This window comes from Atractosteus spatula, chromosome 11, assembly GCF_055471065.1.
Source record: "Atractosteus spatula isolate fAtrSpa1 chromosome 11, fAtrSpa1.hap1, whole genome shotgun sequence".
Classification (NCBI taxonomy): domain Eukaryota; kingdom Metazoa; phylum Chordata; class Actinopteri; order Semionotiformes; family Lepisosteidae; genus Atractosteus; species Atractosteus spatula.
Window position 1 is genome coordinate 9,793,651 of NC_142716.1, and position 255,967 is coordinate 10,049,617.

Sequence of the window (255,967 nt, forward strand, 5' to 3'; positions counted from 1 at the left end):
CAAACATGCCTCAGTTAAAAACTCTGAGACGTCTAAATTAAATAGTACCAACAGAGAATTAAGCAGAAATTCTGGAGTTATAGGAGTAAAGGAAACATTGATTATTCGGTACAGAACATTCAGAAAAGAAAGGAGGTTAGAAGAAGAGATTATGAGGTAGCAGCTTATACAAATGTCATAGAAGCTAAACGGCTTAGAACAGACCGCTTGAGTGCTTCTGAGACCTTATGGATCGAAATAAAAAATATAAGTGTGGGAGGAAGTCTGCTTTTCCTGTTATGCTGTGTCCTACTGCTTGGCAGAGCTGTGAAATAACACTGGCCATTCTAATAAAAGCACAAGTTCTATTTAAAAATGAAGCTTTTTCTGACCTGACCTTATTCAATCACTTTCAAGTGCTTCAATATTTGTGAAGTCCATTAAGCATTTTGTAGTTTATATAATCAAAATATTATACCACATTAACAGCATACTCATCATGACTAGATTAAAAAGGGCATAACCAAGTATTCAAAATCCTCAGGAGTATTAAAAAAGCCAACCTATTGGATATAGTATGAATGTTCCGAACAGGATGTTATTAGGAGAGAACCACAGGGATCTGTTTTAGGAAACCTGCCTGTCCTAATTAATGATTTCTTTGGTATGGTTAGTAAAGTAGTGAAATTTGGAGATAAAGTAGAAGGATAAGCAAAACCTGTGGGAGATACAAAAGAAACTTCAAAGGGTGTAGACAGAGTTCAACATGATACAAACATATAGCTGATGACATTTAATATAGACAAGATGAAAGTATTGCAGGCAGATGGCAAAAACAAATTATGATTATAGTTTTAAGAACCTACTGAGAAAGACTTGGGGGTTTATGTGGACACATCAATTTCATTTTGAAAAGCACATACACCATTAGGATATATAGTTAAAAGTGTAGAATTTATCAAGGATCCACAGCCTCTGAGTAATGTACTCTATGAGTGTTAGTGTTGGCAGATTGTTGAAGTCAATAAGTCAACTTGAGTGGAATGCCAAGTTGCAAAGTTGCAGACTTCAGTGTGGCAATGTTCCAAGGTGAAGATAAAGTGATATTGTTGGGGCTTTTGTAATATTTATGGTATGCGTGATTCTGAATATCCAATTAAAAGTTTCAAGTGTGCCAATCTTCAAATTCCAATTTGGGACAATTTTTTTCACAGTATGTTACAAAAAAAATGATCGACAATGATGGACATCTTTTAAAGATTTACAGATTTATCAGATGCCCACTGATCCTTCTTGCAGTTGTGACTACACAAAAAACTGAGAAGTTCATCAAATATGAGACAAATTAACAAAAATGAGACCGGGATTGTAAGAGTAATGGGAAAGAGTGGAACAGAATGGTATAGCAAAAACTAGAAAATTCTTCACAATCAGGGTAACATTCTAACAGCTTCCCAAGAAAATAGCAACAGCTACTGTATAACTTGAAGATTTCCATGCTCAAGAAACTGCTGACATTAATCTGCCTTGAGAGGGCATCACACTATTTCATTCTAAATGTGTACATTTTTTGTATAGGTGAAGAACTGCAAGTTTTTTTTTAAAATCTGTCCTTTATTGAATTTCTCATTTGTTCTTTCATGGGAGACTATAATTTTCCACACACAGTCTGGGAAGAACTGCATGGGACGTTAACAACTGAAACAGAAATGGTAGACATGACTAAGAGCTGCTTTCTTACTCACATTGTCAGGGAATGCCTGCATAGCCTTCTCAAACAATCAAAAAAGAGCATGACAAGCAGATACAGATAATCCTAGCAATAAATGAATGTCCTATTCTGACAGGAAAACACAATTGAATCATTTCTGGATCACATGTTTACTAGAAATCAGATGGGCCAATTGACCTCCTGTTGATGATATTTTCTTATATTTTTATTACTATATAAGTGGTATTCAAATCCTCAAAGGTATTGACAAAGTCAACCATTTGGACACATGGGGACAGGGGAAGTCCTTGTAAAACCAACAAGAAAGTGATTTCATTAGGGATTTGTGTGAGTTTGTAAGCAGCTGCCTTGTCATGTACTATCTTCTATAAATGTGAGCTTTCAATTTACTTAACATCATTCTATAGAGGCTAGAAATGAGTTAATCAGACTTACATACCTAGGAGCCCAATTTCACTTTAAATCTTGTTTAAACGAAGGGTATTAAATGATAACTTAAAGTACATAAATAGTTGCTATATTCCATTTCATTTATTTCAGATAATTTTTGGAGTATTCTCAAAAAAAGAAAAATGCAGAAATTATAGTTACAAGAACTGAGAAAAATAACATTTGATGTAGAGCCTTATCCTTTTCATACTCATGTTTTAACCTAATGAACACCTGGTTTAATTAAATAAATGCATCTGATTATGTGTTGTAGAATAATGTTTTTAATACTATCTGTTGTAGATTTGTTTGAACTTGGATTTTCCATATACATTAGATGTAAAAATCCATATCTTTTAAAATCAGAATGTGTTTAAAAACAAGAAGCAAAATATACATAAATGGAATGCAAACGGTAGTACTGTGCTTATACTAACATTTACTACTAATACACCTGAGAGGGCAGTCCTGGTCCTGGAATAATACAGTTGATACAGCCTTCATGTACATTCCAAAATCTCCAACTGCTTAAAAAATGAAAATTACTTGAAAAAAGTAATTGAGCGATTTGATTAGCTCAGTAATGGAAATTAACACAGAATGCAATTCTGTATGACTAGAGATATGTAAGAAATGTCTTTTTAATTTATATAATTCAATCCATTTGCTTTTAGCAGCTTGTGACTTGTTTCGTTCTACATTTGCATTCAGATATAAGTAATGTTGTATTTGTAGAACTGCCTTCAAGGGGAGGATTCCAAGGCATGCATTTTCATTTTTGTTTAAAAGCTTTTGAACTCACGTGCTGTACCCACTTAGTAGACTGGTTTTTACATTGTCTCTTTGTTCTTCAGCAGACCTGTCCTCATTTGTGAGTCACTGGAATGCCTGATGGTAAGATTTCCTCATGGTCTGTGAATCATACTGTTGAGTAAATATATTTCCTGCTATACAGGTGTGCACTTTAATAAAACACTCTTTTTTTCCAGTAGAAAAAAATAGAAAGCTTGATCATGTCTTAGTTCCATTAAGTATTTATTTTAAATATATTGGGTTTTAATAATAATTGGGTCCCACAATTTCTTACAATTATTCAAACTACTTGAGAACAACACTTACAGAAAGACTGAACTAAAAGTTAATTTTCCAAAGGAAAAACAGGTGTACTTTAAAATGTATGATACTGTCACGCATACGGCCGACATTACAGGTTGTTCGAGCCGGTGACGTCACAGCCCTTCCCTGTGAATAGCAGGGACCTCAGTCGCCAGGCTGATGAGAGATCTTCCTTTAGCTCAGCTGGCTGAGTGCCTGTTGAGTGACGCTGGAGGCCTGGGTTCAAGTCCCTAGCGGTTGGGGGGCTGATCTGAGGCGGCAGTGGCGAGGGCGCATACCCACGTGAACCTGAGAGTGCTACAATACATGGCATAACTGTAATCAGTAATTTCATATAAACCGTATTATTCATAACCTGCACATAGATTTAAAATTAATACAGAAATAAGCCCCTAAAGTGTTTTTTAGTAAGCTGGTAGGTGTACAAAGTCCCATGAAATTAGATATAATTGTCACAAACCACACGCAGGCACGCAGACACTGTCACATTCCCACGAGCGCCCACTAATTAACTTCACGTACTTTGACTATTTAGACTTCCACTCTGCAACTTGTCCTCGCTCACTATTGAGGTTTCATCAGCCTGAGCTGCGCATCTAGTTAGCGGTTTTCCCTGACTTATCGTTGTTCTTGTGACCCCCTGGATTTCTGACCTACTGCTTCTGATCTCCGACCTCACTCTAGCCTCACGACTTGGATAACGTTCAAATTCAATTTTCTCTCTCACTCTCCGCAAAGGGTCTTTTCCTACCTTTTCCCTCAGAGTAAGTAACAATAATCACATGATCCACAGGGTTGGTTAGCAATGCTGCCATGTAGCTCCGGGGCCCTGGGATCAATTCTGGATTTGCATGAGTTTGTATGTTCTCCCCATGTTTGTGTGGGTTTCCTCCTGATGCTCTGGTTTCTTCCCACAGTCCAAGACATACTGATAGGTTAATTGGCTCCAGGGGAAATTGGCCCTGTTGTGAGTGTGTGCGTGTCTGTGTTCGAGTCTGTGTGTCCTGTCTGGGGTAAGCAATGCCAAGCAATGGGCGCAACTACCTTATGCCTGTTGCTTGCTGGGGTAGGCTCTGGCCCCCCTGTGACCCTGAACTGGAAGAAAGGTTTAGAAAATGGATGGATGGATGAGCCAGTGGGCTACAGAGGAGGCAATGTAAAAGCAAAACATGAAGCACCATGTTATCATGTGGAAAGTGAGGGAACTGGCTCAAGATCTTACAAGAACGCTTATTGACCTCGACAGCTCCAGTGGGGGCTATGAAAATACATCATATACTTGACTGGTCCATCATCAAGAAAAGAAGACATCACAAGGAAACAATGTCAACAAGATCCGCATTCAAGGTTAAATTCAGCAGTACTGCAGAGTTCTAAAACAACAACAAAAAAAACTTGCTAGACAGCAACTGATTGATTTCCAAATCAATACCTAATGTGTTTGGATGAAACATAAATTGTTTTTTTTTTGACAGTGTCACCTAGAGTATGATTGGCACAGAAAGGAGAAGCTCATGCTGAAAAACAATGTAAGCTGGGTAAATAAAAATGGATTTGTTTTACTTTTTGATTGATTTGCATTCCTCTGGTCCTGGTCTCCAGGAACATCTGAATTCTGAAGTTTACCTCAACAAATACGTGTGACTTCTGAGCTCAAGCTTGTTTGCAAATGGACTTAACTGTAACATAAAAATGCAAAGCATGCATCAAACACAATGACCAAAAGGGTAAAAAGGCTTAAAAATCTGTCTTTCCTGGACTATCACAATCTCTAGTGGAACATTAATGGCACAAGCTGTGGAAAACAGATCACAAGAGCAGGTTGTGCAACCTGAGCTGGAGAGATACTGCTTGGAGGAGTGGCCAAATAACCCTAACAGGTAGTTGAATGCCTCCTCAAGGTTGTCAGAGCAAAAGGATTCACAAACGTCACTCTGCTGGCATATGAATAGAATTTATCTTGCATTTAGAAATATATGTGAATGTTTTTTTTTACATATTTTTATTTTGTACATACTAGTGAAAGCCATATACTGTATGTCTTTAATTTTGAATATGTTTCTATCAAATATATTAAATATACATCTGGATTTTCATACTAAAGCATACTAAATCGTGTTTAAGTTACGATTCAGAGACCGGTTAATATTTTGGGAAACAACGAACATTCCAACTTTTACAACTTTTTATTTCACAGAAGTTGTATCTGTTGTAAAACAAAAAAATGACAGAATGAAACACACAACACATATTCAGTGTATCTTCATTGCAACATTGTGTATAATAACAGATAACTGACCGAAACCGATAGATTAAAAAAAGAAATATGAAAGCTATAATAAATGTCATATCTGTTTTTTTTTCAAAGCCTTCAAACCAGATTTGAAGCGAAGCTGAGTTTCGATATCAGCTGACGTCAGCTTCAATTAGCAGCCTCTTGTTTTAACAAAAGGGAGAGTAGATACAAAATCAGCGTCTCTGATTGGTCAACTTGTGGCCGTCAATCGTCTTGCGACAGTTTTTCAGCGCACAAAAAATGAGCTATTGAAACCAGAACTTTCTGCGGAGACGCTGTTTCGGACAATCTGTTTGGGACAAGTAGGAGTGCATATAAGGGCTCAGCGTGCACGGACTTTTAGCAATTTGTTTGGACTGAGCTGGGAGAAAAACAGGCAGCCTCATCTTGCTGTCGTTTTGAAAAACAGCAACTAAGAGGACGCATAACTCTATTGTATCTAAGCATTGGTATTTTATTATCTGTAACAAAGGAAAATGACTCAGTTCAACAAAGGGCCAGCCTACGGGTTATCTGCAGAAGTGAAAAGCAAGGTAAGAGGAGGAAAAAAAGAAAGGTATACTTTAAGAAATTGACTGAATTCTCGGAGTTGGTTCATAGAACTTTCTTTTTTTTTGGTAAATCTGGTTTTACAGATGTTGCGTCTTTCCGAGTGTCAGAGCATAATTGTGATTTAACGACCCTATCGGTCCCTCTGGTAGTCCAGTGTAACACTTAAAAAGCTCAATTTCATACAATTGTAAGGTTTCTTTTAGAGATTCGTGCGAGTAGTTATACACACCCTTCATATAAGTCTGTGTTGCTTTTTAAAAGGTAGAACAATGTAATAGTTAACCTGTCCTTTTTTAAAAAAAACTATTGAGAATGTTATTTCGGCTATTGGAAAAACAGATACGGTCTCTCTTTGATGTTCCTCTTTGACTTTCCGAGACGATGAAATTCAGATATAGTACCGATTATGTATCTTAATACAGTTTAGAATGAGTATCGTGTAAAAAGTGTTTTGACTTTATGAATACGATTTGGAGCTCATGTTCCGAAGGTTCCACTTTTTGGTTTTTAAAAGTGAATAATAATTTCTATCCTTTGCTATTTTTGACTCGAGTAATTATTAACACAGTTGTATTTTTTTTGTTGTTGCAAAAATACAGTAATAAAACGAAGACCAGTTGGTTGAAAAGGTTGCTCAACAAAATACTAGTCGGTATCTTTATTGTTTAATGACGGGACTATTTATCCTGATGTCTATTCGTTTATAGATGGTCTATCCAGTTTCTGGTTACTGTTTCAACAAAAATCACATTCGTCAGAGCCTGCAATCTGTTTTATTTTGTGTGTGTAAATCAAACGCTTTGGTAAACATCGGCATTCTTGATGCGCAGCTCATGCGTGTACGCAGGAGAGCCACAGGAACCCATTGTTTAGCGCTGGTTTGGTATGCGGCATAGTAGGAGCCATATGAATGAAATCCGCTGCCGAATTCATTGTTCTGGATCTATTAGCTGTTTGGGAGGAGCTGGGACATGTAGAATCCACGTACTCCGTTACAATATTCTAGGGGGAAAAAAACCTTTATATTGTTACCTAAACTAATAGGGAAACGCAGATCTAAGGATATGCCTATGAGCTGTTTAATTGCGAGTTTATTTATACTGTTGTGCCGTAATTAGGTGTTGGAAGAAAAAGCGCACGAAACTGAATTTAGCTTTGGTTCTACCGTTTTGTAACCTTGAGCAATTGTCCTGAAGTGCACTTTCCTGAAATGATTGGTAGAGGGAGAAACGTGTGACGTTCACGTTTTCTTGATTTAACAGTAGGTAGTCCGGTTTTACTGCGTTAAGCTTTAAATATTGAGAGATGTTACGTCGTAACGGATTGCGAAAAGAAAATGTCTAGCGGAGGAGGAGGAGGAGGAGGAGGGGGGTAGAATCCTGGTCAGGATTCCCAAAGCATTACATCACCATTTATCCATAGGAAGCCACCATTAAGCGAGATGCAGCGAGCAGAGATTTCAAGAGTCATTTGGCGATAAACCACAAGGGTTGGCACCATTTAATCTCCAGTATAGATAACTACCGGATCTTCAGGTTGCTTCTTAAAATTTTGAAACTGTTCTGTAAAGTTGGTTTCTTTGAACTTTTAGGCAGCAAGATCTGAACTTCTTTCTTCTTTTGTTTTTTTTTTGCATTATTAAATTATTTTTATCCTTTTAAAAAGGAGTTGTATACGCATTAGTCAAATTATACAGGACAAAATGCTTTAATTGGATAATTCATACTTTTTCCGATTGTACTAATCCAGGAATCTTTTACCACAGGACATTGTTAGTAGTCTACAGGGATAGAAAAGCAAAAGTCTTGTTTTTGCTAATTTTCTTTATGTACCAAGATCAAATTGAGGTGAGTCGTTGTGAGCTATATCTGGATGTAAAAATAACAAACACCTTTCATACCCTCAGCAAAATATTTTGAAGTTAATAAATAAAGTGAAATCAGTCTTTTCACTGGACAACGTTTAAATTGTCTGTTCTTTCCCCTTTTTAATGCAAGCATAAGTGCCATTTAAATGAAGTGCTTTTAAGGGTACATTCTGGGAATAGATGCCACATGTTACTATCCATCAAATTAAAGTAATCAGTTAGATAAGACGCTATTTCACAGCTAACGAGAAACAAATAAACAAGACTGATTTTTATGATATGGAAAAGCAGCTGACAGTTCCTTCCAAAAGTTAGACATGCCTCAAACTTCCTCTTAGTGCTGATGCCTGCTGTATTCTTGGAAAAGTTTTTGTTTATGCATTGGGTTTTAATCACACGGTTATGACGTGAAGTATATTTATCATTGGAATGCGGGGTGGGTGGAGTTTATACTGTATATTACTGTTAATGTTGGGATTTTTCTCAAACTATAGTAACTCCGTACAAATGGATCATTTGTCAGTTATACTTGGAGTGAAATGCTTGCCTTTTCTTTAAAAAAAAGTGCTTTAATTTCTAGTATTTTTATGCCATTTGGAGCTTCATTTAAGTGGTGGTTAAAATACTAGAATGAGAGTCAGTGTAAAGTCTTCACAAACATTAGAAAACATGCAATGTTGAATGGGCTAAAAACGATGCCACACAGGTTTGGTGTTACTTAATCTGAATAATGGTCAGATTTGCTTAACTTCATTTTAAAGGAACATCTTAGTGAGTAAGGGAATGTTAACCTGCCAAGCATTCATAGTAAGGATTTGTTTTACATTGCTTGATTGCTTTAAACAGTGATTGTTGGGGGGGGGGAACCATCTCTGTTTAATGATTGCAGCATTTTAAAACAGTTGCGTTTAAAGGTGCTATACTGTATGTAATAGTTGTACAAGGTTCTTGAAAATACTGACCACAGAAAATAACGTGACTAAGCAGTACCCTTTAACCTAAAGATTTACCTTCTGGTCTATTTTCACTTCTATATATTAAATAGTCCACTTGGACTTTGAACCAGTGGCTTCTGTCTCTCATTGCCAAATGAACTTGTAGCTCTCCTTTTGTTGGATAATATCTATGGTTTCATATCGTAACCATAATCTAAATTATTTTTTTCCCTGATAGAATACAATATAACTAAATTAGCAAGGTTCTTGTGCCGATTCTTTCTTGACTTGTGGCAGAAGGAGTTTTTTTTTCCCCCCAAGTGAGAAGAGAAGAAATGGGCCATTTCAGAAAAATAATAGTATGATCTGAAGTATTTTCCATTGCAGCTGCCAGCAGGGAGACAATACAGATGCCCTTTATTAAGAGGAATGCTTGGAGAGAATTAGCTGACTGACAGGCCAGGCTCCAGTGATTTGTTACAACTAATGGAAAATATAATGAAGCCTGTGTTCTAAAGAAGCTGAATGAACCGACAAAGATAACATAAGGAAGGTTTCAAACCCGATCAGGGTATTTGACCCCTCTAGGTCATTTGGTGGATAGTAGCGAATTGATCCTAGGCTCTCACCCAGCCATTTTCTAAAAGAAATCTTTGCATTGGCTTCAACAACATGGCTTGGCAGGTTTAATTGTGTCCCAGGGCTTATCTTGTATTAATCTACTTCACATATGGTGTGAATGGTATTACTTCTGACTTTAACTGGATTTGTTTGGAGTTTTTTGGCGTGCAAATATTTTTGAATCAACACATCAATATTTGACATTGTCCCCCTAAATAAAATGTACTATAGTAAAGGTGAACGGTTCAGCAATATTTAAAAACACTCAAGATCCTGTTATCTTGAGGGCTCACTTTGTGTGAAATTGGATGAAATTTTGGTTTACTGTAAGTCTAGGTGTTGTGCACAGTGGCTTGGTATGCATTTCCCTTTTGCATAACCTATATATACAGTATATATTGCTCCTGGCACACCATCAGGAGAAGTAACGGGATTTCTGATACATTTGATTTACATTTTGATGAAATGATAAAATGACATCAAAATGTCCAATTCATTTAACAGGCCATACAGACTTTATTCATTGACTTCATTCATGACTTGACTGCAGTCTTAAAAGTGGGTAAAGCACACACTTGGTGAAATAGCTTTAATTTTGCTTGTGAGGATTTTTATTTGACTCATAGGATAAAGAATATACTCTGTTCAGATGTTTTGTACTTATGTAGAAGTTAAAATTTTGATTTTGCTTCTTTTTTCTCCCAATTTAACAAGTAGTATCTGAGGCCTCTATACTATATGTAATCTTTAATACCAAAGCTGTGATCAGATGAGCAACAACTGTTGTGGATGTTCTTGACAAACATTTCCCCATATCTTGCGTATTTAATGAAATGAATTAATATTCATATAGGGTTATATTAATGGCTGCATTCTTTAATCCTTTAGTAAAAGCAACAAAGACTTTGTGATTTTTGAAGAATGTGAATTTTTGAAGTACAGCTATTTATGTTATGGTTCTACATATGGCACCTTTAATGACAAAGTATGTGTGACTTATGAATCAAGTCTCCATCTGGAATGACTGGTTTCAGGTTCTGGGAATCTGCAGACAAGTCTGTAGTGCCACTCTAAAACGTTGTACTTCAGGTATTATAGACTTGCTGTACAAGAGCATCTTCTCTTAACTAACCAGATGCCTGCAATGTACAGTACACTTAGGGGCATATTTCTCTCATGGGCAGTAAAGTTCAATATAAAAAAAGAATTCCTAGGTAAGGTGTCTGTTTAAATGGTGTTTTATGTGGCGTAGGATCAACTTGGGTTTTTCCAGGGTATTTACAAACAGGTGGTGATACGTCTTGTGGATTAAAAGACTAATTATCTCCATTCCATGTGCAATGTAACCTGGTGCTGAACTGCATTGCCCTTGAGAGGGAGAACGGTTGTAACTAGGTTAAAAAAATTCAATATTTGTTAGTGCAATCAATATTTTTCTGCTCTCTTAACATAGAGGCACATGAAATTGATGATAATCCAACCCACAAATCAAATATTTTGGAAATTTCATTCCTGCTAGTGGTGATTAGCTGTAAAAAAAGTCCCTGAGTTCATCTCTGACTAGTTTCTACTAGAGTAGCATTCCTATCTGCCCCTTTTTAATGCAGAAAGGGAACAAAATACAGCACAAGTTATACACTTGCAGATTTTTTTAATGACAGATTAGTATGTGTGGTTGTCTGTGGGTTATCTTACAAAGACAGTTACAATTTGTGGCAAAAGACTTTAATGCAGCTGGGGTATGCAGTGATTTTTCTTCCAAGTCAAATTATCACCCTCAAAGGAGGAAATCGATTGAAATGTTAGCTCAAGATCCTGAACTCAAAGCTTTGGTTTTCTAGTAGTTTTGCATTTTTTTTTCCATCTGCTATGAGGTTTAAATACTAAGCATGAGATCATAATGCTGGTCTCCACTTACACATGAAATTCCTAAAATACCAGTCAAATTAGACTGAGCATCTGACTGTTTTATCATTAAGGATTCCATGATACTCGGCATACTTTTTTTTTTGCCTGTTCTGCTGCTACTTATGCAGGACCCACTTGGATGATTTCAGTGGTATATATTCTTCTCCTACATATAAGCAATTCAGAATTCTTTGACTTGAAAAGCACTATATAAGTGCAAAGAATTACAATGTGAGTACATTTATTCTTAATTTTGAAATTAATTTCCAATCTTTTTCAATACTCATTGTTGATGCATTGAAGTATCTTTACAATCATAACCATATTGTTGAATGGGATTCTTTGGGATTTTCAATAAAATTGTGATTTAGTGCATGGTCTCTTAATTTATTGCCCTTTTCTCATGTTCAGTTTAACTGCCTTGACTACCAATCTTTATATGAATACGTGTTTACTTCTTGGGCAAGTTCTAGTTTTCCTGATATGCAGTCGATCTCTGTAATGTCTGATTGCTGCACAGTGAACTCTGGTATTTTCGTGTTTCCCATGTGGTTGCAAAGTCTTTACTCGGAAGGGGGCCAAGGAGCTGTGAATAGAGTCCCATTCAGGCATTTTCTTTTGAAGATGGTGGTGAGGAGAAATACTGCCCTGGTACTAGGTAATATTACAAGGCAGCAAAGTTGTTCAAAAAGGCTGCAGTGTATTCCTACATTCCTCTCGGGCCCTCTAGCATTCATTACTACTGATGGGATGGCTTTAGTATAGTCTGCTGACACACTTGAAGCAGGTCAGCCAAATGCTTCTCTGTATAAATTCAGTTAGGCAAATCTTCAACATTTCACCCTATGCCATCTTTAAAAACAAAACTGATGGGGAAATAGTTCCCTGAAAATTATCATGGTTTATTAGTTAGCCATCCTAGAATGTTTTGACGACAAACTTTTAGTAACAATACATTTAAGAGGCTGAAAACGGCACTACTGCTCTTTGTGTTCCAGTTTAAAAAGTAGTATTTAAGAACATGGTGTCTTTAAAGATTTTATAAACTGTACGTAGTTCCAGGAATCTCTTAATACCACTATACCTGGATAAAAAAAACTCCAAAAAGGTCTGTCTCGGGTTTTTTTTTAATTCCTTAATAGTCAATACTTGTGAGCCTGGTATAGACCAACTATACATTGACATAGAGTACAGTGCATAAATTGTCCCATGTTCTTCTCATCTGCTTGTTTATTCTAAACCCATTATCTGCTCAGTTAGGCATCTGTAATGGAGTTGAAGGTAAATTATTAATAAGCATTATACAGTATACCCAGCTGCTATTTGTTTCATAGTTTGGGTCGTCCTTTATTTAACAAGGAGATAATTGACGTGAGATACTAAAGCTTTTGATGGGGGTTTATCATTTTAATCAAAACCTACAAGTTAAATAAAATTAAGTTCTTTGAGACATCTCTGAACAAAGGAATATCAATGATCGACCTATTGTACATCTCGGGGAAGGTCATAAAATATTAAATTGCAATATTGCCCTTAAAAAATAAAAAAGTTAAAAATAAAAAAAGTTGTGGATTCTGCATAATGGATGTATTTTATAAAATGCAGCACTTTTCAGAATTTGGCTTAAAACCTGGAAAGTATTTGAAACAAGTTAAGTGTTAAGTGGTGATAAAAGGTAACAATCTTGAAGGAAGTAATTGTGATCTAAATTTAGTAAAAGTGTAATGGAGAGCATATTTCAAAATGTTTTTATTTTAATTTAGAAAGGGAAACCTACAGCGTTTACATGCAAGTTAGTTTCAATTGATCAGTTTCATTATACAAAAGCTTCTGTAGCATTCTCTCCAAGCTCTTTCTCCAGATGTTTGTTCAGTTGTGCGCAGTCAGCAGGAAATACTTGGGGGGGTGTGTGTCTGGGGTTTAATTCCTGTGGGATGAAGCCATAGCTTTCCAGATTTTTCCTCAGAAGCCGAGTTTGCCAATTCTATCGAACAGGGACAGAAACTCAGTTTTTGTTCTGGGCTGCTTTCCTAAAGTCTGTGTTCATGAATAAAACCATTTATCTGCACAGTAATTAGTTCAATTTCTCTTGTGCAAAAGGAGTTATTGAAGTGATTACACTTTCACGAAGGACCACTAGTGATTTTTGAAACTTGAAAAATTTTTGAAATTTTGAAACATTGTAGTCATGGAGAAAGACCTAGTAGGACTGGAAAAAACAATCACATTTGAAATAGTCTGATGTTATTTTCCAAGAATGAGTAAAGGCCAGTACAATAAAGCCTCAACACAGTTTTGCCCTTTTTAAGGATTGGCTGTCATTTAAGCAGTGTGCTGAAATTCACTTTAACAAGTATAAAGAGGAAATTGTTCATTGTCAGCTGTCATTCACATAGCACGTCTAAAATGTGCGGGAGTACAAAACTGCAGGCTTATTGTATGGTTTAAAGGTTAACCTTTTTAAAACCTAGTTCAATGGCTCAGAACAGAAACAGAATAATAGTTTACTTTAAAAGTAGTTTACATTGCAGGTTTTGTTGATTTTAAATGGCTTTGGTTTAGTCTTACTGGAACTAGCATAGTTAAAAGAATGAATTGCAATAAAAAACAGACTTTCCCTTGTGTACAGCTATTGTTGTATCCATATGACAAGACAAATGTTTGACACATGTTAAGTCTTATTGGTTTCTGCCCCACCCCTAACCCCACCAATCCTTGTAAATTGGAAGGTGTGAAGTTCCCATTCCATGGCAGTAATCCTTAAAAGGGAACTGCCATGCTAATTTTTTATTTCGGGGTTACAATCAGCTTTGAGTGCTTTCGAACCACAATGAAAGTAACATTGGTGTACGTCACACAATACTTTAAATTTCCAGGTGTGTGCAGTGCCATATTCTGTAATTCGGAACAAAGCGACCAAACTTCCGGTGAGGTGAATGGCCCTATTACATGATATTCACAAGCCTGCTTGTTTACTCCTTTAATCCAGTAGAAATATTACTCTTGACTTTTGCCAACAAATACAACTTGTTAACTCTATACAGATCACACTTGAACGTTTGTGGTGAAATGTCTGCTGCACAACATTGTACTTGCAGTGACTACTGAACTTCATGTGGCAGTTCCCGCAAACTCATTCTCGCCTGGGGGTTTTACGACAACAAGGAGACTGTACAGTACTTTTGCAAAGTTCATGATTTGGAATTTGTGAAATTTTGTGATACTGTCAACTTTTTAGCAAGATTTAACAAAGTCTGAGAAATTGGGACTGTATTTCCCCTTTAAAGTTAATACTGAGAGAATGCTTGTTAAAACTGCCTGAATTGTCATATTGGTTCAAGACATAATGGGGAATTCATGTAAATGACAAAAGGTAGGCTGTTCTGCACAAGTTAAGACATTTCACTAGGGATTGAGATGTGGTGTCTAAAGTGCACCACCCAGCACATACCTTGATTTGTTTATGATAACAATGGTGTTGGTTACCAAAGGCTGTTTTTCTTGTTAGATTTTTTTTTAGAATATATTTTAGATTCTTTGGTAGTTGCTCGAGCTGAACCCTGCCATAATTTATCCTGGAAGGGTGATGGTGTATCAACACCACACAGTGAAATTAATCTTTTAGTGCAAGTGCTTGTAATAGCTGATATGTTCAGTATATACTTCCTTAATGAACTAATTCGTAAGCTATTATTCCATTGATTTAAAATAACAGCAACTAAAGTTGGCAGCTGGATACCGGAGGGAAATTGAAGAGACATAAAACCCTACATTTAGGGTTAATTTAGATCCTAAATCAAGATTTCTTCTCATGCTGTTGTCTTCCTCTTGCATGAAAAATGAGTTATTGCCGTGTGGCTAAAGGGCTTTAGTGAAATTGGTCATTGTTATACTGGTGTTGTAGTATGGTGATAAGATGACTTGAAGGACTAGCTAGCTCTGTTTTGCTGGAAAAATTTTAACTTTTTCCAAAAGTTAAGAATTACTATGTAGCTGTCTTCCAAGGGTCATTTTTAGTGGTTCCAGAGTGACCATGTGTTTCTTTTTATGATGCATGGAGTTCACTGTCCAGTAAATCCTTTCCCGAAGAAACATTTTCATGCAATTTCCTGTATCTCGGCAGCATTTGGATTTGTTCCAGGATAAATATGTGGGATATAAGGAGGCTTTTTTTCTTAAAGTGAGATCTTCTACAGTGTCTGGACTGTGGTCTCGACTAAATTGATTCCAACAATTTACCAAAAACCTGACCAAGTTTGAGTACATTTCTTGCTATCCACACTTGAGAATTGACAATTGCAACCAGGTGGCTTGAAAAGAAGTGAGTAGTAGCTTGATGGTTACTTGACTGTCTTCATATTTTGCTGTGAGTGGTCTCTTATTTCAAAATCCTTGCATGAGTGCAAGTGTTTATTTGTGCTAACTATGCAACTATAGAGGATTCATACAATACTGTCCATTGTCACATTGTCTTCTTTCTATGAAATGTGTTCAGAAAAGGGTTACACTTAATACAAGGGCCCATTTATGAAGTTTTTTGCAGTAAACACTCTTACATCAAAGAATGTAATTATTCCTGGATCTACTTTTTTTTTTTTCCAGTTATAATATGCCCTAAATTGGGTTTACATCTTTATCCTATGTTTAGGCATTGTATTTGACTGGGCTTGCAAAGTATTTAAAAAAATGATAGTTGACCTTTTTCCCCCTGTGTTGAGATGCTAGTTTATTGTCCTGAACGAAAGTATTTGTGTCTAGTTCCACAGGTGCTCTTGAATGTGTGACTCTAATATAGTGGTGGGTTTTCTGGAACATCATGTGGAATAAACTCTTCAACTGTGCTGACATGTTAGGATGACCACCACTGTTTTCCAGTAATCATTGTCTTTTGCAGATGCCCAGTTTCTCCTCTTGATAAGCTGATGGCTATATACTTTTCCTTTAGGAGGATCTTGTATAGCAATTTATTTATAGGAGGGTACCCTCTTTGTTTAGCACTTGCCTGGGTAAACCATGGCAGCTATTACGTTTCAGGAGAGCTGCTATGTAGCAAATCAGAAATTCCTCCGCTAATTGAATTAAGTTAGAACTTTAAGGAGGTCTAGTGTGGAATTTATCCAGCACACTGGGGTTGACACCCCTGCTCTTACAAAGTGTTATGGAGTATTTAATGCCAGACAAGTTAGGACCTTGGTTAAACACCTCATCCAAAGTACAACATAGCGATATTTGTGATATTGGTTTTGTCAGTTCTGGCCCAGAGGGTAGAGAGCCACTTATTGTCTACCAACACCACTTAAAGCAGCAACCTTATTTTTCTTGGCAGTCTCCCATCCTGGTACTAACCAGGCCAGACTTTAGTTCTCAGAAGGGCAGTATCTGAGATGAGATTAAATTTCTAGTCTGATCTTGGTTTTGATTTTTTTTTCCCAATGAGACAAAACGGTGACCCACATTTTTATTACCCTGTAAAAGCCCTAGTTCCTTTGAGAGGGAAACAAGATAAATGCTGGGAGTTTCGTCTATCTATATGCCAATGATCTTTAAGCAGGAGGTGGGTAAAAGACAACTTCCTGAGTCCTGAAGGTTTATTTCCAATTTTAACCCTTTGGGTCATTGAGCTATGCAAAGACCTCTGTAGGATGCAGTAAGGATTTGGCATGTCATTTAAATGAATAAAAGGCATATGCAAGGGAATCCCTGTGATCTGTGAAGTACACAAATCCTGTGATATTACGGCTAATTCTTTTTAGATAATGCTCTTTTGGAGAACCACATTGAAATCGATAAGTATGATGATGTACTTACGGTTACATTTCTTACTCAAAATGAGCTTCCCTAAAAAAGGCAAGCAGTAAAGTCTAATTGGATGTTAAAACTGCCCGATTCTTGGAAATATAACTTATGTTGATCATATGTGGTTTTTGGTCCCTTACAAATGTCATTAATCACCTTTTCAGTTGAAGCTGGTAAAAAACAATCTTTAGCATAAATATTCTAAAAATCTTCAAGATGGAGAAGAGCTATGTCTGAATCAGGTTTGTTAGGAATTGATGTAGCATGGTTCAGAACATTTTGATATTTTAATTTTAACTACAGGAAGAAAGTGAAGTCATGTTAAGGCTTTTGTAGGTCTTCTATGACTTTGAGTACGTCAATAATTGGTCTCATTCTTTGTAGGAATCCACAACTACTAACTTGCTTCAAGAATTCGAATCATGTGGATATTTTTATGCAGTATACATGACTGCATAATATTCAGTAACTTTAAAATTCAAAACCCTATTCATAAACAATTCGCCAAAAGAATTGTCAGAATTAGCAGTCAAATTCTGAAAGGATTAGTTGACGTTTTCAAGCACTTTGTTGCAATTAACATCTGAACTCTGAACTCCAAGGAAATTGCTTTTCAAAGATCTGCTGTAATGCTGTCTTCCCAGATCGCACAAAAATATGATTCCCAGAAGGAGGAGGAACTGCGGTACTGGATCGAGGATGTCACTGGCATGCCTATTGGAGACAATTTCCAAAAGGGTCTCAAAGATGGTGTGATCCTATGCGAGTAAGTGTGGGGGAAATATGTTTTTTACTTTTAAAGAACTTTAGTTGTAGTTGTAAGACCTAAGCATAATATTGTAGTTTTCTCTGGGAAGTAACTTTTTACCGTTCAGACTTTGTTCGGCTGAGTCACTTGTCAACTATGAAAGGGGTTCCTGGATGACCTCAGAGGTGTGTAGCAAACTCTATGAAGAATGCTACTCCTTCAGTGAGTGGTAACTCTCCTGTAAGGCACCGTGGCTCTTGCAAGTGATAGCTGATGGAGGGTGTCAGTAGGTCTTGTTTCTTGTGCTGTACAGGGGTTGTACCTGTAAATCTGAGATAAACTGTAGTTATTCTTGCATATTGGTTGGGTAGAAAGTTAATGGGCTATTGGAACTCTAAAGAGTATATTAAAAATGTATATACTCTTGTATAAGAGTAATTATCTGATTTCCATTTCAGTAACTTTATTTTGATTGCCTCATTTGATATTCTTTCTGACAGGCATTTTTGTCTGGGCTAATGTCCTATGGTTTCAACAGCTTTTAATTTCTGCTGTGTTTTTGGCCTGCAGGTTTAAATCCTCTTCAAATCCTTTCTATACTTCCTCTGCACTTTTTTCTGGTGAGGGCCCTTTCCAGAAGGCTAATGCAGAATGGTCTTCCTTAAGTTTCCTTTCCTGTTTCTTCCATGTCTTGCCTTTTGATCAAATTTTTAATACTGCATGTAATCCTTCATCTTGCAGTGACTAATTCTTCATTCTGTGGTATTGTATGTGGAGAAGGTTTTGCAGTCTGTCCTTTGGGGAAAAAAGTGTTTGACAGTGAATTTTAGACTTATTTCATTACATGTATGAACTAGCCATTAGTGTTATATAATGTTAATGGAAATTCTATATTGTTTGTCAACTAGTAATGTTTTGCATTTTTAGATTAATTAACAAAATTCAGCCTGGCTCTGTGAAAAAAATCAACCATTCCAAACTCAACTGGCACAAGGTAAGAAACATTTCCTTCTACCCCATCTTCCACAATGTGCACTTTTAGGGTTAGTAGTTAACTGAGTATTTTTACATTCAAGTATATGAAATTGGGCTCATTTGCTGTGTTGCATATTGCAGTACTTAACTGTAAAGCAAAACCTCTTGCATTTACTGTAGTTGCAAGTTGGCTAATGGGCAAATGGAAATTAAAAATTATATAAGCAGTGTAAAATTGATTTCCATTTTAAGTCGCTTTTTTTATTCTGCTTACCTAGTATACTGTTATTTTTTTTTCAGAAACACTTCATGCAAAATGTCTATGGTTTCAAGTGATTTTGGCCATTTGCTATTTTTTGGTATACATTCTAAAACAATTAGGTGCTATTTATGATTGTTTCCTTTAAATTAAATGTTCTGTTTTATCCTTAGCTGGAGAATCTTGGCAATTTCATCAAAGCGATTTTAACTTATGGGTTGAAGCCCAATGACATCTTTGAAGCAAATGATCTCTTTGAAAATGGCAACATGACGCAAGTTCAGACCACGCTGCTAGCCTTGGCCAGTATGGTACGTACTGCAGACTTGAGGAAAAGGCTGGAAAATCACATCTTCTCTTGTCTTTGTGCATGCTGAAGGGTTTGGCAGTGATATCTTATGTACTCCTACCAAGGTGGAGAAGTACTAAAACTGTTTACAGATTGATTAAATTACATTGTTCTGTTGATTTAATCTCTTTACAGGCTAAAACCAAAGGTATTGGCTCAAAGGTTGACATTGGTGTGAAATATGCAGACAAGCAAACAAGACAGTTCGATGAAGAGAAGTTGAAAGCTGGCCAATGTGTTATTGGGCTTCAGGTAAGAGTTCCTTACACAAAGGACCAAAGGAAATACCAGCTTTGGAAATAAGTCTTCTTCACTATTCAGTAAACAATGCTATTATTTGGTAGTACTGTGGATTTTGGCCGTCTAATGGAGTACAGAATTGATTTAAAGCAGAATCGCATTTGAAGAACACTGCTATGCATTAATTGGAAGCTGCATCACTACTGTAGATACATTATGAAGAAATAGCCAGTGTAGGACCTTGTTTTTGATTTTTTTTGTTCTTCTTGACTGGCAGATGGGAACCAACAAATGTGCTAGCCAGGCTGGCATGACTGCGTACGGAACCAGGAGACATCTTTATGACCCAAAGACGCAGGCAGACAGGCCATATGACCAGACAACCATCAGCTTGCAAATGGGAACCAACAAAGGAGCCAGCCAGGTACCATGATAACTAATGTGCAGAAGCCCTGTATTAACTGTATTTGTACTGTAAAGCTTTCTATTTTGTACAAAATAGAATCCTAAAGTCTGATTATTAGTACTGTAATAGTTTTTTTACAACAAATTGTAATTATGGGGTGGGGGGGGGGGTGCCTTTTTTTTAAATTAAAGCTGGTTTGAGAGTTTAAACTGTGTGTTGCGTCCTCAGGCTGGTATGGCAGCTCCAGGAACCAGAAGAGACATCTTTGATCAAAAGGTGGCACAACAGCCAGTGGACTGCTCCACCATTTCCCTACAGATGGGCACCAACAAAGTGGCCTCTCAGAAGGGCATGAGCGTCTATGGGCTGGGACGGCAGGTGTACGATCCCAAGTACTGTGCTTCTCCCACAGAGCCAGTGATGCACACCAATGGCAGTCAAGGAACAGGAACAAATGGCTCTGAGATCAGTGACAGTGACTACCAAGCAGAATACCCAGAGGAGTATCAAGGCAACTACAATGATGAATACCATGGGCACTACAACGATCAAGGCATAGATTATTAGGAAGTGTACTCAATAGTAAAATCAGTATTAAACCAGTATATTTTATGAACAAAGCAAGCTTTTTGCTATTTTTGCTAGTCTTCCCTTATTTGTGATGCCTAAGACAAAAATATTGCCTTATCTGCGTTTCTTTTTCTCCCAATTTGACATCAGTATTTTTATTTTTTAAGTCATTTGTGCTTATCTATAGAGCTGTAACAATGCTGAGTGTTGATTCTAAAATAACACAACCATTCTGTTTTTTATCTTTTGAAATATGGAGTACTGTGAAATAACTTCCTTTTCTTCCTCTTCACTAATGACAGCTATGCAGCATCAGTTTTATATACTACCACCATCAATATTGTTGAAATTGTTCTTGGATTCATATAATTCAAATGTAAAATGCAGTGTACTTGTCACTTTGTTCACTTTCCTTAAAACAAAACATTTTAGGTTTTAAATCTGGATTTAAGGGAGTTAAATCTGCGGCTTGAGGGCCAATGAAGAAAATTATGTATTGAAATTAGGTCCTTTGCTCTTTCCTTGGTTTGATTTGAAGTCACTGGAAATAGTTTTTAAATTGTGAAGTTTATTTTAAAGTTATTAGACATGACCAAACTTTTAAAATAGTGCTTTATTGTATTGCATTGTTATGTTGTGTGCCATAAATAACCAATTTAGAAAACCCCAAACCCTTGTATTTATTGCCGTGTCTCAGTATAAACTGTTCTGTGTATGGTTCTTTTTTTTATAAATAAATTGTTATAAATAGTCTTTAATTCCTTGGTCATGTTTTTTTCTTTTGGTGTTGGAGGGGGGGATATGATTGGTTCTAACATTTTAGACTGCAAATTCAGAAACCAAAAGTATAAAAACATTCTTCATTTTTTTTAAATTCCTTTTGAGTACTAAAATGCAGTTGATTTAAGACAGGGGCTCAGCATATAAAATACCCATCTTTCTAACATCGAACAGTACAAGCTGGGATCGACATTGTTAAATGCAAAAAATATAACTATAACAAGGCAATGATATTTTTAGAGAATGTTAACCTTTTAAAAAGCAAAAATGTAATGTATATTTATTATACAGACAAACATTTCTATGCTGCTAGCCCTAAACATGCCTCTAGTGAATACAGTGGCCTTTGGCAGGAATCCTTAACATTGATTTTCTGCAATTTCTGGTAACATTTATGTGGCCAGCCTAGTTTTAAGAAAACTAGTAGTTTTCAAACCGCAAAGTTTTAGCAAATAAAGTAAAATAATCAGATCCTTGTTTATATGAAGGTTTTGTATGAAACTTTCATGAACTGCTATTGGAGGGAGCATGTTTGGACTGGAAATGTTAACAGCTGGGCTTCACATTGACACTGTGAAAATGGGGGGAAGTTTTATATCTTTTAATTTCTTGAAACTTATTTGCTCTGCTTTGACAGTTTTTGTACTTGACCTGCTTGAATACAAAATTTAGAAAAATGTAATGAAATCCAAAATACATTAATGTCTTGGCTCCTTTACTCTTAAAGTATATTGGCCTGACTGAGCTATATACAGTATACTGTAGGTATTTAGCGTGGGGATAAATGTTCATCTTACTCCTTACAGTTTCAAATCTAAACGAACCAGTGCCATTAATCAAACCATGCTGGATAAAATAGGAATAAAATGGGAACTGGGAATAACTTAGGGATGATGGCAGTGGAGATTGGGAAAGGGCACAAAAAAGACTTGCTGATTGTTTTTAGACAACTGGCTGCTGAAGCCACCAACACGGTGGTAAAGGTTTCTGTAAATCTTTAGTATTGTCTGAAAAATGAATGTTTCTGAGGGTCTAGGGTTGTGCGTTTTCCAACAAGTGTGACAGTGCATAGACTAGTTTTGTATACACAAAAGCATCAAGCTGTGAATCTTGTTAGCCAGCATTCCTTTCATTACTGTACTTCATTTTGGTTATTTGATTAGGAAGTTTAAAGTCCAATTTACTCTGTGTTGAAAGGCATTGCTGTAATTCAGCAAGCATCCATTACTGCAAGAGGTAGTATGGATAAAGGTGTTTAATTTAAAGCAGCAAGATATGCCTGCATCACATACATTTCACTGTGAATAAGCAGGTTTCTTTTACAAACACCTAAAAACCACTGACAAAGCTTAAAATGAATTGTGTTCAGCCCACATTGCCTAGTTCTTTAATGTGAAAACAAGAATGAACTGAATACAAGCACAACAACATACAGTACAGTAGAGTTCTGGCTCTGGCAATTCAAGGACACTGACTACACCACCAATCGGGCTCATGAGAAAGGCACCATGGCGCTGATTCAAATCCCTTTTTTCTTTTTTTTTCCACAGTCTGCTGGCTGGGAATAATCACGGCTTTGTGTAGCAGAGGAATTCAAGTCTAAAAGTAAGATTCAATTATAGACAGTCCAAAGAAAGTCGGTTACTCTGGCAACCACTGAAGTCTTTTAGAGGGAGCCAAAAATGTAACCAGTTTTGCTGCATAACTCGCAAAATTCAGGCATCTGGTTTCCCTGCAAACCCGACCTTCAGCCATCAGCTTCTCCAGCAACCACAGTATTGGAGAGTGAAGATATGGGTTTTGTAAAACAGTATTTTAAATAAACAGTATGAGAACAATCACTGAATAAAGAGACATGTTTAGATTTCCCTGGTAAAAAAGCAAAAGCTTATCATTCTACATGTAGTGTAGAATGTTTCAAAATTCTTAAGGTTATATAAACAACATTTTGTGTATAAGACAATGGGATCTTTTCTTTTACATTTGAAATTCACACAGAATTAAAAAAATCTTCAAGACTCTTAATTTGTAAAAATTGATAAGAGAACTTGCTGAAGCTTTAAATGTTAAATTTCCTAAAGCCTTAACTTTTTTGATGTAATTGCTTGAACTAGTGTTTTCATATCAGTGTTCTAATAGAAAATTCTATTGTAATAGAAACTATGAAACATACTGGAATTTGCTGAATATAGCTTCTGGGGCACGCTACAATTTAAAAAATTTAAACAAAAACCAGGAAACACAGTGGCACTGGCGATGAGTAATGCTGTATGACAGCTTTTTTGGTCCTGAGTTCGCTTCAGGTTTGGGGTGGAGTTTGCATGTTCTCTCCACGAAAACTCTCTGGAGTGATTTAGCAGATGTTCCGTCTTCCTCCTACAGTCCAGTAATGTGCCCTGTATTCACCAGAACGTTCAGAAAATCAGAAAAGGTGGTATGGTTATGAAACCAAACATTTTAAAACGTTTTTGGAGTGTAATATGAATTCTGGATAGCAGCATATACTTGTCTTTCTAAATCTATTAAAGAGGGGAGGGGATGATGAATACATAGTAAGCTAATCACTTTGGGATGCTATTGGGATGAAAATTGGTGTAGAAATGCAAAACATTTGCATTTAAGAAGCATTTTAAATACAAGTTCAGGTGGGTAGCTGCGTCAGCATGCGTAGGCTGCAAAGGAACAAGTAATAGGTTTATTCCATGCTGAAAAAAAGAAGAAAGAGAACACAACGTTTCGGCCGTGGAGCCTTCTTCAGGTGTGAGAGAGACAGGGCAGTAGGCAGAGGTAAAGTCACTTTACCTCTGCCTACTGCCCTGTCTCTCTCACACCTGAAGAAGGCTCCACGGCCGAAACGTTGTGTTCTCTTTCTTCTTTTTTTCAGCATGGAATAAACCTATTACTTGTTCATTTTAAATACAAGCCAACTAAAAACAAAAACATTGTAATGAAAACTGAGTTGAATTTTTCTTACATGATTAAAATATTTCTGGCATGTTTCTAGACACCCAGACCAATACATGAAGCATCTGTCCATACATGCAGGGCAGTCATTCTCTTTTTTTAAGTATACTAATTTTAAAAAAGTGTCTTAATTGGTTAGTTTTCCATCACTGCAGACTGAGTATTTTGAGGATTTTTGTTCTGTATAATCAAAGTGTTAACAAAGACTGGACCCCTTATTTTAATGTATTATTACAGTCCATCAAAGTGAACAGACATGCTCAGCCAAGCAGAGGCTCCATCCATCCATTTTCTAAACACTTCCATTTCAATGTGGGTGGGGGAGCCAGAGTCTACTTCTGCAAACAACAGGCGCAAAGTGGGGTACACTCTGGACAGGACGCCAGTCCATCACAGGGCACATCCAGACACAGACAAGCACACACTCAAATCAAGGGCAATTTTTTCCAAAAGCCAATTAACCTACCAGCTTGTCTTTGGACTGTGGGAGGAAAACAGAGCACCTGGAGGAAACCTACACAAACATGGGGAGAACATACAAACTCCACACAGATTGCACCCCAGGGACCCCAAGATTTAAGGCTGTGACTCTAACCACTGGACCACTGTCTTCCCTGCAAAGAGGAGATGCTCACTTTTAAATAAGACTTAACAGTTAGATTCAACACAATCTACTCCAAACAGATTAAGTTAAAAATACTAGCAGCAAAAAGAAAATGAGAAGATTCTAAATTGCATCTGTATCCCACCCCTTTACTACAGAAACCACAAATCAAAAGATTTGATTATTAAATTGGTGTAATAGTGTCTGCTGCTGTGAAACCAAAATGGTTTCGTGTGACTTCAGAGTAAATGTATTTGTCTTACTAAGTTTTCTCATTTATTCATTTTCAAGCCACAGCTCACAACGTGATGCAAAAAAACAACCATGAGGACCAAGGAGCTTTCAGTATTGTGGTTTTAAAGTCAGTGGATATGGTGGTAAGGAAGCACGTAACTGACAGATTCTCATCTCACAAGACATTGTGACGCAAAGAGCATGAGAATGGGTGTTCTCCTCTTGGAATGCTGGAATGTTATGACAAGGATATACAGTAGGAGAGGTACTGGGTGAGGTCAAGGGCCTTAATCAGTGTAGCTCTGTCCGGTGAGGTTGCCTTCAACCACTACAAACGACTAGACAGCTGGACCTCTTCATTGTTTCCTTACCAAATCTGAAAAAATTATAGGTAATATTTTAGATGGTGTGTCACTGTATATATGGAAGCTAGTACAACAGCCACACTGTACAGTATATACAGTATAGAAGTTAGTACAGCAGTCCTGGGTTCAGTATTACTGTCATTTTTCCCTATTGAGTCAACATTAATAAGTAATAAGAATTAGTTTAATCTTATTTTTTTTGTTTTCAACTTGTACACAGCTTATTTTGCATTTGGGGCACAATTCTTTCATTAAAATACAATGTTTTCTGAAGTGTGTCTAATGTGATAGTGACATCATTGACACTGTTATTTGAGTATTATTTTATATTTAACAATTAACGGAACTGTCAGTCAGCTGCAGAAATAGTAAGGAGTCATTTTGTTTATTTCCTATAGATATAGTTAGTACTGTAGTCAATAAAACTGGTACAGCCAAGGTGACAAAAAATGATTATTGATGGTATTGTAATGGAAATTCTAAGAAATTATTATGCCATAAAAATCTCATTTCTGTTACCTTCAGCACAATAACTGGTACACAAATATTTCCTATACATACATATACAATATACAGTACAGCTCATTTGGTGTTTATATTGGTAAATATTTGTTTGATGATTTTATTTGATAATATTTCAATTACAGAAGAAAATTCCTTTCCTTGCCTTTTCATACACAATTAATGTAACAGAGAAAATCATTTACTGTACATTGTACAGAGTCCTGCTCAAGCATGCCTAGATAATAAATTTAGTAAAGACAGGACTACAGTATGTTACAGCCTAATTTAATTTTGTTTCTGGTAAGAAATCCAATGATTGTTCCTTTTATTAATACCATGCAACAAATGAATTATGGCTTTATACTTATAGACAAAAGTAATAAATCACTAGATGCTGAGGACAAAAACAAATTACTTCATATTAGCATTGCAGAAACACTAATGAACATAATATTTAAAAAATTGCATATGTCAAGTTTAAACAAATCATTACTATTCAATGATTTCTCTGATTTACAGTGTATCTGTCCATTAATTGGGTTCCATATGATATAGTTTGACATATGAAACTCACTGCTTGACATACTGTTACAGATGAGTCATTTTTTTACTACCTTAATTGTTTTTTCTTTTCATTCAGTCATGCTATCTTGCTCTTCGTCAGTTGTGTTTTTTGTATATACAGTTTCTGCATACATCAACAGGTTGTGATTTTAAAATGGATTGAAATAAATGAGATGAACTTCTTCATAAATTGAGGATTTTATTTCAATCATATCTAGTAAGTAGTGTTTGAACAGCATGTTGTGAATTACAGTAGCTTCCAATGACAACAGAAAAAGAGACTGGGATATTAGTAAAAACATTTCAGCTACACAATCTGGACTTTATTAAGTAAATCCTTCTAGTCTTTATTAAGTACATACAGGCAGCATACAGTATGTGAGCACCTCTGTTCACCTAAAAAATGGAGTATACAATCTGTATTAGATTGAGGCAAACACACATGCAAGATGATTCCTGGCAGATGATGGCTAAAATCATTGCAAAGTCTCTTTAAAAGACCTAGGCCCTTTGTTTTTACTTTTTAGTGATGCCTCTACCAACAGTACAACTTGAAGGTACTTTTTTCCCCTGAGAAATCCATAACATGAAGTAAGGTGGTTCTATTACTACTGTTATTTGGCTGCTTCTCCATTCAAACTTAATCACTAATAATAACTATAAGCCTGGACCACCACTACAACACATCTATTACAGTTTATATTTCTGCATACTCAGTAATAATTGTATAATTATTTAGATAATAAAGAGAACTTAATAAGCTGCTCAACTGACATAAAACTTGCCTTGAAAACACTACCAGATGGGAAGCATGCTCTTAGAAAAAGGAATCCATGTATATTAGCTCTCACACAATGCTCTCACACCTTCCATAAGCAAGGTACATTGAGCTTCTCCAAAAGGGCAATAAAGCAAAAGCTTTCAGACTTGAAAGTGCTTTTACCACGGGTATTATAGGCTAGAATGTAAATGCTGGTACTGTAGGTGATCAGCCAGCAACATTTGTACTTATTGAGAAGATTGCACAGTCACTCCTGGAGGCATGCATTGGTCTATCTATCTCTTCATGGAGTTTAGTACAAAAGTTCAGGAGATATGCCAACAGCCAAGTTTAACCAGACCCAGCTATCAGTAAAACATTATAAATACTATATGTAATCCCCGTTTCTCCCTCACACATGTCTTTTTGAATCCCTCCTCCATCCCATCTCCACCTCTGCAGCTGCCCCTTGGTCACTCCGCACTCTGCATGCCTTCTGACCTCTGACCTCTGGCCAGGAGGGGGTAAGCCAGATTTGGACTAAAACACTCCATAATGCTTTCTGTTCACTTAATTCTTGAGTGTTGTTATTTCCCGGCACACACTTTTTGTAAAATGTGAGCCCGTGGCACTAGCACTGCCCAGCACCAGCATCAGACAGACTGATGGTGGGAAAAGATAAAGATCACATCAAGAATGCCACGAGACAGGTGCCAGGCCAGGCCCCATGAGTGCTGCTACATTGCGAGAACCCTCTTTTGGATGTCAAATGTAAATGATTCAATTTGCAGATCTAGATTAATACTGGCCAGGTATCTCACTTATTAATGGTTGGCATTAGTGTCAGTTATGATTTGAAATTGGCAGCAGCACTGGATTCCTGCTGCCAAAAACGCATTTAAAAAAAGAATATTAAATCCTGTTAACAAAGCCATCTTTGTTTCAACTTTTCCGTTTTATCAGGTGGCCCCAGACCTACAACTTGGACATGTTAAAATTAAATCTCAGCATTCAGATCAAACCATCCCCTCAGTCATTATTAACCCTTTGGAATATCTGGAACAGTCCTGTCCATTTACACACCACCCTGCAGCCACACAGGAAAAAGGAGATATAGGCAATTGCCCTTCAATCTCAATGTCTAGTGTTCTCTTTTCATCCCTGAAAACAGTGCAGCTGTTAAATGATTAGTAAATGATACATATGGGACCATTGCTTCCTGTGGGAATTGACAGGAGTGTTTTGAATTCAGGGCCTATTATTTTTTAGTAAGAATTTTCAAAGAGGTATGACTGTGTCCGGCCTTAATTGTTGTGAAATCCTTTGGTTATTTTAATCTGATAAGAGCCAGAAATGCAGATTTAGCAATTCATGAAATAGACTAGAAAAGTCTGTCTAATCCCCGATGGTCAGATGAGTCAAATAAGTTTTCATATTAAACACTCTATCAATCCATTTTGAGTGAAGCGATATGATGTCTCTGGAGATATTATGGTTAGCATTACATTCCAACAGTAATTCTGAAGCTTTGCCCTGAAACAGCAACTAACCTATTGATCACACTTCTCGACAAGCATTCTAGCACTCATTCACTGTAGGTCACGGCAAACTCCTGAGTCATTTTGCAGCTCTTGGTACACCCTAATGCCACAAGCCACAGAGACTCTAGTAGGTCAACAAGATGTAGTAAATTAATTTACTACACCCTTTTGGGGTAGGAGAAGGGATGAATGTTATATTTTCTCACAATCCTTTAATCAGAACCTTAAAAGGACTTTTTATTTGAACTAAGATGTTGTAATCATCCTTTACAAAAAACTATTACATGGGAAGAAATAAGTACCACACCCATGTGTACAATTCTTTGCCAATTAATTTCACAGCATCCTACAGCTTTTTAATCCACAAAATTAAAATCCCTCTGTAATTTATTTTCTCTGTCTATGCATGTGAATTGCAGCACGTATCTTTGTACCGATACGAACTGCAGTTCTCTTTTCGGATCGCAAAACCTATTGCAAAGCTCAGAAATGTAACCCAGCTATTGTTCCACTTCACGTTCAGGGCTGGGGCCAGTTTATGTAACCATAATAAACACTTAAAAAAAAACAATATACAAAACTAAACAAGGGCAGAAAAAACAAACAAGAACAACACTTCCTGCCATAAAAAAAAAAAACAATTTAAAACCTTATGTTCGAGTTTTCGCTGTCGTACTGAAAGAGGCTTTAGGCGTATTATGTTAAATACAAAAGAAAAACATTTCACTTAATGGTCTTGCAGACATAAATTCATTTTATTGCCTTACAGTATATTGTTATGAAAAGGATAACTGTCCAAATGCCAACCACAATGAGGTTTGCTGGTTGAGGCAGAATAAAATAAAGGACCGTTACATAATAATCATTGCACTTTCACGGTGATTAGTTCTGAGGAGGATCCTTCTCAGTGCCCTTGATTTGGAAGTTTCCACTTAATGAAAAGAATACAGGGCTATAATCATATCCAGAATGATCACAATTAAGCCATTGTTGCATCACTTAAAGCCTGCTTACATAACCAGGACTATGATAAGTTGAAATATTGTTGCTGCCCTGAACCCTAAAAAATGTCCACCGTGTTAACAGAAAATACGATACATGAAAACAAGAAAGATAAAGCAAATGAAGGGAAATGAAAATGTCTTAAGACTTTTTAATGGTTTCTCTCCAAATAATCTATAGCTTTCATAATTAAGATATTGCGTACGATGACCAGGGTATAAACACCAAAGTACCAAGGAACGAAGGATTTCTACACAACTCAGAAAATGTAACAAGCTTCCGTTTTTCTTAGTGTAAATGGATTTTTAATTTACTACAAAAGACGGTTCTGATTACAAGGTCCTCAATGGATTATTGCAGTTCAGATATGCAGCGTTACTAAATTGTCATAAATTCTAAAAGGGTACTTGCTTCCTTAAATATTTTCTAATTTTATCAATTTTGTTACGTGATCCAGTACAATTACCCTAATACAGTTATCTGTTCTACATTCCATTTCATGCCGTCTCCCCTACTGCTGAGCAGGCACACATTCACTATATACTGCTGTTAATTCAAAGCCCTTTTATAAAAAAAGTTACATAGTTTTGGAGGCTATAATAACAACATGCTCTCTTTTACAAGCCTTGTACTCTAACAGCTGGTGCAGTTTTTTCTAAGTGTGTTTCAGAACAAAGGGATCGTGTAACAACATAGCAAGAAGATCAGAGCTGCGTGTGAGGCACGTTTTATTGCTTTTCCCCATCCCATTCTGTAGCTTAGGTGCACTACCGTTTAACTCCAGCAGAGGCCCTCCTAACCATGCTTCCTCCGTTGTTCACAGCATATATGGTTCATATATGAGCAAATACTTCGACTAACAAGCTAATACTGTAATAAGGGGGCTGGTGTAACTGTGGAACTTGGTTTGCAAACACAATAATATTATTTTTATAGACACTGCATGTTCACAAATTATTACTTTACTGATAAGGTGCCGTCCTTCGGATGAGATGTAAAACTGAGGTCCTGACTGTGGCCATTAAAAATCCCATAACACTTTTCGAAAAGAATAGGGGTGTTACCCCGGCATCCTGGCCAAATTTCCCATTGGCCTTTACCAATCATGTTCTCCTAATAATCCCCATCTATGAATTGGCTTCATTACTCTGCTCTCCTCCCCACTGATAGCTGATGTGTGATGAGCGTTCTGGCGCACTATGGCTGCCGTCGCATCATCTAGGTGGAGCTGCACATTGGTGGTGGTGGAGGAGAGTCCCCATTATGTGTAAAGTGCTTTGAGTGGAGTGTCCAGAAAAGCACTATATAAGTGTAAGGAATTATTATTTTTTTTATTATTATAGGTGGCCTTACAATGGAGGACAAGTTCTGCATTTTCTTAACATTTTATTGGACTTAAACTAACTGCAAGGTGTAATAGGAAACTTTAGCGAAGTTACTTCTGGAATGAAACAGAACAGTTTTTCAAACCAAGCATGGCAGGTGACATTCTGATGAGGCTCAGGATAAGATGCATAGCGAAGAATACCCAATGGCAGTAATTGGCTGGAGGCTTCCTATCCAGAGATACTGAGTCTTAACACTTAATATAACAAGAAGCTTGTCATAGTACCCTTGACCAGACACAAAATGAAAAGTAATCAGCTTTGCATGTTTAAATTACTCATATTGTCAATATTAAATTTCTCTGCAGTAGCATTGCTACCTTGAGCTAAGAAAAACCATAGTTAAGGAGTTTTGGTGGACTCTGTATCTCAAGCTACAGTAAGTAAACCAAAAAGAATGAACAGATGGGAAAGTGTCTTTTTTATACCCCCATCAGATCCTGTGTGCCTCAATTAGAGAGGGGGTGGACATGCAAAGCTCATTAGACAATGGAAAATGGGTGATTCCTGATTATGCAATAGCTCCTGACAGGCTACAAAGATAACATCTAATAAATCCGAGGTTTCAAATAACTGGAAATGACTCATGCTTAGAATTTTGTAACTGAAGAAGAAATGCAAAATCATTATTTTCCCCACAAGCCCTCATTCCAAATCTGTAGTTTTCCATGAAGCTGAATCTGTGTTTTTCACAAATAAGTGCTTGAAAGAGTTGATGCTGCATTCTCTGTCTACGTCTCTCTGTCTCTCAATCTGATATGTGAATCTACAGTATGCCACACAGCATAGTAATTTAATGGGCAACAATCTGTGGTGGCTATTCTGGCAGAAAAAGCAGATATGACATGATAAGCAAAATATGATTTGACACTAGAATATCTGAGATAAAAATACCGAAAAGGCAGAGGGTCAAAACTGTATTAAGGACAGCACTTATCAGCTATGGGGCCTTAAAGTCAAAGGAGCAACAAACTTTATTAGTGGTAGGTGAATATCGAAATGTCCAGGTTATTACTTAATATGTCTGAATTTCATGGGATTCTGTGTTTATTCACCTCAATTTAAAAGTTTTATAAAATAATTATAGTGAGTTAGAAAATAAACAGTGGAACAATAGGAGATCATAGGTTAAGGCCAATGCAAAAGTGCTATTCAGTAGTTCATGTACTGAGGGCTTGGAACTGTACTCTGCTAATAGATCCTATTTGTCATGAGTCTGTTCCAGAAATCCCCTTGGCAAGGTAGAGCTGGATTTTCCCAAAGCTGCAGATGCTGCCTTGTGATGTGACAGAATTCTCCTCTGGCTGGGGAGCTACCCCAGAGGTTCTGTAGTTGTGCTGTGGGGCTCTTAAGCCAGAGGTGTCAGTGAACGAATGGTGCCTGTGGACATGACAGTGCAGCAATCATCACACACATAAGTATGAGCCTATAACCACAAAGGACATTATACAAGAATAGAATATGAAGTGGGTGAGTGTGTTCGCTCTCACAATAGAATATGAGGTGGGTTCTGTACTGCAGATGTCTTTGTGGAGACTTTTCTCCAGATTGTTTATTCAAACCATGGGTGGGATTCCACTATAGAACGAAATTTTTCACTTCTCCAGTAAAATGTCCACGTCTATAATTAGCTATTCTCCAGGTTTTCATTGTAAAGAACAGTTTTTTTTTTCAGTTGTCTGCTTGGATTTCATAAACAATGACAAAAATAATCTCAGAAATGCTAATACAGCCCTCTAGTGGCTGCTGGATGTGCTGTTGTCTTATTTTAGCAGGTTACAATTGTAGACTGTGATTGTTGAAAAGGAGAATGCATTATCAATCTCCAATAAAATTTACTTCACATATAACTATTGAGGAAGAATTGTAGCATTTACCCTTTTAAAAAGTGTATAAGATAGTGACTAGTTGGCTTTGAAACATGCCTTTGACCTAGCAACAGTATGAAAGAACAATTTCAAGCATATTATTTGACTTTTTGATATTAATGCTACAACCGCAGAATGTCTAGCTCATTTCACACCTTTTATTTATATACTTCCTTTTGTCTGTATACAAGGTAAAACTGCTTCTTAAGAAGAATGTGGTCAATTACAAAGAAATGTTTGTAGAGAGAAAAACAACCCCTAATATGGAAACTTGGAATGAGCTTTCCTGTGTGAATTTACTCTATAAAACTCATTGCGTTTATCATCTCAGTGGAGAGGTTACTCACAGATCTGTATGAGAGGCTGCTCTCATGCGCATGGATAAAGGACTCTGCTTGACCACACCTTACCTGAGTGAAGAGTTTTCTTCGACAATTTCTAAACTTTTCTTCGACACCATGAAGCATTAAACACTTTAAAATACCTTTTATCCCAACAAATAATTCACTCACTCTCAGTCCTGTATGCCATAAATGCTGTTGTCATGTCCGTTTCTCTGTTGTGACATAAATAAAAAGCCACATTCATGTCCAAGAACTACATTTATATTGAACATGTATATTGAAATTTATATATATTCAATACAAGTATAATATATATTGAAAAGTAATCCACACACAGTGATATTTCTGAGAAATATGTTGCGCATATTTTATCATTATAAATTGTTAATCATTTGTATAATAAACATGTTCAAGTAGGTAGCTGCATCAGCATGCGTAGTCTGTAAAGGAACCAGTAGAGGTTTATTCCATTCTGGAAGGGAAAAGAAAGAGAATGTTTCTGCTGTGGAGCTTTCTTTAGGTGTCAAACCTTTACCCGTTCCTCAATAATAAACATAATAATATATGTCTATAATTTTTGGTAAAGATGCCATGGCTAATGACATTCAATGTTTATCATAAAGAAAGACATTCCTTTGCATATTACGGTGTGATGTATATTGCACGCAATAGCGACGTAGTCATCTTCTGTTTCTTGGCAAATTATTTTTATTGCATTTTATGCCAAGAACAAAATATGATGCATAGCATACATATTAAAAGAATCTTACAGAGCATGTAAAGTGTTGGTATAGTGTTTCAACTGAGCATAGTTTGTGAAATGGAAAAGTCATCAGCCTTTATGCACCTGCAAAGATTGCCATTGTTTTGATAATCCTCTACAATATAACTGCTGCTTTGAAGTTTACAAAGACACACAAATTAAAGTCGAGAATTATTTTTTTCATTAGATAATCAGAGTGATTAAATAAAAGGAATGAGATGAAGAGTTCTTGGAAGAAGAGAGTTTGGACATATTATTATATTATTTCATTATCAATAAACAGAAGAAAGAACAATTTACAAAAAGCACAAGTCTCTTATGATAGGGCATGTACAGTAGGCGTTCCCTGTGAGAACACAAGCTTGTGTTCTTTCATTCGTTAGAACTGTCTAATAACATTCACAAACATTTCATAATTAAAATTAAAATACTACAGTGTTTCATCTGTGATATAAATACTGTAAATACCTCTTTTGGCTATACACATAATAGCATAAGTCAAATGATTGTGTGCTACAAACAGAGTTCTAATTAATTCCTGTACAGAAAGAAAAAGACATAACTGAACATCTGCTCTAAAAACAGGCCAGAATAAACAGAGAATAAAGCTCAAAACTGTGGAATGCCTCCATGAAAACCCTAGAAAAAGGGTACTTTTAGGTTCTCTTCATTGTTTTAACTACAGCATTATATTGGAATTTCCTGTTTCTGCTATACTATTAAACCACCAACATTATTTGTTTACCCACAAAAATGTCTTCATGGGAAGTATTCAATCTTTAAGAACTGCTTGTTTTTATTTGTACTCATTAACCCAGTATGTTTGAGGGTTGCAGTTTATAGCTGTTATTCATGCTCAGGGATTGTCCACAAAATTTCAGTTTTAAAATGATTTTTTAATTATTAAGTTCTGGTTTTTCAAATTTTCTGTTTAATCCTAGTGTCCTGGAGTTATTGCACTTTCCCATTACATTAATATACTGTACCATAGTCCTAATTCTAAGTTTGGTGTTTCCTGTAAATGTTTTATTCACAGCATTACTCATACTACAGATAATTCTCAACAGAATGATAAGGTGATTGATCAAAAGTATATTCATGAGTGTACGTCTACTAGCTAAAATTATACAGTACAATTCCTTATATTCTTAAGGGAAATGTTTTTTTTTTACCTAAGACAAAAGGAATATTGAATTTCAGTTACTTAATAAATGAAAAGAATAATTTTTAACTTCCATGGTGTGTAACTGATGAAAATGTTAGTATTGCAGAAGCAGCTGGCAGTCATGAGCAGTCCACAGAAATGGCCAAACACAATTAATAAAAATAATTTCTTAACAATACAAATTTACCCACAGACTGATGTTTTTGAATGAGATCATTTAGTGAACAAATCTTAAAAAGATACTATCCATATCGTCGTGGCAAATGATCAATCAACAGTACTACAGTACTTTAAAAACATTAGCAAAATATACACCAAGTTATTTTGTTGTGTGTATGCTGATCCCAGTCCACAAAAAGAAGAAAACACATTTCATATCAAATTGACAGGTTGTTTCAATGATCTAAAAAGAGCTATTTTGAATGATCAAAGATGTTGTGCTATATATATTTGCAGGTGGCATAATTTTGGAATTTGTCTTTAAAAAGCATTAATGGGTGGGTTTCATTTGCACTACTGTAATTCAGAGAAACAGGGTTCATTTGTCTTTATAAGGACTGCTCTGCAAAAAAAATAATGAAAAAGCAATATTGCTTACGCATGCAAGTGCTTGCTGTTTAGTCTGGGGTTATTTAGATAAATTACACAATTTAGTCTTGTGAAAGTTTAAACCAAAAAAAAATCCTGTGTTTAGACATGACCCAACATTGGAGTTGTCTGGCTATAGGAATGAAAACTTAAGAGAGGGGACCTTTTTGTGATTCATGTAAGTTTGTTACTTCAGCTACTGTCAATTTCATCACAAGCATTACGGATCTGTTCACAACATTTAATAGTTTTTAAAAATCAGAAAATATGAATGTTTTTTTCAATTTGTTGGTTTTGAAATATGTTTAAATTGCTTCCTAAAAATACACAATACATGTCATTTCATTAAGCTATGATTGCATCATAGGCTTATCATTTATCATGGAGTTCTGCAAATTACTGTATATGACACCATGCCATAAAATGCATGCTGTATAACGAAATTCCTCCCTGGACTTGATGAGTGTGGAAAGATAGTGTGGCTACTCTAAAGCTTTAAATTCTTGGGAAATAGTTCTGTTCTTTCTCATTTGTTCCTTATCAGGTTTCCCAGTAATGTATTAACCTGCTATTCAAATTTAGGATGCTTGTAACTTCACAAGTCAGCCACAAGAGGGCTTTCTTACCTGAAAGCTCAGTTAAAATAATTGTTAATTGGGGCTATTTCAGATTTTTTCATGTCTGAAACTGTTGTATATAACAATTAATCCATAGAAATGCACCAGTTACTAACTTTTACTATTAACTAAAATAGTAACTAGTATATCTGTAAAGACTGACCATAATCAAACGACTTCACAAGATGAACATTAGAACCTAAGAAAAGATGAAGGACTAGAAGCTCATTACACTCATCTAGATTGTTTAGCTAACAGCTTGGGGGATTTCATATAACCATTTCTTGAAAGAAGCTGGCATTTGAGCTTTGACAATAGGCTAGGTAATTAGTTTTAGATTTCCTCGACACTAAGAGCCACCTGTTCTCAATTTTAAAAGCTCTTCCCCATAGTTTCTAGCTGTGTACTGCATGTTTCACTGTTGTTCCCAGAGAGATCCATTTTTATAAAACTTGCAAGTTGGATGCCATCTGTGAACTTGACTGCTAGTCTGCTAACTATACCATCATTTAGAATGAAGAAGTCTTCATACAAATCCCTAAAGTATCCCATTAATAACATGCTCCAATTTTAGCATTAATTATGTTTCTTCTACTTAGAGTAACACTTTGTACTTACTCCACCATGCACGTTAAACAACCTACTACTCCCCAAGTGCATGTTAAACCCTAGAATCAATCCTATTACCATACAATTGATCCTCTAGTTTAGGTATTTTGTTTCCAGAAACTCACACATAAAAGAAGTAAGAAGTTTTGGCCTGTAATTATTTGGTTTTGTTTTGTGATTCTCTGTAGGGGTTGGTGCTACATTAACAAATTTTAGGTAAGCAAATCGTATTTGTCCTAGGCAACAGGTGAAAAACTTTTGTTAAAGGTCTATAAATGACAGCTGTCATTTCCATTAGTGCATTTAGCAGAATAACACACTTATATCTGTTTATCTTGGATGCCAATAATAACTATAGTACATCTGCCTCTTCTGTGCTGTTAAAAATGAACTTTGTCTTTTCTCAGCCTAAGGAGTGTTGCCCATGTCTTGCTCAATAAACACCCAAGAAAATATTAATTTAATAAATCAGCAAGTTTCGTTTCATCATCTAAAACTTTCCCATTATTATCACTGAGATCATTTCATAGTTTCATCATTTGCTGTTCTTTTACTTCTGCGATACAAAGCTTTTATTATTCATTTAATTCTCCACTGCAATATTTTCATTTTTCTCCCACTGTGCATTTCAAAATTGTGTTTTTCAATATAATTTTGATCCCGGCAAGCAACAAGTTTACCCTTTATGGGAAGCCATTTCATCGCAGGGAACACCCAGACACAAACAAACATGCACACACTCACACCAGGACCAGTTTTCCCAGAAACTGGTTAACCTCCCAGCACAGTATGTCTTCCAACTGTGGGAGGAAACTGGAGAACTTGGCAAAAACATCCTTAATTGATATATTAAACCAATTTCTATTCTTTATTATAGAATTTAACTATATAATACTTCTTAATACAGAAATACTGTACATATTTGTACACACAACCTTGTTTATTTCTTTCTAAATTTTATTTGTGTTTTGCACTTTTTAGAAAATCGGTTGGTGAAACCCGAATTGGTGTGGAACACTTTGAGTATAGAGCCCCCTGCTACCGTGAGAATGATAGCTACTATCGTACGTACTGGAATGTGTTGTCTGAGTTTGGAGTATGACCTCAGAATAAAGAACGCATTCCTGAACAAGTCTTATTGAGTGCACACTAGTAAAATATTTTGGATTGTGTCCTCTTGGTCTCTCATTCCACAATGTTTAGTACAATTACATATATAGCTTGTCACAGCCCCTATGACAAAAAACAAACTGAGTTCCTTAAACAGCTTTTCAAAGGCATTCAATTAAAACAACTTTTTTCAATAAATACTTTGTACGTTATGTTTGGTACTGTGCTAGTGTAAATGCACCTATTCTTGGTAGCATTAGTAAAGAATAACCTGAAGTATGTGCTACAGTCTCCAAATTAAAAAATATCTCCTAAATCCTGTTGTGGAAAAAAAAACATTTTTTAAGTTAAAATTTATTTGCGTGGTTCAGAGATTTTCTGATAAACAAATATCAATATTACACACATACAATTCTTCTAACAAGGTTGCTATAAAATATATAGATGTAATGTGGTAGGTATGCTTTCAATAATGTAGGACAAATAAAAATACAGTACAAATGCAATATAACATGGCACTTTAAGCACTTTATAAAAGAGGGATGAAGATATTACATAATTCAAGAGAATTCTATGGTGGGCTTGGTAAATAAGGTACTTCTCTCTTCTTTCTCAACTTTTCAGCCTGAGTCAGTTCGTAATCTTGTGTCAGAAGAGCAGAAAGGACAATCACTAACATGCACTGACAGTAAGTGATATCTAAAAGCTACGGTGAAGGAAGACTAGTTCATTTTGTTTCAGTAAGAAGTACAGTACATTAAAATCTGTGCGAAAGGGAGACAAAAAAGATTGGAGTGTTTTCTAGGTTAATGTGTTCAATGGAAAAAGAAAGCACTCAGATGTGACATGGACTTTAATACCAGAAGTAATGCAGGTCTGAAGACTCTGGCAAAATAACAAGCAATAAATTGTAAGCTGGTACAAAATGAGACAAAGCAAGGGGAATATCAAAACCTGAACATTGATCTACTTTACTCTCAAGTATATGTATATATGTACCAACATGAAGAAAGAATTCTGACAAAATATTAGTTCTGTACAATAAAGGCTTAGTTCATAACACAAGTTACTGGAGGTTTAGGAAAGCAAAAGCTAAACTGTATGTGTTCGCACTGTATATAAAATGGATGTCTCTGTTTTAATGCAAAATTAAATATGCAATACTTAAATTAATTTGAAGTTTAAGCACGTCATCTTTCAAAAATGTGCATCCGGGTAAAAATATAAATATGTACAGTACACGTAATCAGAACCACATTTTAATATGTTTTCAATATCACAATCTTATGACTTTTTTTAGAGGTCTTCAAACAGGAGAGAACAAATTCCTCTAAAGAAAAGCATTTTTGTAACATGGTGGACTTACTGTAGTGCTAAGATAACCTCAAAGTGCATTCAAAAAATATAAAGGCTATAATAGTGAAAATTACACTTGAACAGATATACACTTGTCATTTTATTACCAGGTGGGTAGCTGCGTCAGCATGTGTAGGCTGCAAAGGGAGAAGTAATAGGTTTATTCCATGCTGAAAAGAGAAGAAAGAAAACAACACCCGAAGAAGGCTCCACGGCCGAAACGTTGCGTTTTCTTTCTTCTCTTTTCAGCATGGAATAAACTTATTACTTGTTCCTTTGCATTTTATTACCGGTACATTCAATCATCTATTTAGATTTAAATCAATGCATACCAATGCGTGCACCTTATGTAAATTGTAAAAATAAATTCCAATATTTAGCAAATCATTTCTTGAAAGTGATAAGTGAATTTAAGCAATGAGTATACTGAAACATACTATACAGTACATAATATGTTGTCATAGTGAAAGAATCCATGATTTCTTAAATCATTTTTATGGACATAAGTCAATTGCTAAGATTTTTAAAAGGGTGTCAGCTCCGGTTTACCTGCTTGTCAGGGCAATATACTGAATATTCCCTTAAATATGTGCACCAGTCATTAACTGGAAAAGATTGAAGAGCTTGGTGCCAGTCTGCTCCAGCTCCCCCATAGCCCAGTACAAGGGGAGTACTGAAGAATGTGCTTATGTCTTCCAAGTATTTCACACACTTCAGAATGTGCAGGCTTCACCAATGATATTCTGCAGGTGCCTCCTTCCAGAAGTCATACATTCCACATCTTGGGAAAAATCTATTATTTCTCAGTGGACCTTCAATTATTTTGAAATCCTACCAGTTATTGAGTAGAAAAATAAAGTTTAGCTAAAATGAAAATATGGTGGAATGCAGATAACTTCAAAACAAAGCAAATAGTGTACTACCCATTTCAGATTTGTCATAATGGTTTTACTGGGATTTGCAGGATCTGGATAAATTACAACACTAGCTATGTCAAGAAACATTTTGTATAAGGGTCGCCTTTATTTGTCTTCTCTTGCATTTCCCATAAACCAAAGACTACATACAGTATGTTTGAAAAAACAAAAATAGTCTTGGATCTTTATAGGATCTTTTATATGGTGTTAAGAGACAAAATATCAGGGGAGCAACAGAGAAAACTCAGCAGGGGATTGTGATGGGAAGAATGCTATTTGCCCCTGAGGTCTCTCACTATAACTTTGTTCTGCTGGATTTGCTCTAATGTGACAAGAATATTACTGGAGTGCAATGTTGGAGTTGTTGTTTTTTAGCACAGAACATAAACATGGTGGCCTTTATCTTTCTCTGTTCAACTCATTCATCTTCACACCATACATGTGGTTCATTTTGAGTCCGGTACAAAAGATATCCATTATCTTATGTGAAAAAGAATACAATGTCTTAAAACTAAACACTGCAGAAGTTCATCACATTGGTAACCATCTCAAGTGACCAATGATACAGTCTTGACCATTAATATGTTCTAAGAAACTACTTCTAACACTTTAAGTGTCCATTTAAAGAAAATTACATTATACTTTGTGGTAAAAAAATAGAGAGGTAAAAAAACAAATCTAAAAGTTAAATGTAATATTAAATACGTTTCCAAGTACATTCTCATCCTGAGACAGTCAAACAAAAATAAATTTTCAAAATGACACCAACCTTGCTGCAATATTTTATAAATACTCACATGAATATAGGCATTGACATGAGAACCCCAGTTCTATTACAAAAATAGCTTTTTTTATATTGTGGGAAAAAATCTTTTATTTGTTAATTTGATCAAATAGTTCAGTTATACCAAAGGGTTTCTGGGAAAATCGGATTGATTATTTAAACTGCTTTCAGTTAATGTGACTGAGCATTTGGCTTCTCACTTTGTCTACATCCAGGGTATGTATAACAATACACTATCTATTCAATAATAAATAATGTTCATTCCCCACTGACTAATGATGACACAGATGTATCCGTTTGTATAAAAAATTATCTTTTAATACAGAGTGGACAAATCTGTTGTGGCAGCAACATGCAAGAACAGATTTCCTATACTGTAAGTAGTACTGACATCATCTGCATGTACAGTACGTGCTGTAATATGCTACCAAAAAGTCTACAACGGTCTCTGTATCTATACTGTTTTGAGAATATTATTTTAAAAATAATAATATCTCAAGAACTGTACAGATTCCAAGGAAACAGAAGCCCTGATAATGGAAAAAGGCGTTTCTGAGAACATTTCAAGCCTGCAGATGAATAATTAATTTCCAGATTTAGAAATCTGGAATGCTAGTAAATGGAGGTTCACTAGACACTAGACACTAGACTACAAACTAGACGCTTTTTTAAACCGACATAAAAGGTCAGCAAATTGGTCCTTTCTTGTTCATTTCCAGTAAATGGAGATAAAAAAGAATTGGAATGTGAACCTGGTTAAATGACATAGTTTGTCAATCTGTTAGCAATTTCCCTCCAGTGATTTACAGACCAATTGCTCTGTTTTTCTGACCCTTGCAAAATAAATATCTAGATTGTGGTTAATGATAGCATTCTGTTGACAGAATGAAAAACTGTACATTGTTAGAGAGAGTGTTTCTCCATTATTCAGTTTCAGCTCAAAATCCACACATTTGCTACATAGATAAGCATGACAAGGTGTAGAAGACACTAACTGAAGCAAGAGCCAGCTATAGACACTTGTTAAAGGGAAACTGCTTTTGAAAGCACCATGATACATTTCTTGGGGTGAAAGGTCAGAATCATTTACTCAAGATGAAACAAAAAGATCTGTCTATTACCTCAAACTAACACCTAGTAATTTCCTACTTTCCTAGTTGTCTTCCACTTTGTTATAGGGAGGCTTTTCTTCAAGAATAAAAAAAAATAGACGTAAGCATATACTGTACAGTATGAGGCATTCACCAGCTCTTTGAGGATCTCACCTTTAGCAAAAAAAAGTTATAACAAAAATTCAGTGTAATTTCAATAATATACCTTTGGATGTTTTTGTCAAAACAGAACGCATTTGGGTATGGTCATTATTTGGTAAGATTATATTTGAATTCAAATGAGCAAATGTAATAGCTATTGCTAAATTGCTTGACAAACAAATGGGGTTATTCAGACCACAGGACCATAAAGTAGGTTTAAATCAATTATCATTGGCAAGTCTTTGATTAATAAGTTTTACGTAAAGTGAATTTGTCACTTATGCACCAAATACACTTATCAGATGGATAAAACTGTTTAATTATTCAGCATTGTCACCATGTAGATTTTTCTTAGCAGTAGTAATACTGTAGTTGTAGTAGTATTTACTGGGGAAAAGAGTTTGCTACACTATTTTTTCAAACAGTGTCTAAGGGATCTTTAATAAACTCAGGATGAGTCTCAATCTAGCATATTATTATTATTGTTATAGAAGTACATGGAACAATTGTGCAGGTACAATATATACATATATATTAAATATAAAAATGATTAAATATAACCTAAAATTAGCAATAAACTAAGGGTCATGGAAACTAATGCAAAAACCACAAAAACAGTCATTGGACTTTTTTAGCTTAGTCTCATTCATAAAATGGATGCTAATTACAGATTTTTAGCAATTCTCCTATAGTGAATCATCTCAGTTGTTAAGCATGTCATTTATGTGGAGCTGTTCTACAAGTCATAGAAAACCCAAGTGTGTGATGTAACTTGCAGTTCCTGCTCTAAAGTGGGAAGGGAATGCCCACATTTAGAAAGCAGTGTAAATCTTTGCCTGTAATTCGGAATATTTCACAACAAATGGAAGAATTTCTCTTATGCTGAATCAGGAAGCATCCTGACCAATATATCGAGCTGCATGAATTCTCTGTTAAGAACACAGTAACAACAACAACAACATGGCTGCTTTGCAAATAGATGACAAGCACTGAGAAAAGACAATCTGATTTCCCCAATGATCATTAACCTCAACGTTAGTGGTACTACCTCTTGACAACAGAGCAGACCAAGTAACTTAACACCACCTGTGGCTAAGAGTGTTGAAACAAATTCTTCAGGCAAAATAGAGCAAGTCAGTTATTGATTCAATTTATTCATTTAAATTATAATTGAAATATAAAAAGCAGAAGGCTTTTCGATACTCCAGAAACAGGAAAGAGGGTCTTTTTTGTCATATTAGTTTGATCGGCTGATGGTGTGTCAGAGCTGGGATTAATATTCCACTTGTGCTATGCATGACTCTAGAATATACAAGTGTCCCTTCCAAGCCTGGGCACTATTTCGCTTTAATGTTTCTGTGCACGTGTGAATTTCTAATATAAAGGTAATATTTAAATAATAGAACACTTCTTCGCCATGTGAACATCACTTCCTCTCATTAAGTAAAAGCCTGTACTGCAATCATTATTCATGAGAATGTGTTCCAGACTGACTGCTCTGGTTATTATTGTAATAGAGATGGGGTTACATTGCACTAACTACAATGCTTTCCTTACACAGATCTATACGGAAACTACTGGTCTCCTGGAGGAAAGCTAGGGTAGTCTCAATCCTTACAGTAGCTCCACTAGAATATACTTCATGACAAACATCAAAACCCACATCAAGTAAAAAGTATTTAAACCTTTTCAGGCTCTTTCCAGTTGGTAACATCTTCCTTCCTCAAACAACAGATCCCTCTGTGTCTTTTTCCTACAAAATCATTTGAAGTACATAGTTCAAATTTATTTCATTCATAGTTTATATATCTTTGAATGGTTAGTAATGAAGTATTTACACACGTTTTAATTGACATGAAGAAAGGCTGGGATTCATGGTGGCACAGTAGCTAGCATTGCTGCCATGCAGCAGTGGGGCCCTGGGTTTAATTCCTGGGGTGCAAATCTGTGTGAGGTCTGTATGTTCTCCCTGTGTACATATGGTTTGGTCCAGGTGGTTGGGTTTTCTCATACAGTCCAAAGACAATTCTGGTAGGTTAATTGGCTTCTGGGAAAATTGGCCCTGGTGTGAATGAGGGCATATTTGTGTGTGTGCCCTGTGATGGATTGACATCCTGTACAGGGACTCACTTGCCTTGCCCCTATTGCTTGCCAGGATAGGTTCTGACTCCCCTGTGACCCTGTATTGGATAAAGCAGTACAAAATGGATGGATGGAGGCCTATCACACATTAAAGATTTATCGTTTACAACTTACTGTACGTATTTTGAACTACTAGATTGTAAAACATCCTGACGTCTGATATGGTCAGCTTTTCTCATCAAACAGGAGCAGAAGTAAAGTTGTAAGTGCTGTTTTTTTTTGCTAGTCATTCTGGGAAAACACATTTCTTCTGACCATGATTTTGTGGTATCACTGTCTAGATCTGTGGAACATACTCTATATTACACAGTATCTTGCTGACTGCCGTTCAAGTAGGTAGTTGCATCAGAATGCGTAGGAACAAGTCAAAGGTAAATTCCGTGCTGAAAAGAAAAGAAAGGAAACAACGTTTCTTGCTAACTAGCATATCATTGCTAATTCATGTTTCAGTTTATTTAGATTTACATTTAAATCTAAATCTCTTATTGAGAAAAATGTTGTTTATGTTTTCATTTACTTTTAAATACATTTTTAAAATCAAATAAATAAAAAACACAATAAATGAAAATAGCATCAGCTTTCTGACTGAGGTGCTATACATACTAGACAAAATATTGGAAACCCCCCCTTAAGTTAATACATTTTAACTGGCATGAATATTTGGCATAAGGAGAATGAATTAGACTTCAACCACAATCCCTGTTCAGGATAATCCCCAGATCTTATTCTTTTGGAAGGCAGGCGGTATTAGAGTAATATGCCTTTTAAACCCACAGACAATTATCCTCAACTGAAGGTGCGCATGCTAGAACATTATGAAAAGATTAAGCTTCAAATTTTGAAATAGGCAGTATGTCCACATCTCGTTAAAGATAATCTTGCTGGTTTCAGATTCCCTGCACCTTATTCATAAGGAAGGGATCCAAATATTTCATTCAGTGGCTCAGAATAATTTGTCTTTGGTAGTAATTTGTATCACACAAAAATATGTATACTGTATTTAATATACTGTATCTTGTAGTCTAACTAAACTATTGAGTAAGAATCAGTTTTATTTGTCAAGCAGATGAAAGACACAAGTGAGAAATTCAGTTTCATACTTCACATTTCTATTCCATTGGCTTATTGTTTGAATACTGGGGCTGAACCAGGATTAGTTTATGCTTTGTTGGATAATATTATATCCTGAAAGGAATTTAAAACACAACAAATACTTTTGTTTGCAATACTTGATTGTTATATTTTTATTGACCTTCAGTACTGTATGTTAATCTGAAGGAAAGAGGTTGGGAGGGGGGGAGTTTAATTTTCTAGAGCAAGGAAGAAATGTATGCAATCTTAATATTTATCTCTAGTGCTGACCATAAGACTATAAGAACATAAGGACCCATACAGTATGAACATAAGCCATTTCTTAAAATTATCTAGAGTATCAGTTTCAACAAAGTGACCAGAAAGCTTTTTCCACATTCCCACAGTCCTTTGTATAATGAAGAGCATCTGTTCTCAATTTTAAATACACTTCTCCATAGATTCCACTGGAGTCCTTTGGTTTGTCTTTCATTGTTGCTTCAGAAGTACTTCATTGAATTGGCTTTTTACTTTCAGTTCATTTGAGGACTTTGTACTGTAAATCAGATCCCCTCGTAATCTCTGTTCAAGACCAAAAGTGTTTAGATCTTTTACCTTGTTAGTGTAGGACATTTTGTTGAGCCTGAGAATATATCTGCCTTCTCTGAACTAATTCCAGTGCTGCAATGTTTTTTTTGTGTCTTCCTGACCAGATATATAATGAAGTCTTAGTTGTACATTGTAATATTTTAACATAATGGCCCTTTATTTGAATTCTGTGCCTTTAGCTATATATCTTAACATTCTGTTCACCTTTTTATTGCTTCTCCACAATGTCTAGAAGATGAGAAAGTATGTATATAAGCACCTGACTGTCTCTTATATAGTTTTAGAACTTGGTGTTTCCAATTTTTACAAAGAAAACACATTTTTTTCCTGTTTGCATTTAACACCCTGTCTCATTAAATGTCATCTGTCAGGTATTTGGTAATTATACCAGAATCTGGATCACAGATACAAAATGTATAAGATCCAGATGCTTCAAAACCAGCAGCTGCATCAGTCTATAGGCATAGTTATACAGTATATGGAAATTTAGTCATATGTAAAAGACTAGTCTTACGTTAAACAATATTTGTAATGGTACTTTCCTGTTTCCTCTAATACTTACAGTATCTTCCCACTCACTGTAAATCTTAAAACACTGATGTTTTTTTCTAAAAACATTTTTTTGTCTCTTGAGTAGGAGGATAGCTACAGGCACAGAATAACATTAAATGATAAGATCAATAAGAGCTGTAATCACATACATTTAAGTTAATAAAAATGAAAGGTGTCCTTCAATCTAAGCATTGCTGTTATTCCTCCTCTTTCACCTAATATTGTTTATCATCTGCCTGGCAGAGGTCTTTAACCTGAGTTGATTGTTTTGCGTTGAGCTCACTGGCCTAACCTTTTGAGCAGTGTGTTCACATTCTCTAAAGTCATGCTCACAAGGAATAACAATACCCAAGAATTAGACGCATTTAAGGATGTTTATTGAGTGCTTTTGTAGGGTGAGATTTGGTTTAACCTGCTTGGCAGAGGGAGAGAACCCTGCCTATACAGTATGACGAGGAGGCTGGGACCCCCATATAGAGTGAGGAGTTAACCTAGAGGTAGCTTTAAAGGTGGAGATGGAGTGGTGAAGAGATACCTGAGGCAAGATGCATAAAGAAGAGGGATTTTTGCATAATATATATAGCTTTGAGAAATGATGGCAGGAATGATTGTGTTTTAGAACTTTTGTGGTAGAAGACTTGGATGATGTCATCTCTCCTGAAGATCAGATAAGAAATGACTTTTAGGCCATAATGAGAGATAAGGCTGTATAGAACGGGCTTGAAGCATATCTATTATAATTAAAATGCAGTTAAAATGCTGCACTGCGTTTTTTATGTTAAAAGGTCTAAGAGCAGCAATTACAGTGTGGTTTCATGTAATGTTAAAAACAAAAAAATGTTTTAAAGATTAGTATATTTGTAATAGCTTTACCACTTTATGTTTTTGTGCTCTGATTATGAGTCTTTGGAAAACAGCCAGGTTACACAAAGCAAGATCATGCTGTCATTATTTAAATTTTGTTATAGACAGCCTCTTCAATTGTATACTTGTGCTAATCCAAAAAGAAAGAGTTGTTGCCCTGTAGGATAATAAATCAATATATTATGTATATGGAGAGAAAGAAAAGATACTAGCTTTTTAAACAAAGAATCGTTATAAGAACTAGGGTTGTTGGGTTTTATAAATATTTACATTTCCACATTTCCTCCCATTTAAATATGAAGCAACCAACCTCATCATTCACATTTTACCTACAGTGTAAAACTTTCAAGGAAATAAAAAGCTCAAGATAACTGAATGCATTGAAGTCTTCATGTCTGTGACAGAAGGTAACATTTCACTCCAGGTCAACACTTGTGAACATGAAGTATACACTTTTGTGATGTTGCATTTGATTATGCTTACAAATCAGATGAGTTCCTGAGCCTGGGAGCCAGATGTGTACAAAAGAAGCTGTACACAGCTGCAAATAATTATAATCCGTAGGAGTGTGTGGACACTCTGAGTTGCTGCACAAGAGTCTTAGTAATGTCAAGTTTGTCATTACAGACAGTCTGGTGTGGGAGAAAAAGGATGTTAAAGTTTTTCACACCTTAATCATTTTTCTAAAAATAAAATTATTGTTGTATTAATGTTTATAATAGTAGCAAAAAGAAGATTGCACATGGCTATCAAATCTTCAACAGAGATTATTTGTAACTGTTAAATAATAGGAGAATTAATTCACCCTAAAACAATATTAGAAATTATGCTTTTTGAAATATGGGATTTTCTTTGACTTCATAAAAAAACTAAAAATGATAAAAGCCTAGTTTTTTATAGTTTCTTATAAAATGTGTCCCGAGAACGTTCTAATGAAGGAGTTACATATGAAATAAATTATCAAGGAACTCAAGGAGTACAGTATAAGCCTCAATATTTCCTTAAAGCAAACTATTTCATTGAACCCAAACATTAAAGATGGTTATGTCACCACTAAAGACACTTGAAACACGGTAATGCTGTTTCCCATTAACTGAAATTCATTTAATTGAGAACAACAAGTTTGTTTTTACTAAAATGTGTGTGCAGGTGTTTCACGACTAGATCACCGAATATTTCAGAATTACGTTTTACCTATTAACATTGTAGTTAGAAATGCTCTACTGAAAAAAAGACACCGTACACTACTGCTGCACTGCTTATCCTATAATCCTGAGTTGCCTAATTGTATAGACAATCATTTTTCTGCATTTTTGCAGATTAATGGATTTCAGATGATTTCCACACTGCCATGTACTGTATCTATAGGTTTCTCTTTTTTGTTAATGGTAAATCTAAAGTTAACTTGTGTACAGATGATGATGAAACATTTAGTTTAGTAAATCCACTATTTACTGAAAAACAGGATACTAGCTCTGTGAAATTACAGGCCACTTCCTCAGACTGAGTGACAAAAAAGGGAACCTGGAATCAGTTGAAAAGGGAAGCAATTATGCTGTACCACGTTGCCTCTCTAAAAACATGTAATAGAAAGCAAGATCTTCCTATTTCTTTTCTGCCCCTCAACATTTGTGAATTTTGTTAATTTTAATTAATTGTATGTATATTATTATTTTAAGGACATTAAGAAAATACTATAGATGAATACCTTGACACTCAAAATCTCCAGGCAGTAGGAATTTTCTTGTTGTCAGTGCTGTGACGAATGTGAATTTTTCCATGTCTCATGCTGAAGATTGCTTCTTCTCCTTGAGCACATGAGCAAGTACTAGTGCATATCCTGTCACTTTTCTGACTTCCTTCCTGGTGAAGCCCTCAGCCATGTAACGGAATGAGCTGTAAGAGGTTTTACATTGTGGAATGTCTACATTAAAACATAGTGTGAGAACCAGATAAATTCAGATAATGCTTCAAGTCATCGTTAGCTTAATTAGACTAATTAGAAACCTTTAAAAAAATCTTCAGCTGCTGATGATTTAAAGAGACTGAATTCTAGTGGATGGATTAACAATATTAGTCTCACTTCAATAATTTGAATTTTGAAATTTGTTTAAATATATTTAAATGGACTTGTCCAGCTGTTGCAAAAACAACAAAAAATGCAGTCATTTAGTATATAAATGATTTTTTATAAGCTTCAGTAATTTAATGTTTCATTAGCTTTAGTAATGTATTGCTCTTTTTTATTGGTGAAACCTTGCTCACCACTGGAACTGAAGATATTTAAATGGGATTACATAAATACAATACCATAATTCCAGCTAAAATTCAGCATGTAAATGAGAAAGAATAAAAATAACCTTTTTTATTTTAAAAAATGTATTAAAATATGTAATTTCTTAATAATATACTTTATATATTCAGATATGCAACAAGTTCAGGAAAAAAAGATAATCATCTGACACATTGTTGTAGATACTTTGTAACTGTAAGAAATGTCAAATGTAATACATTTCTGGATTATCTGTGCAATTACAATGCCTACTAAAAAATAACTGTGACAGCATAATTTCTTTGTTTGTTTTTTTAGTTGCACTATGATCAGCAAACTAGGCAGCTGAATCAGGACAAAAACACTAGATAACCGTGCTTCAGTCCCTCAAAGTATCACCATTTATTTTTGCATTACTTTTCTCTATGCAGTCCAGTTAATCCTAGAACAGGAGGCTAGTAGGTAGCTTCATAGGTGAATCCTGCCTCTCTTCCAACAGATACCACAAGGCAACATAAATATTACTTTCCTCAAGGCTAAATGCCTTGAGCCTAAGGAGAAGTTCAGGAGAGTTCAAGGCATTTGAGGCCTCAACAGATAATAACATTTATGTTACTAATCTTGTCAAATATTCCATGTCAAATATTCAAAATCTTTAGGTATTTTCATTGTACAGGTACATTCTCCTTCCTTGATCATCTCCAATATACAACTTTTCCCTCTCCTTCTGTGGCATGTATGCAACTATTTTTACTGTCAGTAATAGGTCTTTGTATCTACTGTATACACAAGGGATTTGATACGTCACTTAAAACAGGGGATTTTTATTACTTAATGTTCTTTCCAGCAGTGAATTATTTTAGTTTAAGTTGTCTGGGTAAAAAAAAATAAGCTTTTGGTACTGCAGTGTCTGGGAAGAATTAATTTGTGAAAGATAGTTAGTGCCTGAATTAAAGAACTCTGTCAAATAAAGACTGACTCTAATTCTGTCCTATATCTGGAAAATGTAAGGAACCATGTTTCAGTTTCTTACAGTAAAAATAAAAAGAAGTAATTTTAATATGGATATAAAACAAGAATGGTTGGAATCACATGCCATATTTCAAAAGGTTTGAAATCAAGAGCACCTGGCCTTTAGGTATTATTCCAAAACTATGACTGTACTTACGTGTGACAGAGCAGTCTGTCACCATGGCAAATGGAACATGCTAGGACAGGGGTGGCAGAAGTTAATGGAGCATACTGCATTTTGCTAAAACCCCAGAGTGGGTCAGTTCTCACCAATTTACCCTGTTCATTTCTCAGCCTGCAGGTGCACACACAGGTTGTGGAAAGGAGGGGAACAGAAGGTAGAGAACATTTTTTTTATAGAAACTGCACTAAAGAAACAAGGCATAGTTTACCACCAGCTTACCTCTTAACAGCACTGCATGAGTGGAGAAGCCAGTACCTATTTGTTTGGAGGGATCCTCAGAAAGGTCAAAAGGCTGCAAACAGTTAGGCGACTGGTTATATGTCTGAAAGTTTAGCTAGAGGATCATACCATTGCTGGAATGCTAAGAGGGGAGGATATCAAAGCCTAATGTTATTACTAAAAATGGCAACCAGGTATAGAAGATCTAATGAATGTCTGTTCTGTGTATTGGTAAGGGTTTCATGTATTTGTGTGTCCAAGTAGTCCAGACTACTGTGCTACTGTATGTGTTGTTTGTCTTGTGATTTTTATGTTACACCTATAGTATCCATAATGGTACAGCCCAAAACCTATTTAAAGGGTGTTGTGAGCACTAGGAGTGGTTGGGAGTTACAGTAGGAGTCTAGAAATAAGAGCAAGGTGTTTGTGATATACAAAGTTTTTTTTTATATATATACACCTGGTGGAGAAACCCAGTGAGTGTTTGTGTGGCCAGCTGTGTGCAAAACTTAAATAAAACTGGCCCTTTTGTTTGCTTTAAGTACTGACTTGCCATCCTGTATTTTTTCCTCCCTGTGAACAATATGTCCTCCAGCCAACACTACCTACGCAGGAGGTGTTGTGTGACAATACGTTACTGCCTTAATCTATTGCAATGAGACGTGCAGAAACATGCCAGTGCCATATTGTACATAGACATGGAATAATGTTCTTCCTGTCTTCCTTTATAAAAAGGTGGATCAAAACCAGAAATTCCAGGACAAGTTGAAGCAACTTCCAATTATTTTTGTCTCTCCGAAACTGAGTGCAAAATAAATGAGCAAGTCAACAAAATTTCCAAGGTTTCATGTATTGTTTTAGAAAACTGTTGTGAAAGACCCACATTCTTTTTAGTAAAGAGATATCTAGAAGGTACCTGTTTCTGTCTAATTGTCTATGTTATGTCTATGATCTTGATCTTATCGTAAAATTTGGAACACTGTGCAAGATTTGATCTATCCTTTATCATCCTTTTACTGACATGGATAATCAATGTTGTAATTGTCCATGTCAGTAAAAATGACAGTTTTTTACTTTTGTATTTAGTTTTAGGTGGTCAAATAATTGCAAAGTGGAATTATCAATGCACAGATGTTTTATTTGTTGATAGGTAAAACATGTAAGATTTCTACATTTTTTTCAAAGTGTTACTTATGTTATACAGTATAATCTCTTCCTAATAAATTGACATTTAAACTTGCTCAAGAACATATTATACCCTCCATAAGTATAAGAAAATGAAGTCAAAATTACTATATTTGCTGTATACTTAAGCGTTTCAAATTTGGGATGAAAATATGAGGCAAAGGTACAGTATGTCATCTTTTATTTCCGGGTATTTCTGTACACATATGCATTCATGTTTTAGAATAATCCCCCCATTTTAGGTGAACATAAATATAGAGACAAATTAATTTGGAATAAACTAAAGTAGAAAAAAACTAATCAGGAGATTGACTTGGCCTGTCTAAGACATTTTTTTCCTCTGATGAACTCCTTGGTTGTGTTGACAGTGAGTGTTTTGAGTCATTGTCTCGGCCAATGAATCTGGAGGCATTTTCTTGTACATAGGCAGAAGAGATTTTTCTGTATACTTCTGAAGTCATTCTTCTGCTACAGTCATTAGTTACCTCATTAATAAAGATGAGTGAGCCAGTTCCAGAAAATGCCATGCATGCCCAAGCCATGACTCTGCCTCTACCAGGTTTCACAGTGAAGTGGTGTGCTTTGGATTGTCTGCAGTAACGTTCCTTTCTCCACACTTTCACCTTGCCATCACTTTGGTACAGGATTATCTTTGTCTCATCTCTGTAATTTTGTGCAAATTGCAATCTGGCCTTTCTATCTGGTGCTAATGAGATGCTTGCATCTATGCAAGCCTACACAAGCCTATGCAAGCCATCTATGCAGCCTTTGTAATTCTGCTGTCAAAGTCATCTGCAAACAGTAGATTGCAATACCTTCACCTCTGCACCGTGGAGGTTGTTGCCAATTCCAGCGACAGTTGTTTTTAAAGTTTTTCTTCACAGCTCTGATTATTTTTCTGTCATCAACTACATAGCCAGCAGCCATATCACTCTGCAACTCACCACTGGCGACCCACTGAAGCTAAGCAGGTGTGAGCCTGGTCAGTACCTGGATGGGAGACCTTCTGGGGAAAACTAGGGTTGCTCCTGGAAGAGTTGTTAGTGGGGCCAGCAGGGGCCCTAATGCCCCAGTAAAGTGACGGGGACACTACAGTATACTGTAAACAGGTGCTGTCCTTCGGATGAGACGTAAAACTGAGGTCCTGACTCTCTGTGGTCATTAAAAATCTCAGGGAGTCTCTTGAAAAGAGTAGGGGTGTAACCCTGGCATCCTGGACAAATTTCCCATTGGCCCTTACCAATCATGGTCTCCTAATAATCCCCATCTTGAATTGGCTTCATTACTCTACTCTTCTCCCCACTGAGAGCTGATGTGTGGTGAGCGTTCTGGTGCATTATGGCTGCCTTTGCATCATCCAGGTGGGGCTGCACATTGGTGGTGGTGGAGGGGAGTCCCCATTACCTGTAAAGCGCTTTGAGTGGAGTGTCCAGAAAAGCACTATGTAAGTGTAAGCAATTATTACTATTACTATTACTGCTGCTGCTGACTTGGACATTGCCAATTGCTAAGTACACTAGTGGTTTCTTTCTTTTTTAAGACATTCCAAATTGTTGATCTTGCTATGCCCAGTTTCTGTGCTGTGGTTCTGATTGAATTTTTCTTTTCTTTAACCATCCAAACTTCTTGCTTTACTTTAATCGACAGTTCTGTAGTCTTTATGTCAGTTTAGGACTACAAACTCCAAAGGTAGATACCAAAGAGAAGAGAAAAGGCTACATATATCCAACGCTACACATTCACAACTCTTTAATGTGTGTACAATGCATTAATAAGAAACACCTGCCAGCCAATTGTCCCAGTACTCATGCTCAATTAAAAAAGTAAACACAAAAAATGTTAATATTCTAAAATGGTGCAGCATATAAGCACAGAAATACCCAGAAATAAAAGGTGACATTCTGTAATTTTGCCTCATATTCATGTTTTCATCTGAGTTTCTTAAGTATACGGAAAATATAGCAGTTTTGACTTCATCCAATACTTACAGAGGGCATGGTATTTAGTGATATGCTCTTCTTATTCAGAATTACAGTGAACAGCATAACCATGTGAGTGACCTCTTCACCTCTCCCCCTGCTCCTGGAATATGGGAGAATGCACATTACTTAGTAAACTGTAGGGTGTCTTCTGAGATCCACAAAGATTTAACATTTTGTTTTCTCAGAGTGCCCCAAAACTAAAAGAATTAACCTGCTGAATCTCTCAAAGAAATGAACAGCTTAGGAGAAAAAATATTCTATTTATTTGGACATAGAACAGAATGCATGAATTATATGAATCAATTTTATATCATACATATCACTTTTTAAAATAGATTATTAAAATGAAAAATTATTTTCTCTTTGCAGAAAAAAATCTAAAAAATTGTCTTTTCGTTTTCTGTTGTAATTATCCCAGTGTAAAGAGTGAGGAATCATGTTTTTCATGTCCATAAACATATGCTGTTTTTTTGTGGGAAAGATTAGATTCAAGATTATTTCAAGAGTAAAATGAATATTTTTTGCTTCAGTGCATTATTACCATAGAACCATCCCCAAAGGTGCGTTCTAATGAAATTACATGTAAATTAATAATTAAGCATTAATTCTTAATTAATCATAAAACCCTCATAACAAGCTACTAAATAAGCAGAATTCATGTAAAAGAAACCCTCAACTGAGCACTTAGTACCCAATTATCTTTCCTGGGTATGAAAGATAATGCCTGCTTTATGGGACTTTACTAATGCCTGCGTGAGATATAAATATCCTTAGTCTTATGCATGGAAAAGACAATCTAAAAACAGAAAAACAGATTAAAAGGTTTGAAACCCTGCAAGTGACATTTTATTCTCAGAAGGATAAGATTTATTTAAACCTTTTTCAATACATTATAAGTAAATTATGCTGTAGACCCAAGTTCTGGAATCAGTCTTAGCTCATGCTCGTAATGTAAATAAAGCTTGAGGGTTCTGGTTTATTTTCAAGTAACACACTTCCCTTCAAACTGTGATTACTACTATTTTTTGACACTAGTAATTTGTGTCCTATTTAAGAGAAAAGTAGGCAATCTAAACCTACATTTTAAATTATTGTTTATAAATCATTTAAATCTGCAGTTATTTAAACAAAAATCACAGATGTCTAATGCTGAAATAGTATACAGTGTAACACCATTAGGGAGTGGGGGGTTGCTGAACCACAGCTGGATTCTTCCTGACTTATCCTCTGTATTTGTGAGTTTGAACTCAGTTGTGAGGACCAGAAAAGCTGTCCTCATTTTTCCTTGTAGTAAAAAAAAACAAATATTCTTCAAGAGGCTCAAATGTACTTTTCCACCAGTCTTACACACAGAAAAGGAACAGAACCTATCTATCTTAAAATCTATCAAAACTCCTATCTTTATTCTGCAGAATAATAATGTTCTCATACTGTATATAACAAAATTTCTTGAAACCTTAGCTCATTGAGTTTGTCAAAAGCACTCACTTTTCAACACTAAAACCTGTTCTCAAACAACCCCTTACTGCACTCTGCCACGCCCTTATACACACTTCTTTTAACATCACTTGTGCTCAATTAGCTCAAGACAATTGTACAATTGGACCTAATTAATGCTTGGTGATGTGCTTTCTTTTACCAACATAAAATGGGGAAAAGCTACAGAGGTAAAGACTGTCCATAAGAGACTCTCCCTACAACCTTACCCCATATTCTGTCACATTACAAAGAGTGATTGAATTAGTTAAACTGCCAATGCGTTTGCAAAAAATTCCATATTCTTTGTTTCTTAATTCTTCATTTCCATATTCTTCTTTCTGACTCATAGGACTGTAAAAATAAGCATGGCTCGCATTTATACACCAGTTTTCATCCTACAGGATCCCATAAGGATTTCCCATAAGGATCCAAACACAGCACCCACAGGGATGAGTCATGGCAACCCTTATACATCTGCGTTTTGGAGCTCACTTATAATACAGTATATGGAAAATAAATAGAAGTTAATAAGTTACCATAAGTATCAGTATATTTTTGTTACTGTAAATGTCATATAAGTATAGTAGAAGATCAAGCAGTCACATACTGTATGTGTACAGTAAGTCACACTGGCTGTCTAAGAGGAAAATAAATAATACAAATAATATTAATACTATATACTGTGATTCACCACAGTCTTTATTATGATAAAATTAAATCCTTCTTGTCAAAAAAAGAAATGAATTATGGAAATAATGAACAGTGGAAAGATTTGGAAAATATCAGATAATAGAATAGTAGACTACAACATCTGAGTTGAGGAAAAGTTTCAGGTCAATTATGCTATTAATAATCTGATCAATATAGTAACTATACTGATGGAAAAAAGAAACACAACATTTTCTGGAATGAGAATACTATAGTTGTAGCTTATATACTTTCACAAAAAGTTGTCAATTTGTTTCAAGCCCTCTGACCAGCAATAGAGCTTGTGCAGTGAGGCAACGTGCCAATCACACGAAAGCTCGTTAGGTGTACTTTCACCCAATGAGGTCCAGGTGGAACAATGCCTGATCAGGTCACCTTTAAAAAGGCCTTAACTCAAAACTTAGGTCACTGCAAGAAAAAAGCCACACTTAGTCAGTTTTCTGTGCTATCCATAATGCCTTGAATGTCACCAGAAGCAAGGGAGAGAGCCATTGGCATGCTGCAGGCAGGCATGTCACGTGCCAGCTCTGCTCCACTGTGTCCCGACTGCAGAGAAGGTTTCAGCAGACCGGCAGGACAGATGACCGTCCAAGATCCAGTCACCCTCAAGTGACCACACCAGAGCAGGACCGACACATCAGACTGGTCCATCTGAGCCTTAGAAAACCACGGAATCTGCCCTACAAAAATACAGCAAAGGTTAGTGAAGTATTTAAGAGGAGTATATAAAATGTTATTTAATGTACCCTCTTTCAGTTATACCAGATAATTGTTTTCTTAAAAACCATGATTTTTAACTGTCACTTTGATATTTGCAAGTACTCCTTTAAACATGAATTTGAAGGTTAATAGTTTAAGAGACCTGGGCTTAGTACCTGGGGTTTCTTTTGAAAATATATTTGCAATTTAGAAAATAGGAAAAATGAAATTGTCTCAATTAATCTACATTATTTATAAATGCATACATATGTGTGTATATTCACAGTATACACGTAACAAGATATAGACATAAATGTACATATTAGATCTTTTGATATTTTTTATATATCCTTAGAATAGAAAATGTACTGTGAACCACAACACATTTGAGTTTTCTTTGCTATTGCAAGCATACAAATGCCTTTTAATGTAGAGTTTACTTTTACAATCTTTGCAGAACTCCTTTTTATATGAGACTGGTTGCTTTTCATTTATTATAGAATAATTTAAGATAAGGGAAAACTTTTAATGATAATAGTGAACTTCTGTCATGTGAAACAAGCTTCTGTGCACTCTTTTGCCCTAGAAAGTATGTCTTCTACAAACATCCTGTTGAAACCTTAGAGAGCTGTATTTTGAGTTCTGTTACAAATCTGTTTTTTTGTAGTTGAGATAATGTAGTCCCTCAGGCTGAGATTCAAACTGCAAAAAACACATAAAAGGGATTTAAAAATCATCAGTATCAGTGTCAAAGCACTGTTTTCCTTTTCAAAGGACACGTCTGTAGTGAACACTGCAAAAAAGTATCCTGTATAGTAATGGCATTATGCTTATGATTCACTATGCTTTACAACACCTGAAGACAGAAGATGAATGTCTAGAGACAGTGTGGATCCATCATTTATACAGCAGAGGATTTGTCTATGAATCTAAGGTACGTGAATACCTTTTATTTATCCAGTCACAAGTTAATAACAAATAGTTCATCCTTACAAAAACAGTGATACAAAAACAGCTTGAATCCAGGAGATCAATTTTATATATTGGGTGATTATAGGGGATAAAGAAAGAAATGTATTATGTCTGATAATGTTTTGGACCATCTCCAAAGAGACAGGAAAGACATGCCCTAAAAACACCTTCAGCCCCATCTGAATCATGTATAAAATCAAACAGACTGTCTGTCTCTGCTTCCTGTCACTTGTCAGATACGTAGGAGGTCACATACTGTAAGCAATTACATTGCAGTGTCCCAGGTAGAAGAAAGTTGACTTTTGCTCACCGTGATTAGCTGCCTTAGCTTGTTAATGACGCAGATCTCAAAAGTCTATAAAATTAACAAAATATTGGGGGCAATAAATGTTAAAAAGTCATCAATCGATGTAGTGTGTAGACTTACTATGTAAAGTAATATATTATTTCTTAAAGCTATCTACTCTATTTACATGATAATTTAGGTTGGCCTACTACAAATGATGTAATATAGCACAAAGCAGTTTGACCTCTTCAGTTCTGGGGAAATGATTCATATTAATAAAATGACCCAGATCTCAATAATTGTTCATGCAAGTTAGCTCTAAAAAGTGTTTCAAAGCCAGGCTAACTAAAGCCTTTAGGGTTTTAACAATTCATTGCCAGGTGCGTCTTCTTTTTTGTCTTTTTACAAGGCTTTAGCATGCTTCCACTTGCCCTGCAACATGCTAATTTCAGCAAACATTTGGCAATCACTGCTATATATTATATGCTTGGACTGATTTTGCTACTTTTATGTTGCATTAAAGCATGTTAATTTGTATTTTTTTCAATTTGAAACACCCAAGTCCAACCTTTACCATTATTCTAAAAGCCACAAGCAATTCTTGTTTCCCAGTTGACTCAATGACTGTGTCAGGTCACAGTATTCACAGGAATCAAAATATCTAGATCCACCCACATACAGTAAAACACATCAGAATGTTGAGCAATTAATCTTAATACTAGAAGATACAGTTTGAAAGTTATTCAAAGTATTCTGCACTGAGTGTCTTTTAGATTGAGTAGTAGATGATTTTGTTTGCAAAATATAGCTTGCTGATCTAAAAATCTTTTCTCACCATTTTGTTTGCATTCCAGAAATACAAACATCATATGGTTGTAACAAATAAGTGAAACAGCAACTATAAGAATAATGTTTTTTACTTATCTTTGACTATATATAATAGTACGGATTAATTAAATGTATATAATTTGAATTGCTAGGATCAATTTCTCCTTTCTGGGCCTTAGCCGACTGCTTACTCACAAATACTGTTTTGCTACCTTCTACTCTTTTCATGTAAGTAGATTAAAACACAATTTGGCAAATCATTCAAAACTAGAAAATGAAACCCATTTCTATTTGTTTATTCAATATTGAAAAATAAATATTTTCTTTTCATCATTCAATATTTTTTTATTTTAATGTATAAGAAAACAAATAGAAAGGTTTTACTCTTGTTCATTGCATTTTTATGTTTTTGGAACTAAACATTCAGACAAATATTGCTAAAACGAATGAGCCCCTAATTTCAACAGTGAGTAATGTGTACTGTCTTGTGCTCTCTTTATGTGATATTAAAATACAGTGGCTTAACTGAAGATAAAATGTGACAAAAAGCAAGGATGTTAATATTTGTATAAGTTTATGTCAACACAAGGTCTTAAGCACTATTGATACCAGGTCACATAGAAAACTAATGAGAATTACTGTAGAAATACAGCAGCTGAAATACCTAAGGCATGTCTTAAAAAGATTAGTTTTGCCTCAAAATAAAAATAACATGCATTACATTTAAGTGAAAGGAAATACTTAATTTTTCATAATCCTTACACATACTGTATATACATATTTACCATATAAACGAAAAATAAATACTGTATCAGATAGTATCTAAGCCTATTTTTAGAACTATACATGTATAAACTGTATTAAGTAAGTCCTATTTTTTTCTCAGAAAACATTTACGGGTAATTCACTCTGAGAAGTCTTAGTTTGGACTTAGTTTTTGTGGCAAACTAATGGTTAGTAAACTTGCTTAAACTGTGAGATTGGTTGTTCGAACTTTGTTTCAGGAGAGGAATCTGAATTTGGGTAAATCTTTATTTTCGTCTTCTACATGATGGGGTAACTATTAGCTGTAAAATTCTTGATGATGGAGCATACAGTCGAAATTGGGGTATCCAATGATTTACAGCTATTATTTTCAGCTCGTTTACAGCTAATGAATATGAAAATTGTATAATTAAATGTGGAATTCTTACTGTTATACTATTGAAATAGTCACTTCTCCTTTAAGACGATCATCGCAAAATATGCAGAAGTTTACGTGAATAATGTATATTTTCTATGCTCTTAGTGTGCCCAGGGCCCCTTGGATAATGTTTTCTACTTGTTTTACGAGATTTTTTTATACAAAATACCTATTACATGAACTCATTTGTTTAACTTCTTTGTTAAACAAAATTTATGATTCTACTGAATGGAAACTGCACAGAAGGCTGAGTGTTTCATGACTTTTTGCAGTCGGTATCCTAAGTGCACACTTAATTTAGAATGGCCTTTTGCCAAACTAGAGATGCAGTCGCTTGGCATGAAAAGATGGCCAAGATTAGGCCTTTTCAGATAAACTGAAAAGTGACAGAGTAGTGTATCGCCCTTCTGTTACGCTGTGGCTGTACACTCGCCATCGCTGGGGGAGCTCATGGTCAGAATCTAAGTACAAGGGATCAGAGAGTTCCAGGGGTTCCTGAAAAGGCCCGACAGTGAGGGGGTTGAGAACTCTGGGACAGCGATGAGTGAGTGAATTAAGTGCCCATGGCGCTTAGAAAGGCACAGCCAGCCAGTATGGTAAAGGGGAGCCCAGCACTGAAACGCCTGGAACCGGGCCAAGTGGATTTGCCACAGGTATACACAAGACCGGGCCGAAGGATGAGTCTCTGAATGATGGGGTCCAGTTCACGGCTCCAAGGGAAAGGCATGAAAAGGGGAAGAGCCATCTAGGTCCGGAGCTGTCCACTACTGTGGTGGCTTTTCCCATTGGACCATACAGGACACTCATCTTCCAGCAGTGCACCTGGAACTGGAGTACAGACCTATGATGCACTTTGTAGGCAGAAAACTAATATGCTGGTGATTCAAAGCAGAAATCACCTCAGCTAAGAATGGGCTTTCTGTGATCAATGCACTGAGCTGTGATTAAACTACAAGATCAGAAGTCAGCTTTGTCCGTTTCCTTGTGTAGAAATGATCAGTGAAATGGTACATTTTTGCGTTAAATGATGGGACTGTATTTATTCATTCACATTCTGATGTTAGTTTCTAGCTATTCTATTACAAATTCAAACCACATTGAATGTGTAAAATCACTGCTTTTTTGTACTGGAAACAGGTTGTGCCCACGGAGCGATCCATACAGATCTTGTTTGTAATTCTGAGAGACTTTTCACTTGATGGGGATTCTGTTAAAACCATTAGTTTCTAACTGATGCAATTACATTCTACAAATCAGGTGGGAATGTCTGGGAATAAACTACAATTTTATTTGGGAATGACCAAGAGGTTAGGCTCACAGAATTCCTGTGCTATATATAGGCAGTAGGGGAAGCAGGAATAGACCTGAGAGAGAGTATTTAAGATAAACACCTGAATACAATTACAAGCAGCAAAAGTAAATCCTGCTCTGTAGTGTGACTAATTAAGGGCTTTAAATATCATATTTTGACACTATTTCCTGTTTAAATTAAATTTCTTCTAATTTTGTGGAAGCACAAGTGTGATTTGGAAATTTTATTTAAGCATATATACATATACAGTATACATAAATATATTTATATTAATGATTTTCACATTATAGATGTTCAAACATATGACAAACTCTATATTTTTATGCTTTCCTCAATATAATTGCATTTTTAATATGTTCTTAGAAAAACAGAATCCTTCTCAAGTGCCACACCCAAAAGATTACACCTGAAAATTTTGAAATGAATGTTTGTTTAGCTCAGAAGTCATACATAAATGAATTAAGTTGCTGATTAACACATGCTGCATCAAGCATTCAAATAGTATGGTGCATATAAAAAAATGATGAAAGGACTTTACAAACAGTTAGCTTTGCTTAATAAATTCTGAGTAATACTTTGGTTTCAGACTGTCAGATGAAGTCATATTGAAATGCTAGTCACACACTCTCACAGAGTCCATTTTTTGTCCATATTGTCTCCACTGCTCGTATTTCAATGGAAGCCCTTTTATTTCATTAATTAGAATTCTGCACCTTTTGTGGGTGTTTCTAAATGACTTTCTTCAATTATGTGAGTGTGGACCACTGAGCACAGTCTTCATTAGCATAAGCTTTTAATGCTGAAATGCCTTACTCAGACTCTACCCTGTTGTTTTCCAGTGAGTAAAGCAGATTGGTATTTCTTGGTTTATAAAGCTTGGAAAAAAGGTTGGTCATACTTTCTGTATTAAAGTTGAGCACATTGTACAGCAATATGTCTAACATCTATCAAGGCAATGTGCTAACATTTCAAAATTAAACTCAGACTGATATAAAGCTCAACTCAGACATTGTGGCACATATAGCAAACAGCCTTATCAGAAAAATGTCTGTTAAAAGGGCAAGATTACAGAAGTGTATAAAAGATTATGAAATTCTCTCACCTCTCAAATGAGATAAACTTTAGAGATTTCTGTTGTTCTTGTTCTCAATTTTAACAGTCTGTTTATGTCTTTAAATGTATTCGTGAAATAAAACAGTACTGTGCTGTTAAAAATAAAACCTAAACCATCTTAATAAAACTTAATAGCAAATCAGTTACTGGAAGAGAATGTTAATGACCAAAACATATTTCTCTGTAAGTATACAGGAAAAACATCCACTTCCGTATGATTGAAATTATCATTCCTGGTGCCTTTGTTTATACAGACATTAAGAGGACACAGAGGACATAATGTACAGGCATCTAAAGGACAAATGTAGCCATTATACAATTATGTCAACTGGAAATCAGAAAACGAATATATAAAGTATAACCAAAACTTACTCATGAGTTTTTCTCAATTTGCTCCCTTATTAACCTTGTGGGAAATCCTCAATTAGTATTTTAATTTATACAGTATTTAGTACTAGTATATTTTTAATGAATACAAAACTTTAAACCTTTTGCTTTAGTAATGTAGCTTGATAGTTGGCAGTGACCGTGACAATTTCCTATGTAGCTTATGGGATAACCTTAGAGTTTTTTCAAAATTCAAGCTATTCTTATGTTGTATGTATTCAATTAGCTATGCATTACTTCCTGAAAAAACAATATACCATTACAATTTATATTGCGTTTATAGATTCGTTATTAGGAGGCCAGACTGGCTTAATTATTGTGACCATCTTGACAAACAGCAGAATTTTCAGTACTGTAATACCATGAAACATAGTCGGGGAAAGAACTGCAATATATATTTTAAGAGCTAAAATATGTTAACGTACATAATAGAAATGCAATGTGTGTCTATAGCTCTTCTTTGAGTGACATTCGAAACATCTCTGTGGTGTTAAACACTTACAGAATATGCTCTTACACTCATTTTTTTTAGTTTCGAATAGACCACAGTTTCTCCCCTATCCCCAACCCCAGCCCCCTCCTGTTCATACTGTAGTGCAGATTTTCTACAATCCATAGCACTCAGTTCCCAGCAGTGTTGCTATGCAACCGATCAGCAAGTTGTGACGGATACCAACTTGAAAAAGGAAAAAAGAATTTCAGGGAGTGTGTCCTGTAAAAGTTACAGCTAAGCTGGCAAAACTTGACACCTTGTTGTATCTTTAAATTTCAAACGTAACAGAAAGATCACTTTTACAAAATCCAGGACCAGACAATGATTGATCAGTAGCTACAAATACAAATATTTAAAAGTTTATAGAATGCATGTTTTATGTAATTTTATGTTATTTACTACTTTTAATTTGTTTTATTTTTAAATGATGTTTGAATAAAGCTTGTTTTAATTAACAAGTAATAGGTTTATTCCATGCTGAAGAGAGAAGAAAGAAAACACAATGTTTCGGCCGTGGAGCCTTCTTCAATACTACTAGTCTGGATAAAAATAAAGTAGGTACAATATTGTTAAACGTGTACTTCAGTTTTTTATGTCACATGTAACATAGTTTGTGGAATTGAGCCTTGTAGTATTGAACATGATTATCACAAATGTCTTGCATCTTTATCTATGAAGCATAAAAATAATAATAATAAACTTTATTTTATATAGCGCCTTTAAAGGTGGCTTCTCAAAGTGCTTAATAACTGGAAAGCCAGGAAACTCCCGTGAGTAAAATACAAACACACTCACTTGAAATCATTGATCAGTAGACTGCTTATGAAGATTTAAGAGCAAAATACAGAGACGACCTACAACCAAAGACACTTTATATTTATATCAAAGCAATTATTAAAGCACTATTATTGTATACAACAATTTAAAAATACATGTTGGTTTACTTACTTTTGGTGTTAATATCAGATTTATTTTCTTTATGCCTTAATGTGCTATTTGATGATTATTATTTAAAACTATAACATCTACTGTATAACTTCTTTTATGTGTTTCAACTAATCATGTAATATAATCAGCTAATCTGTTTAGTCAAACATGAATTTCCTGATGCAGGTCTCAGTTTGCCAAAACTTTGACAGCGAACAATATTTATTGAGGAGAATTCGTTTTGCACATCCGGATCCTACAGATTTCCTAAATATTAATACAACACTTTAAATGTCAAAATTATTATTAGTGTGTAGTTGATGGTACTTTATTTAGTATTAGTTTTTTTTTCAGTGTACTTAAAGCATTGGAATGGGTTCAACAATACAGTTTTCTCCTTAAAACGGTGCGTAACGTTTTTCTTCTCTTTCAGAACTGACAGTTGTCTTGTAATACATGACCCAGTGTGCAAGAACCTGTTACGTGAAACGTCACACCCTTGAATCCTAGAGTGTATTCATATTGTACTGTAGGTTACTTCTGCCGACTATTTAAATTGGTAAAATAATTTAAAACTATCAAGTTAAATGTACCTTGACGTATGGTATTCGTACTGCGAGGTCAGATGTTCTCAGCTGCGATAGTTTACAAAAAGTATGACTTCTTCGTTTGTCCATGTTTAATGAATAAAACACTACTATAGCATTATCACTCACAAATTGAATACAATTACAGTATGCTGTCCTCAAGAAGTGCGCATACCGCATTCATAGCGACTCCACAAATCAGTGAAGTTTTGTGATAAATGAGCTGGACAGGTGCAGTTTTTCCAAGTTCACAAAGCAACCTACAGTAGTTGCAGGTTGCAATTTATCTGAAATATGTTCATTCATGGACTTTGAGGAAGCCAACATTTTTATCATTTCAAAGGCGACAACATAAGACGTGCGTGGGTTTGAAACAAATTTGTTTTATACAGTAGATTCTTAAAATAAATCGACTTTTTTATCAATTTTAAGAGAAATTGCTGCGGCTTCCTTCACGTTTTTTCTTTAGGGAAACAAAAAACATTATATATGCAGTAACTACTGTAGAAATTATTAAAGTAACTGGAGCAATTACTTTCCTTTGAGTTTTTAACGGAGGTTTAACCTGTCTAGTACTGGTTGAGACTATTTTTTTCCATTTTAAAACTCTCCATTCCCCCTGTTACTTAACACTGAAAATACGTCGTTTTGCAACCATCGCCGCTCGAATTCCACCTGTGGGCTGAGCGCATCGTCTTGCAGGTACCGGACAAGCTTTTGCCAAAGCCGCATCCGGATTGCTATATTTGGGCAAAGACTTTGTTTGGCAAGGTTCTCAGCCACTGTGTGAAGGCATGTCAATAGTGACCCAGTCAGACTTGGGGGCTGGATTACAATCAAGTCTGGATGACTCATGAGGACGCTCTGTATAAAGACGTTCAGTTACTTACACTCTAGTATGATTCTTGGTTGACGGAGCTGGAGCGGTGTGTAAGGGTTTATGCAAGGACGTTGCGTATACTTACAACCTACTGTACTTCAAGAAGGGTTTCGTTACACGCGGTTGGACGCTAATATACTACGCATCGTTGCGTTGCATCTGTACATTTGACAGACATCAAATAAGACACTGACAGCCATCCATTATCAGAAAGGCGTTTGCAACCCTGCACACCGGCGACGTCGATACTGAAAGGAAAATGTTATTTTATATCGGATATCTTGTGTTTGTCTCCTCATTGTGTCTACATGGAAAGGTCTCGGGTAAGCGCCCGGTTTTCTTAATCGAACGTATTGTATGTATTGTGTAATAAATGTGTGGCTTCAGGACACATGCCGCGTTTTACCTTAATCTTAACATGCTAATTTTTGTGCATTGAAAAAAATTTATAAATGTTTATTTGGAAGTAGGCAAAGCATTGTTCATGCTAAAATATTTGTAGGTTGTGATTATTATGAAGAGTAAATTTTAATGCACAGCAAAACAGAGACTTCTTTATTCCACACTCAGACCTGTATTAAGATTTCTTAAGTGAAATCGGAAAACATGAGATCTATATATACACTTTTGTAAAGCGGAAAGCTGCCTCAGAGATGTAAAGAATCTAGTAGTATCTTAATTCCACGTTGAAATATAAGAAAAATACAACATTTCGGCTGTTTTACACCAGAAACGTGAAATTAACCTCTACAGTTATTTGTAGCTTGACATTAAATGAAATTTGAAGACAGTAAGATAGTGAGATACGGGAGTTATTATTTAGATAATTCTTTTTATCTAAACTGATTTACATTTCTATAGCCGGCATTTTAGGAGAGAAAGCTAAACCTTGCTCGAGGGGAAAATTCCAGTGTTTCCATCTGTCGATTCCACTCCAATTTCCATCTTCCAATTTCAAGTACAGACTAGTACCCAGAAGTAACTTGTTCAAAGACTGGATTTTCACGTTTTACTTCATGTTGCATGCTTTTTGTGTGATCCGTAGGTGACGAAGATTTTCCCAAGGCAAGAAACCTTACATGGTCTTCAATTAATTTCAAGACTATACTAATGTGGCAGCCTAAGCCCACCAACTATGTGTACACCGTTGAGTACTATGCGTAAGTGTAACCATTCGTTTTCCGCTGGCTCAGTTGCAGAGTGAATCATCCATCATTTTTTTTTCTGTAACTGCTCGCTAAGAGGGTCCAGGGTGAACACTTTGTGTAGTTCGCTTTGACTACACTCTGAATGGAACAGCAGGGAGCGTGCGTAGCATACTGTAGCGATTCACTGTGGCCAGTAAGATCGGGACGCGTCTTTGTTCTCACTATACGACCCGTTTAAGTCCGCACAGAAGACATCCCGGTCCGTGAATCAAACGCAGAACCCGTTACGGATTCCGCTACACCACCCCAGAGTGGATTATTTTAAATAGTAGATTATTTTAAAATATGGTGTTGTTTCATAAAGCTACGAATTAGGTAAACGTTTATATTGAGTTATTGTCTTACTATCGTCTTTTTTTTGTAAATTATTAACTGTTTAAGCAAAAAAAAACAGATCAATACCTCGCAAACATAGGTCTGACTGATCTCCTACTGGATGCAATCACTACCAGTTTTGCTATTATGTAGTACAAGAAAGTACATCTTTCATGTATTTTACCATCATGAAATGTACGGTACATACTGTACCCTTAGTTTCAAATGCAGCGACACATGAAGCAAATTATAGACAAGATATCTGTATTAAGTATTTTTCTGTACTTAACAAGTAAATTAACATAGGTTTGAAATATCTCTTACCAAATGTTTATACTATTTTAATTGGGATTTATGTAGATTATATATATATATGTTTTTGTTCAGAAACAACCAGCAAATGTTCCAATACCATATACAAGAGGCAACTGCAAGCATTTTTCATGCCTGTGTAGTGTATACATATGTTTAATGGGGCATCTCATGGTTCTTAAGCCTGTAATACAAAACAAATAATTAAATTATACAGTACATTTTAGTCTGAATCAATACTTCAGACTGAAATCCATAGTTGGATTGGCCATGTAAATAATCTGAGGTTAAGAATCCTTTGTCTGTTAATGTTTTGTGATTTATTAATGTTAAATACTTTATCCTAGTGTAATGCAATAGCAATATTGATCCTCTGGTAGAATTCCTGCAACTGATCACTGTTAGTATTGATTTGGAAAGCAATAGACTGGACTAGAGTTAATTCATGGAAAAATAATATTACCAATATTAGTAGAATAGGATATATATTTCCATCCATTTGAGGAAGACTCAAAAAGCTATTTTAAAGGCTTTTTAAATGTCTGTCATGATGAAGAATGTAATCTTGATATGAAAACTTGTTCAGTGGTTGGGCAATCATTAAAGAAAAAGAGCAAAATAAAATTTTGCTTAATACAGTCCATGTAGTTAGATCAATACTATGGTGTTCAATCTTTTCCTTAACTGGTCTGTATATTTTTCTAACTGGTTGTATAATTATATTATATCTGATAATTGAGTGATTTACATAACACAAGTATTGGAAAAGTTGATCAGATCTGTGTGAATGGTGGAAACAGAACCCAGACTTTAAAAACACTGCAATTATTTTTTGGTGAACTGGACATTTCTCCGTTACTGGCGGGGTATAGAAATATCTGTCCTTACATGAAGGAATGGTTTATCCATCCATTTTCTAATCATTTCTTACAATTCAGGGTCACAGGAGGGGGGTTGGGGTTAGGGGGGCTGAGGCTTTCCCAGCAAGCAATGGGTGCAAGTCAGGTACAAGTATATAAAGGTGTTAATATTATACTGATAGGTATAGGCCTATACAGTATGATCCCTTTAAGTCTCCTGCAAGCACTAATTTTGATTATTTTTGACAATTTTTTAATGATTTTAATAACATTATCCTTTAATATTTAAACATTTCAGGTTAGGAAAAGATAGAATGAAAAGCCGAAACTGCATAAAGAAAGATGTGGTAGAATGCGATCTGACCAGACAGTTGACGGACCTGAAAGAAACGTACATTGCTGATGTCATATCTGAGCCACTTCCAGGGCAGCCTTTTGATCAAGTAGAGTTCCCTCACACCTCCTCAGAGAGGTTCTGCCCATACAAAGACAGTAAGTATTTCATCACTTTTCTTTCACAGCATGCTGACAGTTTTAATGTTGTATGATATATACACTAAATGTTTGTTTCATTTGGTTTGTATACGTGGTTTGAGTACTTTTTAAAGTTAAGACCTGAGCTCAGTCAAAACTTGAACTCAAACTGAGTGCAGGTTTCCACTGTTCATTACAGTACATTTAAAAAATATCTTGCAGGCAAATATAGGTGATGTTATCATTTTGACAAAATACAGGGCTTTTCATCTAATGTGATGAGACTTTAAAAATAAAAAGATGGATAATTTATGGATCTCTTTATCTTGTACGAACAGGAGTAGGTTTTCATGAAATGACGGGTGTGCTCTTGTTCTTGCCTTTTGTATTCTTGTATTTTATAAGCATTAAATTGTTCTTTTCTCATTTAAGCAATAATTGGGAGACCTGATTTTGATGTTGAAGTGAATGAAGCAAAAGACAAGATTACATTACACATAAAGGACCCAATTTCTGCAATCAGCAGTGGAAATAGGCTTCTCAACATGAGGGATATTTTCAATGGTGACCTGCAATACAAAATTATCTACAAAAAAGCCGAAAGCACTGGAAAAGTGAGTATTCAAACTTAACCATATAAGTAGCATGAAATTAGCTTGAAATCAGTATTATAATTAGAAGACAATTCTGTATTTTCATTTTTGCATGAGGCTAATCAGACTAGAGGTGAACTATTTTATGTTCCAGTATCCCAGGTGGTGACTTTTCACACTGACTTCATGTTTTTTTTATGAGGAATATGAGTAATGATCTAATAAACATCCTTTGGCACTATTTGGAAAAAGTACATAAATAGCATTTACTCTCTGAAGACAAACTATGGGAAGTATACAAAACTACTATCATCATACAAAACTACTACCAGGTCTTTTCAAATGGTTCCCCTCAAATAGCTTCTTCATTTTCTTTCTTGTTAACACTAGCAAAGATAAAGGATCACAAGTTGTGTTTAACGGCCTTAAACATGTTAAATCTGCAGAAAGAAGAATTCACACAAAGCAATACCTTTGAACTCAAAGTGGATCGCGGTAAAAGTTACTGCTTCAACGTTCAAGCTAATATCCCTACTCGAGTATTTGGAAAACAGTTGGGCGAGCTCAGCCAACTTAAGTGTTCTCCAGCAGGGGAAAAATCCTTTTTCGAAGGTAGAGTATGATTTATATTTATGAATCCTTTTCCTAAAACTATTTTTGATTTTAAAACCAGGCAATTCTCTGTGTCGGGTTAACTGAAAGTATTTAGTCTGGATTTACCTTACCGCTTGAACTCACAAATGAAGGGAGGGGGGCTAAATGTCTGTAGGTCTATTTTTTCATTTCCTTGGGGGCAGTGAGTCGAAGATGCTTGCTTACTTAATAGTTCACAATGCATGAAGGGCCATGCAGAGTCTTAATTATCCTCTCCGTGTTTTTTTCTGATCTAAGCTTTTGAATGTAGAGCTTCCTAACCTTAGTAGATTTTACCATGCAATGTCATGATTACCAGCTCTGTGCTACTGTATCTGCTAATATACTTGCTATATAGATTATTTTACTCAATAAACCATTAGTACCTGTTTATTGTGTATATTAGTATGATAAGAATAAGAAAGAGTTAGGAGCACTAGACAGTTTGTTGTGGCATTAGATACCATTTCTTATGATTCTGGACAGTATAATGTGAAAATTAGCTCCAAAGGACTGTTCCTGAATATTACAAGAGACTAAGCAAGAGTAAGAAAGAGAGTAAAGAAGGATACACAAACCCTGTGTCACCCAATTAACAGTCTTGTTGAACTTTTTTTTTCAGAGTATGGAATTCGTGTGATTGCAGTGGTTGTAATTACAGTGATAATTATTTCTATAATTATTATCGCTCTGGTTGTGATCCTTTGCAAACGAAGTCAAAATGGAGGACCAGACAAAGAAGGCATGTCATTAAGAAATGTTTAAGGACAAAGGCTGAATGTGTTGAAATGGAAACAAACAGGGTACATCAAAACACTTGGATCCAGAACTAAAAACCCTTGCAAAAGGAGGAAACAGGAGTATGAATCCCAATTCAGCATTCCACTGTTAAACACTGGAATAAATAATTTAGTTTCTATGAAACACTACATTTTAGATATGTTACACATACTGTTTCTTTTTTATTATTAATTGGGGTGTTTTTGTAGAAAATAATGTATTTCTTCTACATGTTGATTGCTGGTACTTTATATGGGAGCAAAGCACTACTATGATTTTGACTGTAAACTACTTTTGTTTTTTTTATAGAAATCATTCTTCCCTTTTTAATAACTGAAAATGCACTACATCTGTTGTAATAACTTTGGAATACTACTTCAGAATCGGTTTATATATACTGTAGTACAATATTTATAAATGGCTTTTATGGGGTGTTAATTTATGCTTTGTTAATATTAATATAGTATTTTTTGTATATTTGGTGTTATTGTATATTTCTATTTTTTATAAAGATTTATAATAAACTGCAGAATTTGCTGTTGTTGACCTTTTCATCTTAATAATCTAGATAGGAATCCAGCAACTGTAAGAGACTACTTGTACATACTATTGTGTATTTCTAAAAAGTAAAGTAAAGTCATTTTCTTCATTGAGAAAAATCTTCGCATTTTGATGTTAATCAAATAGTATAAATAAATACTCATTTAAACATGATTTCTTTGTTTGATAGTTTTTGGATGAAAATTATATATTTATACTGCAATTATATATTTATGTGATTCAACAACTCACACTCCAGTTCTCTCATTGTACTTAATACAGTCTCTTCAAAACTTCTCTTTTCTATAACTACAGTATAATGTCTTTTGCTCAATTTGGATCTATCAACTTTTACTTCCAAAATAACTTAAATGCTCTGGAGCAGAAAGCTTTGAAAGACCCTTATAATTTGGAACTTTACTTTAGTCCTACCTACAGTAGTCCTACAATTTGGAATCAGCAATGAATAACCCATTCACTTTTACTTTTACTGCTATGTTCCTTCTGCTAACAAAAGAGGGATGAGAATCACAGCTGCAGTAGAACTGCATGGAGAAATGATGGGGCTCTCATTAGGAAAACCACAAGCTCTGAGTAGCTACAAAGTCACAGGAGTCACAGCGTCCAGTATGCTTGTTTCACATGTGCCAAAACCTAGCAGAGGCTGGCCAGCTGTGTGCTAACACTTGAGGGACTCTGTCACCAGTCTACTAAATCCATAGTGCAACCTTTGACCCAGACAGGTCATCTTTGCACTCATACTTGTAACTAAATCCCCCTGTTACATTGTCATCTATCAGATAGAGCACCTAATGTTTACACACATTTGCTTGTGATCACTTTGGGAGAATTGGGTCTCTGCCTTGAGCACTCCTCAACTGTATGACGCGCAAACGTTCATCAGAAGACTGGCACACAGCTCATACTGAACAAGTAATTGGTTTATAATCTGAGAAATTAAGTAGCCTGCGCTAAGACTTTGTTTTTTCTTGGTTGTTATACATGATGGATGACATGCATATTTCCTTTCAGAAATCTTGCACCACAATACAGTGGGATTAATACCTAATGTATATATAGTAAATACGTAGTTTTTAATATGGATGTGGTATACCAGCCATTGTGCATTAAATTCACACATGACGGTACTAAAGTGCATTTCATTTTTAAATGTGAAGGCATTCTATTTTTCCATCATTACTTCCAATATTGTATGCTTACTGTGTATTTATAAAGACATATCTCTAAGAATATAGCATTAGAAAAAATATTTGAATACATTATGCTTTCCAAAAAAATATTCCCCGTATTTTTATTTCGCAAAAGCAAAATGTAAGATGTCAAACCTTGAAAGCAGAGACATCAGCATACATCACATCATTCTCTGTTAAACAGGACTTGGAAGAACATTCGGTGTTTTATTTCGACTGTGAAAAAAAAACCGTATTCTGTTAAAATTCTGTTAATGGTACTGTAAACGTTATAGTCTCATTACTTGGAATTGGTATCGGCCTTTCCGTAGCAAGAGCTTGATGCCGCTCAAAAATGACTCACTGCTGCCACCTTGGGGTCAATAAAGATTAAAACCACTTGATTCACTTCGTTAAAGAAGGTACGGGAGAACTTTTGTTTGCTTCAGAAAATAACAAAAAAAAGTTTTATTTTAACAATTTAACTTAGAATTTCAGACTGAAAAAAAAACATTGTAAAATACATTGTAAATACATTTTAGCGATGGCAATACCCACTTGTTTAGGAAAAACAGTATAGCTGTTAAGAAAAAAACAGCTGTTTGGACTTTTGCTAAAGACCGTGTATTGTGTTTGATAGATAATTTTGCTTCTTTTGCAAACACTTTCAAAAAGAATTAAACCGTCATGGGAGCGTGGGGTCGGGTAAAACTTTAACACTTTTGATTTTCAGCATTTCAATAAAAAGCCCACGTGAAGATTTTTTTAGCTAAGAAAAAGTTTATATATTGCTATACAGAGAAAATAAAAGGTTCCATACGTTGTTTGGTTGATCATAAAATTAAAAATCAAGGTAGAAAGAACTGATCAGTCCTTGCCCAGTTTATACAGTCCATTCGGCGCTGCGCTTTGACAGAGAAGTTTGGTACACCCCTTCTCCAGCTGCTGAAATGTAATTGATGAAAATTTTTTCTTTTGTGACTGTGAAGTAGGCAAATCCCCCAAATGTGTTGTTTACAGCACTGGAGAATAGCTGCCAAGCCTGAGGAAACTTGTTCTTGTGGTAGGTTGACATATCAACGAAATTCCCACTTCCACTGACAACGTATGCCATACCATTATCTTCCTGGATAAACTGGAAATATACAGAAAATGGATTATGAAAATAAACATCTTTGTACTTTTTAAGTTTTCCTCCACATGAGTAGAATTATCCAAACCTATTTTTAGAACTTCTATTAACAAAAAATAGAATTCTGCACTACTGATTGATTGCTGTATTCCTAAAACTTTTTTTTATGACAAAAATGTTATTTTGACATAAAAAAACTGAGGAAGTGTCACAAATCATTCAAGGTACACATTTCAGATATTTGAAAGGTTTTTTTTATAACGTGAGGAGTTTGTACTTTCTATTTTATAATTCTACCTATAAAAGAGACTTGGTCTAAATTACAATTAACAGTGCTCATCCTAAACAAAACCCACTTGATCCTTTTAAATATTGCCTTTTTCATAATACATTTTTACATTGATAAATGAAATGAAGTATGCAGTACCATAATCAGACATCAGTATTTGAATTTAAAAATATATATTTTAGGATTTGGAAGTTCATTTTGTCTTTTAAATACAATAAACAGAAAGATATATGAAAAGAGAGTGAGCTCAACCCACTAGACCCTGAAAGTATGTATGTGTTCCTGATACATGTTTTGGTACTTTCCTAATGCACATTCTTCAAGGAATTAACTGTATCTTGTACAGTACATAAAGAATGCTCTGCACTCCTACCTGCAGGCTGTGATCGTGACCACTCAGGTAGGCTGTTACATTGTGTTTCTTCAGCAGTGGTCTCAACTGCTCCACCAGGCATTGTGTCGGACCATGGTGTCCTATTGACCACACAGGATAGTGACCAGCCACAATAAGGAACCCAGACCTGAAACACACTAAAAATTAGGGGATGCCAAATTCCGACATTTACCCAGTTATGAGATGAAGTGGCTGAACCAAGAACTCAATTTCATTAGACTTTGGATCAAAGTTAATCAAAACAATTTTGATTAGAAAGGAATGCTGTGAAATAAAACTTTAAAAAAAAAACATTTAACTATAAATATACATATATAGTTTGTATTCTCTATAGTTCCTGGAACCACCAGTGAATGTTTTTATTGAACTTTAATTGAACCAAAGACCCTCACAAGAATGTGAAAGACGATCTTGGTGTTGCCCAGTAGGAGTTTGGTCACTATAGCAGGTCATTGCTTTTAAAAACAATATCCAGAATCCACACATACTTTTCTAGGCAGTCAGGAACAATGTGTTGCCGCCTTTCACATTTCATTTTACTTTGGAAGATCAAGATACAATTATGAACACAAAACTTTACATACCAGTACCAGTACTTACCTGCCTGTTAAATAAAACTAATAACCAACAAATATACTGTAGTCTACTCATTCACTAACAACTTACTTGGATTTCTCCAATTTTTCCCTAATCCATCTGAATTGCTTTGCAGCAGCCTCATGATTTTCAGGTTTCTCGGGCTGTATCCCATCATAGGTGTTACCACAGAGCAGTACTGTATCGATCAGTAGGATAGTGACAGATGTGTTGCTGTGGGGAACCTTGAAGTACAAGTCATAGTAGAGCTCAGGAAAATTCCTAGAATGTAAAGACAGTGTCAAAATTAGAATGGCACTTTGGCGGCCAAGACATACAGTACCAGGCAAAAGTATTCACCCCCCTTCCCATGATGCTTATTTGTCTGATTACAGATAATGCATACTCAGATGTTTATATTTATTCTGAAATCATGTTTACCACTTTTATAGCACACAGACAGAAAACATTCAACTAATGGTTGGGTCTGTCAACATAAATTTAAACAATTGAACTAATTTTAGTTTGCCAGAGCAAACGGGGTAAATATTTAGGAAATCTACATATTTTGATTGGGACTTAAAGTTTGGATTCAAAATATTCACTTTAAAGGTCTTTTTTCATGCAACGGAATAGGACATTATTGGAAAGGGGGTGAATACTTTTGCAAGGCATTGAATGTGCATACATTTATAAATATTTTAGATAAATGTCTTATCTTTTAACATTTTTGTTGTTATTCTCTGAAAGAAGAGATTTTCAACTCTAATACAAGAAAAGAACCAAATGAGCTTTGTAAATAATCCCAATGCATTAGAAAAGTTGGAAAGATGACTCTGAAATGCTTCTGAGCTATGTTTTCTTTTTGTTCGTGAATTCCTTCCTTGCTTCAGCAGAAAAGACTTGATGTGGCATGTCCTGTCAATGGCCTCCCCCACGAAAACACTATGATAAAGAGGGTCACTGGGCTCCACAGCTAAAAACTCTCTGATAAGGAGGTTCTTTAAGTGTTTGCTTTCGTTAAAGCCTTCAGGGGGTGCCTTACCATCTTTTGGATCTCTTGGAATAAGCAACCTGAGCTGACACATTTCTCAAGTGATCATGATTTCCTGCCACCAGATACCAAGGTACGCTAAGAAGGGAAGGGTCAGCAAACACATTCTCAAATGTAGCCTGAACAGAAAAAAAGAAGGCAATGATTAACATAACAACTTTGAACTATGAACAAAGGTGGATGGGGGGACGGGGGGATGGGTGGACAGAGATGGATAGACAGAGGTGCACAGACAGCTGGAAAAAAAATATGAACGATGAAATACATGTTTGTATTGTATACGTGTTTCTCCACCCATCTTCTTATTACTACTACTGTTTTCATTAAAACCAAAATGTTTATAATAGGGGGGTGGTTGAGAATGTTTATTTGTTTTCAGATTTTGCTTTACCTTTTACTCACACAATTTAAAAGCACTTCTAATTTTGACCACAAGATGGAGAGCTCCTCATTTAAATCTGACTCTTAATTACATTTAGACAACTGGTCACAATTCAGTATAATTAAAAAATATGACCCATATAATGTCACATTAACTCTAACATTTTGTCAAAACACGCCTCCTGTCTACTCTACAAGGAAGTTGCACAATATCTGCTTATCTGGGGAAATACTGAAATATTTTGCTAGCTTTTGCCCAAAGAAGTACAAAAAGATGGAGTCTGTCATCGTTTGTTGTCTCTGATACCTGCCTCTGTGAACGACATTCAAAAGGAGAAAAAAGCACAATGTTTTTGTCCAGCATAACAGACAAAGCTGATCTTTCAACCATGCTGAATTAAAAAGAAAATGCTATTAGCAAATAGAGCAGAATTGAGAAGCTTACAAAAAGAGTTCTGAAAAATGTAGTTTAATTTGCTTAAACCTTGCCTTAAAACGGAAATCATCAATGTCCTTCACACCTTGGTAGTAAAAGTGATCTCCGAGACTGAGGACAAAGTCCAAGCCCACAGTTTGAGCTACTCTCCCCATTTCAGCAGCTACAGCTTTCTCAAGGGGTGTGAAGAATGGGGAGTCTGGTGACCCTCCCCAGTCTCCAATGGCAACAAAACGCAGATAATCTAGGGAAGAAGTTAAAGAAAAGAGCCAGATAAAGTAAAATAGATAAAGTGGTCTATCGAGATAAAGTAGATAAAGACAATGAAAACTACAAGCGCAGCACACGGTCTTTAGAAAAAGTCAAACTTCTGGATTTCCAGCATTGACATGTTAGAAGCTTTTATCAGCAACTTCATTTCCAATGAATATCCTTGTCAATGTGTTAAGGTGCGCATACAGAAAGATTAAATCAAATGTTTTTGAGATAGCATAGTTTAAACATGGATTCTAGCTACAGTAAAATACACAGCCTCTTATAAAAACGTTCCTTTACACTTACCATTCTCCTTTGACTGACAATTGGACAGTATGGCCTGCAGACACACCAGGAGAAGACAGGTCACTTTTCCCATTAGGTTTTGAAGTTTTGTTAATATAAAAAAATCACTGTTTAATGTTTCTAAACAAAAAGTTAAAAAGTTATCTTTCTCTTCCTTTAAGAACACATACAGGAAACAGTTTTGTGGTTCAGTGCACTTCCTGGTTTGTTCAGAAAATGAAATAAAAAGCAAATAGATAAGACCAAACAAATCAACTCCGCAAAAAAAAAATGACCTTAAAGTTCATTAAACTTTATTGCTGAGGTATTGTCCCAATCACCTGGAGAGTGCATCTAAAAATATTAGGACAATATTATTGGAAAGGGCAGGGTGCAGTAAGTTTATCTGAACTTATTCCAGAGGGTGAAGGTCTTAAAAACTTTTAACCATAGATCAGTTATATTTTTAGATTGTTTTACCTGTTCATTCTGTGAAATATAAATATTGTATGTATCTATTTAATACATCAACATTTCAACACACAAATCTACATGTACACTGCCATCAGAAAAAGAAAAACTTTAAACTCAAAAATGAGATTAACCTCACGGTAGCCAATTTTTCTGATTCGGAAGAATACAAAATTTTGCTTTTGTCCATTTCAACATTTTGAAACTTTTTAGTTTCTTAAGACTCACTGATCACAGCAAATAGGATGAACCATATAATTTATAACTCACTGACTCACTTTGGAGGCTGCGCAAAATGAGAGAAATCATAGCACCTGGATACCTTCCTGGTGAGACAGCATTTCAGAGCCAAACTGCAGAACGACTAGACAGCAGGTGGAATTTTATTCCTTACATGATAAATGGACATTTATGTTCTAAAGAAATCTGGGTAACAACTGTGTGCCATTCGTAAACTGAAAAAAAATGTCCCAGAATAATAAGTGACCGATCAAGTTGTATTGATTCACAGGTTAATAATTGACTAAAGGTATATCACATTGATGTTTTAAATGTTGGTAAGAGAGAGTAAGGAAAAAGTAGATGAACCTTCACTTAGTTTCCTCAGAGTTAAATAACCTTACATCTAATCCCCTTGAATTATAAGCATGTGGAAGTTCTTTTATATTAGGCTAAAACGCCTGCTCTCATTTAACATTATGCTCATGCTTATTGGACTCATTTGGTTGTTTCTCTTTAGTCCCACAGCCAGTATTTTTCATACTGGGAAAAGCATTGTATTAATTCCCCTTGAAATCAAAGTAACCATTCAAATCTACACTGCTTGTCTTTGGTCATAGGAAGGAAACCAGAGCATCTGGAAAAAAACTGGCATGAAAACTGTGTGAACATGCCAACTCCAAGCACACAGGCATCCCAAGATGTAATCTAACCCAGGACCCTAGAGCTGTGAGGCAGCAATGCTGGCAACCATTCCAACTTCAAATGAAAACTTGAAAATGCAACCTTTAAACTTCCCCAGAAATACAAAGGAATCAGTCATTTACATTTTTTAATGAAAATGTACAGTTCAAATTACAGTATTTCAGACCCAACTGCATGCCATTAAGTAGTGCATTCTGATGTTACCATTGTCCTATAAAAAAAAACCCCATTAATTTTATAAAGGTAAATATATCTTAATTTTTACATTTCAAAATTGCCTTGTGATGATTACAATATGCTGAACACTTACAATGTCAGGCAACAACTGAGCAGTTTTCTTGTTTTTCTGTTTAAAAAAATGGAGGTTCACATTTAGAAAACATTTAACGGAATAGGATTAAAGGAAAACGTTCTGGTAAGACAAGTTAGAAGGTGCCAACCTGTGTTTCGTAAATCTAACTCATAGAAGGAACTGTAAGGGCAATATATATTTTTAATGACTAAGATCTTACTTAACCTCAGTTTGCCTGTATCTTAATTGTTATTAATACTTCTCTACATATTGCCTGGAAGTTATGTACTAATTACAGTTAAACAAAATATACAATTATTAGCAACATACTACAGATTAATTTGACTTCCAGATTTTTACATACAGCATCATGAAAACTGACAAAAGTTACAAATTATTAAAAACAATTATTATTTTTGACTTCCTTTTAGTGCAGTGCTACTTGAGACACAACATATTTGCTTATTGCTGGTTTTTTTTATGACCCGAACTCCACAGTATCTGCGGTGATGGGTTTGAAATCATAGTTTCCCCTTCCATCCATGCGCAGGTAAAACTGTCACAGAAAAAGAAAATATCTTCAGAACCTTCTGCAATAGCTCTCAGAATAATCAAATAAACATTATTTTCGGGCAAGCAAAACATCCATACATTTCCTCATTTTCTGTAAAAAACATTCATATTAACAGATGACTTTTTTAGTTTTATGTTGTGTTAAAAATAGAAAAGGATATCAATTTAGATATAACATCTAATATTTTAAGTGCTCAATATTGGCAGGTGTGAACTTATTATCAATATTCTTCTGTACACAGAGATCATTTATATGGATACTTTTTATGCTAAACACAAATTTAAGCAAACTGTAAATAGATTATATTTTCTCTTTGTAGGAACATAGTTTTTATTACGAATTTAACTTTAATGATTTAATATTTTACCTCATGATGTTTCCAGAGGGACTTCCTGTGAGAGACTGTGAACAAGGTGATGCCAATCTGAAAGGAGAAAAAACATTTTTTAACTAGTACTTTATTGTATTTACATACATTAAACTATATTTACTGACAGTTTATAGGAAATCGAAAACCTGACTGTTAAAATAACATGATCCAGGTATCCCCAGAAACAATTCTAGGCTGTTATTTCATAAAACTAGTGTAAACTAAAGGTATCAATCAGTGGCACGTTATTACCTTTCTGCAGTGGCTGTAGATGTAATCTTCCACATCAACGCTTACTGCACTAGTACACTCGTCCAAGATGGCAAACTGAGGCTTGTGATAAAATAATCGGGCCATCTGGGGAAAAAAACACATTGATAAAGAAGACTTATAAAGTAACATGCTTTATTTGCATGTATAAGCATGCATGTATCTTGAACTAAAGAGCAGTGGTACACATTTTAAAAAGCTAGTCACAAAAATACCTTATTCCCTCAAAATTGTGCAATGTATCTTATGTGATAATTACCTTAGAATTTTCTTTAAATTAGATTATACTATTATCTACCCAGTTTGGAATTGCTTATTTTTAAGACTGAGTTTTACAGCTACAGTACAACTACTGTGCTGTACAGGAAAATGAGAACCTGCCGACATAACTCTCTGATACCCATCTGCAAGAGTCATTTGTTTCTTTGTCATACAGCCAGTTTCCAGTTCTACCCCATGGGTGTCTCATGACACAATACAGCCCTGAACCAGTGATGTCCGGTCATTTGGCTCAATAAGTTCGTTCTCCTACTCACCTTTTTTGGTCGAGTACCTTATCTCTGGAGAACACTGTCTTGTATGCTTTTACAAGGAATCGTATATGTTATATTGTTGTACATTTTAGAAAGAGAACATACTATAGAGCTACATAACTTACAGCCATCCTCTGCTTCTCTCCTCCACTGAGAACATCCATCCAATCCTGCACAGTGTCCCAGCTTCCCTCCCTGTCAAGGATGTGTCCCAGCTGGACATTGTCCAGATATTCCTTCAATACCTGCACAGCACACACAGAGGAGACAAACAAACAAACCGGTACAAGAAATCAATACATCACATTTTCAAATCACTCATTCATCCATACATCGTATTTATAAAGAAAATTCTTACAGAAAGGTATGAAATGGTTTAAAACACAAAAAAACAAGCTGATCGTCCATTCAGCTATAGATTAAATACAATTATTGAGAGTTTCAGATTTTTTTTAGAACTCTACAGAACATTTCAGTACAAATTCACAGCCAAGCAGGGAGATGTAGCAAGTTTAATTTTGAAATATCTAGGCAAGTGCCATATGGCATCATGCCACTCAACAGCAAACAGTGCAGTTTCACTGAAGAACATCGTTGTTGTCCATATTTCTGCTATCTGATAGCCAGTCATTTAGGGATCCAGTACCTGATCAGAAATCCCTTTCTGTTTCTGGTCTTCTTGGGTGTCTGGATAGATCACCTGATCTCGTAGTGTGCCAAGGGTCATGTATGGCCTCTATAACAATAAAGACTAGTTGTAAATTCCGACGTACAGTACATATTCAGGATAAATACACTGATTACCATATTTGCATTTAGTGTCTTTTGTAGTTAACAGCATATTGCAATACAAACTAAAAACAAATTTCAAACATAGCTCCCCAAAGTAGCTCAAGACAATACTTAATAATGATCAACAAACTAAAAAATAAACTGCATTTTAAATAAGATTAATCATGCTTGACAGAGGCTTGGAGGGATACAAAACGTTCGAAAGGCAACTACAGAAATGGTTTTTACCTGTGGAACATAAAAAAGCTTCCCCCTTTCAGGTTTGGTGAGGCGCCCACCAAACAAAGGCCACAGCTAGGAAAAACAGCAAGATTTTGATATTATTAATCCATGATACAGAATGCTATACAGTGACGTACACCTAACCCAGTTAAGTCTGGATTATTACAACCGAACCTTTTAACGTATTACAATACTTACTTCTCCAAGAACACGGAAAAGTGAGCTCTTGCCACAACCATTGGGACCACAGACCAAAACATTTGTTCCGGATCTTACCTTTATAAAAAATGCAATAATTAATAATAATTCTGAACTTTATACTGAATGTTACAGTAAGCATAAATAGCTTCAATCCTGCGAACTTTATTATGTAAAGTATTTACAGACAGAACTGTCTCTTTTTTCTGTGATGTTTTTAAAAATGTGAAATACAGTATCATTCCTTAGGACACTACATTTAAGACAATGGATTACGCTTTTTAAATTATTTTCTTTAGCTTTGCACATTTACTGAGGAAATAAAATACAGGCCTTTTCGACATCTGATATACACTGGTCAAGTCATACTGAATTAGTATACTTTTTTAATTTAAAAAGAAACAATAAAACATGTATAAAGAACAGAAACAAACATTCACACCTCAAAGGACAGGTCTCGGATCAGAATATCTCCATTAGGTGTTGCTAATGGTGTATGATCAAACCTAAAACACACATAGTCACACAACTTTACTTTGAATCTATTTTTCTAAATAACCAAAAAAGTTCTTGCATGGTAATACATTATTCTTAAATACTCAGTAAGTCGATGAACAATAAATCTGCCTTGGAAAAATGAAAGTTTGAAATAAATCAATATCTCTACTGGCAATCCACATGAATAATCACAGAGTGTCATTAATGCAGCTTTCCTTTCCAAGAACACAAGTAGAAATTAAAGGGAAATGCTTTTAGAAATGAAAGTAGTAGGCTCAAATTAGTAGTAGGTTCTATTACTGAGGCCATTCTTTAGGATGTTTGAAGAAATGGATATATGAAACCATGTATCAATTAATGAACTAACCAATGAGCAAAATAAACTGAATATCTCTCTTTCATTTATAACCCTTCTCGTATTTGGCTACAATTAGCTCAATAAAATTAGCTGAAATGCCTGGAGTACAGGTTTAGTCATTTCTAATTGGAGGGTAGATGCAAGTTTTGATTTAATACAGGCCTAAAGCCAATAGTAGCCTATTAGGAAGATTCTAATATATTTAACATTGGCAATAAAATTGACTTCAGACAAAACAAAAATCAACAAATTAAACTCGCTGTTTGATTTGATCTGGAGACTTACTTTATGATCTTGTCAACGTTGATAATCTCTCCGCTACCAGGAATCAGGGGGATTTTTTGCAAGCCTTCTGATTCTGTTGAAGTAAACATTTGAAATTGGTAGCTTTCACATCTTCTTTCACCAGAATACAGCACTGAAATCCTTGAAATGAGTGTAACTGAAATAAGTCTCAGTAATTCATTGTGATGTGTTACAATGTGATGTGTTACAACAAGCTACAGAGTATTACAAAACATATTACATTTCTTATGCCATGAGCCAGATTTACTTTTAGCCATCTTATTTGTGGTTGCTTACATGAATTATTTGAAAAGTCAAACCACCGAACAGTTGCCATAGAGAAAGAAAATTACAAGACGAACTGTAGTTGCATGGGTGTGTTGTGTAATTGTTTGGAATTTTATTGTATCACACACACTTGCCTTTGTCTTGAGAAACCATCGTTCGCTCATATTTGCCCGAATTCAGGTCCTTGAGAACCTTCATTAATTCCGTGATGCGAGCTGTAAACCTTAGAAACAAATCATGTGACAAGAATATTACTGATGCTAAAGAAGATAAATAATACTTTTATTTATTAGGATTTGATGTGTAAAATACATTTTCATAACTTGATCTGAAGTACAAATTTGTAAAATTTTATTAAACATTAACTTCAATTGCTTTCTGCAATTTTTTGGAATGTCATAAGGTTCTGACAAAAACTTCAGTGTGGAGAGACAAACTTAATTACCCTGATAATCTTGTCATCTCTCTTCCAGCGAGGACAATCCTACCAAGAGCCTGGGACAACCGCAGCAACATTCGACCACTCTGATAGTAGTCCTTTAGAAACAAAATCAGTAGACAAATAAATGGATTATTCCTTCAACAGGATTGAGAAGATACAGAAATTTGAATGTTTGCATCTCGTTTTCCACCAAAGGAAAAGTGCAGGGGATTCCTATTCCCATTCAACATTATTGGTACAGTATATACTTACACACTAGTATTGTATGTATACATTGCAATAACACTGCTTACTGGTATTTTTTTTTGACAATTTATCAAGTGGAATGAAATTAGCATTTTTTTCTAAACCAACTGAACAGTTACTTAACAGCTATATCACCCTGCAACTCACAACTGGCAACCCACTGAGGCTAAGCAGGTGTGAGCCTGGCCAGTACCTGGATCGGAGACCTCCTGGGAAAGCTAAGGTTTCTGCTGGAAGAGGTGTTAGTGGGACCAGTAGGAAGTGCTCAACCTGCAGTCTGTGTGGGTCCTATGCCCCAGTATAGTGATGGGGACACTATACTGTAAAAAGGTGCCGTTCTTCATATGAGACGTAAAACTGAGATCCTGATTCATTGTGGTCATTAAAAAGCCCCGGGCATTTCATAAAAAGAGTAGCAGTATTACCCTGGCGTCCTGGCCAAATTTCCCCCTGGCTTTTACCAATCATGGCCTCCTAATGATCCCCATCTATGAATTGGCTTCATCACTCTGCTCTTCTCCCCACTGATAGCTGGTGTGTGGTGAGCGTACTGGTACACTTTAGTTGCCATCGCATCATCCAGGTGTGGGCTACGCATTGATGAAGGTGGAGGGGAGTTCCTATTATTTGTAAAGCGCTTTAAGTGGAGTGTCTAGAAATGCATTATATACTGTAAATGTAAGGAATTATTATTAATGCATTTCTCTCCTTTTACAATGAAGGAAATGGTCAGGCAGGTTTGCTGGAAGCTCTCACCTCCAGGAGTTCTGCATGGGTGCTGTTCAGGTGGCGAGGATGGGACAGATTGAGGAATGGCCGGCTCACCACCAGGTAACCAACCACTGTAGCAAGATCTAAATAGGAACAAACTCGTCAACAACAGAACAAATGCTGTCGGTGTCAGAAAAAAGAAGGATCATTATGCTTCTGCAAATAACATAAACCAGATTACATCTCTCACATAACTAATCTGTCAAATCCCAGTCCTGGAGAGTTCCAATCCTCTAAATCTTAAAGGTGACCTAAAATCACTTGTCAGCTACTGATCAATTAAACAAAGTCACAGGCACCAGCTTTTCAAAATGATTGATCATGTTCATCGTTAAATGTGCTCTCATTAAAAAAACATTTCTTGAGAATGTTTACTTTTTACAATGTGGAACTTCCTAGTGAGGTCTTCAGAGCTCTTCACTGCCCAGTTAAACAAAATCTCTGTCAATATTGAGCACCGAAATGCTGTAGTTTAGTTTTATCTTTTGCATATTTTGCTAGAGGTTTTGTAGTGACAGGCTGATCGCACTTTCTAAACCTTTCTATTGCATGATGCCATGTGTTGAATCCATTCTCAACAAATGCTGACAAATCAACTGAATAATAATGAATTAACAGTCAATGGAGTTGACAGTGGAATCTGGGATAAGATGGAATCATTACTGCAGTAATTGTGCATGTACAATGTTATGGTAATCTCTGAAAATGTACAAGATAAAAATGCATTCACCCCTGGTTCAACAATTAAAATATTGGGGGCGCTTGAACACACATACAGTAGCATCTAAGGAGATGGTGCCTATGAAACAAGTAACACTATTAAAGCAATTCTTGCTCAAGCAGAATAAAGTGTCTTCTAAGCTTTCCTTTGCATGACCTCTAAATCACATAATTTAACCAATCAACTGCTTAATTCTCACATTTAAATTATGCTATTTAATCTGAGGTAGACAATTTAATGGCTACTTAGAAAACTGGACTAGACTGAATCTTACCAAGACCACAAAGAAGTAGACACCTCTGCTCTGACTGTTTCATACACTGCAGTACATGATGTTAATTAGACACTTTTTTCCAAATTATAACACAAAATAGACATTTCTAGACTCGCTGCAATAATATAATTCTCAGAAAATGCTTTACTTACACTTAGCAATTATGCTGTCTACAAACCCCATAGAGAAACGGAAGAAGATGAAGTTGTGCAAGTGATCAACCTAGAAATGAAACAAAAGCCGCTGGTATTTACACTTGAATGCCATAATGCAGAACATTCAAATATCTATTCTGCGCACTTTTCTACAAATACAATGATCATATTTGAGGCAGTATGGTGGCCTCAGAGATCCTGGGTCCTGACTTTTATATTGAAACTGTTACATGGAGTTTGCATGTGTAGACCTTCTTTAAGTAGTTCTATGTGCGCTCCAGTTTCCTCCTACCTTAGACACACTGCTTGTGTGTGAATCATGTGAAACAATGGATTTCCATCCAAGTTGTAGCCTTTCCTTGTGTCCTATACTTCCAAAATGTCTATGGATGATCAAACCCATACCAGGAGCTTCTGATAATGGATGGAAAATATTGCTTTTTGTTTTTCAGTCGATCAGAGGTGATAAAAATGTTAGATAAAAAAACGGATGACTTTTTTAAAAGACACAAGCAACTGCAATGGTGTTGTCCACCCGCATGTTACTGCTGCTGGAGTTTTCTTACCAGTTTCTGGAAGGTTGTATGTATCGTTTGTTTTTCTCTTCTGTTCCCATTGTAGAAGGCAATCTCTTCACTGCAAGGTAAAAATAAAACATGCCGTTTATGCAATACCGTGATCACAACACAGTCTCTGATCCAAGCTGGTATGCACTTAATGGAGTTTCTGTACCAACCTGTTTGTGATGAGTCGAGAGTTGACATATCTGTATTCTCCTTCATATCTCTGCTCTGTCACTGTCATTTTCCCAATTGGTCTTCTTAACCGGGTTAGAATGAGCCCGGAAACTATAAGGTAAGCCATCATGCTAGCAGGCCCCTAAAAACAAACATTATGAGCAAAAGTATCGAAATTGTGAAGGCAGAACTAGAATGGTTTGAAAGTATTAATTTAACATAACATAATGGGAGGAAAAATGTATTACATATCAAAATGCCTTTTACTCATTAATTTCCCTAAGCATATCAATGCTGCAATTTGTCAACAAAAATGGAATTAAAGGACTAACCTGTGCACCTATTGCACTTGTCAGCTTGAAGATGTACAAGCATATGTCAAGTAAAGGCTGAAAAACAAAGTTGCATGACAGTTAAGAAGTATTTTATTTGTACTGCACAGAATATAAAAATGTGACAAAAACACATCCTTAGTTATCTTTATAAAAAGCACATTAACACACCAGAGTGATCTGTGTTAAAAAAACTGAAATGGGAAAAGAAGACTTTACCTTGCTTAAGTTGGAATACAAGTCCACAACACTGTTGCAGAACCGCTCCACATCTTGGGTAAGCAGCTGATCTGCATTGGCTATCCTGTTGTCTAGGTTACCCATTTTGTAGTAGGTATACCCTCTGTTCAAAACACAGGGAAAATAAGAATTATGCCATTCTTTCTACATGGGGTGAGATGGCGTCCTTATATTTATAACCTTTCTTCTGTCTTTAACATTTCAAAACTGGGTAACTGACAGTAGGTTATTCATAAACATACAGTTTGTTTTACAGATATACCATAAGTTAACCATAGTGGAAAAGGCTGTTATTGTCTTAATAGTGCCTTTTTAAAAATTCATAATTAGGTGTCATGGTAGTTTTATTTCTATGACAGAAGTCAATACTCTCAAAACATCCTTTTCCCCTTCTATGTTCTTTTACTCTGTTGCATAGGACTGATGTGTTGTTGTTTTACATTATATTTTCAATGTCTTGTTGTGTCAGCACAGTATTGTAGTGATATTTGTCATTTACATTTCTCATAGTAGGTACAAGCCAACTTGACTCATATTTTTAAGGTTATTGTCAGAGAAAGAGTATATATATATTTGGGATATTTCTGATCTGATTTGATTGTCAGATTCATAATACTGCTTTAATATTGTAATTTCTAATTTTTACAGATACAATGACACAACAGTGGTACTAAATGGCACCTCTGCTTCTGTGTATAAAACGAACATCGTCCACGTGTACCACTGTGTTGCTGTAATGCACTGCTAAGTACTGCTTAAACAGACGCCTTTTCTTTAATTAAAATATGAGGGTAGCTGTAATCTCCCTACAGTGCATAAGGATAATTATAAAGTCTTTATTTATTAATCCTTTAACTCACATTCTTCAAACCAACTTGGCCAATTATGACCATGTTAGCACAGTCCATGCCAAATGTGCCTTCTCTCTTTAAGAGATGCTTCTGATAGGTCTTTTGCAGAAAATAAATTTTTGAGTGGAACATTTTGTCTTCCTTTGCTTTTCTGTCACATCAATGTGAATTTCACAGCTCATTTTGTTTGCATGTAGTCTTCTATTGCTGACTTAAAACTTCATGGTACTTTTCTGTAACATTTAATGCACAAGTATGACATGACCATTATGCCATTTATCCTAATTGTGGTTTTACAGATGAGGAGAAAAATACATCCCTGTTTTAATGGAGTGACATGGACTGTCTTGTTATGAATAAACCCTAAGTGCCTTACTTGGAAAATTCCCCCAAAAATTACCATCAAAACTTACTTTAGGTACTCATCGTATAGGTGTCTGGTGAGCCTTACACGAATTCGGAGTTTGAGCTCATTTAGACCCAGCTTCAGAAAATTATTTATCAGCGATATCTGAAAGCATCAGGAACAAAAAAAGCTTGTTAGGATTTTAACTCCAAATCCTGCAAGGAATGGCAATTAACTCAATTTTTCTCTCAAGAAAAAGAGATGCAAAATACTGTTAGGTTTGTCTAATAACAATTCAAATAATAATAGTGAAAATTTGACCTTTATGCATACTGATGAATATTATGAATTATGAGCTTAAACACAGTAAGCAGATTAGCACCACTGCATAACTTGTTTAACAACAAGAGCTACTTTCAGAACATACTGACACACAACATGCAGCACAATTGTAATAATACTACCTACTTAATAATGCATGTACATGTAATGTTTATTAAGAACTCTATGGTGTAAGGATCTTTCATATTCTGCAGGGTTACATCAAGACTTCCATGCCCTAAGTACTAATATTACTTCCTGGATCGCATTACTCAAGTCATCTGGTTTTATATACAAATATATAATAAATTATAGAGAGTACTGGGGAAAAATTCAAACTGACATCTTTCTATTTAAAGTTGCACTATGGGTGATCATAATTTATTTTATAAAAATTAAATACCTATTTATTTTAAACATATCTGGAGTAAGATGTATTATAACATATATCTGATTTAGCATTCTAGTTTGATTAAAAATAAAGCTTTTAAAATTTAAATTTAAATGCAAAAAAATACAACAAAGGAGGTAGGAAAAAACTACACTAATAAACTCAATTCCTCCTCACACAGTATTAAAGATGAAAGTTAAAGGGTTTGGCTCATACCAAAGATAAGCATAATGTTAAAGAAGAGTCTAAAAAGGAGTAGCAAAATAACTTACAAGTGGCATCACTTTGATAAAGTTGAATAAGTACTTCTTGAAATCTTTTGTTGTACGACCGATAATTGCACTGCAAACCACAACATGCATAAAAACATTGTAAACAAACAATCGACAAAAGTAATCGACAAAAGCAGTGGAACAAACACAGTCAAAGATGTATTTCGGCCTTTTTCTCACTTAGGATAAAAAAGGCTTCTACTTATGTTGGTCTTTTTTCATTCAGTGAAACAAACTGGAAAAACCAGTAAAGTGGAGTTTGCATTAAGCGGCAGGTCTTATTAAGACTGTATAGTAATTGTAGTGTTAGTTCTTGTAGACAATAATTATCACTAAATCTTGACTACCGAATGGTAAAGGGACAGTAAACCCATGATATACAAGCTTTAACGAAGACAGAATATGACACTTGGATTCAGCCTGTACTACTTCGTTATGTCTCAAAATGTAATTCTGTTGAATTCAAGAAATATACTCGAAGCCTGTGAAATGTCATTGTTAAATTTTAATCATAACAATCTTTATTTGCTCAAACCTGACATAGTACATACAGTATATTCACCCGCAATAGTACAATATAGAAATGAGCAAATAAGTATTCACTAAAAGGATATTTAGTGGTGAACAATAATGCATTAGAATAATTTAAGCCTCAGATGTTTTCTGCTCATATGAAAGTACTGTAAAAGCCATTTGACTTTGACTAAGACTTTTAAAATGCTTCATGTGTGGTCCTTGTCTTTGACTGGTGATGTCACAATTGGCTAACATAACTCCCATTAGCTTATTCTGGCACTATTCTTTACATTTATCAATAACCTTTACAATACAGTATTCTTTTAATTCCCTCTTGGGAATTTTTCCAAATGCACCTGTACCTCAGCATAATTTGGTTTTACAGTAGTATTAAATCTTGGGCCCCTTTTTTGCCCTCTTTCTGTGTAGTATTCTCTTCCCTCTGTTGCTATTCTTAAGTTATCTATTAATCAATTATGCTCATATTTGTGTAGACTAGGACTTAATTGTTTTAGAGGTGGATTTGTTTTGATAATACAATATTCTGTTTTTGAGGTATAATTATACTTCTTTTACTCTAAATCCAGCAGTTCTTAGTTCTAGCCTAAACTGAATTGTATGATACTAATATACCGTACATACTGTAAGAAAACCATATTGTTGTCACAGTTTCCAAGTGGTTTTATCAAGTCTAATCCCTCAAATATATATTGGCTGTTAAAAAAGATTGTCAATAACACCATCCTCCCTAGTTAGAGCCTTTACACACTAGGCTAAGAAGCATTCATTAACCATTTAGCTGCTGAATGTCAGCTTTTATCTTCTCTAACACAGCATGCCAAAATCTATTTGTTGAAAATGGAAATCTCCCAAGTAATATAACATTATCTTTTCTATATAGTTTCCTAATCTCATCACACAGTATTGTGCCTGTTTGCATACAAATTCTGAAAAACTGCCCCCTGCACCCTCTTGCATCAGTTCTTTAATATGAAAAATTAGATTATATTTTAAATATATAGTCCCACAATTTCTACTGTCATTATTAAAAAATGTCCAAGTCATCCTCCTCTAAGCAATGTTTTAGTTATTCCAATGATGTCATGGTTTCATATTAATGCAGTAGCTCTAAATTATTGCAGTCTATTCCTTATGCTGATAGAATTGAGGCAAAACCATTTACAAATGGATGTGTTATGTTGCCTATGACTATTCTGATCCCACCAGAATTGCCCTGCTGCAAGTGTGTGGTCCTCTACTTTCCTAGATTAAATACTCCTCCATCACTCTACACATATGCTTCCCCAAAATATCAGGGTCCTTAGTCCAAGAGAAGCCTGTCCTGCTCAAACTGGTCCCTTTTAATTTCCCCAAAGTACCCCCACTGTCTCATTAACCCAAACCCCTCTTTTCTGCATCAACTCTCCAGCTCCTTGTTAAATCACTCCATTTGTGCTAACTGTCGTAATTGGCTTGCATTTGTGGCACCTAAAAATGTCCTGAAAGGATAACTGTGGATGTTTTGCTTCTGCATTTGCAAGCTACATTTGTATTTGCCTTGCAGAATTGTCAGCCTTCTTTTTTTCCCAATGTCATCTGCACCAACATGGACCATGACAACAGGATCCATCCCAGCTCAAGCTATAAGCTTGCCCACTTGTTCAGGAGAGTCATCCCAGACTCCCTATTGTTTGTGTACTAATAACTCTAATACCTAACTTAGCAAATATAACTACCTCCCTTTTATAGGAGGAGTGGCCTACTGGGTATCTTGTGGCCAACAGTCTTTTCTCTCTGGCTCCCAGTTTCCAGATCCGTCTCCCATAACGCCTTGAAGTGGTTTGGTAAGGCTGAACCTAGGACCCCACCCTTGTGCAGGAAAACCCTCTTTCCTGTGGCTGGGGCTTATAGTCCCTCAGTTATCTCTCCTGGACTGGTCTGAAACCTCCTACCCCTTCTCAGTAATTTGCTTGATCTCCCTATAGAGAGTTACGGCAACAGTGCTAAATTTGTGTTGCAGCAGAGACCAGAAAGACAGGTCTGCCCTGAAGACATGAAGTCTGTCTGGACATCAAAGATTTACCATCCCTTTAAAATAGATATGAAACTGAATTCATGCTAGTGAGGGCCTGCCAAATTGTGCCATTTTGTTAATCTGATTTAGTTTTACACAATAACAGTGGGATTAAATCAACATTTTGGCCCACTCAACAATGCAAATTACAAGTCTAGTACTTGATGACGATTTTTTGCAACAAAAACAGTGGTAATGAAATACTGGTCTTGTAATTTGAGTCTGGCAAGCAGTGGGTGCTATAGTTTTATGACAAATTTGTGGAATTTTCACTTTGTTCTTAAACAAGAATATTCAATATACATTAAAATGACATCCTCATAAAAAAAGTTCCAACATCAAATGTACATACAGTATATGGCTCGGGATATGAGCTGCAGCACAATTATTAATGTGAATGCCTTTTGATACTTTAATTAATAAAGCCACATGGAATATAAAGAATTTACCGGCGGTACAGCAGCAATAAACCAATAAAAGTGCTTCTTGAATAACTTGATATCTCTGCTAATGATACCACTGTAGGGGATTAAAGAAATAATACTGTCAGAGCAAAACCAGAAATTTTATTAAAATTAGCTTTTATTGGTATCCATGTAAAGTAATCCATGACATACATCAGTTCAAACTTCAATTTGCATGAAATTTGTATTTCAAAGAATCATAGTAATGAGTTTTATTTACTGAAAAAATAATTATAAATCATATTCCATTAAAAGCATATAACTTTGTACTGAAATTCCAAGAACACAGATGATTAAACTATAAAATATTTAACAGGACGACACTCAAAATATTTTGGCTCAGAGCACATGCCCCCAGTTAATTTTCTCATGTTTTCTTTTCTGATGTGAAAAACTTTGTTTGGGTAACCACATTTCCTGGAATATAGCTTATAAATGGTTCAGAGAAAAAAATGGATGAATTCATTCTTCATTCTTACTACTCATCGATAAAGTATCTTTTCTCGTAGGGTCAAGGGGAGAGTGAAATAAATATTCTTCGATTAGCAAGATTAGGAGATCTGGTTTGCATGGATTTAACCGACTATCATGCCTTACAAAAGGGCACAATCTTTTGTATCAGCTGCTTTAGTGCGTGCAGTATTTTCTACTTACTTGACTATAGATTGTGTGAAAAATTAAACGTTGTCATAAATGAAGCTAAAACTAAAATGTGGTTATGTTCAATACAACCAGTGATATGACCTTTCAAATATCATGTTATTACTGTACACAGTAAACTGTTTATCTCTACCACTGCAGTCTTCCGATTCTGAGACTTTTCTATGATATACAAAACAAGAATTCAAGAGCCAAGAATTGGATATTTCAATGTACTATAAAACACCACCTTTATCATGTCTGCAAACGAGCAAAGTAACTCATGTAAATACAGTTCAGGGTCTTTACCTTTCAATCATGGTGCCGTTCTGAATCATCCACACGTCACAATATGTTCGAGCAACAAGCATGACGGCAATAAGCAGCAGGTATCCTGACTGAAGCAAAAGAATATCAAGCGATTATTGAATTTTGCCACACCCCTGATTCTTCTGCACACATCCTTAAATGAGTGTAAAATTGTTTATTGTTAGGAACAAAGCTAAGAAGGGCTAGGCTGAAAAACCACTTCTAATTAATTTGATTGCTGTCCAATATCTGATGTTCACATTAAGTGCTCCAGTGCTTATCACAATGCTCCAATACCCAGCTAATTGACCATTTACTGTCTCAAAATGCCAGAGCAGTTTTTAATTCTTCAAATTCTAAATTAGCAACGTTTTTTTAAGATTAACAGAAAAAATGACTGACATGTAATGCTACAGTATGTAGGCTGTAAGAAATCCCAAGATCTAAGATCAGTCATAATTTATTAGGCTTTGACCCTGTACTTATCAGTGTTTAAACAACCCAGAGAAGTGCAAGATTTGTGTTACACTGTCATTTTAGAGTGCTCCACAGTACCGTTTATCTTACTATATACATAGGTACATATTTTACTATGTACGCATTGTAAAACTTATGAGGAGGTCAAAAAATGAGCAGGATTTTCTCAGAAAATAACTTCTCTTACAGAATTTTGATGGTCAGTTGGAGACATAAAAGCACTGGACTTTAGCAAGTGCTGCTCTTTCACATCTCATAACAACCAATTTGACTTAAGCAATTTTACAAAATGACAAGTGTTCTCTCTGAGATACTGTAAGTCCATATTTGTTATAAAACTGATACTGTTTCACAGCCACTGCATCCCTGAATACAAAAGTAAGATATATAAGCCAAAACACTGCTGTAATATTTTTGCACTATTCAACTTTTTTTTACTTTCAGGAACAAAGCAATGCATTTACTGAGTACAGTATGCCATCATCAAAATTAGTGTATTTTCACGTGAATTCAATAGACCCCAGTACAAGAAGCAGTGCCAATCCAACATATTGTATATGTCTAAACAGGATGCTTTTCAATTTAAGGTACTACAATAGTAAGCTTATTAGGATTTTCTTTCTCTCATTCTAATGTTGAAAGGTGTATCCTATTTTTTCCTCCTTATGTCATTCAAGAACTCCAAGAAAACATTTACCTCTTACATTTGATTCTTGGACTTTGAGTAAAACAAAGACAAACGATGATTCATGCAGGCGACTCTATGTCAAGATAACTTCATAGAGGTCTATAATACATTTAGTGGTCAGCTGACTATGTGTGTAAACATCAGCTTGAGAAATTACTAAACCATTCCAAGATTACTAAACAATATATAATGAATGGGAGTGGCATAGTGGTGCAATACACAGCATTCCTGTCTCGCAACACTGGCCCTGTGTAAATTTCCTGGGGTGCTTTCTGTGTGGAGTTTGCATGTCCTCCTCATATGTGTGTGGGTTTCCTCCCACAGTCCAAAGACATGCTGGCAGGATATTCAGTTTCATTAAAAAACTGGCCCTGTACATTTTTTTTGTCTGTGTATGGCTAGTGATGGAATGGTATCACATCCAGAGTGTATTTCGCTTTGCGCCCAATGTTTCCCAGGATAGACTCTGAGCCTTGAATTGGACAAGCAGTTACTGAAAGCAATGTGATGGTATAATCCAGAAAGGGAGAAATTAGTCAAACTTTCAATGCCTTAGACACCTCAAATCCAAATTCCTTTTTTTATGTGGTAAGAAAGGAAAAAGGCCCACCTCTTTGCAAAATGTTCGGGGCACCATGATCTTCAAAATCCGGTAAAGTCGTGTGAAGAATACCCAATCCACCGCAGCCTTTTCTTTCTTCCCATCTTTCTGTACACATGGAAAGGGTACATGTGGCAGATAAACTAGATTATTAGTACAGACAGACTGCAGAACACCAACAGCTGATACTGAGGCAGAGAAAGATTTAACTATTACAACTCTTGGGCAGACAGTCTTATAGGCACAAAAGGCTGTGAGTTTCATTGTTCATCTTTAGCACTTTTATTAGGTGTTATCACTTATACTTCAAACCAAAGATGCACAAGACAGCATTTTAAATTTGTCTCATGGAAGTGGAAAATGTATATTTATGTACATCGCAATGCTAGTAAACTGTCAGTCCAACTGAACATGCTTAAAAAGGAAAACAAAAATCCAGCAGTACAAAATTACAAAATTACTTACATCATTTAATGGCAGCTCTGATGTGCCTTTCTTGCTGTGAAGAAAGACATAACGGTTTATAATTGTACAAATTCAAAATGTTGACATTTATGGACTATGCTATGATTGAATTTTACAAATTGAGGAAACTGTGTAATTCAAATTTAAGTATGGAGCCACTTAAACAAAAGTACAGTTCAGTTAACCTTTTATTATTATCACTGCAGCAGTTCAGATATAAAGACTAAAATGTAATTATCACAACTTACTTTTAGCCTTTCTATAAGTTACCCAAACAAACCATCCTGGTTTCTATAAGATAAAGCTAGTCTTCATTTCAAAGTCGTGCCCAACGTTTTATTTACTGTATAGCAAAATTTTAGACCCCACACAATAATAAAACAGGACTGTCATTTAGAGGATACAATTAATACACCTGCTTAACCACATTACTTTGTGGTGACAAATCCAAATACTACTTAATTATGGATGCTCCTAGCATTACAATCAGTCTTTGCAACAGCCAATTTCTAGCTGGACAACAACAAGACAGTTCAGAAATGCAGTGTTAAGTGCAGCATGTGTAGTACAATAGGGTCATTGTTATATTACACGCTAGTCTCCTGTAGCACAGCTAGCCGGTCCAAATTCACAGCTAGGAGTAGGCAAATCCAGTCCAAGAGCGCTGTATTGTTTTCGGTTTGCATATCATCTCAAACTTTAAGAATTTCATTAAAATAAAAAGTACAGAGATAAGAAGTTCAATCGGCGGTGTTTTCCCACGTCTTAAACAGGTGCTATTGAAGCACCTCTAAAATCTGCAGGAAACCCACACGCGAGGGTTGGAGTTGCCTACCTATGCCATAGAATTTAAAAGACCTCTATTGTTTTAAAAAAAACAGTATTTTCCGGGAAAACGGACTAAAATTTAACAATAAAACACATTCCTAAAATCTGACCAATAGAGGACACCGGCCCAGCGCGGAACCCTGATCTGAACTGCATCTTTACACAAACCCTGTCTGTGCCCACCTCTCCTGCTATACTGTATCGCACCAAGCCCAAGCCCAAGCCCAATACTCTACATCATGTTTCAGAACCAAAGAACTGATTTTTCACCACAGGCGTATTGCACCTTACCCGATGGATTTGTTAATATTGCGTCTACGCCTGACAAAGTACAACGCGATGACAATTGCACTCGCTATGGAAGAGTTCCTGGCTGTCAAAAATTTACTGACCGCCGCCATGTTTCCAACACAGTGAGAGCCGGTCACAGAGCACAACGGAGCATGCTGGGATACTGGGAGGGAGCAAAACTAGACGCTCTTGCCTGTGACCAGGGTTAAACCAGATTTACTGAAATTGACCTTGAATAGCACGGCGAATGATTTGAATGTACTTGAATGCATCGCCCTGTTATTTCTGCGTGTTGTTAGCATGACCTTGCTATCGTTTCTGTCGACTGGAGCAATAGGTACACGAATTCTACTGTACTCAGTAGATCGGGAAAATCATACGTTACTGTTTAACTAGCTTGAAACACTGCGAGGTGTGCAGAAAAAATGTTTTTTCTTTCCTTGTGAACATGAAAACAGAAAAAAAGATTACTCAAAGGAAGTACCGTAAAATAACTGCCACTTAAAAATTAAGTCACTTTATAAGCTTACAGTATGTATGAATGGTTGAAAAACAAACTTGGGAAATATCACCACCTACTGTCGAAGCGAATTTTCTGATCATGAGAGCTCCATCTAGTGAGTGAAATACAATTGCATTTGTGAAGAATATATTTTCTTTAAATTATTGCTAAATGTACCTAAAGTGATATCTGCAGAGTTTGTGGAAGCAGCACACAGGTGGGAATTCATTGGCAACTTGAGCAGCTACGCCTTCTAGGCACATATGTATTTTCATTCCCCGAAAAGGGAATCGGTTTGAAAGAAAATCGTGTGAAACGCGTAATACAGTGCACATATTTAACACTAGATGGAGCGAAATACTTTTTAAAGAATAATTAGTTCTGTACAGTATGTCCAATTTTTTACAATTCGTTTTTGCTATTTCTCTTCAGATTGCTATTTTCCATATGTCTGCTATACCATGGAAATGGTGTGGAAACAGTGATTGAGCTCCTCCAAATACTGAGTAAAAAGCTTTCAATTAATGTATCCTTCCTAATGTTTAGTTATGTCAATGTACTCTGTATAATAATCATTAAGTGAAATCAAATAATGATTAAAATGGAGATGTGGAGTATAGCTAAGGACACTTTTACTTTCATCTCACTTAAAAAATGCTCTTCTAAAATATTAAAGGAGAGGGACCATATAACATTAGTAAATATTTCAAATTCATCCACTGGTAAAAATGCAGTTAAAAATGCCTGAAAGTTATGGAGTCTGTAAGAAACTTTTGGGGGCTCCTAATCACCCTGTGCTCAATACCAAAGGATCACGGGGTTCAAATCCCAGATGGCATAATATTGCTGCTGCATCTCTGAACAACGTACTTCACCCACTATGCCCTGCTTTATAAATAGATACATTGTTGTATCTATTTATACAGATATCTGTATTTGTGTCTATGCCATTGCTTGTAAACATCCCTGACTTACCTAGTAAAACAAAAGGAACAAAAACAATAATTGTTGCTCTTACAACATGTTCTATATTTAAAACTGTACTAGAGAGTCCAAAGAATTGCAATTAAACACCATACATAAATATTGCTTTAACATTGCCAACACTCATCTCATAAGAATCATAATTTCCTTTTAGAATTTGTACAGAACTGCAAATAAATATAAAACTGAACAAATTCTTGACTCATTTGCACTTCTCACATGAACTTTAGGACAGGAAAGCATTTGGTGAGAGAGTCTCCGTAGAGCAAATTCCATATATTGTAAGACCTCCAGTACCTCAGGTGATAATCCTTCAGTTATCTTATCTCTGTTACCTGTTCAGCTGGTTTGAAAATAAATCCTCAACGATGTTTAGATAGATATTTGAATGTTATTACACTTCAAAACAAATTTTCCAAGCCATCTAGTACCATATATATAACACATCGACAGGAATCGGAAAGTCCAGAATTGCAGCTTTTTATGAAGTTTAAAATTAATGAAATTTCATTTACAACTATTTAACTGTTATATTAAAACTAAAAGTATTTTCTAAAGCTGTGTATTAATGATTCACAAAATGCTTGAAAATGTTCGCTTGGTTGCAATACATAACTCTGTTGTTCAAACATGTGGAGCTCCTTAACCATATACAGTATGGTATAAATCATTTGACATTTAGTTGAAACTGATAATAATGAATATAAACAAGTTTCCCAGCAGTAGATATGTTGTAGATAATTTGACTGCATAGGAATGTCTTATCTCTGCATTTAACCCCTTAAAATCAATCTTTATTGAAGGATATGTTAACAGTATAAAATCTCATTGCAAAACGATAATGCAGATAGGTATTTGTTACATTTGACTGGGTAATAATCTAGTGGGAATGACATTTAAATGTTTCTCGTTCGTTTCCTTGTTAGAAAATACAACTGCTGATTTCTATTAACCAAAATGTTTTATCGCTCTGCTGTATATTATCAGAAACACGGAAACCCTATTTTTTCGCTGTTTATCTTTGAAAAGTATCCAAACTGTAATCCTGTTGAATTAGTGTCTTCCCTTTATTTTGAAGATCTCATCTCATCAAGAGCCTACTGTCTTAAACAATAAAGTGCATCGGGTCCATTTATCAGCAGACACTAGCAGTGACTTTTATCCGACGTACACCACTCAGTCCTCTGCGTCTGAGTAAACCGTAATCAATTTTATCTTCAAAAGTTAAAAATAAACTGCCAAATGAAATTGAATACCAAATAAATTCAACTGACAGCATTCAGATGAAGAGGTGATTAAGAATGAACTCCTTTATCAGTGCCTTTAATACGTTTAATGTTTTTCACCCAGAAGCCTAAGGAACAAATGGAAGTTACCAGCCAATAGACACGACAGTTAGGAAAACATAAAAATCAAAGAATGATAAAATTAGATACAAGTCCATTACAGATCTTCAGAGTTTAAATGACATTAATGTGCTTTATTTTCGGTTCTACAGTTTGGGTCAGGAAACAAGCAGATTCTTTCAAAATGTCATATATCTTTCTGCAACAATGAGAGACAGTGTTTATGAAAAAGGCCCGACTCGTTTTTTAAAATATTTTTCGTACAGAATTATAAAGAATTGTAACTATTCTTGTAACTATAATTGTAACTATTTAGCTACAGAAATACATTTAGGAATAAACCGAGAAGTCCAAAACATGATACACATCCTTTTTTGCTGTGTGCGCATCTTTGTACAGTGTAGGCAGCGACCCGTTTTTTCTAACACCTGTTGTTAGGGGGCGTGAGATGATAAAAGTTTTCCTGCCCCTGTTGCCAACGGACCAATCCAAAGTGAGCTCTTGAGTCACGTGAGAGGGGGAGGGGATTTGTTAGTGGAGAGTGAACGGCGGTTCCGAGTTTCAACCCTAAGCAACTACACAAATACTGTAGCGGCAGAGGGGATATTTAAAACAAACGTGTCGGATTTTTGTCGTGTTTGTGGGAATTACGAGAAGTAGTTTTCGCGCTTCTCATAGTGCAATGTTACAGGATTGCAATTCAAGTGAGTAAATCTTAAATATATTGCATTTAAGAACGGCTGTGATTGAACGAAAGTTGGACCATTTAATAGCGCTGGAGATGATAGCACATTTGATTAACGCCGGAGATGAAAGGCAAAGCATTCATTTGGTTTTGTGAGAGTCTGTTGGAGTTTTTTGTTTTTAGGTATACTTCTTTCCGCTGATCTCGCTCGGTACTAAGCACTCGTGGCGTTTTGAGTTTTCGTGATAAGACTGCTTGTTTAACTACAGTATGTAACGAGTGTGTTCCTAATTTGGTGACTTTACAGCACCTACATCTCTTCACACAAACTCGATGTTGGAACTTTATCGGAGTTAATCGTAAAGAACATTATGTGGCTGGTAAAACATCTTCAGGGCTTTTAAATACAGCTGAAAACGCATCTAAATCACAGCAAATTTAAAGTGATCTAGTCTGTTATATTCACTTGTCGAATTTGAAAAGTTACAGTGCATTCGCTATATGCAACAGTTTTGTTTCTGGCATCACATTAGTAACCTTTGGTTTTAGGTTAGATTAACCCAATTTGATGATAGATGGTATTTTGTTTTTCTCGGAACAAGAATGGTTTTGGATTCTTGTATGTTGCCCAAGATCACTGAAACCATCTACAGACGTATGACTAAGTGCATGAGGCATAAATACAGTTTGTGATACACCAGGCTGATTTCACATGGTGCACAGGTTTCTGCCTTTTCATTTGCGTTTTCTTTTGTAAAAGACTGCGTCGGCCAATGTTGTCTAGGAATCTACTGTTTGTTCCGCTTCGTGGGGTTCTTGACGCTCTTACTGTAATCAAAGGGTGTTTCATTCATTAAAACCTTTTGTTTACGTAGTGGTAGAACAAAACAACTACTGCTAACAACCTTGCCCACTCTCGAACTCTGTGAGAAATCCCCCCTTCAAAGTGTCTTGTTTCCATCGTTCGTTGTGCACATTTCTTTGGCTACAAGTCTGTGAAGGCTGTATGTTTATCTTAATCCTAAAGTTCATTGATTAGTATATTTTGAAGGCAGTTCGAAGGGACACGAGCGGTCACTTTATTGCCCAGGAAAGAGTAAATTATCCGGTTGTTAATCCTGTTTAAATGTATCTGAAGAACTGTGTGACCTCACATGTGGTCACACAGAGGCCCCCGTTCTTCACAGTCTTCTGGAATTCCAGATATTCAGAATACAAAATAAAGTGCAGAATACCTGTAACCTCAAAACATAAGAAATTCACGTTTCTTTTAGTGATTTAGTGAGCACAAAACATGTATTTTAATGCGATTTTCAAAAACTCCACTTGCATGAATGCTTTAGAAGAAAAAAGACTGCAGTGCCTTGTTTTAAAAAGATCAGATTAATACAGCGTTTAGATTTTATGTATTGAATAGAGTTTTGTAATACGTGCTTATTTTTATCACAAAGACCTGAGCTGCCACACCTCCGTTTTAAATTGTTCCAGATGAGCAAACATACGAAGTGTGATAATTATTTCAACCACGTGGTTTGTCTAAAAATAGGCCAGCGCTGTGATTCAGGTGTCTGTAATTATGACACAGTTCTAGCCCTTACAGGAGTGCGATATTGTTCATTGTTTGATCCAGTGTAATATATCAGTTACTTTGGAACTGCACTGATGTGGAGCTATGTAGTGCCATCGCACTGATAGGATTATACAGAGTGGTTTCTTGGTATGTGGGGGAGATTGTATGCTGTCTTCTTCATAAAATCTTTTGGCTTGTAGATAAGTGATTTGTGTTTACATTATATTCTTTGCTCTTGCCTTTTTACAAATGTCAGTGCTGTGAAAGCATCTGTGTTTTCAAATGGGTATGAACTCTTTCACAATATGTTTTGAATTTCACTACATAACAGAACTGTATTCCAAGAAGGAATAACGAAATACCACACAGTGTCACAATGTTTTGTGAAAACTTTTATTTGCAAGTGAAGGAAACATTGATAAACCTAGGAACAAGTAAAGGTTTATTTCATGCTGAAAAGAGAAGAAAAGAAACGCAACGTTTCAACTGTGGATAAATTGAGTAGATAAATTGAGAAACTTAACCCACTTTGAATTTAGAGTACAGAGTCCATCCATTTTGTAACCACTTCATGCAAGTCAGGGTCATCAAACTATTAGGAACATACCAAAAATGGTCTTTATAAGTATTTAAGTGTATGTTACTGCTTTCTTTCTTATTCTGTAGATTCACAGTATCGGTGTAATTTATGATCTGATTCTGGCACTTGGTAATCAATACAACAAAGTTAAAAAATATTGTAGATCTCTGTTCTCCTAAAGAAAATGCATGCATAACCTCCAGTTGTTCCCAATTAGTTTTTTGAGTGATTTCCAGTAACATAGTCTCTCCCCTGGGTAGCCATCCACAGGAAAATACTGTAAGCTTAATAGCCCTCACACAAACAGTACTGTGTTCAACATCCCAAAAATCATTAAAGCCTCCATATTATCTGGTCTTTCATCACATAAGCCAAGAGGACTGCTGACAAGTCAGCCAGGGGTGCCAACAGCAGCAGGTTTGAACACCCACCTCAGTTTATCGTCAGTCTGTCAATAACAAATCCACCTGATGCTGCTCTTTCTTGGTTTATTCTCTGATACATGACTTTTGAGTGGGCCAAGGAGTGACCATTTGAAAAATATTGTTTTCTCATTTGAATCGGACAGTGATAATTCTGTGGGGCATCCTTCTTTCAGTGGAGCCAGGTTAGGTTCCATGAAAACAACTACTTCCAAGAATAGAGGATATAAACAAAGGCTGCTAATGAAGCTAACCCATTTGACCTATATTCATGTTTGTGTTAAGGCTCTGTGCAAGTTTCACTGCTGTGGGTGTAAATGTTTTAGGCTCAGTATGTCATCTGTGCAATGCCCAAAACATGTTTTACAGGAGGACAAAATGACTTTTGCGAGCCGGGAAGTACCTTTGTGGTAGTCGACTGTCTTGTTTTGTAGCAGCTCTGCACCAAAGAATTGCAAATTTATGTTTAGGTCTGAAGGGTGGAGATACGTTAATTAAAAGCTGTCACCGTGTTCAAATTTAATGTTTAGATGATAGTTGCTCTGTAATCGTACTCCACTTCCCAAGTTAATGAAACACAGCTGCAGTTCTCTACAGTATTTATTATCTCTCTGATCCTGACTGCTTTCAAATACCTTAGCCTACACTTTCTAAAACGACACTGCTTGCTAGTTAGTTTAGTTAGTTTTTTCCAGACAGTGCTCTTTTTGTGGTTGCGCCATGTGCAATGCTGTTACGTAGCTGAAGCTTTTTGGCAACATCCGCTTGGTGTTAGGTCTGTTGTGCGGCTGGTTAGCAGAGGAAGTTTATTTCTTCTTTCTCATTGTGGTGTTGCGTTTGCTAAAACTCTTCTTGCATTCAACCTAGGAGCAGCTCTTCGCGGATGGAAGTCTAGTGGGATCTGCCGTTAACGTGGCCAGGATTTCTGGAGCACCCGTTGGGATGTTGCGACAGAGCGCCAGTGGCGGCACCAAGCGCTCCCTGGGGATTGCACGGCTCTCAAACTCGAACTTCTTCCCCCTGTCAGCTGGCACGGGGACTTGGGGAATGGGCCGTGGTACCAAGAGCAACTCCCTGAGCAGCATCAGCTCCAGCTCGGATGGCCTGGAGAATCCCGGGGTGGACCCTGACTATATAATGCAGCTCGTCAATGATGTCCGCAAGTTTGCCGATGTGCTTCTCCACCTTAAAGAGGCTTTTCGCGCTGAAGGTGGGTTCGGGAATCCATCCTATATTAAATGCTGCTCGACGCAACCCCCCATTCTTTTGGTAATGTAGAAGCAGGTGGGACGCTGCTGTCATACCCTTAGGCAAAGTTTTTCAGTCATATTGTGCCAGTAAAATACCCTCCTGGCTGTATAAATGGATACAAATGTAAGTCACTTCGGATAAAAACATCAGCTACATTATTATTTTTAAGGGCCTTCTGAGTTTTTTAGAAAGCAGTTTTTCTCAGTGCACCTAGAAATATGTCAGATGAATATTTGCTTGCAATAAAGGAACAGTACATATGTTTATAAAACTATTGTTTTAAACTAATAGTGTTAATGTGTGCACTTTGAATATGAACTTTTCTCTTTATTAAAGTTGTTCTTCTAGTAGTTGTTCCTGTCAGAGCTTCAGAAGTGAAACACAACTGGGATATCTTGGGGGGGGGGGGGGGAAGGTACTTGCATTCAAAATGACATTATACTGTAGGTCCACCTGTTACAAAGTGTGCTCATTAAACCTGACCTGACCAACAGATAGGATATTCAAAGTGCTGTCTTATTCTTACACTGACCTGTTTCCATCCTCTCGGTCACTGACTCCAGTGAACCAACTTTATCTGGTGTCTGTACTGGGTGAGAGTTGCAGAATGTTTTCCTATTCTTTGCATTGTAGGAGTATCTGTCAGCTGCATAGGTAAACCTCATAATTTGACAGTGTTTTGATGAACTGCTGCTTAAGAATTATAGAATGCTCTGTCTACCTGAGAATTTATTGCGCTAATGTGTCATCTGTAGAACAATACACAACTCTTCACATACTGTTTAGCCCCAAGTTATTTTTATTACTGTATTTACTTTTTGTTGTAGCTAGTCATTGTTTTTGTTCACCTTAATGTTTTACAGGGAACCCTTCCTTGTTTACCTTTTTTAATTTTTAAACAAAAATCTTAGAAACATTGAGCCAAGCCTATTTCATCCTTTTAAATGTTTTCTTTGGTTCGCTTAAGAAACTAATACCTGCGAATCTGTTGTTACTAATGCAGTGGCAGCAAATATGTGAACATAGCAATGTATAATCCAGCATTACCTTTTTGACAGAAATTCATCATTGTAAAACCACATAGATCAAAGAATACCATGTATTGCGTACAAGAAGGCATGTTGCTTTCCACTGTGGCTTCTGATATGTGTATTTTCAGGCTTTGTGACACCTTCAGTAGTTAACTAAGGACAAGATCAATTAGATAAATTATTTAAATATACACAGTAGAGAACAGTACTAAATATACACAATAGAGAATAGTATTAGAACAACTGCTTATATTATCAAGTGATAAATAGATAATATATGTGATACCTACCAAGTGCAATTAATTTACATTTAATTATATTTTTTATTCATGCAGTGGGGCTGACGTGGAAGGCCATTGCCTGTGGGTTTCCATAGAGAGTATGTTAAATAGAACCTGCTTCCGTAATTAAGAATGAGTTTTTCCACACATCACCTTCTTGAACAGTTAACCGAATGTATGCCAGCTGCGTCTGTGGCTCCATGACAATTTTCAGAAAAATTTAGTCTTAGTAAAATTTAAAAATAACTACAAATGGGAAAAGGTAATTGATATTCTGTGTGGGTGATTGTCACATTCCTGTCCCTGAGGCTGAGCCAAGCTGAATCATTCCCAAAGCTTTGTAATCATTGAATTAAGTCAGTTTGCCCTCAGACTCCCTTCAGTTGTGTTCCTCTGTATGATAAACAAGCTGCTTTCACTGTTGATACCTTGCATTGTAGTCATTTTTGAACAGAGATTGCTTGATTTCTCCTAGTTAGAAGATGGCAGTAGTACAGGAGGAGCTATTCTCTTGCCTTTATGAATTTTATGTATCCTATTACTTCTGGTCAGAAGTTTTGTTTACTTAAATCATCTAAGAGAGGTATGAAGATGTAGGTTGATTCTAAGGAAAATGGAAAATTCAATCGTTTTTAAGGATGATTTTAAAAAAAATAAACCAAGTCAACATTATGATCTCTGAAATTCCTTAGTGCAACAAGTCAAGCCTGAACAATCAAAGCTGTTTCTGTTCAGAAGAGTATACAGTACGAACAAACAGAAACTATTTATTCTAAGAGTGGCCTATACATTAATTTTTTTTCTAATATTGACATTATGTAGCATATTAATTTTCTTCTACTAGAAACACTTATCCTAGTTACTAAATAGAATGGTCCTCTAGGGCCAAGTTTTAGGTCAGTACACCTCAATAATGAGCCTTATCAAAGTGAAATCTGTTATCATGGTTTGAGTAATAGTTTGCTTCCTGGACACCGTTTCAGTTTTCAGGTCTGCAGAAGCTGTAGTTGTAAATAGGGAAGTTCTTTTAGGCACCAAAGGACGTAGGCCTATCTATTTGAGTTTAATGAAATTCTGGAGCAACACACATCATCTGATCCTAACTTCAGTTAATATTACAGTACATATAGAGTAACTCGGAAATAGACTTCTTGAAGATAATGATCTTGTCTAGTTTAATTAAGTTATGGGTCAGCAAACATCTTCAAAGTGTAATTTGTGGTAGTTAGCTGGGTGGATCCAGAGGACTGGATGTTTGAGCTGAGAATAGACACTATTGTTCAACTATCAGATAAAGTATGGCTGAAAATAATGTACAGTCTCTTCAGTACTTATGCCTGGTATCATTATGGTTGTTATACAGTATGTCTACTAGGAGATCTTTCATCCTAGATTATGTTTGTTGTTAATCACTCTATTTATGTGGGGTGTTTTTGTGTATAGTACCATACAATACCTAAATGTTTCTTTTATGCAATTTTAAAATATTCTAGGCTTCCAAGATTAGCATAAATGTTGAACTTTTTAATTGCAATATGAGAATGGTTGTATACTAAAAGCTGTGATTTCTGTGAGTTTCAAATAAGACTGGTAATGTGACACTGACCACATGTCCTAAAGATCGTCTCTTGAGCGGTTTGTCCAGACTGTTTGGCTGAAAATTCACTTTCCCATCTAAGAATAGCAGGAACGTCTATTCCCTGTGAAAAGCCTTGACCGGTTTGAATAAAAAATTACTTTTTTTTTTAGACATTTTACTCTCGTCACCTTAAATGGTGATTGTTATCGGTTGTTTATATTATGAAGGGTTTAATGTGGCCCAGAAGGGTAATCCTCATGTTAAGGGTACATCTTTGTGCATTTTTATGTGATGTTTTCTGAGAACAGTTTCAGCGATCCTAAGCAACAGATGCTGCCTTTGCTGTGATAGTTGTATTTAGAATAATACATTTTATTATTGGTATAGTACTAGTTACCTTTCAAATGGTTTACAGCCTTAGTAACCCCTGCATTAAAGGTATGCAGTATAATGTAAACTTCATGTTTGCAGAACAAAGGCTTTGAATATGTTTAAATATACCAATAATATTAATTTTTTGTTGCAGCTTAATTTATTTCACTCTTTGCTCTGTTAAGCAGAATGGTAGTTAGCTTCTGTCAGCATGATCAAAGGTAAAGGTTCCATCATGCTGAAGAAAAGAAGATTCTGCAGACAAGTGTTCCCTGGTGACATTTTCTGCAAGTCAAGCAGCTTCAGTTTTGTTTTTCAGTATACCACTCAAACTTCCTACAGCATTTTTCCTTACAGAGGTTTTAGTATTTTTTTTTCTTAAGCAGGCATTTGTTTTGCCAGAGGTAGAATTAACACAGCACAGACTGGCGGCTGTAGATTTTTTTTAAAAGATGTTTTTAACCTGATGACAGCATGGATGAATACATACCATTTGCTGGATATTTTAAAAATGCCTGCCGTAACAAATGACTAAAGGTATGCAGGAGAGTGCAGTCTATCATTTTAAAATGATGATGGCAAGTATTTCACAAACTGCCTCTGTAATGCACTGAAAAAATGAGGACTGTAATTCTGAATTGGATTAACATGTTCTGAAGGTATCTGCATCACACCTCACACCTACTTTCATTCCTTTGCCAGCTGTAATATGCTAGCATACTTAAAGCAGAGATTCGGTTTGTTTGGCTATTCTGTGAGTCTCTATATTTTCCTCTGGGGTGCATGTATTTCCTGTTGAAATGGGGGCCAATACAAGGAATTTGCAACATTCCTGTAAGTGTGCTTTCATAGCTGTGGTTTATGACGCAAACCCTGCTTTTCAGTTCTGTGTTAAGTTCTCCTCTCCATACAACACTTGTAAAAAACCAGGAGCTATTGACCTCTGCTCTGACCTTTCCCTCCCCTTCCTAAGAACAGGAAGGAGACTGAATTAAAAATGACTGATTTCAAATCACATTATTTTCATTCCTATTAATTTCTGCATCTTTTTAAGTTATTACCTTGTAGTGTTGGCATTCCGTTTTTCACTTCAGCTTAACCTGGGGTATTTTGTTGCTTAAGAGCTATTGTGAAAATGCTCATCTTTTGAATTGGAACAACATGGTACACAGCTAATGCTCTGGATTAATATAAAAGAAAAACGTAGCTGGTTTCACTTGTTCTGTAAGTGGGGGTCATATGCGTAATAACAACATTGTCCAAAGTCATACTGCATTTTAGGCTGACTCAAGCATAGCCAAAAGAATTTGATATAGATTCAGTCCAAGAACCTCTGATTGTACCTAAGTTATTTTCAGTGTTTTTGATGTTGAAGTGTTCTGTACAGCACAATAGATCAAACAGATTTATTTATTTGTCTTTTTTGAGCCTCTCACTGCAACTGCATCCTGACTTTGAACATCTTCCAAATCTGCAGATTCACCATCCTTCAAAAGCTATCTGCTGCCAGGGAATATGGATATTTACAGTAGAAGTTATATAAATCTTCAGTCAGCATTTAATTGCATTTTGAATTTGTCTTGACAAACCTGCCTTCTTAAAAAAGAGCACTACCAACTCTTGGCCTGATCTCGTCAATTCTTTTTGAAGCTAATCCGGACTGGGATTAGAGGAACACCAAGTTGTTGTTATAAGTGGTGGTCCCATAGGTGGAGCTCTTCCTTCTGCACCAGCATTGCCAAACCAATGACCCAGGAGGTGGTTCTGGTGCTGTTGGAGCTGCTTTCTTTCAATAAGATGTTAAACTGCAATCCTGACTTCTTTGTCATGACAGATCTGTGGCTCTTTTATTGGAGGAGTGGTGTTAATTCTGGATCCTTTGCTCCATTCTGGGTTTGCAGAATCTGAAGCAACATCTTACTTCTCTACTTGATCTGTTGTGTAGAGAGGAGTTTCCCAGCCCTGGTCCTGTATTTACATTGTCTTCTCTGGTTTTTGCTCCAGCAAGTTCTTAACTACACAACTGATTTACGTTTGTGCATGGGGCACATTTGTTGATTTACTTACTGTTCTTAAAAGCTCAAACAGAATTTATAATTGGTATCATCCTAGTTTTGAGTTTTAACGCTGTTCTAAGATGTGTTTTCTGAACCAATTAGACCTCTGCAGAAAGTAAAGAAAAATACTCTTATTTTGAATTTTGATACATTGTCAACCCCACCTTTGCCTGCTTATCATCAGTTAATTAATTCATAAGAACTGTTTAGTCAGAAATAACAGCAAGTGATTTGAAGACTGGGCTGTGTCAAGTTGTATGTGTGTTCTTGGGAACTATACCCTTGAAAGAGGGTGTTTTTTTACTTTCAGGACTGACCAAAGGAAAAAGTTAAATAAAAGCCTAAAAAAAACAAGCTGATCAAGGAAGTCCTCATTAACACTGGAGATATACGAAGGAACACTGGAAGAAAAGCCAGCTCACACAGTCTTCTTCCAGGACCATGGCTGGGAACCACAGGTGTAGAGGAGTTAATGGCTGCCTTGCATCAACATAGTGGTGGCTTGAATTCAGCAGTGGAGGAAGCCGTTCCCCCACCTGTATGTAAAGCAGTTTGAGGTCCTTTTGGGTATAAAATGTTACCTAAATATAAGTAAGGCAATATCATTGAATGGGCCTGCCAGGATCCCCCACAACCCTGTATTGGATAAAGGTTTTAGAAAATGGTCGGAATAATGAATATTTAAAACTATTTTATTGCTTTAATAGAAATCCACACGAATCTTATTTGAATATCATTTTAATCATAGAATGTGCTACATGCTACATGTGAAAAGCTCTGGGAAACTTCCAAATTCCATGTGTTTGTCTTCCAGAGATAAGAAAAGTGACCTTTTTCAGTATCTGTAGCAATTTTTTTCCCACTCTTGCAGCTTCTCAAGGTTTTGCTATCTAGTGTATTTTTAACTACCGAATCAATATTGACCATTATGGCTGGGGCTATTAAGGGAACAGCTAATCATTTTGATACAAGCAAATAAAAGCCCCTCAGTTTCCAAAGTAGAGCTGTAGTTTCCTACCATCCCCCACTCACATACACTGCATTCCTTTAGAACAAATGTTCACTTGTTGCTATAGTGCCTTAGATCAACAGTTGCTAGGTATTTGATAATCTTAAATGCAGAAGTGACACTTAAAATTTCATTGTTTCTCTGAACACTCTTCCTTTTTGTTGTGTGAATTGTAATCTAAAATTGTGTTCTGTGGTTTTGGACAAAGCATCACAACTGCTATACAAGTAGTGAAATGTTTTCACTGAAAATCAATTCATCAATTTCCCTACGGGATTAATAAAGTATTATCTATCTATCTAAAATAGAGAATTGCAGTTGCTATAGTGTAGAACTGCTTCTGGTTTATTTTATGCCTTCCATGGGAAAATAGAAACTTACCTTGTAACTTGAATAATTCCATATTTTTTACATTGTTGTTCTACATTATACACTTTAAACTACTTACATCTGGCCTTGGGTCTTGTTGAAATGAATGGAGGCGATTTCAAGTTGCCTTAATCTATCTGTTGTGAACATGTTATGAGTGCAAAGCACTATTGCAACAGCACTGTATATCGTAACTGCAACTATAGTCCTTTCAGGGACTCCTTTGTTCATGAAAATATCAGATCTTAGAAACCAGATCTAACAAGATCTGGGTTTGCAGAGTTAATGGGAGGAAATCTTTAATTACAGTACTATGTTGGCTCTAAATAAAGTAGCATGGTAGTAGGAAATAATTATTTTTCGTGGCTTCAATTGAAGTGAGAAACTTCAAGAATCTGGTCCTTCCCGAAGCACTATATAGGGCCTTACTACTGTCAGTATTGTGGAGTTATCTCTAAGTAGGAAAATATTGTGGTAAGTTCCTCTTCATGAAGTCAAAACTGTTTCCCAACAGTCTGTGTACTGTAACAGTTCAAGGTTAAGCAAACCAGCAAGTAAGCTGTAAAGTTAACATTCTATTTAGAAACAAGTAGAGCTTAATTCCACACTGCAAAGAAAGAAAAATACAGTGTTTCAGCTCTTCCAGGTGTCTCACCTGTAGAAGGCTCTATAGTCAAAATGCTGTTTTTTCATCATCATCACTAGGTTTTATGCTAATCTTATTCAGTGCGAGTTTACTATTTTCCATTGTCAAGTGACATGCTTTGAAAGCAGAGGACTGAACATAGAAAAACACAAGGCACGTTCTTGTCCGCAGCTCGTAAATTTGTATTTTGTATGTTCTCTATGCTGACGTGTTAAGAATTGTAAAGTTTTTTTTTAAAGTTTACATTCCTTTAAAAACGTAATTATGCAAAGGAGCTTCTATTTTTGTTACATAGAAACATCTGATATATGAATTGCCTCTGGGATTCCGCTATTCAAAATGCAATATAAAATACAGTGATGACCTTTTTAAAAAAATGGTTCTGTTTTTAACCTTTGAAAATGTTTTTAAAGGCAACTGGTTTAGTTGTAAAACGTAGTTTTCATCAGGAAAAGCTAGTATTCAGCATCATTCTTTTACATAAACCTAAATGCACTGTTCAATTTAATTTTCAACCAGATCTGACAGAAAAGGTGTTATGTGTTGAGAGGAGCTGAACAAAGAGCTCTAACAAAGTGTACAGTGCAGTATCATTATTCCTTCTACTATATCATGACTAATCTGTATGGCAATAATCCAAGAATGTTAGAACTCCCTATTCTCTTGAATTACATTTTGTCATTGACTTTTGAGCACAATGATTCTGATTTTTTTTTCCATTTTGAAACCAAATTAATTTTAAGGTTATTTGACTGTTATAAAAAACAATTTTACCATACTGTGCTGCAGCTCAGCACTGAATATCCTATTAGGTCTTGTATATTAATGCACCTGTACTAACCAGATCTACATAATTTATAAAGTGCTTCAAGATATGTTTATTAAAAGCTGTTGTGAGAACATTTGATAGACCTTTACATTTTTTTTAGGTTTCTTCTTCATGAATCAAATTTTAAGAGACTAAAGCTATCAGGGTAACTACCAGAATGCTTTAAGGCAAGCCAGTTAAAGGTTAATGAAAAGCTGAACAATAAAAATGAGTAGCAAGAAGAATTTTTGTTTTTATAAACTTAAGAAATTATTTCATTTGAAAGTTTTTATATGGGGACAAACCGTGTTCTTTTTTTCATGATTACTTTGTGGAAAATTTTGACTTTTATCCGTGGTCCTTTGAGACTACCTAAAATGACATTAGTGATTTTTTTTTTAGTAATGGCAGAATTTTCTAAAATTAAAGACTTTTAGACCTCCAAAACAAAACGGTGCTTATCCGAAGCCTAAAATTTTCCTTGTTGTTGAAGAGTGCTGTGAAAGACTTTGGGCTTGAAACCAAATTTTGTCGGGTCTTGAGCTCATGGTTTGTTTAGAGGTACTGTAAGTTCAGTTTTAAGAGTTTTTCTGATATGAGTTTCAATCTTACTTTGTAAGTGTTTGCTGTAAACTGGGCTAACATTCCAAGTAGTTCCTCAATGCATTTTAGGAGTAATTTTTGTCTTTTTCCCTAGTCAGCAGTATTGCCTTGATAAGCAGTTTGTTTTATTTAATTACATTAATTTGTAGCTATGGAGTTCCCTGCAGTTACTTATCACTTAGTACTAGCAGATTATAGCCCAGCTGGGGGCTGGATGGGGGCAGGGCAGCATATGGTGTTTTTGTTTAAATTTGGGGAAAACTGATATATGTTGAAATCCAGCAGTTGTACAGCACTTTTCTGTCCTTTCAGGAAATTGGGTTGTTTGTAACATATCTCACAAGCCAAAGTCATAGTTCTCAGTGTGTGTTGTAACTGAATAGATGTATATTGCTTTTAAATTGACCTACAGAAGTGTGGCAGGGGGCATCTTTTGAAGTGGCAGAATAGACTTCCATGTTATTTGTAGTGTTTAATGACCTGGCACATTTGGACAAAGGTTTGTGGGCCATTTTTAAACCTCAGCCTTCACTGTGCCTCAGTTTTCTGGCTGCATTTCCTAGAGGCTGGATTTATGGTTATGAGTGTTACTGCAGTTCAGTGAATTTGTTATGGTGCAAGTGGAACAGTTAAAGAGCCATAGAAATCAGACCCAGCATTGTGTGAAGCCAGTTTGTGTTTGGAAAATTTATCACTGCGGATAAATATAAAGCAAAGAAAAGGAAGCTTAACACTCTACATTAACTGAAGTGACTAATATTGATGTAGCCTAAGATAATTTGTTATAATTCCTATCTTATTTTATATGCATTTTTTCAAAAGCAATACTCCATTGCTTTTTATATATTTGAATGCCCCTCCCTCCATCTTTTTTTCTTGTGTTTAATTGCAGTCCTGGAACGTGAATAAGAGGCAATTAAAAAGAAAAAGTGGACCCTCAGTTAGGTGTGATACATATGTTATCGGGTTTCCACAAGTAGAAGTTCACAAGTGCGTTATTTCTGTTAATTTTATGGCATGTTTGACATCTTCAAAAGAAGCACGAGGTGCAACTTCCATTAATGAAATAAAGTTTGGAATGCTATGGCTGAATTTTCATGTTGGCTGTTTCCCTTTTAGACTTGACTCCATCAAGCCATGACCGACAAATCCGCGCCTTCTTCATTAGGAAGAATTCGTAAGACCTCACGGAGAGCTAAAGTTTCAGTTAAACTCATCCCTGTAAACTGCATTGTTTATAAAGCCTGTGTAAAATGCTCAGTTGATTAAATGAATTGGTGTTACTCTCTTAAAGCTGCATGAGCTGTTGACTCCAAGCAGAGATTCATTCAGCCAGGCAGGAAAGGATCACTGGTCAGAAGAAACTTGGAACTAAAACAAACATTTGCCCACCTGTTGTAGATTGCTTGACTAAGCTGGATGCAAATCAGCATTCAGGTGTTTCCACAAATCCATAGGTACGTCTCTGTAGCACAGCACTTTATGCAACGTGTCTAATGAAAATGTAACTTCATTTGACATTATGCATTTTAATCAAAGGGTTCGACTGAAGGTTCCTACTTCCTACTGTTTTATGATTGGCATTTTGTATATACACTTAATTTGAGTCCCTTAAAGTTAAAAATAAACTACAATAATGTACTTTATTAGTAGTCTGTAATACTGTCTTTTGCAATATAGTGAATTTTAAAAAAACCCAAGAACAGTGAAGTAGACTTCACAGATAATAGATAAGCAGCTTGTAATGAGTGAGTCATATCAACAGCATTATGTGTAAAGGTTCAGGCATGTTAGTTGGTGTATGGGGGTTGAGTGAGGTGCTTGGATATCCTGGATTTGTTAAGTAGTGTGGGCTAATAATGGGTTCTTTTTGAATAGATAACACAAAAACAACATGTTGGCCTGTTTTATGTCTTTTCAGAAAACCCAAAGGCATTACTTTGCAATGAATCATTTTAAAAATATGATGAATATATCATAGCTTTTAGGATAGGACTTTTTATTAAAGAGATTTTCAGAACAAGATATGTTCCTACAGGTGTTGGTGTCAGGTTTGTTTTACAGTGCAATTTAGCTTTAAATGGTCTGAGCTATTTGCACTCCTTCTGTTTTCTTTCAACTAGGTGCTATAAAAGCATTCTATTTCAAAAGGTGAAAGCCTGATAAGAACTAAAAAACAAATTGCCAGAGAAAAAAAGTTTTATCATCAGGAAACTAGTGATTAAAAGTCAGTGTTTACTTTATAGCTTTGCTTGATCACAAACCTAGACAGTAAACTGATCCTCTGGAGCAGATTACAGGCTGAACTCCCCCTCTGGATTAGGACAGTCTGCAGCAGAAGCAACCCTTCTGCTGAAATGTTTGTAATGATTTAATAAAGCTCCTATAAGGTACAGGTCTATAAGGCAAATGCCTTACATGTGTAAGGAAGCTTCACACAGAGAAACTGTTTCTTCTTTTTGATGATTGATTCAAAGGTTTAGGTTCATGGCATTATTTTAAACCTTAAAAGTACAACAGGACACAATTACTGCATATTTAACCGGGCTTGTTATTTAATTATCTGAATATGTTGGAGAGGTTAATAACATTAATGATTACCCTAATAGGATAGTCTAAATCAAAAGGCACAATGAAAAGGAGATTATGGTCCTGATTCCTCAGTTGTCTTTTTTTGGTCTTCTTTCATGAACAATTCTTTACAGTACAGAAGAGTCACAAGAATTTTAGGGTAAACAATGCATCTTATGTTTTCGGGGTAGATTTAGCACAGCACATTTGCAAGGTTATCATAATAAATTTGCATCTTTCTTATGGTGGTTCCACGTACTTGCTTTGTATAATGGTTTACCTTACCCTATGTCGGTATGCTCCACCCACACAGTACCCCTTGCTTATATCTATACAGTGCTGTACCACAGTAAAACCTCTATAATGGAGTACAGATGTTCAACATGCAAGTGAAATATTGAACACAGTTCAACTGGACAGACACTGTGGCTTTAAATTTTTGTCTACCTGAGTAAATGTCTCATAACTGAATTTTTTGTGCAGTCTGAGCCTCAATTTTTATAGACTATCGATTTATGCAATACTTTAAAAAGCTCTCTTAGGGCTTTTTTTTATTAAAGGTTATTAAAGGTTTAATCTAAGTAGCTTCCTAATAAATATTGTTAGAAGATAGTCCTTTGTAATAAAATTTTCAGTTAATGTGTGCTAGGCATTCAAAGGATTTGCCAAATGTGTTAAATTCTATTTAGAGCAAGACACTGGGGTATTTTGTGAAACACTCAGAACTTCTTATCATCACCACTCCTGTGAAAAGGCCAATATACCCATGGAGTGGTCCTGTCAGTTGTGTGTAATTATGCTAAACTTCATATTTAAAAAAATAAAAAGGGACCATATTTGATGTAGGGTAAGGAAAACATGAACAGACATAGCGTGTAGTGTAGCAGGGGCTATATTATGGCTGACCCAAGGGGTGAAAGAAGAGGTGGGGTGTCTCATATAATCACTGGGGGGGAATTAGTTTGTGAGCAGAAGGAATGGTTATAGGGGATGAATATGTGTGGGCCTCTTAAGAATTATCCTAATGGAAACAATGCATACACAGCATATCAAGTGTTTTCCTTGATCCCATTGTTAGTGACAGCGATAATTTATGACTGGGTGAAATTTGCATTATTCATAAAGAATTTTAAATTAGTTTGATCTTTATGTTGTTTTGTAGGCTTTATATAAAGATGTTGAAGAGTTTAAAAACAGGGTGACACATGTAATCAAATCTCTGTGGTCTTAAAAACAATATAATAGAAACTTTTATATGCTCAACAATGTGACACATTTAGAAAATGCATGCAACTAAATTATTGACCCGTGCTACGCACTACCCCAATTAGTGTTAAAAGCTCTGAATTCCTAATATATTGTTAAGTTCTCTAGAAAGCACTAATTGTCTTTGTGTATAATCTACATCTTAATTTCATTGCAATTTTTTTAATTTGACACAGTTACACACATAGGCCAACAGAGTAAGATTAAATTTATATGTACATATATGCTTATAGTTATACTGCAGATACATTTAGAAATATCTTGATTTAGGATTTTAAGAACCATCCCTCTGCCCCTTGAGAAGCACATGAGGTGAAGACTTTCAGGACAAAAGAGGACAACAACCTTTAAAAGAAGACAAATACATTAAAGAAAAACAGTGTGTGTGCTTTGCTTACATCTTGGTACTTATTTGTTTCAAAGTAATGCAAAAACAGCTGTTGCTGTTTTGAATTTTTGACAAGATCCTCCTTGAATGACATTGTAGCCATATTGAGCTGTAAATTTTAAAGCACAGGTCCCTGCTATAGAGGCTAAACTAGGCATGTTGGCTTCTGGCTTCTGCTCCGTGGGAGTTTCAGAGCTCTCTGAAATGGAGCATAGTTGGAATACCAGCTCTCAGTATTCCATACAGACCGGATCAGGAGAGAAAGGTTAGCTGCCTTGACTCTGTGATGGATGGCTTAGTAGAAAATAGAGGAAAAAAAACAGATTCTGGATTAGTACTGCAAGTTTTTAAATTTGAACAACATCTGGGGATATGGTATTTCAAAAAATAAATTTAACAACGTAATACTGAAAACAATTGTGAATCTTATTAAATCAAAATATGGAACTACTTTAAATCATTGTTGCTTGGCAGACTATATAAAAGAAGCATGCAAAAATCTGTTTTACGCTCATGGGAAACATTAGGATTTCAGTAAATAACATAAATCCTATCTTAATTTTCTGACTAAACTCTTGAAGTGGTGGAGTTCAGAGTCCTTACTCAGATGGAGAATTACACTTAAGCAATTTGCATGAGTCTGCTTCTTTGTATACTACATGCGTTCTGTTGCATTTGTGTCGTAGTGAGGTTAATTAATGTTTAACTGGTAGAGGCCTCTCCTTAGAGTGCAGCTTGTGTTCTAATGTCCAAGTATAGGAATTTGGAATCTGAATATACAAGTTTTTAAATGAGAGGAACTGACATTTGACCCAACATGATCTTGCTTCCTTCATTGACTTAGTTTTCTGTCTTGACATATTTTTTGTCTCTTGTGTATTTTTAAAAATAAAATTTATAAGTGACGGCAGTTGGACCACTTATTCTTTTTTTTTTAAGATCACACCCAGTCTTTTCTTGAAGGAAGTAGTGGTGTCAGCTTGGCTTCAACCACTTGTTTCAAGCTCTATGTTCCAACTCATCGTGTAAAGTAGTACCTTAAGCACCTACAGCACCTAATGATATTCCGAATGCAGGCTTACTAGTGCATTATGCAATTCTAACACTTTGCTCAATTTTCATTTTTGTTAAGTGTAGCACCCTCCTCTTGTCTACATTAATTGCCAACTGCCTGGCAATTAATTGAATGTGTTGTATGTATCTCCTTGAATACCCTTTGCAGTTTCAACAGTATTTGACAGTCATCTGTTATTTTGATAGCAGATAAATACATCGTTGATATAAATTAGGAAGAGCATTGGTCCTAATACAGATCCCTGTGGTACTCTGCTAGTTTTATCTCTGCAATTAAAGCATCCATCCCTTATCTGTGCTTTTTTTCTATTACCTGTTCTGAATCCAAGTACATGCATTTCCTCAATGCCTACTGTCTGCAATTTGAGAATTGTTTTGAGAAAGTTACCAAAAGCCTTCTGAAAATTGAAATCTGTTGTATCATATGCTCACTTTGTCAGATACTACTGTTCTTTTTAAAGAACAGCAAAACACTAGTTAATCAAGGTCTGCCTTTTGGAGACTATAATAAATACTATTCCATTGAATCGTATTGCCATACAGATGACCTTCCAGTTTAGTTTCTAATCCTTTAGTTCTAGTTGCTAATTGTTTCTGTAATATGTAATAGAAGTTGTCTGTAATTTCTTGGTTTACTTTTGTCTCGTTTGATAATGTGGCAACCATTATTACATTTTCCAGGCAATGACTATTATGCCAGCAGCCATATCACTCTGCATCTCACAACTGGCAACCCACTGAAGTTAAGCAGGTGTGAGCCTGGTCAGCACCTGGATGGGAGACCTCCTGGAAGAGGAGTTGCTTCTGGAAGAGGTGTTAGTGTGGCCAGCAGGGGGCGCTCACCCTGTGGTCCATGTGGGTCCTAATGCCCCAGTGACGGGGACACTAAACTGTAAACAGGTGCCGTCCTTCGGATGAGACGTAAAACCGAGGTCCTGATTCTCTGTGGTCATTAAAAATCCCAGGGTGTTTCTCGAAAAGAGTAGGGGTGTAACCCCGGCGTCCTGGCCAAATTTCCCATTGGCCCTTACCAATCATGGCCTCCTAATAATCCCCATCTATGAATTGGCTTCATTACTCTCTGCTTTCCTCCCCACTGATAGCTGATGTGTGGTGAGCGTTCTGGTGCACTATGGCTGCCGTCACATCATCCAGGTGGATGCTGCACATTGGTGGTGGTGGAGGGGAGTCCCCATTACCTGTAAAGTGCTTTGAGTTGAGTGTCCAGAAAAGTGCTATATAAGTGTAAGCAAGGATAGGGTAGGTTTGTATTGAGATGGGAGACCAGGGTCCAAAAAAAGAATTGTTGCTAATGAAGTAGTGTTTGTGGGCCAGTAGGTGGTGCTCTTCTCCCTGGACCAGAATTTCCAAACCAGTACAGTTGGTGGTACCATGTTTCTGATGAAAGCAAGGTCTTTTGACTCTATTAACGATCCCATGGCAATTTTCAGGTAGGGTATTAACTTCGGAGTCCTGTCTAATTAATTAATTTAGGATCCTTTGGTATGATACACACAACATAAATGCAAGGAATTATGATTATTTTGTCTTGTTGCTCAAATGCTCAAAACTACCTGTACTTTCAACTGAAGCCTTTATCAGCTGTATCTTGTGCCATTTTTCAATGTGAAAGAAGTACAGAGCTACATGAATTGCCTCAGTATGCTCAGGTGTCAAACACCTGTCAATTTCAAATTTAAGTTTAAAAAGAATATGACTGGTTCCAAGCTCAAAACACAGTGATAAGAATTAATTTGAAGCTTCTATTTTATATTTTTATCTTGGGCTTGTTTCATTAAAGGTTTCAAAATTTGAAAGAAAACTTTAGCCAATGCAACGTCACACATTTCATTGGTCAGAATGGTGGTGTGAATTTGTTTTCTATTGTCCATGAAGACGTATTTGGTATAAAGTCCATTAGTTTGCTAATGCACGTCGGTAACCTGCTACAGTGCATTTCCTTTAAAAAGGCGGTCAACTGGGACCGACCTCGACCTACATTGAAGGTGTGTTGCCTTTGGAATAGGTTTTAATGGTTGTCTTTTGTTTGTGGCCATGGGAATGGGCACTTCAAAGGTGAAGCAGCAGGGTTGCTTTTGTAGGGGAAGTCCACAAGGCAAGGTTCATTTCTTAACAAGCACCGTGTAATCTTCTAATCCTGGGCCTGGTCACTGTGACTCGTAGGTGGCCTGCTTAATTCACAGAGGTGGGTCAGGCCAAGAAGGAAGAATCATCTGCAGAACAGCACAGTGGATGATTATGCCTGAAAAGAATGCAGTGTGTTAAAAGGTTAAGGGTTTAATTTTTTTCTGCCTTTTAAGAGAGAGCTATAGGTTAATTTTATTTATTCTGAGAGCCTGCCACATCTATTCATTAGATCACACTTCTCCTGGTGCACACAATGCCGAGTACTTTAAATCACTTCATAATTGCGAGAGTTGTAAACTGAGTTGGCTGGCTGTGGCAGTACAGCTATTTCTAACTGTCAGCTGAAGTGTTTCATCCCTTGCGTTAGCCGTGAAGATGGCGCAACCATTTTTGTGTGCTGTAAATCGGCGCATGGAAGTGCTTTCATAGCTGTTCATTAGATTTTCATTAAACTGCAGCAACATTTTCAAGTACAAACAAAAACAATGTAAATACTCTGCATTTTATGTTATTTGCCATTTTAAGCCCACAGATTCTCAGGCCACCTGCCTCAGTAAGCAGTGGGGCCACAACAGTAAATGTGGTGTTGATGTAATTCATGACCCCTTTGGTTAGAGTGTATTAAGTAATTATTTAGCTTAATTTCTTCAGTGTACAGTGAGCAATAAATATAGCACCGTTTTGTCTTATGCTGTTTTTAATGTACATGTAGCACAGGAAATGATAAGAAATGATATACTTTTTGTTTATCTGCTTCCTTCCTCACTAGGCGTGATTGACTGTAAAGAAATTGATTTGTTGATGCATTGCAATTAAAAAGAGTTTTCTAGAAATTATTTTATGATTAAAAAAAAATATTATAGTAGTATGGTTGGTCATTTTACATTATGGCCGTCATGCAAATCCTGTGTTACTGTAGCCTTAATTTGATTTGCATGCATGCTGATTCTCCACAGTGAATGAACTGAATTTTATACGCGAGAAATATCTGGGTGGGGAGAGGAATGTGTTCCTTAGAAAGACGAGTTTCTAAGGAAACCAGGATACTCGTGTGTTCTACTTTGCAATCTTTTTTTTTTGTAGGGAGTGTGGGGGGAGGTTGTGGACTAAAGTTGAAAATCTCAGAGCAGAAGGGTAAAATTAGTCATGCTGTGATTCCATTTAGCTGGAATGGCTATCCCCTTGTGAAGGAAGAACAGTTACTGGATTTCCGCTAGTTTTGCTATTCTGCATTTTTTTAGATCTTGACTGTATTTAGTTTAAGCATTTGGGTATAATCTGTATGCTGCTGTCTTTTTCTTTTTTTCTTTCTCTATGTAGAATATGTAGGCCTTAACAGAATTCATGAATGACTGCAATGAAGTTTGTGTGTTAAAGAGGTACACCATTGCTTCTTCTAATATTCAACAATATTTGAGTATTGATATTTGATTAATGTATGGTAATCTGTCATCCACTATAAAACGTTTTCAGGTGATTGCTTTTGTTTTAATGATACAGAATATCCTCATTGCCACTACAGTTACATTCAATTTAGGTTTAGTTTATCATTTATTAAGTAGCAGTAACAATAAACATTTTAAAGGTCAGATTTTGATTAATTTAGACATGCGTTTTCAGTCTTTGAGAAAATACTTAAATGTTTTTTTAAGTATTCTTAATTCTTCAGTGGATTTAAAGGAAAAATAACAAAACAAAAATCCAACGCATATCTCCATTTGTTAATATTTTTTTTGTTCCAATGTAATGGTATGTTGTTGACAATCCAGGAAAAGTTGTTGCTGGAACTTTCAAATGTTCCTTAGCTTCACATACAGTAGTTGCCAGTGATTTTTCAGTGCAGTGTTTAAATATCTTCCAAGCTTTTAATTGATATCATATCAAAGTGCTCCAGGACTTTGTTTTACAACTGTCACACGCAAGCAGATTACAGAAAGTGCTTACTACAGTGCTGTTTTTACTCACTGAAATTTGTTGAAGCACAAATAATATATTCTTCTCCTGATTAAAATGCATGATTGAACATAGCTAGGATCACAAGGGAAAGAATTTAACAAAGGTAAAAAGGAATTTAGCATGTTAATATTTAGATAAAGTGCTTTTCAGTTAGGCTAATACAAATCAAAGTGTAGAGAATGTCTTTCAAAAGTCTGGAGCCATCTTATTGTAAGCATAGCTCCTCAGCTTGTGTGTGGTGAAATTTGTTTGAATATTTTCTGTTAAGGTGTAGCAATTAAGGCTTGTTTAGAAATTTGTGAATACCGGATAAGAAACAATTTTGTAAGTTCACAGTGTCACAATGGATTTAGTGAAATTCTTAATATTTTATTATTGTCTAATTTCGTAACTTCTGTGTCACATCACAGGATTTTTCAGTATTTACTATGTAAAAAAATTACAAAGCAGCCACGTCTATGGGAAGAAAATAATGTTTACATATTTTGATTTTTCCATGCAGTTGGCAAAACAAAGTTTTTTCATTTTTTTCTTTTGAGATAATGGCTCTTGCAGTGGACTAAGGTGTAAGGTGTATAGCCTAATCATTTCAGCTACCCTAAGTAAAAAACATTATATTAAAATAACCACTATATAATTTGCATCCAAGAACTCCTTGTTTGAAAGATTAGTTAATTTAACCAAAGTGTCATCTTGTACCCTTATTAAGCATTCTAATTAGCTAAGGTTCTGAGTTTCTAAGGGTGTCTTTGTGCATAGATAGACATTTGACTGCAATAGTGTGCAATGTGAATGGAATAGAGTCCTCTTATTTTTTATCTTTCTGCTGTGCTCATATGGTTAGCAGAAGAGCACACTATGCTGGAATGCAGGGTTTCCATGACGCTAATTAACTAAAAATGTGGCATCAGTGCAGGCTGTACTCACACCTCTTTATCTGTGAGACAGATCCTGGGCTCATGACTGTTTAGGACAACTCATTTTTCACACATGGAAGCAGACTGCTTTCAGTTTTCTTAGGCTTCTAGTTGAATGGCAGCTAGAATACAAAAACCAGGGGAGGACATGAAGTAAAAAGAATGGGGTTTTACACTGAGCGGCTTGTCAATGGAACTCTGTATCCCATCCTCCACTCAAAAGCTGATTTTTTTTTCTTCCACTGAGTGAAGGCTTGCACTTTGTGAGAACTCAATTTATTGTCTTACTAAAGCCTTATTTCTCAGGTCGATGAGACGACAGGCCACTATTTGCAAATGGCCTCTCGGACAAAGACAAGGTTTCTTAGCCAAATAGCTATTCTTGTCCCCGAAAGAAGTGTGTTTTACTTAGTAATTCCTGTTGCTTTTTCACATGGCAGTAGGGCCTGGCCTATTATATGCACCCTGAAAGGAGCCACAAGGTTAAGTGATGATCTTATGTAGATTATGCTGTGTCCTGCTGAGTAGAAGACTACACTTTATAGCTTGCTAATTTGTTTTTTGGACAGTGTAAATGAACACATTTTTTTTATAAGACATGTTTGTGGCTGCTCAATAAAAAGGTCTTCTTCCCTTAAAACCTGGGCATCCCAAGACAGAGAAAAGCCGTTTGCCTCCTATAATGGGACATAAAGAGAATTTACTGGACAGCTTTGGACTGACTTCCAGAGTTGGTGTACAATAACTGAAAGATATCCAATTAATATTTTGTTTGTATTGTTGCTTTTGATTGTTGAAACATAAAAATGCAGGCACGATTTGTTTTTGTCACCTGAGCTTGTCTCCTCCATTCTAAATGTCGTTTATTTCTAGTGTCTTTTTTTATGCACCCAAGGTACAGTAGGTTTGAAAAGTTCAAAGCCTCAGAGCTAACTAACACTGCAACTGTTCTGAATGTCATGTTGAGTGCACTCCAAAGGCAAAGTCACAATATTCAGCATAATCTTTTTCTTCAGTGTGCTGGGTTTTTGGCACACAACCTAAATAAAACGGTTATGGTAATAGGTTTTAATTTACTGTATTATTTGGTAGCATGTGCGCTATCTTTGTAATTGTGCTTTCAACCATTTTCATTTCGATAAGGTTGTCGTATTAGTTCTGAGGCATGTCTCTTCAGGGTATTGCTTCCTTTCTGCTTTTGATTAAAGCCTTTCTTAATAATAGTTCTCCCTTAATCCCCCTTTTCTTATTAAAAAAATACTTTGCTTTGTTTGGTTGCCCTGTGCAAGTGTTGACTTCTTCACAACCCCAGATTATGACCTGTTTTTGAGGTCAGGCTTTAGAAAATGGAGTTCACCTGGGGTGTGCAGCTGCATTCAAGAGAATGTGCTCCACGAGGAGGAACGTGTAGGCAGGATGGTAGGGGCCTCTGAGGTAGAATATTGTCTCTGATACAGAGCAGTTCCATACAGGCACATTCCTTTCCACAGCAGTCAAAAGAGAAATCTGCTTTTTTTTCTAATCAATTGGACTGTATTCTCTGACCAAAGATTGAACTGTGCCTGGCTCCCATTAACATACTGTACTCAAGTGCTGATGTATGCCTTTTGGGCGGATAGTTCACCTTCTCATGCGTATAAAATTAAAAGGAAAATTAAAATTATGAAAATGCTGTGTTTTGATTGCTTTTCTTTCTAGATTACCTTTCTTTAAAATAAACCATTGCTGTCCTTTTCATTGTGGAAGGAGGGTTTGTGATAAAGGATTAATACAGTTGGTGCAGTGTTAAAGCTCATACTTTAAACATATTAATGTATACATACAGAAAGTTAATTAGATATATAATAGGTTTTCATCTGGAATAAAACATGAACTGTGCCCAAAATGTGGGCAACAAATCCCATTAAAATTGGAGGCACTATTATTTTTTTGCCTTTGCCTAAATCTTGTCAAAGATTTACCATTATGGAGTGTAAATAATTTATACAATCATATTGCAGCATGCTGTACTTCAAATACTAACTCTTGAGAGCTCAGTAACTTAAAAGTTCCATTGAGTAGTTCTGTAATGAAATTCAATAATGTTGAAATCTTGTTGGGATACCAATTCCGTCTGCTTTCTTAAACCAATTATTTTCTCAAAACAGCGCAAACTCCATGGAAAAAACTAGCCACAGGCCGAATGCCTTCATAGAAAATCCTCCTGCAGATGAAAGCCACAATAAGAGAGAGAAATTTCTCATTTAGATTAGCATCTCAGATGATTTAGGCAGCACAGCCAGCTTGCTTCTTCCAGACACTCTAGAAACGCCTTATAGAGCATAGTGCTGAAACAAAAGAACATTTAATAAGAAAACAACAGGTAACTGTGCTGGAAGTAGATTTGCTTGACACTTGATGAAGACAGATGGAGACAGTTGCCATAGAGTGGCATATGACTCCAGATATCCTGTTGGGGGTCTGGCAGGGACTTCTGGGAAGATGCTGAAGTACACTTACACTTATCTATATGCTGGTCCCTTTAAACTCTAGTACTCAAGATTGTTTGGAAGGGGGCTAAAATATGAAGCTATGGCAATTCAAAGTTTGTATCATTGTGGCTTTGGTGGAAAAAAAACCATGAACATTTAATTATTTGAGCTATGCTGTTATGCTCTATTTTAATGCTCTTTGTTTTACCAGCAGCAGTGGGTGCTGCTAGAGACAATTAAATACAATTAGCAAAACCTTGTATATAGGCCTTTGTAATGAAACCTTTGTTTCATTGTTATTTTGAAGAGGGATTTTTTTTCCCCAAAAAACATTCTAAAGAGTGAATGTGTGCTGTTCTGAGGTCGTTTGTGTATTCAGTAAGGTCTGAGAAGTTCAGTTTCCACCGTGACTGGATGGGGCAAAAGGCAGATTACTTCATTGACTGGCGTAAACCCAGGGCATGCTATTCAAATGATTCAGTTAATCTAACCGCTTTTTTTTGGCGAAGCTATTCAATTCTTTGCAAAAGAGATTGATTGCTTTAAGACAAACATTGTGAAAACCAAGATGAACATTTCTTTAAAACTTGTCACATTGTCACATGTATGTCACAGATATGGGTATCTGGAGACGCTTTTGGTAAACAAAACAAAGATAATTGTAAAAAAATATATTTCCTGTAAAGGAACTATTTCTGTTCTGCAAGGTCATTTTCCTCTGGGCTGTTTTACAGTAGTAGTTGCTTTGAAAATAGAAAATAGATTTCCTTGAAATACTAATTTATGGGTAGCTTTGCGTCAGATATTTGAATTACCACTCTACATCTTTTCTTTAAAAAGAAATAATCTAGTGTTTTATATTGCACATGAAATAAGAGCACGTTGCAGATGTTCACAGAAGTGATTGGATTTCCTGAACAAAGTGTAGCTGTCATTGTCATGGTAGCCACTTCCACGATAGCATTAGTTCCACTACAGGCCCTTTTTGTCCTGTACCGAAAAAAGGGCAGAAAAATGGGAGACTGCTAAAATCTCCCTGATCCCCTTTTCCATGAGCTCTGTAATCCTGTGCAGACTGTCAGCACAAACAGAGCTTTGATACCAGGGGATGCATGCTTGTGGTACCTTACTGTGCAGCAGTTATGTTTTCAAATGTAGAAAAGCAGACAGAGAAACAAAGTAATGTAATTATTTTGTGGGAAATTCAAGATTTGTAAGAATGTCTGTGTGTGCCAAATTGCTGATTTAGTCATCTAATAGCCCATAGTATGAAACTTGAAATTTTATGCATGTAAAAAAAGTAAGATTTTTGCTGAGAGCTGCAAAACATCTGTGGTTTTTAACCACCTTTTTTTCCTCTTACGTGATTATAGTGCAGAACAGCCTGCACTTTACATTGGCGAAGCTGTTTTCATAGGTGGTGCCTGTGCATTTTCTTTCAAATAGTAAAAGTAATGAACTTTGGTATGATCATAAAGTGAATAAAATCTGTAGACTGAAATGATAGAGGGTGTGGAAAATACAGTTGTTTTCTTATGCAATGTTAACATCATACGTGTACTGAAAAAAGGTGACTACTGTGGTTTAAAGAAGCTCAAACAGAAATGAGGAAATATTTTCGCACCTTTGTTCCAGTGCAATACAGATTCCTTAAACACATTTGAAGCCTCTAAAAGGCTTTAAACAGCTATGTTAGAGCATCCTGTTTACCTGACTACTGTAGATGTAGAATGGCTGAATATACTTTTTTGTAATCTGGTTCAGTATTTAAGATTGTGAGGAAAAGTGACTCCTTGTTTATGTTCTTTGCCTCTTGATAACAGCAGAAGAGCTACAAAATTGTTCACTTCCAAGGCCTCTGTATTTGTAGCTGGTTTTGCTGCTTCTGGTAAAGGAGAACTTCATCTGCTCACGTGACGTAGGGAAGCTCTGAACTAGAGCAGGTTGAGCAACCTTCAGCAGCTGTGGTTTTGTCATTTACAGAAAATCAAGACTGTTTACATCAAGTGGTCCACGAGAGGCTGGGAGAACTGCTACGCGTCCTGAAAGCTGTCATTGGTAAACACCAGACCCTCAACTCTGTGGATATTCTCAGTGCAGCTGGGACAGTCATTGCCAAAATCAAAGGTGAGAAACTGAGCCATCACATTGGAATTAATGACCTGGGTTTAAAGAGAACTGCATTTCTTCCCCCTTGAGCACTACACCGATTATTACAGCACTCGTTTGCAATTAGAACTGTGCCTGTGCTCGTTTTCATCCTCTGCTGATTTTAGTTTTCTGTGCAGTGTTTTTCACTGGTCATCACTTCGTGCATTATGCTACAGCTGATATTGAGTCAGTATTTCAAAGCACTGACCAATACTGAAATAAAAACCCAGTTCTTCATGCTGGGTTTGTGTGTGGTAAAAGCAGGAAATGAACTGTGTACAGGGTTACTTTGGGGTCAATGTTTTAATAAAGTGGATACTTATGTGTAACTATACATTTTATAAGTCTTCCTCCTGTCTTGCTATTGGTTAAGTCTGAAAATCAAACAATGAATTATTTGGTTGTGTCAATCAAATTGACCCTTTTCTAAGCAATTTATTTTGGACTGTAGCATTGAGGTCTTCTCATAATGTCTCTATTCAGTTTATCTGACACTGAAATTCTCTCACCAGTAGTAGTTCTGAGATGGAGATAGCCTTACAATGTTTATCCATCAGTGGCTAAGGTTTCTTGGGTTACTGTAAAGAGCAGTGTGGTACTGTCACATGCTACCGATATTATGAAAAGTTAGGCTATGTATGTCATCACATATAAAACTATCTTCTCATTCTGGAATGGTCACTTAGCATTCCCCAAACGTGTGTTGTGAAAATTCTTTGGTTTCATAAAAACACCACACTTCATCTTGTGTTTCTCCTTTTTTTCCCCCCATACAGTACAGCACGTTTTGTAATTGAGAATTTTTACGGCTGTAAAGTTACGGCTGATACAGGCCACTGAAGGTAAATAACATTATGATGTTCTTAGTGAATCCAGCAGAAGAATCCTAACGTGCAAGTTTTTGTGCCAGAAATATGACCTTGTGGGTAGTGTAATTTGCCTGGCCCCTGTACAAGAATTTCAAAATATAACTTTACTTCAGTGTGATTTGCATTCCAAACCACCACAATTTTGCTGCAGATTTAGCCTACATTAACGTGCAGCCACTTGCACTGTTTTGTCATTTAATGAAGAACAACATTTTCAGTAAAATTCCTCTTGCTGCCATAATTCAGAACACACACATTTAGAATTCATCCACACACTTGATTTTTAACATCCCAATGATTTTTAGCATGTTTGGCCTCCGGACTGTGGAGGCACCTACCTCTATAAAAAAAAAACATTCTTCCTGGTGGTAAAATTTACTTTGTTTATCCAATCCCAATAAATGACCCCTTCACGATGTGACTAATTCATTAAAAAAAAACCTAGCTCTTTCCACATGTATATTGTCAAAGTACATTTTTCATCAAATATCAAATAAGAAAACGCTGAATGTGCAAACCCTATTGTTGTGCAATATGGACTTCAGATAAAATTAATTTTGTTGAACTTTAACCTGCAAGAGAGATTCACATTGCTGCAAATTATATTTCCCAACCTCAAGAATGAATAGACCTAAAGCTAGTAGGTCGAAATGTTTGGGGTTTGTTCACTGTAGAGCAGTCTCTTCCGAAGTCTTGTCAATGCTTTTTATACCATTCAATCTGTATCAGTAACTCTTTTCCACATACTGTAAGCCCATGTGTATTCAGTATTCTTTGAACATCTGAAAGCAGTTAAGGGAAGAGACATTCCTTTCCACAAGGGGGCCAAAGCTCACTGTACAATTTGGGTCACTGTAAACACTAGGTTCCTGCATATTATTCTTGTCACAGTCAAAGCCGTTCTGGAAAAAATGCCATTTAGGAAGGTCATGAAATTTAGCAATTGAGATTTTTTGGTTCAATTTTTGAGTTTTTTCTTATATTCCTGACAGTGCTTGAAAGGTCTGAACTGAATTCCAGCAATGCATAATGCAGTCCTTGGGCTGCATTTTTAAAAATAGGCTGAAGGTATTTATTCCACTCACTTTGGTTACTTCCTTAAAAATAATCCCAAAGTGTTCCTTGTTGGTTTCTGAAAACAGTCCATCAAAATTATGGTTTGTATTGCAACAGGCTGGAGAAAACCACTATGTACATCTATAAATTATGCTTTTCGGACGTTACTGGAATTTCCGGAATAGGAATTTGACAGTGTAAATTATTCTTTTCTAGAAAATGTGATGCCATTTTCATTTAAATGATGCTTGTGTCATAACCCACAAACCTTGTCAGCATTTGAACATCTCCCTGAAAAGTCTCGCACTCCCCGGTGACTGGTGTTTAAAATGCAAAATCCCTTAGGATTGCTTGAGATTTAAAACATATTTTGGCATATATATGTATTTAGAAGGAATGTTATTTTGTATAAATTCAAAGTATGCTGCCTTTCTGCAATGTGAAGTGAGTAATGCTTGCTAAAGTATCAGCCTGTATCACAACATGTTTGTCAATGTGTGCTAATCTATGCTCCAGTTTATAGCTGCATCTTTTCTTTGAAGCATATTGACTTGGAAGTAGCTACTAGATGTCAAATTAATCATATCTGAGGTAAAAGGTAATTTCATTTCTGGTGGTTTACTTGCTCTTTGGTGAATGCTTTCAGTAGACTAGAACACAGCTAAGGTATTAGAGATTGATCAAGGACAGTAAACCATCATAAACCCTTTCTCCAGTACAGTATATTGTTTCCAAAGGCATGGTAACAACTAACCTTGAAGGTGGCAAAAGTATATACTGGTAAAAGAATTTGCTGTTTCTCGACCTGGGTGTGCCTTATTCTTCTATAATAAAAACTCTGAAAAAATTCACTGACCCAATAACCTGTTTTTTAGGGTTTGGTTATAGAATTATGTTTTCACTGTTTCAATAATTGGGCTTTTGTTGGTATTTTGACATTTGGACAGAGAAAGGGTAAATCAGCCATTCAGATTCATGAAACTGTATGATGTAGCTGATTTTGTTTCAATTAAGACGTGCGCTTGTAATTGCATTGTTGGTGAATGATTTTGTTTTTATTTTATTGTTTTAAACACGTCTAAGGTTTGTTTTTGTATATAATATATATACTGTACAAAAAAATAACTGGGGATTGTGTGCCACCTATAGTAAATGCAAAATGACCTTTGTCACTTATGCTGTGATTGTTCCGAGGTGATGATTGGGTTTTGTCACCCTAACCCTGACTTGTACTGATTACATGATTTTTTAAAAATTGACTTTACTTTTTAAAAAATATCATTGCTTGTTTATGCTACATTATTATTGTACAAATATGCACAACATTCAAATCCTACAAACGTGCATTCTCCATGACGTGCTCCAGTTTGTTGTTCTAAAAAGACAATGCAGTTTTTCAAGGTGATGCAGTTACTTTATTTGGAAAATGAGCAGTTTGACGCACCATTGTTGTGGGTAGACATGATGTGAACTTCAGGATGTCCTGGGGAAGACGTCACAACTGCAGTACCACAGCATTTCTTCCCAGTGCAAACTGCACTCATTTAAAAGGAGTGGAGGCACTTGATCAGTGTGGTAGAAATTGTTGTTGAAATTTTCATGATGAACTGGAGTTACAATTTTAGTTTTAACTAATATATGAAATACCGAAATCTACATGAAGCCTTTTTTTGTTTCTTCTGCAAAAGATGGATTAAGAGGCAACGAAAACCCTGTCACAAGATGTTTTTAGTTCTAGCCTTCCTGGAACAGGAAAAGTCTAAATAAAATGGTCTCCTGAGCTGCCTGAATACAAAGAGACTCACAGAACTGAATTTCTCAAGCTCGAATATGGCTTGCTTACCACACTGTGCTTATTTGTTTCTTGTTGAAAAAGTTGCACGGTACATTTAAGAATAGGTAAGTAAAAGTGGTTGCTAATGTGTTTTTCAATTTCTGACTGCAAACCGTGAGATAGTATTTCCTGTGACTGCAATACTCAGACAGGAAATGATTGGTTAAGTAGCAATTTTTCTGGCTGTGATCAGGCATTGTCAAGTTCCTTAGAAAGTGCTACTCATACTGCATGTGTGCCATTTCACAAAAATATTTCCTCTAAATATTTATTTTCTGAAATTTTGAAACTTGAGAATTGCTTTTTTCACAAGTTTAATACCTATGGGAAATGTCCCGGTATGAACTTTGCAATATGCTTGTTTAGTGGCTGGTCCAAAATGAATCAGGAACTTTTTTATCAGCTGGGCAGGTTCTGATTTGTGCAATTTGTGCATTTTGAACAGAGCAGAAACAAAGGGGGTGTTTCTTTTTTATTGGTCATGTGGGAAAGAGTAAGCATTTTTTAAAGATATTATATTAACTCTGAACTGTTTCATGATAGTTGAACGAGACTGGTTTTTAATGTGCTGTTTGTTGAATCAAAAGGATGTTGTATATTTGGAAGGCGAATGGCGTCAGACTTCGTTATAACCTTTGCATTCTTGGTAACAATCAGAATGTTCCGTTTTTCTCCTCAGTTGTTTCAGATAGAAAGGAAGTTTGTTGAGGACTCTGATTGTAGCTTATTTATATTGTTTTTTTTCTGCTCATTAGGATGTTTACACTTTCAGCGGGAAATTGATGTCTTACAAGATCACAGCCACAGATGGAAAGTGACGCTATTGCAAGAGCTTTGTAGATAGAAGCTTTCTAACATTCCCAACAAAACGAAGCCTTGTACAGAAATGGTGGCCTGTTATGTGATTTACTTTTTTTGGTTTTTGCATAATGGGTATATAGGAAAGCAAATCACTTTGGTAAACTTGAACAATGTAAAATGTTTTATTGACTTGCTTTTTTTGTCTTTTGGTATGATTTCAGGAATATGGTTTACCACTTTATGAAAAATGTGTTTACCAAATGCTTATTGCTGTCATGTTTCTAAAGTATTTTTTCCTTCATGAAAAGCATAATTGTACTCCACAATGCTGGTATATATAAATCAGTCTTAAGTAATTTATCACTTTGAAACAGGTGTGAACTTCAAGGAAGTAAATGAAGACAAGAAGCGAGAGCTGTTTGGCGAGATATACTCCTCTATTGACACTTTAGCATTTACATTTGGCAATGTGTAAGTAGGTTTGAATTTTTTTTTTGTCAATCACAGAATGCATTATAATATGTGACCAGAATCCAATAGATCAATCTTTCACTATTAGCTAATGTTGGGATTATAAAAGCCATTATTTTCAATGTTCCTGTGGTACAACAAGTTCAGATTCTTAAAAACATTTTTTAAAATTTAAAATTTAAAAATTTACCAAAGACATAGTGTCGTTCTTTAGCTACGATAAGTAAAAACAATAGCTGGATAACATTTTTATGCCACTTCATACCCCTGAGTTACTCTTACATAGAATTTTTACTATAAATATTAAGTATCATTGTGATGAATCTATTGTGAGCACTATAAATGATTGCAGTATAAATGTATGTTGATGTAGTTGGTTTATTATTCCTTCAGAGTGTCTGACTTCCTTATGGGAGATGTAGACAGTGGTTCAGCGTTGGGGGCTCCCCAGACTCAAAGAAGTCAGGTAATCTCTCATTTGTGAGAGATGTGTTCACTTGTATACATTTTTATTGTGTGAATTAGGCTCAATGACTTGCAATTAAAGAAAATGAAAGATTATCATGACATATGCTGAGTTTGAGGACATACTGTGTACCATTATAGTGTAATCACATTTACGTAAGTTGTGGTCAGTTATACACTGCTCTAGTCTTAGAAACTAGGTGGTTCTTTAATTGTTGCTGAGATAATATTGTGATAAAAATAATAATTAAATCCAGTGTTGTTCTGTTTTCTATTTTAATGAAGTATGGATTCTAAAATGTTTTGGCAAGAAGCTAGGGATGCACCAGTTCAGGTTCATTTAAATTGATCACCACATTACATAACAATTTTACATCTAAATTTTCTTGGTTAACATTTGATATGATTGTTTGTTTTGTTTACTTATGAATAGAGAGAAATGATGTTGTTTGCGTGTGTGTAATTCATCTTTTAATTATTATTTGTAGTAATTATTCTATTTTTCTTGTGTCTGAGGGATTCTCTTTATTACATGGTGGTTTCTTTCTGTTTTTTTTTCTTTCAAATTCAAAAGTCTTTTGAAAACCTGTCAGTTGAGTGTGGAGGATTAGTTCCTGAAAAAGATGATCTACAGGGTAAGACCTTATGACCTCAGCGTTATAAACTGAATTTATCATCTTTCTAGCAAATTTTCCTCATTTATTTTTTCTTTCTCTCTACTCCACTGGGCAGTTTACAGCTATCATTCAGTGATGAGTTGCTTTGAGATTTTTGTTCTTTAGCCTCAGTGAAATGTTTATTCCCTAAATTGTTTACATTTTCTTGTTTTTTGTTATGAATTATTATTGATATAATACATACAATATATACATACAATAAATCATATACATCAGTCATACAGGTGACCAATACTGTGTGTGTGACGAGATAAAAAGGTCTCCATTTTTTAAACACTGAAGTTATAGAATTTGAAGATATAGGTTTTCTGATTTAGTGATCAACTCAATCTAGCTTCTCTCACTGCTATATAAAAAGCGCCGTCGTTTCTGCTTAGCATCAACTGGAATTAAGATATACCTCAAGGTCAGAAGAGCTTTTCTCTCCAGAGCTGGGCTAAGGTACGCCTGTCAGTCAGATTGCCAACATGTTGAAACCCCATTCCTTTTCCAATATCTTCACAGGGCCCCTGCGCGCCAAGGAGGTCGATCACATGCTGCTCAAAAATGACAGCGGGATCGAGTCAGCACTTCTGTATGCTAAGGCTTGGTCCAAGTATACCAAAGATGTTTTGGCTTGGGTGGAAAAACGGCTCAGCTTGGGTGAGTGACTTGTTTTGCTGTCTGATCCAATTTGTCATGGCAGATTTCAGATGTGGTTCACGGCTTTTGATGCGTAGGCCATCAACAATGTCTTTTCTAAATGAGTAATTGTGCTATTGTGGCAATTAACACAGTTGCTACAAAGATGTCTTTGCCCTGAACAGTTACATAATGTTTTTTAACATTTTGGCTGTGCACCCAGAACTCCTCATATACCGTACACTGTGACTCTAAGCCTAAGGAATAACAAGACAGACTTTTATTTGTCTTGTGGTTCGTTGAATGATAATTTGTTTTGTTTTTCTGTCGCCAAAACATTTGCTGATGGATCACCCTGTGTACAGATATTGAATGTGCAAAAAGCTTTGCAAAAATGGCTGAATCTGCAAAAAACCTGGCAAGTCAACAGGTAAAGGTTTTACGTCAAGAATTTATTTTATAATGAGCATTTTCTAGAAACTCTCTAATCTGTTTTGCAAGCCATTTCAGTTTAATGAGATTTTTGTATCTTAACAGCTACTTAATAAAGTTGTATACTAAATCAAATTAATTGAATTAGAACATTTTTAGGAGAAAAGACTCTTTTTGTACAATTTGTCTATATTGGTAAGGTTATTAGAATTCCATGTGTAAAACCTTTCTAATAACTTTTTGTATATACTGTGTTCTATAACAGGAATACATGCCATTCCGGGAAATCTATGTTTCTGCGTTTCAAAATGACATTGAATATAGTCAAGTTATGCTTCAAACAGCAGTAGCTCTGCAGACAAACAAATTTATTCAGGTAAGAACGACAACACACTGGTTTTATTGTTTGTTCAAGCAAGCGTCATTTTTATCTTAACAAATGTATTTTTCTTGTTGTAGCCCCTTCTGGCAAGGAAGAATGAACTTGATAAACTAAGGAAAGACATCAAGGACCAGTGGCAAAGGGAACAAAAGAAAATGGTTTGTTTTCTTAATTATTTCCGTTTCTCTGTGATTTATTTACTGAATAGTGGCTGCCTCACCATAAAATAGAGAGTAGCCCAACCAGAGAGCGTGCAATTAGACTGAGATTTCTAGGTTTTTAGCTACTTATGTTTTAGATTTCTTTATCCTGTTGTATTTGAGCTGTGAATTCTTAAAGATTGTGTAAGGCGGAGGTAACCTTTTATAATTATTCTTCTTGTTCCAACCTTGATCTTGTACAGCACTTTAAAAAAGTATACAAAGACGTGGATTTAAACACCAGAGGGAATAAGTTAAGATAATGCTTAAGTGAAAAAAAAATACATTTGCTTTTTTTGTAGATGAATTATGTGCGTTTTCTTTTGCCACAGCAAGAAGCACGTACTGCTTTGAAAAAGGCCAAGCTGCTGTACGTTCAGCGCCAGGAGGAGTATGAGAGAGCCAAGTTTTCCACTGGCAGGGTGGAGGAGGAGCAGCTGAGCATGCCTGGGGGAGGGAAACAGCTGGAGAAGAGGAGGAGACTGGAGGAGGAGGCCATGCAGAAGGTATGGATGGCCTTTCATTATGAAACCCCTGAAACTGGAGAACTGCACAGTACAGCACAGTGCTCACTTTGTCCAAGGTGGCTGTTTAATTTGTCTTTTCGCTCTGTAAAATATTTATTTTAGTTATTTTAAACCTTAAATATAATAAATTCATAGGCATGGCAATTCCAGCTTTGAAAACCTAAAGCATTAGTGCCTTGCTTGCTGTTGCTCATGGTGTGCAGTTAACTCGGTTGGACAATTCAGTTTGGGTTTTAGGCAAGAATATAGACACCTGTAATTACCTGTATGAATACACAAAGAATTTGGTCAAGTGACAGGGATTTGACATTACTTTTGTTTTAATTTAGCTTTTCCATACAAACTTAATTTATTTTCATGATGGGACTGTTTATTTTTTTGTGTCAGTTCCCAGTTTTGTGATCTGTTTAGGATTCTGGAAATGCAGTTTCTTGCTTAAAAAGCATGCCGAATGTGTCCTTCAGAATGGCCTTAGTTAATAAAGGAGAAATTAGTTTTGGATTGCGTTAAAGCACTGAAGTGGAGCCTAACTAAGATGATATCACTTTATTAGCCAAATACAGTTTCTTGCATTAGGAATTTGTCTTTTCGCATACCCCAGTTTGCTCTCCATGGCACACAAACGGGGAGAGAGAAGTCTGGGGTCAGAGCGCAGGGTCAGCCATTTATACAGTGCACCTGGAGCAGCTGGGGTTAAGGGCCTTGCTCAGGGGCCCAACAGAGTAGGATTCCTTGGCTGTCCGTGGGATTTGAACTGGCAACCTTCTAGCCACAGGCGCAGATCCATAGCCACAGTGCCTCTGCTCCATTGGAAAGTAGATGGTCAGAAAGAAGTTAGAGAATAAACTAGGAGTCTTGTAGTGCTGTTGCTGACATGTTCAAGTCCTTATCGCACGGCACTTCTTTTGTAGCTGTCCAGCTAGTAAGAAACTTGGTGTGGTGACAATGTGGTGAGAGGCAGGTGGGAATTCTGAAGGGTGGGGAAATTCTTTTCTCTTGTTCTGTTTTTGGAAAATGCTCAATTCAATTTGAAATGTTTTAGTATGTAACTTCTTCCTGGTTACCCATTTTTTACTTTTTTTAATTATTTGGCAGAAGTTGTTTCTAGTGCTACATTTTGCAGATGATATGACAAGCATAGAATATCTGTGATAGAGAATCAAAGCTACTGTAGACTGAGATTATTTATACTTTTAAAGAACTGGAAATACAGGTGTACATCAGGATTTTAATAATTTGATTTAAATGTATAAATGTATAAAAAGTACTATTAAATATATCAGTAGCATGAAAATATTTTCATGTATCTATATGTAAAATTTTCACAATTATACCTGTAAATATAATTTAGTCATCATATAGTAAATCATCAATACATAGCCCCAGAAAGCTTATAGGTGTTTCTTGAAGTCACATTGATTGCTATTAAAAGGTGGCTTAACATTCAGCATAACATCATCATGGACAAAGTCTGATATTGTTCAAAGAACTAAATTATGTGATTATTCACCTCAAGAACTCTAGAGCTAGTTCTAAAACCCCATAAATATGCCAGTTTTGACTGTAGTATCCCTCACCCAGACGATAAAACCAAATGCGAGGAAAGTTGTAAGAAATTTAAACGCAAACAAGTTGTGTTGAAATGTGCACTCAGAAAAGTGGTTTGGGAGGCTAACTCATAGCCAGGAGCTATAACTGGAACTCTTCCAAAAACTACAGCATCATCCGGAAACAGTGTCTCTCAGACTACAATTCAAGATAGACCTTGTGAAATTGATGCCTGTGGCAGTGTTCCAAACACTTTTCTCCCTGAAGCTCAAGCTTTGTCCAGAATGGAAGTGAGTGCAGGATATCAGTACAATGTCTTCATCAAACAAAGTAGCCAAATGACTAAGAGAGCACACATCTCTCTTGATTAGTCTTCTTGGTCTCTTGTTGAAAGTCTATGATATGAACTGAAGAATGCAACCAGTAGGAGATTGAGAAATGGAGGAGCAGTTGACTGTCTCCATGAAAATGTTTAATAATCTTATAAATAGCAGGAAGCATCTCCTTAAGGTTATTGGAGCCAAAGGATGGTTCATAAAATGCCGATTGCCATAGAGGTGTATGAAATATTTTTAACAGATGTTCTAGTTGTACACAGTATATGGAAATTCTGTATTGGTGTCCTACAAGTCTTTAAAATTTGATGTATTTGTAGCTCAAAATAAAGAATATGCACCTGGAATTTCATGCTAATTCATCTTTAGTTACAGTTCTCAAAAGGACTTTTGTCTCTCAAATCCCATTTTTCATTTTTTTCCACTGTTTTTTCCAATGTGTGATAAGAGTTCTAAGGTTGTAATTGTGTCTCATTTTAGGCAGAAGAAGCCAGCGATCTATACAAGGCCTGCAAAGCAGATGTCTGTGAGAAGAAGATGGATCTGGAAAATGCCAAAAGTGAAATACTGACACAAATTCGTGAATTGGTGTTTCAGTGTGATTTGACTTTGAAAGCGGTATGATACAACCTTTTCTGTGTGTGTCTTTGTCATAGAACATTTATTTTGAGATATTTAGACTGACAAATGCTATTAATTTTATTTTGTTGATATCAACTTGCTGCTCCGTGGGATATACAGACAATTGTTGCATTTAGTGCCAATAAAAGCTCTTGGTGAAAACAGTGTAGATTTTGAAAGGGGACCAAAGGAAAATAATCATTGCATTTCTGATTGTTTTTGACTTTTCACTTTTCCACTTTTCCAGGTGACAGTCAACTGGTTTCAGATGCAACATGCTCAAGTGGTTTCTCTCCCAGTGAACTACCAGTCTCTATGTGAGAGTGCCAAACTTTATGAGCCTGGCCAGCGCTACTCGGAGTTTGTCAAGAGCCTTCCCAAAGATGAAGCCACTCTAGATTCCTTCTCTTTTGAGACACAAGAGACACAGAGTGGGGGGTGAGAAATATTTCAGTTTTACAAACTTTCTTTACACCTTAACTAACACCAGTGTTTTACCTGAACTTCAATTTCTTCAAACACCAGTATAACCTTGAAGTCAGAAGTTGTTGTAGGTTTATTCTATGCTACAAAGGAACAAGTAATAGGTTTATCCCATGCTAAAAAAAAGAAGAAAGAAAACGCAACGTTTTGGCCGTGGAGCCTTCTTCAGGTGTGAGCCTGACCCACACCCTGACTCTGTGACTCTCACACCTGAAGAAATGTTGTGTTTTCTTTCTTCTTTTTTTCCAGCATGGAATAAACCTATTACTTGTTCCTTTGCAGCCTACGCATGCTGATGCAGCTACCCACCTGAACTACTTATTCTATGTTAGATATGTTTTGTTCAGCAAATTTCCATCTTCCTTGTAAGTAGTATTTAGGAAATAGTTCAGACTTATTATTTGTAGGTATGCTATATATCATTAATGTATTTCTTTGAATACATATCTTAAAGTTATGCTGATGTTTATAGCTGACTAAGATAAATCTGTAGTTTGTAGCTAATTAGTCCACTAATCTCATTCAACCATAGTTTTAAAGAAGCCTCATCTGAGTATTGGCTGTATGGAAGGTTCAGCTCCTTCAGGTATTCAGTGTGGGAAATGAATCTGATAGCTTGTCTTTGGACTGATTTGCAGAGCAGCAATATCTTTTTTTTTTGGTAATGTGGTGGCCAAAGTAATATTTTAATAAGAGGTTTTGTACAATGTTAACATTCACCTACGTATACTAACATTTTTCCATACCTTTTCTATTGCTTCATCACATTATGTAGAAGATATAAAACGGTGTCTCAAAATAAACACCTGTCTTTTTCCATTTGTAGCCTCTTCAAGCTCTGCGTTTTCCATTTTTGATTCATAACTTATTCTTTCTGAGTTCTTTTTATTAAGTACTATATTATTACGTACTCTATTTTAATCTTGCTGTGGTTTGTAACAGATGTTGAAAAACAGATTGGGCGTATTCTTAGATCTGTGTTTTTCACAGAGTAGGAGCTGTCTTTAAAGACAAAAACGATGGCTTCTCTTGCAGGAGTAATAAAAACGTAGCACTTACTTAAGGAGCAGTATAAAGGCCGACGCGTATTTGCTTATCTGTCACAGGGTGCTGAGTGTAGGAATTGCTAAAAGAAAAAGTAACAATCGCGTGCGCACCAGCAGGCCTTCCTCAGGAAATATCTGTGGTGAGAGCAGAGAGCTCAAGCCCGAGGCTTTGTTTTTATTGCTCCATCTGTGCTACAGCTACGCCCACTGACATTTTGATTTTGACAGAAGTGCTTAGATTTTTTTCTGAAAACTGCAAGGAAGTTTCATCTCGCTAAGCACTGCGCAGTTTCAGTCGCAGTAACTATATTCTGGAGCAGTTTTTAGAATATTCGTTTTTTAATGTTTTTATTAATCATTAATAAAATCGTTGTGTTCTAATACAGTGTAATGGCAGTGTTTCATACTACCCTTAAAAAGAAATTCTGTTTGTTCAGTTTGCATGGATATAGCTGCATTCCCACAGTACATGCTTATGAGTGCTATAACAGATTTTTAAATTATTGTTGTTATGAGTTATGTTTTCAAATGAAATGATTACATGCAAAAAGTTTTGTTGTTCACCATTGTTGTCATCAGCTTTTTGAGCATCGTTGGCATTTTCAGTGAATTTCCAGAAGTAAGGCTCGGGATGAGAATAAAATGGAGAGCCTCCATGAAAATAAAACATTGGTTTTACCCAATAATTGGTAGAAATTGGTCCTCAGCAAGTCAGAAATTGGAGGTTTGTTATCCTTACCTTTCTGTCTTATCCCTGCAGGCTACCTTTTGGGAAAAGATCAGTGAACAGTGCACATTCTTCACATGGAAACCTGTCACAGATGTCAGTGACCTCTGGAGATTTTCAGAGTGCTGATGAAGTCGAAAGTCCAATCCATACGCGAGCAGGAAAGATAGGAGAAAAGAGATCAAACAGCAGCACAGATATCCAAGGTATAAGTCTGTTGAAACTTTGTATATTTGTGTGGCAGCAAAGTTCAACAAAACATCACCCTCACCAAGAAAGCGGGCAGGAAAAACAATATTTCAAGAATATGTGCTATGTAATTTTTTAAAAAAAAGACCTAAATAAAAATACATTTCAGAAGTGAAATTGCAGAGGGGAGAAACAAACTCCTAAAAAGACTTTGGGGGCACAGAGGTGTCATCCAGATGGAAGAAGAGCAAATTCACAGTGGAAGGTGTGTCATGTGCTTTGTAATGCTGTTGGTCTCCTTTAGAGCACTTGGCATTTAGAGTGCATTAAGGGTGATCTGATTTACACCCTTAAATTGCCATGCATTTACTCCAGTAAATAAGCTTTTAAAGGGTGCTTCCCTTTGTGAGAAAATCACTTATAGGTCAAAGCATTTTCAATGGAAAGCAAAAGAAGCGCTTAATTGTGTATTTTGTCTGAAACCTTACAAAGGTATTTTTCTTCTTTTTAACAGCCATTTAATAGTTGTATAAAGGGAATACTAAGGCATTTTAAGGAAGAATAATCTTCAGTAACAACATTATTGCCAAGTTTAGTGTACTCTTTTTGCAAAGGTGGTTATTGGGCAGTTTGCTAAACATGTTATTTGCTTTTTATAAAGCTTTGTTGTTTATGTAAGTATAGATTTTACATCTTCTGAATGATTTCTTTGAAAAGAAAATCATGTTTGTATTTTAAAATATTGAAAGTATGGATTATGTGTGCTTTGTTCACTTTTTTTGTAATTCAATGAATCATTATTTAACAGATTTGTACATTAACATTAACATAACTTACAATATGTATCTAACTTGTTACATTTTTGTGGCGTAAGAAATACTTTTAAATTCCTCAGCTTTTACGTGCTTATGGGCAGACCTGGTATTCACTACCTGTTACACTTTCTGTGGTACACAATAGCCTAATGAGGTCTATCAGAGACGGTCTATAGACTAAATTCCTAGAGCAGACACATTTACATTTGGGGGTGGGAGGTATTTTAACGGCAGCTCTGACTTACAGCTGTTTGGCATTCTATTCACACCAAGCTAAAGTAATCAGTAAGCATTGAAATCAAGCAATTGTCTTTCACATAGCTATAGCCTATAGCCTCATTTTGAAAACATGATAATGACCCATTTAGGCAGTGAATAAGGTAGAAAATTCAATTTAAGTTTGTAATGATTTTTTTCTTGTCCAGACATCAGCCTTTAATGGAGCATGTGTTGAAATAAATGCTTTTGTTTTTAAGCTTGTTAATCCTTTTATTTCTGACCCATAATGAATAATAGAGATGGTAAAGATAACAGTGGTGAGACTTTATAAGTTGAAAACTATTACCAAAAAAGTGAACTTTTTATTAATTGGATTCTGTTTTATTTGTTGATCCTCGAAGCTTGGATGATTTTTATCTTATTTTAATTATGCTTTAATCTATTGTTAGTCTTTTGATAACCCTTTTATTTGCTAGTTCTAGAATAATTATTATCTTAATCTTAAACTTGTCCCAGATAATTTTCTTGCATGAAATTTATATTAATAAGTTTAGAAATGAATTTCTAGTTCAAATCACTTATCTGCTTTAGCACCTTAAATTAGCACAATTATTAATTTTTGATAAACAAGTTGCTTATTTTGAACTGGAAACTGTACAGCATGTTAACATTTCTGTTAAGAAGGAAATTACTAATTTGGGTTCCAGATTGTAATCTTGAGTAATATTGGAAACAAGTGGACGCTGAACTACATAGATATTAACTAGGACATCAGCTATCCATAACACAAATTAAGATGTTTTTATTTTGGATTGAAATTAAATTTCCATATTCTGCAAGCTTTGTTAATGTATATTTCGACCTAAGCAGACACTAAAACCCCATTAATTATTAAAATTCAAACATTTTTTTTGTTAAATTGTATTGATATAGCACTATATATCATTCTAAGGTAACCTAAAGCACTTTATTTATAGTAGAGACCCACTTTACTGGTTAATTTCATTTTTTCATTTGACAAAAAAAAAGAGTTTGTTCATGTATTTTCACTTAAACAGACCTTCATTTTGAAATAAAGATCCATTAATTCTTAAGAATAGTCTTAGAACTGTCTGGAGTTTTTTTAAACTCTGCTTCCCCGCCATACTGTTTTGTCTCTTCGGACAACTGCAATTTTGGAGCTTTTTGAAGAGGAATAAGCGGGATCTCTGTCCCTGTCTGACAGCGCTGAGATGCCAAGGCCCGTTCCGAGCCTGGGCAACAGGCAGCCAGGGCGGGGGGATGTGCAGCGACTCAGAGAGTGCTGGAGGCAGCAGCGAGTCCCGTTCCATGGACTCTCCTACCGCCAGCCCAGGTACAGCTTTGTCATCATCGGTCTAGATCATTTGTTTCCCAAAGGTTTTTACCCCAAAACTGCACTTTTCATGTCAAAATCAGCGTGAAGTATGCTGTTTTGTGCACATTGATCAGACCTCTGCTGCATGTCTCTCTCTATATACATTAATTCGCATTTCTTTGAGGCTGGCTTGGGGTTATCTTCACTTTTTGATAAACAGAAGTTCATAATCATCGCTCCTCAGACAGACTGGAGATCCCCGGCTTTGTCTCTTTTGTAAATATTATGCGAAATTTAAGCAAAAGTACAATTTCTTTAAGTTGTATGAATAGTATATTAAATTAATTGAAGGAACAAGTAAAGGTTTATTCCACGCTTAAAGGAGAAGGAAAGAAGCACAACATTTCGGCTGTGGAGACTGCTGACTCAGCTACCTACTTAAATTAATTTATAATATATAAAGTAATACATCAGGGTCATTAAAAAGATGTTGTAGTGGTTTACCCCAAAGTACGCATTTATGCAGACTGCAGATTTCAGTGTACAATGATTCATACATCCTTCTGATTTACTTTTAAAGAGATCGATTTCTTCTTTGTTCAACTCTAGTAGTACAGAATGTGACTTTTTCTTGCTAACGTAACTAGCATGTTACAGGTTTAAATATATAAACAACAATTTGAAGTAGCCAAATGTCAACATCTTCAATGGACAGAAAGAAACTTGAGTTTTCTAATGCTTTCTTTTAGAAAATAGCTTAACATTTATACCTGAGTAAGATTAGCATTTTAAAGATTCCCTGCATGTGAGAGAGTGTTCAATGTTTTCTTTTTTTACTTGATTTAATTATAATTGAATTCTGTCCAGTAGTTAGAAACAAATCTATAGACTGCTAATTGCCATTTTGTGTATTACATGTTAACAAATATGTTAGGAATTTGCACTGGGACAGATGGAGTTTTTGTCACCACTGTTATAACCTTGCCAATGGCTGAGGGAGTTAATTGTTAAATGAAGGTGTTAGTCTCCCACAATGCATTGTAATAGGTACAATAGATTGAGCTTTGCTACTCCTCCTTATATACCTCATCAGTTACAGTCTCCCTCAGTTGAGAAACGGTCTTAAAATGGGACTCTGGAAGTACAGTTCACAGCTGACCTTAACCGAGAGCTGTTTTTCAAAAACGGCTAGATTGACTTTTAAGCGAGCTTCACTTTTTTCAGGTGATTTTAAAAGAAGGCTTCCCAGAACTCCTTCTACAGGCACCATGTCTTCTGCAGATGATCTTGATGAAAGAGAACCACCTTCCCCTTCTGACAATGGTGAGTCAGACTGTTTCTTTAATTATTATCAAAAATGACTCATTGAGTTGCACGCAACTGTTTTTTTACTTTTGACTTAACAGATGTTTCTTTGTTGTGGTTTCAACAAACAGTTCTCATGTTTTATTCCTGGCTTAATATTCCACAGACCAATCCATTAGTAGCCATTAACAGCATTCGTGCTTTCCGAGTCAAAATCACAGGGCAAGAAAATTAAAAGAATTGCTGTGCATGAAAGTTTTCAGAGAAAACAAAATGCTTTCCATTAGAAATCATAATGGAATCTTACCAGATCAGACTTCAAAATACTTTACTAATAAAAGAAGAATAAACTTTTCATTTAAAATATGTTTCATCTTACTAATAATTACTTTGCTAAGTATCAAAATTTGTACCTTGCTCCTTTCCAGCTATTGCAGCGGTTTGGCTAATGAGTTTATTTTCCCTTTGTAACTGTATCTTAGGTTTAAGCGAAATGGTCTCAGAAACGGCTAGCTCCCCTGGACCTTTCCGAAACACTCAAATGTCCAAGGCAGCACAGACTCACAAGCTGAGGAAACTGAGGGCTCCCTCGAAGTGCAGGGAATGTGACAGCTTGGTGGTATTCCATGGGGCAGAGTGCGAGGAGGTAAGGCATCTCTTCCCAATACAATTAATGAAAATCACTGAAAACTTCAAAATGAGGACAGCAATTATTTTGCAGTTAATAATGGTTTATGGCAAAGCAATGAGTTATGTGAAGAATGTCGGCATTTAAAGTACTGAATATGCACTAATGCAAAATGGAATATGTAACTTTCAAGGGTGAGGGAAACATTAATTTTAATAACCATAGTCAAAGACCTTTAAAGAAATGATGTTGATAGGATTTTGGTCGTAAACCAGTTAAAATGTAGTAGGAGTTAATTCTGCTGTGTAGTTTAGTTTCACTTAGCAGATGTGATAGTCACTTTCTACTTTTTAATTCTTTTTATTTTCTCTCTTCAGTGTTATCTGGCTTGTCATAAAAAATGTCTGGAAACATTGGCTATCCAGTGTGGCCACAAAAAACTCCAGGGCCGTCTTCATCTCTTTGGAATTGACTTTGCCCAGGCTACCAAAAATAACCCAGACGGAATACCTTTTATCATCAAAAAGTGCACTTCGGAGATTGAAAACCGTGCTTTAACCATAAAGGTACTGTTAAGTCACATCCTGCTACTATACATATATGTTTTTTTTGAGTGTGTTAAGCTTAGAAAATTACACTAGTGAGAAAATGTTCTAAAAAGGCTTTTCATGTCACTTTCAAATACAACATCTGGTGAAAAGCCAATCTGAAGGTTTCTCTGCTGTTAAATTTTAAGTCTCAGTTTCAGTGTTTTGTTTCCTTGTCTGTGATATCACATTGACTTTACTTCTAGTTTTGAAATGTCTGTGTATTCTAAAAAAAGTATTCTAGCAGTCTATAATTAAATACCTGATTTTCAGACTTGAAAAGACTTTTGTAGCTCTAACAGTTTTTGAAATAACTTTTTTTGTGTTTGTAGGGCATTTACCGAGTAAATGGAGCAAAATCAAGAGTTGAAAAGCTTTGCCAGGCATTTGAAAATGGGAAGGATTTGGTGGAACTCTCTGATCTATATCCGCACGACATCAGCAATGTGCTAAAACTTTATCTCCGGCAGGTTTGTATTTAATTTTATCTCTTCAAACCCTTATTACCCAGGTATTTGTCAGAAATAATTAAAATTGGGCGGCACAGTGGATAGTACTGCTGCCTTGCTGCACTGGGGCCCTGGGGTTCAATTCTGGCTTGAGCTGGGGTGCTGTCTGTTTGGAGTTTTTATGTTCTCCCTGTGTTCATGTGGGTTTTTGCTGGAAATTCCTGTCTCGTCCCACAGTACAAAAACCTTGCTGGTTAGTTAATAGGCTTCTAGCAAAATTGTCCTTGGTTTGAGTGTGTAAGTGTCTGCCCAGCGGTGGTCTGGTGTCCAGTCCAAGGTATATCTCGCCTTGCACCCATTGCTTGTTGGGATAGGCTCCAGCCCCCCCGTGATCCTGAATTGGATGAAGCAGTTAGAAAATGGATGGATGAGTAGCTAAAATATTTTGTTGTGCATTGGTCTACATATTTACTTTACTTAATGTCTTTTATGTATTTTTATTTTTAGCTTCCTGAGCCATTGATTCAGTTTCGTCTTTATAATGAATTCATCGGCTTGGCAAAAGAGAGCCAGAATATCCTTATGGATGAAGTTGATTCTACGCCGAGTAGCCCAACAGCAGACAAACGCCCTCCAAGCATCGAGCTCAACAGAGTAATCTTCAAAATCAAAGACCTGCTCAGACAACTGCCTGCGGCCCACTATAAAACATTGCAGTACCTTATAGGACATCTCAACAGGTCAGACATTCATCTGTGCTTACTTTTATAAAAGTTTTAAAATGTATTGGATGGACATGTATATAGTTTATATGTGGACACTGAAATGCATGAACTTCCTTACCTGAATTTCAAAATGGCTGCAGTTTTGCTCATGGTCATTTTGATGTAGAAAGTACATTTAAGCAGATATTTAAATATTTTATTAGGGGAAAATGAAATATAATTGCATTTTTTGTTTTCTCTTTTTCGTTTTGTAGAGTGACAGAGAAAGCAGAAGAAAATAAAATGACGGCCAGTAACCTGGGGATTATCTTTGGCCCCACTTTGATGAAGCCGCGACAGACAGATGCTGATGTGTCCTTGTCTTCCCTGGTTGACTATCCCTACCAGGCCCGGATAGTGGAGCTGCTCATTTTGCATTATGAGAAAGTCTTCGATGTTCCTCTGAGTCCCCTGTCCAGCTCCCCACCTGCTGTGGAGAGCTCGCCAGTGGAATTTAACCTAAATCCTGAAGAAAAAGAGGGGCAGCTTATGAGACACTCTAAGTCTTTAGTTGATATCAAAGAAGTAAGTGAGATCTTGTTACCCATATCAAGGCTTTGAAAATACATACAATAATGGGCTTCTGTGATATCAGTAGAGTTTAATCTTTTCTCTAACTGTTTTATTTCAGCAGAGCTCTAAAGTATATAAAAGGCATTCATCTATAATTCCATCTACTCATTTGGTGGATGAGGTAAAAGATGTGAAACACAAACCTGAAGGAAGGGAGTTTATGCCCGGTCAGTATTGCGGTAGTGCCTAGTTGGAGCCAAATGTCTCCACATACATCTAGAATTCAGCTGTTTTTAAGAGTTCATGTGTACTGATTTTTTTTTCCCTTTCTGCTTGCAGCGATGGTTCAGATTTCGGAGAAACTCAACGGGCTTCCATCAGAATCTTGCCTTCAAGAGGGACAGAAACCTAACCTGGTGTTTAGCAGATCGAATCATGGCGCAACCAAAGTGCAAATGCGATCTCCGAGACCTAAGTTAACCGCACGGCCCATTAGTATGCCAATGGAAAGACTGTTAAACCCTTCTCAGCTCAATGAGAAGAATTCCAAAAATTTAACGGAGCAGGATCAGAGTCTCACAATAGAGGAGACTTCAGAAACGGTCAAGACTTTTTCTAGTGTGAGCACATACTGCCGGAATACTTACATTGACACTCAGTCTTTAAGGAGGACATGGGACAAGCAGTACAAACATTATGATATCACTCCCAGGACAGCTATGATTATGGCAAACATACCCCAAGAAGCTCCCAGTTCTTCTGGGAGCACTATACTCCCCAGTAAGCCATACACTATTGCTGTAAGGCCAGGAAGGGCCTTAAAAAGAGATGGGAATATCTTTGATACAAATTCCACAACCTCTGCCTTCAGAGCTCCTCGAACATTGCAGCCTCCCCCTGGAACTTTTTACAAACCTCCTTCCGGAAACAAAGCTCTCCAGACTGCGGACTTGGTGCCAAATACATGCCCTGCCACAACAAACAGCACAGAGACAAGGCAGAGCCTGAAAGACTCTGCGATCGCCCCCCCAGAGTCTGAGGCTACATCCACTGTTTCCACTGCCCAGCCTCAGTCTCCCAGCTCCAGCCCTGAGAACGTTGGCCAAAGTGAAGCAAAACCAGTTTATCAAAGACTGAGGGCCAGGCGCCTGCAAGAATTTGAACACAGGGAAGCACACTTTGTATAATTCTTTATCCAATATTGCAAAGCTGCAAATATTTTTTTTTATAAATGCAATTTGTTTGTGCCATATTGTACATGAAATGGAGTACTTTTATTACCCCTTTCTGAACATTTACAAAAACTGTGAAAAATGTACTGCGGAAGTGTTGTATGTATAATATATTCCTTGTTATCTTTTTGTTATGCAAGTTAGTATTGGACGGACCCATAGTGAGTCCCAAGTTATTGCCAGATGCACTTAGCTTAAAATGTGTGTATTTATTAGTTATTTAACACTTTAGTTGCTTTCTTAAAAAAGTTAAAAAAATACATTTTCATACAAAAATACTCTTGACTTCCATTACCAATTACCTTTTCACTGGAAACTGTAATTTGTAAATTAAACAAAATTTGTCAAAAACTTAATTTGGCTAAGATATATAATCATTTTTCACCCATTTTAAGGAAACATATAATATTCTTTCCTTCAGGTGTGTGCAATTGCTTATTACTCATCAGAATCATCATCAGAAATACATTATCGTATAAAGTTTGTTTCAAATGTTCATATGCCAAGGTTGGTTAATTTCTTATATCTATGTATGAAATGTCACTTTAACATCACAAATATGATGCACTTACTGGATTTAATTCACATTTAAATGGACCTTTAAGATTTGCCAGTACCTATACAATTTCACAGTTTGATTATAAGGCAGTAGTATTCCTGTGACTGACCTTGGAAAGCAGCAAGGCCTCAAGTCTCCATATTATTTCAGTTTGAATATTATTTTAATTCTGGTTAGCATGCATGCAAACATATTTTAAAAACTGGGCCACAGTAAGTACATCAGATTTATATGAACTTTATCTGTAAACATTTTATGAGTATTGCGTGTGAGGAGTTTCTGTTGCAAAATTAAATGTATTAACATTTTTATTTACAAACTATCCCTAAGAACATACACGTCTTTTGTAAGTTATTAAAATATAGATGGAAACTCACAAAAGAATAAAAGGTGTAATGTCAATTATTTTTTGTTATGATTGCAATGTACTGTAAAATAACCAGGTAGGAAGATTTTACAAAGTTAAGTTTTCATTTTTAAATCTTAAATTTTAAAAAGAAATGGGGCTTATCACATTTTGCCACTAACACTGGAATTCAAGAGTTAAAAAACAAAACTATAAATAATGTTATTTTCAGACCTACGCAATAGTTGTTTATTCTTTCATTAAAAAAAACATTGAAATGATATTGCTTTTAGCATAAACAACTGAGAGAAATCAAGATAAAAAACATTGCAACTTCCCAATAGTTTATTAGTGACTGGTATAATGGACAAGCATTTTTAATGACGATATTGCACATTGTAATGAATTTATGTATTTATTTACTATTTGGACTTTCAATTCAAATTCTTGAATTTAATTTCAGATTTATACTGGCCTTCTGTAACATACTGACACATTTTGTTCTACCCATAGAAGTAGAAGTAGTTAAAGTAGAACTAGAAGTAGTTAATTACTAGATATTAGAGAGATGTATGAGGCATTTATGTACAGACAGTTCTATAGGGTTAAATCTACCATATTATATATAAAGCACTTATTATACACTTCCATGGTAATGCAATTCACTAATTTAAATCACACGTAACTAACCATCAATATATATCCTCAGGAGATGTAAATATAAACCAGCATTTACTACAATCTTTTCCTTTTTTGCCTTTGGAGGAAACAAAAAGAACTATTATCTTTGTTCTTCAATGGCAAGTGGTGACCGCATGACCACATTTTGGAAGAATTTCTCCTTCGTTAATATTTGCCTTTGAGTGTTTGGAAGACACTTCAAAAACTGCTTTGTAATGCTTGTGTTTATAACAATAAGACAACATGGGAAAATACCAAGAAAAGCTGCCTTTTGATTTAAGACGGATATATTACAGAACAAAGCAAGAAGGCGGGTTATAGTGGTAACATTTATCACTGTCAAAAGTGTACAATAGTACAAAAATCATTACGTGGAAAAAAAGAAAGGATCGTATCTTGTACTTGTATTGAAGTTTTTCATTAAAATCTTTCTATGAAAGGGATAAGGAATGGGCTGCTTATTTAATCTTTTGAACTTTGTAAGGCTCTTTTTTTTAGAATATAGTTTATCGTCATTGTGCAAGTGTCATAAAGAACAGTTGAAATAGAAATACTGTGTCCTGTTCTAAACTTCTGGTCACCTGTTAATTTTGTTTGGGGGAAAAAAAGCAGAATGACTGCTTTGGCCCCTATGCAGTGTTTGAAATCTCATTTCTAAGATAAAGGTAACAAATCAAACTTATTTTGGTAGTGGATTTATTATATTATTACTATGAGTGTTGTATGTTTTTTGTAACTTTTGGGTGAATGTGGTCATTGTTATCACAATCTTTTAATATTTTTTACATTAGTTTTGGATCTAAGCAGGGTTTGAGAATACATGTCTAAAATGTATTACTTGTTGGAAAATGTTAGCTTCAGTTTTAGTTTTGTATTAACACAGTAAAATAATACTTCTGCAGAAAGACCAACATGTGTATCCCACCTGAACTTCTTTAACATAAAAACAAGCTGTATGCTCTTTATTATAGATGCCTTTATCTGTCTGCACTGCACCAGATTTGGGTGATTATATTCTGCACAGCCAAGATGTTTACAGCTACCTATCCTAATTAGTTATGTCACTTGTCCAAGCTCCGTGAGGTGTTTAATAAGGATTCAGACCTTCAGGTCTTTAGAGAATAGAGGAGAAATAAAACAACTTGAAAAAACCCAAAGCAATCCACACCAAACTACTCAAAAAGTTTCCATTTTCAGTTACAGTTGTGCATTTTATTATGCCATGTGATCATTCAAGAAAATAGATTATTGTTTTTCAGCGAGCTTGTCCATGTTGTAAAAGGAGATTAAAGCAATCTGATTACAAGTGCAAGCCAGTGTTGAGGGAAGCAGCTGTGTTTGCACCAGCATGTAGCCCTTGGCCAGACACCTCAAACCTCAGGCCAAGGAATCTTCTATAATTTTTTAAAAGCTGTACAACGTATATATTTTCCTTCTGAGGTAAGCCACTTCTTAAATTCTGATTTTTTTCTGTCATGCAATTTTGCCATCCATTCAATAGGCAATGTAATCTTACGAAGCATTCTTTTAAGATCTTTTTCATGACGTTTTCAATCTCTTACGCAGTGTAGGTTTGGGGACGAAGTATTTCAAGTGCTGACCTCTATAGACCTCTGTTAGGTATGAAATTCATAGGAATTTATATTTGGATTCTCAGCCAGGATATAGAAATAAGTTGAGGTGATAAAAACTAGAAATATTATATGTTTGCTCTACAAATTGTTCAATGCACTAATGTAACTATACACTTAGATATGGTCTGTAATTTGTGTATTGGAATGTTGCATTTTCTTCATTCAAGCCTAGAAATACCTTGAAAAGCTTAATAAAATCATGTTCTTGTAATTGTTTATTTACAGTTTGATGTGATACTGGTAGCATTTCATCAAGTTGTTAATTAACTTATAGAATATTTTCCCTGTAAATAACTGCCAAAGTCAAAGTCAAATCATTTGCTCTATAGTGAAGCAAATCCACATTGAACCTGTTCCTTGTTGAAAAAGCAACACATTGCAATCTTCTCTGACACACAGGCAAATTAAGGTCCTGCTGAAGCTGTATGTTTCATGAACTGTTTAACAGAGTTTTATAGAGTAAAAGATTAAGCTGAATTTTATTTGGCAATATATAGGTTAATGCCATTTACTATAAGATGTTCGTGTTCAACCTGAGGCCACTTCTCTCACTGGATTGCACAGAAATTATTTTATCTTTCACTTGTAAGAATTATTTCAGTTTAGGTGTTTTTTTATTTCAATAGCACGGCAAGCATATTTACAATTTGATTTGACATGGACAAATTGACTGTTGTGTGTATTAATCAGTGAGGACTACAGACATATCTACTCATATTCAAAGTAAGCCCTGTAGGAGACGTTTACTGAAATGTCACCTGAGGATCAGGCTTTTAAGCAATCCCTGTTAATCCATTTTTTTTTATTTACAGTGTTTAACCCCATTCCCTTCAATTCAGCAGTTTGCAGACTGGGAGAAATACAGTAATTAACATTTAATAAAAAAATAAATATAATGCATAGACAATATAAAATTATTTTATTTATATAATTTAATTGATTGTGACGAGAGTCGTGATAGATTTTATATAATTTTAACAAAGATAAAAAATGTAGCTGATTTTGTTTTTCCTTAATTGAGATGGATACTTGAACCTGGGTTTGCATGTGACATCCACCTTAGTTATTCTTCATTACAAATTCATTAAGTAGTAAGACTAAGCTTAAATAAATATATGCGTATAATCGGGCATTTTATAGACACTCCATGTTTAAAAGATTCATTTCTGGGGGACAGTCTTATGCCATTCTTTTAATTCTTTTGGTCTCTGTTGCTTTTCAACAAAAGAAAATGTGGCTGAACAGTGATGAACAACCTGTGGTCAAAAATGTATTGTGGAGTACTGATAGTAACAACTCATATGAAAAATATTGTTGTCCGTCGAGTTTTATTTCCAAGAGGCACGAGTTTCTACTGACAAGACATTTAGAAAAAGAGCTGCCACCTAAATACAAGTCTAATAATCCAATTACTTATATTAATGATGGATGTTTGTTGATCAGCCAGATTAGCCCATTCTTTATTTGAAGCAGCATGTTGGAACTGGTGATGATCTAGCTGTTTGTGTTTTAGCCTTACATTGATAATAGATGTGTGTGGACCCTTCCTGTTTCTATGCTTTATATGAACCTTTTAGTGTGTAAGTTATTTAAATGTTTCTGCTGGGTAGAATTCATTTTGTCCTAGAGCAATGCATTTGAAGACTGTGATAATTAAATTTAAATTCAATTTTGGCCCAGAGTAATGTATTTGTAGGCTGTGATAATTAAAGAAGAAAATATTGAATAATTTAGGAAGGGTTGAATTAGTTATGTGGTTTTCCTGGCAGCCAAAGTATTTATTTATGTCCACTAGCATTTTTCTGTGTAATCATCACTCTACCAGACAAATAGTAAGTAGAAAGGATCTTTGATACTGTAACAATAACAAAAATGCTGCAATGAATTCCATTTAACATCTACAGTTACCATTTAACAAACATACAATTTAAATTGCCATGAATTTTCCCCCACAGACTAATCTACATTTTTTTTACTAAATTATTAGACTTTTACTTGTTTTTAACAAGGAACCTTCAAAATTTTTTTCACACCAATCCTGGTAATTCCTGACAAAGTAGACTAGGGTACAGTTATCCACAGCTGGTGTTTGAAGTTACTCCAATATGAATGTTTGTAATGCCTTTCAAGTGTGATTCCTCCTTAAAGCTTTCAATTTACTTTCAATTACTGTTAAGCTGACTCGGCAGCATTCCTAGCAATTTAATAATGGACCTTTAGGTGGTCCCTCCAACTAACCGGCAAGATGACTTTTTGTAATCAAACAGGATAACTGAAGTAAGTCCTACTTTGGTTTTAATTTTAGCAGTCTAAATCAAACATTTTTTTTCAGATTTATGGCTTTTACTATTTTTGTCTCAGATACTTGCTTTTTAAAATATCTGAGATAGTTCTGTGTTTCTGTTAACATTGGAAAAGGATTAAGCTTAAATTATCGATACTGTTGGTTGTTTTTTGAGGTTTCTGCGCTGTTTGACACCCCTTTAGGGGTTAGGCAGGAGAGCCATGGCCACTGGGAGCCAGATCTACTTATTACTATGGAAAAACTGGACTCTTCGCAAAAGACAAAAGGTACTGTTTTGTAATTTGGCAGGGTACAAAAGTAAAAGATAAATGAAACGTTTAAAGGTTTAGTATTTTTTTTTATTCCTTAACTGATTATGATGTTAATGATGAAAATGATTATACCTTAATGGATAATGAGGGAGATGTGTTTTGACTAAACTTCTCTTCCATAAGAGAGGAAGCACGTTAAAAAAAAAAAAACTTTGGCAACTAGAATAAAGTTTATATGTACATTATAAGTAGAGTTAGCATTTTATAAAACAGTTTTAATTCTGAGTCATACTGACCTGCAGTACAAGTCCAATGTTGCCACATTTTAAGATATCTTACATAAAATAAGTTTAGAATAAGAGAGGAAAACTGTATGAAAAGCGGTAAGTTAAATGTGGTTTTAATGAGCTCATAGTTAAACACAAAGTAATGTGTATACCCAATTCCTCTCTCTTGTAAATCTAAATGAATCAAGACAGGAACAAGCTAAGTGTAACAGTTCCTGAATTCACTCCATTGTTAAACTTCAGCCACGCATCCAGTGTTAGATTCAAAAAGCATTCCAAAAGCCCCTTTGAAGTTTTGAGTTCCTTAAAGTAAAGGATACACTTAAAGATTCATGTCTCCTTGACCTTGCAACTCGCTTGGTATTTCACTAGAAAAAATTAAAATACTGGGATTGTTGTTGTAAACCACAAACATAAGTACAGATTGCATTAAATGAAAGCTTAAATTTAGATTAACTTTTCCTCAGAGACCTGTAGTTTATCTTATAGGGTGTCAATTAGAGAGTGACGCATCAGCATCAAATCTACCACACACATGCCAATGGCTTTTTAAATAGAGAATTGGTGAATTTTACTACCCTCTTTCACTGTTCTAAAGAAAATGAAGAGAGACGCATGACAGACATATGTACACTGTGAGATGTGTGATGTGTACATTATTACACTTTAGTTGTAATAGGAACAGTGGATCTTATCTTGTCAATGTAGGGCACAAACTTACAGGAGACATACAGTAGTGCTTATCAGAGGAGTGACACATTTTTCATTGACTCCACTGCTGGTCAAAATTGGTGGTGCCCAGTAAATACAAGGAATGGCTGGGTTGGTAAAAACTAAGAACAGTTTAGCTGATTGAAACCAATCTGCTACCATACCAATCTGCCAGTTGTGCCTTGACACTTAAGACAGTTCAGGTTGCAGTAGATGATCTACGTTTAAACGTCTGACATCTGTGTCATTACAGAGTTGTAAAATGAATTCAGCAGGAATTGTTGACTAAAGCACTCATCAGTCCAGCTTAATTGGATTTTTAAGGATTAATAACAATATGTAACTTGTTTGGTTTCATCGGTAGCTAGTGACATCACTGCTTCTTTCTTTAAAAAAAACATCTAGATACTAATATTTTACTTTTGTGGTACTCAGGTGTTCAGGTCTTTGTTTTTTTTTCCCTCTAGCTTCGATTCTTTGTTGAGATAACATGGCCGTTGGTTCTGTTTTTTGGATTGGTGTGGTTGAGAGAGGCTAACCCACTGTACCGCCAACATGAATGTAAGCATGTACTTTCATTTATAATGGATATAGTTCTTTTCATGCATCTTCGGACTTTACAGTACATGTTTTAAACTCTCTAAAAGGAAAATTCTTGTCTTCAAGTAACAAAAAGTAACAAGTCACAAGTAACAAGTAGTCAAAAAGTATCAAGTAACAAATATGATTATGTAGAATGTAGTTTTTATTACAAAAATGATCTTAGGTAAAGAAGATCAGTCCATACTTTCATGGATATATCGCAAAATTAATGTTTTAAAAGGTTGAAAGTCATCTACAATGCCTGCTTTTTGAGATTTAACTCCTTGGCTTCATTGTAGAAATTATTATTCTGAACTATTAACATTCTAGGTTTAGAAAATCAAAGATAAAATTAAAACTGTTACAGAAAAACTAAGAATCTTACAAAGTTTATTTGGAACAATTATAGTAAAAATAATTTTGCAAATTGTCACAATGATAAATAGGTAAATGCCAAACATCAATATTGATTAGATTTCTTATTCCTTATGACAATTATTTTTGTATTATTTCACTTTGAAAAGGTCACTTTCCCAACAAAGCTTTGCCCTCTGCTGGAATCCTGCCTTGGATACAGGGGATGTTCTGCAATGTTAACAACCCCTGCTTCAGATACCCAACACGTGGCGAGTCTCCTGGTGTTGTCTCCAACTATAACGGCTCTATGTGAGTCAATCATTTAATCTAATTTGAAAAATTAAAGCTAGTCTTGAAACTTTTTTAAATCCTATACTGTATGTGGCATTTTAGTTCTATTGTATTCTCATGATTAATTTTCAGGGAGTTTTAAGCTACTTATTTTTCTGCTGTTACAGTACATCACGTTTTTTATGATGTAAGAGATGATACTGATAATCATACAGTATGTGAGAAGTGTGAAGCCTTCATCTGGGTGGATAAATAAGGATGAATAAATAAAGATTTATCATCTTCACCCATCCATTCCATTCAACCACTTCATCCAATTTATGGTCATGGGGATTTCAGCAAACAATGGGCACAAGGCAGGGTGTACCCTGGATGGGACACCAGTCCATTGCAGGGCACACACAGGCACACACTCACACCAAGGCCAATTTTCCCAGTAGCCAATTACTAGTATGTCTTTAGACTATGGGTGGAAGCCCATGTAAACATGTGGAGAACGTACAGACTCCACACAGATAGCTCCCTAAGTCAGGAATTAAACTCTGGGACTGTGTGCTGCATGACAGCAATGCATAACCACTGTGCCATGGTGCTGCCTGGAAATCCTCATATAAAAAATAATTTATAGAGGTACAAGAGGCATTCTTATTCCCCTCTTATCTTTGTCAACTCATCTTCTTTCAGTTTGGCCAGATTCTACACAGATTCACAGGAGCTGCTCTTTTCAGACCCTGAATTCCAGCACTTGGGAAGGATGTGGAGGGAATTGCGAATCATGACTGAATTCATGAACGTGATTCGAACAGACCCTGCTAGAATATCAGGCAAGGCGTGAAATCATATTCTGTAAAGGATTCTGTAATGATCCACCTCACATCTGTTGAGAATGATTATTTTACAAAGTAAGCATGAGCCTGTAGGCCCACACGTGTCATATATGGTCAAATTGAAGTGTCTTTCTGACCTTTAATTAAATGAGGATACTCAATAATACACTTCATTCTAAGGATCAAAGTGAATTTATACAGGACCAGAGGATCATTAAGAAGAGATTGATGTGGACCTTGCTCAGCTTTTGATATCTGATGAGATCAGGTTGGAATATGGTTATTCTGCAGTATATATTTAAACTATGTGTGCCAATGGATTACAGTGGGAACATTAAAAGTGGGATCTTTAAAGCTTTTTGGTCCAGAGCAAAATTTCCTCCTAATATCTTTGCAATTTATTGTTAACACGAAGATGCCAATCAAGCTGGAGATAACATTTTTCTATGGAAAATAGAAAAAGAATTGTACCAAATCATGTGTACCAAATCTGTATCAAGATTTTCTATAGAGTAAAATGCTATGAAGGTTGCTTTTCGGTATTCTGATGTTAGATGTGTGTCCTAGCTATGTTAGACTTATGTTTAAGAAACTCATATCACAGTCTTGTGCATATTCTTTTTGCCTGTAAAGTTCACTAAGTCTTTTGTAAACAAGGAATAATATTCTACAGATGGCTATCATTAGCCTGACCTTGTCAGAACTCAGGATCTAAACAAGGCCTAGGTGAGGCCTGGTCAGTACTGGTAGGGTTCGGAGATGTCGAGGAAATCCAGGGTGTTGATTGACTAATAATTAATGCCCTTCCCTGTAAACCAGAATTTCTAATCTAGTGCCCCAGTATGACAAAGTAGAGCACTGCTGTAAGAAGTGCTTTCTTTCCGATGAAACATGAAGGCAAGGTCCTGACTACTTGGTCTTTGTTATATAAGTTATTTTCATTAAGATCTTATTGAATGTAGTTGTGCTTTTGCTCTAATTATACTAACATTTTATTCAAGAATATAATCAAATCTATCTTTTCTTTCTGATGTAAATTAGATCTCTGGATTTTGCACATCATTCCTCACTTTATTATCTCTGTGTTCACATCGAGCTGAAACAATAACTGGAATAACAATAACTGATTGTAGTACACACTTTCATAAATTTTAGTTCCTACCTCGAACAACACACACAGCTTGCTGCTTCAATGCTAGCAGGGCAAGGCAAAGGGTGTTAAAAGGGAAACTATACTGTAAACAGGTGCCGTCCTTTGGATGAGATGTGAAACCGAGGTCTTGACTCTCTGTGGTCATTAAAAATCCCAGGGCGTTTCTCGAAAAGAGTAGGGGTGTAACCCTGGCGTCCTGGCCAAATTTCCCATTGGCCCTTACCAATCATGGCCTCTTAATAATCCCCATCTATGATTTGGCTTCATTACTCTGCTCTCCTACCCACTGATAGCTGATGTGTGGTGAGCGTACTGGCGCACTATGGCTGCTGTCGCATCATCCAGGTGGATGCTGCACATTGGTGGTGGTGGAGGGGAGTCCCCATTACCTGTAAAGCGTATTGAGTGGAGTGTGCAGAAAAACGCTCTAAAAGTGTAAGCAATTATTATTATTATTATTATTAAAAGTACTCTAAGCTTCCGCACCTCTGACACGGTAACATATTGATATTTACATTGTCACCTTATGTTGTCACCTGTGCTGTATTGCTTTGTCACAGACATTTTCATTTGCCAATAACGTAATTAAAGCAAAATGCAATCAAAAACTGCATGCTGCCTGTTAAGAAATCACTGTCCTGCAGACTTCTTGACCTAAGTTTCTCTCTCTTTGTCAAGGTCGTGGTGTCAAAATAGGAGACATTCTGAAGGAGGATGAAACCCTGACATCATTTTTGTTAAAGGATGCTGGACTATCTGACTCAGTTGTTCATCAGCTGGTAAATGGCCAAGTGCGCCCTGAACAGGTACAGTATGTTAAAAATGTTCTTTTGAAAGTGAGAATGAATTATGCAGCTTAAAACAATTTGTAAGGTAATTTGTATGATACTAGGAAAACACTGGATTGAACACAAATTGGGTTTTTTTTCTAATATGACCTTTTATAACTGTAGCTCAGGTGGGTAGCTGCGTCAGCCTGCGTAGTTTGCAAAGGAACAAGTAATAGGTTTATTCCATGCTGAAAAGAGAAGAGAGAAAACACAACGTTTTGTGTGAATTCAAAATGACAACTTTTACTTTGCTGTCAAAAACGCATTGTGGAGAGCGCCATATAAAATCATATATTCTGTTTGCCTTTGTTTTGCTGTGATCAAAAATAAAACTCCACAGTAGTAATGTATGTCTGAATAATATGCATTTCTTATCTTTGTTAATAATTGTTTGGATTTTGGTTTTTGCTGTCCATTATCATTTCATTACTTTTTAAAGTCTTCTTGCTCTGATGACAGAACTTTGTTTTCTTAGCTCTCTGATGTTTAATATTGATATACTGTTATATGTGATCAATTCCTTATTACCTTCTGATGTAATCTTAATCTTACACTCACAGTCAGAAGTTTCCTATGAGCATGTCATAGTTACCAGTTGTATTTAGTAAATTTTAATCATTACTTTGAGCTTCTTGTTTGTGTTAAAATTAGCTGTGTGTTAAAAACTTCAGCAACATAACATTCACATCATGCAGGTTACCATTAATCTAAAAACACTGTAAGATATCCACTACAGGGAGAGAGCATGTAGCACTGGCTGCCTATGAAAAAAAGCCCTAGAATGACATCAGTATGTGAATGGTTCTCAACAAGCTTTCATATGTAAATGCATAAAAAATGCAAACCATCAAACCTTTCATTGACTTGGCCTTTCTCAGGCCTAACTGATTCACTGAAATGGCCTTCAGAAGAATATGCTAGCTGGATAATTCCTTAGCGACTAATCACAGGATCCTCCAGTGATTCACAGCTATCAGTGTACCTTTGTCTGTTTGTGATTAGGATGACACACTGTTTGGCACACACCGTCTCTCAAAAGGTAGCCAATTAAACAGAGGGTTTAGCCATAAGCTTTCAGTGCAAACGGAGCCAGCACAGCGTGATGTAAAATATTCTGGATGCTTACTGATTGTACGATGGCCTAGGACCTAAGTTGTAGAATATGTGTAGTGTTGAATCATCAGGGGACAGCTGGCTTAGTAACTTAGTAACTTAATTTCCTTTCTATTTTTGCTTTTTTGCTTCAGTGTGGAATCAAACCACATTTATGACTCAAGTTTGTTATTCTTGCACTTTGACTAATTTAAAATGACTTGAATTCAGAAAGACTATGTTATGTCTGCCACTAAAAGTGACTGTACAGACTCTTCTGGACAACACTAAAGTGCATTTCGTATTTTAAGTATGATAAAAATATTGGAGAGTTTTTAAATATATTTTTCACAATTGCATACACTTTATTTTACTTTTTACTTTTTTCTTTGACTTTGTTTTAAAGATGAATTACCATACAATTGCACTCTTCTGGTTTTATTTCAACGTAAAAATGATGCGTTAAATCCTGAAAAAACAACAACAATATTAATAATAACTTAGACAAACATGTTCTATGATCGGGGGACTTATACTTCACTTTTATTATAGGGGTTGCTTTTCATGATCTTAATTAATAAGAGCTTCAGTATGACAAAACACAAGTGAATATAGACCTACAATTGCCTTTTAAGTTGGATAAAGTTCACAAAGCCACTGCCTGGGAACACTGTTTAAAGATTTAGAGAAATTCCTGGAACAAAATCCAAAGATTTTATCAAAGAACGCTGAAGAGCTGTAGAGGTACTTATGCTGTTGTTTAGAATGTTTCTTGAATTAAGTACTTTTCATCGTCTCTGCTAAACATATGAGACAAGGAAACTCAATGGAACTGGTGTGGCCTCTGAGACCAGTGTAGTAAATTCCGTTCTGTATTTTTTCCACCCAAGTAAAAAGCACACAGAACAAAAAACCAGTTGCATGACATCCTTGGAGATTTTCTGGTTTCATTAAGCTGCTAGTAAGCAAACAAGCAAGATGGACTGGGTGGTCTCTTTCTTTACTGTAATACTATATATTAGTTTAATAGTACTGTATAGCTGGTGTTGAAATAGATTTTAGAAATAATATTTAAAAAACACCAGCAAATAAGACAACAAGTTGAATAATTTATCTGAATAATGAGATGAGAACACTGTACTGTAGATTAACTCTGTGTTTTACTGAGATTGTCAGTCCATTATCTATTGAAATGACCTGTTATGTGATTTTATTCTCTAGTAATCCAACATACTTACAAGACTTGTAAATAGGTTTGGATTTTATATACTATAGTTAGGACATTTTAGAACTAAAGGTGAACCTCTGCTTCAAACACCATTGACTTATGTTCCCGTTGAATTGCTGCATTAAAATTATAATTGCAATTGGGTTATCAAAAGCAGGAGTTTTTCAGCATTTATCTAGGGAAGATAAACAAAGTTTCCCACATAATAATTAAGTTCTCTCTCAATTGCCAACATTTACATTACATATCTCATGTTATTTAATCTTCAGTTCCTTGCTACACATTTCAAAGTCAAATTACATTCTTTTCTGTTTCCTGTTTCTGACCTTGTGCTTTCAGCACCTTCTGTTTAAATCCAGAGTATTCAGGAGGAAATGCCTTTTGCAATAACTACTGACAGCTTTAAGGAGTTATGCTTTTTAAACATTCAGAACAGCATTCCTTATCTTTATGAACTTACATTTTCAATTTATAAGACTTTCTCCTCAAAATCCTCTAAATAAACAGCTGCTTAGTAGCAGAGAAGAAAAAAATAAGTATGACTGTTTGCTTTCTATTTAATTACATTAATAATATGACCAATAAAATTATAGATAAAAACTGATACGTAATGTATTTCTGATTAGAACCAAGTTTTTCTCTTGATGGCAATGGTATTGAATTGCTGGATTCAGCTATTTTTTAGATTTACTTTAGGGTTTCCATTGTTTAGTTTCTAATTTTATAGAATTTTTTAGGAAAGTTTACGTGATATTTGTTAGATATAAAACATTACTGATACGCTGTAATGCCAGTATATGGGAATACTTTACTCAGTACAATGCCATTTACTTTAATGTGATTTTCTTACTTTACAGGTTTATAAAGACATGTAAAGCATTGCATTTCAACTTGGAAACAGAAGATGATAGGTGAAAAATACTAATAGTAAGATCTGAACTGTAGTTTTCTTAACAAACTCTTCATACTTTACCATAGTTCGCTCATGGAGTCCCAGACCTGCAGCTGAAAGACATTGCTTGCAGTCAGACACTCCTTGAACGATTTATTATCTTCTCAAGTCGCCGTGGCCTGTATGTAGTGCGCAATGCAATGTGTGCACTGACACAGCAACAACTCCAGAAAATTGAGGACAAGCTCTACGCAAACATCGACTTCTTCAAGCTCTTCCGTCTCGTAAGTTATTAATTCCTGTGTTGTGTTTTCAAGCTTTCAAAACATGTACACGTTACTGCAAGCTTTGACTCAAGCCTCAAAAGCTAAAATATTGATTTTTGTACGTTTGTTTTTATATTAAATTAAATGTCTTTATTTATATTTAATCATTTCAAAGCTGGATATGGTTATATGAAATTTAATGGTATTAAATGACTTCCAGAAGTAGACCATTTTTAAATCTCTAATCAACTTTCCACCATACACTACAAATAACAGTAAAAATACAACTACAGTAAATCCCTATAAGTATCTTTTTTGCTTGTAATAGAAATGTCAAGTGTTTTACATCAGTAGGTGTTAAGCCGGTGTCACACTATACGGCTCGACATGACTTCTAGTCGGAGAGCATGTCAAATTTAACGACTGCAGTTGCTGAATCTCGCTGCCTTTTCTGTAGAGGTGTCAAATTATACAACTAGGAATTGCGGGGGGTGACTAAGTACACGATTCCCTCACGACTTTTCATCACGGTTCCAAATCTCTTACTGCGCCGTGAAAGTAGGTCGCCTCATTTTGGCAGCCAATCAACTGGAATAAGAGGAGGAGCATCGCACGAAAGTAAATAAACAACAAACACGCAACGACAAACACAAAACATCGAACAGAATCTGTGCTGGCTCCAAAGTTCGACAAGCCTCTCATCCATTTGCACAGTCCAAAACACTTGCTTTCCTTCTTTCCTTACAGCCACATTGTACTTCCGGTTGAACGCTCAGACACAGACACAAGAAAATCAATATTATGATATGATATTATCTTAGCGAGTCACAGAGGGTCGTAGAGGCTTAAGAGTGTTATAACTGGGGCGCTGGGGGTGTCACACTGCACAACTGACAGTAACGGGCGCACACTGCGATTCTCTCCAACTTGCTGTGATTTTCTTACGATTATGTAAATGAAGGCTACAGCTGAAAATCCTAGGAAAAGTCATGTAGTGTGATGCCGGCTTTAGCTGCAGACTAAGCCAAATTATTATTTCTCTTGGATGAGCTAATACTCTAAGAATCGTTACTGTCTTCTGTTAACTGAGTATCACTGCAAAAAATCTTTTGACAAGAAACAGATTACATTAGTGTATTTGAAATTCAGTGTGCTTTTTGAGGCAGTGTGACTATATGTGCAACATAAATTTATAAAATATTTCCAATGGAAAAGCAGAAACAACAACAACAAAAAACTACTTTTTTTTTAAACATGAAACAAAGTATTAACAATATTCTTAAAACTGAAATAAATGGATGGATAAGTTAAAAAACAACATACATTCTGTTCATTCTGTCTCTCTTCTGAAGAAAATATGAAGATAATACCTGTGGGGTGCCTGTATGAAACGCAGAGCATTTCACACCTACCTATCCCAGGCACATTTCCCTACAGTAGCCCAAAATACAATGAAACATTTAAACAAACTATTCGAAAACTGCATTTCTTCCTACTGTACCAAGCTAGGACAGAGACTGTAAACACTCTACAGCTGTCTGGAAAATAAATGTCTGGTATTTTAGATGACAACCGTTAAACAGCAGATATCTGCACACTAATCACAATAAGAAAAAGTCATTATTACTTTATTGAATGCTGCCAAGCCTGCTGCTCCCTTTGGCAAACTTGGAATGTTTCCTTATTCCCTATGAACTATTTCAACAGAGAAGTTCAGACCAGGGAAGGTGGAGGCAGGCTTGCAGTGTTATGGGATGAGGTCCATTTGCCCTATTTCTATAATGAGATTAGAGAGGACACACCCCTTAGACATAGGGAAGCTTCCTATAATAACAATCAATGTGTCTTCAAGTATTAGTGTCCAGAAAATGAAAGATGTTGCAATATTTTATGTGTTTCAGCTTCAGTGAACTTTTTAGGCGACAGTCTAGTGGGGATGTCACAGGCTTTCAAATTTTTTGGACTTGAAAGACCTTTGCAGGCATAACAATGGCCTTTTTAGTTTTTTTTTCAAGCAAGCCTGATCTAATGAGATAGCAAGGAATGTCAGAGGAAGGATGTCTTATTTTGGAGTTTATGTTACCACATAGTGTTTCCTGAACTTTTGCCCATTGTATTTTGAGTTGGTTAAAAGACAAGTAGTGGAAAGGCCGGCCTTGAAAGAAACTAATTTACTGGAACATATAAGTACTGGATATAAAATAGAACACTAGTTTGTGTTTCAGGGTGGGCACTTTCCCCCCAGTAAATATCATATAATGTAATTTGATTAAGGTATTTCCTTTTAAGGAAGACAAAACTAAAAACAACTTACAGGCTTACTTTTGTATTCAAAGTATGCATAATAAGAGACACAATCCAGCAATGTTTAAACTTGGTGAAATATACCTCCGGTACATCGATAAAAAATTGTGAAGAAAAATATACAAAGGACAGATTATTGCTTTTTTGCATTATTAATTAAATCAGTACGCATGCAAACCTTCATGTTAATATTTGGCTCTTTGCAGCTTCCTAGGACACTGGACAATCATTCATCTGGGATTGATCTCCATTTCTGGGGACGAGTACTGTCAAATCTGTCAGAAAAACTACGAGAGGTAAACTTGGCTTTATCTTTAGTTCAAATACAGTTTTCATAGGATTCAGGAAACTGTAACTTCCTTTCCTGGTTTGCGTAAACACCAAATAGCTTTTGTTTTGTCTGTTTGTTAGAGTCGGAGAATCAAAGAGGCCAATGTTGTGGTTTAAAATCAAGACTAAGTCTAGAGCCTCAAAATTGCTCTTAAGGTGTCTTAATGTCTGTGCTTTGTCAGTTCCCTATCCTTTGGGCATCACAACATGATTTTACATGATTTTACTGAATAGAACTCAGTGTTGAATTGCATTTAATCCAGATAAAGCATTAAACATAATTAAGCTCTGAAACAATAAAACCGTTTATTCCAATTGTGTATTCTCCCCTTAATTTCTCATTATACTTTCATTAGTCTGGGAATCAAAGTGAGTCACTTCAACCTAGATTTCATCTTTCTTATCAACGGCGTGCATTAAGGACAAGCCTGGAGACCAGTGTATGCACACAACACATCTGCCACCCTTAATTGGCTGCCTGTTGCTTTGACGGGTCATCCAGGGAGGAGATTAACGTTTTGCTACTCATTTATAGGGGAAGCAGCCTTGATAAAGACGTTTAATGTTCTTAAGAAAAATAAGTGAGGGAGCTGTTACTTTTTTACTGCTTGTAGCCCTTTTGAGATGGGTTAAACTAAGTATTTGAGCTTTAAGTACTAAAGTTTTTGTTTTTATGTTATGCATGAAAAAAAAGGTTAATTGCAAATCTCCAAGGGAGAGTTCTGCCTATGTAGTTTATCTAATAATATGTGCATGTATATGTACATTGTATTGAGTATTACTGCAGATTTTTATTATTCTTACAGCTGCTGCAATGTATGTAATTAAGAAATTATACAATAATTTGAGAGACGGCTTCTTGCACTCTTTTTAGGAACAAAACAAGCAGAGCAGAATATTTCATTGATTACATTACAAAAAAATTTACATAACAAGTTTCTCACTTAACTGATCAAATTTTTTGTCTGGATGAGCAAATGCAGGGATGCATTTTGCAAAAATATCCAAAACACAATGGCCAGTAATTGTTTCCACCATTGAATGACATATTATGTACAGTACTAATCTTTTCAATTCGAACAGTTTGCTGAAAGTGTCTGGGAGCAACATTTGAAACCCATTACAAAAAAAAGTGTTTCTTATTTATAATTTTTCTGACCTTATTTTTTTGGTATCAGTGAGGCTTTCTCACACATCAGTAATGGAAAAAAAACAGCTGTATGCCAGCTTTTGCTTCATTTAAGAGTCTTTTTAATGGTTATTGAACAGTCTGAACACGTTCTTAAATAATCATTTCCAATGTCTTCTTCCTAGCTGGCCACGAGGAGCAGCTTCAAAGACTTGCTTCAGGTTCTCTATCCTCTTTTCCAAGATGGCGGCCCGTCCTCCTTCTCTCAACTAATGAACTCAGTCTCTGATCTCTTCTGTGGGTATCCTGAGGGTGGGGGGACCAGGGTCTTTTCCTTCAACTGGTATGAGGACAACAATTATAAGGCCTTCCTGGGAATTAATAACACACACGGACAAGCCCATTACGTCTATGACAAGACCACTAGTAAGTGCTCTATAATATTGCACATTTCTAAGACGATAATCTACCAAAGTGTAGTTTATGTTTAACTTTGGAATTTTAACTGGTCCACTCAAAGGGAAAGTAAATGAAACCCTACCATTTTATTAGAGAAGTTAAAATGCAAAGTTCAGTGAGTAGTCATAAAAAGGGAACTGCATGAAAGTGGTGGATAACAGAATATTCTTTTTTTCTCCATTCCCCCTCCCTTCTCAGCCCCATTCTGCAATGCATTGATGCAGAACCTGGAATCTAACCCTGTTACCAAAATAGTATGGAATTCTGTGAAGCCCCTGCTGATGGGAAAGATTCTGTATGCCCCTGACTCTCCTGCAGTGCGGCAGATATTGAAGAATGTAAGAGAGAGTGCTGCTCAATACTCTTAATGTCTTGGGAAAACTGACATGTAGCGATGGGTTAGACTTTTGGAAGCTTTCAGCAAGCTTTTAATGCTCAGTTTAAGCTATATGGCAGGAAAAACAAGAACCTTTGATCTTTCTTTTTTGCATGTTGCAAAAATGTTTGTTAACTCTTGTAACATTCTTGTAGTTTCCTGTTTGAGATGGTGGTGTGACAAGAAAATCATTACATCAGAATGTAGCCTTAGTCATTACTTATTAGTTACTAATAACATGTACAAATGATTGTAAGCAGAGTTTTTTAGGAGTATTGCAGCTGCAGAATTTATTATAAAGCGTCCCTTTCTGTCATTTAATATGAAGTAACCTGCACCCTTTAAAACTTTAAAACTCAGTATGCAAAAGACATGGTAACAATGCAAAATATTGTAGTGTGAATGAAAAATATAGATGCTGCCATTTGTAAACAATTATAAGAAATAGATAACTTGGTTTTAAAAAGAAGGGACTTGTTTGTAATGCAGCAATGTCTGCATTACTGCACCACTATAACTGTAATCAACTTTGGTGACAGATTGTTTACATTTACTAAATAATTAACACTTGAAGTTTTAGGCAGAGGTTCACACAGAACAGCTTCCTTTTTTTAGCTTTCAGCACCTTTTGTGTTTCATTTCCCTCAGATCTTAATCTAAATAGTGCAAAAGGAAGGACTATGTCTAAGATTATTATGGGATACCATATGAATCACATAATGATGTCTTTAGCAAACAAAACATTAAAGTGCTGTATAAAAAAAATCAGGCACAAGTAAAGATGAATCAGAGTTAGGAATTATTTTTTGTTTGTTGTGCTTGATGTGAATTTAATTCAATTCATGTGAAGGCCCGTTGTGAAATTCAGTGAAGAGTCACTTTTCAAATAGGAAATCCTATGAAGTAGGAAATTCTTTATCTAATCAGTTCGCTCTCTTAACTTTTCTCATTCAGAAGGCTCATGGTTGCAGTCCGTCTTCTTTGAGAGTGAGGTGACTGGCTGTTAGACTAAGAAAATACTTTTTGGATGAACTTATTTGGATGAGAGATTCTGAAGTGCTGAATTCGTGTCTGATCTTAAATTTGATGTAGATATATCCTTACCTATTTGAGACTTGATTTATTTGTGTCTTAGCATCACAAATTATTTTCCTTCTTACGGCAATTTAAACCTACAGTAGAATGCAATCCTTTGGAAGAGGAGCTTACATGTAGGTCTACTATATAATGACAGATCTACTGTATATTACGTAAATCCTTTTTATAACATAGGGGAACATTCTTTAGGATCATTTAGGTATTTGTTTATAAAAACTGTTTATGTAATCTAAATATATGCAACCATTAATTTTGAAGTTGTTTTTTCTAAGCATCTATGTTCAAAAGAAATCATGTCTTCTAATAGAATATGTATAATTTATATTTTAGTGTTGCTGTTGTGTTTGTGTTTCTGTCCCAGGCTAATACTACCTTTGAGGAGCTAGAGAGATTGAGAAGTATGGGAAAGGCTTGGGAGGAAGTGAGCCCTCAGCTTTGGGATTTTTTTCAGAACAGCGTACAGATGAACATGATCCGAGTAAGGCTTTCTTAAAACAAAACAGGGCGCCTGCTACTGAGGTTTTATGCTACTTAAATTGTTAGAAGAAAATACTCCTTTACTTATATCATCATAACACAACAGTCTTTTTCCTCTTCTAAGACGTTTTTAAGGCAAATGAAAATGTGATATCAATAGATTCTTATTCATTTTCATATCATGCTTTATATGCTAAACATAACAAAATATGTTATATTAAATATTTTTCTTAACTTTATATATAACGTTGTATAGTATACTAGGCTATATACTTTATATGCATATTAATGTGTATTTTTTAATGTATTTGTGAGTCACTAATAAATATGTATGAACTATTTTTTAAAATGTTAACAGAAGCACTTCACACTAAATTTATAAAAGTTATATACATACGTTCACTGCTAAACATACTGGGTTTTGTAACTTCTTTCAGAATACAATTAAGAACCCCACAGTGGCAGATTTTATTGACAGAAATCTTGAGGATACAGAGCTCTCATCCAAAGATATTCTCAATTTCCTCTACAATGGACCACCGGAAGATCGTCCTGAGGACATGCCGGAGTTTGACTGGCGGAATATTTTTAATCTGACGGACCAAGTCATACGCATGTTCAATGATTATGGAGAGGTAAGATTTTAAAACCACACATTAGATAACACAACTGAAATATAAATTGAAAAGGAACCAATAGAGACTGAATTGCAAGTGTTACCAGGATTAAAGTACTGAAAATTGAATATGAGACATGTTTAATGTGATTTTAAGGTACATAAATTATATTTTTACTTGATTTTCTTTCTTAACAGAAGCATGAATTAAATGATTTCAGTAAACTCTACTTTTTTACACATCTTGAGCGTTTATTACACGTATCTTGTCACAAGTCTAGAATATTGAATTTAACCTAAATAAGTAAATTTACAACTGAAAAATGATAGCTATGTGAATAACTGCTACGTTTTAAAATGACACTATAAAAACATATAATATATCATTTTATATTCTCTGCTGTGTGTATTCTGAATGCTTAATATTAATAATTTTAATAAATTAACCAACTTAATTAACCAAAGCTATAATTGCCACTAAATCATTAATTACCAATTTGTACTATTATTTTATATTTTAGGTGTTATTATTTTGTAATATTATTTTGTTTAAAAAACAAAGACTGAGGCATTTATTTAGATTTATGACTGATATATAAATTTAGAGAAAATCTTTAAAACAAAGAAAAAACATGCCAAATAGCATTTCTTTTTCTAAAATACCTTTTTTAAAAAAAGGGAAACAAGCTTTCATGCTAAAGATCTGAAAAACTATGATCTTAAAAGACACTTTGTTAGCGTCTGGTTATCTGAAACTGACTTGACTATGAGATGCTGCTGGGATCTCCAACAAAATCAGTGTTTGTGGGATCAGTTGAAGACTGACCATAGGAAAGGCACACTGTCAGAAAAAGAGCAAGAAAAAACAAACCATTGAAGCTGCTGACAGGTCAAATTGAAGTAATGGTTTAACTTTACATACTAATGTTCAGTAAGTCTGAAATGGTAGAAGAAGCCTTTTGTCAGGAGCAATCTATTCCCTTTTGTAAACCATTTATTTAGCTATATGGCCTCATTTAAATGTTTTAGAGAGCTCTACAAGGTAGGGGAGCAAGGCATTCTGTGGATTGTTTCGGCCATTCTTCACCATTTCAGTTGTGAGCCTGAAGGCCTGTCCACATTGGGGAACAAGCAAACTGTAACACTACATGCATCTCTGCTTCTTTTGTCTTTCATCCTCTTTCTGGCTGACAGAGCTGCACATGACAAATAAACACACACGATTGAACCCAATTAGGTATAGCTGTCAGTCTTTCCCAATGGCCAGTCTAAGCTTGAATTAGCATTGCCAATGAGCTTCTGTCTGTCTAGAATGTGTTTGGAGAGTGCCAAATGTGGTCTGCATAATATCGTTCATAATCATTAATGCAACTCTTCAGTCATCCCACACTACAAAGAACTAAATATGTTTTGTACAGTACAAATGTACAGTATGTCCAGATTCTATTGCCAAGTGCAGTAAAATGGGATTTTCTGTTGTTACTAAAATGTGGTATTCTAGTCTTAATATAGCATATTACAGTAACCATGCAAGAATACTGATTAGACATGCTTGCCATGTAAAGGGAGCTGTCAGTGAAACACCAAGCAGGATAGTTTTGAATGCTAACTGAGTAACAACCATTGTGTTTCACCAGAGGGTTTCAGTAAATATAGATGGAAATAAAGTACTGCTCAGGGTTTGAAATCTTCAAGCAAAACTTCAAGCAAGTTGTAAAATGGGAAAGATATGCAATTTTTTAGAACATTTCTTCTCCTAGTATATCAATGTACTTCACCCAGCAATGTTCTGGAGAACTTAAAAGATCACGAGTTTTAAAGGTTATTTTAAACAAATGAATAGCACTTTTAATAATTTCCTCTATGATTGTTGGAGCTTGCATTATGCTTGCAGTGTTTTTCTAAATGACTAAAGCTTATTTAAAATCATGTTTGCAAAGTTTTCTTCTCATGCACTGTGCTGTTTACAAACACTCCTTTATTGTATTAAATTTGGAACTTGCACTATACATACATTCTTATCCACATTCTTTTTTCTTGACATTTGTAATATTATTTTTTTGTTTCAATGCAGTGTCTGAACCTCAATAAGTTTGTTGGCCATGCAGATGAGGACCAGTTGACACACCAAGCTCTGTATCTCCTTGAAGAAAACAAATTCTGGGCTGGACTCACCTTCCTAGACATGTACCCCTGGACTGACAAGCTCCCAGCACATCTAAAGTTTAAGATCCGCATGGATATCGATGCTGTGGAACGCACAAATAAAATCAAAGACAGGTAGGTAATTTAAACTGGTATTAAAGATGCAACCCATTTGAATAATAGGCTCCATCACTCGGAAGGTCAGTTGCATTTATGATTATTGCTTAATATACACTTTTGATTTTGTTATAGTCTTCTAGGTACTGAGAAAACATCAAGTGTTATCGAACTCTTACAAACACATGCATGAATATCTACAAAACATAAGGCAAGCCTTACAGTAACCAGGAAGAATATGCCTTTTGATTTTTGCAGTTTTTCTTTCTTCAAAATATTTCTAAGAACATGTCACCCACAGATACAAAACACAAAATAGCATCCCACTGAAAACATTCACAGAGTGAGAGGTACTGTACAACGGTTACAATACACACATGAAACATGATTAGAATGTCAATAAAAGAGACTTCCTGTGACTTCCTGTATAATCTAATACTGTTGCCAGTAAGGGAAAGGGAGGAACATACTAAGTAATTTAGCTTGTTATCTGATATTGAAATGTTCTCACGATGCCAATTAACAGGTGCATCGAACCTTCTCTTCTCAGGAGCAATAAGAGGAACAACCCCCATTGTGCACTCAAAACTCTTCCCCTTCTCCATTCGTTGCCCATTGGCTATACAAAACTGCTGCTTGAACAGTTCTGCTATTTAGAATTTCATATAACAGATGCTTTAAATGATAGAAAAAATGTCTAAAACAAACTGAGAAGATGAAGCTTTAGCTTAAAACAGTTAGAAAATGCGTTTCAGGTTGGTGGTATCATATTCTTCAATAAAAGTTCCGAGCCAAAGTACCAATCCCTTTGGGTAACTTTGTAATTATTTGTTCTGGATTATACTTCATGCAATTGAATACTATTAGCTATTATTATAGTCAGTTGTAGTAAGGAAGTAAGGTTGTAGTAATTGCATTAAGTAATCTTTTTTGGTGTTATAGTCAAATATATTAAATTCCGGGATCCTGAAAACTTTTGTATGCCCATGGAAAAGATATTGGATTACAGAAGATTTTTGTGACAGGCCAACCTTCCATAGATCCACACATACTTTTGTTTTAGTTCTTTCCAGGAAGACTATAGAGCAGGTGGGCCCAGATCCAGGCTTCCTCTCTTTCCATCTGCCATTAGCTTTGAGTCCGGGGGAGTGGAATCCCCCCCTGAGCTGCAGGGAGGTGATAACGTCTTTGCCATTGTCTCTAATCCTACTGCTGCTTCCTGTGCAGATACTGGGATCCTGGTCCAAGAGCAGACCCTGTAGAGGACCTGCGTTACATCTGGGGAGGCTTTGCGTATCTGCAGGATATGATTGAGCACGGCATTATCAAAAGCCAGACCAACAAAGATGCATTGCTGGGGGTCTACGTACAGCAGTTCCCCTATCCCTGTTATGTCGATGACCTGTGAGTGAAAAGATCGCCTTTGTTGGAAAATTGTGCATTTTTTAAGTTTTGAACTCATGGCGTGATCCATTACACTCTGCCACTAATCTATTGTGTCAGAAAAGGATTAGGATCATTTCTGAATCAAAATAATCCCTTATTTAAAATATTAATCATCACTACAACTTGTACTGCATCTGTAGTTACCACTTATAACAGATTGACTTAACGTTCAATCCAAAACCCGAAAAAATAGTAACTTATTAAAATATTAAAATGAATGCGGCTTTTGCAATTTCTTGTTAAAGAGGCAATATTAAAATAAATGTGAGATTTAATTCTTGTAAATTCTTTGTAAAGTTGGGGAAAAAAGCTTTACCATCTTAGACATCTTTTCCTTGTGAAATATTCACCCTTATCTATGGCCTTGTGTCCTCCTTCATGACAGCTTCATGTTGACTCTGAATCGCTGCTTCCCCATCTTCATGGTGCTCGCCTGGATCTACTCTGTGTCCATGACAGTGAAGGGTATAGTGTTAGAGAAGGAGCTGAGACTCAAGGACACTCTAAAGACCATGGGCGTGTCAAATGGCGTCATCTGGTGCACCTGGTTTATAGACAGCTTCATTATGATGGCTTCCAGCACCGCTCTTCTCACTATCATCATCATGGTAAGAGCCTAGTCAGACTAGTCAACTGATGAATAAATGACATTCTGAGATTATGCCCTCAGGCTCCCTCTTCTTGAGACAGAACTGAGGTAATATACCAGTATATAAAGGTCAAATTACACCAGGATGAATCGTGCTTTATACAAATACTAAAAAGAGTTTGATCATTTTTCAAGAGATATTTATCCTTATTTGTGGTAAGCCTATTGTACCATCTTATTCCTTGTAAGGGTCAGAAAAACCTAGAATCTACTGCAGAATCAGGCTATAAAATGGGACTTAACTTTGGATGGGATACCAGTCCATGTGTTTAGAAGGATACAAAAACAGAACACCTGGAGAAAGCCTACACAGATGTGAGGGAACATCCAATCTCAATAAAGAAAGCAATCTAGTCATAAACTGGGCCCAAGAATAATGAAGTAGTATCTCTAATTAGCATACTTCTTTGGCACCCCTGACCTATACATATGTATCCTACTTCCTTTGATGTGATATTTGAGAGATTATAATAGAATTAAATATTTCAGATATTACTGTAGATCCATCCATCTTGCTATACTTGACTTTTTATGCTCAAAAAGCCAGAATGAGAAGTCATAAGGCAGTTCCATGTCCTTTGGTTTTGTGATTGGATGAGAGCTAATTAATATTTATAACCTAAACTAATTGGGACTGTATATTTTTAACGATAGCGTAACCTTAACCACTTCAGAAAGGGTGTTATTTCTAATTATCTACGGTGCCCCCAGATGTATTCATACCCTCTATTGAAATAGGAACAGAAAAATAATGTAAAAGCATGGGTAATGGATTTAATTGCTTAAAATAATTACAATAATATTACACAAATCAAAATAACAATGCAAAGAGCATAGTTATATTTTTCATAAATAACTGACTTCCAGAAAACACAATAATCACATTTATTCACATATCAAAAGTACTCTTTTTATATAGACTCCAACAAAAAATCTACAGTAACATTTGGCTCTTTGGAAGTGGAACTTTAGAGGCCTCTGAAGGTTTCCTGTTTCCCCCTAGGTATTCTGTAGCAGCATATGTCATCATGTTTATAGACAGAAAGCCCTCTGAAGAAAGCAGGAAAATGGACCTTGTCTTCCACAAGTTAGGGGGTGGCTATAAATAGATCCAAAAAAATCAGTCTACCACTTTCCACCATGGTGTCCGAATTTAAGACATTTAAGGCTACTAGTATAGTGGTCATCCTGCTAAGAACAGACACAAGTGTATCTTGCCATCACGAGCACTGAGAAAAATAGTTTAGGAGGCGACTACGGTATAAATCCAAATTCAGCAGCGTGAGATCTCCAGCACTAATTAGCCTTTTTTATAACACAAACTGTTACAAAATACCAATTTACCTTACCTATGTGAATGAGACAATGACTGTAGAGACTGAAAAGAAGCTTTTCTGAGAATTAAGCACAAAAAGAAGTTACTTTGAACTTGGACTACACCTGAGTGACAATTGGAACCATGTCTTATAGTCAGGTGAAACAAAAATGGAACTTTTTGGACATTTTATACTTGGTGTAATAAAGGAGAAATATGGCAGGGGGGTCAGGTGTGTTTTGGATTTGTTTTGCATTTACGGGTCCTGAAGCTCTTGTTGAGAAAGGGGAAATCATGAACTCCCAGGACATTTTGACTAGACATCTGGTTCTCCCTGACAAGAATCTCAAGTTTGGCTGCAAAAAAGTAAAAATGTTAGCTGCACACAAAATATTCTCAAATGGCAATCTCTAGACCTCAATCAAATCTTTGGTTCAAACTCCAGAAGCCAGTCCACAAACAGAAACTAAAGGATCTCCAGAAACTAGACAAATTCTACTTGAATGGTCAGAATTTACACCCCAGAATAGCAATCATAGCACACTAGAGGAGGCATAGTGTCAGTTTGCAAAGGAACAAGTAATAGGTTTATTCCATGCTGAAAAAAAAAGAAGAAAGAGAACACAACATTTCGTCCGTGGACCCTTCTTCTAATCACTATTACTGTATAGCTTTTTTTTATCAAGATACTTAATCCAATTCATTACCTTTTTGTTATATCATGTGTTTTGTTCCTATTTCATTATGGGTATAAATAATGTAAAGGACACTCAATGTACCTTGTTCTGGAGAATTTTTAAAAAATAAACATATTGCAATGGAACATATAGATGTATGAAAACTATAGTCATCTCCTTACTAATGAAAACACCATTATAGTGTTATTATAATTTTTATTACATAACCTAATGCACTAAATAGCCTACTTTGCATTCTATACTAAGCATCAAAGAAACACAACTACAACAAATAAACAGGATTATTGAAAAAAATATAGCTGTGGAGTGATATTTTATTGTATGGGTTTGACATAAGTAAATTAATTTAGCTAATTATTATTTGTCATCAACCATATTGAAAACAATAGCGTCTCCAACAATATAAGCTGTACAACTGTGATTCATGCTTGGCACCAGGATGCAGTTTTGTCTTATGTGAATCTGTCTGATTCCTTTCGTAAAGCTGGACAAGCATGTGACTAATCGCTAATCTCTGAGTTCTAGATGCCACACTGCATTACAGCTTTTCACAAAAATGTAAATGTTGGTGAGCTGGGCATCCACAACATAACTGTTACTTTCTCACTTTGCACAAAAGGCGTTGTTACTGTTCATGAGCAGCTCATGGACATGTGTTATCCAGTTGGAATATTGCCATGTTAAGAGGTGCCCATAGGAAGCAAATAAGGTCCCAGTACTTGATCACTGTAACATTGTGCAGTCATGTTACTGTGCAAGTGGGAGTACGTAGCAGCTAGATAGTTCAGATCATAACATTTGGACCTGCCCATCGATTATTTCAGTACAGCTGTGCCATACCATACTCATCAATGTCCATCAGGGATGAACCAGCTAAGATTCATCGTTAAAGACTACTTGTTTTCTCTCTTGATGACCCTATCTGAGGTGTTGCTTGAACAAACCCATGGCAAAACAAAACGTGTTCTTTTCTGTATAAGCAGAACAGCCCTTGTCTGTGTTAATCTTTCTTGATTTTCACAAGGTTTGAGATTCAGCTGGTTCAGTCACCTCATCACCTGTATCCATCCTCACTGACAAGGTGATACAGTGCTTATCATTGTCAGTCATAAATCAGTCAATCAGTCTTTTCAAGAACTTTTAATTAATGTCCATTTCTGAAAACACACATAGATATTTATAGATCTATACTTGTTTCTTTTCAAGTTTAATGCATAACAATGTACCTCAAGCCTTTGGATAAGCTGTGGAAAGCAATAATAAAACCTACATCACACCTACTCCTGTAGCATTAATGACCTCTAGTGGAATCCAATGACTATAACAACCAAGGGAAAGAATTGGGAAAGGGAAGGGTTTTGTTCTGCTGAACAAAAAGGCAGCAAATGGACAGACACGGACATGGGCAGATGCTCTATCAACGCTAGCTGTGTTATTGATATCAATGTTATTATTTATATGACTGTTATTAAAAACAGTCACTTTGCATTAGTTTTAATCTCCTCTTTTTAGCACCACTCTTTTTTAAAACACTGGCATCATTTTTAGTTCATGTAGAAAACCTTGCTTCTAAAACACAGATTGATCATTCTGCTTTAAAGAACTGCAGTGCTTCTCTACTTAATTGCTAGTGCATTTGTATTCTTCACCGTATTCAAAATAAAACGCCTGTGCCCTTTAGCTGTGATGATTTGAAACTGCCACCTGTTTTGTTTTCTTGTGTTTTTACTTTTAGAATGGCAAAGTTTTGAACTACAGCGATCCGGTCATCCTCTTCCTGTTCCTGTTGACTTTCACTGTGGCAACGATCATGCAGTGCTTCCTGATGAGTGTGTTCTTCAACAAAGCCAACCTAGCTGCTGCCTGCAGTGGCATCATCTATTTCACCCTCTACCTGCCCCACATCCTTTGCTTTGCCTGGCAGGACCGCATCACCAAGAATATGAAGATACTTGTGGTGTGCACTGCTTCTTCAGTTCTAAAGGCTCCGCTTAATTTCACTGTTGAAATACGATTCTTATTTCACAACTGATTTGTGCCATTCCTCATAACATCAACAAAGAACCAATTCAGTTAAGCTTAGGTGGAGAAAAAAACACAGCACTTCAACTGAGCTTAACTTCATTCTGTAAATAACCATTTGACCATTAAGCTGCTTATATTCTTCCCCAATTCTAGGGCGAATGCACAATGGACAATTTCTTCATATGATACTATGATACCCTGTAAAAGGCAAAAGTAATATTCTTAATAATGAGTGTCTTTTGTTCAGTTATAGAAACAAAGATTTTGCATCTTTTATAATATCAAGTAGATAGCTGCATCAGCATGCGCAGGCTGCAAAGGAGCAAGTAAAAGTTTATTCCATGCTAAAAAGAGAAGAAAAGAGTTTCAGGTGTCAGCCTATTCACACATGAAGAAGGCTCCACAGTTGAAACGTTGCTTTCTTTTCTTCTATTTTCAGCATGGAATAAACCTTTACTTGTTCTTTTAAAATATATTTGACTTTACTACCACTTGAAGTACTTTATTACTTTGTTGTTCCAGAGCTTGCTGTCTCCAGTTGCGTTTGGCTTTGGTACCGAATATCTTTCCCGTTATGAGGAGCAGGGCCTGGGGCTTCAATGGGACAATATCCACACTAGTCCATTAGAGGGCGACGAGTACAGCTTTTTTTGCTCCATCAGGATGATGGTTTTCGATGCTTTTCTCTATGGGGTTCTCGCATGGTACCTAGATAATGTGTTTCCAGGTGGGGAATCGCATTGTCATTTTACTTCTATATACAGAATTCAAAAATATTCTGTAAACATTCTGTACAGTAGCTTTTAAGTAGAGGATAAATTAAAAAAAGCACTGCTTAATCTGTCTTTACAGCCCAACCCAGTGGATATCTGCTACTCATAAAACAGTATATACAGTTACAAGCAATAAATGATGGTGAAATACAAAACCAGAGGTCGTTCGTGTTACTAATACCTCGATCATAAATAAGATGTAAACTGAGATACTACAACTGACATAATAAATGTAATGTGTCTATTCAGGTCAGTATGGAATAGGGCGACCCTGGTATTTCCCACTGCAGCAGTCATACTGGTCAGGGCCAGAACCACCTCAGATTGAAAAGCCTGCTCCTGCACCAGGTCAGTTGATGTCTGTAATAGAAACTGAGAAACTCCTGTGTTCATATATTGTCAACCAAGAACATTTATGACCTTGCCATAATGCCTAATAAACTGTTTCTCCACCAAATTACAGAGAAACCAGTCACAGAGAACCAAAAGACAGGTGAAGAGAAGACCGAGAAATCAGTGGACAAGCCAGCCGCTGAAAACAAAGCCGAAAGCAAACAGACGAATGAAGCGGAGAAGAAGGCTTGCAAACACAAGGAGAAACGTGAGAAGACTGCAAAAGAGAAAGAAGAAAAGTTGAAGAAGGAGCAAGCAGAAGAACAACAAAAGCAGGAATTGAAGGAAAATCAGGAGAAAGCAAAAACAGACACTGAGATCCCATCAGGTAAATGTGCAAACACATAAAAGACAATGGAACACAGATGGTGAATTTCATGAAGGTGATCTTGTATTAATCTTATATATAAGATGTTTGATTGGCAGGCTGAGAATTCAGTTTTGAAGATTTCAAATGATTTGACTTATTCTGAAAGTTATTCACATTTACAGAATAGTAGAAGTCTGTGTATGTAATGAATCTCAGTCATCAAGGTATATAATATTTAACATGGACGTAGAATCCTGCTGTTTAAAATGCACATTGAGATATGATTCAAAAGACAGGAACCCACCAGGACTATGAATGTAATGACCAGTGCAATTTTAACTCTTAGGTGAATAAAGGAGAAATGCTTTCCTGTGAGGACTGGAAAAGGAAAGTAAGAGATTTGGTGTCATACATTATGGGTTGTTTTTAATATTTATTTATTAAAGGCCTTCGCAAAGGCCTTACAACAACAGCAAATTAAATTGTACTGAAGCAAAAGAGGAAACTGGCCTATCCTTATTATTTTATATTTTCTGTTCCCACTGCAGGTTTTGCAAGTGAAAGCTGTCCTTGACTTCATTTACTATGCTAGATTTGTATCTTCCAGACTTAGCACATAGTATCCTGTGCTTTGGTTAATGTTTGCTGGAAAGATTTGTTACTTTATTATTGCACAACATTCCTTTCCTCTGATTAACTTCTTTTGATTTTCTTTTTAACCTCTTCATTTCTATGTTGTTCTAAGAAGTGTGTAAATCATAGCCATTACGTCTTAGTAGAAAATGTCTTTATTGGAGTTAATGTGTTTTAATGACATACAGAAGAAGAGCTTATAGAAGTGTACATTCATTAAAATAGACTGTTAATGTTTCACGAAACACAAATCTCTATCAGTGCTACAGGTAGCTTCTTATCAAAGAAAGAAGACACAATTATCAAATTAAATTTGCATCAGTAACCATATTTTAAACCCTTCTCTCCGTGTGCTGATTAACATTTATAGAAGTGCTCTTCAGCAGTTCATTGCAAATTACCAAATGAAAATTTCATTGAATTTTACAGGAAAACCTAAACACGCAGCAGTATAGTACGTACAGGCACTGTGCTGTCATGACTGAAGATAAGATTTCTTCATTCCTCTAGTTAACCCTTTCTTCGAGGCTGAGCCAGCAGGCCTGGTGGTGGGGGTGTCAGTTCAGAATCTGGTGAAGACTTTTGATGGAAGTTTCCGACCAGCTGTAGATGGGCTGAACATCAACTTCTATGAGGGACAAATCACCTCCTTTCTGGGCCATAACGGAGCTGGAAAGACCACGACCATGTTAGTCCTAATGCACATATCTACACCTAAACATACTAACTATCCTAACTTTACATGCTCTGAAAGGTGGAATGGAAAGTCATAAGACAGCCTTTCTCCTGGAACTTTCTATATAGCCAGAAGCAACTCACTACTGTAAAGCAGGTGTGAGCCTGGCCAGTACCTGGATGGGAGACCTCCTGGGAAAGCTAAGGTTCCTGTCGGAAGAGGTGTTAGGAGGACAAGTAGGAATCTCTTATCCTGAAGTCTGTGTGAATCCTAATGCCCCAGTATAGTGATTGGGACATTATACTGTAAAAAAGGTGCTGTTATTCGGATGAGACATAAAAAAGTCCTGACTTTCTGTGGTCTTAAAAATCCCAGAATAGGGGTGTTAACCCCCAGTGTCCTGGCTAAATTTCCCCCTGCCCTTCACCAATCATGGCCTCCTAATAATCCCCACTGATGAACTTGGCTTCATTATTCTGTTCTCCTCCCCACTGATAGCTGATGTGTGATGAGCTGGCGTTGTACCATCCAGCACACATTGGTGGTGAAGGAGGGGAGTCCCCATTTCCTGTTAAACTCTTTGAGTGGAGTGTCCAGAAAAAGCGCTATATAAGTGTGAGGATTATTATTATTATTGTGATTGGACAAAGATCTAATTAATAGATAAATCTCTGTCTATGTCAGTCTTTATCATATTTTGAAAAGTGCATGTATCGACGTTTCTGATGATTAAAAGATATTAAGTTTTGGGGACCAGAATCTTATTTTTTTTTCAGGTCTGTCCTTACTGGCTTGTACCCACCAACCTCAGGAACTGCTTACATCAATGGGAAGGATATCCGCACTGACATTGATATGATTCGACAGTCCTTGGGCATGTGCCCACAGCACAACATCCTATTCCACCAGTACGTTCAGGTTTTACTGAGAAACATTTGTTCTGTGCTGTATAAAAACTTATAAAACCGATTCATTCAATGTAGCCTCATTAAAACCCACAAAGTGCATTGCTTTTATTAATGCACCATAATGACACTTGATGTGAAGTCATCTATTTCTTATGTATTATCAAGTAGCAATATCTAACAAACTGTTCTAATACAACATTAAATTATATGTAATTTTCACTATTAGATGAAACCATATATTAATGGTGAAAGATAATTTTTCAGAGCAAACTAGTTTATTTCTCATACCAGAAGTGTATAATTTTTCCATTATCTTTTCTCAGCTTGACTGTAGCCGAACACATTTTATTTTACTCCCTACTGAAAGGAAAGTCAAATGAAGAGGCTTTGAAAGAGGTTGAAGACATGCTTGAAGATATTGGGCTTCCTCATAAGAGGAATGATGAGGCTCAGAACCTGTCAGGTGCTCATCAAACTCATTTTGTGGAGAATGGAGCTGACACTTAAATTCTGTCAGACACGCAACAAGTATAGCACTTAAAGTCACTGTGTTGTTATAGCTAAATTATAAAGTAATAGACCTGATTCTTCAAAGATAAAGTAATGTAAATATATAAGATTATTTTCTGAAAGAGGACTATTGCTAGTAATACAAGAAGTACAAAGTAATAATAACATGTCATTTGGAAATGTACTGAAAACAGAGGGGTAATGAAAACACAGTAAAATGCAGTATAGCACAAATACCACATAATAAAACAGTAATTAATAAGGTATGGTAGTTGATCACTATTTGCTGTGAGATCCTTATGCAAATTTATAATGTTAAACTTCTGTGAGGGCAACAACCTTGGATCAGTTGCAGAAAACACAGTTGGTAATTTATAGCACTTCTCTGAGATTTGGAAGATATTTGTATTTTTAATACTTGTATTTTCTGTTCAGCTGATGTGATTATTTAATATTCAAGGGGGGATGCAGCGAAAACTGTCTGTTGCTATGGCTTTTGTGGGAGGAGCAAAGGTAGTAATTCTGGATGAGCCCACGTCTGGAGTTGATCCCTATTCGAGACGTTCAATTTGGGACCTTCTACTGAAATATCGCTCAGGTAAGCTCAATAGCTACCTCTACTGGTAAACATCTGGTTTGCTCTCATGAAAATAATGGAGGCTTTATGCCAGTACTAGTAATCTTAATAACTACATATTAGAAAAAAAGGTAAAATAACTTCCGGTATGTACAGAACATTATTCTTAATCGTTATAAATGTAGTCTGCTGTTTTTATTTAATACGTTCAGAGTGTTTATATAAAACTTTAATGATTGGTTTTAGGATAATTCAAACTTTCTCTACAAAATTTTTAGTAATTTGTTTGAAATTTAGCAGACAGTTTTGCCTGATTCTGATGCTGGATCTTTTTAAATTAATTTATTTTTGATTAGCTCATTTTCATTGACATTGTAAATCACTTATTAATAGGAATAGGTTAACAGCAAGAGATTGTATTGTGAAAACGAACAAATGCGCAGACTCTTTGATGGCAAATGAACTGCTAAATAGTACAGCTTTTAATTTGACAATGTTGTTTAGTCATACCTGTGCGTTACAATTGTATTTCAATCCTGTGCCTATTGAAATTGGGTGTAATCTTCACATTAAACAAAACATAACGTTTTTTTAAAGATGAAAGGACAAGTACATTGTTGAACATGTCAAATAATGTATTAGACACTTAAATCCTTCAATCATTATTTGATTATGAGCTGAGCATAAAAGAATTGGCCTGCAGAGTCATGGTTACATTTACAGACTCTTATAGGAATGGTATACTTAGATCGACCACCACCTGCTCTTTTCTTCTCTAGGCAGGACTATCATTCTGTCCACACACCACATGGATGAGGCGGACCTCCTAGGGGACAGGGTGGCCATCATCTCCAAGGGCCAGCTCCTCTGTTGCGGCTCGCCCCTCTTCTTGAAGAATTGTTTTGGCGTCGGCTTCTACCTCACGGTGGTCCGCCGAATGAAAAGTCTCCAACCGGAAAAGAAAAGGGAGGAGGTGATTGTCTCAGCCTTTCCACAATTCCTCCTGACTGCCCCACGTTCTTTTCTTGAGTTTTCAGTCTTTGTCTACAGTGCTGACCCAATTTCAGTTTCCATTAATCTGTTTACTAAATATCTCCTATTTAAGCAAGGGATGAGGCGTAAAAACCACGTGCCCTGAATGATTTTGACAATCATAAGGTTAATGTTGAGGATGGCCTTTAACCTCTTGTTTTTTTCAAATTTAGAACGAGTGTGACTGTAAAACAGATTGTTCCTGCTCATGCTCAACTTGTACAAGGTTCAAAGAAGACTTTAAATCTCAGGCGCAGACACAGGCTGTGGAACAGGAGCTGGATGGTAAGAAAATGCAAAGACTTCAACAAAATTTCTAATCAGCCCAAAAGCATATTTTAAGGGAAAATTAAACTGGTGTGCTATACAGTGTATCAGTGTAGCTCTGGAAGAGCCTGAATATATTTTCTATTGTGTCATAGTCAGTCTAAACATCATTTGCTTTTGGGCTGCATATTATTAGGATATATTGTAGGGTATTATGAGAATATCGAATTAATTACTTTTTAAGCTCTGTGTACTGGTAATGCAAACCAAGTGCAATTCTAAGGGTTTTCCGATAGCTTTAAAAGCGTGGGCTTTTATGTTGAAAGTATTATAAAGTGATATTTTAAAATAGCTGTCATTCAAAACAGTTTGGGATCTTGTTTTTTAAAATATCTAGGATTAATTAATATTGTCAACTCATTTATATGGGAATCATCACATCAGTCATGTTTGTGTATTGCAGGGGATGTTGAAAGTATTACCAGCTTGGTCCATCATCATGTTCCAGAAGCAAAGCTGATCGAGATGATTGGTCACGAGCTGACGTATTTGCTGCCAAACAAGGGTTTCAAGCACAGAGCTTACGCTAGTCTGTTCAGGGAGCTGGAAGAGACTCTGTCTGACATGGGGCTCAGCAGTTTTGGAATCTCAGATACTTCATTGGAGGAGGTAAGGGCAGAGCGGCAGAGCTGGTTGACCTTCTTCCAAACAAACAAACCAAATAAAATGTTTAAGCCTGCTTTATAATTTCAAAGACTTTAATGTCAAGGCACATACTTGTGTTAGGACCATAATACAGCATTACGCTCAGTACTCACAAGTGTATTGGACCAAATATGTTTTCTATTCTCAGTCAATTAATAATATTCTATGAATGTTCATATTAACCATAGATTTTTGGGAGAGTCCTCGATGGGGAAAGATGGTCAGTTTACTGATTTATTTAATCATTATTTAATTCTTTGTCATCCAAAAAAGTGATTTTGGCATATTATTGAAAAATAACTATATTGATTACTTGAGATGGTCAAATATTCTTGCTCTGCAATTTCTATAGGTTTAATAATGCCTGAGATAGTGCTCAGTCAGCCCTTTTCTTTAACTCTGCCATCAGATTTCTGTTCCATTCTTAGATATGTTAATTTCGTATAGCCTCATCTGAATAGGGTGCATTTAATTTTCAAACATTTTATAGCATTTTAAAGCCAATTGCAACCTTATGGAATAAAATAACTCCTGTTTGATTGTTCCAGATATTTCTGAAGGTCACTGCTGATAGTGAAACTTCCAGCAGCATGGCAAATCCAGGTAAATAAAGTGGTTAGAGCACATATATTTTTACAGTATAACTCCCCACTTTCATATTTTTATGTTACAATGTTGAAAAAAAAGTTTTCGATGATGGATATCACAAAATACAAGTTACTGTGGGTAAAAATAGAAAACAATAAATAGATCTGCATTCCTACACTGGCAAATAACACTTTCAGAATTCAGCTATAAACTCTGCATTGAATCTATTTAACCAATGTAAGATTTAAGGAAATTAAAAGAGGTAAAATATGATAGAAATGTTTTCTTTAATGTTTCCTGTTCATCCTTCTGTGTAGTAGAAACATTTCTTCCCTGCTCCTCTTTCCTTATATGTCGTCTGTGATGTCTCTGTGTCTGATTTTTGTGTTGTGTGTATTTTGTCGATTCCTAATCCAGAGCAATGGATGCTACAGCAGAGGAAATCTCGCGCAAGTCTTTCAGGGGAGAACAAAGTCACAGTTAATGTTGAAGTACCAGAAGGTGAAGAAATAAACAGTATCCTGCTTTAGCTAGATATCTGGAGTGAAATGAAAGAGAAGCAATACATACAATATGAATCACTTGAAGTGAGATTTATAAACTATGGGATAGCTTTGTCATCCACAAATCTTCAGAAAATGTTTGAGGATTATGAGTTATAAATACCTACTAAGGCTATTAACAAACTCTTTTTGGGGGTGTTGGCACTTAATTAATTCTTGTAACTTTTCTGTCCTGGAGAGAGAGTACAGTATATCTTTTCAAATCGTTGTCCAGGTTTTTCTGATACTAATATAGCGGAACTTGCTAACCATTTAACAGGTTACACAGCTTGTTCCCATCTATTTCTGCCTTTTATAACTTTTATAAAAACAGTTCTCCAATAGTAAAGTGTAGCAGTACTACTTAGTACATTTTGAGTAGAGCTAAAGCAATACATTTTACTGATTTCTGCAGACTGAAAGGGCTTTGAAGTTTGAACCTTGTGTATTTACCATTCATCTACAGTATAAGGATTGTAATGGTATATTCCAGCTAATCCTTATTCCCCCCTAAAACCTTTATAGAACCTATTTGTGTTGATTTGCAGAGACCAACGAGGTCAAGCCAGCAGTAAATGGTCAAAGGGGCACTGGAGATACCCACTCTGATGCCAGTGATGGGAAAGGGTCAAGACAGATCAAAGGGTTAAGCCTGGTCTTGAAGCAGTTCATTGGCCTGCTGATCAAGAGGTTTCACCATGCTACCCGAAGCCACAAGGATTTCTTTGCTCAGGTAGAGCGGTTTTTTAATTAGTATACAACACATATTATTGCTTCTTTTGTCATGCATGTGTATTGACTTAGAAGCTACTGGGTTTCATTGCATTTAAGACAAAAGTCTTAGAGGAGCAAGTTTAAAAGGAAGAGAACATAAAAGTGAAATGATTGAACTATGCAGTTTTTTTTTACATACATCTCATTTCTGCTGCCTAAACCTCTTGTTCAAAATCTTTTTCAGATTGTTTTGCCAGGAAACTTTGTCCTTTTGGCCCTGTTTTTCACTCTGATTGTTCCTCCCTTTGGTGAATATCCCAGCCTAACTCTGCATCCCTGGATGTATGGGCAGCAGTTTACATTCTTTAGGTATAAACCAAATTAAGAGGGTTATATGTGAACAATAAAAGTCTTGGCTCTGCGTTTCAACAGCTGAAGAATTGGTGATTTTCAGGTTGGAGATATCTGCAATCCCTAAAACTCAGAAGCCTTTGATATAATTCATTTGCAATCCAAGCCATGTTATAGAACAAAATGTGACATAATTTGAGATGCAAACCCTGAAAGAGAGGCTCATAAACTAAAACAATACTGAAGCAGACTCCATTGTATTGCATATTTGAAGTGTATAAAGTTTTGGGATCACTTGTGTTTAAGGATAGTTACAAATGAGTTGAGATTCAGCTTTACCTATTAGGATTGAATGTAGAGTTCCAGGCTTCTGTAGATTCAGAAATAAAGTTTTGAGGTCAGGAATTGTGTGCTAAAATGTTTGGAATTACATTTAAATTTTAGATCATGGTAAAGTATTAATATTAGGAGTGTTCGTTTGAATTGTCATTAATACCTCTCTATTATTGCTGACTTCACAGTAATGAACAGCCCTCAAATGAACAGATTAAATATTTTGAAGATGTGCTATTAAATAAACCTGGATTTGGAACACGCTGCATGCAGGATGAACCACTTGTGTAAGTAGGGTATTAGAAAAAAATATCCCCTCTAAATAGGCTTTTACCTTCTAGTAACCGCTCAACAAATCTATCAAAAGCAAGCAGAATGAAAATTAACAGTAATCTCTTCTTTAAAAAAATAAGACTGCCTTTTCCAGCCAGCTGTAGTTTTACTTTGTCTTTGTAAATGACTCTTTATAGGAACTACCCATGCAGTAATATCACTACAGACTGGGAGATGCCTCCCGTCTCCCCAGTGGTTACAAACATTCTCCTGAATCCTGAATGGACCCCTCTAAATCCTTCACCCAGCTGTCAGTGCAGCACCAACAAGAAACTTACCATGCTTCCGATCTGCCCCGAGGGAGCAGGGGGTGTACCACCGCTGCAGGTAAGTTGACTATTGTTTTGTTTTCCCTCTTTTCCAGCTCCAATATTCTACTTATATTTCATTTTCTCAGACAACACCACCTTTAACTACCAGTTAAACAACTGAGTCTTGTTTTTGTTTTTTTTCACTTTTTGCTTTATCTTGAACTTTCCTGAAACCAGCTTGGAATTATATAAAGTGCTTTTCAGAGGATGAAAACAAAAGCTTCAGGCAGTTTTTGCTTCCAATATTGTTTTTTTGAATTGGGTTATTACTGGGTGTCTAAGGTGAGCATCATTAAAACCTTTCAATATAATCCTTTTTTTTTCTTCACAGAGAATTCAGCCTACTGGCGATATTTTATTGGATTTCACTGGTAGAAACCTGTCTGATTACCTTGTCAAAACTTATCCCATACTCATCAAGACCAGGTACTTTCTGAATACATCAGCAACTTTCTTTTGTGCAAACCATGTCTTAGTTAAATACATACACAGTTTTACTTTACATCACAGTTCAATCATATCCATTTCAGAAGAGACATACTAGACCTTTCAGTAGCATGGCCCCTTTGAGATATTTTAGAATCTAAAAACCTGCAATTATGTGTTGGTTCCATGGATCACTTAGAACTTTTGAAAAGCACCAAATTAAATTATCTGCATTTTATTATATACTGTGTGTATACTGTATATACAGGTATACTGAGGGGAAGTAAAATCACAATAAGTGAGTATGGGAACCAATAGGATTTATCAGATTATTATTGCTTCTCAGTATATACCACCAATCTCATTTTATTTCAATCACATTTTCTTTTCTTTTATTTCAGTTTAAAGAGCAAATACTGGGTGAATGAACAAAGGTATAGTATAAGCAAAGTATAAGTATATGCAAAATGTTCACTGTGCAAAACACGCAGAAATAAGTACTAATAATGTCTATACCAGTTCCAAACACGTTTTATTTCCTAATATAGAAAATTGTAACATCATATTCTGCTGTAAAAATATGGTTTTACTTTGAACTAAGTAAAATAAAGTGTAGGAGGATGAATAATTTTAGATTTTTAGCAGATGTATTTAGGCTGCTGTGGTCAGAGCAGTGTAAAGTCACCATTGAATGTACAAGACTAGATTTATGATACAATATGCAGCTATAGCTTTATGCAGGAATACAGCTGCAATAATAATAATACTCCAATAGTTCAGGAAAAGGATCTGGCTCAAGTACTTAATGTTCTTCCACAGGTATGGAGGGATTACTTTTGGGGGACAGCTTCCCATCTTGGACGTAAACCCCCAAACAATACAGGATGTATTTTCTCAACTGGGACATATGCTCAATGTAACGGGGGTAAATGTCAAATTCTTTCTGCACTTTCAAAAAAATTCCAAATGGTTACTAAATGTAAAAATAGATACTTTTTTGCAATGGTTAAGCATGAATGCACATATAAAAGTCTGGTAACTAAAACATTAATAAATATATTTATTGTGAATGGATATTAATTATTACTTACTGTCTTATAATGTTTTACTAGGGTAACTACACAAAAGCTGTTTTGAAGGAAATAGGACCTTTCCTTAAATACATGGAAAGTGAATATAATGTAAAGGTAGGTACCTCTGTGCGTCATAGAGATTTTATTAATGACAAATCAGATTTTGCTCTTAATTAAACACATAGATTATGGTTCCACTACACTTCTGTCTTCCAGGTGTGGTACAACAATAAAGGTTGGCATTCCATGGTGTCCTTCTTGAATGTAGCCAACAATGCAATCCTCAGGGCCAACTTGCCACCTGATACAAATCTGGCCGAGTATGGCATTACAACTATCAATCATCCCTTGAATCTCACCAAAGAGCAACTCTCTGAAGTCACTGTGTGAGTATCTCAGAATAATACTGTACAATCACAACTAAAGAAATAATTTATAGTGGAGTAAATATAAAATAACACATGCCTGTACTTCATTCCAGCAGGGGTTTCTGACAATGCAAAACAATGACTTCATATATATTGCAGCATCTTGCCAATGAGCCGGAGAGTAAGATAGTTATGATCAAGTGATTTAACAGATTTTATTACTTCTCTTTCATTTAGCTTTTATTGTGTGTTTAGGTGTGTGTTTTTAAAGTTAAAATATGAGGTAAAAAGAGATGTGCACACCCTATGTCAATCAAGCAAACCCTAAGAAATAAAAGCTCTCTGGCTGAAAGGTTAATAACTGTTTTTTTTTTAATAAAAACCATCTTTATATGATCAGTTTATGGTTGAATTGAGAAATATAACTATGCAGCCAAGCATGCAAAGTGAAATCCTGAAGCAGGTAGATTATACACCCTGCTAGTTATCGATGCTCTGGAGTAAAATCTCTCCCACTGACAATCACATTTTACTCTGAAATTCTGTATTTTAATTTGAGCTTGTACCTGATGACAAATTCTGTGTTGGCATTGCTTCATTTAGGCTAACTACTTCTGTGGATGCGGTGGTGGCGATTTGTGTGATCTTCGCTATGTCCTTTGTCCCAGCGAGCTTTGTCCTCTATCTTATTCAAGAGAGGGTCACCAAAGCCAAGCACCTGCAATTTGTCAGTGGAGTCAGTCCACTGATATATTGGATGGCTAATTTCTTTTGGGATATGGTAAGCATCTGTTATATAACTTTGAATTTTCCAGCACATGCCTTTTAAGGTCATTTACTTAATGCTTGTTTCTGCTTATTTTCCAGTTGAATTATTCAGTTAGTACTGCTATGGTTGTTGGGATATTTATTGGCTTTGATAAAAAAGCATACACCTCACCAACTAATCTCCCTGCTCTCGTTGCATTGCTTTTACTCTATGGGTAAGTCAACAAAATACTGAAATGATTCTTTAAGAAAAAGAATGGAATTGATGTGAAAAACTATACAGTATTTAACATGCTTTTATTGCTATATGTTTTGCCGGAAATCAGTAATAGCTTCACCTTCTTTAATTCCTGATCTTGTAAGATCACAAAATCTAAGCCAGCCCGAGTTAGCTTCTGTGAAAGCTTTTACATAGCCAGTGTCCCCCTGAATTTTATTTCAGAACCTTTAGGGTTTTACCCTTAATAATACTAATTGATGTATGCAAGCTGCTCATTAAATACAGCTTACAATGTCATTAACTCAGTTGAAAAGATCAGGGCTGCAGAATGCGATATACAGTAAACAGAAATTTGGATTGTTGTTGTACATGAGTTTGGTGGAGGTAGGAGGTCACAGGGGTTTTATGCTAGAAGATGGTATAAAAAAACCATTAAACTTTAAAACTGGCTCCTCATTATCAAATAAAAACTTAATGACAATAGAGGAAGTGCAGTCTACTTTGTTGTCAAAACCAAATGATAAACTCTGGTCTACCCAAATCCCCTGCCTGAATGAAAGTTCTTAATACTTTTGCCTTACCAAGAAATTACAGGCTTTGAGAAAGAAAAGAGTTTTAACAAGTCACCCCTTTTAATTAAAGATAAATCAACAACACAATAATTACTTCTTCAGATGAGAACTAATAAACTGCTATTTTAATTTCAAGTACATCCTCATTGAGTACTTTATTTTGCAGGTGGTCAGTTACTCCCTTGATGTATCCAGCTTCTTACTTGTTCAATGTGCCCAGCACGGCATATGTATCTCTATCCTGCATCAATCTTTTCATTGGAATCAACAGTAGCGCTGCCACGTTTATTTTAGAGCTCTTTGAAAATAACCGGGTATGTAGAAAAAAGTACTGCTTTTATCTCATAGTCAGAACTTGAAGCTGACAGCCACTGAAACACTTGAAAGTATTCTACATGCTGCAATGGCTTAAGTAGTGTCCCAAAAAGAATTAGTTCCAGCACTGAGCGGAAATTCATCTGTGCTGAACATATACTGTATTACACATCAGTATCAAATAAATCTAATTTATATTTTGGAGTTAACAGCTCATTGATAGTTTTCAGCTTCAGACTTTAAGTTCTTTGATTTAGTTAGTTGAAAAGGTAACACTTTTTCTTGTTTGCAAATGCTCTGTTTGATGTTGCAGATGCTATTGAAGCTTAATGACTTGTTGAAAAAGGTACTGCTAATATTTCCACATTTTTGCCTGGGACGAGGTCTTATTGACCTAGCCATGAATCAGGCAGTGACAGATGTGTATTCGAGGTTTGGTAAGTGTCAGCTTCTACATTTAGAATCAGTAGTATAAAATAACCATGACTCATCAGGAGTGGAATGTTGACATCTAATCAACTCATCCAAGCAATGCTTTTGGGAGTACCAGTTTTTAACTACAGCCCCTCTAACAAACACAACAGCTATGGCTGTTCCTTTAAAGCTCCAACAACTCAATCAGACACAAACACAGCTAAATAATAATTAGAACAATTTATGGTTGTGTCTTCAGTTTTTGTGATGTGATTAGCAGTTGCTTCTTTATGTATTTTGAGATGTTTAAACTGTTTTGCCTTCAGTGAACCATAAATCATAGAAAAAACATAGTTTAGAGCCTTTATTTTTGATGATAGACATTCTGAGGATAATTTTCTTCAAGGTATTTGATTTTTAATTAGCATAATTAAGTACAACTTTTAGCCAACCTATTCTTGTGTATTTCTACCCTTTTTATGCTTTTTTTTCCTGAATGAAGCATACTGTGTACTAAAGCCTAGATTGGAGTTCTGTATGCTTAAAAGCAAATTCCTCATATTGCCAGTGTTTTACTGAATTTATCATTAATATATTGAGATATGCAGATGTGACTGATTTATGCTGATTTGTTTTATTTTTTGACTTTTGCGTTAAAGGTGAAGACTACAGATTGGACCCTTTTAGCTGGAATTTTGTTGGAAAGAACCTTTTTTTCATGGCAGTTGAAGGCATTGTGTATTCCATTTTGAATCTATTGATTCAGTACCGTTTCTTCCTTAATCACTGGTGAGTTTACATTGAGGGATGTCGGAAATTATTCTTTGAGTTTGGAAGATGTAGATCTTTTATTACACAGGAAAAAGACACAGAAAATACAGACATCTGACAGCAGACTAATATTTATTGATGGGCATTCTGTTTTAATTGTAAGAAATTGAACATTACATGTATTCTTCTAACTAAAGTGGAAATGTACTTCAATTTACTTATTGTGTTTTGGCCAGGCTGCTGGAGACCAGTAAGGGTACTGTCACTGATGAAGATAAAGATGTTGCAGAGGAGAGGGAAAGGATGTACAAAGGCGGAAGCAAGAATGATATCCTCAAAATTAAAGATCTTTCAAAGGTAAAAGGTCAATCCTTCAGATGATAGACAAATGTTTATTCAAAGAGCTTATTTTGAAGACTGAGGTGTCCTTTTCTTCTCCCTGACTAGACGTATATTGGCAGAAGCAGGCCAGCTGTAGACAGAATTTGTGTTGGCGTTCCACCAGGGGAGGTATGTTTCTTCCATACTGATATGTACAGTAGATTACATCTCCTCTCAAAGGACTTGCTTTGTACTTGACCTTCTTTTGTGTCTTTCAGTGCTTTGGCCTCCTGGGTGTCAATGGCGCTGGGAAGACAACTACGTTCAAAATGCTGACCGGAGACACTGACGTTACTTCTGGAGAAGCATCTGTAGTTGGTTACAGGTACTGGATATAAGTAAAATAGAGAAAAATTCCAACCGAAATCACATTAAGTGAAATATATGTTCTGTTAGTCTGCTAAATATTATTTTGTAGGATACTAGAATTTAAAATTCAATTAGAAACACATTTTTACTAGTGAGTACTAATAATAAAAAATCCTTATACTTACTGTATATAGCGCGTTTCTGGACACTCCACTCAAAGCGCTTTGCAGGTAATGGGTACTCCCATCTACCACCAACCATGTATAGCCCCCACCTGGATAATGCAATGGGAGCCAAAGTGCTCCAGTACGCTCCCCACACATCACCTATCAGTGGGGAGGAGAGCAGAGTGATGAGCCAGTTGATAGAAGGAGATTATTAGAAGGCCATTGTTGGTAGAGGCTGGGGGATGGGGGAGGAATTTGTTCAGGACACCAGGGTTAACAGCCCTACTCTTTTCGAGAAATGCCCTGTGATTTTTAATGACCACAGAGAGTCAGGACCTCAGGTTTATGTCTCATCCAAAGGATGGCGCCTTTTTTTAAAGTATAGTGTCTCCATCACTATACTAGGGCATTAGGACCCACACAGTCTGCAGGGTGAGCAATCCCTACTGGTAGTAACCTTAGCTGTCCCAGGAGGTCTCTCATCTAGGTACTGGCCAAGCTCACACCTGCTTAGCCTCAGTGGGTTGCCAGTTGTGAGTTGCAGGGTGATCCATGAAATCTGCAGTTTCTTTTCTCTGTTTCACTTCTCAGTATTCTTACCAACATCCTTGATGTGCATCAGAACATGGGCTACTGCCCACAGTTTGATGCTCTTGATGATTTGCTGACGGGCCGTGAGCATCTTTATCTGTATTCCCGGCTCCGTGGAGTCCCAGAGGGAGAGATCAGCGGGGTGAGTCAAGCTTACACAACACCCAGTCAGACACGCTGCAGTACCTTTATTGAAGCCTCTGTGCACATACTTATTTTCACTTTATGTTTCTGTTTTCCAATGGCAAACTGTCATCATTTTATAGGCATGTTTTATGTTATATATTTAATGTTTTTAGTGGCATGTATAGTGTTCATTTAAATTTGCAACAGTCAGTGATATTGTGTTTTGTAGTGCATGCAGACAGTTAATGCCAGCTCAGTTGTTGCTGTAATTAAGATCTCCATAACATTAAAAAAGCAGAGTGAGCAGCAATGCGAGCATGAATATCTATCCAATCTTCTGACAGATGTTTGTGTTTTAGGTGGCTGAATGGGGAATACAGAAACTTGGCCTGTCTGAGTATGCTGACTGTAGTGCAGGGAATTACAGTGGAGGAAACAAACGTAAACTTTCCACAGCTATTGCCCTAATAGGCTGCCCTTCCTTAGTTTTGCTGGTAGGTGGAGCTATAATATAACTATTGGCTTTACTGTTGTGGTTTTCTTCTCCAAACAAATGCCCTACTTTTCTGAGTTTTGTGCTTGATTTCATTGATGGTGCTGGATGGAAGAGCATTCCTTCTGTGCCTGGTGTTAAATGTGACAAAAGACTCTCACTATAAACACTATAAAACCTCCCAGCCATGAACCCACATAAAGTGTCCTGTGAGTTTGTCCAGGGGCATCACTGTATGTTATTGTCATAGAGAAGCTGAAGGTTTTAATGGGCTGTGGTTGCCTATTTATCTTCAAAAGGAAACATTTCTGCAGAATCTATTACACTTTGATATTCAGCCCAGTATTTCACACTGTTTCATTGCTGTGGATCTTTAGGATGAACCAACAACTGGTATGGATCCACACTCTCGACGCTTTCTGTGGAACTCCATTATGAGTGTTATTCAGGATGGGAGAGCTGTAGTGCTAACATCTCACAGGTAACATGTTAATGTAACTTCATGATTTCCATGCGAACACATGTGGTCTTTTAAGATTTATTTGTTTTAAATATAGTTTATATGAATATTTGTTTCATATAATTTGCAACTACTGTATTTCAAGTCATAACAGGGCAGGGCACATCCTATAAAACAGGTTTGCAATTTGCTTGCGAATGTATTACATGAGAAGATGATTACATAATCATTCTGACAGCAAATGTGTCTTGTTTCCAGCATGGAAGAGTGTGAAGCTCTTTGCACTCGATTGGCGATTATGGTGAATGGAACATTCAAGTGTCTTGGGACAATCCAGCATCTAAAATACAAGTATGTCAAGTCCAGTTTCAATTTCCATTTCATATGAAAACAGCTTATAGACATAGTGTTAACAAGGTGTCTTCTTAAGTACTTGGCTTATAAAGAATTATTAGGAGAAAATGAAAAAAAGTACTGTAATCCCTTCAGAAAGACATTTAATCACAGTGATCATTTCTTGAGATAAAGCAAAGAGAAATTGTATTCTTTTTTTCCAAGAACCCCCTTGACAATTTGTTTAACATACTGTTTATTTCTTGTTTACTCAGCATTTATTACAAGAAATAAAAGTGCTGAAAGGGGGCCAATACTTGATGATTTTAAGTATTTGAGTGCGCTAAATTGCTGCAGCCAACATAAATCCAATTTCATACTGTGATTATTTTTCAAGTTAAAATTTCAGTTCCATTGTCAATGATTTTCACAGGGCATACTTTAATCAAAATGATTTGTCATTCAGATTTGGTGATGGATATGTAGTCACAATGAAAATCAAGGCAGCTAAACCCGGAGTTGTTCCAGACCTAAGCCCAGCTGAAGCTTTCATGGAGGCACACTTTCCTGGCTGTATACAGAGAGAGAAGCATTACAACACACTACAGTACCAGATCCCATCCTCATCTTTGGCCAGGATCTTTCAGCTCGTGGTCTCCAACAAGGAAAACCTCAACATTGAGGATTACTCTGTCTCACAGACCACTCTTGATCAGGTAATTGAGACATGTCTAAACACTTCCTGAAGATGTGTATTTTAAATCACATCTTCAATATTATTACTGAAGTGCAAATTATTTTGGATGATTGCTAATCTCAATGAGGGTACATTTATCACATGATTCAGGATAACCACATAGTTTTTTGATTAAATATTTAGATCCTCAAGCAGGATATCTGCTATCAATGTTATCGGTTTCCTAAGATCAAAAATTAGTAAACAGGATGACATTGACTAATTTCTCCAGTCAAATACCATAAACACAATAATTGTTTTGTTTGATCATCTCTTCCCCTTTCAATGAAATCCATAGCAAGCTAGATTCTATAGCTAGGATGTGCAGCATTGAATTTAGAGTGTAGGTTGTCTTAAACTGCAGTGAGCTGATTGACTTCAGAGATAAAAATCATCTACTGAAAGTGTTGGGAATAAAAAAGCAATACATTTTTGTTTTACATGAAGAGATTTAGACTATACCAAACCTAAGATAACTAATTCACTTTTAAAGGATTGGAAAGCCAAAAATCAAGAGCAGAGACGACAAGTCATTAAAAATATTTATTTCCTCTTGTATTTTCCAAATGGTAATACAGTTTTTGTAAATCATGAATGCACTTACCAGTTGTTTTGGTTTTATTTGTTCCTTAACCTCTTATGCAGTTGGTCATTTGTCTTTTGTTTCATTGTGATGCTGTTTCCTAGGTGTTTGTGAATTTTGCCAAGCAGCAGTCAGGAGAAGATGAAGATATTACATTGCATCCAAGAGCAGCTGGAGCTAGAAGGGACGTGAGAGTCTCTCCAGCTAATGCTACCCCCCAGAAATCCTAAAATGCGTGCCAATAGCTAAGAACTATTACCATACATCAGGTTTCTTCAGAAGCTGAAGAATTTATTTTTAATGGTGCGCATGGATAACAATGCCGTTTCATTAAAAATTCATTCTTTGCTTAGTTTTTGAGCTTAATGTGTAGAAGAAACATTGCATAACAAATAACATGATTCAGTCATTTCGGCTCAGCTGTGCCTTTGCTACTGTTAGAGTTAAGCAAAATAAAGGCATTTTCACAGAAAGGTTTTTGATATCAATGTGAATCATATATAAATTCTTCAGCTACAGAGAAAAAGCAGAATTTCTATGCATTTGGCAGTACCAAGAACAACATTCCGGTAAGAACCTTTTAAATTCCACAAGTGGGAAACTCCCTGCAGTTAACATATAAATGTATACATGAAATCATATCATCAACACTAGAACGTCCCATTGATTTATCGGTGTATATGTAAAAACATGTACGTAAATAATCTCTTCATCTGTTGATTGGGGCAAGTTTATTTTTGCTGTTTTGAAAGCAAGTAAGTATTTTTCATATAAAGAATTATTTTTATGATGCTTAAAAATACTTTACTGATGCTTAGAACAAATTCATGTACATTACCTGTCATTTATTATGCTTTTGGTAGACCTTTGCAATGCATGATGGGTAAAATGCTTGCAATATAAAGATTGTTACTTAGGGATTTGGTGCAATTGTGGGATGTGAAATGACAGAATAGAGTTGTGGTTTATCCATGTACCGTAAGAGAGATGCAGAAGTTGTAAAGACAAATACAGAAAGGCAATTGCCACATGGGTTTGGTTATTGCTTTTCCTTTGTATATCTTGAAGAGAGATAAAGCTATTATCTTGACAGACCTGAAACTGCTCTTATGTACTTGTTTAAATATAAACACCATACACATAAAATCAAGATATTTTTTGTATGAATTGTATATATTAAATTGTTTCCTGCATTGTGTGGACTTGTGACAAAGACTTAACAAAGAATCTGACCCACTTTTAGTTTCATAATTCAAATATTTTATTCAAAATGTACACTCTGGATAGAAAATACAGAGCAACAGCACCATGAATTGCAAGGCTGCATTAGTGTTAAACACAGAATTTCTGAAAACAACACCTGAGAATATAATAGCTCTCCATTTATCCATCACATGAATATTATAGCTCTCATTATAGTATATTAACATTTGTTCATAATTAAAGAACGTTTTATCAGTGCATGCCACTTTTTCATTTGTAAGCATTGCTGTTTTACCTGTCTTAATATTTTTAGTCCTCATAAGTAATTTCCATCTTAAACATTCATTTTCCCTTTTTCAGGACCTTAATATTTTGACCATTTGCTTCATTCATCTCCTTTCTGAATCTCTGCCTACTCGTAGTCTTCTGTTTCACTTCCTATGCTTTAAATCTACCTTTTATAAACATGTTTCTTTTGAGTTTGGAAGGAAATGACTTGTCTCAGTCAACAGTTTCCACCAGCTACTGAATGAGGTCCATATATTATGCTCATATAAATTAAGATCCTCTCTATAACGTCATTTCACAAAAAATATTTTCTACTACATTTTCAGCTGCTCCTGAAAGATTCCTAAGAAAATAATACCAGCTGTACATTCTGCTGCTGAATTCAATTAAAGATCCACTTCATTCTTTTTATTTCAGATGTGTTTGCATTTACATACTTTACATACTTTGCATTTTCTCCCCTATAATACTATGGTACATTAAATTCTCATACAAATGTTCAGGCAATTGTCAGGTTAACTGTGATGTATCAAGACCTATTGTTCCTTACATAGCCAAAAGAACATATTGATATTTGAACATTTAAGATCTGAAATCTTCCATTTAGACAATCTCTCAGTCCATCAAACTCATAATTTACTTTTCATTCATGTACATGTTTGTAACATGATATTGCAGCACCATTCTTATTTCAAAACACCCATTCAGAATTTCTTTCTATGCATATATGCAGTATAGCTGTGCATTAGCATAGAAGTTGAGTTGCTTATTTTTTCCTATTTAAAAATCCTTATGTGAATTTAAGAAAGAAGTGGTACAAAGAAGTACAAAGTGGTCAAATTCTGTGAAGGTATATCTGTGCCTTTTTTTTACAAACCAGGATTCAGGAATGATAAAACAGAAGAGGACAAGGGGAAGACAGGCAGACCAATAAATTGATCTGTTGACTGTTTGCGCACACCGTTGTTCACAGACGGGCAATATTGCGTCAGTTCAATATGAAGATGGTCCGTGTGCTGACACTACATTACTCGCCTCTGTGTCCTCTCTTGCACAGCTGTACAGTAACCATCTCAATTTAAAAATCTCTAAACAATACAAACCATATTTTAATTTAATTTGTTAAGCAAGTAAAATGGACTTGCATCACACTTGCATATATTGAAAGCATCTGTAGCCCTCTTTTCACAGGTCAACCCTAATTCACCCTTTCCCAAAACAGAAATAAAAAAAGCCTTGCCATTGAGTCAGTCATTATTTAAGGGCACAACAGGAGTGTCTTAGCTCAGCCCATAAGCCACTGATTGTTACTGTTCTCATCACCTTGCTTTCTGTCTGTTTGTCTGTTCACAGTAAGAAGGGAATTATAGGCATCCTCAGTTCTGGATAATCCTTAAATTCTCTTGTGTAAGTTTCATGTTTTCCTTTTGCCCAAATTGTCATCTGAATGAAACCCACAAGGGTAAACAGGGCCACTGAAGAAAAAAGAGGATACACATTGCTGAAGAAACAACAGCCACTAATGTAGTATCAGAAAATAAGACATCAAAGTTAGACCGATCGAGGAAAAAAAAAAGCTTACCTGGAATACATTGTGTCATGATTGTAAAACTGAGCCAGGCTCCTACCTGTAAAGTGAAGCACGGCCTTATTTAAAGCTAAAAGTTACATTAACATTTTTATAAAGTAAACTGTTTTTTACTGGAACAATGTGCTATGACTCCATTATCTTCATAACAGATACTGTAAATAAATCTCTAATAATCATAAACTCTTTTTATAACAAGGGATGACATGCCTGACGAACATTACATTAATAACACTTTTTACTTTGCCTGATTTGACCTAAAAAAAAAGTAATTATATTTCATGAGTAGGATTTGTCATCCCCATACCTTTAATTTGGAGTAGCACAGATATAAACAGCAGGATCATAATCGCTATCATTAGCATCAGTGTAATTTTATAAAAAAGTAAACTATTTAAGAATTTGAGTTCACACTTTACAAAAATTGCAATGTGCTTGGGTTCCATAAAGGTTCCATGGTCAGAGTTCAAACCTCTTCTTGTAGTAACAGATGCAAAAAAAATATGTATTTTTAAAGACTGCTCACAATATGTGACATTTTAATAACATTCACTCTCACCTCATAGGTATAATTAGGGCATGACACAAAGAAGAACAACCAGGTAAAGGGGTTCTTGGTTGGGTAAGGGACCTTCTGTGACTTGGGGCCTGTTTATGTGACAAAAACAAAAATGTCTAACTATGGAAGCATTTAACTGCTCTGCCAAGAGGAGGGCATTCAAATGTACAAGGCAGATTCTGTTGCACATAGTGGACACTTGGATAGCACAAATTGATTTAAGCAACAATTATCACCTTCTGAAGAACAAACTTTAGAGAACAAGAATGCATGTTCTATGCAGAATAACATGTCATTATAGTTTGCTTTTTACATCTAGATATAATATTGTTTCTTACACTCATTGTGTTAACTATAACATTTTTGCTCACATATGACATATATGAAATAATACGGTGTCAAATCTGAATATGTAAAGTATTTGCATTTGAATTGAACATGAAATATTTGATTTTGAATTATAACCTCTATTTGCGGTGATGAACATCTCGGTTCTGGGTAGCTACAATGTGGGTCTTTATTTCATCTTTGTTCTTAATGACATAATTAATCTGATGTGATCATTAGTTTTATTTGACCAGTTGATCACTTTTTTAAATGGTTTTCATCTGTTGATGGTTTAAAGAGACCTACAAATCCTGCTGGACTCTGGCTCTTTAGGACTAGAGTTATGTACATACTGTATGTAATGTAATATAATGATTAGAAGCAATTATAAAAATAAAAAAAATGAATTAAAGCACAAATAAATACTGAAATACTGAAAAAGATGTCTACACATGGAGAACATTCTAAATCTAACTTTATATTTCTTCTATTACTCATCAGAAAACTGCTTATCATGTAGTCAGTGTAGTATTGGCATGAGCATATACAGTAATTACTAAATATGATGCCAGTACATCACAAGATCACAGAGAAAGAGACAATTTAAAATAGCCAATAAAACCTAGCCTCTATGTTTTGGGGAGTTGGGAGGAAATTGGAACACTTGAAGAAAACCAGCCTGAATGGGGAAAATCATGCATACTCGACACAGAAGCTCCTATAAAGGAAGAGTGACATTCTTCACCCAAGAGTGAGTCTATGCAACTTTTTATCCCATATTGCTATCTGGGGGAGGGAGGGGCTTACATATTTGATTATAATGCATGGAACTTCAACAAAGGAGATAATTTACGAATGCCTGTGTTTCACATTTCATGGATAAGATTTTGCAGTTCTACTCATTTTCAGAAATATTTCTGAAATACTTACCACCAAATCTCAAATTATTAAGAGCAACATGGATAGAGAAGTTGCCTGCCTCACAGAACTGAAAGAGAACACACATTTTAATCCTGTTAGTACAACATGATACACACTAGCTCTACAATATTCCACTCCTCTTTTCTGTTTATCTGGGGTCTACAATTCAGCATCATAAAGAAATGTACTACGATTACATACCTTTTCTCATGTGGTAATAAAAATTATAATAAAAATCCTTCATTATAATAAAAAGTCTGTGGATAAGTGTGACTTTCAAAAATGTAGCAAAAAGATTATCTGATGTTTCAGTCTTATTGATGTTGTAACACTTACCAAAAAAAGTGCCAGTGCATAGTTTACTTGCTTATTTCCATAAGCTGTGAAAAAATGGGGGGAAAACATTTTGTTTATATTTTCTAACAGTAAGAAATTAAGTTTTTGTACTTGAAAGAGCTCAGTGACAATAATAACGGCTACTTACAAGGTGGTGTATAAAGAGGATGATTTATATAGTAGGCCAGCCATGCTGCAAAGCCCCAGTAGTAAATGCAGTTCTGAGTGACAGAAGACAAAAAAAGCTTTTACACAATGAACTTCAGCCTGGGCACGGTCATAATTTCCAAATTAAATGAACAATTTGATGTAAAACACAGTACTGTATGAGTATGATATTTAGAGCACATTAGTGCACAAGGCCTAACTTCAAGATCTAGCATAGACATTTCCAGGACTGGAAGGTCACTTACAAAAATAGCCATTAAGTGACACTTTGGTTTCTATAGAAATCTAACAAACAGAAAGGTTTCTATAGACAATTGGGGTGTTTGTATAGAAGCCTTTACATTATTTTTGCAAGGGGCAGGGTCTTAATACTTGCTTTAATATTGACTCCACAGATTCTTTCCATATTATGTATTACTTACAGTAAGTTTAATAGCAATCCTCAGAATCACCTTTTTTTTTAACTTTTCAGCCTGGAAATATCTCTACTTGTTCCTTTATATCTCTTGTACTGATGCACCCCAGTCTAACCTGCTTAATACTGGAACCATACTTCAAAAGCTGTAACATCACAGAGTCTCACATCTCATATCTCATTAGCACATTTTGTTTCTGTTCCTCACTATACTGTCTTTGTCACTACTAGAGAGGCAAACTAAAAATAATACTCATCTATCACTTTACCAAAAATAATAATAAAATGAATATGTTTATCGGTCTATATGCAAGTTCCAGCTGCAGAGGTTAAGATCATGTCTGCCAAAGACAGAAGCAAGCTCAATACATTGACAAGCTTTTATGATTCTGCAGAAAACAATTTTGGCATCATTAACCAGACTGCAACCTGAGCCATCTAGAGTCATAGTATTAAGATGAAGTTACAACATTGCCACGAGCAGTGGTCTTTGAGAGAAAGTGGATAACTGTCGAACTTGAATGTGTTTTTTCCAACCAAAAAATAAAGTGCAACATGCCCTAGCTATGATGCTCACTTGTCATTACTGTTGAAAAATGTTCTGTTTAGTGATTTAGAAACACCAAGCAAGAGAACTGAAGAAAATGACACTGAAGAATGGAAACAATGCTGTATGTAGTAAAGCAGAAGAACAAATCTTTTTTGGAGAACTTAGGAACAAAAATCTTTTGAAAACATTTAAATAAGACAATAACAGTAATTAGCAGAATTATATTATTATAAAGACTACTTTCCTAGTCTATTTAGATGGCTCTGCTTCTCAGTGTTGTGAAGAGCTGACTGCAAGATCTAATTCATATTCATTCCCATAATATCTATCATAATAATGGACTAATGAAAGAAAATATTACCCAGAGGTAGCTTGTTTTTTAATATTTAATTTAACAATGAGGACTAGACCTTCAGACTTACCCTCATGATACTCCGTAGTGGCATGGTACCATGGGAAAATCGATGCACGAATATTGTTTCAATCAGCCTCTTCAAGTAATGGAATGAGTGGCATACGCAGGCCAGGCTAGAGTGAAGGAAATGAAGTGGAGCATTAGACTACAAAAGACAATTGTGTTTTAGGCAGAATTTTCAAGAGTGGAACAGGACTTACGTTACTACTGGGTAAGGACTGGAGGTGAAGGCATACTTATGGTGATAGATATGTGGGAGACGGAAATAGAACAGAAGATATATAAAGAGTGGACCAGCATATTCAGCCAGGAACACCTGTGAGAGAGAGGAAAGAAACGAGAGAGAAATTTTAAGGTTTAGCAGTATTGTATTTTCTGAGTTTTAAAATCTAAAATAATGCAACCAGCCTAAAAGACTGCTGAAGTTCAGCATGAGGTTCAGTATAACCCCTTTGAATTATTGATCACATGGTACCCTTGAGTTTCTATTTCAGTAACATACTGTATCTAAAGGGATTTCTAATACTGTTCCTATTTCTCAAAAATGTTCTGCCAAAATGAACCATTATTTCCAGGTCACAATGATAAAAAAAATAAATGTATGCTACAGAAAGTGTTAGGTTTTATACAATAACTTATATAACTTGTATACCGTACAAAGGTTTGTGTGTGTGAAGATTTGAATTTGGGCAGTTCATTTAGAACAGGAGAAGGGAAGCACAAATGTCTTTTTCACAAATGTTGGTGGAGATCTGAATAATCTTCTCAGACAAGGTGTTGAAATTGACATCATGACTTCTTCCAAAAAGCACCTGAAATAGATCCTTGGATCACTTAGTGACCAGCTAACAAAGAACTAGACAGTACAAATTCCCCTCTCTCATTTATAACATTTCTCATGTTCTTATCTTGATCTGACAATTATGGACAACAGACAATATAGCAGTTACTGTTTTTTAAGCCCGTATAAGGCTTGATGGATTTTAGCACTTATATTTTTTCTCATATAAAACTGTAAGCACCATGTTATAGATGGTTTGACTAATACACACAATGCAAAATAAAAAACAAACAAAAGCTGTTAGAACATTTACTGTAAATTAATTGATCAAAATGTACTTTCTGTGCACTCTTTGAATTTCCTTTCATATAGTGTGTCTCCCTCTGAATTTTATATCCTTCCTTTCTGTTCTGTTTGACCTTTCCCTTTTTATATTTTTTCCCTTTTATCTCTAATTTTATGTAAATCCCTTTTAATTTACACCTGTCAATTGAATGCCATGCTTAGACAGCTTCTGGTGTTTACCTGCTATATGATCTTTGCAAAAATACAAGAAGCCAATATCAATTGAAGTAAAAAAACAACTAAAATTTTAGTCTTTTGTCATACCATTGTCCAGCCCAACTGGGGTCCTAGGTCTTTGAAGTATATTGTGGCAGTGGTTCCAACTGGCAGATTCTGTAAGATTTCATCATCTTTAAGTGCTTTTCCTTCTGGAATAAATTAAAAACAATGGCTGAATTAGTGGGAAAAGATGTCTGATATACACAAAACTACCCCATGATACTGAAAATTATTTAATTTACCATTTTAGTGATCTATTTTCCAATAACGATTAATTTAAGGATGTGTGTTGCACTTGTTAAAGTTTAATGTTTTATGTGGGTGACCAAATCAGAATGCATAACATCTTGTAGCAGCAAAGAATTACAATGCTCTTTTCCTGTGAAGAAAACAAAACTATGATGCTATGATGATTTTTGGCAGTAGAGTCAACTAATTTAAACGTATTCTTAAAAGTATCAGCTACAGTATATTATGTATTTTATTACAAACATAGCATAGCAATGGTATTATTTAAGAGCAGAACATTCTTCTGTTAATACACAGGGCAGGTATTCCAACATATGGCTTATGGATTTCAAAACACCCAAACAAGAAGACAAAAAAGATGGCGACAGTATACTCCTTGGGTGTAAACCAAGATAAATTAGGATCGAGCCATTAAGATTTTGAGCTAGAACTGCCACATTTCAAATAGAAATGACCCTGTTTTTCTCAGTTACAGTGCTGGAAGGTAAGTGTTAACCAGATGGCACAGATGGCAACTTCTTTTATTTCTGTCATGGTCTGATCACTTCCTCAGTGACAAATGGTTGCTGTTGCTCAGAATAAATGTCTGGCAAAGATTCCCTTGAAATTGTTTTGGCTGTTCAACTCAAAGGTTTTACTGTTTACATTTGGGGTTCAAGCACATCAGATTTCATGTTTGCTTGATCAGTGTTTATGCACCACATTTCCAAGATGGTGCAGAAACTGAAGCTTCGTGTATAGAAAGCTGTCATAAATTAGGAACATGTGGGTTAAAAGTAAACCTAAATCATATTTGTCTTCTCTTGCATTTGAACTACAGGTAATTTGATTTCGGTTTTTATACAAGAAAAATAAAATGGGCTCTCTTTTAGAGAATATAATACATACTGTAATAAAAGATAATGACATGATACAGTATGTGATAAGGTGGTAAATGGATATTATCCTAAGTATTAAATACAGTTGACATTAAAGAAGCTGCTATCAATGCTATACTACTTTCATGATATCGTTTGAGGTTTATAAATGATACAAAATACTTGTTTACTGATATTTTTTATTTTTCAATGATCAGATATGATTTATGCTTTCTTCGATTAACGTATTGTGTTTGATGACCTAGGGTCAGTAAGTTGGGCTCTGCTTAAAGAAAGTTTATGTGTCAATAAATATTTGAAAGTGTTTCTTGAATTGAGTTTTTAATTAAGAAAAATAAAACTGTATTTGCACCTGTTGCCGCCTATTAATGCACTTTCAGACAAAGCTAGAAACTTACTTGGATCAAGCTTGAGGGCCTGTCTTGATGGATACCACTGAGGGTCTGGAAAAATATTAATAAAGTTAGACCAGTAGTACCACAGAACAAAATTATTATACTTTGATCTCATTCAGATAGACTGTAACTTTATAATAAAATAGTCTAAGCATCAAGCATCAAGTATCAAGTCAAAGATGCACATAATTAAGTCAAGTCCATTGGTATCCTATTTTACAAGATTTTAGCTAGGCCATTTGTAGTAAACCAACACTGGTTCTGCCAGAATTAATTCTTCTCAAAAAAAGCTTTGGTAGCAAAGTGTGCATGAACATGCAAACTCCATCCATCCATTTTCTAACCGCATCTTCGAAATCAGTTGGGGGAGCCAGAGCCTGTCCCAGCAAGCAATTGCTGCAAGGCAGGGTACATCCTGGATGGGATGCCAGTCTATCACAGGACAGACAACCATGAACACAGATATGCACATATTCACATCAAGACCAGTTTTCCCAGAAGCCAATTAACCTACCAGTAAAATCCACATGAACACGTGAAGAACATTCATACTCCACAGCATGCAAACTCCTCAGTATAATTTAATTAGATTTAAAATGTAATTACAATAAATCTTAGTTCAACAGTGACACATTACTAAGACAGACTATGATAAGCAGACTATGGTATAACATCAAATTGTGGATCAAGTCAAGAATGACGTTCCAACAACAACAGCAACAACAAGCATTATAAAGAAAATGTTTTGACATCCAATTTCATGACTTTCATTCATGGCTTTGAATAGTAACTTAATTTTTTGTTTATATTCAGCAATCTACATCAAATTTAGAATACGTTAACTATTTGTCATTCCTCACATCTTTAGATTACTTAAACCAGCACTTTTTGGTATAATTTAAGATGCACTAGTATTGGGTTTAGTTTAGTATTAGATCTTTTAGCATTAGTTTTAGTATGCTCCATATCTTTTTGTGACTTTTAAATTGGAAGAAGATTCAATACAAATTCTGTTTAATAACATATAAAAACTCTCATTTTAAATAAAGTGTATGATCTTTCTTTACCACTGATACAGTATATACAATATATACTGTATATAATTTCATGCAAGATTCTTCGCTGTTTTGCATTTTTCTATTGTTCTTTACTCCTGATTTTCCTTCTTTTTGCAGGGGCACAACTCTAAATTGATCAAATTAATTCTTCCATTTTGTTTTAGCAAAAAGTGAAAGATATGTATTTTCAAGTTCTCAAAGCAAAATTTTGGCTTAATGGAAGTGTATGAAGAGGAACAAATAATGTTGATGATGGAACCCTCAATAGGAGCAGGATAACCTTGCAAGAAATTTAACGACGTAATTGGTGTAATGGATTAACTACTGAAATGTTTCCTATTGGCTGTTCATTTAAACGGTTTACTTTGTGTTGTCATGATCATGTGCACAAAGACTCTGATCAATGTAGATTCTAGATTGTTAAATGTTTTCTTCTCATCCAGAGTAAGCTGTAACAATAACTGTCAAAGAAGACTATTACTCTAGCAGCCAAGAACACACTTTTGCACAACACTTTATAGAGTTTATAATAAAATAGTGAAAGTTCACATAAACAATTAATGTGAAAATAGCTGCAGACATGTCTCATATATTATGTCAAAGAAAAAAAAAGATTTAGACCATATAATAATTTGATCTCATTAAATGCTTATATGAATTGGCATCAAATTATTTTTTTAATGTCTGAATTCCTACACTCAACTGCAGGAGATGAACGAAGTTAGAATTCGACAATGCAATTTAATAAGTTTTATAAAAATCAAGGAAGTCAACCCAAACCATTGAGAAAAAAGAGGGCTTTCCCTTCAGGTTGTAAGAGATTTTTTCACGTCATGTACAGTATATGAGGCTCTATTGTAACACCTTTACTAACTGCTTTTCCAAGTCAAGGCAATATATTTAATAACTGCTAGCACTGACATCTTGATAAATTTGACAACATAATCTATATTAATTCCACCCAACTGCATCAAAGGATATGACTGAAAACCTTTCTTTTCCTAAATAATAACCTGCTTTTTATTCATTTATTTACATACTGTTTGTAATTCCTAAGGGGAATCTCCATGTGCAAAGGGTTATAAACTGTATGCTATGTTTACTGGCACAATATGTACATTATAAAGTTAAATTTGATTACTTTTTACATTCCTTCATTTTCCTTCCTTGTTTTGGGCAAGAAAATCCCTAATAAACATACAGTTAAAAACATAATTGTACTTACAGCATTTGTGAAACAGACACTTGATTTCTCCCATAGTAGCATTAGGTTCCACCTAATTGAGTGATAAAGGGGAAAAACATTTATTTTATAGGATCCTATTTTTCTTCAACATGGTGCTTTGAAAGAGTAAAGCCATATTATGCGCCCTTATGGTTCTGTGCTTCCACTGCAGGCTACAACCTCAATAGTAGCCCATAAAGAAATAAATCACAACCACTGCTTGACTGTCAAGACTGTACACTATCGGGCAGTGAGGTTAATATTTAGACTTATACCCATATCTTTCTTAGAGTTTTCACTACATGTGGCACTATAGCAGCTGATGTTTAAACAGTGGAAGTCTATTCAATAAAGGTAATGGGTCACAAATATAGGTACGTATATCTGTACCAAAGACTTAAAAGGGCTGAAATAAATAATAGTTTTCAATTGTGTTTATATAGTTTGTAGAAAATAATGCTGTCCAACAGACAGCAACATATGAAATGGGTTGTAAAATATGACAGATATTCTTGCAAAATCCTGATAATGCTATCTCCAGAAATTATTTTGACACCAGTGAATAAGAAATTCAATTTAGTTTGTATAAAATAGAAAAATCTTGAACTTGATAAAAGCAGCCATTCAAATTGAGAAACTGTCTGTAAACTTACTCTTCTAATCTTTCTGTCAACAAGGTAGAACACAGTTTTCAAGACAATTTCCCAAAGGCACTTGCACTAAAGTAATGACTCTCATTTCAGAGAATAGCTATAAATGCAAATAGCAGGGAAAGTCAATGGCTAGAAAATGAAGGACCTACAAAACACAGGATATGCTTGTTGCACAACTCAAATTCCTTGGGTACATTACAGAGTCTGTCCAACCTGCAGTGTTAGCTATTCTAACTATGTTAACTCATGCTGAGCGCCGTAAAATTATCCCACAAAAGGTAACAGAAACTAAACATATATTTCCTAAATCAGTGAGATGTGTTAAATATTTGCGAACAGAAGTGTAATTCATACTCCACACTACAGTAGATCGGTCAATGGCTAAGATTTAGGCAAACATGCACTATCCATGATTCATTCCATGTGTCTAATAATTCATTAACTAAAGAGCTAATATTGTTAAGTGATTACATGCATTTTTATACTTACATCCTTCTTAGATTTAAATAAAATGTTTTGCGAAAATACACATATGCATTTTTCCAAATGAAATGATTCGTCTTTCCTTGCATGTGACCACATACAGTATCTTTGCCCTGTGATCCGTGATCCTGAAAACGTAAACGTTTTCTTACCTTGTCTAGAAAGCATAGCTGCTCCTTTGTCTTGGCGTCAAGTATCTCCACCTCAAAGAAAACATAATTTTTGATTTTAGCTGGTTCTCCCAGCTCCGACATGCCTTCTGCACATGTCTTCTTTATAAAGTGAGCAAGGGTGAACAGATCTTTTAATTCCACTGACTGTGCTGGAGCCATTCTCCCTTTTAGTGGTCAAAACCTCTGTGTCCTATGGTCATCTGTGCAGATATACCTTTGTAAATTCTACTAAGAAAAGGAATTTTCTTGGCTCTTCCAAGGAAGCATGCAGCCAAGTGTAGAGGGCTGGCATGTTCATGGTGACCTCATTGATATATAAGCTTATGAAATAGGAGACTGAAATGCAATCGCTGTTAGCTGTAAAACCCTGCCAGCAATGAAATAATTCAATGGCTGTGACCACAAGAAATATTTAAAAAATCTTTAAAGTATATAAAAAGCTTTGCATTAGCATAGGCTTTTTCTTCAATAATATGCAAAAAACTTTTGCATTTGGGAAGTGATTGCATAGAAACCAATGGTTTAAATCAAGATGAAGAAAGGGATCTCAGGTTTCATTGCTGCCTGTATGACCATGGTATGAAATGCACTGCCTTATGTGCTGGGCCACTGGCATTCTGAACAGCATCGCAGAAGGAAAATCTCTGTCTACAACTGCCACTCTATATCAGAAGTAACTAGGGCATTGCTCTAAATTTATCATACACAAAATAGATGCTAGTTTGTCACTCTCAAATTGTCCATGCCTTGTGAACAACATGTATGAATACAGTTGCCTGACCCATTCATTTGCACTGTGAACACATCTATACAAAAATTAACTGCAGTGTGCAAGTGTACGCAGTTAATTAAGGCACAACCTAGAACTACTGTAGAACCTGAACTGAAAGAACCTGGAAGAAACTAAACATGGAAAAACAAGAAAGGAGCTTACTTCTTTGAATACCACAACCTGATGCGATCATTTGGAAGACATTGCAATTTACAATTAATGGGGAACAATTAATTGTAATGCAAATCATTGCCTGGTGTCCCGTCCAGGGTGTACCACTTGCACTTGTTGCTTGCCAGAGTAGGCCCTGGCTCCCTCCTGACCCTGAATTGGAAGAAGCGGTTAGAAAATGGATGGATGGATGAAAAACTGTAAGTGTATAGCATTGCATGCAGTTTAAATGCTGTTGTAGTCATAGAGTTTTGGGAGGAGTTAGTTTCCATGCCTTTGGTGTCATAATATAAGAAAGATATCTAGGATTTTATATGAATTTTCCTACTACAATGTAAATACCAACCCCAAATCTCTCCAGTTTCTAATATTGGAAATTTAGCTGTATTTGAATTACTCTGTAACTGCACTTTACATTTTTAAATGTCATGTCCTGTCTTTCCAGAACTTTTGTTAGGAAATTGAATAAATTGAATCAATTACATTGAATTTTTAATAAATAATTAGGTGGCATTGTCAATAACTTGTTGTTGTCACATTGAATACGTCTTGTCAATAATTTGTACATTTATTTACCTAATACTTATGAGGTTTAAATTAATAAACATACTATGTGACAGACAATAGCGCATCCTCTTAAATATATTGGAAAAACATTATTTGTAAACAATTAGTGTTGAGAGCTAGAAAGATATCTGTGAAGGCCATAGTTGTACTGTAGTTCCACTACAATATACTTGCGTAGCAGCATGCCTAAGGATCCTTGTAAGCAATACTTGTAGGCAAGTATGTTGTCACTAATTCATAAATTTCTTAGGTTTAAATGACATATTTATTCTGTAAAAAGTGGGATAAAATATAGCACTAACAAGTCTCAGCTTCATAAAGCAAGTCACCTATAATAACTCACTTTCACAGAAATCTCAATCAAATGCAAAACGCAAATGCTTCTCTGCATTTAGTAAGTGTACCACAAATGTCCAGCAATATATTTATTGAATTGATAAAAATAAATTATATGGAAACCCGTGCTAAGTCGTCATTAAAACATCACATTTATCATAGAATAAATATGCTGTATGACATTAATGTATATGCTAATTATTTGAATAAATAGCTAATTATAATACATTTGAAAACTAAGTGTAGGGCAAGCAATAAAAAATACAAAAAATATGAGCAATATTTTCCAGAAAACATAATTAAAGCTTTCCCCAAATCAGAAAATACTTTAGAAGGCAGAATTAAAGTTACATCAAGTTGTGATGTAACTAGTTATCTTCATAACTAAAATCTTCAGGTTTTATGTTAGTCCCCTGTGGATATGATGCTTTAATCGAGGGATCCCCCTAGTGGCTTAAACGTAACCCTTTATATACTACAAAAGCTATAGCAAGAGTACCTTCATTCTGTAGCCCCAGTGAACTGTTCCAGACCATACTTGTGTTAGGTTTAGTTTGTATTTGTCTTGTGTTTTGCTTGATTTGTATATGAATTGGAACAACATTTTAAAATATGCACACAAAAGTAAATACATTTTCATATACACATTTCTAACAAGAAGACATAAACATTTTAATGGTCATCAGAGATCAATGATGGGCAATTAAGATTTCAGAAGATCTGTATTAACACTAGACCTTTCTGATAGATCCAAATTGCCTTCCTAGCTGAGAGAGCTAAATTTCCCATTGCTGTATTTCAATACTATCAGGGTGCTTTATGCTTCCTTGTGAATATATTCTTTGCACATCACTCTGGTTTTAGACAGAATGCTGCTCAAAGTAGATCTGAAAATGTGGGTATTAATGAAAATCCAATCATAATGATATAAGGTTCATACAGTAAATAGTTGTATTTCTATGTCAATATCATCAAAAAGTGAAAGTGAAATTGATCAATTGAAAGTGATTTTTAAATAGTTGAAAGGTAGACAGTAAATTGTATTTACTTCTTGAATACTACCACAGTGTTTGGTCTGGCATGATATTTTTTATCAATATTAATTTAATGTTGTGTGTTTTAATGTTTCTACTGTAATGTAGCTGTCAACCCGGCTGATATAATTAAAGTTGTTGACAAGAGAAAAGAGATTTTACTTAATCTTTCAATTTGATGTTGTCAGTATGTACCGTTAAACTTCAAAATGATAATTTCTCTGTTTCCGATCAGTAAACAAGACAAAGTCTTCAGCTCAACAGCCAAAACAACTTTAAATTCTGTCAACATCTTTTGAGTGAAACGAACAGCACAGTCTTCAACAATTAATGTGCTTACAAACTGACTGTACATTTCCTTGCAACACTACAGAAATAAGTGGGAATACAGCCCTCTATCCATTTTCTAACCTCTAAACAATTTCTTGTTCTAATTCAGGGTCGCAGGTAAGCAATGGGCAGCAAAGGGTGTAAGACAGATCAAACCCTGGACAGAATGCCAGTCCATTGCAGGGCAGACAGACACGCACATTCACTCCAGGGCCAATTCTCCCCAAAGTCAATTAACCTCCCAGCATGGTTTAGGACTGTGGGAGGAAACCAGAGTACTTGGAGGAAACCCTGCGTGAGATAAACTTTACATTCCCATTGCTTTCAGTGACAGTAAAACGTATTATTTTCTCAAAGGGTTGAGGGTAACTGAAATATGCTGGGTGAAATATATCAGTAAGCTACTAGCAACCAAAGATACAAGATTGGATGAACGGTCACCACTTGTTTGCAACACTTCTTTTATTTTTACGGGCTAAATTTGAAATACTGAATTTTTGGAGTAAATTCCCATGGCTTTTATTTGATCAAAACAGCAGAAATACGAGTTTCTGACTGAAAAATACAATATGTCAATTCCATTTTTTAGGGACAACATTAAAATAGTGCAACTGAAAAGTGCCTCCACTATTATGAAATGGTTATGATCAGGGTTTAATACTGTTTTACTCTCATGTGCTGATTTCACACTTTTTTACCTTTGTATAACCAAAACATAATATGAAGAATTAATTTTCGAAATATTCCTTTGAAGATCAAGAATAATTGTGGAATCTAAATGTTGATACCTAAACCTTTTTCACTTACCTTTTTAAAAATGTTTAGATGACTAGCGTGGCACAATCTCAGCATTGATTGTGCCAAATGTATTTTCCTCTTTTTTTTTACTTCACGTAATTTATCTATCCTTACCACATGCTCCTCTCCTGGAGTAATTCTGGCTTCCTATGCTTTTCTGTCAGATTAATTTGAACCTCACTAGCTGTGTACAGTACTTCACTGTCAGCTCTGTTATCAAACTTGGACAACTTCATTTGCATAGTGACTTATTGGTTAGTTGATGCTTGTTAATTATTTTCCTAGACTTTTAATGACTATCAAGTTATTTCTCCTGACAAGGGTCGTATGAATGATGCAACAAAGCTGTCATTGTAAGTTCAGCAGGATGATGTGGATCTGCCAGCCATTCTTTATAAATAGCCCTCAATATGCACTGTGCTAATGTCTAAGCTTTCTTTGAAGGACACTGCATTCCTTTGTACAAAATGATTAAATCCATACAAAGTGCATATGTAGAACGAATAAGATAAGTCCCTTAAGCATTGCTGCTGTATGCTAAATCTATTTGCATCCTTGTAGTATTTAGCATTAGCCTCATTACAAACTGTAGGCCTGTATCCTTTTGCAACATGGACTGTGACTTTTGATGATCTGTTCATGGTCAACTGACTAAGTGTTACTTGCAAGGAGGCACTATACATCTATGGGCCTCATAGCAAATAAATCCCTGTTTGGAACCAACAGAGATTTACTATGAGTAAATTCAGTAAATGTTTTGGATGTAGTATTCTGTGCGTCTGTTATAAAAAAGTTCTAAATATGAATCTATCCATCCAATATAAATTATTTAACCCCTTAATCCAGTACAGGGTCACTGGAAGGCTGGAGTATATCTTGGCAAGCAAAGGGTGCAAGGCCAGGTACACCCTGAACGGGACGCCAGCCCCTCACAGGGAAGACAAACACAGTCATGTACACACTCACACCAGGGCGTTTTCTCAGAGGCCAATTAACCTACCAGTAAATCTTTGGACTCTGTGGGAAACCCAAGAACTTAGTGGAAACCCATGAGAATACTGATGTTATATACTGTATATTTTTTCCATGTGAATGCAAGGCTATGCCTAGACTACAACTAAAACCTTAACATGTAAATTTAGATTGGTAATTGATATATATTTACATTTTTAATACATTTTAATAATAGTGAAAATCTATGGGTGCAATGTACAACACATATGTATACTTCCCAGTTTGATTTGTTACTCTTTATTTAGCCAGCTGATTTCTGTTAAAGTGTTCTTGGCTTTGATGAGCTGTCTGAATTACTACTCTTCCAGCTCCCCCTCTCTCATTTCCCTTCTGCTTTGGCATATACAGTAGTCTTCCAATGACATTGCTAAGGGATACAAATGGAAAGAAATTCTAGCAGGCGTCAACATCTATGAAAATCAGTGTTCACCAAGTCATAGTTGTTTTTTAGGTTACAAGGACACAAGACGTTGTAAAGGGCACTGATAGTAAAGCGAGATACATTTTCTTTGCTTAATACCGTGCAGCTTTAACAGAAAGATGTGAACACCGAAGATGTTGCCTCTAATTTGAAAATAATTTTAAAATTATTTGAGCAGTTATTTGAGCAATACAAATAAAGTATACCATTAAATTACATGACAGAATGCATTTATGATATTCAGGATTGCCAGGTATTTTCAAGGACTTTGTCCTTGAAAAAATAATTATTTACAGTATTCAAATATATTCATGATTACAGGAGTGACCAACTGTCAACTAAATAAAAACATGTGATCATGGGAATGGTTTCACTTGATGACCTTGCATGAAACTGAAACAACATTACATTATTGCAGTTTCCTAATTTGTGTGGTATGTGCTCAAGGAATATTGTCAAAAGGAATTGGGGTAATAAGCTGATGAAATGTAATAATAATAATAATAATAATAATAATAATTGTTTACACTTATATAGTGCTTTTCTGGACACTCCACTCAAAGCGGTTTACAGGTAATGGGGACTCCCCTCCACCACCACCAATGTGCAGCATCCACCTGGATGTACTATATGTACTATAATGTACTATATATAACTAAGAAAACCTCATTGTTAATAATTTATGTAAATGTTAAACTTCAATATTGAGATGAAAAGAACATTTCTATAATAATATGGGTAGGGTATATAATAATAGTGTAGGGGTTATAATATAATATAATCTCTCATAGTAAATTCAAAACTCTGAATGGTAGAAAGCATATGATGTCATTTAAGTCTAACTGGTTTTATAGTAAACTAACAAACACATGTCCATATCCTTAGGTTGGGTTCATTCTATAGGACTATCAGTTCCTAGCATTAAGTATTGTAGTTTGAGTGACTTCATGTATCTTTCTGACAGATGGACAGATCAGATTCTAAATCTGCACAAAAGGTCAATTGCCATCTTAGAATCGTAATATATTCAAACTGTAGAGCAAAATAGTAGATTAAAATAATGCTTATTGCTTGCATAGATGTAGATTTGAATGTTGCATTGCTGGTCTTTTAATCTTAATTACACTTTGTCAGCTTTGATGTACAGCATATGCATAGCATCTGCAAGCTGTAATTTGCTCTGAAAGCACTCCAACCTGTACAGCTCAGCAGAGCTGTCAATTGTTAAATTGCTCTTTTACTGGATAGTGTAATAATGTTCTAATGGATACCTAAGCTTTTGCTGAATATACAGCAAAAAACACATAGACAACAAGTTTATCCCATCTATTCTAATTTTATAAAACACTGCATCAGATATAGCTTGAGTATTTGGATAGCATCTGACTCTCTTGAGCCCTGCATTCCTAAGTTATTGATTTTCTTTCCTCCTTATAGCAACAATTGCTTACAAGATGGGAACTTAAAATAAACTTCAAAGCTGCACTGTATATAAAACACAACTTTACTTAAATGGTAAAGTATATTTGTTGGAAGGCTTTCTTAAAAGATTGTCAAATTTGTTACAATATTTTATAGATAATCAAAAACGGTGTGTTGTTTTGTTCTGATTTTTGATTATTGTTTTTTGATCATTTATAAAAAAATAAATATTAAAAAAATAGAATGCCACTAAAGCGGAAGCGGAAAGTTGAATTCTCTCTAATTTATGATATAATCAGGATCACTTATCAAAAAAATAAAAAAAAGTCTGAAATCTAAATTATAAACTCATTTTATGATTTAATTCTGAATTATTTACTTTCATCCGATCTAAAGTTCAAAGTTCAGTTCATATCTTTGTCTCATCTATGTCCAATGTTTATTTACCACTATGTGATCAATCACTTAAGTTAATAGCTTAAAACTACAATGATGGAGTAATTAAAAAAACAATACGAAATTCTCTTTTGGGGATAAGAGGAGGGAGGCATAGGACTAAAGGGGGGGGGGTTATTTGATTGTTTTCTATATTGTTTCCTAAAAAATTAAAAAAAAAGTTTTGATAAAACACTCAGTTGTTTACTTTCTGAACACAATATGAGGTGGACTTTGAGTGACTTTGAATATCTCTTCTCATCCAGTGATATAAGATTCAGTAAATCACATTTGTTTTTGGTTGGTATACATCTGGTAAATCAAGTCTGTGATATTTGTCATCTAAGAGTCCTTTATGGTCAGCAGCTAATACACAAAAAGTCATGATACATTTCAGTTCCTTTAACTATTATGTTTAAGCACATCATTTTTACTAATCTTGTAGATGATGATTTGAAGTGTCCTAGAGTTCTCATAAGAAAAAGCCTAAGCTGCTCTGGGCTGAGAGACATGGGTCACACATTGTGCTGATGCATGAGCTGCTGTTAATGGGTTACGTTACCAAGCAACTGATGCAGTAGAAGATGCAGTTTATCAAGAAATGAAGCAAGTCCTTTCAAGGCAAAAATGAAAATGGAAATATTCCATGTCGTATTCCATGAAAAAAGCTATCAGTTACTAGGCCTTAGCCAAATATACATTAAGAGCAGAATCAATTCATTTGAATGTAAGGCTTGCTGGTTTCTAGAAATATGAATATGATTGTAATGATGCTTTAAAAATCTTCCAGATATATGACAAAAAAAACCTTCTTGTTTACCTTTTCAAATGTTTACCTTATTCCTGGACTTTTCTAGAAGTGGTTGGAGATAAATCCTAATTATGTGAATAAGAATTAACATTTTAGGTGAACAAGAAAAAAATAAAGTACTGTATTAAGTCATTGTGTTATAAAAAGCACCATGAAAGCTAAAATACTAATCTGAACAAACTAGTTGGGAAATGAAAAAAATAAAGTACTTTTATATCTATTAGGCAGTAGCTACTTAAACAGTTTTTTCTAAGATTATTTCTATGTTGAGTAGCTACATTCATTTCTCTGATCAATTAGCTACTATCAACCAAACACGTTATACAGGCCAAATGACTGTCTGAAATTGTCTGTAATATTTCTTTTGACTGTATGAAAACCTTAGATCTATGATAGTATATAGTCTTCTTTTAAATCTCATTATGAAAAAGGAAATGAGGGAAATGTGAATAACAAACAAATTAAATTCAAACAAATTAAATTAGATTCTTCTCCTACTGTATATTCCTTTTCTATTTTAAGAACGTTTCTTTCATAGCAAGAAGTGTAGTACTCTGTTTTTTAGAGGGGAAGAACTTGGTAAATTAATAAAAGAAATAATCAATAAAAAAATTCAGTTCACATCTAAGGACCCAGTCTGGACAGCAGGTATTATATAGGCTAATATCTTTAGTTCTTGTCACATAAAGTATCTATCTATTTATTTATTTAGCATTGCAAATACAGAAGTATTAAGGAGTATGTTGCTGCATGTTTCAATAGAAATAATTAAATACTGAAAGTGTGAAGTTCAAGGTGTAAGATGAATCTTGTTTATTTTTATGAATATTTAAATATTTGAAGTATTTGGCTGAAGTATATTTGCTATGCTTTTTCTGATGCCAAATGAGCAGCATTTTTACATAAAAATGTAAAAGTATGAATAAAATAACCAAATAAAGCTTTTTTAAGCTAAGCTATTTTAAATAACATCCCAGCTATAACCCATTCTTCTCAAGCTCATGAGATTTTATTAGAATAAAATAGCTATATAATACCATATGGCCTTCTTTTAACTGACAGAGTTTTCAGCTCTGCGCAGTGATCTCCAGCAAACATCAAAAAAAGTTTTGCCAAATAGCAGAATAATGTGAAAATGCATTTTTTTCAGCTCATATTCCTTCATTTTCCCATTTTTAACAAAATTATAAGAAATATGTGACACATGGAAATCTTTCTGCCTGGTGATACTAACTTGTAACTAAAATATAGAGACACATCTTTTGAAAGTGAATACTGTCTGGAAAATGACAGCACTAAAGTTACAGTACTATAGTAAGACTTTACTAACCCCTAACACTATAGCAGCCTCGGCAATAATCATTTTAAAACCAAGTACAGTACATTCAGCAAAGATGGGTATAGTGTCAGATTAGACATTCCCAAACCAAGCAAATTAAAATTTGCAGCTGACATTACCTGTGTGGATTGCACTGTACATTTGTATCTATGAGCATTACTGTGGTCTCTGAGCACTTACCTCAAAGAAGGTTACTCTGCTCATTCTTTAAGTGCTTGTTTCCTTGCTTTAATTCCCTCACTCTTAAGCAAATAACTGGAGCTCTTTTCCTTCTCTGACAATCACGGCATTAGTGCCCTCTTTCCGCTGAAGTACTGCAAGAACCAGTGATTGAGAAATCTGACACTCTCATTCATATCTCCACTGGGAAACAGGGGAAGCCCTCCACTGGCCGTTGCTGTTAAAATAGAAATGCAACGTAAGTTATGGTCAGGAATGTGCTCTGAACAGCAGCAGCTCCCAGAAGATGAAATGGTTGTGGAGAGAAAGTAACAGCAAAAAGAGACTGACTGACTCAGGGCAGTCAGTGTGAAGTGAAATCCCCCTGTGACTATTGTTCACAGAGATTCGTTAGACTGCATGCTCAAGTCTGCTTTCCTCCACCAGGAGAGCTTTTGCATTAACCCCTTACCTTGCAGGAGCTCTGCCAGTGCAAGGTGACCCCACACAGGAATTAAAACAGTGAATACGTTTCATTGAAATTGCAGGAGCCATGTTGTATAGATTTGAACTCATTGAATTTCTAATGCCATACAGCGATTTGGAAGTGAGGTCATTTTGTAATTTGTTACTTTGATGGAATCTGTTTCAGTTTCTCTTATCAGATGTACCTGGGTTTACAAATGGTTATAGTGTGGACAGTATAGAGTTTTATAATCTACTGGACTTAAATGTAATGTTTTAAACAAGTATTTGAAAAAATCTCTTTGGCTTCAGGGATGTCCACCAGAGCACCTATACAAAGAAACTAAATGTGTCGCACTTTGGAGCAAATGACTACAGGGGTATCCCAATGTTCTTCGTTTCCATTATTTGCTATATTGGCAAATTATGAAAATAGAAGGACTCCAAGGAGAGTATTGCATATATTTAAAAATGTTCAAATGGAACTATATTGAACACTTCGTAATTCTGTTTTCTTCCTGTAATTGTCATTCTCAAAAATTAGCGCAAATGTGTACAAAACAAAATAAATCCTAGTACAGCTTAACTCAGAATAAGGCAAAGAGAAGGTTAGGATGTAGCAGTACTTGAAGTTGTCAGTTATTATAACTTAACTTATAAGTTAAATATGTAACATTAAGCTATGCCCCATACTGTACAACTTTAGCAAACATTTTAGTCTGTAACAGTACAGTGGCTGAGTATGTTACAGTACATAATGATTTTTGATGTACTACATAAACAACACCTTTTGGTAAAATAGGTGTGATGGAATCTGAGGTAGGGTTGTAGAGGGAATATTATTTCAGGTAGAGAGTTTTGAAAAGCCACTAATCACTTTAACCCTGTCTGTTAAAGTTTGTAGTTTCCTCTACCCTCTTTCAATAAGGAAACTACATTTCCAGGCAGGCAAAGGGAACACTGATTAGCTGTTGTTACAGCTCCGCTGTTCATAACTAACCTGCCTCTAAGAGAATAAAAGAGCATGGCAAGCATAGCCTATAGTCTTTTGTTGGGAATACCTGAGCTACTGAAGACTTTGCTTTTGCTGTTGATAAACAAAGAACTAAGAAAGTTTGAGAGTTTGTAAATGAAATAGGGTTTTACTGACCCTGTTTGTATAATATGGGTACCATATCATTGCTGACCTTAGCAATATTTAAGTGGATAGCATTGGTCATTTTACTCTTCTTTAGTCTTAAAGTTTCCATTTAAAAAAAACTCAAAAGGTATGCCCGGTTACCTAATCAGTCTTCTGTTTCATACATTGTTCATTATCTGTAAAAATGTTGTTCTGAAAAACATACCCACATTGAAGGAATAAACAGCTGAAATTACATTTTAATACAATACACCGTCTTTTTGAATAAGTCTCTCACATATTCCTCCCTCTTATAATTGAAACTTGGTCTCAACACAGAGTTGTCAAAGTTACAATCTAATTAAACTTTTTTTGCCTTTGGGTATTCTCTTGTTAAAACTTCATTATGTGATCTTATTAAATTAACTATCACTTTTGGATAATTGTAAATCATTAATATGTGTTATAAAAAGGGTGAAGTGATAGGATTTTGTGAGCCACAGTTAAGAAATTCACCCATTATCGCTTTCTATAAAAAATACTTCAAATGAATGGTGCACAGCTATAGAGCTATGACCTTAAATGAAAATACATAAATCAAATTAGGTAAGACTTGTAATATAGAATATAGAAAATTGAATAATTGCCAGCTATTGCAGTATGATATGTACATATTACAGTATATGTACATTTTTCTCAGCTAACGGTTATATTTTCTTATGCATGTGTCCCTAAATTAGTATATCTTTCAAAATTCAGATAATACTGTTTGAAATAGAAAATGATTCCATTATACTTAATTACATTCTTTTAAGACACCTCTGTTCTTTTAGAAAAAAATCCAAATGTATTTATGACAATCTGCCATAAAACTTCAGTACATATACAAAACGTAAATAAATTGCAAATTACTTTGGTGGATTTTACCACATAACTACATGAACTGTAACCCATTTAAAATATGTATTACAATAATGTGCTAAATAATGTATTAATGTATTAAATAATACAGTTTGAAATATGTACTGCTCTATTTAAGACTTCTTTAAAAACATCTTTTAGAAAAAATCCTCATATTTTGCTTGTTCCTTGAAGTGTCTATACCGAAGAAGATACTGTATACAGTATGAAGTTAGAATACACATTTTATTTTTAATGCTTATGTAACCTGTCTCTCCTTTTCATGTGTTTAACAGCTTGGTCCTTGACATTGTAAAATCTTTTTCGTAAAGTCACTTTAATTTAAGAGTTAAAGCTATCTACTTTTGCAATTAATTACATGATTTACATTTTAATGACAATGTCAAACTCAACAGAAATCAACTGTTCTTCAAAGGAAAGGAGTAAAAAGTCATTTTGGTTCTTCCTTTTAAGGAATCTCCAAGGTCAAGGTGATGGGTCATATGGTTAAGACTTGAGCAGAGATCTGAGAGAGGAAAGATTTTTCTCAAGGTCACACAAGTCTGTATTGACTTTACCATCAGATAAAATTATCCAAGTGCCTTTTCAACTGTCATGCAATTTCTATCTAAAGTCATTCACCTGTCCCTCAAACTCCATAAAGGACTCTTTCTGAACCAAAAACTATAGAATTTGGATTAAGCCCATCCACCTATCACTAGAAAATCTTTTGATTGTGAGGCAAATAATAAATAATTTGGCTTGGACACTGATAAAGAGGAGTTGCAGAATTTTATCAGCCTAAAGTACTGTTATCTGAAAGGGCAGAAATCTTTGCAGTGAAGAAGGACTTCCTTTTCTGTACCAGAATCTACTGTACATCTGTTGGATTGCAGAGGATTCTGGGTTGTGCATCAACTCACTACAATCCACATATCCAATACTGTACAGTACAGTACTGTACAAGATTAAACTGATTTTGGCCATAATCTGACTTTATAATGCAAAACTCAGGAGTTGGAATTAATTGGTCTGCATTGCCACTTCTAGACTAAGATAGTCCTAAGTCTGGGGTTCGCTACACCTGTTTTCACACTTTCATATGGATGCACACATGCTGATGGTGTCATTAACACTGATGTAAAGCGTATAGGAAGAAACCAAACTCAGAGGTTTATATTTCATGTTGCGTATCATCATGAAGGATAATGATTTAAGGACTGCAAAGCCTGCAGTCTTAAGTGTATAAATGGAAACTGTTTTGACACAGAACACAAGCAGCTTTAATTCCATTTTTAAGAAATGACTTGAGAGTGAATACCCCAAGGAGTTATTCAGGAAAAAATATGTATTTTAGGATGCCATTCTATAGAAATCTATTAGTGCCACAGAGAAAAAAAAATGCACTGAAACAAGATATGTTTGTGTTTAAACTGCATACTTATTGTGCTTAACAAGATCATTTTGCATTTAAAGAAGATAACATTGCATTAAAACTCACTAATTACTTTGTGTGCAATATTGCCTAATATATTAATATCTTGCAATACATACGCAATAACATTGTTCGATGCAAAATAGCATTTTTTTAAATTAAGCATTCTTCATATTACTTTCTTTAATCTCAGACCTGTTGTTGAATTTTAATGTTATTTAATGACAACCTAAGTAAACATAGCTCTTAGTATTAAATCTTAAATCACAACAGAACACAAGCATTTCCTAGAAATGCTGTCTGGCAGTACTGTAAATCAGACTACGTGAATGAGTCAGTCTCATGAATGATAGCCACTAGAGGGCGATAGCTTCATTTTCTTGTGTCTGTTTTCCATTGTAAGATTCTTTCAGCTATTGTCTGAGAGAGAAAAAAAAGATGAGATGGAAAATTAATTTAGTTTTGTATTTAAAAACGGTAGGCTGCTGAAACTCTACAATCCTTTTTTGCACGGAATATAATATAACAAAATAATATCCCAGAGGATTACATCTAATTGCAAATACTTTATGTATAATCAATTCATTCTAGGCCCGACAGAAACCAAATCTACAGGGTGGGATTGTAATTTATTGAAAAGAGAGGAAAAAAAAACTAGAAAAACATAAAAAATTAAGCATATACAAATTGAAATTATATAAAATGCAAGTAAACTGTGCACAAAATCCTAAACATTCAGGATTTATGACTGCACTATAAACACAATTTACATACTATTTATCTCTGGGTCCTAACATTAAATAACTTATAAGGAATTTAATATTTTGTATATACTGTATTATCCATTAGAATTGACTGCTTTTTGTTCAATCATTCAACCTAACCCAGCAGGTTTCTGTTTCTACTGCACTAATTTTACTTTTTTATTTGAAGGTTTTTCTGATTAATGAGAGTTTGATTCATGGTTCTTTACTATAAGAATTGATCAAAGTTGTTTGTGCTGTAATGTTCCTTAAAGTAGCTGAATTTTGCCATTATCTTGCGATCTGTTCCTGGCTCTGGTAATGTATCCTCTGAAGTTGAGCAATTACTAGTGCTTGGTTTACACATTCATTTGAGTTTGCAAAAAGAATTTGATTGAAACTGTAGAAACAGTTTTTAACACATCCATTTATTTTCTTCTCACAGAAGCCTTCACTGAAAATGCAATCCTATTATGCAAGTGAATTCAGTTAGCTGCATGAATTATGTTCTTATTAAAATAGTGGGAAAGTATACTGGCACTTAATTTTAACTCTACAATCAGCTATGATATATAGTACATAAGTAAAATCTGTTCCAAATTCTGCAAAACCATTCTGAGAAATGAACTTTCAAGTTTGTAAAGCAATTAAATATTGGTATGAAGTATGGGATAGCTATAAAAATGGATTGAACATTTTTGCAAAAACCTTTTAAAATTAACGTTATGTTTTAAGACAGATCTTATATCCACAGGTCTCTTTAAGTCCAAAATGCTAAAAATCCTAAACAGCAGTGATATCTTGAGTCAGAGTACTTGGATTGCAGGACGCTGTTAAGAGTAAGGGGTGCTAACCCCTATATTCTGGCTTGCACAATCTGGCCTGTCTAAATTCAATTGCTACGGTAATTTCTTACTTCTCCATCTGATCAACTGTGTAGTGAGCCTGCTGGCACAAAATGGCCCATAACATTTTAATTGCGGCTCACTTAAGTTAATTCCTATCACTTTAATAACTTTCATAAGATGTGTTTGCTGTCAGAAGATAAGAAATATTACAAATGAGAGGCCATTTGATTCATCTAGCCTGTTTGGAAGTTACTTGTAAGTTGATCTGAGGATCTCATTCATGAAAGAAATTAGGGTATCAGCTTCAACAACATAGTGGGGTAGCTTCTGCTATATTCCCTTTTGTAATGGTGCGCTTCTTGGCCTCTGATTCATATTTCATTGTTAATTCTGAAGCAGGCCATTGGGTTGTTGTTTTAATATCATAGGATTTTGAATACTTGGATGAGGTCTAGCTGTAGTCTTCTCTTTTCAATATTAAAACGTTTCACTTCTTTTTAGCCTATCACTGTGGGACATTCCTGTAAGACCCAGAATGTGGTATATCTGGCTGCTCTTCTTTAAAAGAGCAATATCTTTTTAATTACATGGTGATCAAAATAGTACACAATATTCTAAATAAGGCTTTACTTGTGCATTGTACTGTACAAATTTAGCATATCATTCCTTGATTTAAATTCTGCACTTTCAAATACAGTATATACAGCAATATTTTGGTTGGCTTTGTTATTGCTTCACCACATTATCTAGAATATGTAAATAATATTTCAGCATAAACATCTTTTTAATAGTATCCTATTAAAGCTCAGCATTTTCCATTTAGTATTTATAGTACAGTATATATTTCCACTATTACACTATGTGCTATACCCTCCACATGTCTATATTAAGAGATATCTGACAGATGTTTTATCTAAACGTTTTAATTTCATTTTCTTCAACAATGTTTGCTAATCTCCCTTTTTTTGGTATCTTCTGAAAAATTGAATAGTTTACTGGTCAATAATCTAGAATCAAGAAAATGGATATTAATTAGGAAATGCTGTGGTTCTAGTACAGATCCATGTGGTACTTCACTAATTAAATAAGCCAGATTTGACCATTCACCTGTTATTTTTTATTTTTCTAACCAAGACATTCTCAAAGGAAACACATACCTTTTAAAAAACAAAATACACCATATTGTATACTTTGTGTGTCACCTATACTGATGTTGCTTATTCAAACAATTCTAAGTTAAGCAAGATATTTTCTAAATTCATATTGACTATTGCCTAGCATCCTATTTCCTATTGGCAAATCACTAATTTAGGTCTAATTATATGTAATTGACATTACATATAATAATTTTTACATTTACTTATTTCTCTATGGAGCAGCGGTAGCTCAGATGGCGAGGGTGTCTTGCTCCTGACCAGAAGGTTGTGGGTTCAATCCCATGTAGGAGCAAGTGATGTTGCTTGCTCTAATTCCTTCCAGACGGCTCTCACGTCCACTCAGTCTGCTTTCCAAATGAGTACCTGGGGGTAATCCTTCAGGGGTAATAGGCTGGCCGGAGTGTGATGCTGACCACATCACCTCCACCTCCAGTGTTGGATGGTCAAGAAAAATGGTGGCCTTTGCCCTCCATTCCCCCATGGGCCTTTATGGTATGAAAAGGGGACTTAACCTACCTACTTACTTCTCTATGTTCCTTGTATAATTATAACCCAAATCTTTAATTTGCAATCCTCAAAGTTGTATGTTGCATTTTAGAAAAAAATTTAGTTTGTAGGTCATTCCAGGAAGGATAAGTAAGAGCTCTAGAAAAAATCCAGGTGCATTGAAGAAGATACTGCTTAAAAATAAGCGATGAAGGTTGGCATGTTTTTTAAAATATTCACCAAAATATTTTTCAATGTTACACAACATATTTATCATAGTCTACAAATGTGTATGCTTCTGTGCTACAAATCATTTCCTGTGATCTCATACATTAACTGTGCCGTGGAAAAAGCTTGTAGTGACTTAATACTGACCTTTAACAATCAAGAGCTTTCACAAAGTCCATTATTTTATGCTCTTGTTAACATCATGTGTTACCTAATGCCTATCCCACTGTTTCAAGCAGAAAAACATTCATTTGTTAACACTATTGATTATGCATTGACACGAGCCCTTCTAATATACTGGGTAATATAAGTGTCCGTCAATGTTTCTTTGAACTTTCATCAGTGCCTATATTTTATGAGTCTCTATGCATTATCAGCTGTTGTTGTCTTCTGGATATGCAACACAATTAAAGCTTAGTTATGTGCAATTTTCAGGATTTGATTCAAGCCTGAATAGTGCACCACTCAGTACTGTATTTCAAAGAGCGTGGGAAGAAAAGGCTTTTGCTTTAAAACTGCTGCAGGCTTGCACTGTCCTTTGTCTTCATATACCATCTTCCCTGAGTGCTTTAAAAATCACCAGTATACCAGTGCTTTCAGATTTTTTTTTTCAAGGATAGACAGATTCAAAAGAAAGAAAAATGCATGATGCTGTATACAATACAGTTAAAAGGGCATTACTTTTTTTTTAAAAAAAAGCAGGCACAACAGAAAGACTTTTGAATTTGCAAGCATTGTATTTTAGTTGGGTCAGCACTGTGACACAGTGTTTAGCCTTACTGCCTTGTAGCGCTGGAGCGCTGGGTTCAATTCCTGGGATGCTATCTGTGTGGTGTTTATATGTTCTTCCACTGCCAAAGACATGCTGGCATGTTAATTGGCTTCCGTAAAACTGCCCTGTTGTGAGTGTGGTTGTGTGTGTTTGCCCTGCGATGGACTGGTGTCTCATCCAAGGTGTATCCCACCTTGCTTCCTTTTTTCTGGCTTCCCTGTGACCCTGTACTAATAAGACGGTTTAGAAAACTGAAGGATATGTTTGACTATTTTTGTTAATTCTTCTAAGCCCAGTATTTACTTTTAAGGAGAGTATACAAAAATAGTGACACTTCCATTTCTTTACTCACAATACATTAAATGAGCATAAAACTGGTCAAATATCAAATTTGTTTATGCAGTTTTTTAATTTACTATACATCTTTGTCACACTGTTTCTTTTTACCTCATCAATACACCTCCAGAGTGTTATACTACACTTTAAGGGAACATTTCTGAATTTCTATGAATATTTGTTAGGAATTTCTTCAGTTTCACAATACAGGCAGATTCATTGGCACTAATGCAGCTCAAGCTCAGGAGAAGTCTGGGATACCAGGATAAACTGTCCTAGATATCTGGAAGGAGAAAATGGCAAAGGGCAGCTATTCAGGATAAAAATAAAGCAGCACCAGGGACTCTGGGGCAACTGTCAAAAATCCATACTTCTCAGAAATGTCACTGTGGTTGGCATGGCAGCGTTTATCAAGTACATTAGGAGGCAGTGCTGCAAGACACAGAGGGCAGTGATTTGTGTTGCTAAATGATGTGGCGAAATTGAACGTCCTCAAGAGATTGTGGAGAAGATACTCTTAACTCCGAAGAGTTGGAATCCACTTTAACTTGATCTGATAGAGGTCCCCTGGGATCTGACCCTTCTCTGCCACTTAGCCTATGTTTGTAGAATTTCAGTTTCAAAGTAATACATAGGAGCTGACCTCTGCTGCGTTCACCACATAGAAATAATTGAAAAGCTGTCGGGCAAAGAAGGAAATCTTCGTTATTCATGAGAGAGCCATAACTGCCCAAGAAACAATGACCTCCACAGTAATAAGAAATCATTATAGGAAATAGCATTCAGCATTACCATGTTGGCAGGGATATAAAAAAAACTAACAGTTATTTTATTATTTTCAACTTACAGTATTTTCAGTTATTTCTGAAAAGTACACATACACAATTTACTACATTGAACAGACATGAGCCAACATTTCCTTGCTCTACTGTAAATACTGTTAACTCATTCCTAGTATATCCACACAGAGGTTTAAAATAAAGGATATCATGTCTGCAAAACATACAGTAAATTGAAATTCTAAGCATACAGCAGTAACCTTAGTAACTCTGAACACTGACTTGCCTGTCACAGGGTCCCTAAATTAAGATGTTTTTTAAGACAACAAGCATTGCAAGCTATGTAAAAATGCTAATGACAAGTTCCCTGGAATTGTTTTACAGTTGCATAGCTGAATTTGTGAGTTAAGGTACTGTATATTAAAAGGGCATACAGTATATCACACTTTTCAAAGTTTTGTTAGAAAAAAAAAGGAAGCAAATAACTCAACACAGACCATAGGCTAATGCTCTGTTTTTTCCTTTTGGTTTTTCTTTATGTACAATGCCAATTCACCACATGAACCCAGAAAATGGATGTTGTTTCACTGAAAGGACGTTTCTCCTGTTTGTTGTGGCTTTGATCATCTCACTGTGTCCTCTGCCTTCATCTTTTGCTACCCGGCTCATCCAGATGAGGGAGGCTGCTGGTTTGCTTTTTTGCCTGCAAGCATTCGTTGTTTAATTCATCATTCTTTTCATCTTTAGGTCATGTGAAGAATCCTGTGCTTGAATGTCCCATTGTGCACATCTCAGCAATGTACTAAGAGTAAATGCCACCTTCAGAGTGTGTTTAAACTATAATAAACCATGCATGTTTCCTAAAATGAAATGATATTTCCCATCAAATTAAAATACATGAACTCTGTATTTGTCACAAATATGAATAGACTTCACACAAGTAATGTTTTGTGAACTAGACATTGATATATTTAAATTTTGTGTGTCAAGTCAGAGTAAATTGCAATAGGTTGTAGGCTATTAGGTATGTTATCATTTTGGTGTCAGAAGCTACCATTTTATGAAAGAATAGGTATTTGATTTATGACTTTGGAGATTGATGTGAGTTGCACTACAAGCTTAATAATATGCTTCATTTGTTTTAGTGTGAAATGAAAAGACATTTTGTGGATATTAATTATTAACACTAACTCACTCAGTGGAACTTTTTAAACAGCATTATATGTTATTTGGAAAGTAAAAATAATTATATATCTACAGTATATACGTATTGTTATGTAATTGATACCATGGTAGGAAATTATTTGTTTCCAGTTATGATGAACTGTGTTGCCATATTCTAGATAATATCAAGTTGGTTGAGTTTTATAGCAGTCAAAACGTTTCTTTATTAACAGACAATAAGTATACGGTAATAAGGTATGTGGGTTAAAAATACTTTTGCTTTTGTTTCCTCCTCAACTATGCCAGAGTTATAGTTTAGTTATACAGTACTTCTGCAAATTAAAGATTATGAAAATGTTGGATAAAATCTGGTTCCATGTCTGTTTACATGTAATAATTTTGCTGTAAAATAAAATTTAACTCAAAAAAGAGCCACCACAGAAACAGGATACAGTATATTACCTTGATCAGTGCTTTTTCATGCTCGTTAAACATTCCAACAAGCTAAGTGTAATGTTTTAGGTCATTAAATGTCTTAAAAACTTTTTGATAAAAGATAATTGACTAAAGTTAATATAGTGCTAAGAGGTTTTTTACAAATCATGAACTTTGTACAGCTCAGTATTGTGTTTAAATCTGTAAAACTAAAAACTTTTGTTAAAGATTGGTATCTGTTCTTTCCTTTCTTGATGACATATATGATGACATTTACATTTTTTCTAAAACACAAGATTTAATCAATACCCTTTTCCCCTTATGTCAGCAAGTGTGTTTAGCATACTAAGTTATTTTTTGAAATTATTTATCAGTGCAGTCTTTCCCTCACAGACCGATTAGGACTGTATCATTTTTCCTATCAATTTCAATGTTATTAATCTTGCTGTCATTCTTCTTATTAACCATTTTAAGAAAGTATGTGTTGTCCTAGTCAAGTATCCTATTTTAAAATATTGATTTTTGTACTGATCTTATTTTAGAATATTTTTTGTACTTTATATGATAAATAATAATATTTGAATTCTTATTATCAAGATTGTCTTCAAAATGTGTTTCAGAATTTATTATGTTTATTAATTCTTTCTTTCTTTTTAATGTGCCAAAATATAAATTATTCCAAATGAATTTTCTTATTTTGCTTATGCACGTTTTCACATGCAGAAGCTTGCAAATATTGCAAATACTATGAATGGATTTTCTAATTATTTAAGAAACGTGCTAACTTCTCTCCATTTTCACTCAATTTCAATGTTGTTCAATTTCTTTCTTATACAGAGATACTATGAAAGCAAATGAAAGATGATATTATATAACACAACGCAGAGTGACTCACTAGAAGGGAAAATAATCTAATATATATACTCTGTTTTATAAGCTTATAGTTCTGCCATATTTTCCTGATACATTTCCTCAGGCAAATAGTTTCATTTATCATGTAAATTGTATTGCAATAAAGAAGACTTCAGGCAGGATCAGTGACATTAAAACTGATTGAGATGGAATACCATTCCTTGATATGAAAGTGTTATTAAATAGTGGTTGCTATCTTCTCATTTTTATAAAAAGATTCATACTACTGTACATCCAGATCTCACTTTCAAATGTACAACAAGACAGAAATATAGGCTACTGAATTTTAGTTTTTGATAAATAAAGCTACCAAACATTCATTGTGGCTTCATGAGAGAAAAATGACTAATTTTCTTTGTTGAGTCAAACACCTGCTACCATGAAGTATACATGCTGATGAATCTGTATCCACCAATTAAAATGTAGCCTGCAATCGCTTACTTAATAAATAACATGGCATGACCTTGGCCATGTTACACAATATGAGGTAAGAAAGGAAAACGATTTACTTAGATACAGTACTTTACATCTTATTTATTAAGATTTGAAACTTTCAACGAAACAAATAGCAATCAGTTTCATAATAATGAGCAATTTAAGCTGACTCCTGAAATGAGAGAAAGGTACAAAAAAAATCTAAATGAATCTGTCAAATCCGTGGCAACAATAATCACGGTAAAATTGCCCAGACATGTCACTGGGGTGCAATTTACCATAGCAACCGCAAATTTAAGTTGGTATTCATGTTAAAGTGGAGCTCTTGTTATCAGACGGCAGTACTTAAATTCTGTGACACAGGCAGTTTTCTCACATATATTTTCACGTTGGAGTACCCACAAACAGCAGTTCTGGTATAATTCAGGTAAAGAACACCAAAAGAAAACATTCTAAGCCTCAAATGCTGCAACAACATTTGCATCTATATTAAACTGTGACCCTGGAGGCTCCGGCATTGGTTGACACCAGGGGTGTCATCATTAGACACCCTTGTCATATTTAATATTATTAATTTAACACAATGCGGTCAACAGAGCTTCATCTGCCCTCTCTGGTGGGATAAGCTGTCCCAGGGGTGTTTCCCTGAGGTTTTCAATGTAACATTTGGCATCAAAACACTTCTGTTCAGAACACTGCATTCCAACTTTATAGTTGGTTTATTATACATAATAATTTTATTTAAGTATCGGTGAAGAAGAAAATGAACTAAAGGATTCTTTAGAAATGTCCCAATATATCCTCATAGAAAATGTCCCTTTAGGTTTTTATAGAGAGTTTGGATATTTCTATGGAAACCTAAAGGTCATTTAAAGGCTAGTATAAATATACAGTATCTGTATATTTAGGATTCCAGTGGATGTCTCAAGACTGCTGAATGAATTTTGCCTATAGGCACATATCAGTGATTTAGAGGGTTCTTGGGATGAAAGATAAGAAGAAATCATGATTCTATAAAGCAAGGTTGTAAGAGTCAACAAAATAAACATACTGTAAAGGCAACAGGCCAAAATAATGATAACTGTTTTTTATTAAGTTACCTTTTGGCTCATTGGAACTGAAAGTTGTGAAGTTACATAGGTTTAATCTAATGTGTGTAACTTTTAATTTAATTATTTTGTAAAGGTATACTTTTAATATATGTGCACATGCATGTACATACAGTATATGTGCAATTAAATGCCGAAAAATCTAATGCCCAAACTGAAAAATGCTAGAGAGAAGAAATTCAGTACACTCACTGTACTGTACATTTCAGTTCACATCTTCCTCCCACCAAGTACTGTATATACCTGCAGGTTGGTCTTTATTTTGATGGGAAAGTGACAGCAATATTGTTCCTCTGTCCAGGCCTTACCTATGGTCAGATACTATCAAATGACTTGAAACCTTTTTGGTTTACTTTTTGTTAATTAATTAAATTAATGAAAGGTTGAGTAAAGATAGGAACATATTATATGATGACCACCATATGAGTTACACAGATTTGATCCTGTTCCTTATTCAGTTAATGTGTCTAAAGTAGGGTGGGTATGCTTAAAGTACAGCACAGAGATCAATATTCAATGCTAAACAGAATCCTGTCTTCATTATACAGTATATGAAGCATGCTGTTACAGTAAAGTGACCACAACTAATCAACATACAGTATGAAGTATTTCACATACAAGTATTTATTGGAATATGTTGTAAACTAATTCTCCTTTTCAGCTGTGAATAACACACGTTGCCTGCTAAAATTTCAAGACAATTCTCATTTTTCTTATGTATGTATTCTTATTGTTTTTATAAAAATTGTGTTTTTGAAATCATTTTGATTAATTGATCACTCATGGTGGTATAGTGGTTAGCTGTGCTGCCTCACAGTGCTGGGGCTTCAGAATTGGGATGCTATCTGCGGGAAGTTTGTATCTTCTGTCCGTGTTTGCATGGGTGTCCTCCAGATTCTCTGGTTTCCTCCCACAGTCCAAAAACATACTGGTAGCTTAACTGGCTTCTAGGACAATTGGCCCTAGAGTTAGTGTTTGCGTGTCTGCCCTATGGTGGACTGGCATCCTGTCCAGAGTGTACCCTGCCTTGTGCCCATTGCTTGACTGCGACCCTGAATTGGAAGAAAAAGTTAAAAAAAAAGGTGGATGGATGATTATCCATGATTGTCTGTGATACACTTGAGCTGATTTTGACACAAACCCAATTTTGTGGGTGACCCATTCGGAATCACACAATTCGTAACAGATTCGGTTTGGCAGAATTGATTTAATTCGTTGAAAGTTGGCGTCATAAAAAAATATTTAAAAAAAATGGAACCAGTATGCCTTATCAAGAGAATAATGTGCTACATTTCAAGAGAATAATAACTGTTGTGCCATTGGTATGTTGGAAGGTAAACTAAGTCAGCACATTGTCACTTTCCATTGGAGGTGTTCATAGCCAAACACAGTACATCGATTATAGGCCATGATCTGAGAGACCAAGAGTCATGGCACCTTGTTGATATCAATAGGGAGGTCCAAGGGTGATAGATTAAGGAGGAGTGTCTACTCGCCACTGAATTCAGCTTCTAGTGATTGATAACAACAACTGCAAGGTCATACATTAACCAAACCACGTCCTTTGGCCTTGGCTGCTGCACTTCCTGCTGGCTTATCCTGATAGACAACATTGCAGCAGGACAATGACTCTCCTCATGCTGCTGATGTGACATGCAAGGTGACGAAGTGTCAGCTATGTAGTGGATGGTTTACTTGCCAGATATAAACCGAACTGAACATTTGCAGGATGACATGTGGCATCTAGGGCTCAGAGACCAGTGAATAGACACATGCACAGCTCAGGCTGTGCGACATAAATGGGACAGAATATGCTACCTGATTCAAAACATGCATTACAGAAGTACAGGTTCTATTGCTTCTATTGGTAGTCAAACCCACTACTAGCCTGCAACTTTCATAATAGGACTTATGTTAATCAACCTTTTGATAACAAATGTTTATCAACATAATGAATTTAACTGTATCAAAAATATTTCCTTTTCCTGATAACTTTGGGAATTTATAGAAGCTATACTTGATACATTTATTTTGATGCCTATTATTTATTAACTAGTATATTATGTGCTGAATTTGAATGGTACTTGTGGACAACTACAACTGAAAACATATGTAATAATAATATATACTGTAGCACTTTTCTAGATACACCATTCAAAGTCCTTTACAGGTAATGCATACTCCCCTGCACCACCACCAATGTGTAGCATCCACCTGGATGATGCGACAGCAGCCGTAGTGCGGCAGTACATTCACCACACATCAGCTATGAGAGGGGAGGAGAACAGAGTGATGAAGCCAATTCATAGAGATAGTGATAATGAGGAGGAAATGAAAAATTTGCCCAGGATGCAGGGGTAACAACCCTACTCTTCTAGAGAAACACCCTGGGATTTTTAATGACTAGGGAGTCAGGACCTCAGTTTAACATGTCATCTGAAGAATGGCACCTTTTTAGAGCCCCACAGACCACAGGGTGAGCGTCCCCTACTGACCCCACTAACACCACTTCCAGTAGCAACCTTAGCTTTCCCAGGAGGTCTCCCATCCAGGTACTGGCAAGGCTCACACCTGCTTAGCTTCAGTGGGCTGCCAGTTGTGAGTTGCAGGGTAATGTAGCTGCTGTGGTGACTGGCTGTATAATGTTAACTCAAAAACTAATTTGGAGGACAATAACCACCACAACAGGTGGATAATTTGCAATCAAATACCCTAAAGTAGTCTTCTTCTATTACATAGTAATGAAAAAATGATTATATTAATGCCATTTAATCATGCAAAGATATAATACACTAATAAGATCCACACAATGTTTAAGTAGTTATCTTTGACTCTTTCCTTAAAAAAAAAAGAAAATTCTCTAACTGCTGTTTAATGAAACTTCTATGCAGTAAAGATCAAACCAAGTTTGCCCTGTCTGAGCCATAAAGGGATGGATTTCATCCTATGTGACAGCTTTGTTAAAAGTGACATTTCAAGAGCTCCTTCATCGCAACAGCACTTTCGTAAATAATTGTCAACTGCAGGATTATGAGATGGTGTTTGGAGACAGAAGGGATGTTGGCAAGCTATCCTTCTCAGTGGTCTAAGGGCATTCTCAAAGACAAAAAAAAACTACTAAATGTCCAAACTCAGATGGATGGCTGCTTTTTCTAATTACCTGTCACTTTTGTACTGACGTGGGGAAGTTGTAAAGGCCATATCAGGTAGAGGGAGACATAACTGATGACACTTGTGAGAGAGCTCTGATTTGTTAATGAGGTAGATACTCTGCACAATTTAAAGAATAATTCATATGTGTCCCAAGACTTAATTAGTCCTGAAAAGATATGTTTCACATTTAAAAAAATATGATAGTAATGACGCAAATTTCAACACTTCATCTCCCCCCAAAAAGCTTTTTTTTCCCAGGACGTTCAGCTCACAAATTACAGTGACACAACTGGTTCTGAGAATGAGCACTAATGCGACATTCCTTATTGGACCATTCATCATTTGTAAAATTAACATTGTTTCTTATCTTTATGAAATCAGATGAGTATGTGTCCTATTTTTCCCTTGGGTGTGTCTGTGCGTAAACCTATAGGCTCCAAACTGATCATAACCATCATTATCTATTTAAAACAACAAATGTTCCATGTAAAGAAAACACAAATAGTTTCAACTAGATACTGAGTAAGACGCAGAAATGATTTGTTGCAATCAAATGCCACTTCTTTCATTTGTCTTCTGAGCAGTCACTTGTTGATACAGCATAGAAATGCTGTATTAATAAAACTGTTAATCTTCTTCTCCTACATTTGGACTCCCAAAGTGTTAAGGTGGAATAGTCACCTGTTACAGTTATACAAATAATTCAGTCAATTTTGATATCTGTTGATAATTAGTTCCCTTTCTTTACTAAAGAAGCCATATGATGTGTTACTATGTGTTAAATTATGTGAAAACAATGGTACAGTTAATTTCTCTTATTTCAGCATATCCAACACTATTTCTTTTTTGTATTAAACAGCAGAGCTATCTTAAGTTGCCATCTGTACGTGAAGGAAAACATTCTCTTTTCAACAATGATGAATCTTCCTTTCCATTAATTTTACCATATGGTAAAGCTGTACTAAACACTTGTTTTGAGTGTTATTACATCCCTGCTATTACATCTTTGAGTGCCCCATGTATACAATATGTGCTACATAAAGTGTACAGCATATTATATTTATAATATACAGTATATATACAATATAATGTATATGTGCTATATGTGCTACATGTACTGAATAAAATGCTACATGTGCTACATGTGCTACATGTACTGAATAAAATTATCCTGGTACAAGAGAGGACTTTGATCTCCTGTGTCAGTGGCAAGTAATGTAGATCCTGGGGAGTTTAAATGTCAGAAGAATAGCTGCTCAAGGGAGTCGTGAGGCTGCACAGTGAGCTGTAGTGATGTGTAAAGCTTGATAATTTAGAGTACAGGCCCAGGGATCCACAAATATGCTGTTTGCAAAATGTGTCCCTGCAGGCACTAATGAACATTTCTCCTCTTGCCAATATTGGATTAAACAAACAAAGGGACATTTTATTCTGCCCTGATGATTTAGGTGTTCATTACTGATTTGAAATTTGGCTTTATGTACAGTATGATCACATCGCCGTATGCGTCAAGACGCTATCCTGCTGAAATCATTGAAGGTTATGCATACAATTTATCAATTTGACAGAACTGCATGCTAAGAGCATTGACATTACCAAACATTGACAATTTTTTTTGAAAAAACTGAATAGTTCACACTTCAAAATTTCAGTATTTGTAGTAAACCAATGAAAAATCTTATATTTTATTATTAATATACACAGTTTGTGATGCTAAAAATATATTTATAGATTAATTGGCAGCATGGTGGTGCAGTGGTTAGCATTGCTGTCGTACAGCAATTCTGGACTTCTGGTGCTGTCTGTGTTGAGTTTGTATGTTCTCCCCATGTTTGCATGGGTTTCCTCTGGGTGCTCCAGTTTCCTCCCACAATCTAAAGACATACTAGTTGGTTTCTGGTATAGTTGACCCTGTTGTGAGAGTGTGTATGTGTATGTGTTGTGATGGACTAGCGTTCCACCCAAGGTGTACCCCACCTTATGCCCCTTGCTTGCCACTATAGGCTATGACTCCTCTGTGACTCTGAACTGGATGAAAAGGTTAGAAAATGGACGGACAGATGTAAATTAATTCTTGAATGAAACTGAACAAACACTTATAGGTTGAATTAATTCTTAGCTCTTAATAATTTTAATTGCATAATACAGTGAAATCTGCACCACTCCTTCACAATTTCAGATGCTGAATTTTAGATTATATAGGCCTATATTCATATTATTTGTAACAGTAGTATTTTTAACTCTTTGGCTTACATGTAGAAACATAGCACGTTTGTTGAAGAATCGGTTTATAAGAAATGGCTTTTCGTTTACTATAATAATAGTTTTAATAAATGTATGTAGGTTTTAATAAATGTATTGTTTTTAAATTTGAGCTAGCAAAAATAGTATGCAATATAGACATATATCAATTATTTCAGTTTACATACCTTGACTGATTTTGATTTGCAATGGAATCAATGTGGAATGATCTCTGATCATTAATCTTTTAATTTTATAATGACAAATCAGTTTTCATTATCAGTTTCATTTGCATTAGTTTCTCCTTTAACCCAAAATGAGATAACAATATTTTAAAATAGTACTGTACTGTAATGTGCAATCTGACATAGTGAATATAAAAGTATTCAAAGTTCTATATATTGCTAGTTCTATATTGAATGAATCCAAAATGGTTTGTTTTTATTATAGAAAGAGGTACTAGTTGCTTTAAAAATATGGTACACTGAAGAATTTTGAGGATGATTTGATGTAGTTGGTAACATGTGTTTCATTTATAGATGTGGGATCAGTAGTTATTGTATTTTCTTACATTTTTCTGATTGGGAATTGCCAAATACTAAGCACAGTCAATTACCATTGCAATCTCAGACAAATAATTTTAATCACCTTCCTCCAATGTAACTGTTTTTGTTCTGCTGACAGTTTCATAAGCTGTATGTGCCTTATCAGACAGTCAGTAGGATGGCTTGGAGGAGTGTTGCTCATCTAGTAGTCCAACCACTGTAGAGTGGTAAGTCAATGCAACTCTGGTGACTGATATTGCCCAAGTCAGTTGTGCGCCACTGTTTAAGGAAGTCTGATCATATCTGGCTCAAGTTATAGTTCAGGTTATAAATACTCTCAACCTTTACTCTTATTGATATTGTAAACAAGCAACACAAGTACTGAAAATATTGCCTTTCAGTTATCCCTAACAGAGTTGTCTCAGGATTTCCCCCTACATGATGCACTGTGTAGGAGATGAACTCATTTAAAAGGACAATGGAAAATCACGGTCAGATTTCCAATTAGGACAGAACTTGTGTCTGTAATGTAAATCTAACAATATTTGCATTATTCCAATTTGCATTTATAGTGCTTCTCAGGGATGTAATTTAGACATTCTTAGTTTCGAGCATTATCAATAAAGCCATTTACATGTTAGACCAGTACTGTATTACTATCTCTGCAGTATAAAGTCTTGGCAACTTTAAGCATTGAGGTTGTTTTTGTTGAATCCTTAGTGAGCCTGTCTGAAATAATGGAGGATACTTATCATCAATTCTAGGCTTATCTTGAACTGGAGGGTTTCCAATAATAAGCACAAAGATTTATGAGAATAATTTAATATAAACAATCCTGATATATGGAATGTAAATAACTTCTGGAAGGATTAATTTATTCCATAAAGGGATGGATTCTCTGTAGAGGGTAGAATTCAAAAGACCATACTACAGATATCAGCTTCAATGATTATTATGGTTATTATCCAAAATTGTTTTTGTAAAATGTATGAAAATTTGTCTCAGCAAGTAACATTCCAACATACAACATGTAAGCTATCTGAAGTTATGCAGTAATATACAGCACAGTAAATAATTATATGTTTTATGCTTGAGCAACTGTAACATGGGAAAACTGTGAGTGACATATTATTTAAATAATTACGAAATTACAGCAAAAGATGATAGTTTACTGTACATTTACTAATACAACAGCTGTGAGTAAGAGGGGTTAATTAAAATTGTGTTTATCACTTTGTAAAATCTTGTTATCAACAGTTTTTCTAAAACAATTCTGACATCTGTGTAAATATATTTGCTTAAAGGTAGAATTTATACTGAACAACCCTATAAAATAATCTATTAGCCAAACATTACCTAATGATATATAAAAAACATAAGAAAATAAGAATTTATTTAACAGGCAGAACATCTAGTACTCGGTGTCTTAAAAGAGAATGGGTTGTCTGCAATCAAACACAGTACTAGCAGCTTCTTATTAACAGTTTTTGACTTGTTAAAGTACTTTTTTCACTCTTCTCAGGAAGCCCATTGCTACTTATAAAGGCGACTGACATTGAAGACTGAAGGTGTACTGAACTGGAGCCAACTGCATACTAGCTGTGAATATATTTAAAAATACAACTATAAAGAAATGAAGGTCTAATTGGACTTTTTATATGATAGTTAAATAACTAAGTTCTTAACTATGATATTTTTAAAAAGTCAACATCATTCAAGAAACTAATTTTAGTATTTCTCAGACTTGTCAAATTGAGAATAACATATTTTCCAGGGTGGGTTTAATACTGCCTCAAGCAATCTTTAAAATAGAAGAAGTACAACTTTGCTTATAAGCAATAAATTCATTAATAATTTAACAAGGTACAGAGGAGGAGGACTAACATTTTATTTGTTAACCTAGAAAATGTAATTTGTTGGTATTAAAGGAGAGTTCACCATGCAGATTTATACATTTTATATAACCATATCAGTTTAAGGACTCGTGAAACCCTGCTGCAACATTATATATCCTTGGGGAATTCATTCTTTTAAAAGCTTTGTATTCTTTTACATCATGCTGTACTGACTCTGAATATGACTCATTTTCTAGCCACCCATTACTCAGCTAGGCGTTTTAGCTTTTTTGAATCAGCAAGTATGCTGATGTCTACTGTGCTGAGATGAGCATCATTATTTTGTCAAATAAAATTTTCCAACAAATGTCTGTAGAACACAGAAAGTTATATTTTGCAAAATATTTTACCTAATAATGTTGTCATCTTACTAGCGTTACCTTTGTATAGAAATATGGCAATATTATAGCTTGCTGATTCAATTTAACAGTACTTAATTGTTTAATCTTTTAATTTTAGAAGGCAATAACCTCATAAAATGACTGGGCGACGTCAGGCAGAAACTTTATGACTGGATATCTGGAATCCTAAGAGTAGCTGAATATTGCTGAGTACTAAATGAAAATTCTTTACGTGCCCCTTTCACTAGGAAAGAATTTAGATCATCATACGAACATCCTGATAATCCACATTGTATTATGAAAACGTACATACCATTATTGTCCTCATGAGAAGAGGTATAATTACTGTATTTAATTAGGATGCTGTACTTCCTTTCGACTGACAAATAATGCTTACTGATTTCTTACAATGACCAACAACACATGCAGTAAATGTCTGCAGGTACTCTTAATATATTTCAGATTGTTTAAAACATATTAAATTATAGTTTATGGTTCATTTCGTTACAAATTACATATTTTTTTCATATTCTGCATTTTCATGAAAATGTTTAAACTTTTAGACTTTCTATTTACTTTAGGAAATAGTTTTGCACACTGGAATTTAACTGGAATTTAATGAAAGCCACAGCAATCCCCTACCATTCTTTAAACACCCATGTGCATTATTAAGGAAATACAAAAAATGTTAATCTTATGAATATTTAAAGATGAACACCTGTTATTAGCACATGCTGTTCCTTTTCAATGTACATTGTGTGAGTAAATCCTTAAATTTAGTTGATTTTAGTAACCACCTGGCGGCCCACTTGCTTCAAGAGTAGCTACTATCTGAAATGCTAAAATGCTGAAAATATCTACTTCAGACAGTTTTATCTCATACTGGGTGAGCTATGTTTTCTGTGCCAGCTCTGTTGTGATTAGCAAAGCCCTGAATGCAGTCAAGCAACATCGCTTTAGCTTCAAGGCTTAAATGTCCCAACTAGTGAGTCAAGCTCCCTTTCAAACACAAGGCTTTTCATGTGTTGCTCCCAAGCTAAGAAAACTGGACTGCTGAAAGATGAACAGTATTTTTTAATAAAAGGAGTGAAAGAGCTTTTGAATAAAACTCTTGAAATTGTTTATTATTACAGCCGAAGAGGATTTTTCTGCCTTGGTCAGACATTCAATTCATATCCACTTTATCTTGTTAATAATGTATATATCAAAGTATTTTGGTGTTTTGAAAAGCTGTAGGAAATAAAGTGTAAGTCACATGTTGTAACTGAAAATCTCACTTCCATTTTGTTAGTGGCATATTTTATGCCTTAGTCAATAATGCCACATGGTGTTTGTTGGACACACACCTCTCTCATCACAGGCAGTGTTGACCTTCCAAAAATCAATTAGTAATGAGTAATCTCAGCCAATTTTTTGGACATTCTGTTTTTAGTTAAAAAGTAAAATGTATACGTAGTACAGTGCATACCAAATTTATAATTGATTTTTAAATTAAATGATAAATAACAATTTCTAGAACTATTTGCCTTTTCAAAGCAAGACTAACAATCACATTTTAAATCCCATGATGTTAAGGAAATTTAAAAAAAATGTTTTAAAATATCAAGAAGAAAACCAAACGTAGTTATGGATAATAAGGACACAGGGGAATCACATATATAATAGTAGAGAACTTTTTTTCATATATTTACTTTGATTTTGAAACCTTTGCAAAACACAGATGATACAATTTGTTACCCTTTGTGTCACGGAGAGAGAAGTCTTACGATCTAAAACAACCCACTCATCTCAATTTTCTGATAAAGTATGGAAAAAGTCCTTTAATTGTACATACTGTATTACAGAGGGCACAAGCAGAAACTAAGGACTAAGAAACTAAAGGATTTAAATGAGTAAAAGAATCACTTTTTTACACAGGGGACTGAGGGAGTCTGGAACATGACAGGTATCTTTCAAGAAGCTGCTCAAAGACATCCTTAAAAAAGTACTAATACCCAAATGAACTACAGTAGCTGACACAAATCTTCCAAATAATATTTTTGTAATATTTTGTGTTCTCCTTAGTTTGGAGTGGGGGTGGTCAAATTCAGGATGATGCCAATCAATAAGTTATACGTACCCTAAGTCAGAAAGAACAATGCAGTGCACTCTATATTTATTTATACCCCTGATGAAATAGGAACTATGTTTGGTGTACGTACATTATGTATGATAAATGTGGCTTTACTTTGTGCAAAATGTCATAATTTATTAACATTAATGTGATAAATGTTATTGCATAACTTTTTAGGATTTCTAAGCAAGGAACATCTGTAAATAATTCTGTTATTGGATGTTTACTGTTCTATTTTCTACTGCTGTAGACATCAATGCAATTGGTTTATTTCATAATTTGAAGAATAGTCCATTATTTTCCACCACTGTTTTCTCAAGTCTTTACATTACAGACCAATTTACAACATTTATTTGAGCTAAGCCTGGTACCTACAGTACTGAAATCCAGAGCACTAGTCTAGAACAGTATAAAGTTGAGCTTGTACAGTACAGTACTTCACCAGGACTATTAGAATTTGTAACTGCATTACAGTTCATATACAAATAATTGAAGCTTTGGATATCAAAAGAATCTTAAATATTCAATATGATAAAGGGATGGTTTTCTTGTTGCATTTACAAAGAGCAATACCTGATTTTAAAACTAATGTTTTACGACATTTGCCAAAGCCCTAAACAATTCTTTCAGAGGAACGTTTAAAGATTCCTTTGAAGGAAAACAAAATGGGATGAAAAAAAGTCTGTTTCCTACTGCAGATGCAATCTGTTTTTGAAGTAGAATCTAAGATATATATTAAAAGAGAATCATTCATACTAAAGTTAAAACTATTAAAATGAGTTGACAAAGGATTTCTATAAACATGCATTCAGAAAGATACGATTTTAATTAACTTAAGCACAGTGAAAGATGACCTGCTTGAGTAAAGGAGATCACTAGATTGCTGTCAGCAGAGTAGAACGAGGCCTGTTTGTAAGACAAGTTGTCTGGATGTGGAGAATGAGATGTTCTGTTTGATTAATCAGAGGGCTAGACCAAAGAAACAGGCATAGAGAATCTGTGAAGGACAAGCCACATCCCACAGTCTCACTGACCCAAAACCATCACACCAGTTTGATCCATGTTCGCAATTGTTTTCAGACCACAGTGGCTACAACATGATCAATTCTAGTAAGTATCTGTGGAACAGAAAAAAAAACAACAATTTCTGTAACAATTTTAAAATATCTATTTTTCCAGAAGGACAATGCAAAGCCTTACAGTATTCGGATTACAAAGATATGATTTCAGGAAATAATTGCTGAGATATTTCCATAACTTTTTCCTCTGACCTCAGATCTATAGACCATCTTTGTCTCTAATTCAACAATGCCATCAGCTAAAGACAAGAACAATAGATGTTACCTTTGTTAAATAGCTACAGCTGTGCAGAAAGAGTAAAAGAATAGCATTTTGTTCAAGGGCTGATCAGGTCTATGCATCATCCCTGAAAATTGAATGTTGCAATTTTGATATTGTCCATTTCTTACAGAAAGAGTATAATGATTTTTTGACCTGTACTTTGTTCACTGTTCCTGTGATTGTCTGAGATACTGTACATGATTCAGTTATTTTACAAAATGCATTAGACCTTCATTTGTGCTGTTGTTCCTTTCCACATTTAGTCTGATGGTGTACAATAGGCAAAAAGAATAAAAAAGAAAGAGAATAAATCCTTTAAAATCTCATAACCGGCTTTGCTAGAATTTAGGACAACAGAGTAAGATTTAATAGGCTTTAGAGCTCTAGAGGCCCAGAAAAGTCTTGATAAAACAATCCTATACAAAAAATTTTTTCTGATACTCTTTGAAATTCTCTTTTGTTTAGTGAAGCAGTATACTGCATACAATTTAAAAGCTTTAAATTGCTCTTGTAGGATCCTGCAGTCTTTTCTCATTATCCAAACACTAAGTATGACAGAAATAATTAGAATTCAGCATAAGCAATTTCATTTTAAGACGATTTTGAATTTTTCTATCCACGTTATCTAAAATGAAAAGCTTGCATTTTGTATTTTTTCTTGTTTTTTGTTGCTTTGGACATGATAGAAAATATCACTATAGTCTTAGAAAATAAATCATGTCTAATTTAGCTGAACAGACACAGCTGAGTGACTGTATTTCTTGGTTTTATTGATTTGCATACTTTTTGAAGCCAGCTAAATTGTCCTTATATCTAATTATCTTTCTTTTCTAATGCATTGAAAAACAATACTAATCTACTCTGTTTTAAAACAAATACATCTCAGATCATAGTGTAATATCTCTGTTCGATACTTCTGACCTCCACTTATACCACTAACTTATTGCCACCACCACACCCTTGCCAAGCAACTGCATGCAAGTACCTAATTAGAGGATCTTCAGATGTAAGAATTCCTAAAGGATTACATGACGACTGTTGCTACTAAAAAAACTGTATCAGAAAATATTTTTAATTATTGTCATCAAACATCTGCATTTCCAGCATCATGATTAAATGTCACTGGGCTACCTGACTGGAATTTGCACATCAACATCCTGAATAATGGCTCTACATCTTATTGGACAATAAGAAAATGGAGGAGAAAAAAAATGAGAAGTGGTCAGCAATTGGGGTGATGTTAATCGTAATTTCTTTGCATAACATTATTTTAAGAATAATAATTATAATAATCTAAGTTTAAAACACTTGATATATTCTCCAATACAGCAACAATATTATCCTCCTAATTCTCTTAATAGTAATGCAAAACGATGTTAGATTAAAGGGACGTTTAAGACCTTCTCTGGCTTTCTGGGATCAATGGCATGAACTGTACTGTAACACCACTTAATGTCCAAATAAACACCTGTGGGATGGGTTGTATACAGCCAGCCCCCATTAAAAACATTGCCGAGTTGGCATTTACTTTACAGATTGAATTGAGGAAAATATCTGTGTTGATATATTTATGTTCATGGTGGACATACCAGGTATCGATTATTATATAAATATAGTTGAGTTTAATACACCATGGGACCTATGGATTTAAAATGTTGTTCTCGGAAATGTGGTTAAAATTGTGAGGTGTTGTCATAGCCAAAACAGAATAAAGCAAATGGTAACTTTCTGCAACATAATGTTTATCTGGGGTTGTTTTTACAGAGTTTCTGTATATTCAGTCTGGGGGCCTCATCTCTTGGAGGTTGACTTAATCAGAAATTCCAGTTTCTAAATGCCAGCCATTGAAAAGGCAGAGCAGACAAAGCAGAAATAGAGCTACAGTATATTAAACCAGCCTTTTTTCTTTACCTTTTCTCACTTAAATAGCATCCTGACTTTGTTTTAAGACTTCTGCTGACCTCATGAAATATCAGATGATTTAAATTATTCAAGAAAAGTTGTGTGAAAAATAAAATCCTTCATAAACCAACAAATTAAACATAAATAAAACTAGGATTGCATTCTAAAACTAATAGTTGCAACTTTCCAGTGATTGAAACGTATGATGAAAGGTTTAGGTGATATTCTACACATCCCACTATCTCGCCTTATTCTGGAATTATCTGGCTACATCACTTTATAAAAGCAAACAGAAAATTTCCAATTTATTACAATTCATTTAGTCCATTGGTCCATGAACTGAGGATTTTTTTTAACATTTCTCTGCAGAAATAATTCAGCACTCATGTCCCAAATGTAGAGCAAAGCTGTGCATAACTTAGCAAAGCTCCTGGGTTTTCCTGTACATGGACTCAAACAAAAAGACTTGTATTGCATTAGAAATTTAGGGACTTTGATTTGAAACATAGCTATTAAACTCTGCAGAATCATCCAGGAACACTTTTGTATTGATTTACTTTTTAAATCACTCAAATGTCTATTATGGTATATTACATAATAAACAAAATTTTAATAACAGCACTGTGCAATTACTTGTGATTTAGAGAAAGTAAAGCTCCACCCCTATTGTATTTTACAATAAAATTCTGTTTTTTCACACTCTGCGCACATTATTTTCTCTACTTTGTACTGTCATATAAAACAATTAAGAACACCGATGCAATGCAATGTTTTCTACCACAGTGCAATATATTTGATCATATCCTGCAAAATAAATCCCAAAATAGAGACAGTACAGTAACATTGTAATGAAAGGCAAGTGTGGTCATATTTGTGGCAGAATAAAGCCACTGTCAAGGATGTTGAGGGTAATTGTGTTAAATTAGATTTTGAGTGTATTTTAGACATTTAAAATAATATACCTAAAATCTATCTAAACTTCATTATTTTTGTGCTGACTCTCACAAATAATGAAAATATTGGCTTTTTTCTCAGGAATAAACTGAGTGTTGATGAGTAGTATTTCATATAGTGACTATATTACTATTGACAAAATTCATCTGAGCAGAGCTTTGGAGCAAAATGCTCTTTATTTTACACTAACAATATCTCAACACGGGACATCTAGAGCAGGGGTCCCCAGTTCTAGTCCTGGATGTTTTGTGTATCAGATTTCCAAGACTCTAAAGCACCAGCATCTGAGAAGCTGGAAGAAGCTGTTTCAATTAAGAAAATAATAAGCTGATTGAGATTTGTGGGGTCGAATTACATTTTGAGATTCAAACTACAAATCACTGGTCAATCCTCTATGGAACTTACAAACATTATGAAGAATATTACAAAAATTGGTTTCATCCTTAAGTTGTGATTAAATTAATTTTAAGCAAAAACTACTTTTAACAGGATTCTTCAATTAGTTCCAACTAAAAAGTCAAATAACTAAAAAGTTGGAAAAGTCAAATATGAAGTAACCTTGCACTATGATGGAATTTTGAGCTTAGCAGACAGATTTATTTTTTGCTCTGTTCCACAGGGTCTTACAGGTTAAGGTCTTACACCTTAAAAGAAAGCAAAAACTAAATGTTAACTTTTTATTTAACCAAAACTCACTGTGTTGAAACTCAAGTGATAACTCAGAATGCTTAGAGCAGAAAAAATGAAAATAGGCTTTCACTTTAAGACTCTTTGAATTATAATAATGGCCTCTAAAGTTCTCAGTAGGTTATCTGCAATAAAATCACATATTGAACATGTTCTGGTACACTTTATGGTGGCACAGGCCAGTAAAATTTAATTAACCGCTCTTATCACAAGGATAAAAAAAACTGACAAGATAAAGATTTCAATCTTTTATTTTTTGTAAATTAAAACAGGACTTGCTTACATAGACCTATTAAAAGATAATACTCTGATTTATTTTCCCCTCTATTACAATGCATATTTACTTTTTAAAAAGCCAAAGTCTATGAATAAAAAAAAAACTGACTGGAAAGGACCCATCGAGTGTTAATGAAATACGACAGATACCATAACCGTGACTGGAATAACATGATTCTGAGAAGAATTGTTAGTGTAGCATTTATACTAAAACTCAAAATAGAAGATCCCTTTCTAGCAGAATGCCACTTTTGCCTCATAAGGAAGCATTATATTGAGTGCCCCCCTCCACTCTCTCTTTCCTAGTGTTAATCCCGCATCAGCAGGGTCCGCTTGTTAGCACACCAGTCTCCATTTGGTGGTTTGAACCAAATCTTTGAGCTGACGTTGCTATTAACTGCGACCGAGAAATACTCCAATCGGCGCGTCGCTCCGCCTGCCACCGGAGTGGGGGGGGGGGGAGGAGAACAAAGTAATGTAGCCAATTCATAGAGGGGGATTATTAGAAGGCATGGGAAATTTGGCCGGGACGCCGGGCTTACATCCCTACTCTTTTCGAGAAACACCCTGGGATTTTTAATGACCACAGAGAGTCAGGACCTCGGTTTTACGTCTCATCCGAAGGACGGCGCTTTTTTACAGTATAGTGTCCCCGTCACTATACTGGGGCATTAGGACCCACCTGGACCGCAGGGTGCCACCCCCCACTGAATATACTGTACATATCAACACTGTCCTATTCTCTCTGTTCTCCTCCTATTAGACTAGGTTGATAGATGCTTGTTAGTGCAATGTGCCAAGCGCTGATATAAAGACATCCACCAATGAAGATTCAGTTACATTTTGACACAAATTTCAGTACTGACACATTGAAACAGGTACCCAACATCAGTAGTGTCATGCCCTCTACAGCTAGAGGGCGCTCCTACTCTGTCCTGTCCCTAGTTTCCCTGTGTTTTGCTTGTCCTTCCGGTGTGTCTTTGTTTGGGGATATATATTTCCGGGTCACCCTTTCCTCCTCGCTCAGCATTGAGGGTTCAGATGTCTTGAGACCCGCCTATTACCAGGTCGTCTCCTCCACGTCCTGAGGGCATAGGTTTCTACCTGACATCACCTGACCTGCTGAGCCTGGGCTAAACCCCGTTTTGCTGCTACGCTTAGAGTCTTTTTTCACTCTCCTGCTATTCCACAGCATGCCCCTTCTGACATTCATGACAAGTAGATCCCAGACTCTACAAAAACATAAAATGCAGATGTGTGGCACTGAGCACCCAAGCACTCTGACATACAGTATGTTGTTGAGCGGGAATACAATGTCTTGAGAATCGATGTGTAATGCTAAGTGTCAACACACAGTGCTGAATACTGATGCACCAATGTCAAACATCAACATACTATACAACAGATGCGCACTCCTGCAGAGTGGAATGGATTGCCTTGCACAGGTAGCGTTGGGAGAGCACAACACTACTGTTGACTAACCAGATTCCACTGCACACAATGTGCACCAGTGTGTCCTATCACTGTTTGCCCTTTGATTACCCATAGAGGGCCTCGACATCCTCTGCCTCATGGCTTCAGTGGTAGATGGAGGATCTGTCATGCAGGGTTCTAAGCATCTAGTTTCAGTGGACAGGCAATGGGTCAAAGGCTGGAAGCCATTGTTGCAGCTTAGCAACACCTCCAAGTCTCTGGGGGATTTTCTAAGATACAGACTAGGGCCCCTGTCACTCCAGGAAATACATCTGGCCCAAGTTTTGAGGTCTAGCACAACTTGCCTTCCAGCAAGGTGACATTCACCATTAATAGGTCATGATCATGGACATCTGAGTCCTGTGCATCCTGATGGAAGACTACCACCTGTATTTCTTCAACAGGCTTCCTCCCTTCTTAGGCCTTCTGACTCATCTTGCTTTGCTACAATACCATCACAAAATGTTGAAGTTCTGCATGTTGACTGTGCACCAATCATTATGTATACTATCATTTGGGCTGTCCCTGGCTTCTTGAACATTCCAAAAATGCAAGGACACAGTTCCAGGACCTGTTCTACTTTTAAGGCATTCAAATTGTGAATTGACTGAATAAGTGGGTGTTTCTCATTCAGACTGAAGTGGGGTTAACTGCCTAGGTTGTATAGGTCCTGCAACATTTGGCTACCTCAAGCCTCATAATAAATCAGGAAAAGACCTTAATGAAACTATAAGCCTCGCCAGTTTAAGTTTTCTATTAAGCGACAAATCTTTAAGTGCCCTCTGCTACAGTTCAAATACCAAGCTATTACAAAATAAGAGTTTTTGAGTACAGTTTTATGTTAAATTGGCAGAGTTTCTTGATTTGAAATGTGGCTTGGCGATGCAGTAAAAGGTTTTATTAAAATTAATTCTACTATATTAGAGTCACAACTACTTAAATCGCATGTTGGTATAATTACAGAATTTTAAGCTTTTATTACTAAGTGGTAAGTGGTGGAAGTAGCATTTGTTTTTGCTCACTACTATAATCAAGGATATTTCTGGTTCTTGCCTAGTACTCTTGCAAATAAATTCCAGTCTATGTCTATTGTAGCAAAAGAAACAGATCTGGGTTTCTGGTCTCACTGTAGCTAAAAAGATGTTGGTGCTACTTTGGGAGTCTCTTTATTTTCTCATCAGATACAATTGGATTCTGTCCTGTCATTTATATGGTATGATATACAATAATTTCTAAGCTTTCGACTGCTAGGAACCATGGCCCCATATTGTGTCTATTGGTGGTGCTGTTGTATTCCATTTTGTGTTCTTGTTTTGTACAAAACAAAAAATACTCACAAAAAGAAAATAACCACCATTTTATCAATCAAAATGCCACTGTTAGCACTTTGCCTCAAAATATGCAAAGCTTTTTTTCAAAACCAACTGTATAAAAGCAGAAAGTTCAGATTTAACCAACACAAGTATCAGAAGATAACGTTTTTCAGAAAGAAATAATAACCCATTTATGATACAGCAGTATAAAAATCTTACCATAAAACTTTTAGAATGACAGTATTGATTTTTTACCACACAAGTCATGTATTAAATTCCCATAAAAGCAGACATTTAAGGTGACCAAAAGACTATGACCATCTCAATAAATAAAACTTGTATAATAAAGTGCAAGATAGCTGTCTGCTCACTTTAAGTACTTTAAGCTGCAACATATGTTTTGTATAGTATTATATAAGATAAATGCATAAATAAAATGGTAACAAGTTAACTCTTAATCAATAATCTTCCTTGAAATAATTATCTGCACAGTTTATCAAAACCGATCAAGTTATAAAATGGCTTGTAATACAACTTTTATGTGGTCTGACAAAGAGTGAATATAGATAGAGCCATAAACAGCCTGCTTTGACAGGGAAAAAGCCTGAGACTTATTCTTATTGAAAGACGCCTCTTCTATGACATTGACAGACATTTTTCAGAAGAAAAAAAAATCAATGCTAATCAACTTCTTTGGGGGAGCAGTTCCTGATTTAATACAACTCTGCTGATATGCAAAGAAATTTTTCGCTTGCACAAAGTGACACTTGTAGCCCTGCCCCTGGATAGAAAATCAATAATGGCTCAGAAGCAATTCATGGCTGTAAGGGAATTTTACAGAGCTAGTGAAATAAATTGGGGGGTTCTGTTAGTATGGTCAAGCACCGCTATAAATCCCACACTTTCAGGACTTTTCTTTTCCATCTGAAATGAGGTACATTAAAATTCTTCTTGCTGGTGACAAATGGATGAAAAAGAATACAAAATATGACACAGGAATATCTCTTATCATTAATGATATATATATATACACATATATTGTAGAATGAGTAATCAAAACTTATAACTAATAAGACTGAGTATAAAAGGATTTAAACCAGGATGTTTGAGATATTCTTTTGTATTAACTCTGTAAATTTTAAACAAAATAGACTAAAGAATGAAGCCCTGTGGGATACAACTATTATTTTCTCACCAAAGGCAACATGCTGTATTTAATAGGTATGGACTGCTGTAAATAATTGTATATTTCCCAATAGGCTGGCCAAGTTTTTAAGAAATTAGAATCAAATGCAGTTCAACATCTAAGATCCGGCAATGCAAGATAGGAAGTAGGATTTAAATCCATGCTCACTTTTAATTCATTAGCTTCTTAGACTAGTGCAGCTACGCTGTTTAAAAAGATGCTGAAAACTCATTGATCAGTTCAAATTTAATAAAAGATGAAACCATAATGTTGTAAATAAATTCAGTTTACTTTAATATTTTTGATAGTGCATTCATAACCTCGATAAGCACTGATGTTGTCTTGACAATCTCTCTGTCAAGTTACCAGGAAATTCCTAAAATCAAAGCAAGTAGTGTTTAAGACACCTTTAAAAAAAGCAGTTTAGTGAAAGAGTCTTAAACACTGTATATTTGTTTAACACTGTAGTCTTAAACAAAGTATATGATATTATGTTAGAATTTCACTTTGTTTTATATTTAAAGCAAATGGGAAGATTTTAGGTTGATGTATTATCTAAATTGATAACATTTTTGCCATATTTTTCTCAAGATGTTTTTACTGATATTGGTCAGTATTTCTGCACCAATCGGTAAGACAAGGGACTGTATAGCACTATGTACTATTTTTAAAATGAAAAATTATATAATTAAAAATCTCAGCTTGTGGAAGGGGTGCTTTTGTTACTTACAAAAGTTAGTTAAGACTGTAATCATATGTCTTGTGTCCCTGTTACTTCTTAGGTGTAATCTGTCTTGTATTTTATCTCTAGCCTGTTTCCTTTATAATAATGAAGCAAGTAATTAATGCATCTCATTGTATTTGTCGGTATCATATGTGTTTCACATCAATAAGTGTCTTTCTCAATTACGCAAATGATGCAAAACATCAATGAATTGCTGATGGTGAAAACAACTATGAGAAATGAAACAACTGCAACAATCTTTTTACTTACTCTGAATTCAGAAGATGATGGTCCAGAATTTCCATTTCCATCTGTTAAGTTAGCTTTATATTACTGGTATTGCATTTTCAGATCGCCACATTAAAATTAAACCAGCAGATCGTTTCTTGAGTTCATTGCAACAGACAGACAACAAGGCATCAGTTTTACAAGAATTTGAAACCGCATAATGTGTATCAAAAACAGAACGACACAGTCCACAACCAAACAATGAATTTAAATTCTGACATAAGATCCAATTACATAAGATTCAAATTAATTTCAATTCACAAGTGTGAAAGCCTAATTAGTAATCGAATCATTAAACTTTGATACAGCCTAGACAAATGTTCAATGTGCCAAAAGAAAGTGGCTATCATGGGAGAGTTTAATTTTCCTCTCGCAGACTGGGAAAAATCATCAGGGATGCCAGTATATGAAACTGAAATGGTAGACATATAGCTGATAATTTCTTTTTTTATTCAACTTGTGAATACACCTACTAAAGCGAATGCCTTTACTGATCTAGTGTTTTCAGAACTGAAGAACATGAGAAAGAACTAATGAGAGGATGCCATTGAGCCCATCTATCCTATTTGATTACTAGGCAGATTTATTCAGGGATCTCATCCAGCTATTTCTTAAAACAATATAAACTTGAAC

The 255,967-nt window shown here is 35.5% G+C and overlaps 7 protein-coding genes across 14 annotated transcripts; 4 read left to right on the forward strand and 3 right to left on the reverse strand.

Moving 5' to 3' along the window:
* The first annotated feature begins 5,783 nt into the window (after positions 1 to 5,783).
* Positions 5,784 to 21,536, forward strand: cnn3a (calponin 3, acidic a). Its single transcript, XM_088927055.1, has 7 exons — positions 5,784 to 6,085; positions 17,876 to 17,997; positions 18,907 to 18,973; positions 19,387 to 19,524; positions 19,698 to 19,814; positions 20,080 to 20,226; positions 20,437 to 21,536. The coding sequence occupies exons 1-7, from the start codon at positions 6,029 to 6,031 to the stop codon at positions 20,773 to 20,775; spliced, it is 987 nt and encodes a 328-aa protein (XP_088783181.1). The 5' UTR covers positions 5,784 to 6,028; the 3' UTR covers positions 20,776 to 21,536.
* Positions 21,537 to 64,613: 43,077 nt separating this feature from the next.
* Positions 64,614 to 72,689, forward strand: f3a (coagulation factor III, tissue factor a). Of its 2 annotated transcripts, none has more exons than XM_088927151.1 (6): positions 64,614 to 64,960; positions 67,846 to 67,960; positions 69,794 to 69,987; positions 70,402 to 70,583; positions 71,009 to 71,174; positions 71,818 to 72,689. In XM_088927151.1, the coding sequence occupies exons 2-6, from the start codon at positions 67,911 to 67,913 to the stop codon at positions 71,958 to 71,960; spliced, it is 735 nt and encodes a 244-aa protein (XP_088783277.1). In that variant the 5' UTR covers positions 64,614 to 64,960; positions 67,846 to 67,910; the 3' UTR covers positions 71,961 to 72,689. The 2 variants fall into 2 exon arrangements, with proteins under 2 accessions (XP_088783277.1, XP_088783276.1); XM_088927150.1 differs by lacking the exon at positions 64,614 to 64,960 and adding an exon at positions 66,359 to 67,123.
* Positions 72,690 to 74,139: 1,450 nt separating this feature from the next.
* On the reverse strand, positions 74,140 to 79,373 carry LOC148823484 (tartrate-resistant acid phosphatase type 5). Of its 3 annotated transcripts, none has more exons than XM_088928000.1 (7): positions 79,257 to 79,373; positions 78,529 to 78,562; positions 78,021 to 78,211; positions 77,142 to 77,269; positions 76,187 to 76,378; positions 75,500 to 75,647; positions 74,140 to 74,840 (listed from the first exon to the last, which is right to left on the reverse strand). In XM_088928000.1, the coding sequence occupies exons 3-7, from the start codon at positions 78,120 to 78,122 to the stop codon at positions 74,589 to 74,591; spliced, it is 822 nt and encodes a 273-aa protein (XP_088784126.1). In that variant the 5' UTR covers positions 78,123 to 78,211; positions 78,529 to 78,562; positions 79,257 to 79,373; the 3' UTR covers positions 74,140 to 74,588. The 3 variants fall into 3 exon arrangements, with proteins under 3 accessions (XP_088784126.1, XP_088784124.1, XP_088784125.1); XM_088927998.1 differs by having other exon boundaries at positions 78,529 to 78,728; XM_088927999.1 differs by having other exon boundaries at positions 79,293 to 79,351.
* Positions 79,374 to 80,013: 640 nt separating this feature from the next.
* Positions 80,014 to 98,159, reverse strand: abcd3a (ATP binding cassette subfamily D member 3a). 2 transcript variants are annotated; one of them, XM_088926679.1, is made up of 23 exons: positions 98,034 to 98,159; positions 96,915 to 96,948; positions 96,459 to 96,557; positions 94,684 to 94,772; positions 90,682 to 90,751; positions 89,765 to 89,862; positions 88,480 to 88,603; positions 88,261 to 88,317; positions 87,928 to 88,070; positions 87,758 to 87,827; positions 87,189 to 87,258; positions 86,027 to 86,124; positions 85,028 to 85,119; positions 84,717 to 84,805; positions 84,295 to 84,367; positions 83,596 to 83,659; positions 83,154 to 83,231; positions 82,962 to 83,027; positions 82,588 to 82,677; positions 82,067 to 82,186; positions 81,391 to 81,495; positions 81,136 to 81,192; positions 80,014 to 80,750 (listed from the first exon to the last, which is right to left on the reverse strand). In XM_088926679.1, exons 1-23 carry the CDS (start codon positions 98,141 to 98,143, stop codon positions 80,673 to 80,675), a joined length of 1,974 nt encoding a protein of 657 aa, XP_088782805.1. In that variant the 5' UTR covers positions 98,144 to 98,159; the 3' UTR covers positions 80,014 to 80,672. The 2 variants fall into 2 exon arrangements, with proteins under 2 accessions (XP_088782805.1, XP_088782806.1); XM_088926680.1 differs by lacking the exon at positions 90,682 to 90,751 and adding an exon at positions 93,721 to 93,790 and having other exon boundaries at positions 98,034 to 98,155.
* A 3,269-nt stretch (positions 98,160 to 101,428) lies between these two features.
* Positions 101,429 to 151,150, forward strand: arhgap29a (Rho GTPase activating protein 29a). 4 transcript variants are annotated; one of them, XM_088926675.1, is made up of 23 exons: positions 101,429 to 101,569; positions 104,990 to 105,332; positions 128,903 to 129,046; positions 134,005 to 134,101; positions 134,495 to 134,567; positions 135,141 to 135,201; positions 135,748 to 135,885; positions 136,230 to 136,294; positions 136,562 to 136,672; positions 136,756 to 136,836; positions 137,211 to 137,384; positions 139,769 to 139,906; positions 140,157 to 140,347; positions 142,199 to 142,371; positions 144,614 to 144,742; positions 145,949 to 146,047; positions 146,512 to 146,675; positions 147,035 to 147,223; positions 147,577 to 147,714; positions 148,201 to 148,433; positions 148,673 to 148,982; positions 149,089 to 149,197; positions 149,310 to 151,150. In XM_088926675.1, exons 2-23 carry the CDS (start codon positions 105,065 to 105,067, stop codon positions 150,155 to 150,157), a joined length of 3,933 nt encoding a protein of 1,310 aa, XP_088782801.1. In that variant the 5' UTR covers positions 101,429 to 101,569; positions 104,990 to 105,064; the 3' UTR covers positions 150,158 to 151,150. The 4 variants fall into 4 exon arrangements, with proteins under 4 accessions (XP_088782801.1, XP_088782802.1, XP_088782803.1 ...); XM_088926676.1 differs by having other exon boundaries at positions 149,092 to 149,197; XM_088926677.1 differs by lacking the exons at positions 101,429 to 101,569; positions 104,990 to 105,332; positions 128,903 to 129,046 and adding an exon at positions 132,524 to 132,894.
* A 4,777-nt stretch (positions 151,151 to 155,927) lies between these two features.
* LOC148823487 (retinal-specific phospholipid-transporting ATPase ABCA4-like) lies at positions 155,928 to 199,933 on the forward strand. Its single transcript, XM_088927939.1, has 50 exons — positions 155,928 to 155,993; positions 157,444 to 157,537; positions 158,083 to 158,224; positions 158,891 to 159,030; positions 160,865 to 160,992; positions 164,315 to 164,512; positions 167,005 to 167,094; positions 168,443 to 168,683; positions 168,915 to 169,054; positions 170,552 to 170,668; positions 171,105 to 171,302; positions 173,358 to 173,563; positions 174,773 to 174,949; positions 175,377 to 175,599; positions 179,389 to 179,610; positions 180,201 to 180,405; positions 180,701 to 180,799; positions 180,915 to 181,172; positions 182,298 to 182,475; positions 183,240 to 183,371; positions 183,695 to 183,834; positions 184,342 to 184,479; positions 185,238 to 185,431; positions 185,664 to 185,775; positions 186,221 to 186,426; positions 187,011 to 187,065; positions 187,468 to 187,551; positions 188,141 to 188,325; positions 188,551 to 188,675; positions 189,179 to 189,277; positions 189,461 to 189,650; positions 189,966 to 190,060; positions 190,462 to 190,494; positions 190,880 to 190,985; positions 191,173 to 191,247; positions 191,350 to 191,519; positions 192,105 to 192,282; positions 192,369 to 192,484; positions 193,228 to 193,375; positions 193,690 to 193,813; positions 194,450 to 194,579; positions 194,798 to 194,918; positions 195,009 to 195,071; positions 195,161 to 195,267; positions 196,010 to 196,151; positions 196,495 to 196,629; positions 197,006 to 197,109; positions 197,347 to 197,439; positions 197,888 to 198,137; positions 198,845 to 199,933. Exons 1-50 carry the CDS (start codon positions 155,928 to 155,930, stop codon positions 198,968 to 198,970), a joined length of 7,098 nt encoding a protein of 2,365 aa, XP_088784065.1. The 3' UTR covers positions 198,971 to 199,933.
* Positions 199,934 to 199,977: 44 nt separating this feature from the next.
* Positions 199,978 to 212,196, reverse strand: LOC148823488 (very-long-chain enoyl-CoA reductase-like). Its single transcript, XM_088927940.1, has 12 exons — positions 211,949 to 212,196; positions 210,661 to 210,712; positions 208,381 to 208,425; positions 206,901 to 207,004; positions 205,711 to 205,826; positions 205,518 to 205,623; positions 204,111 to 204,183; positions 203,963 to 204,006; positions 203,636 to 203,693; positions 202,379 to 202,467; positions 201,814 to 201,859; positions 199,978 to 201,706 (listed from the first exon to the last, which is right to left on the reverse strand). Exons 1-12 carry the CDS (start codon positions 212,126 to 212,128, stop codon positions 201,579 to 201,581), a joined length of 1,041 nt encoding a protein of 346 aa, XP_088784066.1. The 5' UTR covers positions 212,129 to 212,196; the 3' UTR covers positions 199,978 to 201,578.
* Between the last annotated feature and the right edge of the window lie 43,771 nt (positions 212,197 to 255,967).

What these genes read in the sequence shown, in the direction of transcription:
- LOC148823488 (XM_088927940.1), bottom strand. Translation starts at nt 212,128, where the DNA reads ATGGCTCCAGCACAGTCAGTGGAATTAAAAGATCTGTTCACCCTTGCT. An exon ending in CCCAGTTGGGCTGGACAATG is followed by an intron (nt 205,827 to 206,900) that starts GTATGACAAAAG and finishes TCTCTCTCACAG; the next exon opens with GTGTTCCTGGCTGAATATGC. An exon ending in TAATAATTTGAGATTTGGTG is followed by an intron (nt 202,468 to 203,635) that starts GTAAGTATTTCA and finishes TCACATAAACAG; the next exon opens with GCCCCAAGTCACAGAAGGTC.
- f3a (XM_088927150.1), top strand. Translation starts at nt 67,060, where the DNA reads ATGTTATTTTATATCGGATATCTTGTGTTTGTCTCCTCATTGTGTCTA. An exon ending in TACACCGTTGAGTACTATGC is followed by an intron (nt 67,961 to 69,793) that starts GTAAGTGTAACC and finishes TAAACATTTCAG; the next exon opens with GTTAGGAAAAGATAGAATGA. An exon ending in GGAAAAATCCTTTTTCGAAG is followed by an intron (nt 71,175 to 71,817) that starts GTAGAGTATGAT and finishes TTTTTTTTTCAG; the next exon opens with AGTATGGAATTCGTGTGATT.
- abcd3a (XM_088926679.1), bottom strand. Translation starts at nt 98,143, where the DNA reads ATGGCGGCGGTCAGTAAATTTTTGACAGCCAGGAACTCTTCCATAGCG. An exon ending in CAGAGCTGCCATTAAATGAT is followed by an intron (nt 96,558 to 96,914) that starts GTAAGTAATTTT and finishes CCATGTGTACAG; the next exon opens with AAAGATGGGAAGAAAGAAAA. An exon ending in CTATACGATGAGTACCTAAA is followed by an intron (nt 88,604 to 89,764) that starts GTAAGTTTTGAT and finishes TGTTTTGAACAG; the next exon opens with AGGGTATACCTACTACAAAA.
- cnn3a (XM_088927055.1), top strand. Translation starts at nt 6,029, where the DNA reads ATGACTCAGTTCAACAAAGGGCCAGCCTACGGGTTATCTGCAGAAGTG. An exon ending in TGCTAGCCTTGGCCAGTATG is followed by an intron (nt 19,525 to 19,697) that starts GTACGTACTGCA and finishes ATCTCTTTACAG; the next exon opens with GCTAAAACCAAAGGTATTGG. An exon ending in AATGTGTTATTGGGCTTCAG is followed by an intron (nt 19,815 to 20,079) that starts GTAAGAGTTCCT and finishes CTTGACTGGCAG; the next exon opens with ATGGGAACCAACAAATGTGC.
- LOC148823487 (XM_088927939.1), top strand. Translation starts at nt 155,928, where the DNA reads ATGGCCACTGGGAGCCAGATCTACTTATTACTATGGAAAAACTGGACT. An exon ending in CTCTTCGCAAAAGACAAAAG is followed by an intron (nt 155,994 to 157,443) that starts GTACTGTTTTGT and finishes TTTTCCCTCTAG; the next exon opens with CTTCGATTCTTTGTTGAGAT. An exon ending in ATCCAGCATCTAAAATACAA is followed by an intron (nt 197,440 to 197,887) that starts GTATGTCAAGTC and finishes TTTGTCATTCAG; the next exon opens with ATTTGGTGATGGATATGTAG.
- LOC148823484 (XM_088927998.1), bottom strand. Translation starts at nt 78,601, where the DNA reads ATGGGAAAAGTGACCTGTCTTCTCCTGGTGTGTCTGCAGGCCATACTG. An exon ending in TTGATGATTTCCGTTTTAAG is followed by an intron (nt 77,270 to 78,020) that starts GCAAGGTTTAAG and finishes TTTTCTGTTCAG; the next exon opens with GCTACATTTGAGAATGTGTT. An exon ending in GAAAAATTGGAGAAATCCAA is followed by an intron (nt 75,648 to 76,186) that starts GTAAGTTGTTAG and finishes AGTGTGTTTCAG; the next exon opens with GTCTGGGTTCCTTATTGTGG.
- arhgap29a (XM_088926675.1), top strand. Translation starts at nt 105,065, where the DNA reads ATGTTGCGACAGAGCGCCAGTGGCGGCACCAAGCGCTCCCTGGGGATT. An exon ending in TAAAACTTTATCTCCGGCAG is followed by an intron (nt 147,715 to 148,200) that starts GTTTGTATTTAA and finishes TTTTATTTTTAG; the next exon opens with CTTCCTGAGCCATTGATTCA. An exon ending in AGGAAGGGAGTTTATGCCCG is followed by an intron (nt 149,198 to 149,309) that starts GTCAGTATTGCG and finishes TTCTGCTTGCAG; the next exon opens with CGATGGTTCAGATTTCGGAG.